The sequence below is a fragment of the Neopelma chrysocephalum genome, unplaced genomic scaffold (assembly GCF_003984885.1).
Source record: "Neopelma chrysocephalum unplaced genomic scaffold, ASM398488v2 Primary Assembly neopelma1_26b, whole genome shotgun sequence".
NCBI classification, from domain to species: domain Eukaryota; kingdom Metazoa; phylum Chordata; class Aves; order Passeriformes; family Pipridae; genus Neopelma; species Neopelma chrysocephalum.
The window spans coordinates 956,152-1,244,509 of NW_020897696.1; the positions used below are offsets into that span (position 1 = coordinate 956,152).

Sequence of the window (288,358 nt, forward strand, 5' to 3'; positions counted from 1 at the left end):
GCAATGCTTGTGTGAAAATAAAAATACAAGAAAGACTGGAGTTTGCTTAGAAAGTTGACCCCTGTGCATGTACAGATGTTTATAGAAATGTCTGTGGAGAAAAATGATTACTCAGCAGAAAGTTGTTAGTTCAAAGAATAATTTTTTACCATATAGTAATACCCAGCCAACTTTCTGACTTTCCTAAAGAGTCAACATTGAAACCAGTAATCCATAATCTATTGCCAATTCAGGGCAAAGGACGGCACTTGTGAGCACTTTGCTTTTCAGCCAGGTGAAAGATGTCCTTGTGCTTATGATGAAGCAGACTCAGGGTGAAGTAAAATTAAATTAACAGCCTTAATGCACATTTGGAAGCCACTGGAAAGCACATAGCTGTAAAGTGTCCAGCTGAATGTGTACTGAGAACGACTTAATCGTTAGCAGAGACCCAGAAGGAAAAACAGCAGGCCAAGTTCTCAGGAAAAGCCATAAGATTTTAGAAAGATAGGGAAGTAAAATTTCTAGGAAAATTAAGAAAATGTTCTTCTTATGATTACATGAAAGAAACATGGACCATTGCTGAGGTGTCTGGAGATTTTACAGTTGTAGGCTGTTGCTGCATGACTGATACACTGTAAAACCATTGGGCTGGTGAAATAAGGGGTGTTCCTCCAAACTCACCTGAATAATGCCAGTTTAGTCCATTCACAGGGAAGATGGGATAACTGGAGACGCCTCCCAACTGAGATGTTTTCTCAGAAAAATCTGCTATAAGGTACTGATAAAACCTGTGGGGTCATTTTGAGACAATATATATGGAAAGAGCATCTGCCATCACAAAACCACCCACACAATGTTACCCAGAGTGAACCCACAGCCATGTGGGAAGGGTGGTTTGCATTTCCAGGGGAATGATCAGGGCTGCTGGTGTGGTTTGTAACTTGCAGGCACCCTGTCTCCCGTCTCCCAGAGGGTATACTGGCAGCTGCATCAAGCATGGCAGACTCTGTGCAGCCCAGCAATGATCATTCTTTTCAGCAGCATGAGTTCTTTGATCCTTCTTGCCTTGTCTCATAATTTAGTCGATTGCCTGATGGATGTGCTGGGCAGTCCTTGTGTGTGGAAAGACAGTTTCCTTTGAGGTCAGCTGAGAGATACAGTCATGAGGGAAAAACCCACAGGGTACTCTCAAGACACGTCTCCAGCATATAATATCATGGTTCTTGTTCTGTGCTTGTTTATGCTACTCAAGGGAAATCTTCCCACAGGCAAATACATACCTTAAAGGCCTGCACATTTCTGATAAGAATACAACATGTACTATTTGTCCAATTTTTCTGTCCACTTTAGGTTGCTGTCTAGTTTGAATATCACTGTTTCACACTTCTCTTAGATGTAAGAAAAGATTAAAATACAAAGCAGAAGAAAAACAGACCTCTTGCAACAATAGGACTGAAAGAAAGATGAGAAAGAAGTTCTGGTCCATCAAAACATTCAATGCATCAATGCATGTAGCTACCTTTGCACAAGAGCATTGGCTTTTTTTTCATGATGGACACTTCACCAAGTCCTCAGTTGAATTGTGTTTGTGAAAAGAGGTGAAGAAAGCAGAGGAAAATGTAAATCCAATATATATGACCAAAATACAGTGCTGCTTTCTTCTTGCCAGACTAGAAGTTGGATTTGTTTCTAGTGACTGGCACATAACATACATTTTTCCTTTAGCTAGGAAAAAAGTTAGTTTTAGGTTTTGGTTTTTTTTTAATTTTAATTCCTTGGAGGGAAAAACACAACAACAACAGTGTGGGCTTGAATTACAGTTGATGAACTCAAATCATTTCTGCAGCCCCCAAAATAGCTGGAAAGGTCAATGAAACCGCAAACTCCATGGGGCTCATCCATGAATGCAGCTTTTTGAGCCAGAGGCAAACTGCCCCATTGCTTACCAAAGTGATATTTATCTAATTTATTACTAGGAAATGCTTTCAGGGAGTAAAAAGCCAAACAACCAACAAAAACACCCCAAATCCAGACCAAGAGCAGCAAGAGCCACTGAAGGCCTGTACTAGCACCAGCAAACCAGTGTCTGTTTGTCCCCAGTGCAGTGATACCAGAAAGAAGGAAGCCTTTCTAGGTCAAATCTGCTCTCATTTGCACTGGCATAAATGATGCCTCTAAAGCTGAGGGAATTGTTGGCTGGCTGACTGGATCAGTGGACTTCAGGCAGAATTCAGGTCTCCTTGACCTGATGGGAGCAGAGGAGCTTGTCTCAGGCACACTGCTAAGACATACCAACTGATTGTTTAACCATATTGAACAAAATAGGCTTCCCTATCATTTTTCACCTACCTCAGATTTGATCAGAGATATAAAATAAAGAAAGACATGAACACCCATTCTGGCAAAGTTTTTGAAATGTCATTCGCACGATGTTTACCACAGGAAAAACAATCCTGCCACTATCTTTGTACTTTATCTGCAGCTTTCAGTCTCTTTGCATACTTACACTTAGCATCACAGCTTCCAAGCATTCTCCTCTAATTAATCAAAAACTCTGTCCTTCTGTTTCCTAGGTCACGAAGGAAGAATAGTACATTAAATAAAGGCATTGGCTGAGGATGGAAGCTGGATTTCTCCCCAAGGAACCTAATAATAGTGCCTTGATGCAGGCCAAGTCAAAACTGATACAGTTTTATATACACAGAGGTAAACAGTTGAGTGTGAAGAAAGTAAACATCAGATAGCATTCAAACAGTGGTTTATCCAGCTCATTCTGTGTTTGTAAATACAGAAGTGTGTTGCGGTGGCTAAATTTATCCTAATGTAAGGAAACATGAACAAAGAGGCTGGTATTTGGTAACTTCTATAGGCAACATTAGGACATCCTGCGTGAATTATTTAGGGGCAGTTTATGATAACATGGTGCAGATTAGAGTTGCCATTTCTGAAAAAATTAGGTCAGAATTATGTAGATAAGATGGAAAGAATTTCAGTAGCATTGTAGTATTTTCCTGACTTGCAGCCTGACTCACACGTCAAAGCTTTGTTTTATTGTATATCTTGTTTTGATCCATAGTCAAAACAGCCTTTATCCAGCGAAAATGAAAATAAACCAGCTGAGAAAGAAAGAATTACACTCAGCATTGAATAAAAATAAGTACCCCAAGCTTAATTTTGGAGAATAGTTGTCTTTTCCTGTGAAACTTTTTGTAACTTCAGAAATTACCATGCTGAACCCAGGAAAAATCAGAGGAGGGTGATACATTTTAGTAACAGTTAAGGAACGGAGCTTTTCCTTGCTCTTGATCTGAGTTGGAATTTCAGTCATATGTCAGGTGTATTTTTGACCACACTGGAAAGTGGTGGCCCTCTTCTCTCCATGCTTCCCTTTATCCTTCTCAAATTTCCTCATGGATTATAGGAACCTCTCACTTAAAAATGAGATAGATCCCAGCCATGAAAGGTTCACTTTTTCAGAGAAGTGAGATTAGTTCTAGTTAGAAGAACAAGAGCTCTGACTTTGCAGCCTTGCCTTTGCAGTCAGCACAATGTTTCCATTGGCTTCAGGTAGAATATTTTTTCACTCAGGTCGTTTATTAAAAGTAAGAATGTACTTTTACACTGTTCTGTGTTCAGTACCATAAAACCCAGCACATACCATGCTTCTCTTTTTTCACTGGGGACTCTAGCCTAAGTTACTGAATCTCTCTCTGCCATGAAGCTCACTTTGAGAAGGAGCAAACCTCTGGGGCAGACCCTGGTACTCGTATATGAACCAGCCATAAGATAAAATGCTTCTTGTTCCCTTTTGCTTATTCAGCGAGACAAACAGACTGCTAAATTCTGGCTTTCGGTCCAGCTCATTAATGCAATCAGGGTAAGCTGCAGTTTATGCTTCTATGCCAGAAGGCAAACAGTGAAGGTGGGGGCAGAAGCAAAGATGTGCCCCCTTTCACCCTTGCTGCACACCAGCAGGCCACTGAAGCCAGCTGGACTGCACAAAATTGCTTCTGCCACTCTTCCCAAAACCTGCAAACCCCTGCCATCAGGGCATCTTGCCCTCCTGTGTTCTTTGCATTGCCACTCAGGCTCAGTGCTGTGTGGGACTCTACTTTGCACGATGCTGGGAACTGTGCCTAACCCAAAAGGCCAGTGGGTGCCCATCACTACACAAAGCTGCAGCATGAGCCAGCAGTGGATGCAGTTTCCTGGGAAGGAGAGGAGAATGGAAGCCAGCTTTTGAGTCCAAGCATGAGCAGAGTAAACCCTAGGAGGAACAGGTTTATTTTTAGGATGGTCTCTCAAGAATCCTTTAAGCAGCTAGCCAGGAATGTGGGCTACTAAAGCCCACCCACGACATCATTTAGCCCAACCACCTACAAAATCCAAATACCCAGCCCTAATAACAGCACAGACACTGCTGTAGCGCTTCTCCACTCCCAGAACTGATCCTTTCCTCATGCTCTTTTCTGGAAGACAAAACAGGAGCAACTGGGATGGGATGCTGTCCCTTCCCTAACAGGGACATCCCGCACCACCTGCTTGCCTGTCACTTTGGCTGAGTGAGAGGTAGCACCTTAACTACTTGCTTGTTTATTTTCCCTGCCAAAGGCAACCGCTGGTAGGAGAAGAAATGGAAAATCAGGGAGCATTAGTGAGGTCTCTTCACACCTGACAGAGGTCACTGATCCAGGTACATCCCAAGCAGTTAAGTGTGGGTGATGCAGAGATCAAAGAGCAGCTCCAGGGGCTGCATCCTGCCCTGCAGAAGCACAGCAGTTCCCAATTCCTTCCCACTGCCTTGGCTAGGTGCTCCTGTCAGACCAGGGCTGCCAGCAATGCCATGTCCCCACTGAATTACTGCTCCAATACATAGAAGAACAGTGTGAAGAAAACATGATATGAGGTTTATTCAGCCTTACTGTGAAAATGCTGCAAAGAAATTAATATTGACAAGAAATCCAGAAATTCAGAAATTTTCAGTGGTGACTGCCAGTGCTTGTGTCACAATCCTTGTATTGTATTTCTTTGTAAAGATTTGTTTTTAAAAAGTCCCAGACTCAGTTTTTTTCATGGATTAAGTCTTGTACTTTTCTTTCCCTATAGGATCAGAGATGATTAAATCCATTTATTTGCTTTAAGCATCTTTCTAGGTATAACTACTTTACAACAATGTTTGGAGATATGTAAAAATTTAACTATTTCTCTGGGTTTGGGCCCCATTGAAGCTCCATTGAGGTCTCCATCTTTAAACTTGTATGGGCTGGGCTGACACTCTTAGGATAGCATGGTAATGAGTAATATAACGCTGCCTAGTCCAAGAGAGCCCACAGAGCATCCAGAGTGTGTATTTTCTCGTCTGGTTCATCTATACCCAGATCCCTATTGCCCATATTTTTATGGTAGAGTAAACCCAACATTAGAATTCGTACTACTGAGTGAAAAAGTAATCAGCCATGTGAGCAAGATAAATTACATTGGCCAATTCAAAGTTTGCCATGAAGTTTTGATGAGCAAGCTTGAAGTTAGAACAAGTATTATCTCCTGTCTCACATCTGGCACAAACTTTATGTGCCACGGTCTGGCTAACCTGACAGAAGGGCAATCACGTGCACTTCACCTAGGTCAGCATTGTACGTGGGGCAATCTATCTTCATGATCATGGAGCCACAGCCTAAGGAAAAACAAGCCAATACAGTAATTAAAAATATTTATTTCCAAAGATATTTACCTTGATAGGCATAAAGCATTTCCCAATTTCATACAGAAATACATAAAACATGCATAGACCAATATGGCCTACTTCAATGTGTATTCAACATGGTAAACATAATGAAGAACTTGTGTGAATATAAATACAAGACACAAAAAATAAGCACATAAGATTCAACCTGTCAGCAAATTCAACAATGTGAACAAATTCACTGCTATAAACATTCACCCAATATTAGCCTTTTGACTTAATTCAAAACAACCCTTTGTTTAAATTTATTTCCAGCAAAAAAGGCCCTGAATAAATCTCACAATAGCCTCTTGTACATCCCCACTTCAATGCATTTTTGGTAGCATGTGAGACACAACAACCTCTATTATTAGAACTTCAGTTAGCCAAATATCCTTGTTATGGGAAACTTAGTAGTATCCTCTAACTTTTATTTTATGTTGAAGAGTCCTTTGGTATCCAAAACCAAAGGACTTTGACTATGCAAACAACCAAAGTGTCTAACCCACATTCAGATAACTCTGGTTGTACAAGTAAACTAGACTTCTGAAAAAGGCAAAGGGTTGCAGCTGATTAGTAAAGGCAATAACAAGGTGTAAAAATACTCTAGCAGGAGTGCAACAAACAGTATGCGAGGTAGACATGTATATAAGCGGTAAGTCCTGATTAAAGTAGCACTGTGGCTTTCATTTTTGCATCTTAATGAAAAGGTAGAGTTCTTCGCTTTGAAGTTTGTACACTTAGATCTTGCCTTCTGTCCTTGCTGAGCACATCTGTGAGGTCTTCCTTGCAAGATGCTTTTGATGTAGACCCTGAAAGCTGCTCAACCGATGGGTAAGTTTCCCGAAGCAATATTCAAATATTTCCTCGGACAGATGTCTTTTCATGTGTGTGACTGTGGATTTCCCTTCAACCCATCCATCTGAATTCCAAAAATTATAAAATCCTTTGTTTTTATACCTCCAAATACAGGGCCTCCTTATCATTTTGCTCCTCTGGGCAAACACTTGGACAGAGAGGCCCTTCACCATCTTGGAATGTTGGAATCAAGAGAGAGTTTTGGTGATGCTTTGTCAGCAAACGTTTTGGAGAAAGATTCAGGTGATCTTCCCACTAGGATGCTTTCAGGCTTTCCCAGATGCTTTGCCTCTTGTTCGCCCTGTTATGTTTGAGCTTCCGCCCTTTCTGGAGCTCAGCCTTCAGCTTTGCAATACTGAAGGAAGCTTTGATACTGTTACCAATGGCTTCCAGCCTGCAAAACCAAGAAATATACATTTATTGTTATGACAATGAAGATGCTTCTCCAGTGTGCAAACATTCAGTTTTTGATTAAATAAACCTGTCTAGATTTCTGCCATGGGATCCTCATAAACTGTTAATTGGTATGCCTCTGTCAGAATCAGGCTAACCTAAGCCACTTGAAATATTGTATTCATAATTTCAATGCAAACATTAATATAAATTAAAATATTCACTCAAATAAAGATGCTCTAGACTTCCTTAAATAGCACATATCCAGTCAAGAGGTCTCCAGTGTTACTCTTATTGGCTATTTTGTTTCTTTTAGGTAAACCTGATCCTACTTTCAATGAACGGGTGCATTTTTCACGTAATTAAGCAAGCAAACCCCATTTTCAAAAAATTATTTAAGACTTCCAGGGCCTAAGTTTCACTCAAAATCATCGGGTTGCTTGTTCCCATAAATCCTGTTCTGCTTGTGAAAGCAGAACTAAAGAGTCTTCTCTAGTGTGGGCAAACTTCTGTATGCCATACTTTTACATGGACGTGGCTGACCAGTGAATGCAAAGCGGAGGATGCTAGGCAGAGCTCAGCACCTTTTTCCTCACAAGCTAAAAACCCAGTGCATGAAGAAAAGCTGCCAAGATATACCCACTAATTCTTCTGTAACTCTCAAGCTGAAATCACCAGCTAAGCCCATGATGACCCGAAGGCGGGCGAACTATGCTCTCTATTGCTGCCTCAGGGAACTACAATGGGATGAGAAGAAACTCACCGCTTCATTTTCTTGCTGTCAACAAGCTGTCGGTTCATGCATTCGGGTGCAATGCACTTGCCGGCTTTGATGCGGTGATGTGAGGTTTTCTTCACAGTGGACTGAGCCCTGTTAAAAGTGAAAAGGTGCTGCTATTAAAAAAACCAACCAAGTCTGCAGTCCACAAGGTGAGATATCTCACCAACCACTTCTCAAGGCATGTAATAAGTGATCTTTCTGGGCCAAACCATAGTATGTATCATAGCAGTGTGAGCACTATGAGGTAGGAGGCAAGGCTTTGGGGAGATTATTCGCTCAGCAAGTGCCAAAATGAGTAAGTGTACCACAATCCATCCCTTTTACATACACTGCCTTTTAAAGAGTAGCAACAAGAAACACACCAGAGATCTTTTCCTGTCTGGCAGAAGTTCAGACATTTCTTGTCCTTCTGGTTTGCACATTGGCATCTGCTGCTGGGTTCAGTGAGTGTCTCTGGCACCATGTCCTTCAGTGATCTTCTGGATCGAGAGGGGCCTCCGAGACCATATGGAACAGTCTTCCTACAATCAAAAGGACAACATGAAAGTCATTCAAATAATTCTGTGCCTTCGAAGTACTCTGGCGTATTTTGGGCAGTCTTATCAATGGGATTGATTGCAGGAGTAAAGGTTGTGGGATTGGGAATGCCTCGTTAGTCACAATTTCAATGCAAATGCTTCTGATGATCCTGCAACGTATTCATTAGCATGCCTACTGACAAGGATAATGACCTTTTAATTGTGTTTTCACAAGGCTGCTGTGCCTCCCTGTGCAATAGAAAGCAATAAAACCTCATCTCTTTGAACTTTGGCAACTGCCAACACTGAAAGAAGCAATAAAAGTGAGGAACAAATCCTCTGCACTCATAAGAAACTCAGCAGCACAACAAATCACCACAGTCAGTGTTTGCAGCCCTAGGTTAGTTTCTGGCTCACTACTTTATGGTGAGGACAGAGTAGAAATGGGTACTATGCATGATCCTGTTAATACGTGGGATGTGTTAATTTGCAGCAGAGAGCAGCAAAAGGCAGCTAGGAGCCCCCCAGTGTCAAAGTATATCTTCCAGCCTCCTAACTGGTTGGAAAGAAAGGCGGTCAAATTCAGGCTGGCAAAATCATGCCTTTGGCATTTTGTCTGCTTCTGATTCATACTGAAAAGTATCCTGCAGCCTTTGCTGAGCAGCATCCGAAGGAAATACTCCTACCCAGATTTTAGGAAAGCAGGTGCATTAGGGCTATTAGGAGCTATCTGCTCAATCTAAGCGGTCAAATCCTGTTTGCTGTCTCCCAGTGAATAGTCTCGTTGCTAAACTTGGCAGAAAAGTGGGAGCGGTGAGGGGGGAAAGCAATAGGAGAAAGTGTGCAAAGAAATATTCCTTCCTCCCCTTCCCATTTTCTGCAGGGGGTTTTTGGTTCTTAATTTTTCCCTTCACTCTCCCCTCCCTTCTCTCTTTCCTAACCAAAAGGGAACTCAGAGCTGGGGAACTGCCGAAGCGCCTTCGCTCCACTCACTCGGGAGTGTTGATCCAGATGATGTCGAGGTGGCAGAAGTAGACGCACTCCTCGTCCAGAAGCGAGGAGCAGGAGCAGCGCCGGGCGCGGCGGTGCGCGGCGGCGGCGGCGGCGGGGGGCGGCGCGGCGTCCACCTCGGCTCCGGGGGCTGCGGGAGGGAGCGGCAGAGCTCAGCACCCACGGCAAGGCTAGGCAACCGCGCATCCCCGCCCGCAGCATCCCTCGGGCATCCCTCCCCGGAGCCGGGCACGGAGCCTGGCTGCGGCCCCGCAACCCCTCCCGCGAGCGGCAGCGGACCGGCACCTACCTGCCGGCAGCAGCCCCGGGCAGAGCACGAAGAGCAGCGAGACGATCATCTGGGAATAATCCATAGCAGGCGGTGGAGGGCGGACGGAAAAACTGGGGTGTGGAAAAGGGGGAAAAATTAATAAAAGTCGAGAAAAAAGCGCGGAAAGTGTCTCCCAGCGTGGAGACTGAGCGCCGTGGCGGGTGCCCTGCGTGGCGCGGCTCGGTGCGCCCCGGCGCGTCTGGCTGGCGCGGCGGTCCCCGGCGCCCTTTTATAGCGAACCCCCATGGAGCGGGTAAACAGCCCCGGCGCTATTTTATCCCGAGACAATGTTATTCTGCAATTAGTCACCGCGCGGCAACGTGCGGGCCGAGATAAGGCCGGGGCTGGAAAGGAAATCGCCTGCAAACTTCAAGAGCGGCGGCGGCGGGCGGGGGGAGGCAGGGGCGCCCCGGGGGCGGGAGGGGCGCGCCGGGGACCGCCAGGGGGCGCCCCGCCCGCGCATCGCACCTGAGGGCGGCTCTGGGATCTGGGATCCCGGGCGCGGGGATTCGGGGCTGCAGTACTTCAGGGATTTGGGGCTTCAAGGGTCCAGGGATTCGGGAGTTCAGGGCTTCAGTGATTCAGTGACACAGGGCTTTAGGGCTTCAGTGATTCAGGGCTTCAGGGCTCAGCACTCTCGGCTTGGCCCGATGCTCACTCTGCTACCTTGGGGGAGAACTCGGTCGTGGGACACGGGGGTCACTTTGGCGGGGATGAAGGATGTCTGACTGCATGGGACCCTGCCCTGCTGAGTGGGCTCTGGGGTCTCAAGTGGTTTGGGATTGGCAGCAGCGGTGGGACATTGGGGTATAATCCCTCTTTTCTGGTGTGGTAAGGCAAGGTGCCGCGCCACAGAGCGTATTTTAGGTGCGAGCAGGTGTGTAAAGCCAGGGAAGGAGTGAACCCCGATGCCTATCCTTTGCGGTTGTATCTCACCGCTAACTCTGGCAAGGTCTCTTTTCTGGCGTGTTTGTTTTTTGCTGCCTTGTGTCAAGGTGCAGTAGCTGCCAGTGGACACTTGAGGAATGGCAGTGCCATCACAGATATGTACGTGCATGGAATCCACTGAGCTCCTAACGGAGTAAACCAGCCCCTGAATATAAACTTAAGTGAACTCAAATGCCTGTGATCCGCTGTGGAGCCGTCGTGCCGCAAAACGTGCCAATTTCACCTATGATAAATAGATAAGGCTCTCTTGGTATTTGTGGAATTTCCGTGCACTGTGCTGTAATAATAGAAATGACCTTGAATATCACAAAGACCGAGACTGTTAAGCACAAGTTGCATTGTGATCTGTCAGGTGAATGGCAATTTTTTTAAAGTATGAAATTATACTGTGCCACTGTATCATAGCGGACAGACTGTCTGCAGCCGTGCTGAGTCAGAATAAAGATCCATTTAGCTGGTATCCTTTTCTCCCACAATGGCTGTTAGCTGGTGGTATGAGAAGGAGTACAAGAAAGGAATGCAAGTAGAGACTAATCCTTTCCTCGGTGTAACTTCCCTGCTTCTAACAGGATAAAGTGTAGGGGCTTTCCGAGCAATAATGAACACTTAGACCATTATGCTGAATAAACACTAGTGGCCCCGTCCTGAGATGGTCATATCTCATTATCAAAGGTTCTCTAAAAACTGCCCTGTAAAACCTCTGCGAGTGGAGAAAGCTAGGTTATACAATATTTTTTTTCCACACCTCTCCAGCGTGGGAGTCTGTTTTTCAGAGCAGGGATTGTATCATCTTGTGTATTATGTCTCCTTGTGAATGTAGGGCAGGACTTACCGGAATGCCAATGTATCCGTACCTGTGTGTGTGAATTGCTGCAGTCATGATAAGAATCTGCCAGCAGAGGTCACACAGCTACATACAAAAAGTAATCACAGCCCTCTGAAGTAATAAACCCTATCAGTGTCCAAAAGTTGGGAAAGAAACTAAATGAATTTTTTGGGGGGGGGTAAAAAAACCCCAAAACCAACAACCAACAAAAAACCCCCAGAACTAAAACAAGCAAACAAACAAAAAGAAAAGAAAAACACAAAGCATTTTTGAGGGTTGAAAGATAGTTATCATTCTGTATTGAGTACAAGTATACATAGCCTTTCCAGGCCTGTCACTTGAAGGCTGTCTTTCATGCCAGCAATTACTTACATTCTTTTTTTCCTAAGATTCCTTTTTCCAAGATGTGCACTTGAAGCCAAAATGACTCACATCAGTGTAAGACATTTTCAGCTTTGTCAAAATGCCTTGTTAGAAAGTATTTTGTCAGCTGACAAAAACGACATGCATGTTTCCTATGACGAACAGAACACAAACATATCACAGGCACCTCTGAAGGTGCTATTCTTTTCTACATTTTTTTTAAGCAAAAACATCTAAAGTAATTTTTCATAAGAATTCACAAATATTATTGTTGTCAGAGATCCATTTCCTCTGATTCAGCAATTTCTGATAGCTCCACTTTCAGATCTTGAGACTAACCAGAATCAAGCTATTCCTGTGCTTGTTTCTGTAATGCAAAAACAAATTTATGTTCAGTTACCAGTGGCTCAGATGGGTCATTTCAGGCTGCCAGGATTTCAAGGCAAGGAGGTGGGTTTTTCCGGGAAGAGGTAACCCTGACTCTTTCTCGGACACTGGGAGGTACCGGGGGCAGATTTGTGCCATGCAGAAATACCCTTTGAGAGTTTTGACAAAGAAGGAAGATTTGCTCACTTTAAAGCTGTTTAAAGGAGGAGTCTGTAACAGTAGGGGTCCCAGTAGGGGTCTTATAAAATATGCATAACAAGACTAAATTTAGTCCAGCATTCAGCGTTTGCAGGATGGAAATATAAAGTCAGGTACCCAACCAATCATCCCAGTGCATGCCATGCCCGCTCGCTCCAAGGGCTGGGAAGTTTGCACATATTTGCACAGCTATCCCTGTGGGTAAGGGTGGAAGCAGGAGCTGAAGCTGACTGCTCCCACAGCAGGCTTTGTCCCTTTCTAGCTGGAGCACCTTGGCCAGCCACAGCTGAGACATTGTGTTATGGGGTGAAAACTTAGCTGGCCAGGCAGGCTGTGGTTGTAATGTTCCAGTTGGAAAAGGCCATGGCACTGAGTTTTCTAAAGGACATTTTGTTTAGTGTCAGAAATGTGAAATGCCTGCTTATCAGCAAAACAATAAAAGGAGATTGTAAAACTGTGCCTTTCTGTCTAGGGAGCAAGTGGAGCAACGTGCTGTTTTCTGTAGATTTGAAACACAATTCTCAATTAAGTAGAAGTTGCATAACTTGTCCCTTTACTTCACTTGCTGCCCTTCTTGCACCTAACTTTCCTCTTAGGGGCTGTCCAGTCCCCCTGTGCCCCTTAATACACAAGAAACAAATTTTTTACGTAACATGCAAGTTAAAGAGCTAACTAGGACATCCAGTGGGACCTCGACAGCCTTGAGAGGTGAGCCCATGTGAACCTCATGAAGTTCAACAGGGCCAAGTGCAAGATCCTGCACCTGGGTCAGGGCAATCTCAATCCCAAATACAAGCTGAAGGATGAAAGGATTGAGAGCAGACCTGAGGAGAAGGACTTGCAGGTGTTGGTCGACAAGAAGCTTGACATGAGCTCGCAATGCGCACTTCCAGCCCCGAAAGCCAATTGTATCCTGGACTGCATCAAAAACAGTGTGGCTGAGGGAGGTGATTCTGCCCCTCTACTCTGCTCTGGCGAGACTTCACCTGGAGTGCTGCATCCAGTTCTGGGAACCCCCATAAGAAGGACATGGACCTGTTGGAGCAAGTACAGAGGAGGCCACAAAGATGCTCAGAGGGCTGGAGCACCTCTCCTATGAAGACTGAGAAGAAGACCTCTCCTATGAAGGCTGAGAGAGTTGAGGTTGTTCAGCCTAGAAAAGCAAAAGCTCCAAGGAGACCTTATAGCAGCCTTCAAGTACCTAAAGGAGGCCTGCAAGAGAGATGGAGAAGGACTTTTTACAAGGGCATGTAGTGATAGTACAAGGGGGAATGTTTTTAATCTAAAAGAGGGTGGGTGTAGAACAGGAAGAAATTATTTACTGTGAGGCACTGGAACAGGTTGTCCAGAGAAGCTGTGGATGTCCCATCCACAAGGCCAGGTTGGATGGAGCTTTGAGTAACCTTCTAGTTGAAGGTGTCCCTGCCCATGGCAGGGGTGTTGGAACAGAATGATCTTAAAGGTCTCTTCCAACACAAAGCATTCTAGGATTCCATGATAATTTAGGCTTCTTGGAAATCACCTTATTCTTATCTGTCACTACTCAGCCTATAATGGATTTAATTCTCCTTAAAAATGTGAGAGTCCTTGGGCAGAAGCCTAATTTCTTGTATAGCAACTTTCTTCATTTCTCCCCATCTCCAGCTAGTGATGTTTGGTAAAGGACACAGGCACCTGTCTCACAATACACTTGTGGACCTCTTAAAGTGCTGAGGAGAGGAGTAAGGTCAGCCACTAATCCCAGAACCTCAGCCCCACCTCTTTGTTAAATGGTGCCCAACTAGGCAAACTACCATCAGACCTTTGTGACGCAGTTATCATCACCTTGTATAAGAAGAAAGGAGATAAATCAGACTGTTCAAATTACCAAGGCATTACTCTGCTCTCCATTGCTGGTAAAATCCTTGCAAGAATACTTTTGAACAGACTAATACCCACTATAGCAGAAGAACTTCTACCTGAAAGCCAATGTGGTTTCAGAGCCAACAGGAGTACCGCAGACATTGGTATTTGTTCTCAGACAACTGCAAGAGAAGTGTAGGGAACAGAACAAAGGTCTCTATGTAACCTTTGTTGATCTTACCAAGGCTTTTGATACTGTGAGCAGAGAAGGTCTATGGCAGATTTTGGAACGTTTAGAATGTCCCCCCAAGTTCCTTAAAATGATCATCTCACTTCATGAAGATCAGCATGGCCAAGTCAGACATGGCAATGCACTTTCTGAGCCCTTTCAAATAACCAGTGGTGTGAAACAAGGCTGAGTTCTTGCACCAACCCTATTCACAATCTTTTTCAGCATGATGCTCCAAAGGACCACGGCAGATCTCAATGAAGAAAATGGTATCTACATCCAATATCATACCGATGGAAGCGTATTCAACCTAAAGTGACTGAAGGCCCATACTAAGACCTTAAATAATCTTGTCCATGAGCTGCTTTATGCTGATGCCTCCACCCTCATCGCCCACACAGAAGTAGCTCTGCAGCGTTTAACATTCTGCTTTGCAGAGGCTGCTGAGCTTTTTGGGCTGGAAGTCAGCTTGAAGAAGACAGAAGTTTTCTATCAACCTGCACCTCAGGAAGTCTTCCATCATCCCCATATCACCATTGGCAAATCAGAGCTCAAATCAGTCCAGCAGTTTAACTACCTAGGTAGCATCATCTCCTCGGATGGTAAGATTGATGGAGAGATAGACAACAGGTTACCAAAGGCATATAGAGCTTTCAGAAAACTCCATAAAAGAGTTTGGCAAAATGAACACCTGAAGAAAAGTACAAAGATCAGTGTTTACAGAGTCATCGTACTGTCTACTCTTTCATATGGGTCCAAATCATGGGTCATTTACCGCCACCATCTGCGACTCCTAGAACGCTTCCATCAACGCTGCCTCCGTACAATCCTAAACATCCACTGGTCAGATTATGTGACTAATACGTCTGTTCTAGAACAAGCAGCAATCACAAGTATTGAGGCCATGTTACTGAGAACACAGCTGCGTTGGGCAGGACACGTCTCAAGGATGAAGGACCACCGCCTCCCTAAGATCTTGCTTTATGGTGAACTTGCCACTGGCTACCTCAAGAGAGGAGCCCTGAAGAGGAGACACAAGGCCTCCCTGAGACAATATCCCAGCCTTGGCCATATTGATCTTCATTATTGGTCTATTCTGGCCTCCAATCAGGAGGTCTAGAGACACACCATCTATAACGCTGCTGCTTCTTTTGAGAACGCACGCAGGATCACTCTTGAGGAGAAAAGACAACATAGAAAGAACCGTGTCTTGTTGATACCACCTAAGGAGTCTTTCTGCTGTGCCTTTTGCAACCAGACTTGTCTATCTCGCATTGGCCTTTTTAGCCACCAGCGCGCTTGTAGCAAGTGTGGGTAGAGTCCTTCCCAAATCTTCATTTGCAAAGCCTAGCCATGAGATCCTCTCCCCATCCCAATACCATCAGCGATCATTTTCTTTTCAAAATTCACTCCAGATACAAAATCCTATTTAAAATAGGGAGGAAAGTGGCAACTATATGATGTTTGGAGCAGAGGAGTTATCACCAGACGAGAAAAGAAAGCTCTTCCAGATCATGCATGTCCTGGCACCAGGTAGCAGTGACCAGGTACCATTTAAATACAGAAATCAAACTGAGCTTAGAGCTGAAACAGAGGAGAAAACCAATAGTATTGAAAAAAGTTCATAGTTTCTCCCAGGACTAAAATTGTTATTGCCAGAAACACAAGAAAGATCATTTGCAGAGATTCGGGTCTCAGAGGTGCTCTTGTGAACCCTTCCTCCTGCTTATACTTTCCACAACAAAGAACTGGGAAGCAGAATCAGCTTTTAAATAAGGGGAAACATCAGGTGGGAAAAGGAAAAGGCTTAAGTAGTCTGGGAATAAAGAATTCATGTAACTTTTAGGTGAGAGTTAAACAGGAACTTCCCCCCTACTTCTACTGTCCATTTCTGCCTTGATGACATGAGAGAAAGAGTGTCTACTTCCCACTGAAGTGAGCCACAGGGGTGCTGGAGGTGCTTGGCTGTTCCCTGTCCAGCAAGCTGTAGCAGCTCCTCCTGTTTCCTTCTTTTACTCTGTGTTTGCTCTTGTGGAGGAGCAGCAAGCAGAATATCAGGAGCAGGGCAAAAGTTTACACTCTGTGGGTGGAACATGGGGCAGGTGACCTGAGCTTTCTCTCCCAGGCCTTGTGTAGGTGACAGAGGTGACCAATAATGCCGAGGGAGTGCCTGGTGTGGTACCAGGATGGCTCAGGCGGGTGGTCATTTCTGCTGTGGTAGCTCAGGATCCTGCACAGAGAGGCCCTGAAGGAATTCAATCCCCAGCCCTTCGGTATTAAAAACAATTTATGCTGTGGTGCTTTAAGAGGATTTAATTTTTTAATTGACCCAATTCTCATTTCACTGACAACATTAATAGAGGTTATATGACAAAGGCCTTACTTCTCGCCCAGAAAACCTTGAATTCTGGAGAAGGAGCTCTCTGTCTTATCCTTGTGCTCTTGCAGACACATCCACCTTCAGCCAGGTCAGTCAGAAAATGCTGGGCTAGACAGTTTGATCTCATGGGACTGTGATATATTCTCATAGCTATACTTGGACTTTTAAGTTTGTTTTAGGGGAAAAAAAAGTATTTCTGTTTAGTCTTCAGCTTCATTCCTCAAATCAAGTTCTAAATACAAACAGCATGAACTAAGTCTTCTTGAAGTGTGAAAAGATTACGTGTCAATAACCAGCCTCTTAAGAATGGGTCATGCAAGTAAGAGTTCAGCTATATAAAGACTATCATCAACAAATACAAGAGACTGGTGAAAAGCCAGCAACAGAAGGCTTTAGCAAAGAAAAGCAAAACACAAAACAAAAGGCGTCACTTGTAGAAAGCCAGATCTGGTTCCATATACAAGCTCTTCAATGAATACAGCAGCATATGACTGAACATTTATTTGCAAATAACAGTTAGTGGAAAATGTGCTTTATCAGGTTTGTTTACTTACTTCTTGGCAAGTGTGGCTTGCACGGAAGTCAAGCCCAATGCCTCCAATCAGAAAATCTTCTGAAGCAAATTGCTAAGAGTAGTGCACAGTGCTCTGACTGATTTCTTGCTCCTATCAAAAGTGCATTTCAGTTTCATGTTCTTTAATAAATGTCACTTTCCCATTGTCTTGGCAAAGAATCAGTGATGCCATCCCAATGTCCAGAGCTGTGAATTGAAGGGAGGAGGACAGTCCTCATCCTGTCTGACAGCAGATACTCTACTACAGTTTCTAAATTGGAGCAATATCTCTGTTCACCTTGTGTCTGAATTGCCCTCTTGAGTATCGAAAGGAGTCTAAGGTGCTGACAGTCCTAAATTTAGGCACCATTCTCTTCTTAACATCTGGAGTTAGCTGGTGATGAATCCAAGTTGGTGACTTGCCCATGGGCCCACGAGAAATTGCTGTGTGAGTGCAGAAAGGAGCTGAGTTCCTCAAACCCACATCCTGTATCCTTCCCCCTATATTATCAGCCCTCCCAGTACACAGAGGTTTGCTTACCAAAACTGACTTTTTTTGCTGTTTTGATTTGTCCATCTATTGGAATTTATGTTGCTTTTATCAGAAAAAGTACTTGGGAGATCTTTATGCAGCTTGCTCAGAGACACTTCTTTGAGTTAATGAATTTAATTGACTTTTCGTGCCTAGTTTTTCCACCTGTCATGTGGCCTGCTCCACCTTTGTATGAGTTTCCAAAGACTCAAATCAGTAGATTTCTGAGAGCTAGCTGGCTCTACCCTTTCCTGAGTGCATAGAAGCTTTGATGAAATGAAGGTAATTAGAAAAACGCATTGTTCCAAAAATGGTGTTGAACTTTCTTTATAGCACAGCCCTTTGGCTACCAATATGTAGCCCCACTGTGACTGTTTTGCCACCTCCTTTTTGGGCCTGGGGTTAGATGAGTAGGCTTGCTGCTTCCAGTCTTTTCTTTGTGAGAGAAATGGGTATGTGCTAGGAAACACCGTGGGTTTAGATGTGGCCTGAGCCATAGGGGTATGGGTTTGTTATTCTTTGGTTACTTGTTCCAGGTACTTGCTTTGCTCCCAGATCCCCTAGCACTATGCTTCTGTGCATGAGTGCCTGGAAAATGGACAGGAAAGTAACCTCATCCCAAACCAATGCTTCTAGCATCAAAGGTATACTCGTTGTGCATTTAGGCATATGCTTGTGGAGTTTTTTTTTGTCCAGAGCATACTTTGACTGTAAAAGAAGTGATTATTATCTCTCTCTAACTGCAGTTCCTAGTCTTTATCTGCCCTTGTTTCTCCCAGGAGAAGGCAGCATTGTAAGAAGACACTGCATAAACGTGATCCAGCTGTTTTTGGCACATAGTCTCAGTTTGAACAAGTTACACCAAAAGCTGACAGAGGAGACAAGATGTAGATTAATTGCAATTATCAAAAAAGAAGTTGAATTCAGAAATTCTCCCTCTTATTTATAAAGGAACAATAAGAGGGATACCCTTTTCTTTTTCAAGGGACATATGCATTAAAATATCTACTCTGCGTCTGAGGTAAAATACGGACCGTACAGATCCAGGGGTTGTTATGGCAATTGCTCACCAGTGACACTGACAAGAAGGAGATTTTGTGACACGTCAAGGAAGAAAACAGGAACAGCAGCCTAAAGACAGCTGATGCCCCAGCACTGAGCTAAGATTACCTTACACCCCCCCTCCCCACCCACAGCTGCAAGAACTAGCCTGTTCTGAAACGTGCATGCCACCTGCAGCACTGGCACTGCCCCAGCACACCACAAACTGCCTGGGAAATGTGAGGGGGTGAGACACCACTGGAAGGGAAAGACCTGTATACGACTCCAGGTTCCCATGAGCAGCTAAAAATCGAGATGCCCAACACGGCTGTACGTCAATATTTGCCATATGACATATATGACAAATAGCATACAGGAATAAGACCAGCATTTCTGGCTGCTTTCACTAAGCATCCTTGAGGCATGTCTCTATGACGAATTTTGCACCATCATTTCCATTTTGACTGCTTGTCAGAGCCTGAATTAGTGCCCCTGGGAACTCCTCTGCAGTCTTGGTGCCTGCAGCCAGACCTTTCTGTTCCTGCTTTTTCGAGCAGATTTACTTGCTACACCAAAAAAGGGCAATGCAATTTCCTCAGTTTCCTTTAAGTGTTCAGCATTATAGTTGTATTCAGCTGAAGTGCTGGAAGCCTCAGTGGGAAAGGTATCCCAGAGCAAATGACAGGTTGTGCTTTGGCATGGATGATGAAGACTTTTCCACTATTGCTACCAGTATTCTATATGCAGAAAACCATTCATCATCCTTTGACTACATTAATGTTCAGATTAGTTAACTGAGTTGTAGTTATCCTGTTACCACTGGCATAACTATATGTGAGCCTTAAGAATTGCTTCATAATGACAATTTTTTCCCAACATTTATAGTTTCTTCACAGTTTTTAACAGTGTCTTCTTCTTATCTAAACACGAACATATTCCACCTTTCCTAACAGGATTATGCTGTAAAACTGTAGCTTTGGTTTCAATTTCAACAGATGCAAACAGGAACGACCAGACTTTTGCACTGGATCTAGGATGAGTCTTTTGAAAATAGGAACTGCATAAAGCACATAGGTTAGGTCAAACCATCAACTGACAGAATAGTTCAGCTTTCTTCAAATTCTTGCAGACATATTTCCTTTTTCAAGTGGAAAGACTCTTTCTGAAAAGCTAAGCTGGCTTCGCACCATCTGAAATCGAGCAGAAGTGGTTTCATTTTAGTTTAGGAAGGCAGAATAGTAAGGAGGGTCCAAACCTGACCACATCCAGTTGGCAGCCAGTCACTAATGGTGTCCCTCAGGCCTCAGATTTGGGCCCAGTCCTGTTTAATATCTGGATATTACTCATCTGGATGAGGGGATTGAGTGTACCATTAGCAAATTTGCAGATGACACCAAGCTGGGGAGTAGTGTCAATCTCCTGGAGGGTGGGAGGTCTCTGCAGAGGGACCTGGATAGTCTGGATAGATGGGCTGAATTCAATGGTATGAGGTGTAACAAGACCAAGTGCCGGGTCCTGCACTTTGGCCACAACAACCCCATACAGCGCTACAGGCTGGGCACAGAGGGGCTGGAGAGCAGCCAGGCAGAAAAGGGACCTGGGAGTTTGGATTGACAGGAAGCTGAACATGAGCCAGCAGTGTGCCCAGGTGGCCAAGAAGGCAAATGGCATCCTGGCCTGGATCAGGAACAGTGTGGCCAGCAGGACCAGGGAAGTGAGTCTTCCTTCCCCTGTACTCAGCACTGGTGAGGCCACACCTCGAGTGCTGTGTCCAGTTTTGGGCCCCTCACTTCAAGAAAGACATTGAGGTGCTGGAGCAGGTCCAGAGAAGGGCAACGGAGCTGGTGAAGGGTCTGGAGCAGAAGTCCTATGAGAAGCAGCTGAGGAAGTTGGGGTTGTTTAGCCTAGAGAAGACGAGGCTTCAAAGAGATCTCATCACTCTCTACAACTCCCTGAAAAGAGGTTGTAGCCAGGTGGGGGTTGGCCTCTTCTCCCAGGCAACCAGCAGTAGGACAAAAGGGCACAATCTTAAGCTGCATCAAGGGAAGTTTAGGTTGGACATTAGGAAGAAGTTCTTTGCCAAAAGAGTGATTGGGCACTAGAATGGGTTACCCGGGGAGGTGGTGGAGTAACCATCCTTGGAGATAGTTAAGAAGAGACTGGATGTGACACTTCCTGACATAGTCTAGTTGACAGGTGGTGTTAGGTCAAAGGTTGGATTCCATGATCTCAAAGGTCTTTTTGAACCTAGTTGATTCTGTGATTCTGACTGAAACAAGCTCAGTATTGGGTTTTCAGCATATTTCAGCAATGAGTTATACATATAGTTTTGTTCCTAGATTTTAAAATGGCTTTTAAATCACACTTTTCTCTAGGACAAAGAAACACAGTTAAGAGAAATTCTGGGTCAAACACAAGGAAGAGCAAAGGCCTCTTTTCTCAAGAATTTTGATCCTGCTGCCAAGTTTTTTAACTTTTCTTCAGCCACTGGTTATCAGAACTGTATCTTTTCCCAGAAGAAGTGGAGCTGGTAGTAAATTTGAAAATGTTTTGTTTTGCATAATGGAAAACAGAAATAAAATGCTTTGCTTCCTTTGCTGATTCAAAGAGTTGCACTCATGGAATGGGACCATGACACAACTCAAAACTTTCTCCGTTTCTTTACAGCTTGCTTGCTTCTCTGGCAAAGTGAAAGTCAAAAGCAACAAGGCAAAGTGACCCTCTCAAAACCCACTTTCATCACATGAAAATGATTTAGGATCAGGCAAACCAGAAGTCCCCACTTCCTTTTTCCAGAGAAATTACACCATGTCAATTACCAGATGTGTGTTTCATTTTCATCCACTTACCCTTGTTATAAGAATAGGAAGAAGCAGGGCACCTAAGGCCATCAGCCTTTTGCTGCCATTACCGTTTGCAGTTTTTCCACTCTGTCATTTAATATAAATATCCGTTGTGACACTTGAATGAAATAGCATCCTGTTTTCCTTGCAGTTTGCTTGGGACTGTGTAGGATATTCCTTACAATGAGAAGGTGGGATTTCCAATGCTGGTGGAAAAGAGAGACTTCTACTGGAAACAATCATCTTTGAGTCTCTGGAAATAATACCTCACCGTGTCCTTTTAACATATAAGGGAGACTTGTAAGAAAGATAGAGAGAGGTTTTTTAAGAAGGCCTGTAGTGATGGGACAAAGGGCAACAGTTGAAAACTGGAAGGGAAGATTTAGGTTGGACATAAGGAAGAAATGTTTTATGATGAAAGTGGTGAGGTATTGGAACAGGTTGCCTGGAGAAATGGTGGATGCCCCATCCCTGGAAGTGTTCAAGGCCAGGTTGGCTGGGGCTTTGAACAGCCTGGTCTAGTGGAAGACATCCCTGCCCCTGGCAGCTGGAGCGGAACTGGATGATCTTAAAGGTGCCTTCCAACCCAAACCACCTGTGTTTCTTTATCTTTCTGTCTTCGGCTAAGACCTTGCTTGCTGCACCCATACCACCATTGGCATGTGTGCTGTACAGAACATAAATGGGTAGAACTGCAGTTAGAGTAAATGGGCTGGCTTCTTGGACCTTGCAAATGGCACTGTGCTGTGGGAAGTTCTGGGAAATCACCAAGTGGGGTCCGCATTGTCCATCTCCAAAGCTGCTGCTGGGAGGGCAGAGAATGTGGTCCTGTGGCTGGCCACAGTGTGAGGCCTCCTCAAAAGAGACCAGTTTGCAGGGCCCATGGAACTGGAGCTCTGTCTCCCCATCCTCCTCCTGAAGAACAGTTACAGTAGGTAAACTGCTGCTTTGAGATAGGGAACCTGCCGTACATTTCCTTGTAACAAAGTACATTGTAGCAAAAGAAGGCGCTGATTAGTGTATGCAATATAAACTGCTGTGTCAAAGCCTTTTTAATTTATTTTATTTTGCATTTCTTTGGTCTTATCAGCAAGGGCATGGTTTTCTCAGAGGTTATTTGACAGCCCAGAGTCTTAAAGCAGACACATTGACCCACTGCATGAGAAATACAGCTGAGCAATGAAGGAATTACAAAGTGCTGCATCCTCTGTGCAATGTAGCATTGAGGTTTAACTTAATCCCAGAGCATCACAAACCATAAAAGAAGTATGAAAGATGAGAATCTCAGGAGATCAAGCCCTAAAACAGGCACTTATACACATTGTTGGGGGGCCATTCAAGAGACAGTTCCAACAGAGATCCATGTAGCTGCTGAAATAGCAAGGTCTGCGCTGCTGTGCTCCTTTGAACAGGTAACCTGTGCTCGGTGGTTTTAAGTGCGTGACCAGCTCCACTGGCTTTGAGAATATCTTTGGGCACAGGTTCAAGTGTTTGTAGAATGAGGGTCGGATGTGTGTCTTTTTGTGGAGTGCCAGTACATGGCAGAGTCCATGTGACAGAAGGATTTAAAACTCCTCTGGAAGTATTGCATTCTTGTGGATACGAAGAAAGGAAAGTTCATGGGCTGACAGGTGCACACTGTCATTCTGCTGTGGTCACTTACCTCTTGTGGAGTATGTCTCTGTCATATAAAATCCAAAGCTCAGGAGTTCCATTGAGCAGAGGAAATTTCTCCTTTTTTTTTAAGGAGGCTTGATCTTAGGCTAAGAGGCTTCAGGAAATTTTTATTCTCCCCATTCAGCTCTGTCAGAGGTATGCTTCTCTCACCACAAGGATTTAGTGATGTTTTTCACGAGTCTGGGGATGTCAGAAATATTAGACAGGACACCATTCTGGATCTTAAAAGTGGCCACGGATATTTCTTTGAAAGCTTCTCCCTGATCAGGGAGACCAACTGTAGGAAAATAGCAACTTGGAGGCACAAATATATCCAGGGCTAGTCTTCAGTTGTGATAGTTACTGCTATGGCGAGCTACTTCATTACAATAACTAATTTCACTGATGCAATAAACTTCATGCCACATGCCCTGTGGCATAAAACAAACAATTCAATTCTGCCTTCATAGACCTAGCAATTATTTTTTAAGTTCCTACTTGAGTGAAGCCAGCAACAGGTTTATAGTGGAAAAAGAAGTCGCAATAAGAAGAAGGACAACCTGGAAGGAAGAAAATAAGAAGGGGGTGGAAAATTAAGGCATATGGATCTGTTTTCTGAAGGCACTAGTTCTGGAGAGCTGATCTGAATGCAAGGAGAGGAGCCCAGGTTGTTTAGAGCATGGAATCGATAATTCAACTCAGCATCAAGGTCCCAAAGGAAGTGACTTCAGAAAAGAGGAATAGCTTTTTCCCTCAGTAGTGCTATAATCCTGGTCCGTTCTGCCTGGAGAGGTCACTCAGCTATTCAAGACTACAAAGCTGTGATGTTGTGAGTGACCACAACAACCAATTACTGAAATCTGCTTTTGTTTAATAGCTAAAAATTGAGGCTGGGACTTTCACCAAAAAAGTGCCCAAATCAAGTAACTGGTAAACTGAGCACATCTTGCCTGGATTATGGAGCTATCCCGATTAAAGTGTCCCATGGGACTCTTTTCTGTGGGCTGAATTTCCCCTCCCAAACCATCTGACTCAGAGCTTGCTCTCTCAGAGGGCTTTCAGGTTTGCATTTATGGTTCAAACTAATCAACTTGTTTTGATAAAATAAGGAAAACGGGAACTCTGAGACTTTTATTTTTAGTGACAGGCATCGTACTACATTGTGATTGTGGTGGAAAAAAGCCGTAGCCTGGCCGCGCTTTACCTCCGGGCTTACTACAGCCCGCGTGCCTCTAGGTGGTGCCTGGATCTACGGTTTGGTGCCAGGAGCCGGGGAGCAGCAGCTTCGGGCTGGGCGATGCCAGCAGTCACATCACACAGTGCCCTTCCCGGCGTGGCAGAGGCAGCAAAGCAGGCCCCTTTCTCACAAGCATTAGGCAAAGGAGGCACAGCTGGAACTAGAAGGATCATCCTCCCGCAGCAACAGACATGTCTGCGGTTCATCCCCACATGCAGACTTACCCAGAGCTGACTGAGACACCTTCACTTAAAGCCACATCCCAAAGAAAACCATCAGTTGTTTTGCTTTGAAGGAGCTGAAAAGCCCTGTCGTCTAGAGAATTGCTGTCTATAAGGAGATGTAACCAAGTTTATGCTTTTCAGAGTGAGGTGTTAGAAGAGAAAAATGAAGTGGGTAGGCTTGTGGGTCATCAGCAGGAACAGGTGCCTATTTCTTTTATGCTCTGCAGCCTTTTTTGCTAACCTGAACTGTGTGAAAAGTCTAGGGTGTGTGTGGCAGGAACAACTCTTGGAAACACCTGTGGAGCAAAGGATGCAATAGATGGTATAAAGCTGTCTCCTATCCTTGACTGTGAGGAAGGGATTGGAATTCAAAAGATACACTGAGTTTGTTAGGTGTGGAATAAGCGGTTCTTATTCTTTACATCTGGAAGGTGACAGACATCCACCAGGGATGTTCACAGCCTTAGGATGAACACAGCACAACTCTTCATCATGTTTCCTCCTTTTCCACTATGCAACTAGGAAGCAGAACACACTCTCTGCTTTGAAGCAAACTATTTGGCACACATAGCCATGCCAAGTCCAATTCAGCCCTGACACTGCTGAGAGACCCCAACTCCCACCTACTCATGGTGTGTTCATTTATGTCCCCCTCATGCTAGAGTAACACAGCTCCCTGACTCCTACTTGGAAAGATGGGAGCTGTCTTGGAAGGCTAGCTATTTTCTTTCCTGGTATACCCAGCTTTTGAGATGAGTGACAGTGCCTGTATTTAGTATAGGGAGGAAGAATTCCCCCTTGGGCTTCCTGCTTGCCTCTACAGGTTTCCATGTACCTGCATTTCAGCAGGGAGCAAATCTGGGACAAAGGATGAGGTGGTGTCACAGCTGGATGGACATCTGAGAAGGGTCATCACACAAGTTCATCTAGATGCAGGGCATGCCTAGCAGGAGGAGGGTGAACATCTTTGACATGCTCTCCTGAGGAGGCTGAAGGATTAGCCCCTGGATTTGTTTTTCAGACGATCCCATGCTAACAGCTTTGGGTGGATTTGGGCTGACTTCTCCACGCTGAGTCCTTTGACCTTTTAATCCTTCTGAAATAACCTATTCCTTTCCCCCCTGACAACTCCCAATCCCAGCAGATTACCTTTTGTTGTTTTTCTCCTTAGACATGCTTTAGGAGCTTGTTACAGCTTTTCTAGTGGGCTGGGTAATTAGCTGGCAGCTCTGGCTCCTTCCTCCCACTGAGCTGTACCTGGAAAAGTTTTTCAGGGCTAAATTCAAACTTTGGCTTTTATGATAAATTATAAGGAATATCTCTGACTTCTTTTCCCTTATTTTAACTTCTTCATTCCTCACTGCATCTGGCATGCCCAAAGGGTTACGCAGTTCTAAAAGGGGAAGAAAATAAGCCTGTAGAAAAAGAGAAAATTACAGCTCATAGCTGAGGCCAGATATAGCTGTGGTGTGGATGGGAAAGGGAGGAAGAGAAGAAAGCTGGAGGGATGGCAGCAGAGGTGGTCACATAACTGAGATGAAATAACTTCAGGTCCCGGAGTGTGGGGGAGATGCAGGCTCTCCTAAAACCACTGCACACGCAGTCACTAAAAGCTGCATGAGGATGTCATTTTAGGCCCTGATTCAGCTTGCATAATTTTGAGGCTTTGAAGGAAGCAACCCAACTAATGGCGCATCCATAGGGAGGTTCAGTCATCTTCAGCCAGAGGATGGATGCATACTGTGTTTTTTCCCAAAGACAGATAACATGCTCTGTCTCCAGTCACGTCCTACTGTCTCCTTGGCTTCCTCTGCCATCGGTGGCTGAAATAAGAGGATCATAAGTGGCTCTTGCAAAGCATTTAACGTGGGTGCAGGAGAAGAATAATTAGTCTATAGTTATTTTTCTGGGCTTAGGTCTTTAAGCAGACAGATGGGATATGCTTACTTCTTCAGTTCATCTTCAAACTTGGGTGTAGAAGAAGTGCAGGGACTACTCAGAAAATTGTGTGGTGCCTTGCTTAAATTCATGCAAGGATTACAGTTATCTGAGGTCCTTGAGACCTTTAGATGTTGCCTTTAAAGTTATGTGTATAACTGAAGTTTTTCTCTCAAGAAAGATGACTCAAGCATATTGGAATTGGAAAAGTCCTTTTCCCTCATCATCCACAACTGCTGTATAAAAAACCCAAATGACTTCATGGTTAGCTGACTACTAGTGGCAAAATACGCAGAGGTGTTTCCTTGTCTCTGGATAAGAAAAGGGTGGCACTGTGGCAGCATTCTGGGAGCTCAGCCTTCTCCCATTGTCTTCTAGGGAAAGTTTGTTGGAGAAGGAATGCACAGACAGGAAGCTGGGAAGCTGAGGACAACAGCTGCACAGCTCAGTGTGTGATAGCGCAAGAGCTGAATGCAGAGGAGGAGGACAGCAATGCCTGATCCAACCCAAAACGGGGACATCCACCCAAGCGATCAGAGAGGAACACAGTTATCTTAGCAGCTCATCCCACACCCTGCACAAGGTCACCTGTGCAGGACTTGAAAAGGCATGGATATTGCCCTGCACAGCCCAGTAAGTTTGATCACTTTACTTATACAAATAAAACTCTGCCAGGGTCACAGTTTCTGAACAGTTTACACTCTCACACAGTTGCTTTCTATGTAAGCAAAGGAACTAACTAGGTCTCACGCTCCTTTGCATGCCTATGAAGGATGATGGCACGGATCTATGGGCATTATACTGCAGACCTGCTGTAAGACCAAGGTTTTGGGCTTAATCACATGTGATACATAGGGAAATGAATTCCATCTGAATGTACAATGTAAAGGAAACAGCCTGTCCACATCCATCATGCCATCCAGTGACATGTTTAATTGAAAAACAAAACTAAGTACAACATAGAAAAATCTTCACAAAAAGGTCCTAAGACAGGAAGCTTTTTACTTTTTTCAGGCAGTAGGGAAAATAGTCTGATTAATTCTTAAGGGATGTCTGTATGCAAAAAACCTTCTACTATCTCTGCACCAAATACTGTTAAATTAAGCATGGTAAACATAATCCTGAGCACTGTTTCTGTAAACAAACAAACAAACAAACAAAGGAAATTTTGGCAGGTCTTTGAAGTCAAAACCCAAGAAGGGCTGAGCTGCCATGGAGGTCTTCAGTGGGTTCCTGAAGAGTTTGTGTCAACCAGCAGTTGGAAAACCAAAAAGGTACATAAGATTTTGGGTCAATTCCTTCTCCAAAGAGTTGTCTCACCTTGCTCACCCTTTTCCAGGGCCTAGGTGCTACACTGCACCCCCTTCAAATCCCTTGTGCCTCCTGAATTCTTTGTTATGGGAAGGATATCATGCTGACACAATCCCTTTCCATGTGCAGGGACAGCTGTGCTGGGTCAGACCAAAAGCCTCCAACATCAATCCAAAGCAGATTCCTAGGAAGGAGCAGGAGAACAGAGAACGTAGTAGCTTGAGACACCCTATAAGTCACAGAAGGCTTCCTGAGCCAGAGATGGTGCTTTCAAATATAGCGGCCCTCCATAGATTCCTATTCCACTGAGTTACATAGATTTCTGAAAACAGATGAGCTTTATTGTTCACAGCATCTCACAGCCAATTGCTATGGCTCACTTGTATTTGGTGTGAAGAAAATATACCCTTTAGTTCATTTCAAATCTGCTGCCTGGTCATTGCTTTATAATCCTTAGTTCCTGTCTTGGAGGACCCTTATGTCCCTCCTTCCTGACACGCAAGCAGGAGACCTGTAGACACACAGGTAGAGTCCTGTCATCACCCCACAGTCATGCCTGCTGTACTGGAACTGGTTTCCCTTTCTCCTGTGCTAGTGTAAGTCAGAAGTAGCACAGTGAATTCTGCAGGGGCTGTACAGGAAGCACAGAAGAGAATATGCCTGTGTAGTTTCTTAATGGAAATTCTGGTGTAACCCTGCAATTTGGCCCTCAATCTAACACAAGAGATTTTCTTATGTTACATCTAAAGCTACTTTGTGCCATTAGTAACAGAACAATAAACCAGTGCTCCTTTCTTTCCTGTCCAGAGGGAAAAGGAAACAGGGACTTGAATGCTAAATTCAGTTTTCAACTTCATCAAGATATTGTTTCTGGTTTGGATGTTTTCAGAGTTTTGGTTTTAGAAGTGATCAAATTTATAACCCAAATGTCCATGCTCACTCAGAAATTCAATGAATTCAGGGGAAACAACTGGTCTCTGAACAGCTGTTACTTTAGTTTTGAGTGTTTCAGAGAATCTTATTAAAATAATAAATTTCAACAGGAACTGCTACTGCAGCACTTTAATTTTTTTATTTTTTCTTCAAGAGGAAAGTTATGTAAGGCCTGATGGATGTAGTGAGCACATCTGGACAGCTTAGAGACTGGAGATTTTTGCAGAAAGAAGAGAAAAATGGCAAAGAAACTCAGAGTTTTCTCAGCTCGGGGTAGGTGGTGGGATCCTGGAGAGAGAACTACAAACTCTGCCATCCCCAGGAGGGCTTTACTTGGTTCTTTGCTATCCAAAAGGGCACTCCATTTGGCAGCCATCACAGACAGCAAATAGCTGCTGATTGCCACAGTGGGAAGTGCAAGGCCAAGTAAATTCATTCCCGATTCCAGCACTAAATACTTACTCCATAGCTACGGCTTTTTTTTTTTGCTCTTGGGGAATCTGTAGAAAGAGGGTTTGTTCCCCCTCTTGCCTAACTAAGAAATATTGCACAACAGACGGGTGCTGGATGTCTTGGAGCAACTTCAACTCAGTCGTGCTGATAGGAAAGCCACGGGATGCGCATGCAGGTGGAGGGGAGCCTGCTGCAGCTATTGCACCTCACAGGTACCACTATGCAACTGCATTCTTCAAGTGCCTCCAGATGCAAGCCAGGGCAACAGCTATTTGCATTTTAGTTTAGACTCCCCTAGCACATAACTACAACACCCCCATTAGGTTCACAAGCCTCTGGGACCTGACTGATGGTGCACTCATGAGCTCTCCTGGCCTGCTGGTAAAAGCAGATCTACTCATTCAGGTGAAGGTTCCTGAAAGGGTTGTAGAGTCAAAAAAAAGAAATTGCTTTAGTTTAAGCTGCTGCACACATCTTCATGATATAACTGTTTTTCAACAGAGCCACCTCTTAAAAACATAATTAGAGGTCAAATATTAATGGACAATCCATGTCTTCAAATGTAATTAAAAGCACTGATACAAAACTGCCTCTGTCCAGAAAGTTCCTGTGCTTGGCTAAACTTTCAGGGGCTGGTCATTACTCTTAGCAATAGAGCTGCTTAAATCATGTTGATTCATAATCCTTAGCAAGAGAAAAATCAATGCTGGAGTGCTTTGCTTGTGTAACAACATATATTAGTGAACCTGGAGTGCCTCTTCAATGAGATAATACCAAGCCATTAAAGTATGTAGAGAGAACCTCCTGAATTCATTATGAATCGATTTTTATCCTTTTAATATTCTTGCTTACAAGGGAGTTCCTGTGTAACACACTGGCCTATTTCTCTGGCAGTTCACCTCCTTCAGACTTGTTCCTTGGTGTTCTCCCAGTACAGGCTGGAGGAGGGAATTATAGCAGAAATAGCCTGTTGATGAGCTCTGCATAAACCGAGTCATATAAACTCAACACTAAGATAGCCACAGTTACAGAGAAGAAGCAGAAGGAAATAGCTAGTAGCCCTTGCAATGGTGAAAATAAGAACTTCTTATCAGTCTACCCCTTCCTTCTCCACGGCTTCAGGTGGCCTGGCCTGCATGAACAGTAGTTGGCTTCTCCCCAGCCTGTGGACATGCTTATTACAGGTCCCCTGTGGTTTTCCAGACAGTTTTCTGGGGATAAAGTGATTTGATAGGATTTGGTGAAACAAATAATTTCCCTTGCTACCTTGCAAGACGTAAGAAGTTAAGGAGTGAGTGCTGATGAATCATGGTCTCTCTTCAAAGGGTTAACCACATAATTTGGGCCATAGCAGAATGTGTTAGGTCTCCTCAGTCTGTACTATCTTTAGAAAAGGCTTTTAGCAGGGCACAATTATTTTCTTTTGTCTTATCTCAGCAGATAAATCTGTACCTGTAGGCTGAGCCCATGCTCTACAGCTATGTCCACTCCAGGTAATTTCTCTAGTGTAGCTGCATCGTTCACCAGCAATATATCCTCGCAAACTCTGTCTTTCACAATTCCATCAGGAAAAATAAACAACATGGGCCTGATTTCCTGGTCTGCTTTTCATAGGCCACTGTAACTGTACTCTGCCTCAGCCCAATTTCCTACTAACCAGGCTTAGGAAGCATTCTGCTCAATTTTTTTTGACAAATTGAGTGTGTGCTGAAAATTAGTATCTGATGTACACATGGCTTGCATGTGTACTGTCTGACTACGTGTTAGTTTGCTTATTTATAGAAGATTAAATACAAAAATAGATTAAAGCATTTGTGTGCAACAAAATATGTTTTGTATGGGGGTGATAAGCATATAAGCATATGTTACTTTAATAGCAGTAAATATCTAGAGATATGTAAAAACCAAGGGTTCCAGTGGAAAATGTTTCAACAATAGATGATGAATCCTGATAAAGCAGGTTTATGCTTAAAATCATAATTAAAATTATTTTAAGAAAAGCTGCGAATATACTGGCAAAGCCACTATCCTTCCCTGAGACTTCCAGATGTTTTAGTGCCACTTGAACTGCAATATTGTCTCTTATTTTGATAAATACTTTGTTGTATTTTCTCCTATTCTCTCACTCCTCTCTTTACATCCAGCCATATCCTTGCTTTCCTTGACCTGGGCTATCAGCTTGAAGCTTTGCATTTGCATTTGCACAGAAACACCCCTCACTCTGAGTGGAATTGCTGAGAGTCCTACCAAAGGCTCTGCTTCTTCTCAGGTGGAAACTGCTGCAGAGACAGGCATCCATCAATGTGCTGTCATAAGCAATGGTGTTAGATAAAGTTTCCAGCTGGAGAGGGAGGAATGCTTCTTTTCCCATCAGAAAATGCCTACCCACTCCAGGGGCTAAATTGTGTCTAAGGTCCATTTCTGTTGATGTTTTCTACCATATCAGTGCTCTCTCAGGATGCAGGCGGAGGAAGCCTTTTGAGGTTTGTGACTGTCCTACACTCACAGGCAATTTTTGGAAAAGAATCCAGTTGGAAATTATACATGTGCTCCTCAAAGCATGAAGTTTGATCCAGCATCAGTTCTTTGCACAGGGACTCTCCTTTTCTCACTCAATTTAATGCAGCAGAAGTGATGACAACTTCTGCAAGCAATCTTCCTGGCACATGGGATTTTTTTCTAAATAGGATATAGAGATGCATCCTTTTGGGCCTCTGTTTTTTGGAAACTGCTCATGTACTCCATCCTTAATGAGCAGACTAGGGAGGTTGTCCTCACCTATATCTCAACATAACGAAAATGTTTAAAACAGCCTTTTTGTTCCCAGCAATCCATAAAGAAACATATTTGCAAATTCATGCCCAGATTATTTTTATCATTACAATTGTTCTCCCCATGGAATTCGTTAACATGTTGTTGGCTATTTTCATCCTCCACATGAAAATGTAGCTATCGGGTACCACAGAGCCCAGTTATTATGAGGTTTTTTTGATGAAAGACTTAAATTGCTTCTGAGAAATATGAATTACATGGCCTAATGTCCCCCCAGAGATTTTAATTTAATACATAAAAGGAGCCTATCACTCCCTATTGAGGTTATTATACGGAAATATTTTTTCTAGCGAACAGAGTAATAGGGACCACTGGAGCTTGTCTCCTCCTCCCCCCTCAAGAAAAGAGATGGGTCAATTTTAGTTGCCTCTGAAGGTTCATAAATTTTGTGAGCGATCATGCCTAAGATGAATTTTGTTGTTGTTTCTATACGGACCAAGGAACTTGTGAGAGCCCCTACTCATGCACAGGCATTGTTTGAGGTAGTGGCCTGTCCTCTCACCATTACAACATGGCACTGCAGTACCCAAACCATGGTGCCAACCCCCCCTCCTTTCACCATGAAACCCCTTTGGAATGCAAAATAACCCTCAGAGAATGTAGTGGGTCAGTGAGAAGGAGAGAGTATCCCAAGAGGTTGGCCATGTCCTAGGTGCCTGAAATGGTTCGTGGCCAAGGTAGCCTCTGGACAACATTAAGGAGCCAATCCTGCCCATCTGCTTTTCCATTGGGACTGCTCTGTAGAAATCTGAACTTTAGGGCTAGGCAGTCTAAGGCAGATTCAGCAAAGTCCCCATATACTCATTTAATTCCAAGATAAACAAACATGTGCTGAGGTCACCCCAAGTTATGGCAGCGTGGGAGTCAGAGGGATGTTGGCAGGTCAGGCTGTGAGGTCGGGGAAGATGATCCCACTGCAGTCCCCGGTACAGTCCCATTACAGTCCCATTAACCTCATCAACTCATGGGTGGTTAAAATTTAAACCCTTGCATAAGTGGTTTGCTGAACTGGTGCCAGAGAGATCAGTGTCTTTCAGGACTGAGCCCATTAATTCTCACTCTCTGAGAAGTAGCAGGGGGAAGAGATGAGCCAGAAAACTAAATAGCTTTGGACTGTTTGATCCAACAAGAAGGGCAAATTCCAAAGTCGAGGAAACCTCACATGCTTTGTAAGGAAAAAAAAGACAAAGGGAGTTCTGGGTTTCCATGCCACAACCATGCTCAGGGTTGTGGTAACCATAACTTTGCAAGGATGCAGAATATTTTTGCACAGCAAAAAAAGCCAAGACGTTATTAATCATGCCTATTTGTAGACACAAATTACGTGTATCACTAGTGTGAAATTCAGCCTCTTACTTCTAACTTGAGAAAAACTTCCCTAACACGGATTTTTTTCCTAATCTTCTATTGCAGAACAAAGCACTCAGGAGAACAGGCAGCCAGGAGACACACTCAATCCCTGAATGCCACTAAACTTCTTTAACACATACGGATGATAACAAGTATACTAAAAACAAGAATAAAAATATGACTCAAACAAAAGCAATATACTTCCAAAACAAGGCTCTCAACCACTCAGGTTTCTCCCAGTGGGGAGAGGCTGCGAGAACAAACAGGCGACACTTTTTAGTCGCGTCACTTAAATGCACACCTGGAAAGCACTCAGATCTGCTGGTGATGGGGATGACACCATAAGACCCTATGCAGAACATAAACACTGTGCTTCAGTAAAGGCTTTCACAATGGTGTAGATGGAACCATTATATTTCCCCAGGGTTTTAGGCACTGAATTCTTTCAGGAGCCATTTAATTATTTCATTTTATTCAATCTGTATTGGAAAGCATAGTAAAAGGACTGTTCATTTTGACATGGTTCCTCAGGGAAACCTCAAGACAAAATAGCAGTAACTTCTTCCCCATATAACTCACCAGGAAAAATAGCAGTGGAAATAAAGGGGTAATAATAGAAAATGGAGGATTATCTTTTAAAAGCGATTGCTTAATACCAATACACAGTGAATGTATTTAAAGTCATAAACATAGGTTTACTTAGGGAAGATATGAGGACATGTCAGGAGCAAAGAGACTCTTACGGTTAAAATGAAATTAAGACTCGCAAGTGTAAAAGGAGAGTGGAGGGAGGGGGAAAGAGAATCCCATTAGTGAGGGTACCATGGTCCTGATGAAGACTTGATAGCTGTATCCCAGCTGTGTGTTTCTTGCTAGCTGGGCTGCCAAAGCACCTGCTAAACTGGTAGTCTTACTGGCTTTCTTTTTCCTTGTAGGAAGACAGTTGAGGCAGAGATCTGTACAGATAAATACACATATGTCTCTGGTGTGAACTTGCTTACAGGACAATTTATAAAGTCCTGCTTCCCTGAACATGTGAGGACTTTATTTCCTCTACTCTAAAACTTGCAAGGTTTCTGACCTCCAAGCCCTTGACCCAGTCAGTCCTACCTTTCTTCCCATCCTCTGGCTACGCTCTGATGACACCTGCTTTCTTCCAGGCACAAGGACACAGGTATTTCATGGTTCTGCCTGCCACCAGTGCTCCCCTTCTCACAAGACTGTCCCCATGCCCCAGCTTGGTGTTGCTGCCTGGGGGACCTCAGCCAGGGCTCCTGCCAAGCCTGGGAGATGCTACTTTCTGCTGGTGAACAGGAAACCCCATCCAGCAGTTATCAGTATCTTTTCTGACAGTAGATCTTTCCTTACACCTCCAGCACCAAGGTGTAATCTGTGTTTTTAAACTGATTAAGAGACCACAGTTCCCATGACTGCAAAAAAAATTCAATGGTATTTTCTTGTCTGTACTTGTTCTGAGCCTTTTGGGCCCTGGAACTTCAAAGACTCACTCATGTTGCTGAATTTTAGTCTTACAAGCAATGAGTTACCCCTTTGACTTGATATACACCTGATTTTATGGTTTGCGATTGATGTAGTGACCATTCCCCCAGTGTCTCTAAGGCACTGCTTACAATGTGTCGGTACATAAATCATGGCACGTTTCAGGCTTGGAATTTTCTCCCCTAGAAAATGTGTTGAAATACTCAGTCAGGTCCAGCTCTCAGCTGAGGATACTGGTGATATTGAGTGCCTTGAGAGCAGTCATGGCTCAGTGTCCAGCACATATCCCTGCAGGTGATATGTCCTTCCCCCACACTAGGCAACCAGGCAGGCACTGGGATCTTAAAAGGAAACTCCATCCCTATAAATTCTTATGCTCATAAATTTTACAGCCATGGGGAGCTCTAGGACTGTCTATGCTATCTTTTGTTTAATATGAGCCAAAGAGACTCATTCAACAAATTCTGTGTCAAGCTGAGAAGTTCTGGTTGAGCCATGCAGAAAGTTATCCAAATATTGACGTAAGGTTGAAAGGAATGGGGAACATCCCATATTAAACTGTTCTCATTTTGGATATATCCTCATTTGTCTTCTGTCTTTGTAACAACTCACTTAAGCTTCCAGCTTCAGGTCTTTGCTGCTTCTTTATATGCCAGCTTGAACAGCCCTTTCCTTCTTCCCACCCTAAAAAAAAAAATTATTAAATCACAGAGTTGGAACTACTTAGAGTAAATGCTGATCCCAGAGTTATACTGCACTGGACTATAGGAGCTGTGTTTGGGCATTCAGGCATTGGATCTTCCTTATTTGATATCAATTCTCTTCATAGGATTGTTTTTTCTAATATTTTTCAAGGCAGAACTCTTGGGGAAGGAGAAAGAGAAAGTAATTATGAGAGAGCCATATACTATACAAAAAGGCAGAGAATAAAAGCCTGGAGCATGATTGCTTTTACAACAAGCAGATGCAGGATCCCATACATAGGCAATAGCAATACGAAGCTCCCTTCCTTGTGATGCAGCAGGTGTGGTTAACAAAGACTTTTAGGAAGACTCAGAAACTTGGTGGGTATCAAACAGACCTGGGGATGTTTTTTATAGTTGTTATGGCCATCTCCCTCAGTCTCATGCTGGGTCAAGTACACACAAATTTCTGCTGGACAGAAGAGAGACAAGCAGGAGGAAAGAGAAACCAGGAAGAGCTTGCCTTCCCCACCTCGATACAAACACTGCATGAGAGAGGACCATTTCAGAAGTACAGGAAAAGGGATACTGATAGTAAATGGGAACAAGAAGGTAGGAGATAGTGCTCTCTTAGCAGGAGAGAGTCCTTGACAAAGTAAATTCAAATCAGGCAACTGTCACCTCCCAAAGCAGCTGTAATCCTGGACCTACCTGTCATCACTTTGCTCAAGTGGTGTCCAGGCACAGACAACTCTCTGTGAATCCAAACTGAATCAGATTGATAGTTCCACTTCTAGTGCTCAAATCACTAGCACAAGAATTAGAGATCTGACTTGATAATTTTCACGAATAGCTATTAAATGGAAAGTGAGTGTAAATCAAGCAGCTAAAATCAGGCTGAGCACAAGAAGAATTCTCACTATACATTGTGGCAAAAAATCTGTTCACTTATGTGATCCTCTATCCTCCTCCTTCCTCTGAGAGAGCACTGTGCTACTGAAAGGTTCCTCCATCCAGAGCAGGCTGCATTCTTGCTCCCCTCTCTCCCTTTCATACTCTGCCTCGCTGCTTAATAGCTCATCTCACAACCCACATAGCTCCTGGCCTCTAAGTCCAGTTTGTATCTGATTTCCAGTCTATAAGCGTTTTCACACTGATGGGCATCTCCTCCAGGTTTCTTGCCTTTCCGAGGCATTCAAGCTATCAACATTAGGGCAATTCCTCATCATGCTGTTCACACCTCCCATATGAGTAACTGCAAGCTCTTCTCAGGGACCAGGTGACAACTGTGTCCTCCTTCCCTTATTCTTTATCCTCCCTGTACCCTTGCCTCTTTCCTGACATAACTGGCTCCATGTGGTGCTTCTCAAACTGGAAAGCTGGTTTCTTCAGTGTCTGAGATTATCCCTAAAATGACTGGAGACGAGGAGGTTGTACAGGCTCCTTTTGGCTTCCATAACCCAAAAAGACAGCCTTCTCCTTTTCCTCCTGCTGATTTTTCAAATAGAGCTATCTGTTTTCCATATTGTTATCCTGCCTGACTTAATGAGCCACTCTCTTCAAACATTTCACATTAGCATGTTTATGTATTTGCTTGCCTGGCTGGGTTCTTTAGTAGTGTGCCTTTGGTTCAGGTGCTCCCAGCAGACGGCTGCTCTGCCGGGCTGCAGGAAGCCCTCCATTCGCCACAGCTGTGTCCCCAAATGATGCTCTGTGACTGACTGCTTTTGGGGCAATTGCTCAACAGTAATAAGAAGGACTTAGACAAACTGGATGTTTTTCCATAGAATCCATTAGCACTGTGCCTTGGAGAGACTGGATTCAGTCTCAGTGGGGTTTTTTCCATGGTATTAGCTGATGATCCCAGCAGGAGGATTATTTAAGAGTAGAGTCTAGATTAGTATCTCCCGCTAACCTAGAATGTGGCTAGTAAGGCTGATGCAGGGGATAGTGGGATATAGGTTTGGGGGATAACCCTAAGAGTAATACCATTTTCATTTTAAACAAGGTTGGCAAGCCAACCTCACCCTTGACAGAAAAGGGATGTCTGACTTGGCTTATTGACTCTTCGATGAAGCCTGTTTCTGATGTCAGGCTCATTTCTCTGACTGCTGCTACAAGATCTACAGCTGCAGGGTTTTTCTTCTCTCTTTTGCCCCTGCGCTGGGGCTGAGATAGCAGCCACGAGAAAGCAGGCAGTGAAAGCAAGCCTTTCTACCATACCTACATTCTTGAAAGTTTCCAGTGAAATTGGATTAGTGTTTAAATGTTGTGTGACGGAGCTTTATGTTCCAGGTTTTGTAAATGTTCTCAAGGAAAAAAAAAATCATTCCTCAAACTCTGTATCATTTGGGGACAATTATAGTATTGCCAGATTAATTACAGTGTTTCTACATTGCTCTCCTCTGATTCTACTATTAGAACACAGCAGAAATCAGAGACTGTTTTGACCTTTATTCAGAGCCTCCTGTTAAAGTGACTTTCACAACAGAACTCAATTTGTCACATTTTATTTGTACTTTAATTTTATTATTAACAGATTAATGAAGCTGGAAATGGGTTTCCCGATGCTCCCTTTGGAAACTTGAACTGTGTCCCTTCCTTACATCAATCTGCTGTCAGCAGATGAAGTGCCTTTGCAAAATGCTATTAACTGTTACCAGAAGCAATTAGTCAAAATAGCAAGTCAGCTTCAAAAGGAAAGGCTCCAGATTCTCTCAGTGCGCTAGGAAAAGCGCATTAGTAGGATTTAGTCTTTCCAGCAGACACAAGCTTTAGGTGCTGCAGTAGGTGGCTGGGTTAATGACATGTAGAAATGCAAATGTATCAGATTTTAATTTGCTTGAAGGAGCAATGCTGGGTTAAAAAAAAAAAAATCACTTTCTGGTGTCATTAAAAGCAATCCCCATTGTTCCAGAAATACCCACGCTCTGTTGTAACATATTCTTTCTGTGCCAGCCTTAAGAATCCATGAGTGAAATCCTGGCCCTCCTGAAGGCAGCAGGAGACTGCTCATGACAAGGACAACGCAGAGGCCAGGCTTTGTCTTCTTTGTCTTAATTTTATGACCCAAACAAATATTTTAGAAGTGTTTCGTATCACCCTCCAAAGCATCAAAGTCCACCCCCCTTCTCAGACAGCTCTCTCTCTTATGCCTGTGCCAGAAACTCACAAGATAATTGCTAGCGAGACACACACAAACCTAGCCCAGCTCTACTTCTCCCCTGGGCATTGATGGTTTGGCACCATCATTATTCAGATAGCTTTATTGTCTGGTCAGTACTCCACATGGGGTGCAACCCTGCCCGTGGCACAGGGGGTTGGAACTAGATGATCTTTAAGGTCCCTTCCAGCCCAAGTCACAAAATGGCATTATCGTGCACATACAGAACAAAACTTGTGCTCAATAAATGCTCCCTAGTAGGACGAAGTGGAAGTCTGAACCGTTTTGAGGCACCAGCTGGCACCTGGGTAACAAGTCAGCAGTGCCCAGCTCCCTCATGACTGACCTGGATGAACAGACAGGGAGGAATTTGGGGGAGGTAAAGCATCTGGTATAATGTTCTACATGTCCAGTGAAGTTTCAAGCATATACTGTGGTATTCCCACCTGGCATCTACAGATTGCTTTCTAGATTGGACAGACCAACAATTGCCCCCCTTTCTCTTTCAAAAGTTGGAAAATGATGTTATCATTATTTCCAGTGCATTGCTAAGCACATGTGTATTCTATACATGGGTCCAATTAAAGGGGGAAGGTCATGAAAACAACAGAAATTCCACTTATTATGAAAACAAAAAGGATTATCCATTTGTCCTCGGGAGTGGGCAATGAGGTTTCTGTTTCTATGCAGAAGGTTAATCTTTTTCATGTTATTTGGCCCTCATTCCTTCAAACCCACTCCCAACTCCTTCGCATGGTTGCAGTGGCTCTGATGGCTGCCCCAGACAGGGAAGCTGCAGCAAGGGGTAAACTTTGGGTTCAGTTCACATGCCTCTCAAACCGTGCCATATGCTGCTACTCTCACACTGGGGTTTTTCTTGGAGGCAAAGAACAACTCAGCACCAGACCTTGAGGACATTTTTCCTCAAAGAAAACAGAAACAGCTGAACCCCACCCAGGGAATTGGACAAAATATCGTCTGGATAAAAAACGCCCCCCTTTATTTTGCCAAAACCCCATTGATTAAGAATATGCAGATCTAATGATTTCGATGAGTGTTTGCACAGTGTATTCCTGGTGAGTGTTCTTCTCTCCACAGCCTTTAAGTGAGTGTTCACAGTGCATAAGGTTAAAAGCGTTTCTTTTCCCTTCCAAGTGTAGAAGGCTAATAGAAGACTTAGAATTCTAGGACTAAAAGCGTGACACAGTGCACTCTAAGATGTAAGAGCAGCACATTTTATCTTCCTTTGATATGACCTTAATGACAGCAAAAGGACTGTCCTTTAGTCCTTCATTCAGCACTTTTCACTGACTGGAGGAACAGCTTCTTGAAAAAACACAATATATTGTTCAAACACTCCCATAAAAATGGTCTCTCTTACTATCCAAACACATTGTATGTTGTCTTAGATCAAACATGGCTCTTATTCTTAAACATAAGGATTAAAAGGTATCCATTAAAAGGAGAGTTTAAAATTCTATTTTAAAAGAAGTTCAGAATCTTAAAAGACTAATTATTTGTGCAATCTTCAAGATCAAACGTTGCTGAAATAAAGACTTTAACTCCTTTATCAGATAAAACTTGTGTTCAAAGATTGCAAGAGGAGAAGAGACTATTAAAATAATCTAGTTTGACCTCATGACCTTAGGTTTTGGCATTTCACTGCTACAGGATCTTTTCAGTTGTTCATATAGCTAAATGAAAAATTGAATAAAACCATAGAGGACACAACAGACTACATAAATTTGAAAAAACAGACAACAGGTTTTCATGTTCCTTTAATTTGTGTGTTTGTAGGCAAGGCTCAATACTTAAATAGAAAGTACCAAGTCCTCTGCTGATGCAGTTAGTGCAGCTCTTGCTGAAGCTTACGGATGTCAGTTTCCATCAGATGAGGATCTAGCCTGAGGAGTTTCCAACTGCAAGGGAGAACTAGACAAGTACAAAAGTGCAAATACCTAGAAAGGGCAATTTGTAGAAGTCTCTGGGTAAACTACATTTCCAAAGTCTCTCTCTTTTTTTCTTCCTTTTGTCTTTATGCTTTTGTATCAAGTGCATAGAATTGTGTTCATCGTGCCAGTTTTCAGCAGGACAGGAGGGAACAATTGGGATGCATTTCTTTGTGTGGGTCTTTTATAATTTGTTTGAGCTGTCTGATGTCTTCATCTCTAATACATTCTGGATCTTTGATCTGAGTTGGAGGATGTCTCAAGAAGGAATGATGATTCACAGGAAAACAGGATATCCACAGGGGAGCCAGCTATCCAGTCCAGCAGAATTAATCAGCATTAGCTGTGTGAGCTCTTGCTCTGAAACACTGTAAATAAGAAAGAGTAATGGATGATTATAGGTATGGGAATAAAGAAAGAGAGAAACAAAATTTAAACCTCTCAGTGTCAAAAATGGTTTCTGAACCACCCACTTGATATTTTGGTGGAGCAAAACTGTCTGGTGTCCAGATGAAAACATGACTTCTGTTTTGCAAAGAGGCACTGTTTCAACATTTGCCTCTGTTCTGGCACCTAAACTGTTTTTGCAAACCAGGGACACACCTAACACTGGGTAACAGGTCTGAAATACAAGAGCTGCCTTCCTTTGCCCAAATAACCTAACAGCCTGGCTACAACACAGTGCTCTCCCCGCTTGCTCTGTCTTGCAGCTTCGTTTTTCTTTCTTCTCTCATGGTCTCGTTTCTGCCAGCAAGTACCTGCAGCTGGTCTGGTTAGAGCACAGGAGCTTGGAACAGCCTCCCGGGAAAGAGGCGCAACCAACGAAGGCGCCCACCTCCCTTGCTATGTAGTCCCTGGCTGATGAAGAGAGAGCTGGTGCAGCACTAGTGCCCTTCAGCCTCCCATGAGAGGATGGTGACTCTACTTTTCCTCACACCTCACAGACGGAGTGGCAGAGGGTGCCACCACTGCAGTATCGGTGGCTGAGCATGTAAGAAGAGGACATCATCAACTCCTTCTCCTCATGCTCATGTGTTCAGAATGAAGACCTTGTGATTGTACAAAGGGTATGACCTCTCTGGACACAGTGTTCCTGAAGCAAACTGCCTTGTTGCTTAATCCTGTGGAGAAGAGCTGGGTGCCAGACAGGCAGCAGCTTAGGCTGGCGAATTTTTGAGCATTAGCAGGAACAGGAACTATAGTAATTTTCTATTCAAATAGGGAATTTTGGCTTCATGTCAAAATTCCTCCTGATTTGTCAAAAATTTCTGTCAAAAGGTGCCTTTTAATACTTCATTTTGACTTGATATACCTTGATCATAAACGAATGGAAAGGGTTAAGTCTCAAGATGATGGCTTTCCACTTAGCTGCTTTGGATCTGGGTAGTGTGAGAAATAAAGAATCGGTTTTATTACAAGCAAATGAATTTAGCAAATCACTAACATAAGAGTTTTTCTTTACTAACCTATAGGGCGTATCGCGGAGCTGTAAGACGCTGGATTCAGCCTGGAACCGGTGCCAGGGAAACATGCGAACGGGAATAGGGAACTGTAAATGAATATTGGTAAGGAAACCCCTTATACCACATGGCTGGTCCTGGAAGCTGCCATGCTGCTGGACACTCCATCTCCCAGCACGACACAGCCAACCAGAAAGAGGGGAACGCCTCTTCTATGACGTAGATGGGGTTGAACCTTAAGAATGTTTAAAAAGCGGGACTTTTGAATTGAAGGGTGTGTTCCTGGGAATCCTGCGTGCCTAGGACACCCAACACGTGTTGTAATTTTTCCTTTTTGTTTTATTCCTTTTGTTCTGCAAACTTTTGCCGTCTTTCTAAATTCAATAAATGAGATTTTTCTCACAGTAGGTCCTGTTCATAGAAATCATGTTTGAGTTAACCTTTTAAAGGATATCTATGCCAATGCCCCTGCAATGATGCCTAACTCTTTTTTCAAAATCTGCACCTGCACGAGGCCTGGCACTGAGTAAAATCCTTACATGTTCTCTGTGGCCCTCTGATCCTGGGAGGTGAGTGGATGTTCACAGTGATGCTCCCTCCATGCTGGTTTCCTCCCTGCACATTCTCGTCCAAGGATGACTCCTGCCTTACACAGGCACCCTGGGGAAACCCCCTCATGAGGGTTGGGCTGCTGTTGCTGCGATGAGTACGTACGAGTCCTGTGCAAGCAAGGGCTGTGAACTCGCTTGCATGTCTGCATCTGGAGCAGGATCTGATGAGGTGGGGACCAACTCTCAGCAGTCAGTGATTTTTTTAGAGAGCTGTTGTATAAGAGATGTAGCTGTCACCTATGTCAAATGCTTTGCTTCTCAGGAGGAATCCAATGGCAAGGTATTTAGATACCAACACCAAAGCAGCTTAGACCTGAATGACCTGCAAATGGAACTTCTGAAGCCCAAAGGGATGTTGTAACTGCCTTAACTTAACAAAAAGAGGAAATGCTAGGGGCATTCTGCTTTACAAACAGCCTTCGGTTGGCCTGTTTCCAGCACAAATGCCTCATGCGTGGTAATGGATTTCAAACACACTAAAGAGTACAGCCACAAAACCAAACAAGCCTTAACATTTGACCTTATTGGGAAAAACAAGCCTACCATTACCAAAGAAAACTAAGCATGCCTAGCTAATTGACTCATCTTAGAACTCTAAGTTTTGTTTCCATGACTGAACTGTAGGAATGTAAAGCCTTGCCATCTTTCAGCTAGCGTGGTTTCCTTACATCTCATGGAATATCTGAAAATCACCAGCCATCTCATAACATTTTGAGTAGCCAGGCCAGTATAGAGAGGAGAAGTGGACGGACAAACATGATGGCAATAGCACCTTTGCCATAAAGATTTTTTTTTTTTGATTCAGCATTTCTGGAACAAAATACGAACATCCATTCAATTAATTGCATGCTGTTACATCCTTGCTGCTGTTTGGTCATCCACACACAGTCATTTCATATAAAATTACCTAATAATCAATTTGAAGTACTTTAAAGTAGTTTATTCTCATCCTAAATCAGTAACAGAATTAGCAATCCAGAGTCTAGACCTAAGACAGTGGCCTCATCTTCAAAGATATAAGCCATAAATGGTTTCTATGAGGTGTAAATCTTTGGTATTTTATGTATCATTAAAAAAAAGGCCATCTGTGTGGGCTGAGCCTCCTTACAAGGAAAGGAAATTTCCCTAAGACATGGGAAGACAATTCTACCCATGTTATTTTAAGTAATTCATAATTTAACATCCACAACTAGACACTGACCACAAGTCACCTAAGATGCTGACACCTATTATTTGTATTATTAACCATGAAAGCAAGGAAAGGATTCCCTGCTATGAGATGGTCATACTGGTCTCAGAGGATCTTTCAAAAGCAACAGAAGCAGTGGCCCATCAGCTAAATCGTTTGAAGACTATCTTGAGGGAGCAATCTTACTTGTGGATTGTTTGGTTTCCACGGCTTTTGGCAAGTCACTTATGCTAAAACTGAGGGGTTTTTTCTGTTTTGATGAAACTGTTCCCATGTTAAAAACATGTCTGAAGGGCAGTTTACACGTTTAAACTACAGTGTTTATAAAGCCTTAGTGGGGATTATTTTGCAAAAAAATAAAGACTTCTGGAATAAAATGTATAGTGACAAATTAATTTTATGTTCTGTTTAACATATATGTCAGTAAACTCAAGGCAAGATAAATCTGTTTAAGAAACCACACAAAACATTTAGTGAAGTGTAAAGCATGGTATGTCTTTGTTTTATGGTATATCTTTGAGGTGGGCCACATTGTGTTCACCCTAAGTAGGTTGTCTGAGATGAAACGCATGTGATGGGCACTTGAATTTGTTTGTATGCAAAACACTGCTGTCAGACTTTCTGGCAGGGGACTGGTGATATGGACCAACTGTGGGCTGCTCTAGCCTCAGGGCATAATTTACAGCAACCTGAAGCTCAGCAAATTACTTGAGAAAGAAAAGGAGGAAAGGTGTGAACAGCAGCAGTAATCAATGCAGGGCAGGGCAGGGCGTCCCTGAACCTAGTAGAGTTTGCTTTATTCCAGCCACGGTCCAGGAGTATGGAGTTGTGTCTGGGGATGTAATGCTACAGGTCAAAAGATCTGATGCCACTTACATGAAAAGCGTCTGTCTCTGGTTTAGTTTTTGTCCTAAGAAGTGACAAGTAGGTCATGCTGTAGCTTATTAAAGCCCAAATGGGAAGCATAGACACTTTTAATAGAGTTCATGTTCCAAACCTGTTGTTATTATTATATGGACATGCTGCCTTCAAAAACGGGTTCCCATATCACCAGCAAGCATCATGTATTGCAATGAGAAATCAAGTGAGGTCCGAGTCAAAAGAGAAGAGCTACAGGCCACTGGTTGGTTCTTTTTCTAGTTAGAGCTTTTGGCAAATCACAGGGAAGCATCTGCATGGGTCTCACAGAAGCTGACTGTGCCATGTTTGTACTGTAGCTGTATTTGTACCCAGACTTTAGCTAGCACCTGCTTGCACTCTCCTGATAGGAACAGGTTGTGTAAAGATGCCAGACCGTGCCTGGGTACACTGAGGAGCAACACTTGTTTTGGCCTTCTAATGTTTAAACAGCTGTGCTGGATTTGCCAGAGGATGTGTGATAGAGCCGTTAAAAATTGATGGCTGAGTAAACAGCCCCAGTGATATTTACTCCAATTCAGCTGTGATAATTCACACCATCTGAAGAGCAGCCTAATCCTGCACTGGCAGATCTCTGAGATGTTTGCTACTGCTTTGAACAGAAGAATCCTTGTGGCAAGGGGAATGCTCTATCACTAATGACTCCGGACAAGAGAATAAAGATAGAACAAAATTTAAAATAAAAGAAATTAATTCAGAATGAAAACATAATGGCTAATGCAGCAGTCACAGGCTTGTGACGATGCAGGACACCCATGTATATAGTATATAGTATATAATATATAGTATATATACATAATACATGTATGCTGACATATAGTATAGATGTTGGTTACATGCATGATTAAAATGAACTGCTAGACACTAACAGAGGAGAGGAATGGAGTTTAATCTCCCAGGTCTGGTCACACTCTTACTTTGTTGTTTTTTTTTCCTTTTGCACAAGTTGTAGAGGCATTTTAAGGAATATCCATTTGGAAACATGCTAGAAGGTAGTGAAATAGTATAACATTTGGGACCACAAACATCTGTCTTCTAGAAAAGTGATTTCCTTCAACTTCCATTTGAACAACATTACATACATCTGCAACTACCTCCTAATCTTTGATTGTTAGTGGAGTTATTGCTTCAAATATGGCTTGTCTGCTTTGCCTGGGTAAGTGTGATGATTCAGTATCTGTCCCCAGACCTCTCAATCTGCACCTTTACATCCCCAGATGCAACTCACAACTTCTGGGCCGTAGCTGAATGAGTACCCGTTCTCTTGCTCCTTTTTCTCTATTGTCCTGCTATTAACTTACCAAATGACACGTCTTAACATTCCTCTTTATGACATATCTGTTGTCATGTCATTTTTACTCTTCAAGATACTGCTTTCATCTCTTGACCTTGATGTCTTCAAAACACCTAGAATAGAAAATACAGATGCAGATCACCTGGTTCACCAGGTTAAATTTTCTGTTAAATTAGTGACTTCCTGCAATTAATCCTGAGCAGAAAATGAGCACACCACAAATTGCTAGCCACGTAAATATTTAAGATGTGTATACAGTAAATCTCTCGAGTTTAATAAAATCAGACTTCAGGGCACGTGGAACAGCAATTTCTTACCTACTGCTGCCTTAAAAAACCTCAGAGAAATGGTAATAACTTGTGATGGCATTCAAAATTTTGGAGATAGTTTTACTCTGGTGTAAATCTGATTCAGTCATCTTTTTTTAGTCATGCTGTAGACAAATATGCTCAAATTAATTAGCACAGTTCTAGTTTACTGCTAAGTGTAAGTGTCCATTTCAAAGATGCTAAAACCAATGCAAAATTTCCTGAGTTCATTAACTACAAACCATCGCTTGATTCTGCTAGAAGAAGCTTCAGGCTCTCAAAGCACGTGAAAGACAGCAGCGTTTTGTTTTCAACTTTAGCTGGTTCAGGTAATTTCACATAGGTATAAATGATAATGATTTAAGACACGTTGACATCACTACTACATGTTTATAAAAAGAACATACAAATGCACAGTGACATTTTACACAGTGGTTGCACATAAGACACTCAAAAATTTGAAGTCCAACACTGCGGGGTGCCGAGTACTCTTAACTCTCATTAAGTTCAATGTGAGTTCAGAGTACTTTGTGGTTCAGGTGCTTGAGCCCTCAGCGAGGCTCTGAACGGTGAGGAATTTTACCTACATTCATGTCAGAAACGAGAGTAATTTCTCCTTTCTAGAATGTGTGTTTCTAATTGCTAGATTAGTACAATTGGCTGATAATCACAAGTAGTAAAAATGATTTCCTGGCACTGAAGCACTCTTTCTGAAAGTTAATAAAGCTCACTCAACATCGCCTACAGTTTTACAACACACTGTAATGGAATAATGTAACGAGTACAATGTAAGTACAGTACAAAAGCCAGTGTAAAGTTAAAAATGGATCTAGGATAGTGCTGTTCTTGAATACGAGCAGTACGAGGTATGAATTACTTCTTTGAGCTGGGTATAGGAGTTAATCTATGCACAATGAAGCCCAGCTCACTTTCAGGTTCACTCCCAATATTTTTTCCAGATTTGCCTCCTACCCTCTTCTTCCAGCTGTTTTATATGCACTCATCCTTGTTATTTTCATAAAGGTGATCATGCTTTTAATTTACATCTTCCAGTTTTCTACTGGAATTTGTTGTTAAAGCTCTTATATAAACTTCTGTAAGAATGTGATATAAGGACACAGCAGGAAACCAACTCCATTTAAAAATTACAGCACAAATCCAATGTCAATTTGAAACTTCTAGGAATGTTTAGCCTTGTAACTTGTGACAGTGTGCCCTGCAGTAGTTGAACGCCTCAAAAATGTAGTGGTATACATGGTATACTTTACATTGTTTTCACTATGTGCAAAAATAATGAAGAATTTTGTTAAATTTCATTATTCAGGGACCCATCCATGTTTTTTTGTACGCCCATGACAGATTTGTTGATGTAATGGCACATTAATTGTATGTGTAAGACCTCTAGTCCCTTTTTTTTGCCCTGCATGAATAAGACAAAGCCAAATTTAGGGAGAAAATGGCTTTGTCTACCTGTAAATGAAGATCACCTGAAAAGCAGTCTTGTAACATGTTGATGGTAATCAGTAATGCCAAATCCTCATTATAGCAGTGGCATTTTCACCAACTGTATGATGGATTTTGCAATTAACACACAAAGAATTATTCCTTTCTTGGGTAACAACATTTTAATTATCAATAAAAAGTGGGTTTATAGTTCAAGATTACATATAAAAAAATATTTCATCTTGACCCTTTTGCTGTTTTCCTTCAGGAAGTCTTCAAATTTTAATTAGGCAAAAACACAGGGTGGATGGATGCTCACTCTACAAAAAGCTGAAGGACTCCCTCCCCATTCTGCCATCACCGGATGTTTTGAAACAGCAGATTGCTCTCCAAGCAAGCCTGATGAGCATACTCTCTCTCTCTCTCTCTCTCTCTCTCTCTGCCACAGCAGGTGAAACCACAGGGGCATACACCACCACCAGATCCTTTCAAGCTGAACGCAGCTCGAAGGGTACTGAAAGGAACAAGTCAGGCGCCTCTCCAACTACCGGGCTGCATCAAGAAGGCACAACATAAGCAATGGTAAAGTCAGTAAACAAAATTTTACTGTAATATTTTGTAACACAGATACTGTATTTCTCTTTGAAGTGTAAAGCTACCGTCTTACACAAGAAAGATGGACAGACCCTTTTCCAAGACTAATATGGATACAATAAATATGGAGTTTTACATACTAGATCTGTACACAGAAACTTTGTCCCACAGCCATAAAAATTTACATTTAACAGTGCAACATATAATTTAATTTTTTATTTATCTGACATAGGATGTTTACTTACTAAACACAAGCAACTACCTGGGTTTAATATACATATTTTATATATATATATTTTATATATATATATTCAACAATTTGTACAGGTTTCTAAACATAAAACTCCAAAAAGGCACAATTGTCTATACAACATGTACAAAAATGGCTGGAGCTGACAAGGAACAACAATTATTGGTCAAGAGTTCATGATTGCACGAAGATTAGTAATGGGTTTGTGTCAGAAAAATGTGCTTTAAGGAAAGGAAGGTTTGCAAAGAAACCTGTAAGTGTTATTAAAAAAACCCAAAAAACCCCTAAAAATAAAAACACAATGCAAATCAAAAACTAGGTTGCTATTACAAGTCTATCCTCATCGTCACTGCTGCCATCACTAAACTGCACCATGTTTTGCTGCCGGGGCGGGGCAGCTGGCCTGTGTACCTGTCTGTCCGGGGTGACAGTTCGGTGGACCGGGGACTTGGTTAATGTGTTGGGATTCACGTTGGAGCGGGGCTCTGCTGGGGTAGCCCTCTTCACCTGGTGGGAAGGGAGGTCACGCTTTGGCTTGGTAGGGTTTGCGAGGTCAGTCTTTTCAGGATCCGCTTTCCCTGGACCAATGGGTTGCTCGAGGTTGGTCAGTGGGGTGGGCTCAGGATGGCTCTTCCCACCGTACTGCTGGCTGCCAGCCACCACCTGAGGAGAAGCATCCCGGCTGGGCTGGCCGACCTCGGCCGCAGGGAAGCCAACAGGAGCTGGCTCCAGCTGGACCTCGCAGGCTTTGCTGCCTGTAGTAGGTGCCTCAGAGGCTCCATGTCCCTCAGCGCTGGCAGGGCTGACGGAGGGAATGAGGGTCGGCAGGGCGATGTTCAGTATCTGCAGGCCGGGAATGTGTGTCTGTGGGCTGGGGGTGCCCTGTGGGGTCGTGCCAGCCGTCAGCACCTGGAGGCCCACAGCGTTGAGGGTAATTCCTGAAGGGCGCATCTGTGGGGCGATGTTGGTGTTTGCCAGGCCCACTATGTTCACTGTCTCCATGCCCAGAGGTGGCAGAGGCTGCAGGTTGGGCGTGCTGAGACCCTGAATGCCCGGAACGCTCACCTGGCCAATGGGAATGCAAGGCACCACGCTGTTCACCTCGGCGACACCCACGGGATTTGTGGTGGTGCCAGTGGCCGCGCCACCTGCCTCACCAAGGGCGCTGGTAGTTCTGTGAATCACACTAACGGCTGGGATAGTGAGCTGCACCGGCCCGGCCTGGATGGGAACGAAGGTGGAGTAGGTGGCCAGGCCGGCGGGGACCACCTGGATGCCTCCGACGGGTACCATGCCGTAGGGTGCCTTGGCTTGCCGCTGTGAGTGCAGAGGGAGGTGGCTGAAGAGGTGAGTCTGGGGAGTCCTCAGCTCAGCAGCCTGCTGCAGGCACCTGGCAAGCTTCTCCTCAGGGATTTCGGTGTAGAGTGACGGCGCTGTTGTCTGCATGCTGTGGTCTGCCAGTGAGGAGGGGGAACTGATGGAGGGCATGCTCTGGGAGAGAACAACACAGGTGTGTTAATGCAGCAGCCACCACTACCCCCCAGTGCAATGAAAACACAAGGTAGCAGGAATGCTTCCCATACCCCCTTTTAACTAAAAACAACAAATTGGTTCATAGTATATGCTGCTCAACTTGAACAATGAACTGATTTCCTTCCTTTCTTTTTCTGACTTCTTCCTCACCCACTAATTGAATTTTCCTCTCCTAATTAGCCCGCTTAATTTCTCTCAAACACTAGTACTCGAAAACATTGCTGAATATCTTTTCTATGAGTTTTTTTAAGAAGAGAGAAGGCTTTGGAGAACTGTTTTATGTGGAAATCACCTGATGCAAGAAGGTTAAATAAGCATAAGCTGGCATTTTTGATGCACTGGGTTTCTCTCCTGAAGGCATTACAGCCTCTGGCAGGCAGAGGCAGCATCATGGCACATTTGTCTGTAGGTGCTTCTAATGTGGCAAGACAGGAGATATGAAATTACAAGAGATGGATGACAACTACAGCTCCTGCACAGGTGGAGGTGATAGGTGGACGCTGGAGTGAGATGTGGGACTCACATCCCGTTGCTGCCTCTGCTCACCGTGATTTATTTGGTGCACACACCTGGTCTGATAATCCCTTTTCTCCTCATATAGCCTTTTACTGACCAAGGCTGGCAATTCCTTTCCTAAAACCTCCTAAAACGAGTGGTCTTAAAGTGCAATGTCACAGTTATCTTTTAGGTTTAGGCATATTCATAACACACAAAGAGTGGTGCAACCTTACTTAGTTTATACAGTCTTACACAGTAATTCTGTAGTTTTGACCTAACTTTCAAGAGATCTCTAGAGCAGGCACAAAACGGACAAAAAAACAGAAATGCTTCTGAAAACTGCTGGTAGGAAATGTTGGTTAAGGGAGAATATGATTAACTGACTATGCAGTGACAACCAGTCTAAACGGAAAGACAGATGTCGGAATGTAGCCAGCATCTTCCTCAGAACTGACATCTCTCAATAAATCTTGATAAACTGGTATGGATACTTTCAAAGGAACATACAATAGCCTTCCAGAGCTGTGTTGGCTCCTTGTCTTGATCACAAGAAGTGGGATCCACACCCATTCACAACAGGAACAGACTGCAGATGAACCATCAGAGACACAAGGCTGCCACTTCTTTTGGTCTGGGAAAGGAGCAGGTAGTCTGGAAAGGAACTGCTGCCTTGTATTACTTACATGCCTTCTGGGTTTTTTTGTAAATTTTAATATATTAATGTAGACAATTATTAGACCTATTTAAATGAAGACCTTTTTTAATTGTATGAATATTTACTTGAGGTTTCTGTGGTTCTACTTAATGAGAGAGTAAACTCAGTCAAATGTCTTTCTGGTATCCATTGGCAACAACTGGAACTCAAAATCCAAATTAAAGACCCTACCCCTTTTCTGGAAGGTATATACAATGATCAGAGACCACTTTGTTTTATTCTCTGTCACACCAGAAACTTGCTCCAATTTACATTTGCCACATGAACTCACAGTTCTTACAAGCAGAAATGAACCTCTGTCAAACAATGCAATGCAGCAATAATTTTTACTGTTTCTCCTTGCCAATAGTTAGCTATCTTAAACTTCGTAAAAGGTAAATCCAGTAGTACAGATTTCCAAAGAAAAAAACAAGTCAGTAAGTACTTAAAGCAGAATTAAATTTTTACTTACTGTTTATGTTTTTGAAAATTTCCTGATACTGGTTTTCCTATAACTGCATGCAAAGTTAGGTTTATGGTGGGACTCAATGATATTAAGGGTCTTTCCCAACCTAGATGATATGATTCTATATAATGTTTCATTTAGCATGGAGAAGGCAGTACTTTAATTACCCCTTAAATTAAACTACATTTTGCATCACATTTTTCTGAGCAGTATTCTGAAAAGCTCAAATGCCTTCATGTTTGCAGTAAGAATTCAAATTTCAAGAGATAACCTTAGGGTCAGTCGGGTATGTGACTTGTACCATCCCCACCAGAGTGCACTGAATAGTAAAAAGGCTTAACACCTGCCAGTTCCCTTCTGTGATTTCCTAGGCAGAGTTTTAAAGACAACAGTAGCCAAAATTACTGAATGGTCCCGCAGCCTTGCACACAGACTGACCTCATCTTTCTGCACTGTTTGAAAAGCTGTGTCTAGCACATCCATAGGCAAAACTTATCCTTTTCTGATTAAAATATTCAGTTTGGAGAAAAACTGAGAGCACTGGGAACTCAGGTCTCAGTTCTGTGTTCATCTCTCCTTTTGCGATTGTGCAAAGGCAATCTCCTAGTTTCCTTGAACATCTGGTGCTCTTTCTAATTCTACTATTAAGCATATTTGGATGAGATATAAGCAATTGCACAATTTTTTTATAGTGATAAGGCAAAAACCTTTGAGACTAGATTAATTTCCCTTGGGAATCACCAATTATTATATCATCATATTTCATAGTGAAAAGACTTCGGAATTCTATCACTTTTCTCCGAAAACTTCATAAGCACCAGCATATTTTTATTCCCTATGTTGTGGACATATGTGGAATAACAAACATATTGTTTATGCCCTATTTGTTATTTCCTTCTTATTTGTAATACAATCTACCAGCTCCAAACATCAGCTGAAATGACCATATTACAATTAATCCTTTCGGGAAGAATACAATCAAATCAAAGAATTTGAAAAGCAGTGCTCCTACAATATCCTTGTTTCTAGAGTCCTACACATTTGTGCTTTGATTACTTTCAACTCTTCTGAAAGACTCACCATCCAACAACTTTAAGAATAAAGGGAAAGGCAAACATTTTGATCTTTCAAAAATCTCTAAGAAGATCTTTAGAAAGAGGGTTTAAAATCCTGTTCTCTCCCCGGAGTCAGGCACTCCTACCTTTGTAAGAGTTGCAGTTGATATTAAGGAGTGGCCCAAGGATGTTTCTGGATCGGGGTAGTCCACAGACATATGTCGCCCTGGGGATGTAGGAGCGATGCCCGTCAGTGCCACACTAGCACCGTGCGGATCTGCTCCTCTCTCTTGGGCTTTATCCTCATGTGCTTCCTGATGGGTGAATTCTGCTGGTGAACTGGAGGTCCTGCTAACTGACTGCACCGTGCTAAGGACGGTCATTTTCGTCAGCAGCGCTTTCGGCAGACCATCCATGGAGTCTGTGTGAACCCCAGCAAAACAGTCTGGAAGTCTGATATCTTCATCGGTGCTGGCGGCATCCTGCAGGCTGTTTCGAGAGGGGTGATGCTGGGGGCTGGCAGTCACTGAGGGGGTTGTGGATAGCACTGACTCAGCCTGGCTGTCTTCATCATCATCTTCATTGTCATTTTCATCTTCATCTCCACCATCAGACTCCTCCACATCATATCCTGACCGGTCATACCCAATTCTTTGCTTCTCACCTGCAAAAGTGGGAATTAGAAGCTAAGACAATGAAGGTCCTGGACTGATTGGGAAGGAAGAGGGAGAGAGTAACTAGAAACACCAAAAAAGCACATGGCACATGTATTTTTCAGTCACATCCCATTGCATCAAAGAAACAGGGAAGACTTTAATTTTTATTTTTATTTTCCACCATACATATTTAACTATATAGCCACATAATCTTTCATCTTCTGCTTCTGTATTGTTTTCAAGCTTCTGGATTTGGCTGTTTTCTTTTAAGCCATTTATAACCATTTGATCAAAGTCATCCTTCACTCATTCGCTTGGGGAGAAGTGAGCAGATTCCTGGTTCATTAGGTTCCCAGTGATGACATATGAAGCTGGTCTGTCAACCTTAGCAGTGGGATATTCTCTAGCTGGTTCTGACTCATAAGTGGGTGGTGGGTGTCCTTGTACCTAATATGAATCACTACTGCAAAGGTTTTTGAAGGATGCAAACAGAAAGACTGGAGGCTGTTAGTCAGGAATCTGTCTCGTTAACAGGCAAAAGAGAGCAAAATTAGACTTTACCAGATTTCTTCGCTTTGTTAATGTTTTGAAAGGTTTATGAACAAATTACCCAAGATGTCCTAGGAGGCAAGAAAGTCCTAATCTGATCAAAATTTACCTATGCATGAATCTTTGCTCACATGAAGAAGCCCTCCTGACTTCAAGTCTTAAAGCCAAATTGCTGTCTAGTGGTAAATTTCTCTACTAAATACAGTTCTACTGCAGCTTTTCACCTTCTTTTGTATCATGATTTTCTTTCATGGAAAGAAAAAATTGTCTTTAGTAAAGCGACAGAAAATCCCATCTGTTGTACTGATTCCAAGCCAGACTGTGTGGGATCATATTTTACAAAAGACAAAATGCCTCGAATGAACTAATATTTTGTATTTGATTAAAGGTTTGTCTGTTGAGCTGCCCAAAAAAAAATATCAGCATAAAAATCATTTGGCTCTGTAAAACCCATGATGGCTGGTTAGTTAAAATCTCAGAGATCCTGTTCTAGGGAAATCTACAGAGCAACTTAACATCAAAATGAACAATTCTGAAAAAAATCAGACCCTTAAAAGAAGTTGAACATACTACCTATACTTTAGGCTGCTGTTACCAAAACCAAAATAAGTACCTTGAACTCCAGGTAAAATAAATGGGTTTAATTGAGCTACCTTTAAATAAGTTACACAGCATTACAAGCCTTTATGGTTTCAAATGAGCAATGCAATTAGGAATGAAACTAATAGCTTCTTTGAAAAAATCCCTCTATAATGACTTTGCCTACACAGTAATTCGTACATTAATTAATATGGAAACTGTAGATTTTCTACACTTACTATGGCAGATATGAACATGTCAGACATTATTAAAAATACCCCAAATCCTCCAGGTCATTGGAATGATCCTAACAGAAATATTCTTTAGAATTTTAAATAGTCTTCATTTATAATTCTCATTCACAGACAAAGCTGTTTGAAATAAAAAATACATTTTAGTAGAAACATTGATTCAGTGAGGTCCATTCCAAAAATATGGCAAGTAGGAGTGTTAAAAATACTATTAACAATAACACATGGACCTATTAAACTTTTTTTTTTTCTCTCTATACTTCTGTCATTTCTATTCTTCACACAAACAGTGTTTCTTCACCATTAATTCGCAAAATGTTAGAACCTCTACATATGTTTGATTTCTGAAAGGAAACAACTACCTCTGTCTTCAACGCTGATGATGGGCTGGGTGGGGTCCCAGTGCCCTGAGCTGGAGGACCATAGCTGTGAGAATGAAAAACTCCCAGTTGACTCCGAAATTGTGAGGGATCTGCTGCTCCAGCTGGATCCCTGTAAGTCTATGGGGTATGATGGGATTTATCTGAGAATACTTAAAGAGCTGGCTGACATCATTGTGAGGCCTCTCTTGATTTTTTAATGGTCTTGGGAATCTGGAGAAGTCCCAGTTGACCAGAAGCTGGCTAATGTTTTCCCAGTTTTCAAGAAGGATGACTGGAAACTACTGGTCTGTTAGTCTCACTTCAGTGCCTGGTAAGGTTATGGAGAAGACTATTCTGGCTTCATGAGGGGAAAGTCCTGCTCGTCAAACCTGATTTCCTTTTATGACAAGGTAACCCACCTAGTTGATCAAGGGAAGCCAGTTGATGGAATCTGTTTGGATTTCAGTAAAGCTTTCGATACTCCCAGGATCCTTCTGGACAAAATGTCCAGCACAGCTGGATAAACACATCATGTGGTGGGTGAGAAGTGGCTCACGAATTGAGCACAGAGGGTAACAGTGAATGGGGTGATATCAGACTGGCAACCTGTCACTAGTGGGGTTCCATAGGGCTTCACCTTAGGCCCCGTACTCTTCAACATCTTCATAAACGACTTAGACACAGGACTGGAAAAGACACTAAGGAAGGCAGGGAGGGCCTACAGAGACCTTGACAAATTAGAGGACTGGACAATCACCAACCACATGAAGTTCAACAAGGACAAATGCCAGATTCTGCACCTGGCATGGGGCAACCCTGGATGTACGGACAGACTGGGGAATGAGAGGCTGGAAAGCAGTGCCATGGAAAGGGACATGGGAGTCCTGGTCAATGGCAAGTGTAATATGAGTCAGCAGTGCCCTGGCAGCCAGGAGGGCCGACTGTGTCCTGGGGACATCAGGCACAGCATCAGGCATCAGGCACAGCCTGTCGAGGGAGGGGATTGTCCCGCTCTGCTCTGCTCTGGTGCGGCCTCACCTTGAATATTGTGTGCAGTTTTGGGCACCACAATATAAGAAAGACATTAAGCCATTAGAGAGTCTCCAAAGGAAGGCAATGAAGATGGTGAAGGGCCTTTTGAGGGGAAATCGTATGAGGAGTGGCTAAGGGCACTCGGTGTGTTCAGCCTGAAGAAGAGGAGACTGAGGAGAGACCTCATTGCAGTCTACAACTTTCTCATGAGGGGAAGAGGAGGGGCAGGCACTGATCTCTTCTCTGTGATGACCAGTGACAGGACTCGAGGGAACGGCATGAAACTGTGTCAGGGTAGGTTTAGGTTGGATACCAGAAAAAGGTTTCTTTACCAGAAGGTGGTTGGGCACTGAACAGTCTCCCCAGGGAAACAGTCACAGCACCAACCCTGCCAGACTTCAAGAAGTATTTGGACAATGTTCTCAGGCACATGGTGTGATTCCTCGGGCTGTCCTGGGGGGGTGAGGAGTTGGACTCAATGATCCTTATGGGTCCCTTCCAACTTAGAATATTCTGTGATTTGTGATTCCCTCAATGCCTCTGTAACAGACCCCAAAGGCTTTTCTGTGCATTACATCTAAAGGGTGATCCACACGATTCCTACAACTCCTTAAATAATGCAGGGAGCATTGCAAAGTCTTATAATTCACTCTGGACTCTCTCTTAACTTCAGTCTTTTTACCAACATCACATAACTATTCTCTGGGAAATCCTACTGATTCTATTTTTTTTTCTCCCTCTCTCCACATGAATCACATTTTCTATGAAAGCTCATGTCAATCACAAATGACTGTTTCTACTGGCAAGCGGAACTACCTGAAGTGATTAGACTGACTTGTCACATTTGTAAAGCAAGGAAAACATATGTGCAAACAACGCCCCGATTTACAAGAAGAAACAATCTTTTTTCAAATCAACACTTAAAAATGCTATGGGATTTACTATCAATTGCTGCTTATGTAGGAATTTTTTGCATATATCTCAGCTTTCTAGAATAAAACCATGGAAAGGGAAAGGGGAACTGTGTGTGCAACACAGATTCCTTACATGCAGGACTCCATGGGATATCATTTCCCTCTATTGTTTCCCTGTTTACCTCCACCCTTTGTGCATTTGCCAGCTTCTATTTGAGTGTGGTTACCTAGAGCCAGAGCCTGCAGTGTAGGCGAGGTGACAGCAATGAATGTGGTTCCCTTACTCCCACACCGCTTTGCAACATCAGACGAGAAAAAAAATTCCTCACTTGCTTGTTCTGGTAATGCACAAAGGAACACACTGCTCCGGCTTTTATACCTGCAAATATGGTTGCTGAAACAAGAGTTACCCAAGCTTTTGCAATTAGTGATCCCGTTAAGCATCAATGTGAAGTCGTGAGAGGACCTGATGATGCAGTTTCAGTAGGGTGGAAGACCCAGGCAGGTAATGGGTCTTCTCTGAAGGAGGCATCGGGCTGAGGCTGTGACCACTCCTTGTGCTGAAAGACTCTTTTCCAAGCAGTGTCTTATTAAGCAAGTAGTACTGGCCCCAAACCATTCTGGTAATTGTACACTGCCTATTAAAGTTCCCTTGCAGTTTTAATTGCGGAAAAATTAATTCTTTGCTTCCTATCTTGAACGATGCACAATTATTACCATATGCTTATGTAGCCTATATATATATGTATATATATACACACATATATGTATATATATAAAACTAGAACTGACTCAATTTCCAAAAGGAACAAAATTACTTCTGTGTTTAACTTTGTATGAAGTTGTAAAACGGTGTGCGATATTTTAGAATGAAGGATGTGTCATAAATTTAAAGGCCACTAACATACGGAGAAATGGCTTTTGGCATGAAAGTTCACAGTTTCTTTTTTTAAAAAAGAAAACAGGAAAAAAGTTTCACACTATTAAGTAAAAGCTTATGAAAGCTACTTCTCTTTCGAATGTGTAACTCAACTCTCACCATTTTAACAGAAAGACTGTTCAAGACAGCCTCAATTTTTTATAAATAGTATTTTTAGACGAGTAGGGAATGCCTCTCATTCTCTGTCAACTGCTGCAACCTTGTCTTTTAAACCCTTAGAAAGACTATTTCTTCTTCCTGGACTTCACAGGAGAAAGTGCACTTTGTCTACAGACCTGAACTCTGCAAATTAGGAACAGATGGAAATAAAGGCATAACAGAAACATGGACAAAACTTTTGACTGGGAATTTTGCCTGCACGCGAGCTACAATTATTTTTAAGAAAACTGAGTTTTTAATCCTATGTATTGAAGTATAGAAATCATTGTCAAAAAATCATCTTAGTCCTTCATTTATTTTGCTTTCAGTCCTCAGTTAGTGAGCTCTGTACTGTGCTTGTGGTGATGATGAGCTTGTTGGCTAAGGCTCTGTTATTACCGGCATTTTACCCCAAAGTGGAACAGAAAAAGCTGTAAGTTCTTTAGCACAATAGCATTAGTTGGAATTATCAGCATCCTAGTATGTCCATTAGTGAAGTGCCTGGAGCTGATAAGTCCACATACTGCTTTTTCCAGTTGGGATGCTATGAATTAGGTAACTGAAATAGGTCTCCCTATGTACTTTTAACTATCACGTTACTGCAAAGCACTAAAACAAAGGTTCTTCAGAATCTCAGCTTCTAATTTTAATTGCAATATTATTGCCACACAACCTGACTTATTGAGGACCTGCTACAGACTTAGCAATTTCTCTACCAAATCCAATGATAAAGTTCAACGGCTTATAACTTAGTCATATTTGGTTATAACTTAATCATATTTAAGTAGATTTTCACATAAAGAGTAAAATATTCATTGTCATTCTTTCACTCACAGGAAGACAAGACAGACCTGAAAATACAAGTCCAGACTGTTCAGTTTTACACATTCCTAAGAAAATGTACAGTTACATAGACAATGACAGGATTGCTATTAGCTCTACTTATGCAGATTAAAGACATAGCTTACTAAGTATCTTAATAATAATGGCCAGTCTTCGCGAACGAAGATTTTGGGAAAGGTCTTTTACCTTTCCAGCCTGCGCAATGGATTTTTTAGGTGAGACACAGCCTGCGCTGAACTGAGCCCACCCTTTAATCCTAAGGTTCATCTGCCGGGGCCAAGCAAGCTTGGACAATGGCAGTGAGGTCCTCAGGACGTAGGTTTGTTTAGAGTGACCTTCTCATAGATGGATGGCCTCACAGGGCTAACGGGCTCCATCTGCCCGGGGGGACTGGGATTCGAACCTGGGTCGCAGCGGTGAGAGTCCTGCATGCTAACCACCCCCAACTAAGTATCTACTCACTATCTATTAACATCTAAATTTAAATTTACTACATTTATTGGTTTATAGCATCTGATTAATACAAAGCCTCAAAGTAATAGAAATCACCTCAAATTCTGGAATTATCTTCAGTTAGAGATTAATAGGTATGTAAAAGTACTTAAAAAAAATAATCTGATTTGTATTATATATCCTCCATCAAACTCAAGAAAAAATGTAGACTACAGTAAGAAAGGCAGAAGTATTTTTCAGTATGACATTATATGACCATAAATTGAAAGTAAGGTCTGTATGTCATCAATTCACTCTCTACTCTTCTAAATAATTATAGCTTAGACTTGCCTTTGATCCGTTGTGTTAGTTCTGTAATAGACTGATTCACAACCATTCAAACAAATTCTTATAAGGGTAAAAAATGTACAGCAAACAATGCTAGCATCTATACCTGACCTTGTTGTTTTTCTGTCATTCTGAATCTGTTCATAGGCTTTAATTAACTGATTTCAGTCTTGCTTCAGCTCCTGTCCACTGCTCACCACCTTCAAACAGGACTCATAGTGACATCTACTGGGTTAAATTCAGACTGGTAATTGCCAGGGCTCCTCAGAAATGAGAAAAAAAAATCTGTGGGCGTTTGACTTTCATTCCTAAGAGCATAAGAAGTAATGAAGTAAAGCAAACCAAAAGAACAGCAGCCACTGCTTAAACAGATTATTTACACCAAAACCTTCCTAAGTGACCTGTATATTGTAAACCAAGCCTAGTACTAGGTAGTCTATTGTCAGGCTGTAGGTGTAGGGGTTCAGAACACCTAGTTGAAGACTAGACACTGATATTAACAACAACAAAAAAAATTTATTGTAATCTATACAGAACCAGCCTTCCATTCTCTTTGTAAAAGGAGGATATTATTGCAAGGATTTTCATTTATTTTCACTACTTAAATGTAGGTGCAGTGAAAACACAGAGTCACAATTAAGCTAATGAAGAGCCATTGAAACTTACTTAATATCTACTGTAAGTAACATATAGCTAATTAACTTAGAACTATTGTATCTTCAGAAGGGCCTTTTTAATACTGCAGAAAATGAAAGTTTTTTTTTAATGTGTGCATATATATATACGTATATAAAAACACGTATCTGAAACTTACAATTAGGTCTTTTTACTGGTAAAATAATAGACATTTTGGTATAAAATTTCTGTGTAGAGACCACTTTAATAAGTTCTGCCCATCTACTGATTTCATTATTAAATAACTATCTTGTGCAAATTTACTCAGGCATACCATAGCACTCATATTTTAGCCTACATATGAAATATTACAAGTTTAAATTTTGTAAGTATTTTAATTTGAACACAAATTATTGCTGTTTTTAAGACTGCATGGCAAAATGTTGGGTAAGCACGGCCAAAGAGGACATCCCCAGTTGCGGTCTGTCACACTAAACAGTTCACCTCCTCTGACAGTTTAATTCAGATATTAACATTCCTCACATTGTAACCCCGTATTTTGGTGACAAGAACATTCCACAGAGCAGAAGATGAAAGATAAATGGATGAGGGAATGGTTTTGCATACAAAAACCCAGGCCAGAAAGTATTTACTAATATCCAAATGATGACAAGTCCAAATACAAAGAATGCTATGTTAAAAGCCCTGATCATATACAGTCTCAGACAGCTAGAGAGCATTTTTCTTTTTTTCCTAAACTCTACAGCACAACAAAATTTCAGCTTCTCAGATTACTGAAAAAACCAGGCTCTCTGTGTGTGTGTATGTATGTGCATGTGTTCAGAACTGTGCACAATTTTGCACTCCTTCTTCAATCTGCGTGCACTTCATCTCTACTGCTGTTGGTCAAAGCTGGCTTCTCCTATGAATCTAAAGAATTATGTATTTAAATAATTGTGATTGCCTACCCTTTAAAAAAGCCTACATAAAACTAGAAGCAGCAAATTCCTTCACAAAAAAAGGATTGGTGTTTTTGTTAAATTTCTGTGTAAATTCTCAAAGTCAAAAACATACAGCTTAGTTATTTTAAGCAAAGGTGCTTAAATAATCAGTATTCCAAATGTTAGGATAATGAATTAGGTGGAGACAGACAGACAGACAGACAGTCTACAGGTCAGGAAACAAGCCAATCTCACACAGTTTACAGGAAGAAATTTTTTTTCTGAGGTCATAATTATTTCCTATCAGATTTTCTGCACCTTACTCTACTGCATCTCACATTGCCTTCCAAGTGAGGAAAGGGATGGGATTAGGCAGAACATTTCATAAGAGACAGAACTTCTTTATCAACCACACAACAAAAATGTATGGTTTTAAAGAGGTTTTTTAAAACACCAAAGGGTATATGGCCCAAACCTGCCAGCAACGCATGTTAGAGGGAGAGAGTGAAAGGGTCAAAGAGATAACACCACAAGTGCAGCTCAATACCCACGGCCCATCACGTTTTCCTTTGTGGGTGACATGCTCCTGCACTGCTGTGGGGAAAGGGCAGCCAAAGAGCCGTTAACTGCGATGGCCTAGACACTTCAAAAAAATATTCAATCACATTCAAATATAGCCCAAATTAGCACATAAAAGATTTCAGATAGGGCAACAGAACCACCTACACTTAAAAAAGTATGTATGTAAATATATCACACTTTTTTTCCCTCACGATTCTGCCTTAAAAATAGGCTGACAACCAAGATTCTGAATTATCATGAAAAATACCTTCATGCGTGGCTAGGTGAGCTGATAGATTAAATCACATTTTTGAAGTGTACAGTTACTCACGGAATTTACATAGATAATTGTAAATGCCCTCTGCAATGCAGCAACTGGAGAGGCTGGACTGGTTTGGCTGCAGCAAATGAATGTTTATCATAGGTTTAATTACCCTGCCTCTTGGATAGGGTTCTACTGCTGAGCTTTGTGCTGCACAGCTGGTTTTACTATGGGTACTTAAGCCAGATTCTTTGGAGAAGGTAGGGATTTTATCACCAAGTTGTTTTTTGTTTGGGGTTCCAGTTAAAGAAAGAAATGTTACCTTCTCTACTCTAGAGGGGGGAAAAAAAGGCATTGCAGTCATAAAATTAAATTCCATGAAGAATTTCAAGGGTTATGAAACAAATTCTGTTGAATGTCTGGCTTTTTTCTTTTTTTTTCAAAATGGAATGTTTAATTTATTAAGTAATTACTGTGCTGAAGCAAAGAACATATTTCAGGAAATGTATAATATATTTATACTATTGTTAAACATGCCTGTACATGATATGTAGAAAGAGAGAGCCTCTCTCTTTCTCAATTAAATAGTCATGAAGTCAAAGGAAAACATTCTTTCAACAAATGCTTGAAATGGCTTCCTTCTACCCAGAGTTACTGAAAATTCAGTCAAGATTTGAAACATTTCCCATTACATTATAACGACAAATGCAATTTTTAATGTATGCAATTGGGAATATCAATTTATCAATCAATTAAATGTTTTTAGTTTCTAGTAAATGGAAATATCTGTTCAGCTGTAGTTTTTAAAACTAACAAAAATGTCAGAAGCTACAGAACATCACTTAAAGAAGTGACACATTTTCTGTCATTTGAAGACTGAAAATGTTAATAAAAACTTCCTCTGTAAGAAAAGGACACTTATCTTTTGTGTTATTTATCTGGTACCTCAAATTGCGAAGGGAGACGTTTTTTGCTTACGAAAAAGGAGTGTATCGAAGAATGCCAAAAAAGGGAAAATGCAGGTTTCTCTCTACCTAGCACACTACTGAATCATACCAGCTGAGTCATATTGCCATCATTATTCAGAATTAGATTCAAGCTGATTCGCTTATTCTGCTAGTAGTTGTCATACGGGAGTAAGTGCATTCATCTTTCTTTCCCTTTACTATTTAAATAAAGACCCCCACTGCTTTCGTTTCTCAAAACCTCATCCGCAATCTAATAAACTATTCCACTGGAGGAAGAAAAATACACCAAGGCAAGGCAACACAACTCATCTTGCCACTGAGAAATGTGAGGAAGGAAAAAATGCCACCACTGCACTGAGACATGTCGAGACCCAAAACAGTCCTAATGCACAATCCTGTTTTCCGTCTCACTGTGTCTGGTGCAGGCACACCTTTCTTATCACTCCAAGCAAATCCCTCATGAACCTGGTTTGGCTCTCTTTGACTGTCCTTGATCTCATCTCCTCTCCAGTGGAAATCTCTTGGGATGCAGGAAGTGCAGAATTCCAATTATTAGCAAATACATTCATTCTGATAATATTCTCATCAGTAATGAAGAAGTAGAACAGGTCAAGATGAATAATGTTTTTAATTTCTAAGTGATCTCTATCTGCAGATTTATCCCTATTATTTGTGAAGGAGGACAGAACTCTACATTGGAAGATGACTAGCCTTCTTGCAAAGCACTCAGCAACATATTTGTGATTTGTGTTGCATGTTAGTGATATCATTTTAATGAAATATACATCTCAAAACTTGGACCATTTCATGTACAACTATTTTCAAAGACGCACTACATTTGACTACATTTTTTCTAGGGAAACAGCTGTTTTTCTGGTATTTTCAGTCTTGTCAAATTTATCTGTGAAAGTGATAAAGTTAAACTGCATAACACTTTGTGAAAAATTCAGCAGCAATTTATCCTTAGCATATGCTTGTCATTTCTTTTGCTGAAAGTTCTTCCAGTGTTTCTTGCTCCCTTGGACTAGCTCTTAAAATTTTTATCTCTGTATCTTTTCCATGTACAAGAATTGAAAAGCTTTGGAAAAGAAAGAGTAAGAAATTGGGATGACAAAAAAACCACAATAATTCAGTAAAGAAAGAAGACTTATTACTTACCAAATTCTTCTTCCCCATCCTGGTCATCTATTAAGCCTACTGAGACTCCCAAATCCATGCATTTCTTGCTATGTGCCTTTGACTTCATATGTTTCGTTAAATTTCCTTAAGAAAAAAAAATAAAACAATAACTACTCTGTTACTATAAATGTCTACAAATATAAACTCAGCGTGTTTATCTCTTCTTCAGGTACATTTATAACAATCTGTATAATTTAATTTCACAATTGCTAGAACCTTGTCCCTCAGTGCAAGCTGTCAAGGGCTGAGGCAGATTCACCATCCTGAATGCTACTAGCTCTCTGGCTACATTTCCAGAAGTTTTTTATTGAGATACAATAGAATAGGATGGAAATCCTAGATGATGATGTATTTTGCACTGGTGTAAGAGATCCCTCCTCTGTTTATGGCAAAGTATAAAAAAGGCTGATTCAGTCTTCAAAGTCATGTTGACAAAACTGTTACATGAAACTAAAGTTCATATCTTGCAGTTCTTTTAGTATTTGATGAATCCTATTTTTAGTGTAAACATTTTCACTGCTGACTTAAGCAAACACATTAATTTTATTCAAAATCAGAACATGAACATATTTGATCTGAATCTCAAAAGTGAATGCGTAGCTGAGAGGCCCAACAGGCTGCTCCCTCTTGTCCTTTGAAAAGAAAATATGGCAAATACCATCAAGAAAATGTTAAGTGTGGCTCAGATCTGTAAATGACGATATTTATAAAATGCATGTTACTAGAAGTAACTGCTTACTTTATACTTAAACTTCCTATTGTCTCTCAAAAAAGTTTCTTTGAGGTGTTTAAATGGGAGAAATTACAGTATAATGGTGACTTTTCTACGGTTATGGAGTACTTTATTCCTGCTTTGAAATGAAGGTAATAACTCACCCCAAATGTTGAAATAATTATTATGAACATATTGATTCACAAATAGCAAATTTTCCAGTTTTACATACTGCATGAAGTTGCTGACTACACTGTCTTGTTATGAAGGGTGGTTTACCAAACATTGAGCACCCAACTGTGTGACTGACTCTGCCAGCAGTAATGGCAACAGCTGGGCATACCAGCTGCAGAAGAGGACATGAATACAAGTATCTGCTACAACTGAAACCAGGGAGAACTTCACATGGGCAGATCTTAATTACTTGAACTTGGCCAGCACCCCTACTCTGCAAAAACCATAATGAGAATTTATTTGGTTTGCACTCCAGCATTTCATCGTATAGGCAATATGATGACCCAGTCTGTCAGGATGCAGTGATAATTTTTGACACATCTAAAGCCTATTCATCCCACTTTGTGCAGCATTGGGTTATTTCTTGGAAGTTTTCCACTCAACCAGTGAATAGCATTGAACCCACTAAAAATACAAATGTTTTTGAGGTTACAGCTGGGGGGATTATTGCTAAGTGATGTTCAAGGCCAAGAAAAATTTTACTGCTTAGAATTCTTTTGCAGAAAGTATTTTGGCTGTAAATTTCTCTTGCCTAGATCTACCACTGTTTATTATACTGCCTGCTTAAACTAGGATGCATTTAAGTCTCTGTGGTAAACAGGCTTTAGAAAGTAGGGGTCCAACTTTGGGTCTTAAAAGGTCAAGCGGAAAGTGAACCTTGTTCTTCAAGGGTAAAAAAAATAATTTCAATATAGCAATTTAATAAAGGCTAATTTCTTTCCTAGAGCAATTGGTTGAGTGCCAATACGAGTACAATATATGTCCACCTCATACCTCCAAAAGATCAGTGCTTCAGACATAAAATTCTGTGTCCCATCCCTATCTAGGATGAGCAGCTAACCATCTCACTTGTCTTCACCTAATTTTCATCATACTCCCAGGATTTCCCTCTCCCACTCCAATTTCTCACCCACTGTGGCATGCCACACAGTTAATTCATATGTAGATGTGATTATCTGAATAAACATACAGAAGATAAAGGAAAAGCAGGAAATCAGAAATTACAAATATTTTGAAGCATTAGACAACAAAACTCCACAGAGAGGCAACCTCTTTAGCTCATGAACAGCCATTATGAGAAGAAAAGAATTCTATTTTAAAGCAGAAAGAAAAAAGGGGAAAAATGTACACAGTAAAGTGCACTTGCCTTTAGTTTTGAAGGAAAAGTTGCAGTAATTGCAGTGGTAAGGACGGACATCTGTATGTGTGCGAATATGCTTCTTCAGCATGCTGGGCTTCTTGCAACGTATTCCACATTCTTCACAGATATACTTCCCTCTCCCTCTCCCTCGAACATACACATAGTCTTCATTTGACTTGTACCTAGTAACAGCACCATAAGAGTAAGGCAATCAGTTGTAATGGGAAAATGATTCTAGTTAGAAACACCAATCTACTAGTATTTCTAAAATAACACATTAGATGAAAATGAATGACTGAGAAAACCAATCATGCTCTTTTTCTGCTCAGCTTCTGCATTTATTTGTTAAATTCATGTCAATATTTTTCTCTAGGTAATCAGATTTGTTTAGGAATAACAGCTTATCTTTTTTAATAAAGGTACCATTGATAGTTAGCATTTAAAGATTTCAAATTTCCTCTTTGCAACACAGGAACATACTTTTTAAAGGTGTCAGTTCTTGGAAGCAGGTTTGGGCACCATGCGGAAGCTTTAAAAGAGCATCTTTGAGGCTCTGCGTTGAATGCAGAAAAGGAACAACATTAGTTATGACAATGGGAAAGTCTTTAAAATTCCCTATCAATGTCTACTGGACTCAGACTATGGGGACTGTCTCTAGATGAAAAAAAGTCATTCAGATTCAATTACACCCTTCATATTTCCACTCAAGGATGCCAAAGGTTGCGTTTAGCTTTTGTGACCTGGTCCCTGAAACGTTTGGGTCTGTGCAGAGACATAGCAACGCTGGTAATAGCTTAACTGCTTGCCTGGACTAGATTCCAACTGGGAACCAATAAATGGAAAGCCCTAGAGCCGACCACCAATTATAAGAATAAAATATGCACCACTTGTGCTCCAAAATTTTAGAGGTGCCACTGGCATTTTTCTATTTAAAAAATCTGTTTTCTAAGATGTTGTACATAGCGCAAAACTGTGGCTAAAGTAACTGTTACTTGTATCAGGCAACAGATTTAAAGTATTATGGTGTAGGGACTAGGGCTCTCAGTAAATATTTCCATGGCACTTTTCAAATCAGGAGTTCTCCAGGCTATGTATGCCACAGCAAACTGCCAGACAGACTGGGCCACAGGCTGCTGCTTAGCCCCTGGACTATATCCTCTCTAGTTACAGTTATACGGCCCTACTGCAGAATAGCTGTTATTTATCATGTAAGAGAAATACAGGAAAAGAATTTACATCTCTGGTTGTATCTAGCTGCCTTTACTGCTGATTAATGCTTGTTCCTTGGAAAAAAATTGAATTGCACTGCCTACTGTTCTTTATTTTATTACCCCTTCTCGTAACTCTCATGGCTCCATGCTTCTGATGACTTTCCATTTTTCTTGGAAACATAACCAACATTCATAGACCACAATATGGAACTGTTGCTTAAAATAAATCAATCAGGAAGCAATATCTCTGCAAAGTCTAGAATCAAGGAAAAATATCTTTTGGATGATACGAAGTATAAAAAGTACAATACTTGCCCTCCATCAAATATTTTAACTCTTCTTGGTGCAGTTTTGATAAAGGAGTTTTCTTTATCATGCTCAGTGCTTGATTCAGAGTTTTCCTTATTGCTGAATTCAGTTGCAGTCAATTTTTTTCTATTTAATGCTCGCTGAAAGAAAATGAGATATGCTTATCATTAAAATTAGTGTCTTTCATATGCTATTCAAACATTCAAGTTATGATGAATAAAAGCATCATAAAAGCCACAATTCTAATAACTGTTTTTTGAAACTGTTAAGATACATGAAACAAAATACATCTTTTGCCAAACTTCTTCTCTAATATGCACTGTCTATTTGTGGACAGCTAAATCTGTATGGAGATTATGGCTCTGTAGGAAATCAGGGATGCTTTGAATCTGCAGTAGGAGATGCCTCTTTTTTCTTTTGGGAAGGTGAAGGTGATGCTTTTTAGCTACAGATAGCATTCTACAGAGAAAGATGTGTACATTCAAATCCAAGTCCTTCCTGAACAGCTACAGCATTGCTCCCCTGCCATTTGATGTGGCAGTGGGACCAATTTGTCTGTCAGTCAAGGAGCCACCTTCCTATGGCAGAGCAAAGAGGAGAAGAGTGGGAAGGAGAGGTGTACCAAGGGAAGATACTAACAGGTAAAATTTCTGAGTGCTAATATTTTCTAAAAAATATACCTCTTTTGGTGTCGAAAATGACTTCACAATTTGGTGAAGTTACCCTTCCAAAGCAAGGCTCCACACTTCATTACTACTGACAGACCAAATTACAAGAAAAAGCATACCAGTTGCCCAGCTGAACAAAATTACATTTCTCCATTTTCCCAAATTACTAATAAAGGGAACTTTTTTTTTTAAACGAGGATGAGTTCCCCCAACATTTCCCAATTAAAATCTACTTCTTCCAAGTCTAGGGTATTTATAAAATGGGCAACAATGAAGGAATGATCCAATTAGCCAGCAATTATTACTGCTATATTTATAAACTGTTCTACCCACGTAGCTGGCGCATTTACCACACTTGCTCATATTGATAAGTGAATAAAATTATGAGAGAAAAAAAAAAGTCTGGCCTTATGTTTTTCACTCATTATAAAATTTAATGCTGTAAGCTTGTGAATTCTTGGCAAGAGGAATGACTTCACTGGCTGACTTAAAATGACTGATCAATTATGCTGTTCATCACATATATTGAAGGGTGACATCATTCTGGCACCCGGTCCTTGCCCGTTGTCCTTCACACAGCCTCAGACACTGCCTTTACTTCTACTTCCCACCTGATAAGGAATTAACACAGATTAGAGGAAAAGCATCTTCCTATTCAATTCAAAGCCCTAGAAATATGCACACACACAAGCACTACTCCAATCCATACACCTTCATACAGACCTCTGGATTGATTTGGGCTGCATTTTCAAATATCCGAGCAGTTCTACCAAAGCACACATGACAACTCTGCCTGTGTGTAGGAAGAAAGAAATTTCACCCCGCATGTTTTAACAGCACCCATACAAGGTGGATGAGAAATATCAGAAGTGAAGCTTTTTCCTGGCAACTCAGCCATGCTGTAGTTCCTATACACTACCTGGTACATGAATTGCTTTTGTTTCCACTGCAAACAAAGAATGACAAGGTGACATTTGTAGTTAAACAGGAAAAGCCATGGAAAATACAGAATATATACAATAAACCCAATACCACATAAATATTCACAGCAGCTGGAATAATGCAATCTCTGAGTTCCTGATCTTTCAATCCTAAATACTAAGTATTTTTTTCCAGATTTAATTTTTAGGAATGAAAAGACAAAGGAAAAAGAAAGATTCCAGCAGTATTTGGCCCACGCTGTTTTCCAAACTATGATGAAACAGTGTTATAATAAATTGTATACTCACAAAAGCTCACCTGGAGCGCAAAAACTAACACAAGGCCAAATACCTCTGATTCTCCCACCATCCCTTCTTTTTTTTAAACACATGTGTTTATGTACAGGCATAAGATAGCCTAACACAGGTATTCAAACTACTATTTACATCCCCTGATGTGCTTTAGTTTACTGGTTGGATGCTATTTTAGAAATTGCTTCAGTGTCTTAAACATGCAAAATACTGCTATCAAAGATGCTCTAGCAGAAACACTGAGTTTCTGTCACAGAAATCAACAGAAATACTCACTGACAATGAAAAAAACCAGTCTGTTTAGCTTTTTATGAAAAATTCCAACTGGATGATGATAACAATTTGGGCCCTCTGTACCTTTTAAAAGAGCAGCCATCTCTAAGGAGCACAGGTTTCTTGTGTGGAAATCCTTTAATGTACCTCACTTAAAATCCACCAAACTCCCACACATACTGGTGGAAAGGGCAGAAAAACAGCAGCACTGTAACATATTCCTCTCTACCATTGCTTATGCCTTCCCTTTCCTTCATAGTCTCGACTCTCTTCTCCCATAGAGACAAGGACCATGATTCATTTCTACTTCACTCATTTTGCTCCGATTTAACTCCGTTGTCCTCAGTTACTGGTATAAAACTGAAAAAAAATTGCTCTTAGGGCTGCCCAGAGACCGGAGTTCAATAGATACTTCTGGTACTTTACAACATCCTTTGGAAAAAAAAACATGTTTGCAGCCTGAATCATCAACATTATACATTTCAGATTAGAATATTCATTAAACATTTTTCCCATTGGCACACAGCCACTTGGGGAAAATGTTTTTAATGCCTTTAAACTTTTATTAGTTTACACATAAAAATCTTCTGCATTTAACTACTTTCCAGTAGTGAGCTGGACTGTTGTGGCACATCATCCAAGAAGGGAAAGCTTTCCACAGTTAAGAGAAACTTTCCATTCTTCAGCCTATTCTTCCTCAAAAATCATCACCCTGGAATATTGCACACATTACCGATTCACTTCAGGAAGCAGAGCCAAGATCAATACGGGGGCTTGAAGAAGTCCTGATACAACACTAATGACTTCAGGTGAGGAAAACTGGTGAAAAATAATAATAAATGGAACAATAAAATAAAAAGAGTAGGGTTATAATATAAGCCTCTGTGCAGGTGAAACCGCCTGTTACATTTTCACGTGCTGCACTCATTCCAGGAGCTTCTTTTATAATAACATTTTGTGGTTTGTTTTCTGAATCACTGGAACGTGGCAACTTCACCTATTGCCTCTGAGCAGTGAACTGTGAAGAGCAAATAAAGTCCCAGGTTCTTTATTGTTTGCATTTTGTTCACGTGTATCTTCGTTTCCCATGGTACCTATTTTTGAAAGAATTGCTTTTTTTGTGACACTGATTAGTAGTGGTTATGCAGTAGCATGAAATCTCTGTAAACATGACTTAGTTCTGGGGGCAAACCCAGGAACAGTTCAGCAAGTTGCTTTATCTCGATGAGAAGATCAGCAGTTAAAGCCCTATGAGTAGAATATGCCTAATCAGTCTGTAAGAGAGGAGATGCTGCATTTTTATTATTTATAAATTGGATTATAACAGCATTTAAAGCTCTCCATCAGGTCAGGGTTAAAACGTGTAAACCACTTGAAAAAACACAATTCACAGAGACCTGCAATCTAAACTGTGGTTCCTGAAGGAACTCAGAACCCCACCAACCTTTTAAGCAGAAAATCAATCACATTTTTTTTAGAATTATTTTATCATTTGTTTTTTGGCTTTGTGCTTTCTTTTTTTTTAATGGAATGTTAATTTCCAAAAGGACCTCCAACATTTTCCATCCTCAGTCTCAAATAAAAAAAACAAAACAGTAGAGTTACTGGGCCTGAACTGAATGAGGAATTTCAGTTTTTGCTTTTTTCAAGCATGGCTTCTGTGAGGAAGTTTCCAAGACAGCATGAGCTATTCCATTACCAGGTCTGACTGGAGACTGGTAACATAGAAGTGTATTCTAGGAACAGCAGCAGCATCATTTTGGAAAGCAGCTGAAATCCTGCTGCCTGAGTCATTAGAAAGGAAAGCAGGCAAGCTCTGGAGGTGTTAGGTCAGAGTACCTATCAGGTCTTTGAAATTTTTAATTTCTGCCTTCCTATACCTCGCTCACACCATCTGAAGTGCCAATTAAACTTTTATTGGTGCTTTCTCACTGCACTTTCTTCCTTCACAATGGCTCTGAGCAAACCCAGTAAATCAGCCACAAGCAGAGCATAAGAACTCTTCATTTTCACCATGCTCATGCGCTTCATTCAAAACGTCAGCAAGCAAGACTGAAGAAAGATTAGTAACTATGGTTCTTTGTGGCAGAAGCACTGTAAATGTACCTGACAGCTGCCTATTACAGCATTTAAGCACTCCTGGCGCGTTTAAAAGGGTGCTGTCAAAATACTTTTTAAAAAAATTATTATCCATTATTTATAATCTAAACAGAGTTTGTTTGTAGACAAAATCTTTTCTTCAAGAAGCATACTGCAGCTTCGCTATCAGTGAGTTTCTTCTGATAGACTGTTCTTTAAAAATAAAACAAACATGAGTCAATGACACAACTGATGTGAGACTTGCCTTAGAAAGACTTGTTCAACTAAATACAATGAAAAAGGTTAAATGTTTGATTCCTTTTTTCCTTTTTTTTTTTTTTTTAACTTGGCACTATTAAGTACAACATCTCATAAAATATATGAAGAGTAGACCCAAAAAAATGGTAGTAAGAGTTTAAACCAAGGCAGCATGCTAACATGGAACCAACAATTCAATTCAATTAAAGCACTATAAGAAAGCCGGCAGCCTGTATGTATTTTCTGCATGAGACATCATGGAGAAAGTTTTGAACTCCAATATAAATATTAGCAAAGTCTCCCACTGATTTCAGAAGGACTAGGTTTAACTCTATGGCTCTTTGGCCTTAAGGGTTTCAGTGTATCTTCTCGACTCGCCCTGTAATTCTGAAACTATTTCTTCCTCTCATACAATTGTTTCCTCTCATCCTATTGCTTTTTTCCCCACTGACAATTCTGTATCTTAGCAAAACATTTAGCAAACACAGACGCATTCCAGGGTGACCTCTGACAGCAAGAGTCTCTGTCACTCAACACCCACAGAGATACGGGTCTTTTCCTGAGGTCGTGGCATGTCTCCTCTAGAGTGACCACTGGCAGTACGGACTCCGAGTCCCATCCCAATGACCAGGGATTTTGCTGACAGCAGCCTGCAGGAGTAGGACAAGTTACGATTGCTTTTATGTCCCCACCAAAACATTTCCATGCCCTGAAGGATCCTGGAGAAAGGGAGGTCTGTGACTGATGCTGCGTTTTTGCCAGCTCCAAAGAAGAGTTTGGCACCAAAGACATGGTGCACACAGCAAAGAGGAAAGAAAAGTGTGAAACCAAGCACACTTCAGAAGGCTTTACAATTTCACTAGATGAGATAATAAAATATGGTACTGGGTCCATTAAAGAGACACAGACAGCTGCTGCCATACTATCAGGCAAGGAGCCACCTTTACGAATTCACAGAAGTGGTTCAATCACTAGGAAACACCAAAACCAGTCCAAAGCAGCACAGTTTGGTCCTGTCTATAATAAAACCGTCCAGCAAGTAAAATCCTGATCACAACTGTGCAGCCTCGAGACAGCTAAGGAAATAAAAAGTGAGTACTTTGCTCTGGCATTTCGGACTCTGGAACGATAGAGTGTTTTATGTGGGTCACAACCTTTGCCTGGATTATATTCCTCAGTGCAAGATTTAACATCACATTTTGAGCCATATTTATCCAGGAAGTTGTTGGTGGGTTTATGGCAGTGTAAATTTTGGGTTAAACTTTGCTATTTCTGTCATTATTTCACGCCACCGATTAACCTAGATGGGAGAAAGTGAAATGGTATACTCCTCCTCACACAGTTAGATGATTAGCAATTGTGAAAACTGTTTTCACGACGTTTCCACAGACATGTGTTCACCCTGAGCACTGTTTTGTACCAGAAAATACCAACTGACTTTTAAGGCAAAATATGCAATTATGATCTTAAATTAACCTGTTTTAAGTTACAAGTTTTTAAAAATGTTTCTATCAGAGTTATTTTTGTTCTACCTTTGCATGACAAAAAAATAGTCAAACATATTCCTGCTACAATAAACACTCCATATACGGATTTAAACCCAGGAACTAATTTCCATGAAAAGCGATAAATCCTTATGAACAGGTTTCTTAATTGAATTACTTAAGATCTTTTTAGCAGTTTGATCCAGCATAACTAAAATAAATAAGCACATATACTGTACATGTCAGGCATATTGCATTCTCTAAAATATGAGGAAGCACAATTTTCAAAGCAAATCCTCTGTAAATGATCAGTATACATCAAGCATTGTTTAAGTACCTTGGTTAAGCTGTTCTTCCACTTGCTTGAATAGACCAGTACATCAGATCTGGGATGAGTAGTTCTTGCTAGAGTGTACAGTGGTTTTTCAACTTTTTGTTTGGAATTGAGGAGGGAGAGAGCTACCTTTGTCGACAAACCAAGTGGATTGGGATTGTTGGGATTAATGGTCCATGTAGAATAGGCAGAGATTTTCTGATCATTTTGCAGCAGATGCAATGGTTTTCTCTTCATGAGATAACACCACGTAAAATTTGTTGTGGTCTTGAGGCTTGGAAATGATAACCTCTGCATTTCTCCTGCATTCATGGCAGCCAGTGTTGTTACAGGCTTTGCTTGGCCTGGGCTGTTGATGTGCTTGCTCTCATTATTGTTACTTGGGGACCTTCTTTCTTGACTGCTACTTACAACCTTGAGAAGAGAACTCTGGTTATTCACTGGAGACAATTCAGATGGTTTTCTAACTGCAAACACTGGCGATGTTGAAGATTTAAGGTCTTCAGATTCTGGTGACTTCTTTAGGGTTTCTGAAACCCCAGTGTCAGATGAATGATGGTCAGGCAACGGCAGGTCTGAAGTACTGGCCTTGCTGCTTTTTTCATCCTGTGTAACACTATCAGGATCCAAGAGGTGATTTTCAAGAGGCTCCGTGGTGCAAACTTGTCTTACCAAAACTGGTTTCTTTTGCTTACTAGTAGGGTCACTAGATCTAACATTCACTGAATGCAATGGTCTAGCATCTGTCATACAAGCAGCTCCACTCTCATCCTTAACACGTTTCTGTTGCTTTTCCATGGCAATATCTAAACTGTTGGCTGGGGAAAGCATTCGTTTACTTGAAGCTGTAGCTTCTGGTTGAGGGAAGAGTCCACTAACTGGCACTTTCTGAATGATACTTGAAGAGCTTGACAAAGGTGAGTTTCTGGTTCCATTTTCTGGTTGTGAATTTTCAAATTCAAATGAATTTGGCAAAGTCCTCTGATAATCTTTGTGAGATTTTGGCAACTGAGTTTTGCCTTCAAGCGTTGGCACTGTCACAACATTTGTATTGCAGATGGACTGATTTACCTGATCCTGGGTCACTAAAATGTGAGGAAGGGGTGTAACAGTTGCGAAGCCGTAGGATGGCATACTGCTGTGAATACGGACAGGAACCACAAAAGGAGGAATCTGACTGCTGCAGTTATTAGGGACAATTTGCTTTAAAGGAGGCACAGTGTATGGATTAGACATGTCAGACAGTTTAGTCTGCATTTCAAAGGAGGATGAATTCTGATCCACCCCAACTTGATTTGGACCAGTCTGAGTTGATAAAGTACTTTTTAGCAATTTAGAAGAGTATGGCTGACCTATATGTAATGTTTTAACTTGAAGTTGATACTTTGGAGCAAAACAATCCTTCTTTTCATCAGGATGACAAGAAAGCGAGTCTGTGCTTGCTTGCTCCCCTTGGGCTGATGTTTTAGTAGATGGCTGAGAAGGCTGATGAGTCAAGGATGGCTGCCCTTGATTATTCAACACATGATCTAGAGGTTGCTGAACCGAAGACAGGCTAACAGAATTACAACTTTGAATTGCTGAGTGAGGCCTGGAGTTAGTCTGTGAATACTGTGTACTTGAAGGAAAGTCCACTGAAGACTTGCTAGAGGTCTGCAGCCTGTGTAATGGCATTGTGGGCACATCTGTAGCATGAGCTGTCTGCAATGAAGAGGTTGATTTCACTTGAGGCTGTTGATTTTCTGGAGCAATATTTAAAGATATTTGTCTTACGAATGGCCCCCTCCTCCTTTCTAGCAGAGGCACATGTCCAGCAGCTCCATTTGCAGATGACACTTTCGGAGCAGCTATCTCTAGAAGCGGGACAGGTTTTGACAGAGACATACTTCCACAGTCAAAAGACTTACTTCTGTAGTCCACAACCTCCATTGAGGGCTGTGTGCAGCTGATTTGCTCTGAGGCAGCACGTCTCATTTCCCGGTAATGAGGTCCAGGCACAGACAGTGCGTGTGAACCAGCAGGAATCATGAGGAATTCTGACGACTTACTAGCAGGCTCTGCTTTGGAAGGGTTCTCAGCCTTCAAAGTTTCATCTTTATCAAGTGAAGTTGAGAAACTGGAGGCATGAGACAAGCTACTCTCCCGACTTAGGCTTCTAGAAAGCGTGGAGTCAACACTTGATTCAGCAGATGAATGCTCCATTTCAGCCAAGCGAATTCTTTTCTTCTTCGGTGGAAGCTTTTCTGTTGGTAATTTTGACAGTGTTTCACTGCGCTGTGGCCAGTTAAACCTTTCTGTCTTTTCCTGGTCACTGCACTGGTTTTCTTGGTCTCTGTCTGGTTCTTCTGTGACCAGTATTTCAGGAACCTGGATGTTATGCTGTCGAACAAGTCTTGACGGCTGAAGTGGTGTGCTTCTCTCGTTAGAAACCAACTGGCTTCCCTGAACTTCCCCTCTAGGTGATTCTGACGACAAGGGTTGATGATGCTGGGGATTGTTCAGATAAGACTGTCTGTCTTCTTGGATTACAACTGTATTCAAAGAGCGGTGCTTTGCAACCTTGTTGGGCTCTTGAGAAGAAACTGGTGATAGTCTTTCAAACGACTCTGATTTCTCAAATGAGCTATTTCTGCTCAGTGAATTGGTGTGCTGTATTACTGAAATGCCAGTCCCTTGTCTTTTCAACTCCATCTTTTCTTGTGCAGCTGAACTTGCCTGTTTTTCAATGAGTGGAGCCACCTTTGGCTCAATAGTCTGATCTGTGCCTCGAGCCACAAGCTGAACTTGGGAACTCTGAAGCAGAAGTTTGCTTGGTTGTTGTGATCCTACCACTGTTGTCGCATTGTATTTTGACAGACTGGAAGAATTTGCTGGCTTGCTTTGGCCTTCTGTGTTCTTCGATGGTATGCTCGTATCGTTTTGCTGCGGGTCATCATCATCGCCAACACTTTTCATTTTCCTTCTTTTCCTTATCTGGGGTGTCTGCTCCCAGACACCAGTTGAAGTAGTGACCCTGTAGTGGAGAATTTGAGGCTGTGTACTGTTTGTAACAGCTTTATGCTCAGGCTCCCTGATTGCTGCTTTAGTTTTAGGTCCATGCAACTCTGAACAATAAAATTTCTTGTGGTTTTCAAAATTTTCCAGTTTTCTATATCTGTTTCTGCAGGTTTCACATTCAAACATTGTTCCTCGCACCTGAGGGGACTTCTTTGTTTTTTCTAAATTTGATCCCTGTGCCAAGGATTTGCTCCTTTGTAATAAGGATTCATTTGATAAATTACACCCCAGATAACTGTCTTCTACAGATCGCACCAGTCCAAGACCTTGGTTTTCACCAGTAGAAGAATCTTCTATTGCTGCCTGTCTAACAAGGGTCCGAGGGTGTCCGCCTTGGTTCAGTGGAGTAGCAGGTCCTGATACAAAAACATCATCATATAAAGAGCCAATCTTATCATCAAATGACTGGCTTCCTCGAAGGGGATGAGAGGGAGGTATTACATTTGGAGGTACTGCTGAGTAACTGGTGGTAGGCATGGAATTACTTCGTGTTATAGGTAAACAGTCGAGGGATGGTACTGAAAGAAGAAAAACTTGCTTTGATTTCTCAGTGGGTGTAAAAGGAGACTTTGGTATATCAGAGCTTGAGCTAGTTCTTCTTCCCATGGGCTTTAAATCAAACTGGAAAGAATCTTTAAATATGTAGGATTTTGGTGAATCTATGCTTCCTCTTCTCGAAAGAGATGTTCTTCTTGGTTTCACGCTATCTAACTGTTTGTCATCTACAACAGCTTCATTATCAGAAATTAACTTTGAGATACGCTCCTCAAGAGTTTTTGTTGCCAAGGGAGGTCGCATTTGGCCAGAAAGAATCAGATTTTTTTCGGCACAAACAGTTTGTACCACTGATGCCACCACACCACTTGTTCGTGGCACACAGGGCAGGTTTTTATTTGGATCTTTCTCAGAGGTCAACAATCCCCTTACAAAAGGAGCTGGAGGGCTCATTGTTTGATCAGCACTTTCAGAACGAGAGAAATAACCAGAATCAGTACTACCTAAACTTCTAGGGCTCAAAAGACATTTTCCTTGCTGATCCTGAGAACCATCAGTTGCCTGTTGTCTCTGGAGCTGAGCATGCACTGATCCTACTGCAGATCCCAGCTGTTCCTCTAATAGGCCCACTTCTACTTTCTGATGCTGCTTTATGTCATTTTCTTTGAATGAGGCTGTATGTGTTACATTTGACTGAAGAGCTGTCACTTTAGAATCTCCTTTTCTCTGTGCTGCAGCAAGCTCGGGTGCGGGTTCTGTTACTTTTGGGCTATCAGCCCTTAATGGAGAAACATTTACAGGATGAACTACTACTTTAGGTAAAGCTGCCCTTACTTGAGGTTCTGCATCATGTAATGAAGAGTCACCTGGTATACAATCCGGGTTGCTTACTGGAATAGGACTGCCTTTCTGCAATGTTTCTGCACTTGAAATGACTTTCATTAATTGTGCAGGTTCCAGTTCTTGATCATCTTGTCTTTCATCGGCAGTGCCTTCATCTTCACTTTCACCGCTTTCTTCCACATCTGAATGAATGCTAAGTGCTTTGTCCGAGTCATGCGATAAGAAGAGGCCACCTGAATCTGGTTGTAGAACAAGTCCAAGTTTGATAGCGTGTGCATGAGATTTTTTGTGCTTGTACAGATTGCTTTTGGTTTTAAATGAAAACCCACACGTCACACAAGGATATGGTCGCTCTCCAGTATGGGATCGGATGTGCTTTTGGAGAACACTGGGCTTGGCACAGGCCCGATTGCAATACTCACAGACGTATTTCCCTAGTTTTTTAGGCTTCTGGTCTTTTAAGAGGTTACATATTTGTTCTACACCATGGTTTACAACTGATGCTATCTGGGCTGAATTATACACGGGACCTATAGGCAAGTGTGTTGAACTCGATGTGCTAATTGACAAAGGTGAAGACGAACTAGCTACTAACTGGTTTTGAGAAAAAACCTGAGTTACAGTGGAAGATGAGGTGTGAACGACAGAGGAAGTTACCGCTATGCTGTATATCTGCTGGAGCTTGGGGTTTTCTTGACTCTGCTGTTGCACCAGCGACCTAGTTAAACTTGGACACATAACAACCTGGTGATTTTGTTGACCGGTTTTAGTAATAAGGTCTTGTGAATGAGAAACTGATTGGCCTTGTGCTTGTCCAGTCTTGGCTGTTGTTGCTACATGCACATTGTTCAATGTACACGGGTAATAGTGAGGTCCAGCTGCAAACTCATGCTGTGACAAAGCAGACTGATTTTGGACGCTTATGGTATTGGACGTGAGACTAGAAGAGGTGCTTACAGTTTTATTTGGTCTCAGTTTCTCTATTTGCATCCCATAAGGGGGGCACTCTTGTGCTAAGGTGTTCAGTTCAGGCTCCATAGCTTTTAATAAGACATCGAATGCAGTACGCGTACACGGGGATGTACTGCAATCAACAAAATTAATACATTCATTACTGTCAGTCTTTGTTTTACTTGATGAGGAGTTTGAGGGAGGTTTCCTCTCTGCTGAGTTCAGTTGGTTTGCATCAGTATCCCCCGCTGCCTGCCTACATAAATCTAAGGACTGATGTGTCAGTGAAAGCTTTGTCTGCATTGATGCCTCAGATTTAGTTGTTTCAACACTTATCTCACTACTAAGTGCTCCCCCATTTTGTTTGGTACATTGATTTCCATTTTGCAAGGGCAGGTGATCCTGTGCCACGGTGTGTTCAGAGGCATCTGGAAGAGCTTTTAGTGGTGAAGGCTCTATATTTTGCTTAACCTTGGCTTCAGTGGGGCTTCTCAAAGGCGATTTTGGTATTTTTTTAAGATGGTTTTCAGACACAATCTTTTTTCTTTTCACACCCTTAATTGTATCTTGGGTTCCTCTAGTACCAGCATCGGTGATTTCTGTTAAAACACAAAGAGAATAAAAAAGAATATTCAAACTGGATAATGCAGTATTTTTTTTTATTTATACCACTTTAGCGTCTCTAAGTTTCAACAGTAAGCCCTGGGGCAACAGGACTGACGTCCGTCTCTCCAGCCTCCAATACTTTCTTTTAACAGTAAATGTATCTTAGTGAAGATCTATTTTGTTTTCATCAAAAATGAGCAATGCTTTCTAACTGATGCTCAAAGACATTACAAAAGTAATTCACTATAGGAAAGGCTTCAAAGAAAACATAAGAAAAGAAAGGCTACTGAAGGAATATTTTAGCAACTCCTTTTCAGATAAGTAAAAGAAGCCTCTCTCTTGCACTAGTTTAAAAATCCAAATCGTTATAGGAGGAAAATGAAGAACCAAGACACATATGTCATGTTTGTCACTTTTTCCATCTATATGTCCCTGTAGTCAAGGAATGAACACAACTTCCTCATGGTTATATTTGTAAGTAGATTTATCATGGAAATGGCACAACCACCCACACCATCTGTCAAATACTGTATTTCAGAGTTCCAATTACTGAACTTCGATAGCATTTCAGATGAGCAACTACTGCGGATGAATAAAATCAGTCACACTTAAATGACTTTCTATTTGTGCATCATGAAACAAAATAAACTACATTTGAATTATTTTATAACTAGCTACACTTGTTGCCGATTTTAAGCAAATATGCACACAGAGTTTCAGGGGGGTAGTGGAGAGTAAACGAACTGGAGTATTATTCAGCAGAATAATTTTGCTGCAAGTACTTATATTTGTAGATAGTCCAATTTATCTATAATAAAAATACCTATAGACTGAATTTCAGTGTTGATACTTATAAGTTTTTCTTTTTTACAGATAGGTACCTGAGTTACACACCTTTGTCTACCTCAAATGAGTGATATTTAATCTATCAGCTAATTCCTACTAGGGGACCCCTGGTGGCCTAGTGGTTAGTATGCAGGACTCTCACCTCTGCGACCCAGGTTCGAATCCCAGCCAGTCCCCCGGGCAGATGGAGCCCGTTAGCCCTGTAAGGCCATCCATCTATGAGAAGGTCACTCTAAACAAACCTACGTCCTGAGGACCTCACTGCCATTGTCCAAGCTTGCTTGGCCCCGGCAGATGAACCTTAGGATTAAAGGGTGGGCTCAGTTCAGCGCAGGCTGTGTCTCACCTAAAAAAATCCATTGCGCAGGCTGGAAAGGTAAAAAGACCTTTCCCCAAATCTTCGTTCGCGAAGACTGGCCATTATTATTAATTCCTACTTTTCTTTCACTTCTTTCCTAACATACACACAGTCACAGCCATTGCCTCAGTTAGCATCACTGGTAGTGCAGAGGAATATTAAATGGATGTAAATTCATTTTCTTAAGCTTTAACACACTCCTTCATTAGGCTGTTAGCCAAAACCCTATTCGTCTGATTGCCAATATTAAAAGCAAAGGAAGAATCTGATGTGACTAGAGGGCTGATGGCTCTGAGAATGTTCAGCTGCACACACATTTTGGGAAGCAGCACTGAGTAACCCCATGCAGTATGTTTACCTGCACACTCAGTAACAGAGGTTTATGGCACTTCTAGGTAAAGAACAGCCTTAAGACAACATATAAAGGGACAAAATTCTCACAGTAAACCTCACAAGGAGGCAAGCGGAGAAAGCTCCGATATGCCAGTACCCACCACCCCTATGGTGCCCTTGGAGCGGCAAAACTATCCCCTTGCAGAAACACCACCTGGCTTCCGTACTGCAGTGGGAGGAAAGCCAAAGCGTCGTGTGCATGTAACAAGAGATACTGCAGTTGATTAATCCAGGGTGGAATTCCTGCTCCATGTAGAGGAAATCCAGGCAATGCTTAAAGCTTGTCTAGCAGAACAGAATGCAAAGTGACCAGCAGGAGAAAAAAAGGTAAAAAGATGTTATGTTTTCTCCATGCCAGAGCACAGCCCAACTAGGATACGTGCTACTGCCAAACACTTGGAAATTCAAAATCCAATTTCCAACTCCATGCCAACTTAATTGTACGCATATATTCACTTAGGGTGAATGGATATTCAAGAGATCACCTTGCAAACTGAAAGATTAGAGACTACACATCACACAGTGTGCTGGTTTTGGCTGGGGTAGAGTTAACTATCTTCACAGTGGCTGGGAATTATGGAGTCTTGGCTGCGTGGTGCTTGGTTGCCAGCCGGGGTGAAACCGCGACACACATAATTTATAGCAAATGTGGAAGCTCTGCAGAACCCAATCTATTCCTCTCCCAGTCCTACTATGGAAAGCATAACTATGAAGAGTAAGAGCCTGTTTTGTCACATTCAGCAGTCCTATGCAAAAGATGCTTGAATCACTGGCTCCAAATCCTAGTTATGGGGACTGTGTGCTCCTCTTGTGAATCCAAAATGAAGTTTCTGCAATGAAGTAATTCTTTACTTACATGAACTTTAGATTTACTGCTTTATCACCAAAACCTATTCCTATTAGATTGGATTTAATATATTCAAAGCCAAGCAGTCTTCCATCACAGTGTTTTTCACTTTCCATTGCTTCACAATTAAACAGTGGCTTACAGTAATAAGTTATCACTGATATTTTTAATGGTGAATTCTTTAAAATTCATAGTCTACTGCAGCAGTTTTTTCTTCAATAACAATAAAAAACAGTTTTACGTGAATCAAAGAGAAAATAACAAGGTAATTATATAAAAGGGTGCTTTTAGCCATGGTTTGGTGATCGCTCTGAAACATGGTCATGTTAATTGAGTGTAAGTAATTTGGTTCCCTTTATGCACACACTGTAGCTTTTATCCTGTCACAATCACGCCCCCACACCGATCATACTGCCAGTGTTTGTACCAGAGCACTACGGGAAGAGCTGGGCAGATTACACATAACTAGGAAGGTAAGAGTGCCAGGAATTGCAAACATTCAAGCAAATGTATGCAAAAAAGTCTAAGGTGTTTCATACTGCAGCAACTGAACAATCAAATGACGTGCTGCTTCCTGATGCCTCAGAATATTCAATAACTACTGTTTCTGGGTTCCAACCATGTAGTGCAAAAGAAAAAGCATACTCAACCTGCACTGGTGAAATGGAAACCAACACAGTTAAAAGATGTAATGTGGCTTACCAAAGCCTTAAAGAAAGTAAAAATGTATTTCTAATCTACCAATCAAGCAATTGAAAAGATTAATTCATTATGACTACAAGATCAGAATTTTCCATAACCTCTTTTCTGCTTTACTTTCTAAAAATGCTGTTCAACATATGCCAGAGCATAAGAATGGTTTGGGAAATGGAAAAGGAAAGAAAAAAGAATAAACAAAGGCAATTTATGGACTGCATTATGTAGAGAAATAGTAATTTCTTTTCAGTCTTCATAACCACTAATTTCAGTTTACAGAAATCTTGATAACTAGTTTCTTGTTTGTATATTTCTGACTCTACATCTTCTGTGATCCCAGAGATGGAGTAACAGATTTGCTTCAGTGCACCTGTCTATAAAATCTTGTACTTTCTTGACAACGGCTTAACAAAGCTTAACAATAGTTTAAGTCCTGTGCCCTACTCCTGGACAATTTAGAAATCCTTATTATTATCAATGGAAATATTCACCTCATGTTTGCTAACAACCAAATTTCTACCATATTCTGGGGAAAAAAGGAACTCCTCACAACTTTGTTTCACTTATTTTTAGCTTGTCATTCTTCTTGTATAAGTCTTTGCCTTGTATTTCCAGTTTATGTTGAAGATATTCCATCATACGTTTCTTAATCTACAGCTACATGTTTGCACAAAGGTCAACTGCATCAGTATTTCCAGAGGCATCAACAAAACTGGTGGAAAGCGCCAGTCCCAAAATGCTACACACTCCTCTGCCTTTCAGAGCTACCAACTTTCAGGAGCGTGATGACTTGTCAGGGCCATGTACCCACATCAACAAACTGACACTGAACAAAGAGAATGTAAAAACATTCTCATATGGAAAAAACCAGAAAAAAGAAGTTGATCTGCTTTTCTTTCTCTCCCTGATGCTCTGTGTGCTCTGCTCACCTCCCTCTGCAATCACCAAGCCCTTCTCATCGGTGGTAATTCCCCTTTTTCCCTGGTGGTAAAGTGGTGCTGTTGAGAAGTGCTGTTATCTCAATCAGATGTCTAAAAAGAGTCTTTCTCATAAATTGTATTACATGAAATAGGATTAAGTTAGCTAGCCCAGGAGAAGAGGGGACAATGCCTGTTCTCAGCACCTTGCCTTTCATATCCCAGGGACACCAGAGCATCTCTTTTGTGCTTTGCCTGCTTTGGCTTTGTTCTGTTTGCTCTCTTTTGCTTTGGTATGAATTCTGCACTCAAAACATGACAAGAAAAAACTGATATTTCCAAACATGATTTTTTTCACCTACAATTTCTCTGATGCACGTCACTCTATGCACAGGAGATAGAGCAAAAGAACACAGGTGTGATGGTGTAGATAGCAATTTGGCAAAGTAACTCACGCAGCAAATAAAGAGAGGTTATAAGCGATCTGATTTTTTTCTTCCAAAGCATTTACTAGCGAACTAGACAGTGTCTTGACAAAATGATCTCAATGGTTTTGTTTAAGTAACTTCCAGAACTGCCTGTCTAAAAGCCTACATGTTATTATAACACCCACTCTCTTTCTTTCCCTTCTAATAGAGCTACATGCTTGCACTTAAAAAAAAGGAAGAGAGTAAGAGGGAACGAAGCAGGGCACCAAGCTCCCTTCTCCCTCAGTGCCTCCCTGTGAGCACAGAGCAAGCAACCACTATCTGTCCCTGCAGCCCAATGAACAGCATAATTTTCATCTCATGCACTCATTTTATGCTGCAGAATTTAAAAGAATCATTGTAGGCTTCCATACAAGAGACCAGATTTTCAAATCCAAGTGTCTGATCTTTAGCTCCTAATGCGTACTTCAGCTGCCAGGGCACTGCAAGTAAGTCTCTTCTGAAAGTGTTCAGCTACTAACTGATGCCTTAAATGTACGGCTAACAGGTTCCTCTGTTACCTGACAATGCTAGCAATCCAAAGATGGAAAGGTTTCCAAAAGAGAAAGACCATTACTAAGGATCTTATTCTGATTAAAGCTAAGCTTCCCAGTGTCTTTAAATACTCCAAATATTCTTATTCTTGACATCTTATACTTATTTAATTCTGATTTCACTGAAACTATCAAAAGCAGTCATGAATCACCCCACTGGGTCTGTTTGAATAAAGAACATCATTACGAGATAAAGAAATAAGTCTTGTCGGCAAATATCAGGCCACCAGAACTTACATTAAATGCAGCAAGGAATAACTAAACTTTCATTTTTTATTAAATGTCCTCTTTAGCTTCATACTGCCTTCTTGTGTTAAGTACAGCCATAAATATTTTTCCTGAAAATATAGTTTTTCTGAAGTGTAAAACAAATTCCAAACAACAAAATCTTAATTACATAACCACATATACAACTATGAAAATGTTCACAGACAACAAGTCAACAGAAAGATTTGAACAAGATTAACACAAGCACCATGCTTAAAATTAAGTACAAATAGAATAGATTTTAAAGTCAATCACCAACAATTTTTGAAGTCTTATTTCAGGCGTGGAATTTCAGACTTATTGAGATGGCCAGAAGGTGGTCACTCCCTGTTTCAGAAATCAGGAGGCAAGTCAAAGAACCTGGGGCACTCCAAGTTAGCAGTGGTATTTAAGAACCTATGTCAGCAGGGTTAATGTATGCTTAAGTACTTTTATTACTGAGAACACCAGTCCTAACATATATAGACCAGACTCTTAAAAAAAACTTGATCATCAAATGTAAAGCACATTTGGACATGAATTAATTGCAAAGAAAAGTAGGGAGGAGTTCAAAGGCTAAAGCCTTTGACAGGGATTGGATCAAGTGTTCATCTGTGCCAATGTTTGTCCCTTTGTTCATATCAGCAAATAGACAATTCCATAAGGCAGGGATAAGGTGAATATGGCTTCCTTATTTCACACTGCCTGTAAACACATGATTATTTTCTTGGTGTTTTTAATAGACAGCACTAAGCTCTGGGTTGATACGTGACCCATCAAAGGTATTATATTGGCTGTCAGGCAGAGAGGGGTTCCCCAAGCCTCTTTAAAGGGTCATTTCACACCAGATTTTTGTACTGGAACAACTGTTTTATTAGCATAATTTCTCATTATTAACCAAACTAGCAAACATCCTATTAACACAAGCTCCAAGAAAGGTGCACCTCTGTTAATATGTGGTACCAGCACCCATCTGAGTAGCGCCATTAACCTCAATAACAGCACACATTTTTGTAAAGTCAAATCAGATTTTATTGCTCCCTACTATCACATCCTGGCAAGCCCATAAAATCAGTGCATGTCAAGATTATATATTAAAAGTAAATGTAGAGAAAATGTATACTGATATATACACCAAGAAATCATACACTGTACCTCTACGACTAAATAAATTTTCCAAATTTAAAAATCAGTATTTCATACCATCACAAGACAATTCAGGTGAGAAGGGACCTCAGCAAATCTCTAGTCAACCTCCTGCTCAAATCAGGGCCAGCTATGGGATCAGACTAGGGTCTTTAGGGCTTTGTCCTATAAGATCTTGGAAACCTCCAAGGAGACAGTCTACACAGCCTCTGTGAGCAGCATCTTCAGCTGCTTGATTGTCCTTATTGGGAACAAGCCAGTCCACACCACTCTTGTTTGAACTTGTTACTATTGCCTTTCATCCTCTCAACATGCTCCACTACGAAGAATATGACTCCATCTTCATGACAACCCTCTCCAAAACCACCTCTTCTCAATCCTGAATGAGCCCTGGTCCCTCAGCTTCTCCTCAGAGGACAAGTGTTCCAGGCCCTGAATGGTTGCGGTCCCTCAACACTAAACTCACTCCAGGTTTCTGATGTTCAGCCTGCACTGGGAGGGGGGGCAAAACTGGAGTATCTAAAGGTGGTCTAAGGTTGATGAGCAGGGGAAGATAATTCCTTCCCTTGATCTTCTGGTTATGCTTTCATTCACACAGCTCACGATGCTGTGGCCTCCCCTGCTGCCACGCATGCTGCTGGCTGATGTCCAGCTTGCTGCCCACCACACTCCCTGGGGCCCTTCCATGAAGCTGCTTCCTGGACTGCCAGTCCCCAGCCTGGGGCTCCTCCTGCCTGGGTGCAGGGCTTTGCATTTGTACCTGTTGAACTCCTACCCTGGTTGTCCACCTATCCAGACCTTACCACCTTAATCTGGATACAATAATATTGTGGGAGACAGTGTCAGAAACATCCTAAAGTCAAGGTAAAAAATGACATCCAGTGTCCCCTTGTCTCCAAAATTTGTTACTTTATCATAGCAGTCTATTGACTATTTTATGATAATCATCACAGCTTTCATTGATTTCTATTGTTATGAGACTGGAATATATAAAGCCGAATGTCTAAAAGTACTTTTGCTCGTGTTTATACCCAATACACTGCTGGCATGCTTCCATAGGTCTTCATCTTATTAAGTCATCAGGATCAGAATACACACACATTCTCTGGCTGCACCAGGAACAGCATCCTCAGGAATCCTGCTTTTCTATTTTTCTTGTTGCTTAATTCCTTTTCCCATTTGCAACTTCCACCAAACAAATCACATCACTAAATTGTGCTCACATTTCATCTCAGTAATGGCAAAAGTAACAGGCACCTCAACAAAACCAATGTAAAGTAAAAACATTCTGTTCATATGTAATTTTTGGGTTTTCAACTAAACACGTTGCAAGAAAAACTCATATTGCTGGCTAACAAAAAGTTAGCAATAGTTAAGAACTGGCAAATATGTAACAATGTTTAGTACAAATGGTAAAGTTTAAACTATACAATCTATTGTTTCCACTAATTCTATATTAAGAGAAGTGAACTGACACTTTGAAGGTAACATTGAGAAAAGGAAGAAATACTTCTTGCTTTAGAGTAATGTTTTCTTGAAATAATAGGCCTGCCTGTATTTCAAACCAGTGTGAGGGAGACAGGAGTTGGTGGCAGAATGAGCAAGGGGTTCCTCAGTCCCCAGGTCTCAGCATCTCTCCCACCAGTGTTTGAATTGCAAAGTTACAATACAGTTGAAAAGGGAGGATAATGTTCTGGACTGACTGAAGGTAGGGTGAAGAGATACAGATATGATTCACTCATTAATTCAAAACATAAAAGGTTTGTCCCCAAGAAACAAGAACACATATAACCTTGTAAGCGCAGCCACAAAGGCATCCTCTGGGCTAATCCTCACACACTAGGTGAAATACTGTGGCACCATAGCGAGGGCAGGGCAGATTAGTTTTATAAATTGCACAATAACATTTTAGCATACAGAAAGGGAGACACCTTTGCCCAGAGGCACACAGCTTCAATTTATCAGGAAGCTGCCGGTGATACAATTTCATCCCAGGTGTGAGAGCCTGCCAACTCCTGTTTGGCCTTGGGACAGGTAAAGAGTAAATGATAAGCTGCAGACTGGGGTTGTCTTCCTGGCAGCATCTTTTCAAGTCATGGACACTCACATCAAGACAACATTGACTTCTGATGGGGTGTAAGGACATAATTGCCCTATGCTAAGAAGACCAAGAAATATCTTCTTTAGAAGAGTTTGATCTCATTTTGTACATTTAGCATTTTGACTTGAGTGAAGAAAGAAACAATCAGCAGATTTTTACCCATAAAATCAGCATGCTTGATGAGGAAGACCATGAAGATCAAACAGCAATAAACATCTGACAAGTGAGGTTAGCATGAGAGCCTCAGCTGAAAAATGCCAACATCCATATGTGAACAGGAATCAAATGCAACATTTCAGCACATTTGAAAATCTCTGACCAAAGTGAAACAGGATTATTTTTTTCCCCCAAAAGAATTAATTTCCTGCCCAGCATGAAACACATTAAATGAAACATGACATTTGATACTGATCAAGATTTCCCACCATCATGTGTGTAAAGAAACCAGCAGAGGCTGAACCACTGTAAAGTTTCACAGGACTTGACATTGAAAGACAGAGGAAAGGCAATGCAAGAACAGCAGACACTGACCACACAGCCTATGGTTAATGCCTAACTATGCACACAAAATGGCAATATATGAACATTCAGCAAGGGCGTATACTACAGTATTTTAAACATGCTGAAAAAATTAAAAATATTTACTATATTAAGTAGCCCTATGGCATTTACAGAATAACTGTGCATTACAGCCCTTTAACATCTCCATATTCCTAATCTATACAGAACCCTTCTTACTAATCTAAGAAAAGTAATCACATCTTAAATGCTGTTAAGATAAAGGACATTGGCTAGGAGCAGGTGGAGAAATGACATTATGATAGCTAACATCGGCAGCAATCCCAGTCTGAGAAGTTCTTCCTTGCTGGGCACTCCAAAGACAAGCAAAAAGACAGGATGTCTCCCTAAAGGCAAATTAATGAGCTCCCAGTCAAAGCCTAAGCAGAAACCAGTTCCACCTAGTTATCCATGTAAGAATAAAGCTGTTTAATTTCATTAAAATGCCTCAGGGACATCTGGAAATTTTCTCTGAATGTCAGGGAATGTTGTCAACAGTTTCATGACTAAAATACCTATTTGTAATTTAAGGATGTCCCATTGTTACCGGAAAGTTAGGATTTGGCTAACAAATCATTAGAACAACTTCTACCTCTAACACACTGAAGAAGAAAGGCCATGAAAACAGAATGACAGACAGGCTCATGAAACAGCAGCCAGTTTAAGAGTTATCAGCACAGAGCAACTGCTACATGGTCAGATGAGATACTGAATATAAAATACCCAAACAGGAGTCTGAGGGGAAAAAACAGAAATGAAAGGAACAAGATGTTAACTAAATCACCCTTGCACATAATGATGTTCAAACAGAACAAGGTCCTTAGTCACATTCTCTGCATTTCTTTAACATAATCTTCCATTTGAAAAGTAAGGATCAAATGGAGCAATTTCCATACTGCCTGTTGCAACTGAGGAGGAAAGAAAAGGAGGAAAGAGATCACACCTAACAACCATACTATTTAAAAATAGAGAAAGGAACAGGAGGTTTGGCAAAGACAGTAGGAAAACTCTTACACTGCAGGTCTTTCTTTTGGGACTAAATGGTGCTGTGAACATGACAAAAGCAGGAGAAGTTGATTTGATGGAAATCTAGACACAAAGAATATCCTAACCATGGAAGTTGGGTCTGGCATTCTAGAGGTGGGAAGGATGATCTTCCCCAGGGTAGGACACATTAACACAAGCACCGTTTTAGGAGATTCCTAAGAAAGACTCCATCCAGGTCAACTTATAAGCTACCAGAGGGCTGTACACAATATCCAACTCACCATCCATTTATATATTATATTTTCCCTTCAGAAGGAGACCAAAGACCAGCAACTCCCTGAGCTAAAGGAGTATCAGGAAAGTATGAAAAAAACATTCATTACTCATATGCAAGGCAGACTACAAGGAAGCTAACAAGTAAAAAATCTTGCATTTCCACAACTGGCTTGCTCCCAGCTCGCATCAGCTAAAATTAGCACCCTATTGCATTTACTACACATGCGTAGGTACGTCTCTCTAATTAGCGAGTTTGTTAGCTCAGCATCCTCCCACCACAAAAATGAGCTTGTTCTGGCCTCAGATTCTATAAAGTTGCAAGAAAGCCTTCTATTCATTAAAGTAGGACCAGGTTCAAAATGTTACTGCGTCTGAAAACATAGCCACTGATTTAACAACATACTGTACCGCGGATTTGGAATTGACACTTTCCATTTACTATCAAGAAAATGCTTTTTCAACAATTGTTTTATAATGTTAATTTGCAAAATGTCCCTTAGAAAATTATACTTGCAGGTTGGAATCTCTTTTCCTGAACTGTCACTCAGGAAATTTGCTATACTTGTCAGGAAAAGTCAAAATACTATTACTTTAACATCCCATTAATGTTTTAACCAAGTTCTCATAATAGCTGCAAAGAATGAAATGTTCAATTTAAAACTGTAAATCTGTTTGTCTGCCTGTCAAAACACCACCAGCTCTTGCTACGTCTAGCACCAGCAGTGGATTTACCGAGCAGATTTCAGCTGCTAGTAGTCTAAACTAAATGTACTAACTAAAAAAATTAAAATAGAAATAACAGATACAGACATTGACTCACAACCCAGGAGGTTTACAGGAGCTAGAAAGCTTTCCCGGGTTAAGCCCTTATTCTAACGTTGTCTCTCAAAGCAAAGAACATGTAAACATCCCCATTTTTATCAGTTTGCCCTCACCGGTAAAGTGAAGACATCAAAGTGTACCTAACTATTGAAGACAGGTGCAATAAAAATATAAGATTAAATGATATCAGAGACTATTTCTGCATCTAGGGAAGTTGGGAGAGTTTTCTCACTGTCCATCATGGGCACAAAACCCTGCACTGAATGTGCCTGAAGACAGAAATGACCTTTCAAGTCGTCACTGTTGTTATTAGCAGCATGCAATGTTCCTTCAGTGAGAAAACACCAGAGATTTTAAGAATAGATGTGACTTTATGAAAATGTGAGATCTTGTACAATACATAGTTCCTGCATTAAGCCAATCATGGCTGTCTGAGCTGATGTAAATATTTTAGGAAGATAGTTCAGTCTTGAATTAAAGCCTTATAGTTTCACACACACAGAACAATTTTAATAAACTCCCTTTCAGACAGATATATTGACATATTTAAATGCAGATACAAACACTTGTTTTCAATACTCAGGGATGCAAGGAGGGCCATCAATAAAACATATATGCTGGACTTCTAGAGGGCAGATTTTGGCCTATTCAGAAGACTAGTTCAGAGTGTACCCTCGGAAACAACCCAGGAGGGTTGGACATGCTTCCAGAAGGAAGTCTTGAAAGCACAGGAGCAGACTGTCCCAGTCTGCCGAAAGGTAAGCTGGCAGGGAAGATGACCGCTCTGGCTGAACAGGGAGATTTTGAAGGAAATAAGGGTAATGAAGAGAGCCTACTGACTATGGAAAAAAGGGCTGCCTACTCAGGAAGAGTTTAGGAATATAGTTAGGTCATGTAGAAAGAAAATTAGAGAGATGAAGGCACAGCTTGAACCTAATCTTGCCACTTCTGTGAAGGATAACAAAAAGTCCTTCTACAGATCCATCAATAGCAAAAGGAGGGGCAAGGAAAACTCCATTGGAGTTTATTGGACATGGGCAGGAACATAGTTATCAAAGATAAGGAAAAGGCTGAGGTACTTAACACCTTCTTTACCTCAGTTTTCAACAGGAAGACAGGTTGTCCTGAGGACAGCTGGCTTCTGGAGCTGTAGAAAGAGATAAGAATCTGAATAGGCTCCCTGTAATCCAGGAGGAAACAGTTGGCAACCTGCTGAGCCATTTGGATCCCCACAAGTCTATGGGACCAGATGGGATCCACCCAAGGGTGATGAGGAAGCTGGCGGAAGAGCTCACCAAGCCACTCTCCATCACCTACCAACAGCCCTGGCTCACTGGGGAGGTCCCAGAAGATTGGAAGTTGGCAAATGTCACGCCCATCCACAAAAAGGGTCGGAAGGAGGACCCGGGAAACTACAGGCCTGTCAGCCTGACCTCAGTGCCTGGCAAGGTTATGGAGCAGATCATCCTAAGTGCAATCACACAGCACATACAGGATGGAATAGGGATTAGACCCAGCCAGCATGGGTTTAGGAAGGGCAGGTCCTGTCTGACCAACCTGATCTCCTTTTATGATCAGGTGACCCACCCAGTGGATGAGGGGAAGGCTGTGGATGTGGTCTGTCTGGACTTCAGCAAAGCCTTTGGCACCATCTCCCATAGCATTCTCCTGAAAACGCTGGCAGCCCATGGCTTGGACAGGGACACTCTCTGCTGGGTTAAGAACTGGCTGGAGGGTCGGGCCCAGAGAGTGGTGGTGAATGGGGCTGCATCCAGTTGGCGGCCGGTCACTAGTGGTATCCCCTAGGGATCAGTGTTGGGCCCAGTTCTGGTTAATATCTTTATTGATGATTTAGATGAGGGGATTGAGTCCACCATCAGCAAATTTGCAGATGACACTAAGTTGGGGGGGAGGGTCGATCAGCTGGAAGACACAAGGGCTCTGCAGAGGGACCTGGACAGGCTGGAGAGTTGGGCTAATTCCAACGGGATGAGGTTCATCAAGGCTAAGTGCCGAGTCCTGCACTTTGGCCACAACAACCCCCTGCAAAGCTACAGGCTGGGCACAGAGTGGTTGGAGAGCAGCCAGGCAGAAAAGGGACCTGGGAGTTTGGATTGACAGGAAGCTGAATGTGAGCCAGCAGTGTGCCCAGGTGGCCAAGAAGGCCAATGGCATCCTGGCCTGGATCAGGAACAGTGTGGCCAGAAGGACCAGGGAAGTGATTCTTCCCCTATACTCAGCACTGGTGAGGTCACACCTCGAGTGTTGTGTCCAGTTCTGGGCCCCTCAGTTCAGGAAGGACATTGAGGTGCTGGAGCAGGTCCAGAGAAGAGCAACAAGACTGGTGAAGGGACTCGAGCATAAGTCCTATGAGAAGAGGCTGAGGGAGCTGGGGTTGTTCAGCCTGGAGAAGAGGAGGCTCAGGGGAGACCTCATCACTCTCTACAACTCCCTGAAAGGAGGTTGTAGCCAGGTGGGGTTTGGTCTCTTCTCCCAGGCAACTATCAGTAAGAGAAGAGGGCCTGGTCTTAAGCTCTGCCAGGGGAGGTTTAGGTTGGATATTAGGAAGAAATTCTTTACAGAGAGGGTAATGAGGCATTGGAATGGGCTGCCCAGGGAAGTGGTGGATTCTCAGTCCCTGGAGGTTTTTAAGATGAGACTGGATGCGGCACTTAGTGCCATGTCTAGTAACCACAGCGGTAGTGGATTAAGAGTTGGACTTGATGATCTCAGAAGTCCCTTCCAACACAGTTGATTCTATGATTCTATGAAATCAGATATCAGGAAAATGCACAACTAAATTGCATGAAATATCATTGCTAAGTGGCAGTTTTGAACGTTTGGAAAGTAAAAGCTCTGATGTATGTCAACAAAAAAATAAAACGGCAAGCTAATCCTCTTGCCAGTGTTAAGTAACGTACAGGACACCACTGTAACTTGCAATTTCTGACGATGATATATTTCCATTTACAAGACTGTATTTCTAGCCCATATAGTTGCTGAAGATAAGGATGGAAAGATGAAAAGAATCAAATGAAAGATCTTGGTTATGTATCTTGCCCAGAAACTAAGGCAGTTTCCTACAAATACAAAATGGAAAGAAAATGTTTTGGACTAATGATAGTACACGGGTACCACAGCAGCAAAAAATCCAGAGAGCTCACGTGCAAACCTACCAAAACAATCTGTGGAGGATGAGGTCACACTAAGCTGGTTAATCAAAATTCATAAATTGTTTGGCATCATATTTCCATATTTTTGTTTGATCTCTCCCCTTCTCATTCAATTTCCCTCAAATGATAGAATATGGTATTGACTGCAGATGACTGATAGTGTTCAAGGACAGGTTGGATGGGGCTCTGAGCAACCTGGTCTAGTGGAAGGTGTCACTGACCATGGTAGGAGGGTTGGAAGGGCTTGGATGATCTTTAAGATCCCTCCCAGCCCAAGCCATTCTATGATTCTATGATGATCTAGGGAGCAGGGCATGTCACCAGCATGGAGTGCTCCCACCTGCTTTTTGGCAGGGAGAGGTGCAGTAGCAGGAAGCAGGACTGGGAGTGCCTGTGGGGAGCAGAGACAAAGGAAGCGACCTGGCTGCTCCTTTGGGGCCAAATGGTGGGCCAGTGAGAGTCATCTGTAAGATGGGACATGACAACATGAAAACAGCATCAATCTTTAAGGTAACACATATGCAACACTTTGTTTATCCAACCAGAATGCTGGTATATTTATAATAATTTATTTCAAACTCCCTCTATAATTTTGTCAACAATATGCATCCATTTAACAAGATGGATGACAAAGCAGGGAGGGTTTGGAAGGACTCTGAAAACACAAAATATGTCTACCATGAATCTGCAGCAGAACCTACATTTCTGAACTAAAGTCTCATGCTTTCATTTATAGAGACAAGCTTCCTCACTCAAATCTCATTGTTGTTCAATTTACTAAAAAAATAATATTCCAGTTAAAAAAACAGCAGATGGGCAAACAAGGTAAAGAGCATTTAATTTCGGTTGCCTCTCCTCCATGCCAACACACTGCTTTGAAGGGACTGCGAGTGTGGGAGGGGAACATATGTGCATGTGGATTGTGCATCTCAAAGAATATTTGCTGCTGGAACGCAATCTCTCCCTTCTTTTCTCTTTCTATGCACAATAGCTCAAATATCTGTTCACTCTATGCATGGTTCCACACACCTATATGGGGACCTAAGAAAGCAAATGGAGAGTCTTACCATTCTGTGTGCAAACTATGACTATAGAGCCACTCCACCAAATACTTTGTCAACCTTTAGGCTTCAGAGACAGATCAGCACTCACTGAGAGCGCTGATGGAGGCTTTAGGGAGCTCCATAACAGAGGCTGGAAATTGAGGTATATTTCAACAGCACTCCAGAAGTTGTTTCGACCTTGCTGGAGTCCAAACCAGGGCTTTGAATGGTTCTGTCTAGGTGGTTTTTCAGTAAACACTGACAGAACCTGCTGCCATTTGAACAATCACTGATCAAGTCAGGCAAAACACTTGGACCTGCCAGAAATGTTTCTGTATGTCTGGATGAAAGTGAAAAGGCAGTACTAATATCAAAGCATGAGACTCTAAAAAGAGAATTGATCTATGTGAAATTCTGATACTGTCTTAGGGACATATCCATGGTACCTGTGGAAGGGAACTCAATAATCAAGACAGATCTGTCACAACCGCTTGGACTTCTGGAATAAGTGAGAGCTACTTAGAAATCCATCCTCACACACTAAGAAGTGAACAGCTATACTGAGGATCTGAAAGTGATGACACAGGAGAATAAACAGCTTCATCCTCAAATTCCACGTGCTGCATCTCCAGCTGCAGGCAAGAAACTGGAAAACCTCTTTAAGGAATGTGAAAGTGATGGAGTGAGAAAGTATAGTAACTTGGCAAATGACAGACTCAACTAGGCGCTAAATAGATTTTAATACAGACCCTTCAACTCAAGTGGCTACTCCAAATAGAGGACTCACTATCAGAATGGTAAACTGCAAGTGACTAACACAGTGCACTGATCTGAAGCTTAACTAACTTAATATTCCTTTCTGCTATTTACATCACCTTTTCTGCAGGTGAGACCAGGAGTGCTGCAACAAAAAGAGCCACCAGAACACGGATCCTCCTGGTCTATGCTATGGAGCACAGACCTTGAAGGAAAGGTGGTGTTCAAGACATAAATCTTCTCACGGTTTTTCTGAGTAAAGTCAGCTGCAATTATTGAGGTAGTAGGTACAAAGCCTCAAATCCCTAATAAGAGAGGTTGAAAACAGGCTTCTCCTTGAAGTTGAAATAGAGAGAGAGATGATGCCATGTCTGGGAAGAGATCAGGAGAAGAGACTGGCAGATGCCTGCATGCCCTTAGAGGGACTGGAAGTCCAACTTCAGAATGTATTTGTTACACTGTATATGGCTCACAGAGACAATCAGTAAGTAACCTGTTTAAAATTTTACCTATTGAAAAAATAGATCCAATCAGTCTACCCACCTCCCCATCTCCTGCATGTGCTCCTGTATTTTGGCTGGGATAGTTTATTTTCTTCACAGGGGCTAGTATGGGGCTGTGCTCTGTATTTGTGCTGAAAACAGGGTTGATAACACAGGGATGTTTTCATTACTGTTGAGCAGGGCTTACACAGCATCAAGGCCTTTTCTGCTCCTCACATCACCCCAGCAGCAAGAGGGTTGGGGATTCACAAGGAGTTGGGAGGTGATACAGCCAGGATAGCTGACCCCAGTTGACTCAAGGGATATTCCAGATGATATGATATCATGCTCAGCAATAAAACTGGGAGAAGAAGAAAGAAAGAGGGGGACATTTGGAGTGATGGCATTTGTCACTGTTACACATGATGGACTCCTGCTTTCCTGGAGATGGACAAACACCCGCCTGCTGATAGGAAGTGGTCAATGAATTCCTTGTTTGTTTTGCTTGTGTGCGTGGCTTTTGCTTTACCTATTAAGCAGTCTTTATCTCAATCCATGAGTTTTCTCACTTTTATAGTCTTCCGATTCCCTTCCTTACCCCACAAGAGGGGAGTAAGCGAGCAGTTGCATGGTGCTTAGTTGCTGGTTGGGGTTACACCATGATGTGGCAGAAAGTCAAAAACTTGATCAAGCAAGTGCAGCAGCTTATTCAGGGGGATGAATTCACACCTGACAAACAAAACAAAACAAAAAAACCAGGACAGCCTGCAAGTCTAAACTCCAACAATGGTGAGAAAGACATGCATGCCTCCAGTTCATCCCAGACCACCATATACTCTGTGGACACAGCAATAGCCATGAATGAGAAGGAGAAGGAGGAAATCCATCTTCCATGTGATCTAGAAACTTATCACTGACCCTTTTGGCAAGAAGCAAGGCAAGAAGCAGTTAACTGAAATGATGTAGTTGAGTCCTACCAGCCTGAAAGACCCCAGGATTGGTGGGCAATACGGAGTATACATCAGGGCATGTGGCAGTCCTTTTGGGGTTCTGTCACACATTTTCTAGCAAATCTTGGTGCTGTTAGAGTTTGTCACCAATTTTAGTTCCCTGAACAGCTCCAGAAGCAGAGAGAGAGATTTAGGTGACAGTTTTAGCATTGCTGACACCAGGTATGGGGATAACCAAGTTAGTTCTACTAGTCCTAGAGAATGCAATGACAGGAGTGGTGGAGTTGATGTACCCAGGACCCACACTGCTGTGACAGGCAGAGAACTGCTGCAGTGGATAAAGAAGGAAACAAATGCTTACAGCACTTCAGTGGCTGGACTGTTTCTGGGGATGACCAATCAGAAGCCTCTGTGGCAATTAATCACAAGGATCTGAGAGTACTCAACTTTACCATTCTGGAAGGGAGAGACACAGAGACTTCCTTGGGATGGCTTTCTTAGGAGGATGGCCAGTGGAAGATCAAAGATAAAGCAGGTGGAGTCATCTGACTGCTTTCCACCTCACAATACCCACTGGGTCCCACACCAGTGAAAACTTTCATTGCCTTCTCAAGCAGAAATTTTCTGTAGTTCAAGCTCACCATCCCTTCCAAGTTTTAAAGGACACCATGTGGAGCAAGACCTTCTCTATCACACTAATGAAACCCTGTGCATGTGTCATAAGACGAAATTCAGCCTCAAAGTAGGGTATTTACACCCAGGGTGTAAAATAGTCTTAGGAGATAGCCCAAAGATAAAGCAAAGCACAGTTTCTACTGAAAACTCAGAATAGCAATTGGGCAGCAGAGAGAAAATGAAATGAATGACCTGAGAATTAACCACCTTGCACACACTGAGCAAGAAGCTGACACAGTCCCTAAAGTAATATGTTTCTGGTTTCAAGTGGCCATTTGAATCAAGGCCATTAGAATATCCATAATCTGAATGTAGTTGCAGACTATCACTCAAAAAAAAATAAAAAAACCAGGACTTTCAGTTGCAGCTTCATAATAAATAACAAAAATCTGCAAACTTAAAAACTACGCCTGCTCATTTACTGTGTCCTCTGCAATTGAGTCCTATTCCAATTTGCACTTAATTTGATTACTATAGCTAACAGCAAAATATCTTTTTGTAGTCTATTAAATTTAACTTAAAACTCACACATGTATAAAGTTATGACTGATCAGTGCACAATGCTACTCAGCAGAAACTCAGCATGATTAAACATGTGAAAAATTTCTCCCTGCAAATATGTTGTGCCACTGACAACTCTGAGAGAGCAGTAGTTAACTTATGATAAAGTCCAAAAAATTACATTTCTTAGTCATTTCATATAGGGAATAAATAAATCCAAAGTGATCTAGATGAACTGAAAACCACAATAAATGAACAAAAAGGAAAAATATACAATCATACTTCACATGAATCTGTATACACTGGACTGTGATTTAAAATAATTTATGCGGATAAGTGCACATTTTTATTTACTTGTTTAGCTTAAAACATAGATTTTCTTTTTTCAGTGGCCTTCAGACTCTAAAGCTTCAAGTAAAAAAATTTGTTTACTTCATGTTACTAAGAAATTGATCTGTAACGACAATTAAGAAACCAAAAAAACCCCAAAAATAGCAGAGGACATTTTTAATTTGAAAAGAGTAACCTTATTATCTCAGTTATTTCTATATCGGTTTTCACCGTAAACATTTATTTTTCTATTGCCAGCCATAAGAACTTAGGTTAGAAGTCAAAAATTAGGCCAAATCTCTGATTCTGAGATGCTGAGTACTACCACCACATAAATCTTTGTAACCTCATCCCTTTCAGAGTATATTGTTAAATTTACACTAGAGAACTTATCTTCCTTTATGCAAAGATGGTACTGGGCCACACATCAGAGCAAATGCCTGAAAGCAGAGGTTAGCTCATCTTTAGCTTGAACATGTCCATCAAAAAAATTATCCAGAGCAATATTACTTTTGCAAGGCCAACAGCAACAACAACAGACAGCTATAATTTACGTGTCAAGTTTTTTACATTTGGATGACAATACCACTTATCCATGATCCACTAAACAGAAATATGTAAGAACTATTTAGCAGAACGTCTAGTTTGTAAAAAGTCTCCGTAAACATTTGAAGAACTGCTACTACTACCTAGCCACTCATGTTTTTTCTCTTCCACCTTTTACAAATACACAGAGTAACATCACAGTCCCGGTGCCCAGACGAGACAGTTTGTATTAAACCTTCCCTTGAAAAATGAAACCAGTTATGAGCTTGGTGAAAAGAAAGCTGAGCTAGGTATGTACAAGATTTATAAAATCATGAAGGCAGTAGATAAGGTGAGTGTAGAACTGCTACTTAACAAATTGCACAGCGCTTGAACCGGGGGACATCTGTTGAAAACCAAAGAAAAATCTGAAATTGAGGAGAAAAGATAAAATCGTGCACTTTTATGTGATTGTTAATGAACTACTGCAGTTTGCTGCCAGAAAATGCTGGATGCAAACAGCATTTAATCAAATGAACTCTGGGATAACAGCTCCATAAATGTCTATATACTAAAGGGATGAGGCAGATAACCCTAAATCCTGCATCTCTGGACATCATAAGGGGAACAGACTAAAGAAGTGGCCAGGCTTATGCGCTGTCCTTAAACAGTATGTCCCATTGCCATTTGGAGGCCAAATGCTGGGTTGGAGAGACCCTGCTGAGACCCTTTTGGGTATTTCTTCTACTCTCCAATCTTCAAAAAGTTTTGAAGTTCATTGTTGCAAAAGATAATAAACCTTCAAGGATAAAGCACCAACAATTTACAACACTGTTCACAGATGTGCCACAGGTCAGAAGGGCAGCTCGCTACCAGGAAAGGTGACTACCTACCCAGAACAAGCCAAAGCACTGACACAAGGTACTGCTAGAGGAAAACATCTCATGCCAAATCTGGCAGCCCAAGAGAAGTGGGGCTGCTGCTGCTCTATGCCCCCAGGTCCAATCAGTAGCAAGGCTGAAAATGTCTTTCCAACAGGGACACATACACAGAGTAAACATATACATATGGCTATATACATATGTACACTATGTACATATATATGGCTGGACATACAGATCACAGACAGACGCTCTGAGCACTCCTACCTCATGCTGCTCCCTGATCTGGCTAAGCAGGACTAAGGTCCATTAATTGGAATATATCTTTGTGTCCAAGGTGGATCTCACCAGCAGCTGGGCTCAGAAACTCATTCTGCCCAGTAGCCAGCCCTGGATCCCAGTCTCCCCAGTTGCTGTATCTGGACATATCAGCCCTCAAGGATGCAGCCCCATTTGCTTGTACAGACCACTGCAGACACAGCCAAACCTGTTCAGGACTCCCTGATCCCTACAGACCCTCTCCTGTGCTCTTGTCCCTATAGGCCAGCATCCACTCTCAACCCAGAGATGGCCCTCAGAGACCTCCAAACCCACTCCGGCCCCCAGCCCACTTTACCTACTCACCGACTCACTCTCATTATCTTTGCCAGCAATCACACCCATACTCACCCCAGTTGCTGCACCACAGACAACCCCCTCTACACCCATACACCCAGGGAGTAAAAGAGCCCCTTACTGGAGAACAGTTGAAGGTGGAGTTATTGAGGAGACAGGACAGATTGTGCAGGTCAGGAGCAGATTGTGGCCAGACAAGTGTCCTGGCCAGCCCCTGCTGGCATGCACACCAACCTTTTATTCAGTTATCTATTCCCCACATTTGTTCCTTCCCATATCACTCAAATCCCTCACTCTCTCCACCTTTGGTTCATCCCCTAGACATTCCATAGTATGTTCCGTGCAATCCCTAAAGCTTTTCCCCTGCATTCCCCAGTGTGTCCCACACCCCCAGCTAGTAACACTCTTAGCCCAAAAACTAAACTGGGGTGCTGCTCCCTTATTGCACATGGTGATAGGTTTCACTCCTGGATGCTGGGCTGAGGCTCTGCAGGGACAGGCCTGGGAGGAGACTAACAAGATGTCCCTTTCTCTGAGTCCTTAATCTGGGTTTCTGCCTGCCCCTGTGCTCCTCTGGGTTGTGGAGATGGACCTCTCTCGGCTTGTCTGTGATGGGCCCGGTACTAGCTTGGCAAAGTTCTGTTTGGGCTCCCCACTCTGTGTCTGGGCATCTCTGTGGGTGTGCAGATGAGCTTTATCACACAACCAAACAGGTACCACTGCAGTCAGCCAGCCTTGAAATGCAACGACTTTCCACCAGCTTTCAGTGTTCTAACACACAGATTAAATCTTCCACAGGTCATCTGTTTTTTAAAATGAGCTGTGATGATCAGTTCCCTTTCAGCATCTCTTAAAAATCATCACATATTGCTCGCCATGAACCAAATATGGTTATTAATGATCAGGTAAATCATAAAATGAAGCAGGAGTTAGCACAGGCTGTAGTCAGTAAGTGCACGTCCCTAATGCTACAGCTTCAGCAATCTCATCAACGTCAAGGCAGCTATGTGAGTGGTTAAAACAAAGCCTTTGTGTCTCAGCAGAATTGGGGCCTTACACATAGAGCTCCTGATCTGCAGACAGATATGCCTTGGGCCTCATCCAGTACCCAGCCCAGTGCAATCTTTTCACTGACACAGGCATGCTTTGGATCAGCTTCTAGGATCACAATACATTCATTTTTTTCAATTTCATTTTTTTGGGTTTGTTTATTACCTCTCTGTTGCTCTTCTGTTCCATTAAGTTGCTTTTGTGCTTCTTCAATTTTATCTGCAAGAAAGAGAAGTCATCATTAAAATACATATATAAAACGCGCAAGATTTTAGTAAGTCATTTACTGCTATCCATCTTGAAATATCTGCTTATATTTAGGAGTGATACCATTCATGTGTAAATATGTGGTACATTATGAGTAATACAGCCATATAAAATTTTATCATGTTTTACCAGGAAGGCTATTGACATGTTAAATTACACGGAACTGCCAAAAGAGAAGCACTGGCATCGGATCTGCAGTCAACAGCTAATCCCACCGTGGCTTTGTACCATCTATAATAATGTATGCAGTCAGGGGACTCTCTGGAATAGGTATTATGGTGCATTACAGAGTATTTTAATACATTTCTGAAAAATGCTGTTAGAACAAGACAATGCGGCATTAAACACACTGACAGAAACAGCAAACAGGATTTGCTAAGTGAAGCAATGGAGCCAATACTGTCACACAGGGGTAGGAGGGGGTGAGCAGCAGCCCCAATCTTACTCCTCTGAAATTACAGGAAATTTCCACATACACAGTGGGAGCAACAAGAGGCCTCGAGTCTTTACTCTCTCCCTGTCTTCGCAGTTCACTTGCTGCCCCCCAGACACATTGGTGCTGGAATGAGAATTGTGCTTCTCCCGCTGTTGCACAGAAGGCGTAGAAGGTTCTGCGGGAAGGGGAGACCTCGTTCTGCACGTGCATGTGCTTCCACGTGCAGAACAAGAAACAAGGGGCAACTGGAATAAATAAAAATTTGACACCCTTTTTTTTTTGGTAGCAAACAGTCCCCTGAGTGGCTTCAGGATTAGAAGTTGTGTTGATAAGAAGCAGCAGCGCTGGGAGAGGCTGAGCTCTACATCAAACTATGGCCTGACCAGTCTAGATCTGAGCTTGAAAGATGGCTTTCAGATATAACCAATCATTTTCCAAAATACTGGGAAAACCTTTTTTTCTTCAATTATCTTTATTCTTTTCCCTTGGTGGGGGCAGTTTTTATTAACAGAATGTATCTGGATTCATCCTAAACTTCTCAAACTCTACTGGTACAACTCAAGAAACACCAGACTTTATGGCTGCCATGCACAGAAGGAGGACGATAGCTCTGCAAAGTCCTCAACCTCTTTCTTCACGAACATTGAGGCTTTACTCAGTCTGACTTTTACTCACCCTTCCTATACAACACAAGGTTTCTAGAAAATGGTCCTTTCTTCAACACACTGCTAAATCAGTGGGTTTAAATGACTTCTCTATTATTTATTAGCTAAACTACTCAAGCATGTTGGAACCATTTGTTCACAGCTGAAGTCTGAATTTGTTTCCTAATTATTTTCTCAGTAGAACCAAATAATTATAACTGAATCAAACTCTTCTTGCAGGTGTTAAGACTGAGTTTTGTTGAGCAGTTCTGCATTTCTGTTTTTCAGAACAAGTACCAGGTTTCCTTCCTCACTAAAGCTCAGTAATTTCTCTGCTGTACATTGTCCCAGAGAATGAACCAAAACATCTCACAAGGAGGTTAACACGGCAGACTCCCAGAGGTTCTAATGAGAAAGACTACCACTGCAATTTTAAAAGCCAAACTTCTTCCTGCTTCCTCTAAGGCTAGTGAGACATACATACATATTTAAAGGGAAGTTTTATCACAGTTTCTTTTGTACTGACTTACTGGCTGCTGAAGACAAAAACAAACAACTCCAAAAGAGAACAACCCTTCACCAGCTCTTTCCCAAGCCAGTTATGCAGGCTTACTTTAAACACTGAAGACATGATATTTAACACCTTCCTGTGTTTTAGTTACTGCTGAAATATTAGATGCATCAATACATTTTTGTATAGAAAGGGCCAAATAAGTCATAAATAACCATTTCTAACAAAATAAGAGGAAAAGTAAACAATGCATCTTTTATACACATGTGCCACTAAAGCCATCAGAGAAAAATGTATCTAACAATGCTATCCTGTTTTCCCACAGATTATTCCTTTACAGAAGGGTGATGGAAGAAGCAACTCACAAAGTCGCACAACAGTTGATGAAATACATGAATACACAGAAGAAAATAAACATCAACAAACTAACCTGTAAATGAAGCACTAATATTTACCAAAAAGCAACAAGAAATCAAAACCATAGTTTGGCTGTCATACTCACTTCCCCTCTGTTTAGAGATACATCTAACATGCAATATATAGTGTTTCTGCCTTCAGAGGACGTAAAAGATTAGTCATCAAAACTTAAGTACACAGGCAACTGGAGTTTCATTATTAAAATAATTATCTGCATATTTCACATAAATGCTACAAGAAATATATGCATTTAAATTCACAGTCATCCTATTTTATAGACAAAAAATTTTGGAACCATGCTACATCAGACTGCCAGAAAGATTAAACGCTTTGATCTCCTTAGCTGAATTCTCTTTCTCTCAGTGGAAAAAAATCAGTTCCTATCAGTAATTCCCAGCCACTTCTTTGTCAGACTGTAATCCCAAACAAAGAACCACAGATAGCAGAAATAATAGCTAGGTAAACATGTGCTTGGTACACAGCCAGAAAGTCTCCTACACTTCCTGCATCTCCTGATACATTTTCACCAATGAATTATATTTGTTGCATTTATGTCTCCATACCTATGGAGATATCCCTGTGCAGAACAGTTTTGAGCACTGTGAACACTGAAAAAACTCAAATAATGCTGGAAGCCGAGAGCAATGACTTGGACTGTAAATGAGGCATGGGTATTAACATCACTCTAAGGCTAAATGTTTTACTGAAGGCCTACATCCTCATAATGGCCGATATCACACAGATACCTCCTCTGGTTATTACACCAAGGCATGTTTAAACGATTGTACAAAATCCACAGCAGCTGCTTCCCAGCCTGCTGCATTTCACAACTATGAATCCTATATAGGCAACTGCCTTACAAACACCACTGTGTTTCAGCCTGGAGGGAAGAACTGGGTTATCCCTAGGGGCCATGGAGCAGGTGGTGAGAGCAGGCTTGGAGCCAAGTACCCCACCAACACCAAAAGGCAGCCTCCCCAGGTCTTCTGCCAGCTTGCAGGTATGCCAGCAATAACTTGGTAACTACATCAAATTTATATTATCCAGTCATCTCCTTCTCTTGTGTCTCATTAAATCAGCTGTATGTCAAACATCTTAACAAAGATTATTTCAGACAACATACCATATTCTTTCATAATTACATTATAGGTGCTCTAATGGTATATACCTTTGAAAACTCTTTATAAGCAAAAAATACATCACACAAAGATCATCTGCAAAGCCCCAGAGGAACTGAAAACTGACAAGTCCTCTATTATTTGGAACTAACATTATCCAATCCAATACTTGCTTGGTTTTGTATTATTTCAGAATTAAACCTGTGATACCGTCTAACCTGAAAATTTTACAAAAGTAGCATTTCTTTATCAACGGAAGATTATTTACTTCTATTAGGATAAGAGAAAGCAATTTAACTAATGGAAATTTCTAATAGGTAGGTATGGCGCCCTCTTTATTTACTATAAATGCCAGAATAGTACATATCTTGACCACTTTACTGTAAGAGCTGTCCTAACGTCCCCCACCTTCAGCAGACAGCCTTCTGGAGTAGCACACATCTAGAAGAAAATGACAGTGACAGACACACTCTTATTTAAGATGGGACACTTCTCATCAAGTACTTAGTAGAGGGGAAAAGTGAAGCCACAATGAAAGAGAAAATCATCATATGCATCACTGTATAGAAAGGAGATTCCACATGACAGCAGTGTAACAAGCCAGCTCTTGTGGTTATCCCAGGCAGGTGCATGCCACAAAAATGCAATGTAACATCATGTTTTATTTATATCTATGTAATATATACACACACATACCTGCATGCATATAAAAGAAAATGAACAACACGTATGCAACGGTTTTTCTTACTCCAGCATTAAACCTTTCCATGTTGTTCTCCAACACAGCTCTCCCAGCAGGTATCTGCTGTGTGGAAACATCATCAAATTCCTTGAGGTTTTAAATATATAATGCAACTGTGCTCTTTAGGAATGCAAGGAAAGAGACTGGCACACAATAAAATATGCGTCTTGTTTTACACACCTCCCACTGTGATAGATCGTTAAATGGATACCAACAGTCTGAGTTAGATATGATGGTGCTGTGGTGGGTTTTTAAATGAAAAAATAAACCAGACTTTTCAACAGCTTTACATTCTCTGTTTTTGATCTTCACTGAAAGATATAACTTCACAGATTTTAATTAATTCACAAATCAAATACAGTTTATAGAGGTTTTTTTTAAATATACCAATGTATACCAACTTGAACATGTCTACATGTATTAGAAATGCATAAGATTTTTTGGAAAGATTTTAAAGGCCTTATTTTTTTGGTGAGGTCAGGAAGGAAAAGAAAGGTTAGGAATTTCAGCAAGGAAAGCAGAAATACTGAAAAGTGTGAGGTTTGCAAAATATGAAACCAGTAACTTCTGATAGCAATTTAAGCTGGAGCAAAATAAATTGTCCAGTTGTGGGTTTGTTTGTGGGTTTTTCATCTCTTTTTTTTTTTTCTCACAAGAGTCCCCATGTCAGCATAATGAGATGACTTGGTCCTGTTGAACAAGTTGCCCCATACAATGACAACACACAGAGGAATGAAGAAGCGGTCACTGAGGAAGACCTACTTATAAGCCACCAGGAAAGCTTACATGGGAGTGGTGGGTGAGAAAAGTTCATTAAGCTTTTGCAAACTGCCCAAACATGAGTATTTTTCATTTCACATATTTGCATGTGCCTGTATCACTGTAAAAAGGGATTTTTTTTGACTTCTTGTTGAAGACGTACAACTACTGCCTTAAAACAATAAAGAGGGCTCTGGTTTTGGTTTTTTTGTTTGTATTTTTTTTTATCAATCACACATACTCAGTTTATGTATAAGTGGAAAATTAGCACATTTAAGCCATATTAGATACTGAGAACAGGCTACTTCATCAAAACTTAAAAAAATACAAGCTTATATCTTGCCTGAAAGGCTAGGGTTATATGTTCAAATACGTAATCAAAACAGGTGGAAGGAAAATGTCAGCATATTTTTTACCTTCAGTTAGAGACAAGAACAACTCTCAAGCCTTAGGCCTGAGTCATCGTAAAAATACCTCCTTTGCAAACAGCTTCAGATATCAACAGTTTTTCTTCGTGCAAGAAGAGAGCAAGTGATAAGAGGCCAAGACCTTGTGTGGAAATCTCCACCTTCAGACTATTGAAATCTGCCAGGCTAAAGTGTCAGTAAAGTGCTTCACTTTTCATTGGATGAGAAGCGTGCCTGAAAGCACTTAATACTAAATAAATTAAACAAACAAATAATAAAAAAAAACAAACCTGAGCATCAGACAGATGGTGCAGAGTGGCCCAGCTTATAAAACATAAAATCATAGAATGGCTTGGGTTGGAAGGGACCCTAGAGACTATATCGTTCTATTCACCCCAGCCATGGTCAGGGACACCTTCCACTAGACCAGGTTGCTCAAAGCCCCATCCAACCTGGCCTAGAACACCTCCAGGACTCAGATTTGACATGGAGGGACCTGAGCCCACTGCCACTTCCCATCTGAGCCATTACACACCTCCCACAGAGGTAAGACCCGTGCTCCGAGCACCAGTGCCCATGCAGTGCAGGCAGAGGCAGGGCAGGAAGGAAGGGCAGCCCTGTGAAGCTGATGAATGACGTAGGAAGCTGATGCCAGCTTGGAGCATTTCCCAGATGGCAGGTTTCCGTGGCAGTGTTTAATCCCAAAGCACCCTGCCTGCAGCTGGGGGGTACCCACCTGGGACTAGAGGTGATGCAGAAGTACCCACGCCCCACAGCAAGGGGGCTGTGATGCTTGTCTTCTCCCTTTTGCTAGGAGGAGGAAAGGCTCTTTGCAAACTGCTAAAAGAACACTGTAGTCCCAGTGTATTTTGGTTAACTGAGATGAATCCCAAAACTTCCTTTAACCAGCTAATTAAGAAAAACAATAAAGGAAAAAAAACCCAAACCAAAACCCAAGAGTCTTGTCTGTACAAGGCGCCCATTAGGTTAATAGAGGGGAGGTGCAGCCGGTGGGGCAGTAGGTGGGATGCTGCCTCTTGCCTGTTTCTCGGTAGGAGCAGAGGCTCGGCAGGTCCCTGCATGCAGGCGGCCCCGCACAGCGGGACAGCCTCCAAATTTGAAACCCAGGCAGCACAGCCGGGGTCCCAACTGCACTCTGGGGACGGCAGCACTGTCCCTCGCTGCTGAAGGCGAGGACCCTGCAGCCAGGAGGTGCAAGGGGAGGCAGATCCGAGCATCTGAGGATGCCTTTGATGGCCCCAAGTTCCCACTGCTGTCTATGAACACCTACAAAGCTGGCACACAGCAGGAAGAAGGCATTTTACAAAATGCATTGGATGAGGCACTCTTCTCACTCAGATTTAAATCTACTTTTAATTAGAAACCACTTTTCTGTCCCCATACATTTCCCTTTTCCAATTTAATGAGGAACTCTCAAGATTAAAAGAGATCAGATGAGGAAACACAGTCCCTTCATCTTCTCTGTAATTTTATAGTGCAGAAATTTGACATTTTTTGGCATATGGTTTATTTTGTAGTTTCTCCTTTCCTGTTTGGGGCTTAGAGAATCACAGCACCACAGCTTAATGGGTTGCCAAATGCTGAGTCTGATCACTGGCAGCATGGATGTCTGCAGCCTACCAAAAATGAAGGTGAAACAGATTAAATCTTACGTTTCCTAGAAGCTACTGGGTTTGAAGACTGTTTGTACAGCTGAAAGAGAGAGGGGGAAAAAACACCTCTAAAAAATTATATAAATTCTAAACTCTTAGCAACTAGTAGGGTGATGCAGGAGCAGTTGTCATATTAAAAATTATCAACTACCTTTTTAAACATCTAAAATGAGATTTTAAACATCTTAAAATGTTCAGCTAGTCATTATAACTTTGCCTAATGACCTGTTTGATGAGTTTTTCAGAAAAAAATGATGCATTTTCATTTTAATGTCAACTTTGAATGCTCATCATACTCCCTGCCATATATAATTATTTGCATTTAAAAATGAAGAACCCATGACAGATACTTTACATAACCCCGTTAAAAACAGAAGATAAAATTCCTCCTCTTATTACTATCCACTTTAAGAAAAAAAAGAGGGTTGCAAAAATACAATCTAAAATCTCCAGTTTAAATTTGTTTCAGCAATGATCTGCTATACAGTATATACAATGAAAACAGTCAATGGAGAGGCTGTATATAAATTAAATATATAATGGCTCTCTCCTTGCCATCACATATACCATTTAAGCATCATAAGGGCTCCTAATGAGGTTGACAAGGTGTAAGTCCATAAGTTACATAAGCACCTTACATCTGAACCCAAACTCTATCCCTGTGTCATTAATTTATGGCTGGGGAGCTTTCAAGCTTTTTCTTGTTTGTTTGTTTACATGATTTGAATTTTTACTATGAGGCTTTTAAACTCATTAAACACAGAGCACAGGAGAGGGTGGGGGGGAAGAAGTTTTCTGGATGGCTGTTGCCTTACAGAAGGATATAACAAACAAGCAAGGCACCTGTGGGGACAGGCATAGTAGCTGCCAAGCATAAAATTTCAGAAGTGTAGGTGAAGTATCTTCAGAATACCTCCTGCCTGGCACCTTCTCACGCTGCATAGTGCAAGGGTAGCATTTTGCACAGCTAGCTCCTTTTTCACCTGCCCCACAAAACCAGGTGATCAGGCATCCTGCGTGTGCTTCTGAGAGGACCAGCTGAGTCGCCAGAGATAATTCATTTACACATTGTCTCCCTCCGGTACCAAATTACAAACACAGGTACTGATTGCATTCCATTTGCATGCAATTATCCAACTAGCCAGTCGCACAATAATTACCCCATCGCTATGCTGATCCTGAAGCATTGTTTTGCCCCACTGACAGATTCCAGCTGCCTACTTAGGACAGGGTGATGATTATTATCACTAAAATCTGTGTAATAATTATTTAACAGCCTCTAGGGTATTCTCTGTTCGAGGCTTAATTTTGTCTTTCTGTTTTGATTTTTTTTTCCCTATACCTAACCCTAGAAGTTAAAATATTAAAGCTCTAGTTCACCACCTTCTCCAAGCTGCTACTATGAGCACCTTCATACCTTCTGCACTGAGACAGGTTCCCTCCTCCAGTAGGTTTACTGGCCTATGATCTGTTGTCCCCAAATGGGAAAAAGGTGTGGTTTTCATTGATTTTTTTTTTTTTTTACTCTGACACAGAGATTAAATAAATGCCAGTGAAATACTTGCAACCATTAAAAAAAACCAAACCAAACAACCAACAAACCAATAACGTTTCCACTCACTGGAAACATATGTCAAAATAGTACGTGGAGCCCAAAAGATTTCTTTTAATTCTCTGTTTTCTCAAATACAGAACCTAAACCAAACAGTGGAGCCAGCCACTTCCCAGTCAAACTGGGAAAAATGTTTCCATCCATCTTTCTGGTACTCTAAAAGCATTCATTCTCAATTGCAAGGCTGCTGAGGGGAGGGTTTTCCCAAGATAAAAAGGCACAAAACTCGTTCAACTGGTAGAACAACACTGAGAGTTGGTGTTTCATCACCTGAGACAACAGCATAAAGGGTTTCTGCAAGTTCTTTGAGGGGTCCAACTTCTATGTAATTTCTTCTTCTATTTATGGATTTCCTCAAACAGTACCAAGTTTACAAGGCAGACATAAGGTAAGTAGATACATTCAGCACTAGGAACCTACAGCATCAACAACCCTGTTTAAGCACAGATTAATTTTCTTAAGCTTAGCATATACCTCAAAAATGCTCTCTTTGCTGAGATCCCAAAATCTTGATAGAAATGGTTTAAATTATTAGATCTTTAATAGGACTTTGAATACTGAAGTTCTTATAATTACCTGGTATTAAGACGGACAATAAATAGAACTGCTGGCTAAGGAAAAAGAAAATTATTGATGACTAACAAAAAATGAAACAAATCAAAAGCCTACAAGTCAAGCCAAAAGTCCAGCCCAACATCTTGGCTCCAGCAGCAGTCAACAGCAGAAGTCAAGGGAAAAGCAAGTCCTGGATTCTGAAGCCATGCCACTCTGAAGTGAGCCCCAGGAGCTGTACTTAAACCTCATGAGTCCCATAGATTATTCCCACATTAGTTTCTCCAAGTGTGTTTTGAATTCATGGCAGCTTTTCACATCTCTCTTCTTCAAACTGCAGGGCCTCATCTACTTAAATCATTCTTTACACAAAAGCTGTTCAATAGACTTATAACCTCTGTGGCTTTTGCAGTGCCATTTTATCCTCTTTGGAGATGGAAGTGAAGAAGGGAAAGGCAATTAAAAGGAAGACATCAGAATCGATCCCACTGTTTGTGATGAAGGCACACCACAGATGCTACTGTAACAGATATGTTTTTCTGTACTACTGCCATCAACATTCCTAATGTTTAATTTGTTTTTTGACAGCTAGCGAGTACACAGTTGACTTCTCCCCACAAATATATGACCCCCAGATCTCATGCCTGAGTGTTAACAACTCAAGTTAAATGAAAAATCTGAATATTTTTCCTGTGGACATCACTTTGCATTTATCTGTACTGAATTTCACTTGTCATTTTGCAGTACGGTTGCACAGCAACCTAATATAATTTTGAAATCCTTTGCATTTTCATTTGCATCTTCATCTTCACCTCCCTGGATAACTCCATCAAGTCGGCAACACTGCCATTCACTACGCCTGCTCTTTTCCCAGATCACTCAAGCAAACGGGAATCGACAGAGGCACATTTCTATTAACTGTAAAACAGCAGGCAGTGTTTGTCTGCTAAGGAACAGATATCGACTGCAAAATGTGTAAATATCAGCTTCTCAATAAATTTACACACAAGAGATTTTTCTCCTGGGGTATGTTGGGAGAGTTGACTTGATACTCTGTCTTTCTTCTTTTAAACCTTGTCCTTACTTCCAACCTGTCTTTAAAATCCAGCCTGTCCAAACAACATCATCCCTACAGCACGCAGATCAAAGTACAAAGTGCCTCTGGGTCATCACCTCCAGCCACCCTGCCCACTCCGTCCTCACCAGCTCCTGCCAGCGCTGGAGCATCTTCATGTAGCATCCTTATAATTGGACTGACTCTAACACACAGCTTAGGGCTTCTTCCAGCCTGAAGGGCAGCTGCCAATTCACGCTACTCGGTAAATCCCCTTTGAACAGGGCTGCAAAATCACACCTTTAAATTCAAAATTCCTCTTTACTATAACCAAACATTAAATGCAAAGTCAAAAATTTTCATCAATTTAACTAAGGTATCTCATTTTTTGCTCACTTGTTTTTCCAAGAACTTAATAGGTTTTAAGTGTTACATGCTGTGTGAATGAAGTCCAACTGTCATAATGGCATCAGTGGGTCTTAGCGCTAAAGAAACAAAAACCTAAAAGTCCACCACTAACTTGTTATGCTAAACCTTGCTCTATGGACTTTGCAAGCTTACTTTTCCATAGCAATTTTCTATTTTTGCCCTGACTTTTTTCAATGCTGAATGAAATGTTACTAGCTGCAGCTTTAAAGTGAGAAATATCAACAGAAACTGGATTAACAAAATGAAAAATGCCTTTGAAAAACTAGTCAATACAAGCTGATGTAGAACTAGGTATACCTGAAACACAAAACTTAAGCAAGTCACAAAGATATGATATTTTTCTTGTTAATGGCATGCTGCAGCCATGAACAGGGGCTTAACCACTCTAAGAGGCTTACAAACAAAACAGCCCTAGGCAGTTCATGTTCCTTTCTCAGGGCAAACACAAACTGCGGATGGAAAATCTACGTATTAAGTGAATACCTCGCTTCAGTGACTTATTTTACTGTTTTCCTTTACCTGCTCCCATTCTCCTTCAAGACCTGAGTCAAAAACTAGGTCTAGAGTTTTTGCACCACTGGCACTTGGGTGTTCTGCAGCCCATGTGCCATTCCTGTCAAAGACAGTGGAAGCGGGAATAAACCATCTCTCCAGAAACTGATAATGCCCTAGTTATAGGCAGACCCTAAGCAGAGCAAGGAAGTTGTGGGACAATTAGCCTACATCATCCAAATTTTCCCAGACGTTCCAGAAGGTATGACTTCAGGAAGGAGGGGGCCAATCAGCAGGCATGCTGGAAGGAAATCAGGCGCGTCAGGGAGATGTTTGGTACCAAAAGGATTTAGTTCACATTATTATGAAGGGATAATTTCTGGTCACAACCACACACCAGCCTGCTAAGGCTGTGCTTGGCTTTAAGCACCCACCTAGCTACCCTGCAAACTGCATGAGCCATTTTCAAGCTCCCTTCTGCTTCTCTTCTCCAAGAAGATTTCTGCTTGGAGCAGGATTGTGCTGGTCCCAAGACACTTGTTAAAACCTGTCTCCACCACTGTCGGCTCTTGTCTCTCTCCTCCTCCATGCCTGCTCCAGCTGGTCCTGGAAGCCAAGAAGGGAGGCTGGCCCTAGGACCACTGCTGCTGCAGGCTCCCTGCTCCTGGTCCCACCTGAAGGCATGCTGCTCACCCTTGCTCACCTGTAAGGACAGCAATGTCCTCATTCCTGACCACTGCAAAAAGTCAAAATTGCTCAGATCATACAAACCCACTAAAAGGAAGCAGAGACAAAGAACTGAATTTATAGAGAAAACTGTGAAAGTGAAAACTGTGAAATCTTTAATTACGACTCCAAAGTAAACTCCTGATCAAAATTTGGTTCTTTCTCTTTCTTTGGGGGAGTAATGACGATTCTTAAAATATTTGCCCTGGATATTAATCAGCATCAAACCTAAAGGAAAAAACCCTGAAATGCTCTCTCCCCTCCTCTCCAAGAAATACAATAAATTCCTCCCCAACAAATAAAAGAAAATAGGCTGTCATTCCCTTTTTTTATTACCTCCAAGATAACAAATCAGCCCTTAAAAAAAAGTATTCCAGAAAGTTGACACTGCAAATTTAGCTCATTGATTTTTATACAGAAAAAAGCTAGTTAGTACGAGAAGCTGAGAAGGTTTTGTTTAGTAAATAAAGAATAGGAAGCAAATATAGTAGTATGCAGATAGTTGAGTGTATTATTAATATGCTATGAAGCATTTTGAAAAATGAAGCAAAAATTGTATAGATCATCTCACATTCACTTCATCCCACAAGAAGTACAGTTCCTATTGCTGTGGAACAGCAAACTCATGAATTCCTGAAAAAAACTCCAGCAAGTAAAAACTAAGCCAGTCCAATATCTAGTCCCCTTCCCCTCTTTTTCTAGGCTCAGTGGTGAAATCTTTTTGTACTTGCAAGTTTAGGGAGATAATTAATGAGATGTTTCTTATACACCTACAAAATGATGGCACTCTGCAATCTGAACATCACCTGGGTGTTTTTTCCTTTTTTATTTAGAATTCGTGCTCAATTTTGTGCTATCTGATGGAAGATAAGGGGGTGGTGAGGAACATGGAGGAGAAAGCCACAGCAAGCTGCTGCACACACCATCCCATCCTGCGTTTGGAAGTGAACAATTCAGCCTGGAGGGAGTTCATTCCAACAGCAATGTGCTGAAGTGAGCATCCAGGGATTGCGAATCCTCAAACAAATAATGTTTTTTTGGCCTTTAACAAAAAGATTTCACACACATCAACTTTGTGCCACAACAGAGTAGAAAGACTTATATCCAACTTTACTCACTAATTTACAGTAAGATTTTTTTTAGTTTGTTTTGTTGGAACAATGACTTCTGGAAAATACAGTGGGTAGGAGAAGAAATAATTAGAATGTGCTACTTGACTAAAATAAAGAAAACGCAAACCCAGTATAATGTTCTGAAACCGCTTTTTGGGTTTGTTTTCAACAGGTTTGTTCGGACATTTTCTTGGTAGCACTTAAATTAATGACTTAAGAAACAGCCAAAAATTTCCCAAACTATTCAGATTTTAAAGGGCATTTCCACCCCCCCGCCCCCGTCTATACTCTGTTTATTTCAGTTTTAAATGTCTTACCTATTTACTGAAGTATTTTTCTCTCTTTTTCTTTTTTTAACAGGTCAGCTAAAATAAATTTCTGCTTGAACTTTCCAAATGTCCTGCCCCAGCAAGGGTAACTGAGGCAAAAATTGTGCGTGGTTAATAAGAAGAAAAATAACATGGAATCTTCACATGCACAAAGAAAGGAAGGAGGAGAGAGAACAAGGCCAACTAAATGACCTCTCTTGCTCTTTGATTTCTCTTCTTTGAGGAGGTTCATGGTGACTAGCAAACCACTGAGCCTCTCTGACCTAGGCACCTGGAGTTGTGTTGAAGGAAAAGGTTTGGCCAGCTCCTCACTAATGCTTGTAAGAGCCCCACTAAACACCAGGAACATTTCAATCAAACCAACAAATCAGTGATTGCCTGCCAAGGAATAAATGCGGCTTCCCTAAGGTTTACTCTTCTCCACTTTTATCTTTATTCACTTCGCTCATTTTTACAGACCATCACACAAAACTGTTGGAATGACTGGATTTTCCAGCACAGAAAAGCCAGGAGCAAGGTTGGGCTTGGTGCTCCTCAACTTCTGTCCAATTTCCTCTCTCACTAACCCCTTCTACACCAAGAATCACATCAGCAAGACCATCCTCATCCCATCTCCTGCCACCAGATTCACCTGGTGCTGATATTTAAGGCTGTGAGTGTTGGGCATCCACCAAATGCACATATCTGTTATTCCCCATGTGAACTGCAGTAGGTCAAAGTCTTCTGAAGGCTCCAAACTGGGGGAGATCTCAGGGTGTGCACAGAGCTCAGAGACCATTTTTCTCTCTTTCTTTGTGGTTCTTAAAAGTAGAGGCAAATAGTTTGCTTTGTGTGGAAAAGGATGAAGGAAAAGGAAAGGAGACAGGAGAACAAAGGCAGAATAAAAGAGAGTACAGGGAAAAAAAAAGAAGAAAATTATGAAGTACAATACAAGGCCAATAAACAGTGTCTACACTGTAGAAATGATGCACTTAAATGATTTGCTTCTTTTGATTCCTCTTCCCTCGGAAAATGATAGATCAGTTCATACTTTGAGAAATCTACTTAGGAGAAATCACAGCAAGTAGGAAAATACTAAACACATGATTTCCTATTTCTTTTCCCTTTTAACAAAACATTGGACAATATTTTATCAGTGACTAAATTTAATTAAAATAAATACTCTTATAGCAGATGACCTGATGCTTTCATATCTTTGGCAGTCTTTCTGTATAGCTTCTCATCTTCTGTAGCTACTCATAACATTGAATTTATGATGTTTTGGTTTATGGCACTGAGAAGCTGACCTGCAGGTCTTGATGACTCTCTGAGAAGAACCACATAGCACACAAGGTTTATTCCTGGGCACTTTGCTGATTTACTTTTTTAATTCCTTGTGGGACATGACAGCATTTGCAGATAAAATACTGGGCTGCTTCAGGAAAAGTATAGACAATAATAATACAACTAGTTCAGAAATAGAAAAAGTTCAAAGAGCAATACAAATACTTAGGAGCCTGTAGATGATTCCCAATGAGGAGAGTCTAAAAGTTTACAGCAGTTTAATTTACAAAGAGGTGAAGAATATTTGACATAATAAGGGTATATTAAACAATAAATGTAATAGGGAAGGTCAAACTGAGCATAACTGGGAAAAAAAAGACCAAACTGGAACTTCATAAAACATAGTTCAAACATCACGTTGTAGGGTTTAGGAGCTGAACGTCTCACCAATTTTGTGTTACCAATTTATCTCAGCTCTCATTTCCTCCCTGCTTTCAGGCAGATATTTAAAATACATGTGTTTAAGATTTAGCTTTCCTACTGCAAAAGAATTCATTGATCTATTCTGTTTGAGAAACACTTTTAAACACAATGAGACAGGAGCTCTTGAGTTTTTGTCATGAAGCACTGAAGCTGCATACTGGGGAATCTCAGCACACACTTCGTTAAGAACACATCCTGGTAAGGGCAAACAGATAACGTTCTGGAGGGAGATCAGATGTGATTTTCAGAATACCACCCAGTTGCTAATTGCACTGCTTTAAAGGTTAAAAAAACCCACAAAACACCTTAGTCCACAAATGGTTCTTGCAAAATTGCCCACTGAACCACTTGTTATTCTCCCTCGAAAACACTTTGCAGGGGCCACTTCAAGACAGGATCCTGATGAATCACTCTGAGTTTGTTTTAAAGAAATAAGGAAAGAGTTAAAAATAATTCTGGTTGCTTTAGAAACTGACATCCTTTGTTTTGCTTGAGATGAAATACCATTACATGCATGCAATACCCTTTAAACTTGCCTCTGTTCCAACAATAACTAAAGGAGATCACCACAGAATTACAGTAAGTTTGCCGCTGTGAAGCTGGAGTTTATTCGCAATATTACCAAAAATGCTCAGTCAAGCCTAGTTCAGAGTGACCTAACTGTAACCTTCAAAATATGATGGTGACTCGCTACTCACCGACTCCATCAAAACTACAGCAATCAAACAGCAAAAGGGGCTTTGCTATTTTCAACAGCAGCTTGCAGCTAACCGTATTTTCAGCAAATGTGATACTCAACCCAAACAACTAAGATGACATTTCTAACACAAGAAAATTAAAATACTGCTAAAATTTAATGATGAAGCTAACACCATGTGGTTTTATCATGCATTTTAGCTTTCCTGTTGCATTTCACCCAAATCACAACCTTTTAGACTGCTTAACTCACATTCTCTTGTTTGCTGATACAGGCACTTCAGCTCTAGTCAGAAGCATGCCTGACCACTGACCCTTCAGTATTTCTTTTAAACAACACCAACTTTGAAACTTGTAAGCTGTTTGAAGTTGGCACCACTTTATTTAAAACCATCTCAATTTAATTCAAGCACAGAAAGGAATTTTTGTTTTGCAATTTTTTAGCTTCCACAAACCCGTTCCCAAGTCTGTCCATGCTAAGTGATCTTCCGCACTCTCCCCTCCACCTGCCCTAACTCCCAACAGCTATGCTAATGGCCCACAAGAAAACAAACCTCCTGTTTTGACATCTGTCCCTGCCGAAATGAACCTCAAAGGACCACTTTGAACCAAGCCAGCAAAAAGTTCTCAAGTAATATATTGAAACATACTGATGTTACAGTAATAGGCACCTATATACAGTATATGATGCTACATGTGACAATATATGTGACCTGACTTTTAATTCTTGTGATCTGAGTCTATCTTAACATTTTGGAGATTGTTTTGACTCAAACTAAAATTAAAAACATTGATTGGAAAAACGAAGCTCAATAGTTTGCAAACTAAGCTGCCATCTCTCCCTCTACATATGCGTATGAATGTACACATTCTTAAGGATGCATAATTAACTGTAAGGAAACAGTTCTCAGAAACCAGAAAGCTAAAGTATTTATATCAAAAGCTGAATCTTTCTCACTCTATCCGCACAAATAAACCCACTAAAGTTGCCAGCTTTGTCAAAGTGAGCAAGATTAGGTTCTAAACATAAATCAATTTAAGCAGTCAGAAACCTACAAGAAGTACTAAAGTGGTTTTCAAATTCCTTGCAGATTTTTACAAATTAAAAGTCATTGACTTAATCTGTGGAAACAAATCTAGTTTTTCCTAATGCAAGATACCATTGCTATCCCATTTCTATTAGGGACATTTAAAAGCTGAATAAAATTATGGTATTTCTAGATAGTATTGCAAGGGTGGGGAGTGGGTGGTGGTGAAAGGGGGTACTGATCTTACAATGCAATATTGTTTAAAATCCCACGTATCCATCCCCACTGGTCAGTCAGATCTGCGTTGTTCTGATTTGGTTTAATTTTGCTGGGGTTTTTGGGGTTGGTTTTTTTAGTTGTTTTTTTTTTTTCTTCCAAATTTTGCTATTTATTTATAGCTTTAAAAGTCAGTAAAGTGACTTGATTTGAGAGAAGCACTACAATCAGACAGATCTAAGATAAAAATAAAACTCATTAGCTATAAGGTTGCTCTCAAAAGTCAACTATCACACTGGCATCACAAGAAATTAATTCATCAGTATATTTTTGACAAGCACAGTTTTTTTCTCTGAAAGGTCATTTTTCTAAATTAAGCAAAGTATTAAATATCTTTGCTGTTCTGTCACACATCTCAAACTTAACTCATGAAATGTTTTCACAGTAAAATCCAATTACATTTGAAATAAACACATGAAATAAAGTTTCACATGCATTTAGATTTGACATTTGTACCGTAAGCAATGTAAGCAAACACTAAGGCCTGCTCGTACATTTTATAAACTATATTAATGGAAAATGTGCTTATTTAGTAAGTACAGTATAGCCTAGTTTTGCTCAGAAAGTGTCCTTCTTTTAGAACTCCCCTAAATGCACACTGTTAAGCATGAGAGGTAGATCTGGACACCACTGCCCACTGTTTAGGATTTGGAATCATAGAATAGTTTGGGTTGGAAAGGACCTTCAAAGGTCATCTAGTCCAATCCCCTGCAAAGAGCAGGGACATCTTCAACTAGATCAGCTTGCTCAGAGCCCTGTCCAACCTGACCTTGGCTGTTCCCTGGGATGGGGCATCTACCACCTCTCTGGGCAACCTTTTCCAGTGTCTCACCACCCTCACAGTAAAGAATTTCTTCTTTATATTTAATCTACACCCACCCTCTTTCAGTTTAAAGGCATTATCCTCTGTCCTGTCATTACATGCCCTTGTAAAAAGTCCCTCACAATCTGCATGGGTCTTCTTTACTGAACTAGGAAACCTAGACCGATATCCTACACACCGTGCTCTGCTGCATGCTGCCTCAACGTCCCTCCACATTTGTTTCTGACTCCTATCCTGCCTCCAGAAGGTGCTTTGCTGGGCTGTTTCAACCAGCGGTGGCGAAGCCTTGTGAAGAATTATGGAAAATACCCACCCCTCCCACGTTAGAAAAAGAAACTTACCTGCAACACCAACAAGAAAAAGCAGCTCCACAGGATAAAAACCAGGGATCCTCTCATGCCAAGCAGCCATCCCAAAGATAACTTCTCTTTGCGAATAAATACAGTGCAAAGGATAAAGGTTCTTCCCTGCTTTTGCACCTACTGGAGTTCCTCTGAGATGAGGAAGATTTTCTGCAGCGCCTGCCTTCCTGGCAGGCGAGGGTTACAGGAGTGTCTTCACTTATGTAAGTGCGTTTCTTGAGTACACAATTACCCAACACACCCAAGGCACTCCAAGGCTTTTTTTTTTTAAAGAAAAATCAGTTCCTTTCCAGCTGGAACATTTTTGTTTATTCAGACTTAAGTCTGGAAGTGAAGCCACAGAAGCACTCTGAATGTGGTGCACCAAGACCTTCAGTTTCCAAATAAAGGAGACATTAATTTCTTGTTAGTGTAACTCTCTCCCTATATACTGGAACGTAGGCTGATATCCAGACTTGCAAGAGACCTCGACATTCACAAGAACCTCCTCCATTGTCACCTGTGCACCTTTTTCCTCCTACAGAAGGTCATAAAGTATCTGCTGAACATTCCTTCCAAAGCCACAGAAGACAGCTACCTACGCCAGCAAGTCCCACCACCATTTTGCAGCAGCATGCAATATGTGACCGTGTTCTTCCTAAATTAAACACTTCAACTCATTTTGCAAGAGAAAAGCGCAGGATATGAACAATCAAGAGAGTATTTGCCCATGAAAAGGCAAAGAGACTTTGTGTGAGGAGATAACTGGGATTGCTTACCTCCAGTAACATCTAGGAAATCTAACCCTGCATTTGAAAGGCCACCAGTGAAACCAAATGCAGGTCTGTCAGGCAGCACATGCACAGACCACAGGAGCCTTATTATAAGGATTTGTACCTGCCAGTTTCCTTAAAATACTTTCTCTCCCTTCTGAACAAGTCTTCAGCTAAAGGACATTCAAAACTGTAGAAAGCTTCCCTTTGGGCACACATTCTGTGTAGGTACCAGTCACATCCATCATCAGTAAGTCTGTGCCAGGCAGAGTGCAACAGAGATCTCTGATCATGTGTAAGCAGGAATAAGTCTTTTTAACTGGCAACCTTGGTAGCTAAAGGCATGAAGGAATCCAAATCACTTTGATGCTGATGCAGGATTTTAGTCACATAGGTAGGTTTTTAATCATACAGGTCTGAAGGAGACAAGGAGAAATCACTGGTATTCATACCACTGTCTGCCAGAGAAGGATTAGGACTCCATATAATGAGCAGTGTGCTAGACACATATAAAAGGGAGGAAAAAAAACAGTAAGTCTCCTTCTCCCAAGAAGTTTAACTTATATATACACTCTTAAAAAATACTGATTCTATTTCACAAGCATTACAGGTTCCCAAAATCCATACCTCTGCTCAAGGTCCTAAACATCCTGACAAAGTCACTGTGTCTGTTCAGGTATCATTCATTCTTTCACCCAAAACACCATTTTCAATCATTTAATACAAAGCAAAATAGAGGAACTTCACAACTATACCGGGTTTGGAGGTACTGTAAAATTTCCTTGATTTGTCGCTACATTACACCTGAATACAGCTAAGAGGTCTGGAACAATGCAGTGTCATGCCAGGAGAAAGGAAGATGCAAAACATAACTGACCTGCAGCCTGCTCTTCACGTCCTTCTCCAGCCACCTGGGGCTTTGGAAGGGTGGGTGGGTAAGCCAAGTTCTCTAGGTGGCCCTTGGGGCTGGTGGTGATACCCTGGCAGCTGCACATCACCACTAGGACTGCTGCAGAGATTGAGGCAGAGAGGGGCATTACCACCACTGGCCACCACCTCAGCTGCAGATACCTCCAAGATACCGACATCAAGTTGAAAGGATGTTGACAAATATTTGCCCTTGTCATTATTTCAAGTGGAAGAAAAAGGTCAAGCTGTCTGAGGGAAATTAAACATTTTAATAGGAACAAGGATAAATAAGAAGTTGCCAGGATATAAAAATGCAACTTCTGTAAAACTGTTTGCGTTTTGATCTATGCAACCAACAAAGATACAGTGAAAATAACCATGCTACACTCTGCTTGAATGCTGTTGACATAAGATCTATGGGAGAGAAAATAAAAAGTAAATAGCCAATCAGCCCGTTGTTACACTGCTGATTGCTGAAGATATGCAGTGGGAAATTATACACCCCATCTCACACAATTCAACCAGACTTAGCCAGAGCAACCCAAACTTTTACTTGTAATATTTCAATTCTAGCTCAGATTTGAGATGGCTGGCCATATAATGTACAAATTTTTGCTCTATACTACATCTAATTTATATTTAAGAAGTAAAACTTGAAAACAAACAGTGCAACAGTAAAGCTTCCTCAAGGCATAATGCCAAGGAAAACCTGAAGGCTTCAGTAAACTGCACTAGCAAACACATTTTGGAAATATCTTGTACAGGCCAGTAAAAATCTCTGCACTGTATTATCAAAGGGGCGTTAAGTATTATACTGCAAATCCTGTGTAACAAGAAGCAGATCAAGCATATCAATCCATATGCTCTCCTGTAAAATTCCCCCTATAAAAACCAGGTTTTAAGAAAACAGGTTGACATTAAATGTCAACTGGAGATTAAAACGCATTATATGGCACATTATCCTCACATTTATCTCCAAAACAAGTAATACGTATCCATGAAAGCAGGGCAAAACAACCTGAAACACATCACGGTTTGGGAATGTACTGTTAAGGTACACGGAGACTTCCTAACACCAGTCAATAATGAGATTCTCATTAGGACATTCCAGTGTTTTGAAATTCTAAATGCAATGGCCATTTCTCCCATTCTAATACTACCTAAGGACACAGCTATCATTATTTGGCTGTAGTAGTTTGACTAATTTTCTATAGCTTGGAGTGGTCTACATTGGGCTGACACATCTTCCCCAGAAAAATTGTAGGCTCCCTTGTGGATGACAAGATGTTGTCAGAGGGAACATGCAGAAAAAAACTTTTCTGCCAGAAATTCAGCAAATTTTACATTACAAAATATTTTCTAGAATGGCCAGTTTCATATTTTCTTAAAAAATAAAAAAACCCCAACAAACAACCAAAAAACATTTATCCAAATCTTTCTTTCAAGTTTATTACTAATTTAAATTAGAAGCCATGCAGAACTTGAAAAGCCAAATTCAATACAAAGTCTTTAAAATTTATAACAATGAAACTCAGATTTAATGCACATTTTAATTTCAGAAAAATTACAGGAACGTGACAAGTTTTGAGTTTTCTGACATTTTAGTTTTTGTTGTTTTTTCCCATTAAATACAAGTTATAAACAAAGTCACACTTCTAAAAATAATGTCAACAATGACCTATGAATCTAATTTCAATGAGCTTTAATTGCAGATGTTTGAGTAGAGTGCAAATCTGAAGGTCATCTGACATACCCACAAGGAATGGTTTGGCACACATTTTTAAGTGTGGATTTAATATCTATTGCTTGTTCCAATCTATGAACAAAATTTACTACCTCATTATGGGGATTCATTCTGAAAATACTCCTGTTTTAAGTAATTTCAATAGGGATATGTTTTGCTTTTTGCACTAACAACACTGTAGCCTTTGTAAAGCTACAAACAATTATGGATCTCAAAATGCTTGTCTTTTTCTTTTCCATGTGTCCCCTACAATGGTAAGCAGGCACAGGTGAATATCTCACAGGGAATAAATTAGGTGCAGCTGATATGCCTCCTCCAACCCCATGTTCCAAATTCAGGTGAGTATTTGACTGCTCCACCAAAAGACTTCCAACAGAGGACATCAGATAAAGAGACCAAGCTCTGAACTTAAGCACCTTAAGAGCAGTGAAAAGCATTCAGACCATGCTCAGGCTGACTATAAAGCTCCAAAGGACTTTAAGAGAACCAGAATTTCATCTTTCAATTTTCTTAGGAAACCAAAACTTCCTGGCACAACCCCACAACATCCACCTATCCGTGGGAACTCCCTTGTTATGACTTCCATTCCCCTGTGGCAAGCACCTCTGCAAACCAGCCAAATCTCACACAAAGGTTCACTTCTCTGTCGCACCTGTGGAATCCCAGGGCGTAGATGAAAGTGAGGACTGACTGCCTTGGAAAGCATCCAGGCACAGAGCAATAAAAAAAGCAGGCAGCAAGATGCCTACCAGCAGCATAAAATTCCCTCTTCTGTGGCAAGCGGGAAAAGGCAAGGGGATTCTTGCTTTTGACCACATGGCTCAGTGATGGGGAGGCAGAGAATGTGGGATGATGACAAAGAGGTGAGGGTGAAACACCATAGGGAAATACTTACCAGGGGGAAGTCTGGTCTCAGGGTTAAGGAACTTGTCATGGGATATGTGAGTTTGGTACTGGTGCCCACTACAACCTTTCTTTGTGCCTTGTAGCTCCAGACCTCAAAACATTTCCATGCTCCAAGGATGGAACGTGACAAGAAGATGATGCCAGAGGGAAAAATATCTTTTATTGGAAAGATAATTATATTTCTAAGGAACACAGTGGCTGCATACATGGAGTCTTACAGTGATACATAGATATCTTATTGTCAACTGCTTACACACAACATACTCTAGAATTAGCCCCTTAGATGCCCCCCGAGCATATCTTCTCATTTATTGGTGCCTGTTCCAATGACACGCAAAAATTTAAAGGCAGCTTGATTTGCTGCTATTTCATAGAATCATAGGATGGTCTGGGTTGGAAGAGACCCTAAAGATCATTTAGTTCCAACTCTCCTGCCATGGGCTGGGACAACTTCCACTAGACCAGGGTGTTCTAAGTTCCATCCAACCTGGTCTTGAACACTTCCAGGGATGGGGCATCTACAGCTTCTCTGGGCAACCTGTGTCAGTGTCTCATTACATATGGCTATTGCAGCCAAGGGTGGCCATAAACCCCTCTTGCCCTTACACATTCTGACAGGTAGTACTAAATAGTGAGACTGAAGACTTCAAAAACAGCCAATGAGTCAAAGTACCCAATCACAGTTCTCTTAAACCAGCCCAATTTTCAGCAAGGCGCTTTCTGAAAATCAGACCCTATGGGATTCTCTCAGAGTGGGCCCAGACAAAGCTACGGCTAAAACCCTTCTCCAAAACCACAACTGACTTCTGTATGCATCTCTGAAATACAATGTAAACCAATTATTGTATGGCCAATGCAAAATTAGTTAGAAAGTAGCCTCTTCTTCCAACTTGTAGCAATTAATTTTAAAACCAAGAATCTTCATAATATAGTTGAAAATTTTCTAATTACATTGGTGATGAGTTTTAACTAATTAATTTTCCCACAGAAACTGAAGGTAGAACTCCTGCCAATTAAAACAGCATTCATCTAACTCAACTTCCAGCTGCTCCCAACAATCACACTCATTACTCCTAGGTGAGGTAATACCTGTTTCAAACTTTTAAAAAATGATCTTTAAAGATAAAACTGTTTATTAAGTAATAAACCCACGATGATAAAGACATATAATAAAGCACGGATGTTCAGCCAGAATAAAATCTTCCTGTGCTCAGCATGAACTGGTTTATGACCATATACTTTATAGCATACAAAACCCAAACAGAAAAGACTGAAAAAGTATGGTACACCTGTACAGTGTTTCAAATGGACACTTAGACCACATCAAGAGAAACCCATGTGAAACCATCTCCACCTCCCACCTGACATTTCACCTCTGGCTGGGCCAGCAGAATGATCTTTGATAAGATCCAAAAGTCTTATCCCTGCTCCTTCATCTCCCTGTACTACCCACTTTCTAAATGAAAGGCAACTTGGGATGGTTTAGCATCACTTTTGGTAAAATACCCTACAAGAACTTGCACTGTTAGACTTTTCATCACAAAAAGACTTCCAAACATATTAATGGAAAGTTTTGTGCCTGGGTGTTCTTCTGGAGTCTCCCTCTAAATAAACTCCATGGTTGAGTTATAGGCACCTTCCCAATGTCTTTTCACAATACAAACAGGACTGGATGAAGCAACATTAATAGCTGATACTCCAGTACGTACCGTGTCCTGTCATCTATCAACTCCAGGGCCATCCGCACTGATGGGGTTTATAATCAAATCATAGTACATAACAGACAAAGGAGCAAAAATTCTTCTTAATTTAAAATGTCATTAATTCCATTATAATTGTATTGACTGTAGTAAAGGTCTGCCACTTTTAAATGGTGTCCAAACACCTAATTCCCTGTGACAAGCATACATATACAGAAATAAAGATACAGAAATAAACTGACACTGTCAGGGAAGTGAAAATATCTGAAAGGCATTTCTACACAACATCGATTAAGATGACTCATAAATCCAGGGAACTTCAGGAAGGCTCCAGAAGTGAAGCAGATGACATGGCATGTCTCACTTCCTTCAAGGAGGAAACATTTACTGAAACCCTACACTGTCAAAAGTAGCTGTGAAAACGGCAATTAATGCTTTCAGCTGCATATGCCCAGCCAAAATAATTTTAAGGTCAAGCTTCATCCATCTTCATTTGTTTATAATTTTGGCAAGGTAACTGTGATTAATTTATCAAGTTTCAGGCTGAACTACTTTGGGGTCAGGGGAGATGGGAGGAAAAGAAAGGCTAATGCCAAGTCACGTGTCTCCCTTAGAAGCCTAAATAAATAACTGCTGGTGATGCAGAACAATACTGCATTTTAAAATAAACAAGAGACAAATCCCTGTAGCTGAAACAACCAAAACATAAGTTACTTCATCTCTTGGAAAGGAGCTGTCAATTTGAACAATCACATGCAAAACCAGCTGAATTACACAGAAAAAAACCCCTCACTGTACTCTTTACTTCCAGAAATACAGCAGAAGCAATATTTCCAGTTCCTGAAAAGAACAGCTGTAAGTTAGTCCAGGGGCAACCAAGGATGTCTAAAAATAAGCAAAGTTCTCACATCCAAAGACTTCCAGTTCTCTGAGCAAACAACAATTGCTCATACCCAAAGACAACACTGACAGTTATGCAGGCTGCTTCAACAGGTACCAGGCCTGCTTTGCTAAATAAACACTCCAACAACAAAAGTATCTAGCCAATTCCCTGTGGGAAGTTTCAAAACCAGAAGCCACCAGAAATGGCTGCAGGCATATCTGCCGCCCTCCAGCCACCCCTGCTTCCCAGCCAAGGGACTCAGGCACTCAGAAACTGGTTCTCAGCTCCTTCCTGCACCACCTGGAGTGAGCTGAACTGCTGCATAACCTTGCTGCAATAAACCCCAGCTCCTGGCTCCCCGTGCTGCCCCTGCGCTCCCACGGTTCAGTAGGACTGTACTGTTCACCTTCATGTGATGCCAGCTCTGATTTCTGCATTTTTAGAATATCAGCGTGCATGCACATAAGGTAGCAGGTAAGCTTTGCTAACTAAAGCAACAATCCCCTTCTCAAATGTTTTTATACTTGGCTTCTGGGAAACTGGTTTGGTTATGAATTTGTTGGGTTCTAAGTACAACTGGGAAATAAAGATCTCGTCACAGCTGTAAAGCCCACTGGTAAAGCTACACTACAGCTTTGCCTATGTATACAACAGTGTCCTCAATTCAATGCTTTAAAGTTCTTATACTCCATTTCTGTCTTTTCCATACAAATAATATTTGCAAAACATTATTATAGCCTTGAAGCTAATAACTATTTTAGAGCAATTCCAGTACAACCAAAAGCTGTTATTGGCTGTTTATGTAACAGTGAATTAACCCCCACCAATACCTTTCAGGAATTCATAACCATAGTGCACAAAATGTACTTTGCAAGAGCTTGTTAATATGGTAAGTGTAAAAGCCGTCTCGATTCAGAAGACTGGCTTTCAAAGCAAACATGCTTAACCTGCAGTTTCAGTCATGGAAGAAATTACTCAATTAATTGCAGGCAACAAAAACAACAGGGTTATAACTAATGTACAGTAAATGCTCTGTGGGTGTAATGCAAGCTCATTTCCCAGTAGTGTACTCTCTTACATCCTAATACATTTCTTATCCCACTGCTGTAAAACTGTTTAAGAATGTTAAAGCCACTCAAGATTTTTTTTTCCCCACACACATCTGTTTTCTGGCAATGGATATTATTATTAACCCAGGCAGAGTTTGTCCTCTTAAGAAACATGTTTACAACACAGTAATTTGCAGCCCAGGATTTTTCATACTCTCTTCTAGACCAGACATCATCTTTTCCAAATTTAAAATCGAACATCAGAATTTATAAAGTTTTTGCCTGCACTAATGACATCCTTGCAGTGACAAGAGAACACAGTGACAGGGTTCAGTAAATTCTCATCTGCTTCCAGGAATTCCAGTAGGCAAAGTGTAGCAAGAAGATCAAAAGCACAAGAAGACCCCACCAGTGTTGACTGCTCCCATTCTGACACTACGGAAGACGCAGTGTAAAACACTAATAATATTTAAAGATAACGGAAAGAAAACTTACCCAAGCAGACAGTGATGCCTTCTTCTGTCATTCCTTCCATTCATGTAAAAGACATCTGTCAATGATGTGATCTAGGCTCGATATCAGCATAGGGCTGATATTCGGACTCGCTGCTTAGAGGCTCTCAGGATGTGTTTATTGTGCACAGCTTACAAATAAAACGTTGACAACTAACTGTGATAATAAAATATGCAGATGAAGAGAAAAAGAATCCCCTTCTATCACCTGCCAGGCAGTTCTCGGCAGGCACTAGGAATGTTCATAAACACGGATGCCTCCCATTTCCATTGAGGCCAATTCCTCAAACCCACTTCCCTCAAGCCTTGCGATATTTTCCTCATCCTAGCCCCCATGCGAACGCATCTAATCCTCTTACCCCGAGAGCCACCCCCGACTCCCTCCCCAGCTTTATTTTATTTAAAACGATGCCTGCAACAGTGCGGGGCCGCCCGCCGGGTCACCCTCCCCCGGGACACCTGGGCGACCCTGACACATCACGTTAGGCGCAGCGGAGTGCCGGGTTAAGACGTAATCTCTCTCTCTCCCTCGGCTTACGGATCCCAGGAATCCTCCCCCGCTATCTCGCCATGGCAACGGCAGCCACCGGGAAGACGGCGGGGCCGCCGCTTACGCAAGAGGAGCGCGCCCGGCCCTGCCGGCAGGCTGGGCCCCCGCGGGAGAGCCCGGAGCAGCCTGCGGGCCCCGGGTCTCCCCGGTGCTCTTCAGTTTTGGGGTTTTGTTTGCCTTGGGGTGTGTAGTTTGGTTGGTTTGAGGTTTTTTTTCCTTTTATCGTTTTTCCTTCCCCTCTCCCTTTTTCCTTCCTTTTATTTTTCGCTTTGCCTATTTTCCTCTCCTTTCCCCCCCCACCTATTTTACATTTTTCTTTTTTCCTTTGATATTTTTCTTTTCCCCTTTTTACTCCTTCCCCCCTTTTTCATTTTTGTCTTTTTTAAAAAAAAAACTTTTTTCTTTTTTCATTTTTTCCATTTTTGTTGCTTTCCTTTCCCCCCTTTTTTTCATTTTGTTTTCCTTTATTCTTGTTTCCCCTTCTTTCTTTTTTCATTTGTACTCCTATTTTCTCCTTTTTTCTTCCCCCTTTATCTCCCCAGTTTTCTGCTATTTTATTTCGTTTTCCTTCCCCCTCTTTTTTCTTGTTTCTCCCATTTTTCTTCTTCCCCCCCCTTTTTTTCCTTCCTTTTTTTTCCTCTTCCCCCCATTTTTATGGGATTGGTTTGTTGTTTTTTTCTTCCTTTTTTTTTTTTTTTTTGCATTTCCGACAGCTAACCAAGAACCAGCTGGTGCAGATTTAACCCGCTCCAATCCCATCTCCCACCATGGAAAACTGACCACAGCAAAGCCGTTGGAGAACACGCAATTCTCATTCCTACTTCCCCAGGAACGGGCGCAGCAGAAAAAGGTTGCGTCTTTAAGTTCTTCAAATTAATAACCCTGGGAAGGGCAGAGAGCCGGCAGATGAAAGGCAAGGTACCGACTTTGATCGGGCAATCGGAGCCATGGGGGCAGGCTCCCCAGCCCATGTGGAGCACCCCTGAAGGTCAGCCTGGGCTGATCAGGTTGCAGCAAGAGAGCCATAGAAAAAACGGAGGTGGAAGAATCTATACACCCCAATATCTGCCAAGAGATGAAAGAAAAGTTTGCCTCTGATGCTGGGATTTATGATAAAGGTAAATGAAGCCATAATGTAACACTTGCCAAGATGCTTAGGTCTTCCTTCAGGAAAACACTTAAGCATGTGCTTAAACCCATTACTATTCAGGGCAGCCCATAAGCATTTGCTGAAGGTTAAGCACAATGTTCTTACAGGGAGCCCTTAAGTACTGTGCTGATTAAGGTGGGGTTTTTTTTCTTCTAAATCGGAGCCACTGTGAACCACAAAATGAATTGCCCTCATTATATTTTAATATCATCTCTATCTTCTTTCAAATTAAACCAGAGAATGCAAACAGAAAGTAAGTCTTATTTTACATTAAGAGGATAAAAACCAACATTACATTCTGTCGTGTTTTGTTCAATTTTTTTTTCTTTAAGATAACAGGCTGCACAACACCATGCATCCCTGTGAATGAGCACCTTTCATGAGGAAGAAAGAGAGCACGTGGAAAAGTGATTGCTTTGCTGCTCCTAAACTCTAGAATTCCTTGATGTGCTGTTACAAGCCAGAAAGGATCACACAGCAATGCATACATACATATATATTTTATCCACTAATCTCTTTCGAAGCAAACCATAAAAAAGGCTATAAACGGTGAACACATTTCAGCTATTAAAGGTCGTGGATAAGACAGCTATTTATCAGTTCAAGTAAGGTCACTGTAACATCCACAGGCAGAGAGCTTTGCCTATTGCACAAATGACACTGCCTGCCCTTAATGCCCCGAGAAACTTTTGACAAGCTAAGCATATGTAACAAGCCACAAACCTTACATACAGCCGCTACAGTTCATTAATGTTCAACAGGGAGGTATCATAGCTGAAAGAGGCTCAGTTTCTGTTCACAGCACACCGCCTCTCCTCCAAGCTCTCCGCTGGTGATTTCTGACAAAGAAATTGTATCGCCTGTTGAAGGGGGGGGGAGCTCGCTAACTAGTGAATCGGATGTTGTGGCTCTTCCTGAAAATCTTTCTCCTTGCTGTCATTTAGGAATATTCTGCCCCACATACTAAACTATTGGTTCCTTAAGTTTCTTTACACACATAGAAAAAAGAATGTTGGAAAATGTTTTTGCCAGTTTTAGACTTCCACTGGAGCTAAAAGCAGGGTCTTGGTTGAATTCTATAACATACAGTTTTGAAAGAAAACACCATTACATAACTCTTCTTTTTCCCTTTCTGGGAGACAACCTTGGTAGCAGAGCTTGTGAGAAGCAGGCAAATCTCCTATTGCATGTCTAGAGACAGACGGCAAAGTACCAGAGCAGAAGGTTACATTAAGGTCGAGGTGTTTCCCATTTTTATTAGCTATATCCAAATGCCATGGGGCAGGCAGGACAACCTTTACTGCATTCATCTCCAAGAAACTTTACCTCTTCTCACTTGCAGTAATTTCCCCTGCTAAATCCTGAGCTAAAGGCAGTGCCTTCTTGCTGGAAACCTTGTTGTTATAAACAGGTAAGGACAAAGAAATAAAAAGTTATCTCAGATGTCTGTCCTTATATGACCAATCTACCTTTCAGGAACTAAAGGCCTCACCATGCTTGTATACCTTGGCATGGGAGTTGGACAAAAAAGAGATGAAGTTTGAAACCTTGATGCCACAACTGTTCTAACGTGCCTCACTCAGCTCTTCAAACAGGAAAGCAAACGCAAGAAGCAGTAGATTTTAGAGTAATTTAATCATTTAGGTTAGAAAATACTCTAGGATCATTGAGTCCAACCACTAACACAGTGCTACCACTGAACCATGTCCCCAGCTGCCACAACATACATGTCTTTTTAATACCTCCAGAGATGGAGACTCAACCACTTCCCTAGGCTGCCTGTTCAAATGCTCAAGAACTCTTTCACTCTTTCATTAAAAAACAAACAAAAATCATCATAGAAACAATTAAGAGAAGGCCAGAATCATGATGCAAAAAAACCCCAAAAGTGCATTCAGCTGCCCATGGATAGTAAAATTACCCATAAAAAGTGCCTCCTTGGGAGAATGCTATAGGACTTCTGTTTAATCACATGAACAAAACCGGAGAAAAATTAGGTGTTCAAAGTCTTTCCCACTGTTCTCACAGCTTAAATACCTATGAGGACTAAATCAACAAAAGTACCATGAAGAAATTAGTAAGTAAACAGCTACAATCTTCACTGCTGCACAGAGAAGCTCTTGAAACCAAAGAAAAAGAAAGATCAATATGAACGATCCTAACTCCAAATTTGTAAAACAAACCTAGAAGAAAACATCTCCTTACGTGAGATCATAGCAGGGCCCAAATGGCTTCAGGACAAAGCGTATGTGAACCACTCTCTTCTGTGAAGGCTCAAAATTGGATGCTCAAGTGAACCACCTGTGAGTTTTCCCACAGAAGCAAGACCTTGAAGAGAGCATTTCTGCTGCCACCAGATTCCTTGCAATGACCTGGCAGCATGTGATTAACACGTGAGCTTATCTCTCCTCCCCCCCAAAATAAGCACAAAATGAAGATTTCTAACTGTTTTCAGTCATTATCGACTGGAGATCACTGCACCTGCATCTCCCTACTTTTACTTCCTTCTTGGAGGATTATTTTAACAGTCTATTAAGAAGCTAACTAGTAATGAAGCAAAAATAGATAACAAACTGAAGATCTTCATTTTCTAAAGCTGAAATCCCAATCTCTTCCACTAGAGTGAAAGTCCAAGTGACGAAATAAACCTTGAACTTTGTTGCTTTACTCTTCATTTTTGGAAACGAAAGAGCACCTTGTCCCAGACACCACAATTTAGCAACTTCATCTGTATACACGTCCTCATGCCAGATGTCAAAAAGAGGGAGCAGAAAGCTTTAGCTAGCCGGTATCCAAACAAGAGCGTTCATTCCCCCGATCAACGTCACTGACTGGAATCGCATTTGTAAGGGACGCACACTAGTGCAGTTACTGTCACACCACCGTGACCCAATTCCAGGCAGGCAGCTGTGCTCCCAACCCAGTGGTCTCCAAAAGTGAGTCTCATGAGCAACAACCAGTCATCTAGATACAAAATGAGGGGGAGAATAAAAAGGAGGAGCTATTTAACACCAACACATTCAGCAGAACTCAGCCTGCACTATCCTTTAGGTCTCCCAGTGGCCTCCAGAAGCAAGTCAGCAGGAGAGATGACAGAACAGCTTTGAACTGGAACTCCCTGGCAGAGGAAAGGGGGGTCATAAGGGCCATAGCCTTCTCAACTCCCAATTCTCCAAAGGAATAATGGGTACATTGTACATGTGTATTGGTTTTCCCTCTTAATCTCAGCCATTTCAACTGTTCCTGAATGCTAAACTTCGTTTTATTGAAAAAAAAAAAAAATAATAATAAAATCTGAGTATTCCCAATATACAGCTGTTACAAGACATCATGGCAGATACAGTAAAAGAGAATTATTTAAGTACTTTTTCCATTTTTATCCAAGGTAATTCCAAATAATGAACAGGGTGAGGGGAGTTCACATGCTATCTAGTGTTTATCCTAAGTCAGATTGCAAGATATGTTAGAAAAACATAGCACTTTGGAACCACTTTAAAATATGATTGAATAAAAAGTCCTACCTGGGTTTGAAACAATCTTAACTAGTCTTTCCAGTGGTTTTGTCCTGTTACACTATGATTTAAACTAGGTATAATGCAATTTTGAATCATATTCAAACAAGGTACCTCAACCGATTTAAACTATATTTAGACCGCAGTATTTTTACTACTAAAGAAACCTAACTGAGGAACAACATGCTTGGAACATCTGTCGCAGTGATTGAAAGAAGTCTGCAAAAGGAATAGCAAACAGTTATTTTCTTTTCCGAGATGCTGTCAATCTGTTGAAGAAAAGTATCAGTGAAGTAGATTGTTTCTAAGAGGTACCTCACTCTGGCCTGTCTTTTCCAAAACAAAGATGATTAAAATATCCCTTTGTTGCATAACCTTGTCTGCTTATTATTATCTGCTATCTCTGTATCAGGGGAAAAACTCTTTGTCAAAGCTAGTAAGCATGTTACAGTGTTTTATGAAAAAAATAATTCATTTGCTTAAGTCTAAAAGCCTCCACCTAATGAAATTCAAATTTTAACATGTCTCAATTATTATTTACATTTAGATAATCAACCACATGACTCAGTGCAATCCCTAAGATACAGACCTCTAAGCAAGGCTGTCTGTCACACAGCGTGTTCTGCAGTGACAATCAGAGACGCAAGTATTTATGACACAACTTTGCAGTTACTTCTTGGAAGATGACAACAGAATGGCTGTTCACTCTCTTCTAATGCTGGTTCTCCAGGATGGATTTCTGTGTGGTGTTCCAAATCAAGGTTCTTCTCTACAACAAGTGCCTTGCCTGCCCAGACCACACAGAGGTGTCTTCCTCATGAAAGTGAAGAAGGAAGGAATCTCTGGGCTCCCTCTGAGCCCTAAGTTAAAGGAAACAGAGATGTCAAACAGCAATGGAATGACTCATAGGATTCATTACAAGTTCTTGGTGTATCACTGTCATGGCTCCAACTGTGGGCAACTTGCAAACAGCACTCTTCTCACTGTCCTCAGGGTGAGGTTTCAACTGCCTTGCCCAGTGGCAGCCACACACGACTCTTCTGAACTAGGATCTATCGGGGCCCTTAAATCAGGCACACAGTACATGATCAAGAGTGGCCTGTTACTCCATATCACCCCATCTGACTGACAGCATCAGCACACAGCTAAGGCAGGCACATCTCTCTTGAGCTCTGATGGAATAAGCCTTGAGGCTCAGCTGGAAGAGGATAGTCTGGTAGGCTGCCAACATGAGGGCATGGATGCTTTTAATAACCAACAACAGCACTGCATGGCATGAAGCAATGCAGCCTGGGATGGGCTGGAGGCGGCTGCGTTTACACGGCCTGGGTGGTTCCCTTGTGCTTGGTGATAAACTGGGTTCAGGAGAGGCAACCATCACCATTACTGATGTTCTCTGACCAGCCTGGGGAAGAGCTTCTCATCAGGTCACAGCCCTGCCATGGAGCTGCTGGATATTGCACTGGGGCTTTCAACCACAGCTGAGAACACCACTGGTTTTCTATCCAAAACAAGAAATTAATATGTGAAATGGTTTAGGAAATGTTGTCATAGAAATTATGATGGGAACCTCAAAAAAGCAGAGAGGCAGTTTCTGAGCAGTGAATATGGATGTGAAAGCTTTCCAAGAAACTTTAGTATCAAATAGCTACGACAGAACCAAGTATCAGCACTCAAGAAGAAATTACTGAAAACTACTGTAAGATGGGAGTGAAATGCCAAAGGCTTAAAGTTCTCTGCTGATTATTTGAAGAAAAAAACATCAAACAAGGACAGGGATACTTACATATTCAATGGAATAGTTTAAAATCCTATTTCCTTTTCATATGTAAATATTCATGTTAGCATATATTGTGTAAAAAAGATGCATAAGACATATATATAAAATACAGACTTGAAAGCAGAATTTATTTCTCTGCATACTGTTTTCTTGTAGATACAGGACTCTCTACTTCAAAAGGGACTGCTACACAAAGGAATCATTGTTAATGTCCAACTTAAATTCCAGCATCAAAAGTATTTTGTGTACCAATCAAAAAAAAAAATCACAATTCAGCCACAATCAGGAGTGCAATTTGGGTTCTTTTACAAAAAATTCAGGAAAAGCTGGTGGCTGTGTAACTCACCAGGGTGACCCCAAAATTTGTTTTATCATGCTCGGATTTACCCATGGCTCAAACCCTACTGTACCTTTACAAAAACCAAGAGATACAGATCCCACCTTCCCGAAAGCAAAAATTTGATTTCCCCTTGCATCCACTCTCCAGGGGCATATTGGCTCTTTGCTCTTGCTCTTTTTACCCTTCCTTAAATTTCAACCAAGGGACTTTAGCAAAAGCTATCTATTTTTAACTGTTGGTGGAGAGGCCTGGGTCTACATTTCCAGAGCAATAAAAAGGTAGGACAGAATTTTGTCTGTATGTAGCAGACAGGCAGGGCTCCTTTTCGACTATTTATTTTAATGCTTTATATTAATGCTATTTATTTAAATGCCATGGTTTTATTGTAGTATTAATTATGCAGTAGGGCGCCCATAGCTTTGTATAAGCATCTTTTTGAGTTATTTAGAACAAAATAACATGGAAACAGCAGTTTCTCGGCATTTCTGTAAACTGTGCAACTAAAATTTTATCACAGATCACAGAACATCCTAAACAACAAATAAGGGAGTCACCAACGTGTGAGCCTTGAAAGATGAAACACAGGTCAATTCTGCAGGTAGTTGTCCCTTTGTAGCAGTGCATATGCTCAAGGACAGAAGCATAGTAGTGTTACTAAGTGCACTCTTTTGTGGATTCAGCTGGTTAGCTTAAAAATAAATAAATAAATAAACCCAAACAAAACCAAAAAAGCAACCCCAAACCCTTAACACAGACTGTAGCATAGGTGGAAAAATATGTTACATTAAACAATATATTTCAATTCAGTTTTTGCTGTTCTGGTTCAAAATAACCTAAGGTGAAAGACCTAAGGAGAAACAAAGCTCCCAGATTCCAATATGATTGCAATCCAGTCCTTGGCCAAGTCAGTATACAGTTGGATCAGAAATTATAAAAGAATATAGCCAATATTTGAGACATGGTTTTGCAGCCACCATGGAGCACCCCTCCCTCCTGCTCCCAAATTCATCCCAGCCCATGGTTCATGCACAGCTCTGTGAGACCATCCCCTTTCATGCTGTGGATGGAAGCAGCATGGGGTAGCAGGTTTTAGAGAGCTCCCTTCAGGCTAATGAGAAAATGTTGAAATGAACCAGGGTGCAGTCATAGCTGTGTGACTCTGCGAAAGAACGCATTTAGAAACAGATTCATAAACAAGGGGATTGCGCCTGTCAGTAGGGGCTTAAGACCCATAATCAGGATCAGACAACATAACGCAAAGCAAGGCATTCGCCACAGCAGTTACTACACTTCTGTCCTTTTTCCAGCAACTTCTGCTGACTCAGGAGTACAGTACAAACTGCTGACATCCCTCCCGAGAGTGCTCAAGCATACTCCTTTGCACGCACACAAAATCAACAATGTGAATGTGGAAAGGGGTTTGAAGCAACAAGTATATGTCAAAGAACTTAAGAAAAAAAAGGTTCCATGCTTTAACCACCTCTCTTTTTTAATAAATACTCATATTAAGTGCTACACTGAATAAAAGCAGCTGAACAAACAATCTTAGGATTACTGGAAAAAATACAATACTGAAATTTTGCAGGATTTTAGCCCACTACAAAGACCCATGTTTTTTTGTCCAATCTAGAAGACAAATTGTTTCAATGAGTGAGGATTTCCCCTCTTTTCAGAAATCAAAAACTTGCTGTGCATGTGTAGCACATTCTAAATAACCAAAAGCATCATGGAACTTGCTCTGCATAGGTGCCCATTCCCGACATCAGACAAGCAACTCTACCACATTTGATATGTGGGATAAAAAGCCCATACAAAAGTCTAAAGTACCATTTCTTGAAATGTACAAAATTGCTATTGTTACAAGAACATGCATACACAAAAACCCAACTGAATTTATCTAACACTTTATACAAAGATCACTTGAACTGAAATTTTTTCCACATGGAATATGAAAAGGTAACACAGAAAAGCAACTTGGGCTGCAAAGTGACAGACTTCAGCACGCACCAGGGCAAGCAGGCAAATGTTGGCATTAATACTATTAAGAATACTGTCTTGCATATACAAGCAAAACATTTCTTTGGCAATCTCCTAGCCTCAAACACTTTATAACTTTGATACCCAAACTGAACTTCAGCACATTTTATGCCAAAATCCTTTTGGCATCTGTTTTAGTGACTGTGGAAAAAATATTCCACGTTTTGTCCTTTTTTTCCAGCGAAATATTTTTACAGTTTCCTTAATCAAGTAGTTTTCCTCTAAGCCATTGTCATCCCTTTTTCTATTTCATTATCCCATGCTAGCCTTACAAGCAGGTTTCTATCTTTCATCAACTGCCCAACTTGCACTCTCTCAGTTAAGCAGAAGTTCTGTGGAAGAGAGCTAGAGGTTACAGCACACAATAAGTTAGATAAGCATCAACAATATCACACTCTTGCAAAAAAAAGCAAACGTGTGGGAACGGACAGCCAGCAAGGGAGGTCTGTGAGGAAAGCCTTCTGCTATACTCAGCATTACTGGGATGTCAGCAGGAACATTTTGGTCAAGTTTCACTACTGCATGAGATATGTGGACAAGTCGGAAGATATTCAGAGAAGAACAGAAAGATGATGAATTAAGTATATAATATAAACAAAAGGAAACTGAAGGGAGACAAGGTAACAGTCTTCAATTGTTCAGAAGGAAGATGCAATGAGAAAATGAATGTATTTCCAAATTGCAAGAAGAAAGACTTTACCAAGACAGTGAGAAAACCTTTCTGACAAAGAAAAGCACATCAATAGAATATATCTTTATATATATATACAATATATATGTATACATCATATATGATATATATTGTATCTTTTTATTAGAATGAGAACATATATCTGTATGTACTATAAAGAGATGCTACCTGCTCCCAGAAATGACAAAGACTTGGCCAACCCTGTCTTAGGGGAAGCAGGTTAGATCATTCCCTGGGGACACAGTTCAGCCCTGTGATTCTGCATGCAGACAAACAATCTTGCCCTTTTCCCAGCACCAAGTGCCCAATGAGGCCTATGAGAGGAGCACTCCCTTTATTTTAAAATACAGAAAGAGGAGAGACTTCAGTCTTGCTGTCCCTGGTAGTCCTGGGTGAGGGCCGGTATAGGCTGCCCATCAACAGCAAGGCAGAATGATAAAAGATGACGTAGCCACGTGGAGTATTGCAAGTCACCTAAACTTCAATAAAAAGCCAAAGTCCATGTAATCAGCTTCAGAGAAAATAAAAGCAGGGGTTTGCAGTTAGCTGCTAAGAGGCCTACAAATAAGAGAGGGCAAAAATCTACTGGAACGCTACCTTTCACTCCTTCATACTTTACCAGTACATGATGCATATTATTTGAGGACATCAGCTTACCTGCACCTTGCTTCTATATAAAGTACATAGCTTTTTCCTCTCCTATGTGTGTATTTTGTCTACACAGATTACTAGTACTTTGAGGTAAAAACTATTTTACTTATTTATACCATCCCTCAAAAACTAGGCATATCACTCATTTGATTTTAAGCACTGATCAGCCATCAGCTGTCCAAACAAGTTGCATCTGCCACCTCACTGTGATTTAGCTACAGTTACAAATTTGGGTTCAGACAAAGAAGTCATTTTTTCCTTGTTCTCCCAAAAGTTTCTTTTAGGTTTCCAGGGTAGGGGTTTTTTGTCTGTTATTTCCCTCTTTCTTCTTTCCAAACTTTTCAGTTCTCCACTAGCTACTCTTCTCCACTGATGCTCTTAATTTCCCTTTGCCATGCCACAGGGTGGAAGGCAGTGGAAGAAAAGCAACGGGACAAGCACATTGAGCTCCAGTAAAATGGGAACACTCCTGGTGCTCCCCTCCTTAAATACTTAAAAGCAAAGGTCTCCAACCATCACTGTTCCATCAGAAATAACAGTACAGACTAATACTGAAACACCAAGGGCAACATCAGATTCTGCTCTCATATCAAGGCTGACTAAATCAAGACACATTTCACATACAGAGGGTGGAAAAAAGGATATCCTGAAGGACTGACTGAAGATAGAGAGGTACATATTTTGGCATATTCTTGCAGGTAACACAGAAGCACGCATGGAAATGTGACAGTTATAGTCACCCTATAGGAAAAGTGAAAAATTACTGTGATTTTAATACAAATCAATTTCAGTCCTTGGGCTGGGAAAAAAGGGTAAATGAAAACACTTAACAAAACTCTTTAAGAACAATGTCTTAAAAATGAGGGGACAGAAACTACATTGCTTTTACAGGACAAAGCAGAAGTCAGAGAACAACACAGGTGACTTCAAAATGTTTTGTGTTCTCCTGTCTCTGGACTGCTGTTGGGGTTGAAGGGGCCCTGGCCTGATCTGGACAGCTGCAGCCTGTCTGGTTTATGTCAACCATTGGTACAAACTGTTGTGTCCTACAGGCTGGAGCCCCAACACACTCATCCTGACTTCCACTGCATAGCTTGAAGGAGGAGTCCAGGGCTGAAGCATGTTCTCCAAGCTAGGAGAAATGTCAGTCATACAACCATAGAATGGTCAGGGCTGTAAGGGGCCTTAAAGAACACTTAGTTCCAACTCCCCTGCCATAGGCGGGGATGCCTTTCACTAGACCAGGTTGCTCAAAGCCCCATCCAGCCTGGCCTTGAACACTTCCAGGGATGGGGCATCCACAGCTTCTCTGGGCAACCTCTTCTAGTGCCTCACCACTCTTACAGTAAAGAATTTCTTCCTAATATCTAACCTAAACCCACCCTCTGTCAGCTTAAAGCCACGAGCACTTGCCAATGATCCCATTAAAAGTGTTCTAGATTGCTTTTATGGTGAAAAATTGACAGGACTGCAGTCTTGGTGAAGATTTCAGCCACCAGCAACACAGCAAGTGGCAGTGTATTAAGAACTAAAGCTCTCTGAGAAACCAATTCAGGCAGAACAAAACACCTTAGTAACTACATTACTAACACACGCTTTCCTTAGCAAAGTCTTGTCCACAGCACATGATTAACTAAGTTTCAGCAACTTGTTTTGGAGTCCTGTCTCATGCAAAGAAACTGTCGAGTTTACTACAGCAGCTTTTAACAAACAGTTTATCAGAACCATTACCAGGACCAAGGGTGCTTATCTGAAAAGTGTATTTCTTTTTGTTGTCTCATGCAGATGCATTAGGATTGTTGGAATGCTGGGCTTTGTTTCTTTCAGTATATGTATCACACACACACACACACATGCACTCTAAACTCCAAGGAAAATAAACAGAAAGTTTACTTTATATTTTTATTTATCCTCCTTTTTTTTCTGAAGTAGCCAAAATCTCATGCAAGTGCATGGCAGATCTGGCCTCTGGCTGCATTCACAGGGTACCAACAGCTGGCCTGACTGAGGTTTGTGTGGGCCACAGGAGATGTCATGCTGCACTCATTTGGAAAGTACCTAGAAGCCACACCTCAACTCATTTTGAAATCAAAGAATGGTTGGGGTTGGAAGGGACTAGTCCAACCTTCCTGCTAAAGCAGGTTCAACTAGAGCAAATGAGGAAGGTCACTTCTTCCTGGTTTGTATAAAGTTCATCAGAAAACCACTGTAAGTTCCCACAGCAGTTAACTAACAAATATTCGCAGTGGAATAATAATAATAATAATAATAAAAAAACTTAGATAGGCATGCATGTACAAAGCTGTTTTCTTAAACACAAAACAGAACTTCCTGGGCTAAACCCTGGCAGAAGGGTGGACATGCAACAGCCGCTTTACCAAAACCAGCTAACTAATATGTCCTGTTTCCTAAATACCAAGTGCACTAGTATCAGGAAACTATTTGGAAACTAATGACCAAAATTAAGAAAAACAAAACAAAACAAAGGTGTGGTTCAGATCAGAAAAAGTGCTGCCCATCTAAGAACTTTCACTGATCTCACCAGAACTAAGTGTATTTACATAAGTATCTGAAAGTAATTTGAAAAAAATGGGCTTTAAATTCTGGTTTTGAAGACCAGTGTGCAGGAAGCAGAAAGTTACAGAAATCTCAGTTTTACTTCTTAGGTTCCTAACCTTCTCAGCAGTGTAGTCATGTGGAAGAAGCCAATGTGAGTCACCAGATGAAAGAAGGCAAGTAAATACATTTCAAGTTCCTTTTTAAGTAAAAAAAAAAAATCTAATAGTACAAGTAAGCTTCAGGAAGCTCTGGCTCAAGACTGAGCACCCGAGGTTGAGAACACTACTAAGCTTTAGAGTTTTGTAATAAAACCTCTAATCTCCTGATGTGTTCAAGCTACCTGTTACTACCTGAACTAGGTCCCAAATTCAGTGCTACTCAAGTTGAGTAGCAAGGGCTGCATGCACCCGTGGCAATTGGCCCTTGAAAACTGCAGAAAAATTTGCTCTATCCCATCACACTCCTTCCCACCTGTGGTCTGTTCCCCACCTGTACCCAAGATGGATCATCCATCAGCTGGGGGTGATGCACTGCTTGCGAGGCATCGGTTTTCCCCCAAACACTGCAGTCCTTCACCAGCTTCTCCAGCATCATTTACATCCCATTGCTTGCAGATAAGACACGTTGTAGAAGGCTTGAAGATCCTGCATGGCCTCTTTTAGGAACAACAGAGACACTGCTTACTACAGAATGATTTCACAGTGCTGCTTTAGGGGGACACTGCTAGCTTTACTTCCTTAGGATGTAAAGGATGATTCCTTCCTTAGGAATATGAAGGATGAAACTGTTACTCAAGTAACATCAGTAACTGCCTGTTTCTGCCACATAGCATGTCCTGCCTTACCAGGAAAAACACAAATATGTACTAAAGAACCAAGTTCTGCCCCCAGAGTTACAGTAACTTGAATCCAGCAGGAAGCAGCATGCCCAGGAAAAACTCAGAAGGCGATTTTTTCCTTCAACTTTTCTCATACATGAAATATATGCATGTACAGCAATATTCCTGGTTTAGTCGCTCTGGTATTTGTTTTCCATTAAGCAGTATGAAACTTGCTTTAGCAAATATGTTTTGTGGGTTGTCATCCATAGCTTGTTAACCACTATATTCATTTAGGGACTACACATATGCTTTTTCAAATATAGACATAAGGGGAAGTGAAAATCATGCCAGAGAGCATTGGTTAGTTCCCAGGAAAGACAGCATCTAGAATTTGGCAGCCTTTAGATATGAGAAGAGTATAAACACAGTCAGATTCAAAATTTTAAGTCATTTGTGTGGGCCATTTCTTTTATCTTGGTGATCCCAACTTCTACAGTTATTTGTAGCTTAAATTGCTGTTACTTTTTAATACAAAATACATAGCGTGGTTTCCTCTAGTTATTTGTACTAGAAAATGATGTTTGCATAACACCTTCCCACAATTCTGAGTCCTTTCAGAAACTTATTTTGCTAAATTATTTGATGAAAATACTGTTGTAATCCACTATATTGCTACCAAACCTCTTACAAAAGGACAGAAGGACTTGTAAACAGAAAATAATAAATGAATTATCACTGGCTTACCAATAAAGTAGAGAGGGAAAGTGGTCACACCAAATCACTAGAACACACTGAGATCTGGTCACTACCACCCAATAGGAAATGGGGCAGTGATCCCCAAGGGCATGCTGAAGTTATTTAAATTACCTTCACACCTCAAAGCAGGCAAAGGTATTGGATCCTCCCAAAAGCCACAGTTAGCAAAGCCTTCTGGACTTCATGAAGCCTTGCTCCATGCTTGGACAGGTATCAGCTTTCCAACAGGGCACCTGGCTTGTGTGCAAGCCCAGTTGTCCCCAGGGAAGCCCCCTGCTCCCCAGCACTGACATCCTTGGGCAGCAGCTGCCACCACTGAAGCAAGGAAACTGTACCTCTGTCATGGTTTGAGAGCCCCAAAATCCAATCCTCGAGTCCTAGCCCCCCTCCCACATCTCAACCCAGTGTGAGATGGGTTTTCCAGACACCACACGGGAAACTGTTTCCCCCCTCCACAACCTCACATTCATGTACAGCAAATTATAAGCTCTACACAACTATTATGCTAGTGATGAGGCTTCTTAATTGGGAAAAACACATCCCCTCCAAGCTAGCTGACTGGTTTACTGTTTTTCTCATAGCCAAGATGAAAGAATCTTATCTTAAGCTTACACTGTTTTTCTTTTAAACAAAAAGATACTGTTGGTTCTGTTAAAAAACCCAAAACAAAAGAAACAAAACAAACAAACAAAACCAAAAAAACCCAACAACCAAAGAACATCCCTCAAAAATCCCCCAAGTACCCACTATCAGCAGAAGTATCTGTCTAAATGTGGATAACAAGAGGAAGCTCTTATCGAACATCCCCTGCAAGCATTCCTTCCAGAGGACTGTTTTCCCCCAATACTAAATTCCAGCCTGTCCTAGGAGCTGTCTGGTTTGCTTCCTCACCAGCATTCACTCCCAAAGCACAGTGTTAGCCACAAGCAGACCCATGCTGAAGAACATCATGGGGTTGGGGAAACAAGCATCACACCGAGGCCAGCAGCATAGCTTTCCCTCAACCACAACTGTTCCTGTGCTGCTGCTCCTCTCACAACTGCTGCACCTCTTCCTCTGAGAAAGGGATGGCCATCGCTTGTTGGTCATGCATGCACTGTCTTCTCTCTGTTGTTCTGGGAATGGCCCTGTGCCCACTTTGGCTTGTTTTTCAGTCCAGTTTGTAAGAGACGATGTCTAAAGATATGTCTGGATGCTGGAACATAACACTGTTGAGGGCACAGGTTTAGTAGCCATCACCAAAGATAAATTTATTTTCTGCTGATGCATTAACTTCTTAACACACAAGTTCTGGAACAGCTCTAAGCAGTGAACTCTAAATTTTAACAGGGCTTCTGCATGCATGGTTGAGCCTAAAGTATTTTATATATTGCAATCGCAACAGATATCTGTGGAAAGAACATATTTTTATCACTACTTTAGGAGGAAAAGATATTTATATTGACATTATAGGAGACCTTTCGGGGTTAAAAAAAACCCAAAAAACAAAACCTTCAAATATGTTCAATGTTTCAAAATCAAAATTAAGAATTTATTCTGCAAACTGTGATTGCACTGTGAAAGGGGAATACAGCCATTTGGTGTGCTTCCTTGAGGTTTAAGAGAGTAATTAAATACTGCACAGTTAATAATATTTTATTTGCCCCAGCTTCTGGAAAATAATTAGACACCTAGGGTTATATATTCAAAATTCTGATCCCGTTTACTTGAAAACTATTTAAAGAAAATATAATAACCGATATATACATTGCTGAATCCCTCTGCCAATACTTGCTGATTATCCCAGCAGTTTTCCCTGCTATTGCTATATGAAAGAAACAGCCAACTAATTCATTAACCAGGAGGTGCTGATTACATACATATTGTTATCAAAAGCACAAACTACATTCTTTCCCGTTCTCTCAGTTACAGTAATTTTAGGTGCTTGCAAAACAAGCAGACAGAAAACATTCAGCCTGAAACCTGATACTTAAATAATACTTGGGCAATGCCTCCTTAGGAACCCAAATAAGACACACAGAAGTTTTGTACACTCAAAGCCTAGCTATGCACAGCTAGTAGCTATTCTTGATTAAGTATTCTGTTTTAAAAATGGGTAAATTTGAACACAAAGCACTTGGTTTAGTTCCAGAACTGGAACATTCCCTAATTTTACATTTATACCTCTTTTAAATTCAATTTAGTTTCAAATGCAAAAAAAAAAAAAGGCCCATTTTCTCTTTTTGCATGGCCTAGCTACAGAAGACTTGGTTATATATAAAAGGAATGGATGCTGCCTTCTAATAAAATGATCCAACTGTGTATTTTCAATTTTACAGTCAATTGAAATAAGGTCCCAAACCCATGAAAAATGACCTAAACTTTTTATCAGCACTTCCCACCCATATATATTTATGAATTCACAGTTACAATAGACTCTCAAATTATTTTCAATAATTCACCACTGTGATGGCCAGAACCCCAAAAAACGACCAACTCTAGTACAGGTTAGTAGCTGAAGACAATTTAGAAATATCACCCCCCAAGGCCAAGTCTGTTATTGATTTAATATGTCAGATTTGATCCCTAAGTAAAACTAACAGTGCATGTTAATGTCATACATAATCACAATAAAGTGTTATTACTCTAGAAGACAAAATGCTACATGATTTAATAAAACACTTCTAGTGCATGATGTAACTAAATTCAGAGCTAAAACACAGGAATTTTAAGGATACTCCTCAGCAGAAAGAGCTGTTCCCAGATAAGATTAAAGGATATGATACAACCAGCATCTTGGTTGCCATATAACTGAAGAGAAGAAAACAGGAAAAGAGGAGCTTAAAAAAAAATCAACAGAAACATGATCTGAAATTATATTTCTTTAATCTTAGGAAAGACTTCCCCTTAGAAAGGGATTGTTATAAATGCAAAAAGCACCCATGCAGAGCTGGATCCTCAGATTTTTGTAGCTGTAAAACACCTTGGACAAAATCATAGAGAAAAAGGCTGAATAGAATATATAGCAACGGTCTCTGTGTCTGGAATTTAGTTTATGCTTTACATTTTCTGTTTGTGCTAACTTGGTAATCAAGGACTTAACCCACCACCTGGCTGAAACAAAACTAGTTTTTCTTGAAGTTTCTCCAGCATTTCTAGTCACTTTGCAAGGTCACACTGAGACTGGTGATATCAAACCCAAGGGAAAAGCAAGAAGTTTTGCCAAGCAGGCAATGTCCAGTGCCTCCTGGCACAGGGCAGACAAAACAAAGGCAAAGGCAATCCATGACTCCGGGAAATGCTTGCTTTCATTTATTTAGTCCTCCAACACAAACCACTGAGAACCATCACTTTAATTGAAGAGAGTTTTATGCAGCATTTTATTTCATCAGATAACATGTAGGATGGCAAGACAGTATTTTCAGTGTCGCCAACTTCTCATGTATTTCAGCTGCTCTTTTTCCTTCTTTCCATGATAATCCAAAACATTCTACTTAATATTATTTTGCATACTCTTGGGTGGAATGTTAACTACGAAAGGCAGGTGGATTTACCTTCAGGAAGTCCAACATTTAATGGCAGTAACAGAGCTCAATGAGAAAAATGTTATCTGTTTTATAGTTCCTATGACCCTTCATCACCCTTGCACCATGAGGTTGGGAACTCATGCAATTTTCAGAAAAAGCTTTCTCTTACCACTCCAGTCACAAAACTCACATTGGCAAGCTGGCATTAGGTTCATAAAGGGTAAAACTGAATATTTTTGTGCAAGTAGGACATCTACTGCAGTTGCCCAATACTGCTTCTAGCACTTGTCATAGGATGGTCACAAAGGGAATGGGTTGCAACACTTCAATTCAACGAGCTTTTGAAGGCCTGTTCCAGCAACTGCCTGCAATAAGGTATCTTTTTCCCTTCTCAATATCTAGCACAACAGCTGGATATCCATGCCCAATATTATTCTGTGCAATGTCCTGAGTTATACCACAAATGGCTTACGTAACACAGCTAAAACAAACTGCTCTGCAGCAATGAATGGGGACTCTGTTGTTAGAGCCCTTGCCAACTGCACGCATCATTCTTGGTTCCGCTAATGCTGAGTGGGGACAAAGGCTATATTCTGTCCTCTATGGCAGCACAGCACAGTGAGGATGCTGTAAATTAAAGAAAGCACAGCACGCCAACAACAGACTCATTACTACTTTCTTACTCTCAGTTCCATGATATACAAATATGGCATAGAGTTCCTTCCATTGTGCTGAAAATAATGGGAAATAGGGATAAACATGGGAGAGCCTTTCCACAGCTCAAGAACATAGATCCCACTTCCTCCATTTGGATCTAATTTTGTTGGGTGTTTTTTGCATCAACCGTCTATCCTCATTCTTACCTTTACTTCTACACATTTTTCAGAGCTGCTCTTCAAGTATATCAGTAATTTAAAAAACAATCTTCTCCAGAACAGCAAAATCTATACTCCTATGAGAATCTGCTCCACAGTCTCTTGTAATGTCTTATCCCTCTCCAATATCTTTACTTCAGGCAAATAGGAAAAAATCAAGTTTGAGGAAAGATCTAAGAAAGTTTCTTTTATAACCAGATGCAGACATTTCCCACAGAGGTAAGTAAATTATACAGTTCTAATTCCTCCATAACTCCTTGTTCCACCCCAGTTCCCTTTCTGCCTCTCCTTTTCTCTCACACACACATATATATATATGTGACCTGGGCTGTCTGACTGCTAGGTGCGACCTCAATATCATGATATTGAAGATAACCTAAATGGAGACTTCAGAAAGCACACATCTAATAATAAAGCTGTTTGCAGAAAACTGTGGGAATTCCAGAGAATATTACAAGCCTAGAAGGACAGACATGCATACAGAAATAACATAAACCAGACTCAATTCTCATGTCCCAAGAGCAAACACTTCTTTATCAATAGTATGCTTGCCTTAGGAACAAAGAATTGCCCATCAGCATGCTTATTATCTCTAGAAAAAAAATACATGCACAAACGTCTGATTATTTTCAGTAAGTTTTATCAGGATTAAACAGAATACTATTGACTACTAAAGTGATCAAAGGCTAAAGGGTACCTGATCATCCCCAACAGTGCCACAGTGCCTCTGGCTCAACAGCCCCACTCATACTCAGCCTAAATGAGCCACTGGATAAAAAAGCAACCCAAAAAAACCCTGGAAGTGTCTCTTATGAGTTGCAATCTGACATTTCATGGAGACGATTACATTACAATTCCCATAACTTTTAGAAATTAGATTCGAAATTGAAGAAACAGTGAATGTAATTCTACTGCCAGGAATAAAATTAAGAAAAAAAAACATAAATTCTCAGATTAACAGGACCCTGAAACAAGTCCCTCTCTGTAATATATTCTCATGCAAGCAGAAATACAAATTAAAACAGTCACTAACAGGAAACACGTTTTCCTTTTTCCGTGTTTCCAAAGGAAGCAGAGAATTTGGTGCAAACACCACCCTCTTCTCAGAAGTGGATTTCTACAGAAATTAAGATAAATAAAAGGTCACCGTGTGAAAGAAGAAACCATCCCAGATGCAAACCATCCCAGTCTATGACAATAATCTAAATAGTCCACCAAAAAATAAATGAAAATGAGCTATGAAAGAGTTCAAGCATTATTAACAGCTACTCATGGGCACATGTTGGGCTACAACAGCTGCTGGTATAAGTAGTTCCTGATGCTAGTTTTAAACTGGATTGCTAGAGTGCAAATTACAGTCCTGAGTGGACTCGGAGACACAGTGACTGACCTGAGTGCCATGGGGCAGTGCTGACAGGTCTTTTGGGGATCATTTGGTCACTTTCAGGTGAGCACACTCTGACATGAAACTCCACACTAACTGAACCAGGATGTTTCCCAAGGAAAGCACAGTACAGCAGCAGCAGGAAGAAGAAAAATCAAGGTTTTTGATGTTGCATAAACATGCCTATACATCTACTGGACACGAGCACTGAGAAATATCTGAATCCACAAGCTTACTGACTTTCACGCAGAACTTAACATTTCAAATTAGCAGCCACTCAAAAATTTGCTACATTTAAACATTCCAAAACCAAAGCCCTTCAGGTTCCCTTACACAAATTTTTCTACTATTTCAGAAGGACTGTTGTCTGCCCTGTAAAGTTCATCTACTTTCTTTGGCTTTTCCCTTCAGAATTTCCCTTTTATTTACTGAGAAATGTTTTGAGGTGAGTTTTTGTTTTGGTTTTTTTGGGTTTTTTTAAATATTTATTTATTGAAACACTCCATTGGAAAAGGGCAGATTTCTTTAAATCAAATCACACATTTCAATAGCATGTAATCCAAATGCTTACCTTGATAAGAAGCTATTGTTTACATGCCTTAACTCACTCTATTTGCATTCTATAAAGTATTTTAAAGTCATTAGCTGAAAGTTATCCTCTCTGGCACACAAAAGAAGCCTTCATCCTGTAGCCACAGTCATTCTGTGTCATTAATCAGCTGCATGATTCAAGCATCTGGATTTCTGGTAAGAGCTTATGACCAGTAATAAAAACTATATATAAACTAGCTCAGTTTGGACTCCTGCATCCATTTGGGAAACTGTCAGCAGAAGCTCTCCCCTTGGTTGTAGCTGTATTACTCAACATGCAGTGTGCAGGAATTGTTTGCAGAAACATTTGGTATTTTTAGGCCTGGCCTCTCAACGGGAATTCCACACTGAAAAAAAAGGTATCACTTATACACTCAAACCCCTCATTGAGTCCTCTGTTAAAAAATTTACATACAGGGGGTAGAGGGTGAATTGCTCAGCTATAAGATGGAATTTAAAAATGTGTTTAAGCACCTGCTGAAAATAACTAGGAATTATGCTCTTGACATGAGTACATGCTTCTCTTTTTCTGCAAAGAAAAAGACTCAGCTCAATACAGGACAGGAGTACATGTAAAATGAATCAATATTGAATGAAAGCACACAAATCTGCTTTTTGCACAAACGTTCTCTTAATCTAACTTTTAAGTAAGATACTCTGTATATAATTTTTCTTTATTAAAAAAAAGCAAATAAAATAATGTTTAAGGAAAAATATTTCCATGGGCATTAATCATGAATAGAAAGGGATAATCAGGAAGAAGCAAAGATGACTCAGCTGGAATATTGGAATATTTATTCCTGTCTTCCTCTCATCTGCAAGTTCCAACATTAGTGTCAAAAAAATACAGGTATGGACAAAGTTTTCCTTTGAAAATATATTTATCCACTTTAATGTAAACTACTTTTTTTGTGACTGTATGGAGGATTTTGTACACACTGAGTCTGGGAGTACTGCTGTACTTCCTCACCACCATAGGAGTGCAGTTATTAGGAAGGGAAGAAGCAACCACCGTGACTTGGAAGAGCATTCCTGTAGCAATTCCTTAGCTCCGGTTTCTGAAGAAACAAAATGGGTGGAGTGATTGGATTTGTTTCTGGAAAAAGCACATCTTTTTTTCCAATGAGCTTTTTACTTAGAAGTCTGCATTGTTATTATAATGAATATTAGTGTAGCTTGCAAGAGCACCAAAAGAAGCCAAGCAACATGTGGATCCAGCAGAGCTTTACCAAGGGAGCAAAGAAACAACATTTCAGGAGAGAGACAGCCCCTTCTCCACATGTTGGCAGACTTCTGGATGGTTTGCACACATCTGGCCATTGATACAACACAAAAAGCAGCAGCATGGCTTCACACACCCACGCTGCAGCATCATTAGCCCTCTACAACTTTTAAACACTAAGTAAGCATATCTGCAGTTCCCACATTGAGATTTACATATGAAGAAGGAACAAACCAGGCATTTTAAAATTCATTTACCAAACACATTTTTCTCATATGGGCACACATAAAGGATAAACCCATGTCAGCATTACACCAGGTTCCTCAGCATTACTGGGCATGCAGATGGCAACAGTGATGGAGAGTAACTTTTCCAGCCCTTGGGCAGCCAGATTCCCTCTATCTTCCCATGTGGCTCTCATCCCCATAATTCATGTTTTATGGTTCCTAGACTAGTGCAGTTCTACAGGCATGAAGTCAGCTGCTTCACGGAATTGCATACAGAACAGAATTCCACAGCCTGTACATAACTGGGGCCAGGCTCTGCTGAACCTGCTAAAGATCAAAAAATTAAGAGTATGTGTTGTAGACCACTGCATAGGCTTGCCCTACACAGGGATGTGAATGTTCAGCAATATATCTGCCATATTCACTGCAACAGCCCAGTGAACTGAAGAAACACATTGTTGCAGGGACACAGAGAAGGACTTGGCCACTACTGAAATTAATTCTCAGTGGCAAGATATCCAGATGTTAATTACTTCTCAGGATGAATGAAAGACTAACTGTATCTTCAGGCGTTTCATTTCAGTAATTCATTCACCACAGAGAGCTTCCCTCAGATGAAACTCATAAGAGGGAAGGGCAGACCAGGCAGCTGGTGATGCTGTTCAGAGTCATGTCCTGCTGGCACAGTAAGTCATGGACCCCTGGACAAACACATCTACACCTCATTAATCTACACTCCACAGCGCTAGCACCAATACATAATGGGGGGGTGGGTCTTGTAAAAAGAGTCACAGAACTCAAAAATTTTAGGGAAGGGTCCTGTTAGAAAACACTGGGTCAGGGTTGATCACTGCTACCTTGAGCAACCAGGAAAGACCTTGCTTCATCTCCCAGCATGACCCTAACTGACCATTGCAAGGCCTGATCAAGCAAGGGCTTTGGGCACAATAGCTCCTCAGGCTTTAGTAGGCAGTGAGTGCCTACACACCTTGGTTAAGATGTCTCCTAATCCTTCTGTGCCTCTGCTTCTTAATTTTGTGATAGTTGTAACAGCAATATCTTATTTTCAAAGGTTTGTTGAAAGAAGCGTAGCAAAAAATACGGAAGTCCAACGACAGCTGGTGAAAAATGTGCAAAGCAGGAGGGGAGGAAAAAAAAAAGGCTAAAGAAAATAAGCCAGTAATATCAGTTATAGACTTGCTTGCTATGAGAGAAGGGTGGTCGTTCTATTTGTTGCTTGCCTATGTTTACTTTCTATCCCTTCACAGTCCTCAAAACTCTGCCAGCTCAACAAACCCAGAAACCCTTCTATGTAAACTCAAGTCTTTGCTCTACAAGCCCAGATAGAAGACTAATACAAAACCTTGCAGCAGACATCAAACCTAACAGAACAGAAATATAGCAGGTGGAGAAGAGAAAAGGTTTGTGTTATCAGAAGGCATGATTGTTCATCAGAAGGACACTGAGTTTGCATTGGAAGAGAGTCAAGTTATCATGGGCAGGAATTCCCTGTCCAACTCATGAGCACAGTACATTGTCTCTCCTTTCAGGCAGTCATGTTAAGGAGAAGAGGAGACATGGCTTTTCAAAAGCGTCCCACCTTCCTGATGTTATCCCTGTGTGAATATTCCTCTTCGAAGTTAAATCACTCTACTTAAAAATTCTTTGAGAAATGCTTAATCCTTGTGCAAGATATCAAGTTTTAAAGAGACATAATTTAAAAGGCAAACAACATAAAAACAGAGTCACGAGAAAGCAAAGGAGGGAGGAAAGGAGGGAAAGGATTCCATTTTGCCTCTCTACAAAAATTGTTTTGATACAGTATCCCTGTTGCATGAATTTTCCATATGCCTGTGTCAGATTCACTATTTCAAGCCACAGAGCTGTCAGATGCTCAGTTTTTTATGGTGTGCTTACGTGGCAGGCCAACCTTTCTGTTGAATCAGTCAGTTTTTCACAAAGCCAGGATCTGCAACCCTGAAAGATGTGCATGCTCTTTTGGCCAAAAAGTCTCAACTTTGCAGCAGAAGTGAGTCGTCAAAGCAAACCACTCTATCTGGTACCTAACAACTGTTACCAGAATCAGTACTTTTGCATGAAAAAAATAAAACATTATGAGCAACTTAAGGAACAGTGACTATACTCCACACATACATGAAGCAAGTATCACAATGGAAATGTAGATTTAAATGATCAGATGCTATCATAGACGGGTAATTCTTAAAACAATCAAGAAAAATCTCACAAACTAGCACCTGCTTAACTTTCTTTGCCTTTTAATAAAATGAGGAGACATTTAGTTCATGAACAAAAGCCTTAATACTTCAGTTAAAACCTAATTTTGTGACTAAAGCCTGTTGTAGACTAAGTAGAATTTGCAAAAAACAAAACAAAATAAAACCAACCCCCACACTTTTTCCTTTAGCCCTATCTGATTAAGAAACTCCATAACCCCACAACTAAAGTGAAAATATCAGTCACATCAGTATCACTTTACAATGCTGAGGGAGGTGGGTGCACATTCTTTACCTCACATCCCCGGCATTTAGCATTTGAAAGATTATCTCCATTCTCCATGTCTCATTTTTTGCTAAAATATAATTGCATATTTAAATGCAGCCTAAATGCTAATCAGGATGTAAACATTTAAATAACAGAATGCAGATCCGTTAATCAAAACTGATTACCAGCTTGCTTTGCATTTACTGGGGGTTCTTCTGTAAAATACCGCTTTAGTTACTGTTGCCAAAATTTTGTTTCTAAAGCCTCTTGGAGAAAAAGCTGATTACTTACTCTTATTGGCTCAAGAGACACATTTTAGGACAATGTTTCCTAGAAATGTGAAACTGCAATTTACTTGCAGGTAACCAGTACATAGCTGTGCATCTATATGAACTCTTTCTGTTATCTTAACACCAGGCTTTGTCTCCTCTGTCCCTTTCCCTCACATCAGTAGATTTTCAAGCATTTTAAATTTCTGAATGCCCTTGCAGAAATACGTGGTTAACCAAGAAACTTTCAGCTCTGAAAAACACTGACCACTACATCCTTTTCAGGCCATTATTTTCCACCAGAAAGAAATTAATGTTCAGAATCCTCCCAAGCATTTAATAATGTTTCCAAGCGTTAAACAATTTTTATAAATTAACACATACAACTACAGAAGGACAACATTGGTGAGCTGGGACTGCCACTGGCCATGGTGTGCAAATTGTGATTTACCAGTCAAACTGAAAATTAGAAATTTACAAGCACCATTTATAAGATTTAATCACTTGACCGCAGGCAACATAGTAAGGTCCACAAGAAAATACCTTTTAATGGCTTCAATCTCTCACCCTTGATGTTCAAAGAGACACAAAAAAGGAGGTGGTGAGGCACACCAGCCTGCTTATCACACATAAGTTTCCTTTGACTACAGAGATCTACTGTGAAAACCTGGTCAGCATTTTACTAAGGCATGGAGGTTAAACATTCAGAAGAAAAACTGCTAGAATGTGAATCTCCTATGAATGGGAAAATCAAGAACGTCTATGCCCCCCCCAAAAAGAAGGAAAAAAAAGGTGCAAAAATTATTGTAAAAGTTGGGGAAAACATTTCAATATTAACTTCTTTTGTACTTCCAAACAGTTTTAAATGTGTTTATACAGACCTATGAGAAATGCAACTACTTGCACACTTCCTCCTTCATCCTGGAAACCCCGTTTGTAGAAATATTGACTAAAATAATGGAGTCAGTTTTTGGATACATTGAAAATCCATTACTTGTTCTTGCTTCTCAAGCATGTTACACACATATCACATTCTTAAAACCTCTGAATCTTGATTTTTTAATACACTACGGTTCTCTTGTTCTGCTTTCTCAAAGCACTGTACAGATGTTATTCCTGAAGAACATACTTTAATTGTATTTTTTAAGGTCTCATCATGTAAACTTCGGGTCTCTTTAGTAGAAATGTTTTCATACTTACAACTTCACTCAGGGAGCAAACTGAAGCATGTGAGATGTTTGCAGTATCAAAGGTTTGTGAGGCTTAAGAATAGGAGGAAAAATCAGGGAGAAATAAGATGACAGTATGAATTTGTTTTCTAGATGCTCACTAGACTGTTGGTGATACGTGCACTAACAGGCAGAATGGTAGAGAAAAAAGCACAGAAGAAGAAGGAAAAAAAAACTGTGAAGAAAAATACAGTCTTAAAGAAAAGTGTGCAATTCATTTATTTTTGAAAAGGCATGATAGAAGTCAGCCATAAGATACTGGAAAAACATTAATAATTAAAACCTGGTTTGTGCTGAGACCATATCCCACCTGGGTACCTATGAAAACTTCCCACGAGCTCTGGGGTGTACCCCCCTCTGCCCATGATGGCCACTCTAGGATCTGGGATCCTCTGGCAAAGGCCTCAACTGGGAGATTGCAGCCTGCTCCAGCAGGGAATTTCAGTTTGCCCTGTGCTGATGACATATCAAGACAACTGAAAGCTTCAGGAAACCTGTTAAGAATGCAGGGTTTCTGAGCAAGCCTAACAACTAGCCTAATTAATTAGCCTAAGAGAGAGAAGATTGACCCTTTCAACAGGGAAGCAGACCCACATTTTAGCAGCCAAACAACAGAAACTGGCTTTCTTTCTACCACTGCAGCAATGGATTTCATGTATGTGAGCAGGCATGGCAGCCAGTTTCTGCAGCAATCCTGGGACCAAACCCTGCTGAAGGGGTACTGAAAACATACTACATTTCACAAGTCTCACAAAAGTAAAACCATCTTATACCAGAACAGCAATTCCTCTTGGTATCTCCAAAAGTTATATCACCATTTCAGAATTTTAAGAAAAGAAAGGACAAACACGTAAAGAAAACTATTCTGAAGCATGCTACTGGACACATATATCTGGATATAGCACACATAGAGAGTGTTCTAAAATAAATGTAACATTTTATTGTCACAGAAATATACTTCGTGTAAAAGAGAAGAAAAAAACACCAGAGGAAAACAAAATTAAATGTTCCATAAACTTATCACAAAATAGCGTACTATCCCACCTCTAACAAATGCATGCAATACTTGAGACAAATTCAGCAAGTGCCCTGTGTAAACTAAATAAAGATTTGTTTGAAAATTACTAAATCATCCCTGTAACGTAGTATTTTCACAGTTCCCAGTCTGCCTCTCAGCCACAAAAGCACTGCCTCTAACACTGAAGCAAGCAATTCTCCTTTACGATTCAAGGCATTAGACTATGCAATATACATACTTAGCTCTGCCTCTCGACAAGAGAGAATTAAAGGAACATTTCGGCAGATTAGGTATTTTGCTAATAAAAATTACAGAATACAGTATTTTAAACACTATTAATACATGCACCATAGTGTTTCCCTCATAGACTTGTGACAGAAATAGTTCTTTCTGTAAGAAATCCTGCAGCTGGGAAGAAAAGTAAAATCCATACATCTACTGAGTATGAGACATGCACTTCTCTTCAAAAAGCGCAGTGGCTAGAGATTCATTACAGGTAATGGAACAGCAAAACCACCACATATACTGCACATATTTTTTTCTGTTTCCTGGCTCTGTATTGTGTCTGCATTGCAACCTTTAGGATAAGAACAAGCGTGTGCAATCTCCCATCTGACTTAACAGAGTTCAGTACTTAAAAACAATGCCATTCAGTATTAACTTATCCTACTTCCCAGCCCTAAAAATCATGCCAAAAGTCAGAGGAAATCATGAGGTGTGCTTTGGATATTCCATGACTACCACTGCTGGCAGGGAGTAAGCCACATATTTCATAGGTAACTAGGAACACACACACAGTTGTTTTGTAGCGACGCTACACCATGGGCTCCTGCTGAACTGCTGCTTTTCCTCCTGCAGCTCATTCCAAACCTTTCCCAATTTCAGCTTAGGAGGTTTACCCCAGGATTTAGGAAGGGGACTTGCTGGGAACTTATCTTTTAAACACACAGGAATTCAAGGGGAAGAAAGTTCACAGGGTATTTAACATATGAACAAGCATTCTCTACTCAAGTGTTTCTGTTGGTAATCAAAGATGTTAAATCCAGTTTACTGCATTAGCCAGATACAATTGTATGAGTATCAGCAAAGTCCTACGACAAAGATTAAATTTTCAAGTACACAGACTATTTCAACTTTGACTTAACAAAAATCCTCCTTCTACTTTTCACAACCTGTGGATCCTTACAAAGATATTTCTTCCTCAACCTGTCACCAAAGGTCATACAGGAACTGCTAAGTCAGCATATTCTCTGAGCAGCCTCATTCTGAGAGAAGTTTTAAAGGCATTTAAAAAGCTCTTGTATAAAAACAAATAGTACTGCCTCACTCACTAAACTAGAGCTTCCCCATTTCCCCCCTAAATGCATTACCGAAGGCTCCAAACATCTGCTGTGGGGTTTTATTTTCCCCTTCCTTCTTCTTAATGTAAATATTCTAAGTTATGATACATTTAAACAAGTGGAGGGAAAGACTGCACTTTGCCCAACTCATGTAATTTGGAAATTTAAAGTCCAGTTTATTCATCTGTTTTAACATAGCAAGGAAAATCTTACTTTTCCAACTGAGTAAGAGCCTGAGTTTCTCTCTCCATAAGCTAATAAGCAATTTCTGAACTGAAATGCTTACCACAGAAGTCCAACACACCAGAGAATGAACCAGCCTAGGACATTTCTACTGGTGTAACCAGCTCTTTGAAAATGTGTGACTCTAGGAAGTCTCCTTTATGTTTTACAGCATAAATATTTACAGCCATTTGCAATTTGAAATTAAACTGTCTGATTGTAAGAAGAAACTCAGATAACATACCATGAAAAGGAACAATTTCTGGATTAAAAATCAAGAGAGTCTTTTTCAAAGTTTACTGAATACATTATGGTGGGCTACCAGTGGCTGTTTTGAAGGTAACAACTGACTGTGGTTAGAAAAAGATAGTTCCATCTCTTCAGCGACTTTGCAAAGGGTTAGGTCAAACAGATGTTACCACCTAACATACAGACAACTGTAACGGAGTGTTGTTACTGAGCTCCCTGCCCAAGGTCCTGCATGTCTGTCCACCTTGCCAAGGGCTGGGAATTCTTCCCACAGCCCAAGAATCCTCACCTGGAGCAGCAGGTAAGTATTTATCACACAAACCCTTTCAAGTATCATAACACAGGCAAAAGCAAGTTCAAAGGAAACAGTACTATGATTGCAAATTCCTTTGGTACCTTTTTTATTAAAGAGAATTAATTGAAACAAGGTATTTTTAAATGGTAACAATGTTCTTGGAAAGTTTATTGGGCTGGATATAAGACTGTGCAGTAACACTACCACAACTGCAAAGCCCAGTGGACTAATGCCTTCAGAGTTTGAAAATACCAACAGGAGTGACAACAGAGAAGCTTGCACAGTTTTGAAGCCATGAAAAAGCCTATTGAGAAAAACATGAGACCATAAGCCTTTGCCTTTTTCAAAGCAGACATTTAAGATGGAGCTCACCAAAAATTTGTGAAAAGGCTCTCTTAACCAAGCTTCTCTGCCCTATCCAGGATTTTGCTATTTACATGTTAATTGCTAATGGTTACATATTAGTAGTGGCTGTTGGGTTTTTCGCTTTTTGCTTTGGCTTATTACATGCAACCCAAAATCTATTCTGAGATGCAAGGATTTAAAAAAAAAACCCAACAAAAAACCCAAACCAAACCAACAAACAAACAAACAAAACAAACCACAAAAAACCCCAAAACAAAAACAAACAAACAAAAGACACCAAAACCAAAACAACCAATTAAACAGAAAGCCATATTCTTCTAAATGCTCATAAGAAAGCTTGATTCTTACAAAATGTAATTGTTCCTGGCCTCGAAAGACTGGTCTTAGTTTCATCTCAAAGCCAACTGCCTGCTGTAATAGAAATGTTTGAAAGAACAACTGCTGAAATCTTAACTTTTGTTTCTCTTGTCACAACTACCATTTTTTTTCATGACCTTCCTAACACACTGGAGTTCTTGCTTCAGCAAATGTCAAATTCTGTAGCATTTCTTACTCCATGCTCAATTAGCAGTAAAGAAGATACAGGACATAAAGGTGAGGCAGAATTACAGACCTGCACTGTTTCCACTTCATTGTATTCTGAAAGAAATCTAACTGGCTTATACATAGCTTTCAAGCCCCAGTTCACAGCTGCTTTTTTGTTTCTGTAGGAATTCAATTTTTTGACATTACCCTTCACCATTTCTTTCCAGCTTGAGCCTGATCTAACTGCAATTATGATGATTTTATATTCCATAAAAAATACAATTTGTTGTTTCCTGCAATCAAAAGAACAGAACTAATCTCCTTCCTCCATTCTTTTACTTTCATCAACATTCCTGCATGTATTTCTGTGCAATCCTGTTAGCTGGAATACCATTCTTATATCTGCTTCCTTCATGTTACTTTAACTCCCTCTGAAAGCCCCCATTTTCACCACTGTCAGTATCCAGCAGATTCTCTTTGTATTATTTTTCTTTTCCTATTTGCAGAAATCTATAAATACATATTCAAAGCTGTCAGTGCCAACTACAATCAAGTTTAGTTTTCTGGACATCTTTTTTAATTGCTTAAATCTCAACCAAATTTTGTTCATTCTGCAGGGGCTTTCTCAGCAACAGCGTGAAACTCGGACACATGATGATGAACATTCACTGATCGGAGCAATTCCTTTCTCCACGGCCCCATGCCAGGTCCATGCAGGGTACACCAGCACACTGCATGGCTCACATAGCAGAAGCTGCACTGCAGTTTGAGGTCCCAACACATCAATCACTCATATGAGAAAGTTTGTGGTTCAATACGGTGGAATTTCTTGGGTTTTTTAGTTTGGTATTTTAAAAGCTAGGAAGTAAGCTTTAAGATTGTGAGGTGAAGCAGCAAGAAGTCAGAGGATGCCAAAAGTAAGGGTGTTTACACAAACTAAGCCAGTGCGCAAAATGGGCTGTGCTCACTGCTTGGCTCCATTTACTACCAGTTTCTTCATCATCTTTTCTGTTATTTAGCCACCAAGTGCCTGATTCACAACACTAACAACTTGGTCTTCTGAGTCATTAAAAGCTGATGTGGTACTGGTATCTCCAGTTTACAGCAGAAAACAGACACATAGAGAGATTAAGAGACACAGAGAGAGACTAAAAAGTGTACCAAAAGTGTTGGCTAATTTTGGATTACATCACCTAGACCTTGATTTTTTTTCTTTTAATGTACTTAGCACTTTTGGAGTATTTTGCACCAAACTGTTGCCATAGTGGACCAACTGCAGTTGCAAAAGCTCAGAACTTGTGCCCGAGTATCTCAATTCAGGCAAAGTGCAGCACTCACCATTAGTGGGTGGCTGCAAATGTTTGGTATAACAGAACTGCTCAGTCTCACACAAGAAACTCAGTGCTAGCGGCAGAAATTAAATATGGCTGCTTCAAAGTAACAGCGTCCAGTGTTATCCTCCCTACTGTTCTTTCCCCTCTTGCAATCCACTCCCAACAGGCTTTTGTCCATCACCTATGGCTACTGACATAAGACCCCAACCATCCTGTGCAGTGAATAGAACTAGACCATGATGAAAACACATGATCAAATTTTGGAACATGGCACAATGAGACAGAAACAACACAGGTGATGGGAAAAGGTAGCAAATTGCAGCTTTAAATCCAGCCTTTCTTACACTGCAGAGTACTTTAGACAGTTTTTCACATGTAAACATAGACATTATTCACATTACAATAAAATTTAAAGGCTGCAGCCAAGATAATATGCAATGTGCAAGATGTTGGACCATACACGCCATAAGATACAGTCTAAAGATCTTACACTATAAACAAGTAAAACAAAAAAAGGCAAAAAAAGAAACATTATCCTTCTCATCTCAAATGAGAAATACAAGACACACAGAAAAAGAGTATTTCTGTGGTCTACAAGAGATCTGGTTTATTCATTTCATTACAGGTGGATCTGCTGGTACTTCAGCTGGTGATACACCAACAGAGCCATGCATTCTCTTTACCTTTATGAGGGAGGTTTGGGGTTCAAATTTTTAGAAGAAATTATATATAGAAGAAATTATACAACACAATCTGATATAAAGAAACAAGAACGGCTGCCAAATCAAGGGATATTTCTGTAGCAAACTCACCAAGTCAAATCTCTGACTTTTTATTCCATTTGTGTCTTGCACTTGCTCTAGAAACTTAAGCAAGACACATATGCAACATCTTTACAGATGTCCACAGGTAAGCCACAGAGCACACACTGCCAGTACTTCTGATGTACCAATACTGCACCAGCAGCCCCTCAGGAACACTCTAAATTAGAGCACTATTTTTGTCTCAGAAACAGTACCAAGACCCAAAAGTCAAATGTTGTGCTTGTACATTTCTTCTGAATCAACAAGTACAAGTTACGGAAACAAGCCTTGAGAAAGCTCAACATTTTTATTAAGCCATTTGATGCAAATCATGAATTAAAGCACAGCACACTAATCAATTCCCAACTTTTATAGACTACATGACCAAACACTAATAAAAAATATCAACCTGTCAGCTTTCAGCATAGACAGACCTATTTCAGCACTAAAAGCACATTACAATTTTAGAACAACTGAAAGAGCCTTTGCCAACTCATACTTGAGATGCAGTAGATGCCTAGCTCTTCAGACATCGTAAGGCCCAGAACATACCCAGCTTTCCAGCAAACTTAGGCATGCTTTCCAGATTACTGCAGACCTATCAACCTGTTCAGCAAAGTTACTCATATTACAGTTGCATTTTCTTATCAAATGCAAAGCATTAAAAGATTGGGAGATGGCTCTTGAACATTATGGGCCTGTCTGTTCATTTGTTTCAAACAGAAATATTTGATTTAGATGGAAAAACAGCAGTAACTCGTCTTCCTAAAAATAACAGAAAGCTTATCTAGAAAGAGACGAAATTCAAAATATTTCTGTTACAGTTTTGTATTGGTGAATCACAGCACTGTGCTAAGCAATGTACACATAAATAAAGTTTTCATTTTAAACTCTGCAACTGGGTATTTCTAAGTAAACAAAACCATGAATTGTTTTTCCTTCTATATCCTCACAACTAGCTGACAACAAACCAAGCCCACTCAGCCCTGCTAAAAGCATGATTCTCTAATGTAACTGTACTTCTGGGAATACATTACAGATTCTAAGAAATGTTTTGTTACACACGTGTATCAATTGGCCATGTAAATACAGGGTGCAACTGCATGCAAAGTAGTCTTTTTGTTAGTTTTAGTGAGCTAAAACAGATAGAGTAAAATAAGAAAATGCGACCTCTGGGTGTCTAAGTAAGACAGGTATTTTTCTCTTCTGCACATATTTTCCTCTTTGTTTTCCGGAGGAGGAATGATGATGCTTTTGATTAACAACATGATATGCACCCTTAATATTTAAGAGACTAAGACAACATCAGGAGCACCTGCTTATGAACTCAGTTCCAGTCACACCGCTGAAGGCAACCCATGCGAGGATTTTCCTAGGCATACCTTCGACTTACACCTTTAAAAATACTAAGCATTTTCCAGAAGTTGCATGCATCCAATCCATGTCCTTTTGAGACCTGTAAAACTGTAATTTCTCAAATTCTAGCCACTAATCCCTACTCCTGGAGATGACTGCAACCATTAAGCAAGTCAGTCAGGAGACTAAGTCTGACACTGTGCACAGCTTCTCTCACCAAAGCAGCCCACTGGTGATAGTAACATTAAGGACTGATTTGCAGTGAGAAGGAGGGAAGTCTGATGTGACAAAACAACATAATGAAACAAGTGCAGCACAGCACACGCCTTATTGGTACCTTCAGATTAAACATGCTCATTCAGATGCAGATGGGCACCAAAACCATGTCACTAACACATTCATGAAAACAAATGGTCAACTAATTAATTTTCTTTTATTTGCAAAATAATGCTTCCCATACACTGTCTTCTTGATAGAGATATTTTTTCCCACTGTAAAATCAGGCTAGCATAGTGCTATATTGACTCATCTCTAAACAGACAGTGAAAGGCCACAAATAATAAATTTTATCTTCACTGATCCTAATACTTTAGGGCCACTGCTATTCTGCCAAAGGCTGTCAGCTCTCTCAGAAGCACACAAAACGAGCAAAATCAAGCCATACCACAAAAAGAAGAGCCTTAAGGTTTCTTGCCAAAACCTTAAATTTAGCCTCCTATATTAAACAATGTTACTTTATTTTCGCCAGACAATAAGGTTGCTTATGGTAAACACGGGCAACATTAAAACCTTCAAAACTTTGCTACACTGTAGCAAACCTCAAATTAAGTAATGGGAGTGTGTGGGGGGATCTTTATGGTGGGTTTTTTCCTGTGTGTTTTCTTAGCAGGAAGGGAGAGAGGCATTCCATTGGGTTTTTTTTTTAAGTGAAAATACTTTAGGTTCTTGGACTTGGTTGTTTATTTTCCAGGCTGATTTGGACTGTGAGTGTAACCCAAGTAACTCATCTGATGCACAACAGGACAGAGAGTGTCAAGGGTTGTTCAACAGCGATCTCTCAAAAAAAGTTAAATATTGATGGGCTCTGGGCAAGTCTAGTTAAAGCTGTTGGCAATTTGATTGCTATGGGGCAACGAGAAGAGTTAGGACCAGACAGGGAGAAGCCAGGTAAGGCCATAGAGCGTTCTTTGTACATAGTACAAAAGGTGACAATCAGGTTTAGAGAACTTAAAAATAGCTTGTATCTAAAACTACAGGTTACTTAATCTTGCACCTTTGTCTTTCAAAAGTTATAGAACATATTTTTTCTCGTTGCCAAGTTTTTTGAACTTCACCTTTGACCGCACACATTTATGCTTGTTGCAGATTTACTTACCATCAATTCTAATTACCATGGATTAAATCACAGTGTTAAAACAGAGATTTTTTTAAAGTTTTAAAGGTTAATTAAGAGTATCAACTTAGGATATGTCTAACTTTGCAAACATCAAAATAAGCTGTCAGAAAACAGACCTGTGAAATCTTTCAGCCTCCCCAAGTTCCAGCAAAAACTAAGAGTTTAACCAAATATTTTCTGCAATACTCTCAGGGACTAATAAAATGACTAAAGAAAGTAAAATCCAGTTTTCCTCATTATCTAGATTAAAAATGGAAACTGTATAACTAATGAGAAGTAAACTGATTTTTCAAATCACCTCACCTCTAATAACCCATGATAGTAGCAATACATGCTCACAGGGTGTTGAAGTTTGCACCAACCTGTGTCATTTAGCTGTTCCAAGATAATTTCAAACCATGGGCTTGCTTTATACCTCTATTTCCCTTCTCAGCATTTAACCCACTTTAATTCATTCAAGAACTCCATTGGTTGTGGAAAAAATAGGAACTGATGAAAACTGCTATTACAGGGGTTGATAAAAGCTAAATGACTGGAGAAATTACGCAAGGGAAAAAAGGCAACTAATTTCTTACACAATTAAGAGTTTAATTAGATTATTTATTTTAAATGCATTTATTTAAGTGAAAAGAAAGCTTTACAATAGATTTAACTCCTATTAAGTTTCAAGCAATACAAGAGTAGATATCAGTCAGAGTACTAAAATTAGATGACTCTCATATTTGATCAGAAAACATAAGCTCAGTTATGTCAGCAACTTGATAACCACAATATTAAAAACTGAGCTCGAATTTATTGCTTCACATTCAGTAAGAGGGGGAAACATGGAATTCCTCATTTGTCATTGAGGTTTATGCATCATACCAAAATGCTACTCAGCACTTCCTGAATAAAGACATTGCAAAAATGTCTTCTCCAGCAGAGATTGTTAGTGGTAGCAATGACAACAGTCTGCAAACATAAGGTCTCGGATACAGCTGTAGGCATGAGCCCTTGAGAGACTCTCAGCTGTAAACTAACTGCAACACACACGGATGTTTGCTGGGTTTTGGCATAAAAAAGTTAAAACCGGAATCAAATGCTGTTCCTGCCCCTAAAGCTTTATATTGATGTTTGTGGTTTTGTAATGGCTTTTATTCTCTGAAGGGATGCTTCCATACTGCAATAGTAAAATTAATTTAGAAAAGCTGATGACAGCTACATGTGAGGGTGCAGGTGGAAGTGTGTTCTCCTGAAAGCTGTGTAAAAGGGTGGGGATGGAAGAGTGTTCTCCCCCAAAATATGTCTGCTTGTTAATTGACCTGTATTTTTTCTCCTCATTTATTCCTCTAGTGCCACTTCTACCAACATAGTAACAAATAACCATAGGATCAGATTCCTCACATTCATCTGCCAGTCCTGGGCTTGGTAAAAGTGCACTGGGATTTTGTTCAAGGAAAACACCAGGACATCTAAGCTTGCCAGTTTGTAGAGCAGGTTGCTTGCCTGCTTGCCCCTTTCCATAGCCAACAAGGTACCATTTAGCTGTGCAAAGGTAAGAGAGGAAGGACACCAAACTCAAATCTAGCAATGCCCCAGGCAGCATGGGTGACAGGTAATATATAAATAGTGAGGAGTCATGCATGGGAGAAGATTTTGATCCCCTCAAAAGCAAGTCAAACTGACTACTATTAAGAAAAACAACTACCAGCTGTCAGATGTCATGTTGCTTCTATGTTACACCCATTTCCCACCTCCCCTATATTTCAACTGTAAATTCTCTGATAAGGAAACTGCTTCTTCCTTTGCATTTTCAAAGTTCTTGCTTGTTATTGCTGTAATCTGGAGAATATCAAGAATGCTGTCAAGCACACGGACTGCAGGAATAAGAATATATTCCAGTTATTTCTCTCAAAATTAGAACAGTCTCACAGACTTGCTTGCAAACTGTTTTTGGATCAAAACCAACTTCTTAAATACATATTTCTTTAACCTCGTAATTGAAACTGCAACCAAGTTTCCCAAAAGCTTTTCTTTCTCCACTGAGAGCTACATACCTCTCAGATTTCTGGGATGTATCTGCTTTGTCCGAGGCATTTTCCTCTAATCTCATGCACGACTTTCTCCTCTCAGAAACGAAAAGTACAGCAAGCAGAGAGATGGCAGCTCCATAAACTTGTCAAAGGGCTCAGTTAATCCGTATGCTAAAAAAACAGAGAAAGAAAGTTATGAGATTTAGGCATCAGTAAGGAAAATAAAGATACCTATCTGATCCTTTTCATCCTCAAAACAGCTGTGGAAATTAGCAACAAGTATTTCTGTACCTATCATTTGCTAAGGAAACTTTCCTGTCTGACCATCCAGGAGCCACCCTGTCAGTCAAACTCCCATCACCAGACAATTACACTGCTGGGACCGAAGCCCCTTCGCAGCAGGCAACTCCACTGTGCAGATGTGAGCCCACTTGACTCCCTACACACTCCACTCTCACACAGTCAGACAAGATTTCCTTATGGGCTCAACCCCAGGTTTCCCATAGCACAGTCTCAGACCTCTGGTTCCTTTAATTTTTTCCTGGTGCAACAACAGAATAACAGCCTGAGCTGGTGCCTCCAAGGAAGGATCCCAAAGGACCCCCTGGGCTTTTATATCCTCACAGTCTTACAAACATCATAGTCTGGAGCCTTCCAGCTGAGTCCTTGCCTCCTGCTGTGTCTCTGGTCACCTGGCCAGGGCTACAGATCCCCTCGCCCTTTGTTGTGCAAAGGGTCAGGACCAGTTCTCAGCCTCTTGCCCGGGGCTCCCGCCAGCCAGAGTTCAACCTGCAGCTTGCGCTGCAGCTGCACACCCAGCTACCTGCACTGAATGTATTCCTCAACAGGTTTCATGGAGTGAAGTGTTCCAGTATCTTAAGAAAACCATGTGAAGATGAAACTCCTTTTAGGATTACTCAGGAAGCATGAGAAAACTAAGACTCTTTTCCACATTTGTCAGCTGTTTTCTAGCCAGAAAACATTTTCCAACAACCCTTGTCCCATGCAAATAAATCCAGAAAATGAAACAAAATTTTACATTAGGCTTTCAGATACAGATCTTCATCTTGGAGTGGGGGGAGTGCAGAGGGGAGGGCAAGCACACAAAGCATCACCTTATTTGTAATATTAGCTACCTACAGAATCCTTACATGGAGCATGCAAGTCTCGAATAACTCCCCACGGAATATTTCAGCTGAAATATCAGTGTACAGGAGAGGATCACAGTCACTTTTAACCCACCTGCACTTTCTTATGAATTGGTTACTGTTTAAGGAGCATTTTGTTCAGTTTCTTAAATCATACAGGATGTGAAATCTCCCACAGATCTATGGCAAACTACTTACACAAAAAAACTTAAAAAATGACTGGTGTAATTACACTCTTCTATCTAAACAAAAAAAAAAATTAACCACTTTCCACTTCTTTTTAGAGTAATACTACTTCATGTTAACAGATTATTTTTTTAGCAAACACTAGGAGTAAATTTTTTAAAAACTAAATGAACTTCAGAATGGCCCCTAATATGGGTAAATTGATTAAGGGCAGCTACTCAAAGGAGGAAGTATGTAGAATTTTTACCATCTGTTATAAGTATTAATTTAGGGGTGCTTTTTTTGTTTTGTTTTGGTTGCTTGGTTTTTTTAAGACAACCATGTTTTCGTAAAAATTGAATTTAAACCCAATTAAAATACACTACTTGCAACCACCCCCTTAGTCTACATACTGTTGAGAAATATAATCATTAATTTTTAATGTTTCTTTTGTCTGTTGCTGCATAAAAAGACCCAAACAGAAGAAAAAAAAATTACTGCAACTGACACAAAGGAAAGCTGGAAAATGTTATTCTGACTAAATGGTTCTTCACTAGGGTATTATCGCAAGTTGAAGGGAAAACATGGAAAAATACGAAACAGAGCACACTGCCTGTCAAGTTGTTCATGATTACCACTTTATCTGCAGTCATAACAGAAATATTTAGAAATAAAATAAAACCTTATGCTAACAGGTCCATTTTCCAGGTCTCAGACACAAACTAGAAATGGAGAGAAGTGGCTGGATGACTTGAAGCGACCAGCACCCCCTTGAACCCCAGTCACCCTTTCCTCTAGGTGAACTGGGAAAGTCCCAGGGGCTGGGCTGAGGTTTTTAAAGATTCTAATAAAAACCGTCACTTTTTTACACAAGTTATTTGGACAGAGAGTTTGAAATCCCCCGGGGACTCCGTAAATCAGGAACCCTTCCCGACGCTTCCCTGCAGCACAAATGACATCTTCCTGACGCTTTAAGGTCCCCGTTCGCCAGCGGGACCCTCTCCTTCGGAGAAGAGATGGCCGTATGAGAGCCACGGCGGAAACACCGGGCAGGACTCACGCCAAAAGTCATTCCCTCTTTCGGTTGAACAAAACAAAACAAAAAAAACCAAACAAACAAACAAAAAAAAAAACACAAAAAAAAAACCAAAAAAAGGAGAGAGAGAAACGGGCCTCTGCGATCGCAGTGGTCACATCCCATCCCATCCCCCCACACACAAAATGGGGGAGCAGGGCGAGAGGCAGCGCGCCGCGGGGCCCGGGGAGCCGCCGGTATGTGCGAGCGGGACTGCGAAGGGAAGGGGAAGGGAGGGAGGCAAAAAATCCATGAATGAATAAAGAGGGAGGAGCCTGGGAAAACCCCTCTGCAACGCCGCACCGAACAAAGCGCTGCACACATGCTGCGGGGGGGGTGGGAAAGGGGGGCAGAGGGATAGGGGGGGCGGCTGCGGCCCGGCACCCGGCGGGGACGGCGGCGGGGCCGGGAGGAGCCGGGCCGGGGCTCCGCGCCTCCCAGCGCCCCCGAAACCCCGGCTGATGAGCCGGGGGGGGCAGCGCACGGACAAACCCGCCCGGGGCACCCCCGGGGCAGCGCGGGCGAGCCCAGGCGGAGCGCAGTCCCCGCGCGTCCCGGAGGGGCCGCGGCGGAGCGGGGTGGGTTTGAGGGAGGGGGGGGGCGATCGGGGCCTGCCGTCCTCCCTGTACCCGCCTGCCCGCCCGTCCCCCCCCGCGCCGCCGGCGGAGGACACATTGTGTTGTGGCTGCCGCAGCTCCACGCCGAGGGGAGCGGCGGGGGGCGGCCGTCCCGCCCCGCGCCCCAGTCCCTGCAGCGCCCCCCGAGCCCCCTCCCGCCCCCCGCGGGGCCCGCTGCAAACCTGGCGGAGGGGCCGGCGCGGCGGCGGCGGCTGATGGCGGCAGCGGCGGGGAGCGCGGCGACCCCTGCGCGGCGGCGGCGGCGGCGGCGGCGGCGGGAGGGAGGGAGGGAGGAGGAAAGGAGAGAGGGAGGGGGAGCGGGGGGGCCGGGAGCCTCCTTCACTTGACAACCTCAAACACAAACATGACCCAGCGCCGCCGCCGCCGCCGCCGCCGCGCCCGCACACACGCACACACAGAGCCGGACACCGGCACCCACCCCTCCTCCATGCACCGTCCCCCCTGGCCGGCCAAGGCACCGCCTCCCGGCACGGCCCCCCTCCGCAGCCCCCGGGCCCCCGGCCGCGCCCGCCCCCCGCGGCAGCAGACCCCTCCTCCGGGCGCCCCATCCCCCATGTCCCACCCGGGAGCCCCCGCCGCAGCCCTGCCCCTCGGCCGTGGGGCGGTGGAAGGGGGGGACACACAATGCGGGGGAACGCGGGGGGGGAAAGTGGGAGCCTCCCCTGGCAGGCGGGAGAGGCGGGGCGGGCCCGGCGGGGGAGGGAGGGAGGAGGGAGGACGGGCTCGGCGCATCCGCCGGGGTCCCCTCGGGGAGAGCCGCGCTCCCCGCCGGGCCCGCCCCGCCCCTCCCCCCGGCGCCCCGGTCACCGCCGGGGGGAGCGCGGGGGGGGCGGGGGGTGTTTTACCTTCCCTCACTTTCTATTGCAGGAAGCGGGGCCGGAGCAGTGACGTCACCGGGTCTCCCGGTCCCGCCCCCCTCCCCGGGTCGGGGGAGGGGTCACCGAGGGGGTTTCCTCGCGGCCCGGTGGGGGAGGCACGGCCGGCACGTCGGGGGGGCAGCTGCCCCGCCGCCTCCTCCTCCTTCTTTTCCTCTTCCTCCTCCTCACCGGCGGGACCCCCGGTCCGCCGCCGCCCCAAAGCCCTGCTGCTGCCCCGAGGGAGGGCGGCCCCTTTGCCGCCGCGGCCCCCAGGGGTCTCTTCAAGGGGGGGTCCCGTCCCCGGCACGGCACGAGGCAGCCGCCGCTCGGGGCGCTGCGCCGGGTGCGCGTCGCGCTCCCCCCTGGCCTGGCCCGGCCCCTGGGGCAGCGGCACCGCCGGGCGCACACACACACACACACACACACACACGGACACGCAGCGAGCCGCGGCTGACGCGGAGATCCCGGAGGTTGCTCCCCGCCCGCCCGCCTGGACGGGCTTCCCCGCGCCCCCGCCCGCCCGCCCGGCCCGCCGCGCCCCGGCGCCGCCGCCGGGCACACTCACCGCCGCGCCGCGCATCCCGCCGCGGCTACAACTTTCCATCCCGGCCGGCAGCCGGAGGCGGCAGCAAGCCCCTCCGCCGCTGGAAGTGGGCGGGGGAGGAAATACGAGAAGGAGGCGCGTCGTGCTCTCCGCTGCGGCGCCCCTTTTTTGGCCCGGGACGCGGGTTTTGCCCGGTGGGGCTGTGCTACCGCGGTTGGTTTCCTCCATCAGCTGTGGGAGTGTGTGTGCGTACAGCCCACATGTGAGTGCGCTCTGTGCGGAGTCACCCTGTCTGGCCAAGGGCTGCCCCCCCTTCCCCCTCTGCCGCGGGGCAGGGAGTGCCCAGCCTTCCCCCAGAAGGCGAGAGGGCCCGGGCCAGGCTTCTGTTACTGAAAAGGGGGCTTTGGCTTATTAAATTTCTTGCCCTAACTCCCCGACAAAGCGGTGTTGGCAGCTTTTCATTGCTGCTCGGATTTTCCATCGGGTTTTGCGTTTGGAGCCTGCACGTGATGTCTTTAGCAAATAAACCCAATTAAATATTTCTTGCATCACCTCCCTGTTCTCCCTCCTCCCGTGCCTGCTCTCCCCTGGCAGCTTGTAAGCACCTTGGCCTTCCTACAATCCTTCCCTTTGAAGTTCTGCGTCCAGACCAGACCCTGCCTTAAGTGAACAGAACCACCGTTCCCAGAGTTTTAAATGTTTTCGTAGGGTCTTCTTTCAACCCACATTCAATCATTTTTGTAAGATGGATGAGTACTTTTGTCCCTATTTCACAGGGGAGAAACCAAGGCAGGAAGACACAGAGTAGCTTGCTGCAGAGCTGTGGACTGACACAACACCACTTCTGCCTGAACTTTTGGCCACAGGCACTGTCTCTGGGCTATTTTCCCTTTTGAGTTCACTTAAATTACACCTTGAGAGCATTTACAGCTCTGAAGCACATTCTCTGCTGTGGGGAGCCTGTCCTATGTCCTGCCCAGAAGCAACACAGGAGGCATTAGTAAGTGACTAGTCTGCAACCTGGTGGTTAGCGCAAAAGATGGTATTTATTGTTGGATTGGAGATTTATGGAAAAATCAGACCCTCAAAGAGTATCTTTGGGAGAAACGTTGTGTTCTGCTACTCCACTTAGACAAGAAAATGATGATTTCTTATTGTCAGAGACTATACTTGTCTTCCCCCTCTGGCTTTTAGACTTGGGGCTCTGATTTGCCAAAGATCGGAATTGCTATTAGCCTAAACACAGCAGTGTGAATAGGATCCTGCAGGTGCCTTAAACTTAAATTAGTGTACCAGGTCTGACCAGTCACAAACCTGAGATCAAGTGACCCCTGAAGCTAGGTCTGAACCTCCACTTGTTCTCTTCAGCTGTCACTGAAAGTCTGTCCTGCTGGCCTTTGTGACACGTAGCATCTGGCTCCTTCTTCTGCTACTCATTGTCTGAAAGCTTCAGGTTGCGGTCACCAGAATCATCAGGGAGGAAGCATCAGATGGCCCTTCCTCACGAGATGCCTTTGAATAAAAAGGCCCATCATCACAGCTGCTGCTGGTGCCAGATGAAGTTCTAGGACATCCATCCCTTCTCAAAGACCTGTAATAAGTTCAAAATAAATGCTCCAGCATGCAAGTTGAAACAAGACAGTAGCAAATCCCCTGGAGCCAGCAGGGAAAAGGTTCTTCTACTAAAAGTAGTCCAACTGCATCCCACCCATTAGTGTGAAAATCCAGCCCTCTCACCACATGTATTGCACAGGAATATAGTAGAAGCCCTTCCTCTGCAAATAAGCACAATTGTCTTTACAAGAATGACTCAATGAGGTGTCAAAGAGGAGACAGGTCCCCAGGGATGCATATCAGATGGTGGTAGCTGATCCACCCTTGAACACAAAACCAGTCATCTCAAAGTCGATTTGGGTCAGAGGACAAAACTAAGAACTGAAAGTCTGCCCCCTTGGGGTTATTCCCATGGCCATCTGAAAAAGCGGCCAAAGAGGCAGTTGTGAGCTGGGGACACTCCTCACCCTGCTCACCTCGAGTGAACAGAACTAAGGGCCAAAGAGCTGCCTCCAGCTGAGCTCAATGTGGTTCCAGAAAGCTTCTCCCTGGGCAGGTAAAAAGCACAGTCCCAAGGGCTTTGAAAATGCAGCATACCAGGCTGTTTATCCTGGGCAGACCATTTCATCTTTTTCTGTCTGTTTTTCCATCAGTAAAAAGGAAGTGTATACCCACTCAGTAAAGTACTTTGGGAAAAGTACTGTGGATGATTGCTAGTAGGAGGCACATAGTAATCTTCTCAAACCTCCAAATGATGGAAATTCTTTAAGAGTTTTCAGCAAGATCTAAAATGCCACATCAATATGCACATAATTAAACAAAAACACCTCCATGGCAGAATTTAGATACTTTTAAAATTTCACCTAAAAGGAGCCCTACAGGATACAGATCCCCTTTAAATGACTGGATGTGTGTCTTAACGGAGAAGATTATTGAGGTTTTCTTCTTTCGAAAACTCCATTGCATTTTCAGGACACCTATTTTAAACCTCTTCTAGTTTTATGCTAGAAACCTCCTCTCTCAGAAACTGTTCTTCTGTAGTGGCTCACAGGTATTGTATGTATAAATATATACACATACACACAGTAGGCTCTTAAGAAACCATGATACGTTAAGTAGTTTTAAATAATTCATTGTTAAGCACCCCATGATAAATCTCTAGATGAACAGTGCGTGATTTTGCTGGAATTCTTGGTACATATTGAATGTGAAGCACTGTGGTAAATTTAACTGTGCTGAGCATCAAATGTGAAAACTTTACATTGTACATTACATCCTGACATGCAACTGAGAATCTTTATTATTAAGGCTTCAGGGAATTTTTGAGGGAACTTCTGAAGTTCTGAAAAGAAAATGAACAAGACTGAGCACTGTTTCTCTATAGAAGTTGAGATTTTCTCAGAGAAGGGAAATTCCGTAAGTAGTCTGTATTGAATTAACATAAAGGTTTCACTAAAAGAACTGCTGTCTATTAGCTTGTGCTCTGAGGCTCCTCATTTGGTGCTACTCAGATGAAAGTCAAAGGATCTTGGCATACTGGTACAAGCTGGTGCTCAGAGTGTTTCCAGGGCTTTTCACTCTTGCAGCGGGGCTGGAGAGATAGGGCAGCAACCGCTGCTGAGAAGTGAGGCCATTTTTCTCCTTTCCTCTAGCGGTGGCTGTCACCCCAAATACTCACAACTCTGTCTTTGTCAGCAACAGCCAGACACTTTCCTGGGAGTAGGCAAAGGTGACAGCAGGGACCTGGCTGTGCACTGCTCCCCACAGCTTGCTGCTCCGAGCAAGGTGCTGGTCTTGGCTGCGACATTTTGCATGGCAGTGTCCTGCATCTCCAGCCTTCACAGGATGTCTTGAAGGGGGGTTGCTTTTGTGTTGTCCCATAAGTTGAGTCAGTTCTTTCTGATTTGGAGAAGCTGACATTAAATAATGCAAATTGTTCCATCAAATAATTTTGGCACAACTTTCCTTTTTACTTACATATATACACTGCAGCTCTGTGTGGTGGTACCTGGTATGGATTCCTGTGGCCAAGAAAAAGTACAAATCGCCAGCTTCACGTTAATCAAGTGATATAGGGCACAATTTACTGACAGAGCTTCGCCTTTTTTCCAGGTTCCAATTATTAACCAGGCATTTCAATGAACTTCACCATCGCTGATACCATATCTAGTTATTTACATCATGTTCATCTTAATGACATCAGAGCATCTCAGACAAGAATACCTGTGTTTAAGATGCTATGCTAAAACCTCTTTGGCTGACTATTCGTCCTTCTCCCTCCTTGGAAGAGCCCCAACTGCTGAGGTGCTTCCCCAGGGTAATCACAAGACAGCTCCTCCAGGAAGGGGAAGAAATTCTCACCCTACTTTAATCATCACCACAGCTCGACATCAGCCTTCTTTCCTCCCAGCATATGAGGCCTCATGTGTCTAGTCACAGGACAAGAAATCAGACAAGAGGCCAGCCACAGAGCAAAGCACCTTCTGAGGGGAATACCTTCTAGCATTTGAGGTCTCCTTCAGTACTACAAATTCTGGTGAGACTAGTGCTATGCCCACACTTTGTGCAGCATCCTTCCTACACTCATCCTCAGCACTTTGGAGGCTGGCTTCACTCCCTGTCTGGCCAAACCCTCCATGACAGCACGTCAAAGTCTAAGGAAAAAAACAAAAAATAATTAAAATGAGACTGGTTAAACCACTTTTTAAACTGCCTTTTTCTCCAAAAGGCAGCCCCGGTGGTGGGCATATGGTGTGCCCCTGCTGCTGCTGACCTGTACTTCTCAGGATAAGTAGCAGGCTGGACCACCAACAAGCAATGAATTCCTCACACGTGTAGCAGGGCTTTCTGGGATGTGACATTAAGCCCTTCTGGGAGGGAGATAATTGCCACAGAGAATTATGAGATTGGGGGTGGAGGATTTGGAAGTAGGCAAAGGTTCATCTGCAGTGCATGATATGATACCATTGGGGTTATATTAAAGGGCTGAGACAGTACAGACTCCCTTCCTCCTCCCTGAGATGGAGCTCACCCAAGGCCCTGAGCAGAGTCTTGTGTCCAAACACGAGGCAAGTTTGAGCTTGGGCCGTTGCTCTGAAGTTAGCATAGAGGTAGCCGTGAAAAGCAAGTCCCAAAGCCTTTGGCTTTTCACTGAAAATTGCTTCTGTCTTTTCAGAAAGAACTGTTTCTCTGTAGGTCAGCAGGCTCTATATTTTCACAGCCCTTTTACTCCCTTCCACCCAGGTATTTTTACTTCTGAGTTAGACAGGTTTCTGAACTTTTTCATGAAGTTGCTCATATTTTCCACTGCATCTCCTCTTTACCTCACCCCACCAGTTCACTCTGATCTTTCTTTCTCAGTAGCTCTAGGTTCTGAACGGTTCATTTAAATATGGTGTGGTTTGCCAGCATTTTTTTTTGCTAAGCCTTTTATTTTATCTCTTACAGAAACATAAGACACGTAAGGCACTTAACACAAGTGCACCTTGCCAAGATGCTTTCAGTACTGTGCTTTTTCTTTAGGTTCAACCATAAACATTTTAACATATCTGAATGTTAACCCCCCCATGCCTTCTTTACAAGTAATTTTGCCATTCAATTGCTCTCTAGTATTATGTTTGCCACAGGGATGTATGGGAGAACCCTTTTAAATATCACATTTTGAGCACATTAAGTTAGCTTAGCAGTTCAAAGGTTGCAGGGTTAAAAGGAAGTAACCAAAACATCATTACTTTCTATGGAAATGTTTTTCCTTGCCACCATCCCATTACAGATGTGAATAGAAGAAATCCACAAAGAGGAAAATAATCCCCATTCCACTGAAAAATCCCAAACAAGTTAAAATATATTTGATTACCAGGATGTTTACTTTGAAGGCACATTGCAGATCATTAGGCACAGATCAACAGCAAAGCTTCGATTTCCTCTATCTTTGTTTCTCTGACTAGGAAGTGGCATTCAAATAGTATACAGAATATTTGCAGTGGTGCATCACAAACTAGACAGCTTCCCTTCTGTTAGCTGTGCTCTTGCTATCATTTAAAGATGTTCAGGCCTCCTTAAATCCAAATGGATACAACAATAATTAAATGTATGGGTTTGATTTGAATTACCTTGGTACCTTTCTGTTAATAATCTTGCTGTGTAATTTAACTGTTTATGGGGTCTCCTGAAAAATCATTTTCTCTAGATGTGGTCAGTGATTTTATAAATCTTTTTAAACTGAAGCTAACAAGGTCATGTTCCAATGCTGAGGAGTGTAGAATATTTTCAAAACACACTTTAGGAAAGATATGCAAGTTCAAAACACAGCACTTACAGTTTTGCAGCTGTCCCAAAATCTCACAATGCCAACACTGTTAAAACCATGGATCTCCTTTTCCAAAAATCCTATCACAGCACCACAACTGCATCCTATATGCATTTTCACACCTCAATAAACAATTACCCTTGTAGCGCACAAGACAGAGAAAAGCCAGGCAAAGGAGATCTGCAGTGAAATAAATAAAATACGTGGTTCAAGGCTGGCTTCTCACTGCAGTAAGGAGAAAAATACTTTGGATTTGTTTTTTCACAGATCAGCCAATGGCTGCTGCAACATCCAGCCCTGTTTCCCCCCCCTTGGCTGAGCTGTTGCTCCAGTCTGGGTTGGCAGTCTCCACACAGACTTCTTCAGGTCTAGCTTCACATTGCACCTCTTCCAGAAAGTTATGCCACAGCTTCATGACGTTCCAGTTGAAGCCCCTTTTCACCGAAAAGGAATAAGACACTTCACAACTGACTATATCTTCTGTTTAAACACTTGAAAGTAAACGTCAAAACATGTTCTAAGGTGCAGCAGCAGGCCTCAAAGCTGTTTGTTGGCTTAAGAAGTGGTACAACAGAAATAGCACACTATTTCCTTCAGAAGTGAATCATTCCCCAGCCCTGTCTTTATAGCAAGCGTTAAGGCTTTTTTTGAGTCACAAAAATATAGCTTCTATCTTATTTTGACCAAACTGTGTAACAGCCATTCTGATGAATTAAATGTGTGTACATTTGTGGAAAGGAGAATCTGATGCTGACGCACAGTTAAGCTTGCAGATAAGCTCATGGCAACACAAGGAAAAGCAAAAGTCAAGACATTGGATCTTCCACTGTATTAAATTGGTAGGGTTCCTTCAAGATCTATAGATTATATTATTGCCACAAAAATCCTATAGGAGGAGTGACTGGTCAGCCCATAAAACCGAAACACCATGTGTACTCACTTCTTAGAAATACTGAGTTTGTCACTACTTGACCAGAAGAAATCCAGCATGAAGGCCAGGCCAGCTGAGATAAAGAAAACCAGCCATGTGAAGCAGATGCTGGGCACAGATAGGAGATGAGCTTGCAAAGAACAGCTCAGCTCCCTAAAGGCTTCAGGCACCTGAGTGCAGAGAGGGGGAAGAGTACATAGCACAGCTGCAAATCCCTCTAAAGAGAGGTATTTCCTTTGTGGAGTAATTTTTCCTGTGCCTATCTTCAGAAAAGAATTTGTGTGTCTGTTAAGTCTCACTAATGCACTCTCAGAAAGCTGGAGCATGTTCTCAAGGGCTTCTTGTATCAAGTTTTACAGGCATCATTTGAGCAAGTGAGTTATCCCCTTGGCTTAGTGGGACCATGCATGCCTAGAATCCCTGATGATCTTGCTGTTGGCTCCACAGTAAACTTCAAACAGAAAAGGAAAGTGAATGTTACTGAATCAAAACAGTTCATATAGAATTGAAACATAACTGAACTTCTCCTCTCATCTAAGGCTCCATTTTGGGTATCTGATCCTGTGAACAGCTTGCACAATGAGGCATCGAGATCAACAGGGCTACCAAACCACAGGTTGTTTTGTTTTTTCTTTTGAGTCAGAGTCATTGTCAGCAAATACTCAGAGTCAATTCTGCAATGCTCCACCATGCATGTTCTTATCATCAAGACTGTAGTGCCATTCTGGTGTAACATTTTAGAGATCCTTGTCTGGTAAAAAAACACAACTGTGCATTACTTTTTGTTGTCTCTTAAATAGAAATACACAAAGCTGTAAAAACACTTCTAATTATGTTTAAAAACTAATCATATTAAAACCAAAGCTGATGCCAAGAACATTTTATTCACACAAACCAAGAGATGCAGAAACACTTCACTGTTTTGGACTGTGAGATGAAGTAAGCATGACAATTCAGTCTGGTTTATGGAGGCCAAACTCATGGTACCCATCCTTTTTATCTCCCCTTTTTCTATCGCAAGCTACCTATAAACTTTTTTTTAAATACCCTTTCCACTTACACATTCCTTTTACTTACTCCTTCATTTCCTACTCCTGTTCCCAGGACCTGTCTTCCTATTGTGTATTTTGTCTAGTTGCTCTCCATACTACTTCTCTCCCAACTTCAAAGCACCTTTTCCCTACCCAGGTTGCATTAGAGACACTATGTGTTCCACCTTATTTTTCCTGATCTGATGCAATTTTGGAGAAGTTTCAGTTTAGGAGAGGAAGGACTTCTCTTGTTTCTCTATCATCCTCCCCCTTGGCTGACCATTTGGTGTATGCCTCTTAAGCAGCTCCTAGTGGGAGCACAGAGACGACATGGAAGTGCAAATGGCCGCTCCTTGTTTTCAAGTTTGGGACCTGCTGCCCAGTTCTATTACTACTGAGACCAAAAACATTCCTTGATGTTGTGGAGTTGGTTGGATGCAGGGACAAAAAGTGATCAAAAGATGATTCTGGAAGTCTAGTGCAGAAATATCATAAACTGCAGAGTCCAAGTCCTCTTGACCTATAAAACACAACTGCATTGGTCTGACTGATAAGAAAAATTGAGTACTACCTAAACACCGAGCTCTGGAAACACTCACTGAGCCTCATCAGTGCACATTTCTTACCTAGGCTAGGAAGGCTTTGCAGGCTCAATGCAGTGAAGTGAAACATTGAATAGAGGATTATCTATATTTGTGGGCAAAGTCCTCTAGCCAAATCTGAACCACAGATCTTCACATCTGAAAATAAAAGCCTTATCTAGATTTTCCTCCCGTGTTAGAGATAATATAGCTATGCTGCCAGAGACTTCTATTCCTTATCTCTACCTTCTGCTGCTACTTTCCTGCTTCCAGGGGAAGAATAGCCAGTGAGAAACAGCTCCTTCTTCGTTAGCCAAAAAGGTGACTCCAGTTAGAGGGCTTCTGTAGAGTAGGTAGGAGTCAGCATCTTCTGTCATTTTGGGAGCACTGATCACAGTAGCTCACCTCTATGCACTCATATACATACTTGAAGAAAACATGGGAGAACAGCAAAAGCAGATCTTTTCTCCGAGAGATGGCAAGCCAGGAACTGTGGTGGTCCCATAGCCTGCCCCACAGCCCCAACTGAGCCAAGCAGGACAGGCTCTGGGATGGTGACCAGGTCCAACCAGGAGTCCAGATCATAAGGCAAAAGCATGGTGACAGATCAAGTCAATGATCCAAGATCAAAACCATCAAGCCGGTTCATAGGTCAGGTCCAGCAATGTCCAAGTTGGGCCATGTTGACAAGACAGTGCCAAGTTCAGGCTGGGAAACCAGTCCACACATTGAGCTCCAGAGGAAAGGTCTCCATAGCTAGTCCTAGCCAGGCTGAACTGGAAACCAAAACACCTCCAAATAGCTCAGACAGAGGCTGATGGTCTCCAACTGAGCTTAAAGGGTTTCTGGGCTCTTTCAAGGAGTTTGGGTGGAGGTCCCAGCTGGCATTGGCCAGGTTCATTAAGAACTGTTAGTGTTCTCAAGATCCTGACAGAGAGAATGAGCAAAAAAACTGCAAAATAGACTTGTACATATATAACACATGTATGGCACTACATCAATTCTCTGTTTCTTAAGCCCCCCTTTTAATTTCATCTGGCTTACGATTTTAGAACCTCTAAGGCTTGGAATGGACCTTAAATCTAAAAATGTATCTGATGTCACACAACAAGCAAAAGATTAGGAAATTAAAGAAAGACACAGCTGCAATAAAGGGATCGCAAGTACCTTTAAACAAAAGCTCCAAGCTGCAAATAATATAACCTGTATTCAAATTTACATTATTCAAAATTACATTAAAGCTACTTTAAAATTTATTCAAGAACTTTTTAGCTTGCTTGTATACAAATCATTATAAATGTGGAAAGAATTGTCTGCACTTCCTACACCTTTTTTTTAATAATTATTATTTTTTAAATTTTTTTTTATTTGTTACTGCTTTCTACTGCCACTGGTACCTGTTGTATTCACTTTTAGACTGTTTCCCCCAAATTGATTCTTCCTTTGGTCTTTCCATTCCACAAGAGTAACCTTTCTCAGCTTCTCTCTATTATTTGTGGTCTTTGGTGGCACCTGTAGTCCTTTTTAAGTTAGAAATCAACTGCAAAATTAGTTCACGTGCTGTTTGCCTCCTCTCTGCTCTAACTAGTGAGTATCTGACACATCAGTCAGGTTGTTCCAAGCAGTGTACAGACAGACTCCCATGCACACAAACACACAGAATTAGGCTTGCAAGTGCTGGGTTTCCTGGAACGAGGTTATATTCTAATTATCCTCCAGCAAGGCATTTTACAACTGCTGAGAAAAAGTATACGAAACACAAAACAATGATTCTTATGAATAACTTACTTTACATTATGTCCCAGCTTAATTTGGTTTTCTCTGTATTTACGGTCTGATTTTATATGATAATTATTCCTGGAAAAATAATCTGAAACAGTTTTTGAAACATTTAATTTTGCAAACATTCCCATACAAATGCAAATCCTTTAATAGTGTTCAGATATTATGTTTATTCTTCGCTCTTCAGTGCAAATTTGTGTAATTAGATTTTAATTTAGTTTATGTTAGAATCTTTTAATATTTAAAATCCTGTCCCTGTGCTAACATTACCTCCAATGGACCAGGTTGAAGTCATATGGATTTCAAGGCTGTAAATAAATGTCTTCTACTTGCTTTACTTTTTCAGCTGTGATTGTGTGTGTAGAGTCCCACATGGAGTTCAGAGTTTCTGCTTTGCCAGCAGAAGGGGTTGTGTGGACGCTCCTTGAGCTGCTCCACTGCATGTGGGCTAGTTCAGACTACCCTTCTTCAGCAGTTTGAGATTAACTGAGCTCATTCTGTAAAGAAGCAAGTGGTGTACATAAACATATTTCCACCTGCTGGTAGATTGGTGGGAATGGAGACCTCTGGCACTTGGACAGTAACTAACACCTCAGGGTGGCATTATCTTCAACCAGTAGAGACAGTCGCATAGTAAACGTGTTTATGACCTGGCTTAACTGAGACCTGGAAAGCAAGAATGTTGCAAAAGCTGCATTAAGCTTTTAGAAGAGATGAGGGTAACCAAAAAGAGTGGTGTATGGTACTGCACGTGAGCATGCAGGACACCGTGAGCAATTGCACGAGGCATTTCCCACTGAGTTATTCTGGAAAATGCAGATGTGGAGCCAGCATACAGCAAACCCTCCCAGATTGCGCAGATGACTCAACAGAACTTCAAAACTATGTCTATGGAAGAGTTATTCAAGGATGATTCATGACCACTGGCAGAAGAGGGTTATACAGGGTGAGGACAAGGACAGTTTCAGCTTCTGAAACAGCTTTAGAGAAAAAGCATCTGATTCACACTCAACTCTGGCCAGCACGAGTGGCCATCGTGCTCTGATCTGTAGAGGCTGGCAGCTGCATAGCATGTCTTAATGGAGGAGATCTGAAATATTTTAGAAACTACAGAACAGCCCATAACTTTTACACCAACATTTTCACATAGAGCAGATTTGGGCAGGGACTGCAGCTAACTGCATCCAGGAGCTCTCTCAGATGCTGAAGAGATGCAGCGAGTGCTTTTCTTCATACTGCCTGAGCATGGTCATATCAGGAGAGAAGCCTCACATCTTAGAAGACAAAGCTGAGGACGTGGAAAAAGAAAATCAAACATGATGGAAAGAGCACCATACATGAACACTTGTGTCCAGGCAGCTTCTTGCACCTTTTTCCACCTTTGTAATTATGGGGGGGCTGCCAAGATCCAGCCTTCAATAAAAGGCATCTGTTTCTGAAGTGAAAAACAGCACTCAGTTGCTAACAGCACACAGTAACTCTACACACCAGTGCAGAGCAGGAAATGAAAAACGCCTTTTCTGACTATGTTATAATGGCAATTTTAGGTTGATGGAACATTAGCAGCAGATGCCAAGCTGGAAACTGGCCACACTGTTGGTTTTTAAACAGCAACTTTGGTCTTTGAAAGCTTTTCATGGGCTGACAGTGCTTCAGAAGAGTCTACTTTTGTCTGAGATTACAAAAATCAATCACACCACTTGTGCATAGCATGAATGGTTACCATGTGGACAGCCCCTTCAACCAACTGACATTTATTCCAGGTTATCTCATCCAGTGTGCCACAGGAAGTGTTCTCCACCTTCATGGTGCAGTTTATCAGAAGACCATTTCCATTTTTAAACTCAGTTTTTCTCTTTCAAAGAAGAATAGATTATTTTTCTCCATCAAAATCTGTTCCCTCAGGGAAGGTTTATGTGCTGGTGAAGTGTCTTATAAGCCATTTCAAGGCCTGCATACAACACTCATGTCACTGTCGTGGTGCATCTCCTGTCTTTTAAACTTCCATAAAATGGATCTTGAGCTGTAGCTACCCTTCAGTTTTTCTTTCAGTGCAGAAAAGCCATACCAGGTGGTGGAAATTATGCCAATGTTAAGTCTCCTTTCCGTTGGTAAATCCTTCACAATCAAAACAGATGCATTTTATACCTGAATATCACTCAAGGTACACCACAGCAGAAGGGCAGGTTTCCAGGCTCAGCCCACGTATCTTCACTGCAGCCTTTCAGAATAATAGAGACAAACAAAAATGTCCTCAAAGCCATCTTGCTTCACTCTGGGGGAGTTGCTTAACTTGCTAATATGAAGTTAGCAGATCACTTTATGTATTCTTGTATCTTCTCTGAGGATGGCATAAGGATTAAGAACAGGACATCGTCACCACTAGTTGATGCTTGGTTGCTGCACTCAGCCTATTTGCTTCTCCTTTCAAACTGCTCTTGGGACCACCAGCAGTTGGTATGAATCAAAGAAGCTTTCAGACTCCAGTTTCAGTTAGGAAACTACTTTTGTTCACTGCTGGCCTAAGATTCAGAGTATGGGCATGGTTTAAAAAAACACATTTCCCTTTTCCACTCCCTCCTCCCCCCAACATGCCCCATTATCCCTTATATCTGCTACAGAGACTTGGGACACATTATTTAGCAACTCCATGGTGAATCAGACATGGTACACAATGATTCGATTAAAGGAAACATTCTTCTTCAGCTGAGGCACCGTTATGTCATGGATCTGCACAAAAAACTTTCCAAACTATCATTCATCCAACAGTCCAGAGCAGCTGTTAATATTTAAGGAGCACCAGAAGTTACTAAGTGTCTCTAAAATACCTATGGGATTTAAATGTTCCCTGTGAGGTCCACTTGTCATTGTAATTTTGGCTGTTCCATTGGACTGATTCATCTTCCCCTTGACTATTTCCTTCAGCAAAGAAAAGGTAGCAAAAATATATTTCCTGTGGAAAGTCATACATATGCATGGTACACATATATTTCATGTAACATGTATTTCCATGTGTGCTGACATACAAAAATGTGCTCAGAATACACTTCAGGCTGTAAGGTTCACCATTTAGTAGTTGAGAAACACTACCAGAAATGTTACCCATGCAGCATTAGTTTAGTCCTGTGTAGTGAGCACTGGACCAACATCATGTCGTACTCGTTTGCTCTGGGTGAAGGCCACTCCATGCACTGCATGTTGCTGAGGGTGGGACCCCAGCAGAACGGGGTCAGATGTGTTTTGATCACAGCTCATCACAAGAAATACTCTATGCCCTGGCCCTACCACCAGCTACTCATCACCCCTTCTCTACCCGGGATATGATCACACTTTCTTATCTGCCAGCACAGTTCCATCTGTAGTCATTTGCTAACTCAAATTCTGTCAAATGATTCAGATTTTTTGGGGGGGTCAGGGTGGGGGTGTATATGCTTTTAAATAGCAGTCAAAGCAGTGCCCACGCTAAGGCAGATAATTTTTGCAAAACTGAGGAACAGCGAAATGTGCTCTTCTACCAGCAGATCAGAGAGGTCATCAACCCATGAGACAGGATCTGCTGCAGCCAGAACATTATGTATGATTGCACCATTAATAAGCTCCTGTTCAATATTTCTTTTCACCATATTGCTCAAGGCATGGCACCAAAGCCTTGGTAATGGTGCCATTCAAACCCTGTGGTGGAGACAGAATTACTAATATCTATAACACCCGCCACTCTGGTATCACAAATACCCATTTGTTCATTAATTTTAAATGCCCAGTTTGATTTTTTTTTCAGAAGCTTTAGCATCATACAGCACTTTACTTGACAAGGAAACAACTTACACTGACTTTTGCCGCAAACATAAGCATCAGCACCTCAAATCTGGAATACAGTATATATGAAACATACTTGCTTAAATAAGCTGTCAAACTGTCAAACCTTGATTAACATCATATAGGAATTAGAGCAGAACCAAGGATAGATTTTATTTTCTGGGGCAAGATACAGCTCTGACAATCTTAACTCTCCATCATCAGTTCTTTGCCTCATGCAATACACATTTACCAATTCCTATATTGAACAAAGCAGGGGACCCTGTAAACCCTGGATCTGTCCCAGAGCAGATCCATCCTGCGCCTTCAGCAAACAAATGTCCTGAGGAAAAAAGTAGGTATGATGATGCAGCTAAAGCTATATTTTGCAACCTTAATTCTAGCATTGCCCAAAGAGTAAGGACTTGATATTTTAAAATATTAATAAAGAAAAATAAGCAAAATTACATGACCTATATTTCCAAAGTTTATAAAATCACACTGAAAGCCAGAAATGTGTTTCTGTTGTCTCTCAGTACCCCAACACACAGAATGCATAATGTTCTTGAAGACATTACCCACTTGAGCTAAAGGACAACCTTCACTACTCTTTGACCATTGCCCAATATATCTGACAAGCTCTCTCCCACTATGCATGTTCGTGTATGTGTGTGTGTATATATCACACACACACACACACACACACACTTTGCAAGTGGGTTTCATTGTATTTGCTGCACTGGATGCACCAGAAAAATACGTGCTGCAGGAGGCACAGAGTCGCAGAATCCTAGAATGGTTCGGTTTGGACAGGACCTTACAGACTATCTAGTTTCCACCCTCCTGCCATGAGCAGGGACACCTTTCACTAAACCAGGTTGCTCAGAGCTCCATCCAGCCTGGCCTTGAACACTTCCAGGAATGAGACATCCACAGCTTCTCTGGGCAACCTTTTTCCAGCACCTGACCACCCTCACAGTAAAGAATTTTTTCCTAGTATCTAATCTAAACCTACCCTCTTTCAGTTCAAATCCATTCCCCCCTGTCCTGTCACTACAGGCTCTCGTAGAAAGTTCCTTCTCCATCTTTCTTATAGGCTCCCTTCAGGTACTGGAAAGCCACAATTAGGTCACCCCAAAGCCTTCTCTTTCCCAGGCTGAATAAATCTAATTCTTTCAACCTTTCTTTGTAGAAGAGGTGTTCCGTCCCTCTGATCATCTTGGTGGCTCTCCTCTGGACTTACACTGGCAGGCCAATGTCCTTCCTGTGTTGAAGACCCTAGAGCTGGATGCAGTACTCTAGGTGGGATCTCACCAGAGCACAGGGGAAGAATCACCTCCTTTGACCTGCTGGCCACACTGCTTTTGATGCAGCTAAGAATACAATTGGCTTTCTGGGCTGTGAGCTCACATTCCAATGGGCCTACTTTCTTGAGCCTGTCTAGATCCCTCTGGATGGAATCCCATTCTTCAGGTGTGTCAAGAGCAACACTCATCTTGGTGTCATCTGCAAATTTGATGAAGGTGCACTCGATCTCTTTGCCTATGTCATTAATGAAGATATTAAACAACAACATGGACCCCTGGGGGACACCATTTGTCACTGATGTTGATTGGGATACATGCTCCTTCTGTTTTTCCTTCCCAAGCTTGATTGACTCTGTCTCACCCCACTGCAATGTTCTTACTTTGATTCTTCTCCATTGGTCCACTTTTCAGCGCTATCCATTTCTCCTTGTCAGCTGAATCCCTTCCTTCCTCACTTCCTTCCTCCCTAGTTTGGGCTGTGAATTGACCCTTGGGGCTCTTTGCCAGCTACACTTTCCTCTTGCTGAGTCTCTTCCTCCCCCTTTGGCTTCATGAGCATCCCCTTACTGCACAGCCTCCCTACCTTGGATGAATTCTCATCCTTCTCCCTCCTTGTCCAGATAGTTGCAGCTCTACCCCAAAGCTTTGTCCTGAAAAATCTCTCAGCCCACCAGGGTCTCTCTGTAGACCCTTCATCTAGCTCCAATCTTCTGCCTAGTCTTATCCTACCTGCTTTCCCCTGTCCCACTGTGCGACTGATTTTCCAAACAGTCTCACATAGTTGAACAAGTTCTGATTCCACTCTCCCAGTTCCCACACTTGTCCTCCTTCTCCATTAGGTTCCATTTCCTTATCAAGATTGTCATCTTCCCTTTAGCTTCATCTGTCTCAGTCCTCCCTTAAAAGCTGGTTCCCAGACTCCTCTTTGAAAACTTCTCTCTCCAAACCACTTGACTGGTAGCAAGTGAATGGATTACCAATCATGGAAAGAAGCATCTCTGAAGAGTTTTGTAATTGGTTCTGTAAAAAAAAAGCCTGTAGCAGGAACCACAGTTAGCAGTCTGGTTTTGTCCTAGGCCTGAGTGGGAGCTGCTGCTGGCTCTGTCCATACAGACATCTTAACCTGATTTCAGACACCTTAAGTATTTTAGCATGTCAGCTGCAAAAATAAAACCTCTTGATTGCTTACAACATGAAATACAGAGCTTGAGCTCCAGTCCGCAGGGAATGATAGGCTGGATCTTGGGGTCAGAGACCTGGCACTTACACCACTATAAAAATAGCCAGGACTATCTTTATCCTTCTAATACATTACTATAAAACCTGTGTTGAGTATCAGTATCAGTTATCTGCCTGTACTTATATTAGACACAGAAGAATCTGCTCCAAAGGATGTACGATCTAATTAGACCGAAAAAACCTGTCCCAACAAACTAACCAGAAAAAACAAACAAACAAACCCAAATGGAAATGCTATTGCATTAGCATAAGTTACTAGTTTTGGACATTTACAGTGAATGCTAATAGCTTGCTCTGCAAGGACATTTACACAATGCTCTGAAAATCCCCTGAGGTTCCCTCATGAGCAAATGCCAAGAACCTGGAAGAAAGCAATAATGAGGTCCTATAAAAGAGCTCTCACACACTTGTTTAATTTGGGTTGGAAAACATGCCACATGGATCCTCTGCATTCACATTCCCCTTCAGCACTGCTGCTGAGCTAGGAGAACAATTCAGGCAACTTAGAACTTCCCAACCTGCAAGGTATGTCTGTGTTGAAGGTGAGGCTCAGCAGAGTGCAAAGGGTCTAGTGAATAAGTTCTGCTGCAGTCTATGGTCTTGTTCTTGGTGTTGGCAGCAAGGAAAAGCATCAGGAGTGTGTAAAGCTGGGACACAGGAGAGCAGCAAAGGCTCTGGCTGGAAAACTGAAATGGGAAATTTCAACTGATATGGGCAAAGGTGGAAGTTATCTGATGGGGAAAAGGGCCGGGAGGAAAAGAGCTAAAAGACTGGCTCCAAAAATGTTGGTAACCACTGGCCTAGAGATACTGGCAGCTTGCAGCAATTAATGTATTCCATTACCTCATGGGTTTATGCTTCAGATGCAGATTAATAGCATTCATTCAAAGAAAGAATGACATCATCTGCATAAAATCCTTTCCAGTGTCATACAGAATTCTTTGGCTTTCTGATTATTGCTGGTCTACTGGGTTAGTGATGGTGTTTCAAGTATTGTTTTACAATTTAAAAAACATAAGTCCTTCAATCTTCAATTCAAGCCTGTTTTGTATGAATCCTCTTAATGAAGAAAGGGACTTTGCATCTAAATACTTCTTTCTGTCACCTCCACCTTCTCATTCCTGCTGGAAACTTTCTGCAGAGGTCCTGTGTGTCTTCACAATCTGAAAGGAGATTGCAGTGAGGTGGGAGAAAGTCTCTTATCCCAAGTACCAAGCAACAGGACAATAGGAAAGGGCTCAAGTTGCATCAGGGGAGGTTTAGAATGGACCTCAGGAGGATGCCCAGGGAAGTGGTTGAGTCACTATCCCTGGAGGTATTTAAAAGAAGTGTAGATGTGACACCTAGAGACATAGTTTAATGCTGGGCTCAGTAGTGCTGGGTAAACAGTTGGACTCAATGGTCTTAAAGGTCTTTTTCGACTTAAATGATTCTATGATTCAGCCTTCATCCTATCAAGGGTCATCTAGGGGCAGTTTGCATACTTGTGGGACCTTTTTTTGAGGAAAAACAGTCATTAGACTCCTACACACCACTCTACATAGGCAGCACAATCTAGCCCTGCATTTTTTTTATGTCATTGCCTTATTAAAAATAAATAGTGTCCAAAGATAATAGGGCAAAGGAAATAAGACAGAGAATAATCCTTTGGGTAGAAAGTCTCTCATATGCTCATGTACAACCTAATATCAAAGTACTGCTTGAATTTCAGAGAGGTGTGGTCTTTTCCCGGAATTTCCACAAATCTTCCATTAAACAACAGTTGAGTTCACATGCATGTGACAGAAGGAGAATATGTCCAAGAGTACATATAAAATTGAATGAGTGAAACAAATTCTAAATACTTTATTGCTTTATTTGTCTATTCATTTTTCAATCCATTTCTACTCTGAAACATGCAATTAAGAACATGTTGTACTATGTGAAACAATCGACAGGGTTTACATATAGCTATCAATTATCACAGAAGGTGCTGGGAAACATTCTGTAAAGCTGGGTCTACACTATGCAAAAAGGAAATCACAGCTGCAGCTAAGCAAGCAACATAATAATAATTACCCTGAAATCATCTGCTTGAATTTGCAAATGAATTCACCATGAGCAGGCTTAAGTTCAAATAGCATTCCTTTCCTGGCAGCTTTCTGTCAGTTCAATAGCCCAGACTCTTGTAGAAAGGATACTTATAGGACCTTAGATGGGAAGATTTTCTGCGAGTCTGATTATTGTTCCCTGCTGTGGCTTGCTGACATACTGCATCTGAATTTGAATAAATGATTAAGGTCTGTCTTTAAAAAGAAGGAAGTAGGCAACTCTTTCTATTATTTTCCCTGAAAAGATAATGTCTGTTGAGAAACACCTCACTTCTGGCTTGAGCTTTTCTTAACTAATCTAGTCCTTTAGTGTCAATGATCTTTCCACTGTTTACCCAGTATTTATACACCACTCCCATAATCTCTTGCAGCATTGGTTTTGACAAGGCAAACAAGCTAAACTCTTCAAGTATTCTCCCATAGAATGTTTCTAGATGGTCAAAACAAAAAAAAAACCCACAACCGAAACCAAACCCCACCAAAACAAGCCCTAAACAAAAACAAACCTCACCAATCAACAAAAAAATCACAAAAGCAGAAAAGCAGACCTGTATCTAGACCTACGTATGGAGGTTTCCATATCAAATATCTGTCACCATGAAAAAACACAAATTCTTAGTACTGTTCTGTGTTGTTGCAAGAAAACAGACTGGCCCAGTGCTACAGAGGGAGGGAAAAGACTTTGTTGTTTAAGTCCCTGGCTAAACATCAACACAACTCAGTGCATGTTAGGTCTGTTTTTCAGAAACGTTAAACACCATAACCCTCCTTGACTTCAGTGGAGCTGAAGATGCTAAAACAAGGTCCTTAAAAGCACGATTTGGCTCTTGAGGTAGGGGTAGAATGAGTCTATGTTCACATGTTAGTCTAATGCAGCACCTCATGTCTTCAGGCACATTTATAATTGAGAATGGTGGCAACAGTTCATATCCTTAGAAACACTTTTCCCTCTTCCAGTCACTTTGACTTGACATGCTCATTCTCAGAGTGAATCACAAGTACAGCGCTTAATAGTTCTCTGTTGTCAGAAACCATCTAAAGGAAGTATTTTCTGCCCATTGGAGAAAGTTGACTCATCTGCACTGAATCCTCCGAAGAGACTGATTACAGAAAATGTCCAGTTGTTGATGCTACATGACCTCGTGTTTTCACAGACCTTTCCCAGCACTAGTGCTTGGGCAATAGATGGATGGATGGATGAAGTCTGCATGTGTATATGTGAAAGAGATGTAAAGGCCAGTCTTTGGTAAGGGGCTAGATGGGTCAGTGATATTTTCAATGGATTTAGACAGTGCAATTGATATGATAAAGAAAATAGTGCCAAATGGCATAATTTTGACTGTCTGATGTTAATGTTGGAAGAAAAAAGGGGTTAGGGCTCAGAAGAAGGAGGGAAAAACTGTTGTGGTCCATGTTGTAGGGTCAGGTCCAGAGATAAGAGGGTCTGCACTTCTGAGACCAAGACCACAGGAAGCACTCAAAAATGTTCAGTATGATGAGAAAACTGAGGCATGATACGGCACACAGATATGTTATTGTTTTGCCTAGATCTGTATTTCTCTTGCGCTGCCTAAAATAAATAGTGTTGAGGGGGCTGGAAAGGGGAGGACCGGGATGTGGTTGGAAACCTCATACAAAGGCTGCAGCTATCATGTGTCCCCAAGGAGGTGACCTCCCAGAATACCCACAGAACTGGTGCTCTGGAAAAGAGTTTGATTAAGCTATCAGGGAGTCTCTGAGAGCTGAGACCAGTCTCAGGATCTGCATCAGTGACAGCAAACGGTTACATGGAGGTCAAGGTCAGCCCTGACAAAAGATTTGAACTGGCATCAAAGACAAATAAGCTACAAAGTTTTTGTAGATAAAATTGGCACTCAGCTCCAAAACTCCTACGGATATCAGCTGGATATCAGGGCCCCAGTTTCCAGAAGGGGATGCTCAGAGAGGCTGTGCACTTTGGGAATGCATCTAGAAATCGAAAGACATGAAGCAAACAGATGCAGCAGACTGGACCAACTCACACAAGGAGGAGAAAGAGAAGAGCTGGGGCTATGACACCAATCTCTTCAGAGATCACCACGCAGAGTGCTGGTGAACAATGAACTGAATCACCAGCTTGAAGCCTTGTGGCTCCCCAGGAAAATGGGAGACCCTGTGGTTTTCAGGTTCACTGGTCCCAGTCCTGCCAGTCACATGGAAAGCCATGGGACGAGGGACTGAGGGTTTCCAGCACTCTCCCTTCTTCAGCAGCTTGCCAGAAATGCAGTGACCCTAAGGGTTTTCCCTTTCATGGAAAAATGTTGAAATTTAGGTTTCATTCCAAATTGAAATGAAACCAGATTTTGCAATATCAAAATCCTCTGCGAAATGACTTTTCATAGCGCAGCTTTACTGATTGATGCAGACTGCATGTAACTGCTAAGCGGGTGTTTCAATCAGAATTTCCTGGTCTGTCACTTCCAAGAAGACAATTAACTGCAAAACTGATGGCTGTAGTTTTGCAGGAATGCAGTGAGAAAACGAAATCGGACAGAGCATCAGCAAAATGTCATACGATGACTGGGTGCTGCTGCTGATCTGACAGTTTCTCCGGGGAGGTCCGTTCACAGGCTGCACCTTCCCTTTCTGGTGCATCTGACATGACTCTCTTTCCCATGAACACAGGCACAGACATTTGGCTCTCTCGGCCCTGAGGTATGTGCAGTGCAGGTAGCAATGCTACAGTGACTGAGGTTAGCATGTGGTGCTGCTGAGCTCGGGGCAGCCGATTGCTTCGTACTCCATTTGCAGGAAGTTTGCAGCACGTACCCTTGCACTGTCAGCAGGCAGGCAGGCAAGGTGACTGCAGGCAGTGAGCAGGCTTGCTTCTAGTCCACTTGTTTGTTTTAATCACCGTATTTTCATCGGTAAAAGTGTCTGATTTAAGGTGGACAGGAGATATAGGCTGAGATTGGAGGAATTCTGTGGATGAAGGAACGTTGCATCAAATGTTCTTGCCCCCAAATTACTTCTGTTTGTCACCATTAAACATATGCACATGGCTTCAGTTTTTACAGCAGTTGCCCGACTTACCTACTGTATATGGATGATAAGATACTCGACTGTGAGGACGATTCAATTAATTCTGCTCTGCAGTTAGTTTGGTAAATTCATTTGATAGTCTGGTCTGAGTGACATAGTGTTATTAATATCTGCAGGAGGCACAGGAGAATGCTACAGAGTAATATTTCTGAAACAAAGGCTCTAAGACATGACTGAGACAATAGAACTTCTCCCTTGTTGTACAAGATGATTACTTTAAACTCACTTCCCTTTAAATATCAAAAGCTGTAGGCATAAGGAGAGGTTAAAAATACTTATTTTTATTTCTTATTTCACTGGAAGAAGATTAGAAGAGATTAAGCATAGACTTTAAATGACGCTTTTCAAAAAATATAGCTTACAAAGCAAAGAAAGAGGCTTCTGTGGCTTTTTTCATATCTTCAGCTCTGGAAAAAATCCTGAGTTTAACTGCATGTGTATGCTGTCCTTTCTGTTGTAGGTGGTGCCAGCTGGCTATCATTTTCCTTATTTTTTTCATTTTATTAATTCATTTACCTCCAGGAGTTACAACAAAGAGGACAATGTTCCCCCAAAAGAAGAGCAGAAATACGTCCCCCCTGAAGGAACACCCCATCTGAGGGAACTGAGGTACAACCTGTTCCTCTGAGCTACCCAAACACAGGGAGCACAGATTTCTCATGGGCTTTATTAAAACCATTAAAATTATTTAAATAGTAAAATATTATATTAATAAAAAAAAAACCACTAAAACTTAGATTCTTCTTGAGACACCAAACGACAAAATGTTCCAGATTGTTTAAAATCTGTCAAGCTGTAGGCATTTATTATTATGACAGCCCCCTTCTTCTTTCCTCTCCAAATGCTCATTTTCTGGATGCAGTATTACAATGAGAGCCCAGTCTTGCAGCCCATCCTTAAACCAAGCGCTTGCATTAGGCATGGACCTCTCCTACTGTGGCACCCAATTTGCATCAGTATGGCCAAGGCAAGTGAAATATGCTTCCAGAGAGGTTTTCTGCACTCAGAAAAGAAGAAATCTGCATTGAACAAGTTAAGCAAGAAAATACATTCACTACTTAAAAAATCAGTATTCTCTGGGAACTTCACCTTGTCTTTAAGGTATCTAATTACATGTGAACTTTCATTCACAGTTACATGTACGAGTTGAAGGGAGGAAAGCTAATGGGAACTGCTTGTCTTCCTTTATCCCCCCAGAAATGTCAGGTTTTAAGGGTCAAATTTGTCACAAGCATACTCCTTTATTTGAGAAACATTACATATTTAATCCACAGGTACTGTTTGGAGCAATACATATCTCTTCAGTGCAATCTGGGATCTCAGTTAACCCCTAAATAACCTACAAAAAGTTCAGGAGAGGGTTTCTCTTTGACTGAGGTTGTAAGGCATACAAACCCCAAGCGCCTGGCTGTAGCACACTCCTCTTTTACTCTACCAGCATACACAGCCATTAAAAAATAAAAAGAAAAATAAAAAGCACAGCAATTAACACAGTGAGCTCATTTTAAAAACATCTGAAATGTTTCTAGGCCTATTTCCATTGACTTGCTCTTTCATACCAGACATCTTTTGTTCCCTTCCTCTTTAGGCTGCAAGCTGTCTATGACTACTTACATGTGAGTAGGAGTTTACACTGGAACAAAAAGATTTCTCCAGAGACTTTTAGGTGTCTGCAAAGGGATGTGGAGGGTGTGAAGATCTTTGGTTTGTCCAAAGATGAATTCTTCCAGGACAGACCAATTAGTTGCTTCAATTAAGGAGCAGGAAGTGCATATACTTTTCTTAATTTTTCTTTTTTTATTACTTTATTTTAATTTAACTTTACACTAAGTGCTAAGCAAAATAAACACCTCCTGTGGAGTTTTAACGAGTGAGTAAACTCCAGAACTTTAAAAATAGGTAAATGAACTTACAATTCTCTCAGGTGTGCTGGTGAAAACACTGGAGTAGCCCACGTGAAATTATTGAAGTAATTCTACACAAAGGAGTAAATGTGAATCAGGTTCCACAGGGTTAGGAAGGATCAAAGAGAAATGTTCAGGTAGGAGTAAGGAGGATGGTGTACAGGCCTCATCACAGTTGCATAAGAATAAAACACGGACAAAAGGAACTGGTCACCTTCACACACAGGGCTGTTACAATACTGGAGGGTGGGCCCTCTTTATGTTATTTCTTGGATGAAATACTCAGCATTGCCTTATGGAGTGTGCATGCCTGCAAAGTTCAAATATTTTATGTGAGACTTATCTGGCCTGGAGGGAATTCCTGGTGCCCCTATATTTAACTTGTATCACAGCAGGCCAGCAGAATTCCCTGTGGATTTAACTGTCTCAGTAAAGACTGCCCAAAATTAGCTGACAGCCTTTTTTCTTTTTCTAAGAGTCTAGAGCAATCCGAAGGAATTTTACTAGATTAAATAACATTTATCCTGTTCTAAAGTGGGATGCCTCTAGAGAGGAGCCTGGCCTGTGGCTGGGAAGGGAGTATGAAGGGCAGCTGGACTCTCATCACAACTGACCTCCCCCTCTAGAGCAACCAGCCTGACCAGGCAAGGGCAGCTGCCATACTGGCAGCGGTCTGGGAAACACTCCCAGCTGCATCCCTTTCTGCAAAGTGGGGAAACTGCTTGTGCCTACGTCTTATTTCTGTTGCAGGACCCCTGGACACCCTAATCCATCCAAGGCCAGGCTGAATGGGGCTCTGAGAAACCTGGTCTAGTGGAAGGTGTCCCTGGCCATGGGAGAGGGGTTGGAACCAAATGATCTTTATGGTCCCCTTCAACCCAAACTGTTCTGTGATTCTATGAAGAGGTTTCACAAAAGGTGCATGCCAAGAGGCAGGTGTGCCTTGCTGGGGCAGGGCGAGGGGCAGGGATGAGCAGCAATGGGAAGGTGACCACCAGTACTTGCAGGGGAGCACCAGCACTGGGAGCACAACTGAAGCATCCCCACTGCCACTTTTGGGCTGGGGCAGGGGGGCAGTCTGTGGCTCTTCCTTGTTATCTCTTCCTTCAGAAGCCAGCAATGTGCTCACCGATCCCTTCAGCAGTTGTAGAGCTGTTGGACGTGACAGTACAGGAGAGGATGTTTTGCATTCCCAGCTTGTGCTGCGCTGCACTCCAGCTACACTGATATCACCAAATTACAAAACTGTTTAAGTGGGCAGGGACTTCTGGAAATCACCCAGTCCAACCTCCCTGCTCAAAGTAGGGACAACTAAGGGCAGTTTTTGAGAGCCTTTAGTCGGGTTTTGAAGGATGGAGACTTCAAAACCTCCCTGGGCACCCTTGACCAGATTCAGCTCCAGATGGGCTTTGCCTTTTCTTACCATATCCTTGCACTCTCATTCTCACAGTGTCTCTATATTCCTCTTGGGTCACCTGCACTTCCTTTCACCTCTTGTGTACTTCCTTTTTACATTTTAATTTTGTCAGTAGCTCCTTGTTAATCTCCCGCCATCTTTGCTTGATTTCTTGCTCATTGAGATTGACCATGCTGGCTCTGGGATCCTTGCAAATCCATTAGCTCTCCTGGACCCCTCTTCTCTCCAAGGGTATTTCCTGTAGGATTCTTCCAAGTATATCCAAGTCCAGACTTCACTCTACCGAAGTCCAGGGTTGTAATCTTGCTCTGAACCTTGTTCCCACCCCTCAGGATCCTCAATTCCAGCATATCAAATGCTGAAGAGCAGACAAGCATCTTGTTCCCGGCATGGATTCTGGCACAAGATGCATATGAAAAGTCAATTCCTCATGTGATTGAATGAGGAAAAAGACTGAGTCTAAAAATAATAATAATAAAAATGATAGATCTTCTTTTGGAAATGTTGGCCGAAACATTTGTTTTTGTCTCTTTTATGTTCCCAAATGGCTTTTATGAGAATATTTCTTAGTGCTTTTACATAACACTTTATATTGTGTTAAATCACTGATGAGATTTCTTTGAAGAGAATCCTTGCGGGGCTTTTGCAATGCTAGGAAGAGAAGAAAAAAGGGAAAACATATTCTTTCCTTTCTTTCCAATTGGCAAAAAGTCAACCCAAATCAACAGGGAAATGGTTTAATTTCAAACTCCTAGAGAGATATTAGAAACACTGGCAAGGAGGAGAAAAAACATTTTAAAAGGTACAACTGATACTTCGCTTTTATTCTGAATGTTTTGCATTGTTTTCCTTGTCTACTGAAATGGTGACAACACTTTTTTTCAAGATGCAGTTTTAAAATATCCAGCTCCATCAGATCCATAGTCTTTGTTTGCAAAGAAGAAAAGGCCTGTATTCCTGAGAGGTGACACAGCATGATGAATTCAGATTGCTGCCACTGCCCTGCTTTTTGATAGACATAGCTGAACCAGGGAATTTTTTATTTCTTTTGATGAGTGCTAAGAATAAGTCTTAATAATATTCAGGTAATTCTGTTCATTGCTTAGGGTTTTTAAACTATATATATCTAATTGCAAGTTAGTTAAACTGGACTTCAAATAAAATTCATGCAAAATAATCTAATATTTGATGAAGAGTCTACATCATAAATAATGCCACAAAAGCCTGTAAAAGTACACAAAGCAGTGAGTGTGGCTAAAAGGCTTACAGAAGTTTCTGGAAAATGTGGCAAATTTTGTAATCTGTACACACATAAACAGTGATTGAAGGAAAAAATAGTAGAACTTGCAAGTTAAGTATGACCAGATGGATTTTCCTTTCTGCCTTGTAGCCTTCGGGAAAAACAATGTAGAAACATTAAGGATACTATTGCCCTTTCCATGGGCATGGGCATGGTGGACATCACCTTAAATTGCCATTTGTGCGTGGTATTGATTTTGGTACCTCCTGTAATACCATCTCTGCCTACTCTGGCCCCTGACTGAATGTTGTCCATTTTTATTTCCTGCTTTCCAAGACTCCTGTGCAAACTATTTTCATTCTGGGGCCAGGTTGAAAATATTTTAAGAAACATTTAGTACCCAACATCTTTTCTGAAATAAATGGCTTTTTTTCTCAAGAAAGCTCAACAGCTTCTCTATGGGGTAATTACTGCGTGACAAACTTTCTTCCCATCATTGCCTTAGCTTGGCAGCTTCACTTATATATCTCACAGAGTACCGATCCCTACCAAGCACTACTGACTGGATTACTAGTTAAAATTGTTAAAATTTTTTGAGTTCTGCAATAAAAAACAAATATAATCTAAATCAGGTTGCCTTTTTTTTGTTCTGTTTTGTTTTGTTTTTTTAATATCTAAAAGTAACTCCAAACTTGAGAGAAAGAGTTGTTGTTATTCACAGTATAAGTCACTGGAGTTGTACATTTCAGCACAGATAAACGAAATCTCTGCTGCATTAAACAGAGATAGCAAAACAAAAAGAAGTCTGCTTAAAAATCCAGGGAGATCTTTATGCATAAAAGTAAAGCTGCTGAAGTTTTAACAGGATTAAAAATTGCAAAAATATGCAATTATAACCAAGTATTGCATAAAACACAATTTTAAGTTATTCCACCTTTTTAAAACACTGATGCCTATTAAAACACAGACACATTCTTGTGGCTTTCAAATGCATCCCAGTAGAGTGTAAACTGAAAAGTCATTGCATTTCATCACACAATAGTCAGAAGCAAAAAAAATGATGTTGTGTTCTAAGTATTCATTAAATGTAGAAATATGCACTGAGGATGTAAATGTTGTATAGACTCTCTGGGAAGTTTATAATTTATATTCAAAACTAAGATCCATTTTAAATACCCAGCTTCAAATCTCTCTGGACAGTGTCTCTCCATAGATTTCTAAAAGTGTACATTTATGGAGTAAACAGAATATTTAATGGCTGCTAGCAGTATATCAGATTTGTTTTTCTTATGGCAGCTGTGGTCATCAAATATTCATGCTGATGTTTCTTATGCAATGCTGACAGCTTTCTAACTTGTGAAATAAATAATGGGTGAGTGGGAATTGATGAGATAAGTAGACTACTTTATCTGAGAAGGGTGACCAAGCTTTTCTGTGGCAGCAAGAGGATTAAGAGTTCCCTTCTCAGAGCAAAAGGGAAAATCTGAAGGTGTATTTCTCCAGATTACAAACCAGACATATCTCTTAATCTTGCCATATGTTTTCTTATTCTTCTCACCCTAACTGCCCCTTTCAGCCCCTGGGATTTATTTGTTGGTGTCAGGGTCAAGTAGTGGAAAGATGACTCACAAGTTTCTGCTACAAGATAGGCTAGGCTGAGATACTGGGTCATTTCAGTCAAGCTGGGGGAGGTTGATAATATATGCATAAACCAGTTCCATATTTCGTACTTAGGCAATTTGACTTACTCCAGTGAGGGCAAATAAAGGATTTTACCTCTTTAAGGAACACAGGGGGTGGTACATGAGAAGTTTTGTTGGGTTTTTTTTGATGTTTTAACAGATTATCTACCTCACACCTGGTACATCTTTGGTACCTTGTCTCAATACTACTGCTAAACAGTATAATTCAGTTTGATAATTTGACATAATGACATTGGAAAAAAGCTGCAGGTTATGCTGTACCATATCATATCAGATCAGATCACAGGACATTTCCATCACAGATGTTCTTCACTCTCTTAATATGTCTTTATTTTATATGAAAGCCATTATTGTGCAGTAGTTACACATCCTTCATATTATCTGATCTCAGCATCTGACCTTCAGCCCTCCTATTCCTGGAATATCTCTATTACAAGTCAAGGTAAGAAAAAGTATCTCCACAACAGTCTGGAGAAATACTGCATGTCCAGCACATTGTAAGATCAATGCTAGTGACTTAGTTGCCAGTTACAGTTTTCTAGAATTAAACCACTCATATTACCTTTGATTCTTTCAGTATGAGCTTCCTTATCTCTGAGACAAGACTTAAAATAATTTTGGATCTCATGAATTTACCTTTTAGTTGTTTCAAGTGGCAAATTACTAAATCATCATAAAAATATTTCACAAAGTCCATTTACAGTGTGATATGAGTTTAAGCAAAACTATATATACAACTCCAAAGTCCAGTTTTCAACCACAAGATAAAATGCTTCAGAACATAAGCTGATTCCAATGCTCTTTCCAAGAAAAACAAGAAGCAAACTCATACCAAAATCAAGTGAAATTATATCCACACTCCCAGCAACAACTTGCCTCAAGCATGGGTAGTGATGCAAGGGACCCTGGGTAAGTCTAACTTTTTATCACAGACCTTGAAAGATAAGAACATTAGTGAAAGGATAAAAGCCCTAAACCTCGGTGCTAATCTCAGATTTATCATAAAATGTGAGTAATTCAGAGCCTAATCTTGCAAATTTGAGTTGGGCAGTGCTGTAGAACAGATTGAGCAATAAAAGAAAAAATCTCTACTTTTTGTCTCACGAAATATTCTTTGCATCATAAACTATGGTTCAGTGAGAATGTGCAGTATTAAAAGTTTCCATCAAAATTCCTTTGCTGAAAGTCATATTGCCATGATACAAGTCGCATCACAGGACACATAAGAATTTTTGTGGTGGGCAACTAAGGGAGGCCGGTCTGAGAAGGGAATTTCTTTCTAATGCTCCAGCAATCTGATGTTCCCTCAACTCTTTTCTTGCCCAAACTAAGCTGTTTTCTTCTTCTCTCCTTGAAATTTATGTGATGTAACTTTTTATACAAGGGATAGTTCAAATTCAATGTTATGTTCCAGGTGAAGGCATATTCATTCACTCACATTGTTCTAACATCACTTTAATATTTAAAATTGTTCACTAATTACAGAAGCCTATTACAAACATGTAAGACATAGGGAAAATGAAAACTGCAGTCATCTACTACTCTGTGCTCTCTTCCAAGTACAGATTTATTTAAAAAAAAAGATATTTCATCTATCTTTTAAAGCACTCTAGGTTCTCTTGAGCTTCCTTTCACCAAATGCCAAACCCAGAGAAAGTCACCAGCACAGTTTCACCACCTATGAATGCCACTTCAACTCTGCTCCGATTTTCTGCAGCCTTTCTGCAAATACTCTTTTGCTGTAGTTCCATGTTCCTTTTTTGCTTTCTCTGCCCCAGACCAGTTGAGGCTGGCCAGTGTGGATCAGTAAAGGTTTAAACACGGAGAGACAAAGAAAAACACTTCGAAAAGCCTAGCTTCTAGACCCTAATATTGATAACTGTTTTGCAAAGGTCTTCTTGAAAGACAAATCCATCCATTTTGTCCACTTATTCACCACTGTTTTGCTCATCTACCTTTTACTCCCAGTTATGATTTGCCTGATGAACACCTCTTACAATACCATCTCATTACTTAGTATCTGATTACCATGTGTCCCAATTGCTCTGTGATCTGTTGTGGTTTCACTTACCAAGTTCACAGAAAAGACTTTGTGGCTTGCAGTCATCTTACTCCCTAGAAGACGCTTTCAAACTTTAGGGATACTTGACACCTTTTAGTGTATAATTAGTATAATGCCCGTTTGGAAGACAAATTAATGCTTTTACAATTAACTCAACTCCTTTCTCATTTTTGTGTTTCACCAGGCTTCAGAGTCCTAGAGATTTTCTGCTCTTCAGTTTATCCGATTCTTTCAACAGCTTTTGTTCTCCATATTTTTGAATAGTACCTCTAGCCAACATCAATAAAAACAAAAAAAAAATCAGTCTTGATGATGCTTCTGAATGGTTCGGTGACATCCATGTTTCTTTTAACATTCTGTAATCTTACTGTTTTCCAAGTTCTATCCTTCTGACACACTTCAAGGATTTCTTGCTACTGTTTTTCAGTTTTGTGCTTCTTCCCTCTGCCCCCAAATATTTTGCCTCTTCATTTTAGCTCTTCTGATTTCCTCCTTATATATTTCCCACTGTAATTCAATTTCTTTTTATTGAGTTCATACAGTAGAATTTTCACTTTCTGATGGTTTGATTGAAATAACCTCATGACCCTTGAAAACCAGATGTTCAATGATAGTCCTGCTTTCTAAGGTTCTATTCTGGGTGCAATTTTTTCTGTGTTTCCCCCTCTGCTGTAGGATCTAAGAATTTTTTTAATTTCTTTGCTTTTCAACTAATTTTTTTAAATCGTCCTTTTAAATAATTGTGTTACTGGACTAAGCCAGGACAAATTTCCTTGCCCAAAGATGAGAAACACAATTAGTTTGATGGCCAGCAGTTTCTGTAAAGAGCCATATAAAGCCCTAGCAATCAATCTTAAGGTGGGTACTGAAAATTTGCTGGCTCAGACCCTTAGCAAAAGCAGCAGGCCACCTTCAAGATCTGCAGGAAACAAGTACAGCCAAACTAAAAAAGCTTGACTACTCAGTGATATGCTGTAATGCTTCCCAATAAACAATCCCATTTGGCTAAAAGGAAAATGAATACAAATAAACCAGCTGAAGCATAACAGTATAAATTATTTCTAAGATGATAAGGAAAATCTAAAAGTGTTTTACTGTGTGAGAGAGATAGAACATGTGGAAGGAAGGACTGTGTTACATGCAGTGACTTTACTCTCCTGATGATGAATTACATCTACCCCATCCTTTTCTTTTCTTCCTCTCAGTCTAAATGCATTAGGACAATGATACTTCAATACAAGGAAATAAACCTCTAATTAATAGTCTATGAAAGAATTAACTTATGTGTAGCACACTCAATCTCAATATGATTTCTCAGTGTGATCATTCCCTATTCATCTGCCTTCTACCTCTATATTCCTATCTTCACTATTCTTAATTTCTCACTTTTGTGACTTAACTAATTTTTAAATATGACATGAAATAAATACTATTTCAATACATCTGAGTGACAATTACACTACTTACTAGGTCAAGCGCATATAAGCTATGGTGGACACCGAATGCCTTCTCAGTGTGAACACACCACACTTCTATTTCAGATGCATTGATGATATTTAACCTTTTTTCCTTCCCTCCTCTCCCATGGTTTACTGTGTAATTATTTTTCCTCCTTTCTGCTGTTTTTTATCTTGACCGAGTATAATTTCTAGAAAATTTCTCTAGACGATAATCATTGGAAAGCCAGTTCCATACATGTCAGTTTCTAACCAAGGAATACAAGATGGATAACAACTGTTATATCACACATATAACCTGTGTTTTCAAATGAATTTTAATAGCTTAAGAAAAGAAAATGCATATCTTAGATTTTCACTTATAACAGCTCTCTTTGGTAGAAATAGATCAAAATTGAGAGAATAACTTATTGCAATCTATGGAGGTAAAATATGTAGCCACTTAAATTAAAAGAAATATTTCTTATTTCTATGAATTGGTTCTGCAAAGTGTTGAGCATAAGGCCTCTGTAATCTCAAAGCAAGTTATGTGGGGAATCAAACATGAACCTAGAGCTGCTCCCATGGAGGTTGGAGACAGAAATAGCCAGGGAGAGGGACTGGGGATCCAACCTGGGTCCTCCAGTTCCTTCCCAGGATTGAGCAGAGGGAGAGACATCACTGGACACACATCGCAGTGACCAGTTTCCTTCCTGCTCTTCAAATGGGGAACAAATCCTATTCTTGATAACAGCAGGGAAGGTGGCCACTTCTCCCGCAATTCCCATCAAACTGTCTCCCTGAACCAAGTGACAACCTGCCATTTCAGGGAGACGAGCGAGACATCTGCCTGTAGTAATATCATCCTGAGTTGTGAATTAATCAAATCTCAGAAGTTGAGCTTAGGTGTTACAGGCTTCTCTGGGGAGCTCAAATTTACCTGAAAGAATTCAGAGAGTTTTAAACAAAATTATAGCTACAATTTAGCTAAGGAAATGCGTATAGTTATGTTTCCTATCACTGGAGTGCTGTAAAATTGAAGGGAATTTTCAATGTAATTCATTCAGAATTATTCCTGTTGAGTAATTATCTTCAATAAAGGTCTGTCAATACAGTTTCAAGCTATTGTCATTTTATATCAAATATAAATTAGACAGTATAATGAATTCAGGTACACCTAAACTAAATGACAGATGAAATTCTTGTGTGATAATCAAATGAAATAATCGCTCTAAGAAGACAAAACCAAAAGAATTGAATACAATAACAGTAAAACTTCTCCCTCTTTCTGCATTAAGATCGCATAGATGGTTTTGCAAAATCGTCTGGGTTGTACATCCCAGGTAAATTCAATCTAATAAAGCTTTCAGGATTGCCTCCTGGAAAGCAAGAGCCATTATTTTAGCTGGTGTAAAATAGCATAGCTTTAAAATAGATAAAACCATATCTATTTAAACTAGGTGGTTTGTCATAGAAACACTGATTTAAGCCTCTGCTTGCCAAAGTATTTAGATAAAGTCTGTGTAGCCAGAAACACTGATGTGATATACTGCCCAAGGGGTTGATTTAAAAATATTACTTTTTTCTGAGACACAGAGAGAATTGTTGAAATACGATTTGGTCAGGGCATCACCATCTGATGCATGGCCTGATACATCTGAGCAAGAAAGAGCGTCAGTTCAGCAGCTATCATGTCTAGACCTGGAAAACAGTACTATGCTGAATCAGAGATTAGGTCACAGCTCTCATCAAGTATAAGGGCAACTGAGTATCTTTTTCCGAGAAGAACATTTTTCTGACCTAATCAATAGTTTATAGCGAATTTACACAAAGCAGCAAAAACTGGCTGTCCTCCATACTGTCCTCTGAGGCCAGTGGTGGCACTGTCATCGGATTGTTATTTTAACACTTTTTAAAGTGCTAAAAGTAGAGAACATTTTTTAAGGACAAAGAGCCTGTGCTTTTAAGTCCATGCATTGTTATTCTGCTGTCTTTATTCTTTTTATATCTCTTTGTCTGAATGTTTCTCCAAGCCAGGCTGCCACAAGCATTGTTTAAATTTGCCTTAATCTGTAGTAGTCAGATTGCCCCCCATAACTACAACAATTCAACATCTTTTGTTTCTCAATAGAAAATTAAGCTAAAAAGCATTACTTTTATATATCTACAGCTGATAAACAGAGAAAACCCAAAGATAGTTGGAGAAAAGGGGACACTTTTAAAGGCTCTTTCTTTACAAGCACAGCAGCAAATCGAAACATGCGTGATCCAAAGCATAAAAGCCAGCAGTCTCAAGCAGTGCAGTATCAGAGATCTGAAATAGGCATTCAGCTCCCATAAAACAGAATAAAAATTACCAAGAGAGTCCTCTCCTGACTCTAAGTAACAGGGAGTGGTGACAATGGGGTACTGAAAGACAAATGGCCGTTGAAATGGCTTTTATTATTTTCAAGTTACTAATAACTGTTCTAAAATCCTCCACAAGGTGTGGTCTTCTCCACTGTCAGTACACCTTACATGCATAAAATAAGACAATGCATATGACAGGAAGAGAGCCTGTTTAGTAAATAAAGCTCTTCTATCCAAATGGATCTAGTAACAAAGCATTTTTAACAGAAGTTTGCATAATCAAATCAATCCTAAGTGGGAGATTGGTGCTAGAGGATGCTGAGAGCTCTCTACTTCCAAGTATGTCCCTGGGGATGTCCAGGGCCCTGTTGGGTTAGGTCTCTGCTCAGTCTGCGTTTGGGGATCATTGAGGTGGATGCCAACAAAACCCTTAAGAAACAGGCAAGCATTTTGTGTGAGTCTGCATGGGCACATGCTGTTAGGTTAGGTCCTTAATGCTTCGCATCTGACATTAAGACTAAATTATGCTGCAATTTGCAATTATTTCTCTTCCTGGCTGCTTTAAATCCTTGCTTTCTGGTTGTTGTAAATCCCTTCTGTACTTTGCAATGCTCCTTGGCTTTAGTTGCTCTATTATTAGTGATAAACTTACTTGTCTGGTAAATCAGCTCAGACGGGAGGACTGAAGTGTTATTCTTACACTTACCCTCTGCCTGACCAGGGACCAGCAGAAGTCATATATGTCTAGGTACCCAGAAAAGCTGGTTACCCACAGTTCAAAGTAAGATATGCACCTGTAGTGCACGATTTACTTGCACTTGTGTCATGATAAACTGTGTCCCCACAGAGAAAAAAGCAATTGTATTTTGAGGGACACTGAAGCAAATACTGATTAAACCATATTTTCTTGCCCGCATTTGATATTTTACAGTAGGCTAGATAGGATTGCTATTTTGCTGCTTCTTTTACTTGTATTACTCATTACATTTTTGCCTGTAACCAGACAGAGCAATTTCGAGAGATTCTCTCCTCTGAAACACTTATGTGACCATATCTGTATATAAAAACACAGATTTATTTATGCTTTTGCAGACTGCAATATAAGGCAGCACTTTTATAATCATGGGAGAGTGAAACAATGAAATTTCATTAACTTTTACCTAGGTACAAAGGAGGTTACACCCTACCTTGCCTTTAATCTGTTTTTATGGTACAGAAATCTGCAGTTGTATTGGCATTCAATAGTTCAAAGGTAAGGAGAAAAAAGCTTCAAATTATTTTCCCCGATGTATATTTTGGAGCCAGTTGAACAGCATGAAAAAAAAGCTGAAAAAAATATGTACCTAAACCAAGATTCATGTACAATCTGGTTAAGATGCTCTTACCTTTTGTAAAAGCAGAAGTCAACTAGTGAAAGAAATTACTTCAGTAAACAGAACCGGGAACAGTAAGAAATTTGGTTGAAATCATTACCATGACCTGGGAGCAGTATGTATATTCCTAAAAAGCATATGTGGTAGGAGCTGGGCTCACAAGTGAGCATCAGGCACTCCTGATGCCCAGCCATAGGGATGGGCTCTCAGATAAGCTTGGCCACACTGGCACTGTGGTCCCTCATGACATTTGTTCATCAGCAGACACCATCTTCTCTCCCACTCCTTCCCATCCCTCAAACACAACATAGAGGTAAGGAGCATTGTCACTCCCTGTTTCACGGGGTCTGAGAGCATTTGGCTACTGTCTAGGCCACCTATACTGTCCTTGGGGACCTGAGTAAGCATCAAGAAACCACAGCCACCAGCCTAGAGGTGACCATGTGACCACTGGGGTCTTTCTGCCTTCCCCTCTGAAACTTGGATACTGGGACATTACTGAAATATTGACTGCAAGCCCATTTTTCTCCAGTAAAATTGAATATACTTGCAAAGCTATTTCTAGGCCAGCAAATAACAACCCCATGCAGCTGAGTGACTGCTTTGGCAGCTTGATAGGCAGAATACATTCCCTTTCTGTTTATAGTTCACCTCTGTTTTTCCCTCAACAGGGAAGGTATGCAAGCAGCTCAGTTTTGGGTTGGTTTTTGATTGTTGAGAGGTTACTTAAGGGTTACACAGCCCTCCTTGGGCAGAGCTGGTGTCAGTGGCAGGCAGCCCTCAAGACAGAAATCATAGTCTAGCACTGCAGTGCTTGGCTGTCTGTGGGGTGCTACCCTGACCCAAGAATAACTTATCTGGAAAGTAGAGAGAAGAAGGCAAATTTTATTACCATTTGCAACAGCTTCTCTGGAAAGAAACCACTTTGGAGGTGACAACTAAGTTGTCTTCTGAAGTTTGAGCAAAACTATCACATTCAGAAGACGAGCACATGAGGCTTTTACAACACCATCTGGCAATCCCCAAGCAATGATTTCACCAATTTTGCATCACGAGGGCAAATATATTTTGCTTTCAGCCTCAGGGTCAGACACGTGGGTTGAACTGGAGAGGCTGGAGGACTGTGATCAATAACTTGAAAAGACTCCCCATGTCCTTCAGGACCCTTCCGAACATTTAAGGATCCAAGGACTGCAGGAGCCACTGGGTACATACCTGAAATCTCCCAGCGCTGGGGTCTGCCCCCAAAATTACTCTCACTATCTCATCTCCTGCAGCTTGTGCTTGAAGCTGGCAGAGAAGCCAAGAGCTTTAAATGACAGCTGTTTTTCTCCACTGAACCTCCCCCTGTGGGGCATCCTGCTGGCTCAGGAGTGGCCAGCTCAGGTGCACCTTGCTGGGAGCCTCCCATGTGATGGCAGAGAACCCCAGGACTGAACTACAGTAAGGGCACAATTAAGCATGCTGATTTTTCGCTAGAGAGTAGCTTCCTTTGGTGAACTTCACTTTCCCGGCCCTACAACTTCATTTCATTTCTCTTGTCTCTAGCAAGCTCTATTCGGTCATACTTTACAAGCCCTTGACTTGCATTTGTCTGAAGAGTGAGCACAGCCACTGGATCGTGGTCTCTGCAGGAGGAAATAAAATATGCTACAGCTGGGCAAAGACTGTTTGCTGAGAAGATGTGCTGAGCAGGTAAGAGCTCACACACGTGCACAAACCTGCCAACACGCTTTAAAATAAGACAAGCACAACACCACGCAGTTTCACACCTGCCAGTAGCTTCTGCTGGTTTCACTGGGGTAACCACAGAGCTTTCCTTTCCTCCCCCACCCCCGTGTGTCTGTGGAAAAACAGCTGCCACCTTACAAGGCATCCCCAGAGCTCAGCATCCTGCAAGGCCATAGTGTAAGCTGGTGACATGCACAAAGCACATGACAAAGCACAACTCTGGGGAGGGGCAGGATGTCTCAACAACCATGGCAGTGTGTGTTTACACAGATGTTCCCATGCAGGGCATGTTCCTCCACTGTTTGCTGCTGGAGGAGTGCAACAGGCTGCATTCGGCTGCTCCGACTTCTCACGCTGATACAAGTGTTAAGTTCATTACCATATTTGCAGTACTTTTTCAGGATAAGTGAGATGTGAGTGTTTGAGCTGTGTCAACAGCACATGCTGTTAGACCTCCTGTGAGATTAAGGCCCCAAAACTCTTGCAAATGAAAAAAATTTTTTTTGCCTTTTTAATTAGGAAGCCAACCAACCATTTAATAGAGAGCAAAATAATCACAGAGGGGTGAAGGCAAGGTATGTAAACTAGATTTCTGCTTGGTTGGACATGCTTCCTCGGGTTGCAGTTGGTAACACTCATATGCATTAATAAAATGTGCCTACCTGAAACATATGAGGAAAGCTGGGGCAAAATCTCATTGTTGGCTTCTACAAAGATGTTTCTAATACTCTTATTTGTTTCCAGTTGTTCCTCAAAGGCAAACTTTGATCCCACTAAGAATCTGGGATTTCTACATTAGAAAGAAATTTGAAGGAATTAAGAATATGTTTTCTAATGGATATTTTCCCATTGCTGAGGTTTGAGATCTTCCTTAAAAGACATTAAATCTTATGGAATCATTAGACTGTTTCTTGTTAGATGAGGTCTGTGCCAGCAAGGCTTCTCAGTGCCACATATTTAGAAAAAATAAGTAAGCTTTTACGAAATGTCCAGTTCTGAAAGATACTCTTACATCTGCATATCTTTCTGAGTTATATTCCATGTTATATTTTAGTCCATACGTAGCACTCTAGAGCCCTCCTTACTTTAAAAAAGAGGCTTTTCAAATTCATGTATCCATATCTAAAAATCTGCACTCTTCCTGTGCACTGAATTTTTGTTCCTTTTTTCCCCCAAGCTAACCCAGCAGGAGGTATTCTTGCTGAATATTTTACGTAATGCTGAGGTCTAAGCTGCATCAGCTCCTCTGCATTGGGTTTTGTGGGTTTTTTTTCAATTTTGCTTGTCAAGAGAGCTCATTGTTAGAAGAGATATCTTGGGTATTAGCTGTATGTGGAGGGAGAGAGCTGGCACGTCTCTGGTGCTTTACCTCTTCAACATGAGCTGTGTGCTGGTGTTACCTGCTGCCAGATCCCAGCCTCCCCTGACATGCTAGGCTGTGCTGGAGAAATCCTGGATTTCACTTTGTTATCCTCTGCTGCCTCTCATACAGCAGCCACACTCACTGTTGCAGGGAGGTCTCCCACCTATGGGCAATGGCATCTGTGACTGCACCCTGCCAGCTGTGGAAACACAAGGCAGCCTCACTACATCCTATGCTGAGTTCAGACCTTCCCATGCTCGAGCATGACCTGCCACACGTAGCAGATCAGACACTGTCTGCTTTAACTTTAGCCATTCCTACAGCCTCTGGCAGAGGCTTTCTTCCCTTTCTCTTCCCTCTTCCCCAGCCCTTAGGAAGGGGGAGGCTCTATACGCTGTCAGAGATGACATGTAGGAGGGTGAGATTCAGAGATAGTTGACAGGGAATTAGCACTCAGGCTAATCTGGTGAAAGGCATATTTTAAAGCAACCAAGAAAAAAGGAAGAAGATAAAGTACATTGCTTCATACTGTGAGGGGCATTTGGACAGAGGTCTGTAACAGGCCCAATGAACCAGGATTGTTCCAGTTCATGAAATGGGAAAGCAAAACTTCTCCTTCCAGAATCATCATGAACTCCAGGAAGAGAAGACTATAAATTATAAATCCTGGACATATGTTGGAAATAAAAACGTAACTCTACCGCAGAGAGTGCACTATTCAAACAGAGGGTCAGTAGCCCCACCGCTGCTATTTATAACACCACAAGCACTCTTGGAGCTACAGAAAGTCCAAACACCACTGGGACAAGTATTTTCCCACCCGTGAGAACAGAGAACCTGTTTGTGCAATGGCAGTGACTCAGCAGTGGCTGGGGCTGTTCCATTGCCTGTTTGAAGAGTGACGGTGGGAGAGAGACCTTGTGTGCACCAACCTGCAGTTCCACAAAGTACAACATCTTGTATATAGACTTACAGAGCAGTTTTATTCTAAGCACTAGAAAGTAATCTATTTTTTTTCAGGGGATTTTCAATTTAAAAAAATGATTGTGGGAGAATTTCTGAATAGAAACATGTCCAGAAAACTATTTCTGCTGTTTGATGATCAGTCATCTGCTGTCTGTATTTGTGACAGGAGCTTTAAGAGGTTTGTCCCTTTCTTTAAGAAAAATTCTGTCTCCTTGCACCCTGAGGTTGCGTGCCCTTGAATATTCCCAAACAAAATACTATCTTGTGGCTTTGCCAAGAATTTTGTTTGGCCACTTTGAATTTCATGTGCTCCAGTCAAGGGGTTTATATGCAAACTCTCACGTAAGTTTCAACCTTTAGGAGTAACAGTAACACTCTTGGCGTTTAATAAGCAAGAGTTTAATAAGCAAGCATACTTCTTTGATGTGAAGGAGTGCACAACCATGTATGAAGTTGAGCCCTTCTGAGAAAGTCTTCTAATTCTCTTCCTCTAAACTCTAGAATGTGTGGTTCATCTGAACATGTCTAGAAGATATCTAATGCTTGAGGATGAGAGGATTTATATGGCTGAGCTTTGTGCCTTCTGGAAAGTTTCAGCTGTTGCAAATAACAGAGTGAATGGTGGTGTGCAACTATGACTTTTTTTTCCTGCTGGGACCGAAAGTCAGGATTTTGTTTGGTATACGGAGATTTTGTTTTAAACAGGGATTGCATCTAAGAGGAAATAAAATTCCTGCTCCAATCTTAATGTCAAATTAAAACATGTAATCTCTACTTCTTGAGAGCACCTTGACAAAGTAGAGCCACTACCACATTTCGGAGTAAGTGTGTAGGTACACCTACCTGCCAGGGACAGTGACTTAGAAAACTAATCAACTGCAGAAACCACAGCCTCCAGCTCTTGCCCCTTGGGGTCAAATTGAGTAAAGAGAAAAAGGCAAATGTCACATTTCCCTGCCAGCAAAGTCCCCCACCAACCAAAAGGCTATTCAGCTCAGAGAGAGGCAAGCAGTTTTTTATGCAATTTCTATAATATCTCCTCCCAACCCCATTTAGACACCCATCAGGCCTCTACAGGTGACTAACGGACTTTATGGGTGTCTCACAACATTGCCCATGGTGACAGGCCTTACAGAAACCCATAATAAGAGGTAATACTTCTCCTGAGGAACACCAGAGCCTAAACAGAGAGAGGAAAAGAGAAGCCCATCTCAGTGTGCCCAGGATGACTCAGTCCAGCAGTTAAAGAGAGGACAGATCAGACATAGAATCATAGAATCATTTAGTTTGGAAAACACCTTTGAGACCATCAAGTCCAATAGTAAACCTAACACTGACAAGTCCATTGTTAAACTATCTCTCATTTCAGTGATCCTCATGTGTTTTTATATTTTTTCCTGCATCCATTTGTCTCTGACTATCTACAAACAACACTGGGGGGGACAGGATAGGGGCAAGGTAAAGTGAAGCTGTGTTTTCTGTGGCTTTTTTGGCATGGCCTCTTCTTCTGTGCATTATATGGGCATTTACCTGCTTTTCTGGTCTTGACCCAAGCCTGGTCTGAAGCTTATCATCCTCAACACAAAGGAAAGTAGCTCTCATTCTGGCAGAAAGGGACATTCCAGTAGACAGGCTCACTTCAACTTCCCTCTCCAAATCAGGCAGATTGGGGATTTCAACATGGGCCTTCCCTAGTGATGCCTGAACCACAGGGCTGATGGCTATTCTGCCTTAAGGTTCAGTGTTTCCAGTTTGAGCTGTTCCACTCTGTGCCAAATAATTAAGCATGAACAAACCTGATTCAGTCATTCTCATGAAGCTTAAGGAAGAACAGGACAAGCAAAGAGTTTTCATGAAGACAATCATGAACCACATCACGTCATGTCATAAGGAGAAGCTGCAAATTTCCTCTACATAGAAAGAAGGAACTGAAGTGGAAAGCACAAACTCTGGACAACCTGTCTTGTCCAACCGCAGAGTGAAACAGAAACAAACACAATTTAAGGAGGAAGTGATGTGGCCAGCATAATGTCGCGTCAGCACTTCTGGTCTGGAAACCTCCTAACCCAGGTCTGCCTGCCTGTGGAAGGAAGAAAATTGAATGAGGCGATGGAGAAAGACAGAAAATTTCTGCTTGCTCTGCTTGACCTCAGCTCAGAAAGGTTTCTGAAAAATTCCTGGTGTACTCTGAATGTGCACATCTATTGGCATCCATGGTCTTGCTCGGGGAAAACTCTCTCAGACGTTTAAGATCTGAGCAAATTTCTCAGGGACGCAGAGAAATCAAATGATATGGGGATGGCCCTGGCAAGGAGAAAATGTAGTAGTTTGAAAACTACTCCCTCACACAACTCAGTTTAACATAATCTGTCTCCTTGAAGATCTGTGTCTTATGGTTGATTTCAAGCTCCTGGGGAAGCTTTTCCTGTGATTGGGAAATTTATAAAGTCTCTCTTTTATGTGGGTATACCAGCAGTTAACACCATCTGTGATCATGTTGCAGACATTGTCTGAACTGAGGCACAAATTTTGCCTTTTTTTTATTTTTATTTTATGGGGGCTCTAATTTTCACGTGACTGATGGAATTTATTAATGCCTCAGACTTTTCCACCTCCTTAAAAATGACCAAGGGTTTCAAACACTGAGAGGTTCAAGCCAGGCAGCCAACATCATTGCATAAGACTTGCTTCCTTAGGAAAACCACTCTAGAAAATAATGAAATTCCAAGTAGCTGCTTTTCTGTTCTCTCAATTCTGTAATTCTAACAAACTAGTCTGCCAATAGGACTGGAAAATTTTTCATTCACAGAAGTCATACAGTCTGTATTTGTAAGAACCTAGGGTTTCAAGGCCTTTGCCTCAATTTATGGGTGCCCTCTGTTCTACAGAGATATGGAAATCAATCCTTGGTTTAGCAAAACCTTCCCTTGTTTGTCTCTTTCTTCTGATGAGAATTGTTTATGTAAAGTCTGTTGACTATTTTCACACACCAGTTGAAAAACAGATACAAATCCGTACAAAACTGAGCAGGCTTCTCTTCAAAATATTCTCTTCTCAAGAAAAAAAATATTAAAAAGCAAGAAAAATGTTGGTTGGTGGTGTTAAACAACCTATATAGCTGAGGTGAGAAAAACAGATCGCTTACAGACTGGCACTGTTTTGAAAAAAGTGGAAGATGACAAGGCAAGGGAAAGGACCATGTTCCATACCTACCATATAACACTCAGAGAAGGCGGACCTGCTTCCTCTGAAGAATCTCAGACAAATGCCACAGAAGCACTTGGGGGAGTGGAACTGTGTTGATTTTTCAGGGGACCGTCACTGCAGTGTTAGACAGCCTAGATGGTATTTCCCACACCACTTACAGCCTCATCACCACTCAGAGGTGTTCCTCTGAGCGAGGCATGATGCACATGTGTTGCTGGCATAACGAGAGACATGGCTGCAGGTCCAGCACAGCCCAGGCTGGCAGATAATGCCAGCCTCCCTCCCTGGTGGCTGGGAGCACAGACATTTGGGAGGAGGAGGAAAAGGAGGAGGAGGAGGAAGATGGTGTCAGTGACATCTCACACCAGGTGTGGCAGCAACCGCAGTAGCTGAGAAGGTTCCTATGCCAGGAAACTGGATTGCAGATAATTGTGAGAGGTTTCTCCCTGATATTGTGGGTCTATAAAACTGTGTGTAGGTGGGTTATCTGCCTGGGAACATGCCCTGTCCCTTGACTGAACCTGGGCCAGTAGCCCATCATATCCACTCATACCCATCTTTACATTAAGAAGCAACTTGTGGTTTGAAAAGTGTCTCTATCATCCTATATATAAATAACAGACACAGCACAAGCTGCATCATGTCTAACTGGAAGACAATAATAGCTTCTATAGATTTATTGTTGAATGTGTACACACTAATATGAAAATACTTTTTTAGAAGTCTGAATGCAGTACATGTTTTCTCAGTCTGTGTTCTTAAATTGATAAAATACATCTGCTCTGAAGAGCTATTACAGCTTATCGCAGAAATTTGGATCTAATTTATTGCCAGCGAAAAGCTTTCTTAAAGCCTCTCTTTCTTTTTCAGATGCTGTACCATAAAACATGATAATTCACATTAAGAATGCATTTAAACACTGCTGAAAAGACAACTTGTCTTGAATAAAAGGCAGCGTTCAGGGTGATGGTTAGGATAAAACATAGCCAAGATTGGAAATGCAGGCTTTAGTGATTTGGAATACTTCTAGTCTTGCCTAATGACCCTTATATAGCCAAAGTGGTCTAGAGCCTGCTGAAAACCATCACTCCTTAACTCAGCTCCCTTCTGAGTCCTCAAAATCACCCACCAATTTTTTGAGAAAACCAGACCCATTGCTTTCACCCGGAATACTCTCTTTATACTCTTTAGTGGCTTTGGGAATGCACCCACCAGGGACAGGCAAAACTTGTTGCTCCTCAGAGGTTTTAAAATCAAATCAAATCAAATCAAATCAGAGAGGGCGCAATACCAAGTATGTGCTAGCTGACTGTGGCCATAAACTGAGGATAGGTGCACTGATGGATAATCTGAGCCCTCCTCTGCCCCAGGGTTGAGCAGATACCACTGTGCTTCCAGGGAAAGTTAGGAGGAAGAGCTTACAGAAAGAGCCTGAAGGGTCAGTAGGATCTACATGAAGCAGTCCTGCTGGCCCCTAGACCAGTCTTACCTGGCCCTGTGAGAGGTCCCTACCCACCAGGGGATGCTGCCATAGCTCACTGGTGTTCCACGAAGTTCATCCAAGTTCCTCTTCATTCTTCACAGATTTTTGTACCCTTACCACACATTCGCCATGCATCCCTTGGCTCTTTCAGTTTCCTTCCCTCTGTGGATAGTGGGGTGAGCACGGAGCAGTTGCTGTGGAAAGGTGATGTAAAAACACCCCTGGCATTCCTGAGCAGCACGTGATTCCCTAAGCAAATTGTGTTACAGCAGCTGTTCTCCTTTTGCTCCTCCATCAAGGATGTCCTCCAGCTCCAGTATCTTTCTGCAATGGCTTTGCTGAATTTGGACAGGGAGGGCTGCAGTTGCCTGCTACAGCTGGTGCTTGTTCATCTGTCCAGGTCCTCTCCTCAGGTCCTTTCTCAGTGCTTGTGCCATGAGTGTTAAAGCGTACCCTAGTGCTATGGGGTAGAAACTCTCTCCTTCCCGAAGAGAGAGGCTGAGAGTGAATGGTTAATGGCCAGTCTCTATCCTATGATGTCAGGACAGATGCAACTTTCTTGATGATCTCAGGGATTTCCAGGCAGCTGGCAGCTTTTTTGCATCCCTGTCTTAGACAGAGGTACCTGCTTGCATATGGAAATGAACCACTCAGCCCAGGAAACACGCAATGCTGAGGTGTTGTCCTTGCACCATGTACACTTTGATGATCGGACCCCTTTTCCTGTCCAATGCTCCCCTATTGAAGGTGCTGGGGCAGGACGACCCAATGTGCATGAGACCATTGGGACTCACCTGATGGATGGCTGAGATGCTGAGCAGAGTCATCCTCTTACTCCAAACCTACTTTCAGAGCATTCAACAACCTCCCTCCCTATCAACCATCTGCAGAGCAAAGCAACCACCCTGCAATGGCCTCTCTAAGACCTGGTAAGACTGGAGTATTGGGCTTGGCCACACTTGTTTATTTCCGCTTCTGTGTTAGCCTCATTACCCCGACAGCTGCTGTTCAAACAGACACAGCTTTGCTTTTTTATCTCACTGACAGCATCAAATAGCTCCAATGCCTCTGCTCAGTGCCACTGGCAGATGCAGTTTTGTGCAAGACTATCCTGCTAACATCAGTGCTTCTCTGAGCACCACCAGCAAAGCACAGCTGCACACAGGCAAGGAGGCTGCAGGAGACAAATAGATGTTTCAGGTTAGAGGTGCAACTCCATGAATCAGCAAAAAGAAGGGGAAAAAACTCCAAAACACCACATAGGTTACTTTGTTCCCTCAAAAGGATCAAATTTGCTGCAGATTCAGAAGTTTTAAAGCGACTAATGCCCTTGCATTATTGCTTGAACAACTTGGCCTGATCTTCCTCCCTCTGAGCACAACTCAGACTTTCCTGGAGACGTCTCTGCAGCCATAGGTGAATCCTAGTTTTTTGTCAACACTTAACCATTACTGGGGATCTCTTTTCATGCATTCAGCTATCATGCAAGAATACCATCAAAGTCTCCAGTGCTAAGCACATAGCAAAAACTGTGGACATCCACGTTACATGCTTTGGAAATGCCACTGTGGAGCAGTGCCATTAGAAAAGGGCCTGCTCAGCCCAACACCTGCAAATCCAGAGTGTTGTGCAGTAATGCAGCATTGTTCACTTTCTTTTTGCAATTAAAAAAAAAAAACAGATTTCATTGCTTCTTTGTGTGTTACAGTTGTTTAAATGAAAGACTTTGCTTCAAATTTTCCTGCAGTCATTTTCTGTCTTATTTCTGTTATGCTTCCAAATAACAGGCATTCACTTGGGAAACACAAGAAAAAGGAAAATGTTGAAAAGCTACTGATCTGCCAGGTGGAAAACTCTACATTTCATTTCCAGGGCTTTTTTTTTTTTTTTTCCAGCTTGGGAAACAACACATTATCCCTTCGGTAAAATTCTGGAATCATAAAATTGTTTTATAACAAGAACAATCACATAGACAATTCGTTCTTTGAATTTCGCTTTCAAAGATCCTGCACATCTATTGTATGCCGTGCTTATGTGTACAAGTCAGTTGTGAATATAGTTTTTTGGGACTTGTTCACAGTGCTGATTACAACCAGAAAAGAAAAAACTGCTAGCAAAGCTGACATTCATTTTTATGGAAAAGCATCTCCCTAAAATGACTGCTCATGTGCCATGGAAGATGCCAAATTAGAGTACTTCCTTTTCCATTAGTCATTCCACAACACTGTTTCCTGTTGCCACATCTCATACTTCCCCAGCAAGAAAGCAAAGACACCACCGGACTCTCCACTATCCTTAACTGAAAGATTAAAAACATTTCCTTTTTTTTTTGTCTTTTAGGAAAAGGAGGATATGGGCCATTCATAGGGTTAGAAAAGAGTTTGAGGTGCTGCATTTCTAGACTTCTACAAAACATTTCTTTACAGAACTGTGAGAACCAAGAATTCTTTGCTTTTAGTGGGGTTTCAACTTTTCACCCATGCTTCAGATATTTTCTCCAACTAGATCTCAGCTTATTGTGCCACTTCTCTCCAAAAAAAGTTCCTGCCCTACACTGTCTTTGGCAAAGACTACTCTAATGTCTCCTGGGCCTTCAACAAACACAGAAGTAGCAGCAGGTACCCAGTGATTACCTATCTAAGCCATTGTTCTTGTCAGACCTAAGGGGGCTGACATGGCGTCTTTCTCTAACTTAATGAACCGCGTATGCACTGCAAAAGTCAGAGAAACCCCAAAGAGACAGCATCCAATGTTGTAAAAAAGCTTTTAAAAAAAAAAGTCAAAATCTTGCTTTTCCTGTATTTGCTCCAGAGTGGGTGAAGTTGTAGACAAAGAACAGCTTTTTAAGGAACAAAGTGGATTCTGGCATGTTTTCCCCTTTTGTGTTCCAAGCTTTGGGTTGGAAAAGACTTCATTGAGGGTGGAATTGTTTGTTAGTTTGGTTGTCTGCTAGACATACATTTAATCTTTTTCCCTGATATTCCTGTTATGACAAGTCTCAGCCAGAGTTAGGGAGACATTTATCAATAGAGAAAGCACACACACAATTACTACAGCATGGTCTAAAACAAAGGGAATTCACTTTTCCTTACTCTAAGGCATTAAAAAGGCTCTGCTGTTCTTTGCTTATTATTCTCTCTCTCTTTCCAATATTAAGTTTTTGAAAACTGGCATCCACCATTTCCCAATAAAGACGTGGACTCCTCACAAGCTTCAAGTGAAAACTCTGGAGGTGGACCACATCAGCCTGGTTGAGGTGAGAAGGGACCTGTGGAGATCATCCGGTCAAGCTCCCCTGACCAAGCAGGGTCACCCAGAGGTAGTTGCCCAGAACCATGTCCAGAAGACTTCTGAGTATCTCTAAAAATGGATACCTGCGCACTTAGAAGCCTTTGTTTTCCTCATGTAAATGCAAGTGTTTATTTTCCCCAAACCATCCTTCCTCAAAAAGAAGAATCCCAAAGATGATGGATAGGTCCCCATGTAAGGGAAGATCAAGCAAGCCTGACGATACTGCATGGTCACGGTGGGTATTAATTTCTCCCATGACACCAATCAATCCTGTCACTTCTTATGAGAGAAACAAATAATTCCACTTTCTCTTTCCTCGGCCCTTTATCTTTTTGCCTCTCCACACACCCACACTTTGCCTGTGGCACTGGGCCTTCAAAGGGGATTACCAAGATGGAGGGATCCCTTTTCTAGGATGCCCAATAACAGCACAGACAACTCTCTAAATATCCCATCATGAGGATGATGGATCTGGAAATTTTACATGGGTCAGATGGGTGGTTTTGTGGACAAAGGAGTGACTAAGCAAGTTTCACTTCAGCCAGCGTGCTGCTCTTCCCCTGGGGAAATACAATCCCATGTGTTAATGAAGAACTGGTTAAGTATGGGATTACCTGACCAGATCTCTGACCAGTTTTCAACACATGGGAGTTCCTTCGGCTACTGTTACATGCATTTCTGAAGTTTGATAACATACAATAGCACATTTCTGCATATTCTTGTTAATCAAGTAACTATCCTGTGACTGGATTTTTTTGGGGTGGTGGTGGTGTTTTTGGTGTGGGATTTTTTGTAGTTGGGTTTTTTGGTTTGTTTGAGGTTTTGTTTGCTTGGGGTTTTGTGGTGTGGGGGTTTTTTTTTGTTTGTTTGTTTTTTAATTGAAGCTTACTAACTTTTGGACTTTAGTGGCTTGTGGTGGTAACAAGCTTTGCAAAAAATTGTCCCATATTTAGGAAACCTTTTCCAGCATACGCACAACAAAGTACTCTTTGGAAGCTAGTACAGATTCCCCAGAACTTTCCAATTTTCCTTTTAGGTGTAATAACATCCCTGTTCTGGGATCAGTGGAAATAATTAAGAGCCATCTCTCTGGGCTTTAGCAGGCTGAGAATGAAGCCTCCAATTTTGTCTCTAAGACTTTTGGTAAAAGCATACCATAATGAGCTGACCTGAGGTGTGAGTGAGTCTTCCTCAAGAAAGTGGCTGGGGCAGCAGGGGATTGAAATCATGAGTTTCTCATGAAGAACTGGGGGCTCCTGATCTTATTGCTAGCAGTGAGATTTACAGTGCTGCATCACTCTGCTGATTGCACCTTTTAAAAAATCTTGTCTTGTATAACAGGTTTGCTTGTCCCGATTGCTACCATACATAATCCGTCATTAGAAGGATGGTGTGACTTTAAGAGCCCAAATAAATGAGCTAATAATAAATGTACTTGCTCATGTTAATAATTGAAAATCCTATTAATGAAAAAAACCCAGCATCATCCATTTGGTTTGTGTCAGCTTATACTTTTTATTTTCTTTGTATCTCAGATTGGATAATCAAGTTTATTTAATTTTTATGCATAGTTAAGTTTCACTGGTGGAATCAATTGCAAAGGCTGAAGCAGGGAGGGGACAGAGCCCTGTATGAAAACCAGCTGCTGACATTGGAATTTAAAAAGAAAAAAAGAGAGAGAGAAACCTCTTTTTCATTTCTTTGCCTATCATTGCCCAATTTGTGGCAAATCACAGACACATTGCTACGGATGCAGATGATGACAGTGTAAGAAGACTCATTGTTCTGGAGGTCATAGGAAGTCAGTGGCTACTGGAGGACCCAGGATTTCCCTACAAAGATATTTCTAGTGTTTTTAGGATTTATCCATAACAAAAAGCTAGGGTGAAATTTAATTTGACAAAACTACTTCAAAATTAATGCTTTGGCAAAGATATTGAGTATGCTTTCATTCCTACCATATACATTTGATTGCTATGTCAGGTTGTTTTCAGACTTTTTCCACAAACACAAATTGCTCCAAAGCATGAAATTCTCAATTAACTGTGCAGTCAATGCTGTAAGCAATCCAAGTCCAAATCACAGCATTACTCTTGTCCTTAGCCCTATAAAATGCATTAGAAAGTCTGAATTAAGGTTTTTCAAACTTTCTCATACCTTAGAGATGGGCTTGGGCTATGATACATTGGTATCATACATAAAATATCCCTGCTTCATGACACCAACCAGCCGAGGAGCACGAGTGAACAAGACAACAACCATGCATGCGTGTGCAGTAAGCCGGAGGGGAATTGCAGTAAGTCACAGACACAGAATTTGCCTGCCTCTACTGGGAACAAATACAACCTACAGCCAAATCTCAGGGGTGCTAAAATGCTTCACTGCAAGGAAAGGCCATCCCAGGAGAGAAGTCAGGCAGACACTGGTAAAGCACCCCACTTACAACCCAGTGAGAATACCTCAGCCATACTTTAAATAACACACTTTTTAACCCAACTCACCCAGCTCTGAGTGTAGCACCATAATGTTTGCATCTTTGTCCTGAGGTCAGCAAAGAAGCTGTGGATGCCCCATCCACACGTACATCCATTACTTGCCACCAAGTAGTCAAGGCCAAGTTTTGAGCAACCTGGTCTACTGGAAGGTGTGACTGTGACAGGGGGTTGAAACCAGGTTATCTTTACGGTCTCTGTCCAACACAAACCATTCTGTGATTCTGTGACTTAGTGCTTTCATATTCAGTCTTGGTCTATCATTGATTTGGTTTCACATGCTGATGAAGTCCTGCATTTTACTGGCTCTCACCTACCAACTCAGTTTTGTTTCTTTAATCAGGCCATTGCTTCTCTCTGATTCAGCAAACCGGTTTCTAATTCCTAGTTCCACTTGATTAACCATCAGCTTTATATACTTAAGTCTGTTTGTTTTACTCCTGTAATTTCAAGATACCAGTGACATTTTCACTAGCTCTGCCTGCCTCTCTGGGCTGCAGTTGGCAGCAACAAGAGAAGGAGATACAAGACACAAGCAGACCAAATAGGCTGTAGCTACACACCTCCTGGGAAGCAGTTCCGCAGTGTAGCAGCAGATACCAGCTTCTGATACCTTAACTTTGAAGGGAGATGGCTCCCCCTTAAATGTTACCGAGCAAAAACTCAATGGCTATTGCTGAAAAATTAAGACCTGAACATCTTGGAATCAAATTCAGAAATGAATAAATTATTCATAGGAAATTATGTCATGTATTCCTTCATACCCATCACTTTCTGTTTGCAGATTGTCCACCAACATGTCCCAACTTTTAGACATGTGTTGTCTGACATAATTCATCAAATAACTTAATCTACATGATAAAAATTATGCACATAATTTGTTAGCAGACTCCACAAACATTTAATATTCAAAATCCAAGCTGTAGTGATTAGTCATGATTGAACACACGAATCAGCCAGTGTCTTACTGCATTCAAATGAATAACTTGTGTTTTTTTGGAAAAACACCCACACTTATGCTTATGATGAATTCAGAATGTGCTTTTTTGGGACTATTCTGATATTTGTTTGTGATTTTATGCTCCCTCCCCTTTTTTTTGGTTTTAATTCTGTAGTTCTCCCACCAGCCAACCCATTTGCAGACAGTAAACAGAAAATGGGGATGTATTCCTGGAGATTTTGGTAGAAATCTGGAAATGACTTTTACAAAAGCTTTCTGCAACACTTGCTCTGACCTCTGATTTTTCAGGCAACTAATGAGTTCATGCTGATGAACAGTAGACATTCTGCTGTCACCAGGTCAAAAGTGCTTTAGAATTATTTTTCTTCCCCCAGTCTGTCTTTCTTTCCTAGGATCAGATCAGTAGACGTGAAAGACCATAATCTATGTGTCTTCATTTCACTATTTTCAGAGGAACATCTTGAAAGTTTCCTTTCTCCTTCTTAAGATGAAAAGTTCTTTTGAACTCCTTTGGTACTTCAGTGCCAGTAATGAGATCAAAATGAAAGGTTTCTTACTTCTCCCTCTCAGTGAACACCTGAGAGGTGTTCTGGGAGAACATCAGAGGTTATCTGATATTCTGAATATCTGCCACATTTCTTCTGGTGGCAGATGTTCTCTTCGTCCTTAGACACTGCTGTCCACTTAGAAGCCCACAGACAAGGAAGAATGCTCTAGAACAAAAAAAATCAATTACTGGAATGCAAACATCAGTATAATTATCCTACTACCAGCCTTATTTTAATCAGCTTTATTGTGTTGTTCCAGCAAAATACACAATTCACCTCCATGTGGGAGATGACTGAAGCAGTAAGTATCCAGTAAAGGAAAACTGCCATGGGAAGAGCACAAGTTCCCCTGGAAAACAGCCATCCAGAAAAATCAGAGAAGCACAAAATCATGCCAAGACATCAAGTTTTGATGACGTTTTGTTTTGGAAATAACATCAAAAAGTAATTGTTGTCAATACCAAAAAGGAATCTGATAGCAGTATTTACAGTTTCGGTGTACTAAAATAAAGTTGTTTAACCTAATTTCAAACCCACCTTTGCTTCAGATTTCAGTCAATCAGGTACCATGACTCAATAGATCCAATCCCTACCTATACCCTCAAGAAAAAGAGTGGGATGGAAATGCTTCAGTTATTCTGAAGCATGCTGGGAGGAGGATTTGGGATAAGTTTTATTATTGCAATTATTTTGGACAAGAATACTGCAATTTGGGGATCTTACTTTGAATTAACATGAAATCACACCCAGAAAAAAAAATTCAGAAGTGATGGTGAAAGAGCATCTCAATCTGGCACTCAGCTCCTGCTGCAACAACAAAGGGAAAGTTGTTCAGATGCTGCACGTATTCAACATCTTTCCTTTGCCTCGCATGGAAGATCTAAGGCTCTTTTGGATTTCGCAGCTTCTACCCAAGGGGGAAGGAGATGCTCAGCCTCCTACTGCGAGTAACAGAGCAACCATGGGGCAGGGACCTCTGCGACAGAAACCTCAAAAGATCAGAAAGGGTAGCAAGAAAGTTGGTGGGTGTGTGGGAAAAGGAAGGGCAAAGAGGGCAGCTGCTTCTGGGTATAGGGTAAAGATGTTTCACCAAGATTTCTGCAGGAGGGAGTTCCCCAGCAGCTATTTATTGACATTCTGACTTAAGAAGACAGGACTTGGGGAAATACAGCACATGGGTAAATTGCACTGAGAAATACGTAACTCTCCATCTCTCATTTCTCCTTCAGATGAGGAAACTAACTGGAACCTGCTTCTGTTCTTCCAAGCAGCTGCATCGCAGACATGCAAAGGCTTTATATGCATCTTTTGTGCATCTTTTCTCATGCCCAGGAGGAGGACAGGGAAAGGGGAATGATTCCATTTACAGAGATTTGCCTAGATTTGTTTCCTGGGAAGAGCAAGGTGAGGTCAGACAAGGTGCAAATTGGCAGAATTATGCCTGTTTATGCTACCGAAATTTTTTTGCAGATCTGAAGGGGAATCCCAGTTTCAAAGTGAGCTTTATCCTACAAACAGGAGCTATCTTATGATGAGGAGCTCATCTCATGGGTGCTTGTAGGTAAGTAAGAGTCACAACACTCCCCAGGAAAGAGATGCCTCCAAAACTCAGGGAGGTGAAAGGAGAAGAAGGGGTTCCACTCCATTCTGAGGGTTCCTAACAAACACTACAAGATCGAGCATGGATGGGACCCTGTGCTGCCACCATCATGCTCAGTTAAAGGGTGGTACCCAGCAGTGTTACTACAGCATCCTCTTAGGATGTTAAATCCCAAACCAGCCACTTTTCACCTCTCTTGGAGAGATGGGGCTGTACTGTGGCCAGGGATGGGGTTGCTCTTTCCCACGCCAAAGGCAGAGCCTTTCTCCCAGAACAGAGTAATTTCATATACCGAGCAACCAGATGGCAAAGCTCAAATGTCATGTTAGCCTGTTTCAGAAAAAAACTCACAACCCAGGACAAAACTGGCAGACCAGAGGGAGCATACCATGTGAGCACACACACCCACTCACCAAAACACAGCTGGCTGGGGTTATTTTTAGAGCCGATTTGACAGGGTCCCTTTAAATTTCACTGGCTTTTTTCAGTTTGTATCACAGAGCTAACGTTGTTTAAACAGAACACATTATTTTTGGCCTATGAATCACAGGACTCGCTCAGCAGCCTTTTCATGCAAACCACCAAGAGGCCTCTGTTTTCGCTGCACCAGATTATTGCAAAAAAACCCCTTAATCACCAGGTACAGTGATTGGCTTCAAAGATTTGCAAATGAGGAGTAAGCTATCAAATAGCTTCCTAGGGGCTGTGTGCCACACAAATCCCATTGCCATTAATGAGGGCTTATGCCACTAAATAATATCTTTCTATGTATGCACACACACACATATATATATATACACACACACAGTGTACAGCCGTATGGGAGACACGTGGGATTTCCCCAACATAGAATTCTTGCTAAACCTAACTGGCAGACAAGTGGGGAGATCTCCCTGGGACCCTTCACTGATCCCTTTGGGAGCCAGCACCCTGGGAGCAGCAGTGGTAATTGCTTAGCTGCGGTTTTAAGGGAGATGCTGGCAGAGGAGCTGTGGGAGTGTTATGAAGGAGGGTGAAGCACCAGGGGACTTTTAAGTATTGCAGGAGGAAAAAAAAGAAAATCAAGGGAAAGCAGTTTGTTTTTCAACTCTATTTCCAAAGACCTTTGCAAATATGCGTGCCTTGTGCCTAACCACTGTCAGTGATGACAGGGATCTTCCTGGCTCCTCTGTGGCGGGAGGAGAAACATCCCCATCCCTGAGCTCGGCGCCTACGTAGGATCGTGGTTCCCCAGTCACACTGGGCTGTGGGCAGCCCTCCTTCTGCCATGGAGCATCACCAGCACACTGAGTCACAAGCTGCTGGGGCTAGGTGCCTCGGCCAGCAGACTACAGCCTGCACAATGCTTGGGGAAAGCAAAACAAAAACAAGCCGGATGCTCCCCTCCCCTCCGACCCAAAGATGGGTTTGAGATTATTTGCAGCTGTTGCACAAAACCATCAACTTTCAGATGCATCAGCCCCTTCACAGTGCCCAAGGGACAGGAGGGCAAGTGGAAAGCAAAGCCCCGAGAAGAACATAGCTCTGGGAAACCCACTCCTCCTGCTGAGCCATCCCAGTTTTACTGGCTTTCCTCAGCTTGTGCACATTAAAACTCACTATTTTAGAGTGGCAGGATTATCCAAATCATGACATATGTGTGAAAATGAAAGGAATGCAAGCGTTTGGGTGGGTTGTGGGGTTTTTTGTTGTTGTTGTTATTTTTTTTTGTTTAGTTGGTTTTGGTTTTTTGGTTTTTTTACTTGGATTTGGAGATTCTCTTCTATTGTAAACAAAAAATGGAGAAGGAAAAGAAAAAACATGTAGCTTGCATGTCCCAGATTGAAATAAAATAATGAGTTTGCTCTTTTGCACTGGGAATTTCCAGGCTCTTTATTCCTCCACGAGGACTGGCCCCCTCAACACTGCTGGTCTCCCTGGCACAGCTGGGGCCTGTGTCAGGGCTCGGGCAAAGGGCAGGGGACCAGTAGGCTGTCTCCAAAATAAACTCAGCTGTGACCACATTTACTCCTCGCTACCCTTTCTGTGACAAGTCAGGAGCCTTGCCAACCCTGTCTAGCCCAATTTTTCTTAACCAAGGCAAGCTCTACCACAGTTTGTCCAAAAGGGGTAAAGGGAAGGTGGTGGGGAGGGATGTAGCAGAGCCCAAAAAAACATAGAGGCTGGGAGGGACAAGAAGCAGAATTAAAACAGCAACAATCATTCCCAAAATAAAACTGGTACCTCCTGAGAAATGCTGGCTTGGAGAGACTCCAGAAAGATGCAGACCCTCAGAACTTCCTATTTCTTTATTAAAAAAAAGAAAAAAAAGGGAAAAAGATAAAAAAAGAAAACAGAAGGAGAAGCCCTGCCTAGCTCTCTTCATTTTAAAGACCATTTTCCCAGTGTGGCAGCAGCAATTACCTTCACTTGCTGAACAGCCCTGCAGAGGAGGCACTTAATACTGTACCCCAGCAACATGTCCAAGCACAGGTCCTCTCCTCATCCATTTCAATTTACACAATCATTCAAGCATCCAAAATTCAACCATTCCATAAGAGCCCAACACAAAGGGCAGCACCTCAACAATACCTGTTGTGGGAAGCTCAAGACAGGGTGGCCTGAGATTGGAGGTGAGGCACTGGCCCTACCACACACAGGTCACATCACATCACCTTTCCTCACTCTCCCCACCACAAATGGTGAGCTAAATAAACGCATTCAAGTCTCAGAGGAAATTCTGTAACAAGTACTTGTCAAGGGCTCAAAGTGACAGTAAGAAGAGGTGCATGAAAACAAGTTCAGATGGTTGGTTCTTTCCCCAGAGCAAACATTCTATTTTGTTCACCCTCTGATGACGCTTTCTTGCTTTGTACAGTAATCTTGGAATCTTGGCCCTCTTCAGCATCTTCCTTGCAAGACTTGTGGATAACTTATCCACTTACCAAAATATATATTACATAAAATTACCACTGTAGCTTTATAGGGATTGTATTCTCTCCAAAATAAACATGTTGGGCCACTGAGCTTCAAGTGACTTTCAAACAAGGTTTACCAAAACAGAAACAAAAGGGGAAAACCACATTTACTTTCTGTATCCCAGTCCTTCAAATAAAACAGATCTGTCCCCAATGAAAGATTCTACCAGAAGCAAGGAAAGATAGGATTACATGGAGAGAACAAAGCCTCCTTCATTGGGGAGGGTAGTGGTGGGGTCTATTTAGAGGGAGGAAAAGACTGATTACTATCTGCTATTTCATATCAACAGCTGAGAAACAAGAAAGGAAATGAGTTAGTTTTGCCATTGAGGACACATAGAGCTTAGCAGGTTCCAGGGAGTAGTAACAAGAGAACTTCCCACAAAGTCCTTGGGGAAAAAACAAAGCAAGTGAGGGCAAAGGAATGAACAATTTAATGCAGAGCAAGCATCCACACATGCAGCTGCTAGGATCATCTAATTTTGGGGGCAGGTCAGGTCACGGGTTTGGGGATAAGGCGGATAAATGTATGCTTTATCATTTTCATTAAAATCTAAGAGCTCCCAGTTACAGCTACAGATCCTGATCAACACATTGGAAATATACTGGATTTACTCAAGCTTTCAATTCACCCTGCTTTGGGTAGAGGCTTAATCACAGTATAAGCAACCTACAGGTTAAATGTGGGTTCTGACTGAAGAGTGGTTATCACCATGGTCTCATACAGAAGTCCAATACAGACTCTTCCTTCCGTCATAGCACTCTTCCAACAGAGATGAAGCAATCCATGTAAGGCCATTCAGCATGTTTTCACCAACATTTTATATATATATATATGCTTATGCACAGACATTATATGTTAAAATAAATAAATACAGGGAATCCAGAAGAGATAATCCCCCTCAGTGCTTCACGAAGCCTTAGCAGTATATCCTCCTTTAAGGAATCAATGTCCAAATGTAACAAGGCCACTCTGAACTGACGTAGATACCTACGTGCACAGGTGATCTACTACATTTGAAAAGCAAAACAGATTGAAAAAGTTATGCTCCAGCTTCCCGGAGACTGTTTACTGTTTCCTCTTTCTATTCCTTCAGTATACTTTCCCCCTTGCCCTCCTGCTTTCTTCCTGTAGTTCCCATGATATTTTTCATTCCTTGACTTCACCTTTTTTTACCAGCCAAACTTCTCTGAATGACCTAAATGCAAAGCTAACCATTGAGGCTCATTGAAAGAAAAGGTACACTCAATGAAACCAGTTACACAGAACAGATGGTTTATCTCTCCACTGCAGAAATACCCTTCAAGTAACTTTTTAAGGGTCCATACATGTCCCACAGAATTATGTGGCTAGCTTCAGATTTGCAACAGCAATCCTCAAACTCATCATTTAAAGATGCCCAGACCACTGCACTAGTGAGTCAGTTCAGAGCTCACTTAAATCTATGTCCTCCTAATTGTTTCCATATGAATTTCTGGCATTTTTTTCATAATTTCTACAATATATCTAGAACAAAAAGCCAAAGAGTAAACAAGATATCCCATTTGCTGTTAACTGTATGTATTTAAAGTCACAACACTGATGTACAAGGCTCCTGTTGTAGACTGAAAAGAGGACTTCTGTTCTTGTATCTTGTCTTCTCCCCACTGTACAAGGCTTGCTGGCAAAATCCCTTATCTTCTCTCTCCTGTAAGCTGGAGCCAGTATTGGAGTGGCTTCTACAAGTCTAACATAGCCATGAATTTTGTGGAGTCACTTGGAAGCCACAAAAACTAGAAAACTAGTTTTATTGAAGAAACAGTTTTGGGGCACTTAGCTCTTTTTTTTTTTTTAATTATCTGATTATTCCCCATAGATGATGTTTTCAATAATCTATAGCAAAGTCCTCACATGCCCTGACTTTTGTATTGTTGGGAAACAAGCTCCTATTCCATGAAGGTGCAGGTCATCTTTAGTGCAGATCAGATCTGCTCAATATTCTACACTTTAATTTCACCCTGCTGAAGATCTCCTCTACAACAGGCTTTCACCAGAACAATGCGAAGCTGCACTAGTCAATCCCTCTGCCAGTTTCAGGTCCTAAACCTTCAAGCTATCCTGGATAGGAGCCCTTCTGGCCCTTTGAAGGACTTTTCATAATGGACTTTTGCTATGCTCATAGAAACTGTCTCCTGCATGATCCAGCCTTTGCTACTTCCACTCTGTTTTGCCTGTGTGCACACATACCATCATAATGCATTTCATGGCTTCCCTGGAATGTGACAGGAGGGAAGTTCAATGGCAAGCCTCATCTAGATAGACAAGAGAGCAGGGCTGTGGAGTGCACCACAATTTCTACCTCCCACACAGTACAGATGCAGCCCAGATGCAGGTGGCTCAGTCTTTATTACTGCACTGATGGAGAAGCTTTAAGGAATGCAGCTTCGGACAGCCTGAAAATTATTATCCCAGTGCGCTGTCTTTAGAATAGCTATTCTGCCTTGAAGAAGACTTTCTGAAAATGTAAACGGCCTAACTCTTATGCTTTAAAAAGTGAAATACAACTTTGCTAAAAAATAGCAGTTGCCAGGGCATATAGATTACTCTTTGAGGGGAATATGCATCTGCTGAACTACAAGAACTTGTGGAAAGCCAAAATGCTGTGGTCGAGGTTGTTACTAAATATCTGCAAAGAACCACAGAGGCCTAACCTCATTCAGCACAGACCTTCGTTGTGCTGTGCAGACAGCAATATTCACGTGATACTTGGCCTTCCTGAACTGCATGTTTTACAGTTCATGTTTGTCGGTTTTGTTTTTGTTTTTGTTTTTTTTTTTAAGAAAAAATAAAAGCAAAAAAGGCACTTCAAAGCATCCTCGGCATGTGCTGCAGTCATGTGCAACATCCTAGCTACAGCTAGGGGGATTGAACTAGACATTTTCAGCAGACAGTAGTTTGATCCAGTCACTGGCACTCTCAGCAAAGCCTTTTATTCTAGCATTAGTTTGCTTCAGCTCTCACACCAAGCTATCTAGCAGATTACAAAACTTACAGCCTTTTATATGTTGAGTATATTTTTCCATTTTCCAGTCACATACAGAGCAAAACTTTCCCTTTTGAGTGTCTTAAAATAATATTAGCTTTTGAGTTTGGGAATTTGCATCCCAATGGAGAGGAGTGCAAGACAGAGAAAAGGGTAAGAGAGGAAAATATGTGAAAATGGAAAAGCAGTCTCTGAACCCGCTATTCTGGTGTGAACTGTAAGTCCCTTCCTTTAACCAATTACATTTGTTATTTGGTTATTCCTCAGTTTTCATTCACACTACAGCCTGTGTGGATTCTCCACTGTTTTTTTCCTGGTTTAGTCATGAAGCAGTACTGTCCAGTTTCCTAACACCAAGCCCACTTAGCTGACAACATTACCTTTTGTTGCAGCCAGGGTAGACTGAAGCAGGCTGTTCTATTCCACAATGACTACAATGCATAATTAGAAGAGCATTGGCATCTGGATTCATGCTTATTGTACGACTGCACCAGCAGACATGAGGAAAGAAACACAGATTATGCTTACTTACATTGATGTAAATGAGAGCTTCTCCCACCGAAGTCAGTTAAAACTAAAACCAAGGGCACAGGCAAGCTCTGGGCTCTTAGTAGCAGTGCAGCATCACCTACTTTTTCCCCTGTGCTTTCTGCTTTCTGCATACATGCTGGGCTGAACTCCAGGGATTAATTTACCACCCACTGTGCAGTTTTGCAGAGGAGGAAGGGATCAAAGACTAGTTCAACAACATGAAGTTGTCACTAGTGACGCAGAGGCCGTTATTTCCTCTTGGCAGCCCCAAGTGCAGAGAGAGGTGGCACTGGCACTTCATTAGGTGACACCAGCACTGCTTCCATGCCAGCATGGCACCACTGGAAGGCAGCAGTACCCAGCCTCAGATACATTTGGCTGCAAAAAAGGCTCCAGGCTTGGCACCCCAGGAAAACACCACCTCAGCTTGCATGGCTGGTGCCGATGGTTCCCAGGGAAAGCCTTATCCAGATCTGGATGAGGTGAAGCTTTTTCACTCTTGTCCTTTTTTCCCCCCATGTATTTTCCTGCTTTGATCGCCAACACTGAAAGGAGTCATCACAAGTAGACTCCCACTGTCAGACAACTGCAGCAGCACCACTCAGCATCAATGCATGTTAGCGTGGGGCAACATTTGGGAAGAAACAGAACTCTCTGAACTCCTAACTGTTCTTTGTCCTTTTACCAGCTTCCGTCTAATGTATTGAGCCAGCATCCCTGCACTACTTGTCTAGAAACTCAGGTTTCCTTCTTCAAAGCAAGGGCAATGATACCCTCCCTCTTTAAAAGGTCTTGAAACATGAAAGTAGAAAGCAGTATGGCACATCGCCACTGAGTGTTACGATTAAACACCAGCCGAAAACTTCTGAAGAAAACAAGGCAGCTCCGTCCTGCACTCCACAGATGAACTCAAACTCACTGCCAAACACAGGCAGTTCTTTTGCTGTGTGAATTGTAAACAGTAGGATTAGCTGATAACCAGCATCTTGAATTTGGCTAGGGCCCATTTTTTTTCCACCCCCACTTTTAGGAGGCAAGAATGCATGAAAACTCCAAGCCTTTGTGATGGGAAGCTAGCAGCAAACACTGCCTCCCCCTACCAGTTGATCCCAGAAACATAAAGGTGTACAAACCGCCTATATTTTCATTAAGCAGCTAAAGCCTATGACTGAGAAAGTTCAGATCCTGCAAACACGTTTAGTGTTAATGAAGCACAACATGCTTTCAGAGGGCAGGGACAAGGAGGCAGCAAAAGAGTGTCATAGCAAATGGCCTTATTCCAACCTCGAATTCCTCACAAATACATCTGATTATCTGACCAGTAACCAAATGAAGTGTTGCAAAAGCTGAAGGCACTTTTCCTCAGCACTGAAAATAGCTGTAAGTAAAGGAAATGTGCCAATGAGCATCACGTAATGGAATTGACAGTGGCAGAAGGAAAGTTTAGGTGGATAAAAAAGTGTTGAGGATTTTGTGGGGAATTCTTTTTTCTTTTTTTTTCCTTCCTCTCCCCCTCACTCAAGTTCATTTCTACATAGGGTAAGCTTTTGTTATAGGAGACAGCCATTCTTGTAAACAGCTATGGCAAAATGCCCTATCAGAAGCCACCACTAAATCAATTTAGTCCAGGAAATTGTGACATGCTACATCAAATAAAGAGGTCCTGGCTGCAGATGCAAAATTAAGTCACAGATGCTACAGGAAGCACAGAGCTCCCGGTAGCATCTCACTCCCTTGCAGAGGGCAAGCTGAAGCTGTGCCCCAAGGACAGCCTGCAAACAGAGAGGGATGGTCTCAGAACCAGAAAGGAAGTGCTTTTACTGCCACCTCCATCACCTGCAGCACTGTTAGACCACCGGCATACTGCAGATAGGTGCCGTGTCAGAACAGGGTAATGCCTGGCACAGCTCTTTGGGCCACACACACTTCACCACAGCACTTTGAGGAGGTAGGAAAAGCTAACCAGGGAGGAAGGGTTGTGCAAATTAGGAACTACAGTGAGCATATATACAAGTGACAGCTAAGAGAAAGCCAGGGCCATTGGACTGACCTCCTCACAGAAGTGATAGTGTTGGGAAACACCTTCATGTAGGGATTGGTCCTGATGATCAGGACAAAAAGAAATGGGAAAGGAGGGAGCAGGCCACTTCAGCTTGGGGAATGAGGGCAGAGCTTGCCCCTTCCCCATTCCGTCTTCTCCAAAGAGACAAGAAAATTCAGAGAAAAATTCCCAGGGTAAAGGGTCATAGGGGGCAATCTGCCAGCTCTTCACAGTCACAGAAGTGTGGTGAAGAACAGCAGCCAAGACAGAGATACCATTGGTTTCACACACAGCTTCTGTTGAGGGATTTGTTTTTTTGTTTGAGAAGGAGGAGATGAAGAGCAGCATTCACTTGGTAAACTAGACACTTGCCTGCTGACATTGCCCCATGAGAGTCCAATTTTCACAGCAATGCCTCAGTGGAGAGCTGAGCAGGGGATTTAGGCTGTGGCTGAGCCTGAACAGCCCTTTGAGTAAACCCTGTTCCAGCAAGGACCAACTAGCAACTGACTGCTCAGTACACAAGTAGGGTTCAGATCCATAAGCTGTGTCAGACACTGCTGATATCTTTTGTGAAGACCACAGCAATGGTATGTCTGCTCTTAGGTAGGAAACCCACTCTCTGCCCCCATTGCTAGACCAGCAATCTAACCAACCCACTGCTTTAAACTTCATTATTTTGTTAACAGGTTGTCAGTGTTACTAAAACATTGCAACCTCTGCTTTACCCGGCCTTTGACAAACTGAAAAATTTACTTTGTTCTTCAGTGTCTGGTAGGGAGCAGGAACTGGGCAGGGGTTTGATGCACAAAGCATATTAGTGTACCCACAGAGAGGAGGTCCTTGTACTTGCTACTCTGGCCATCTTGCAAGGTCCCCAGCATCTAGCAGAGTTTATGAAGCTCTTGGGATTCTGACATGTTTTATAAGCCATTGAGTCACCTATCAAGATGATACCAGTGGTGGGAAGCAAACCAGCACCTCTTCAATATCTCTTGCAGAATTACGTCCTTCCTTCCAACAAGCTTTACATGTCACCAGGATTTCAGGAGAATAATCATTAATTTATGTTTCAGCAGAGGCTTTCAATGTGACTGGGACACCATTTCACTGTTTTGGGTTGTACTTCTCCATGCACATGGTGGGCTTAAGGAGTTATATCCTCTGCCCAGCATTTGCTGCAATCTCAGTACCAAAGATTGTGACAACAGATTTAGGTACTATACTAATACAGACTATAGATAGGACTTTATCTTATTATCTAATACCTAATCTAATATTACCCAAGGTGGATTTGCACATAAACTATTATCTAAGGTAGAATTTGCACATAAACTACACCTTTTCAGCAAGCACCGATTAGTGGGGTCAGTGCTGGATCTCTTTTGCCTTGTATTTGGAATAGTTATTTATGATTTTAAATAGACTATGTTAAGAATAAGTTATGCTAGATCTGCTATCTTCTGAACAGCAAGTGGAAAAAAAAAGTTGTCAGTGATGTCTCCTTAGAGTCACGAAAATGTGGCTTCTGCGGTTTTCCTACTCTGCCTCTTCCAGTTCTTATCCCATGAGTTCAGCAAGGTGCTTTCTATGTCATAATTCTTTATGAAACTCTTCTGTCACAGTTATTGTGTGTTGCCCTAGAAGTTCCTGAGTTTCAGAGGTAGATGAGGAAACCCCACACAAAATCAAAACATTTTGATATTCAGTATGTTATCAAACATGCATCTCTTTACAAGACTAGTTGGCATATTCTTGGCTCCCTCTAGAAAGGGCAAAGCAAAAAAAATTAATGTAAATGCATATTTAACTTGTCCAACATGATATCTAGCAGGAAGGAGTCTAATGAGAATCAGTCATACTTTGTGTATCTAGGATTTAAAACATACCTTGGCATTTCTTCCCTAATACACTGTAGTGTAATTGCTTTTTTCACTCTGAACTTCAGGTTGTTTGTGGACAATCTCTCTAAAAAGTTAACTATTAATTTTGTCTCTCTGACAGAAAAGGCAAAAGAGAAAATTAGGAAGCAAGTTATAGATCTCCTCAAAAAGTATGTAAGTTCTTGGAAGCTGTTGAAAATAAGTGAAAACCATGCCTTTTATTTCTAAGCAATATTCAGCTCGCCAAGAGAAAACACACTTTTAGGGTTTGGTGATAAGGTAAACAATTACTAATTTCCCCTATGAGTAGGAGATAATGAGATAGGCAAGCATTTTTCTGATCAAATGTTTCTTAATTTCAGCATATCTACTTTTAGAATCCAAGTTGTTAGCTGAAAAGGTTTTGTTTTGATTAATGTCATAATTTTCATTCATTTTAAAGAGTCAGAAATGTCAAATCATTGTTACACAGGAAGTTTTGGGTTTGGATCAAAGTGACATTTCATTTAGCAGTCTGAATAAACATACGGTTTAAAAGCCAATGAAACTCAATGAGAAGGAAAAACTGAAATTGAGCAAGTACTTTAAACTACTGATTCTTCCTATATCCAAGTCATCCCTTTGAGACTGAAAAATCCCTCTGAATTTTGGCATTTTAGAACAACCATTTAAATTCAATTCAGAACAAAAATACCAAGACGCTGTAAGCCACTTCCTGCCTTCTCCTTAAAAATATGTAATAAAAAAAATTATCTCACACAAGATAAGGAGGAGAGGCCCATGCAAGAGGATGCATAAGCTTACAATTGCATAACTTTCCTGCTTGCCACACACATCAGGTAGATGTTACAGCATTGCCACTTCTCAGATTTGTAGTGAAATCTCTCAGGATATTTTTATCGATCTTCATTACCTAGTGCCGTCCCTGCTGCATTGCTGGGCTTTTATTAGCAGTTAAAGCATTTTTACATTTGTCACTCACACAACTGCAAAGAAAAGTTGCAAAAATCTAATAGAAGCTACTAAAGCCCAAGACAAATAAAACCAGAGAGAATTAAGTCTTGTGAATTACACTAACCACATGATTTGGGGGAGTTTGTCTCAGGATTTGAGGATGCCTGGAGCAGACTATGCCAAGCTTGTAATTTTGCCAATTATGTTTCATTTTATACATCAGGACTGTCATAGAACACATTGTTATTATAGATATCCCTAGGGACAGAGAACTCAGGCAACCTCACACTACGTGCTAAAAAGCTTTCGCAGATAATGCTTATCAGAAAATGCATCTTCCACACAGGCCCCTGCTCTACCTGCAACTAATCCAGATTGCAGCAGAGGCAGAGTCTCTGGACACACTCATGCAGTGTACAGAGAATGCTGTACAAGAGCAGCCCTGGACCCCTCTTTCAAGGAATGCTGCCTTTAATGCAAGCCAGCTTACAATAGCAGTAAATTAAAAATAACTAAATTAGGACATCCACATGTGAGATATCAGAACTGCGTCAAGGACATAAGCAACAGAAAACTAGAAGAAAAACATACTTGGCTACTCTTAGTTTTTTCACCCTCTAAAATTTTTCTGAGGGAGGCAAGATCCTATTCTGTATCAGTCCCTTATTCTTAGATGGTGCCTAGGAAAGACAGCTAAGCACAAAAACCCAGTTTTCTTTTTAGGTCTCCAAACCTTTCCCAAGCTTTTGCTTGGCTTTGAATCCCTTCCTTCCACCTGGCCTTAACTGCTGTCACCTGCCAATAATTTCCAGCCTTGCTCTTGCTTACTTTGCCATCACTGGATACTACCCTGGCAGAGAGGAAATCTTGCCAGGGCAAAAATATTGGACAATATTTGAAAAGCATCTAACTGGTGCCTTTCTCTAAATTAATTGTCAGCTTTGAGGAGACAAGAATATTTATTTCTACAAGCTGCTTCAGTAGTGACAGACTGAGGTGATTTATTAAACACTACATGTTAATGATGGATTTTACTGGGGACTTCTTGATAGCCTGGAAATACTACGCCCATCAGTGAAGACATGCAATCACCTAAGATATTACCATTTTACACTGCTTGCTGTCACATCTGTGTCTGAACCATACTAATAATATGAGTGAGTCAAACCCATAGAATAGGGCATGAGCAGAGGAGCTTTAGTGGAAGCAAGGTGATTTAAAGCCCCAGTTACTTGTTATTATCCTTCAGCTGAATCATAGTTAATGGATTAACGGGGTGCTCCCACTTTGCTTCATCACAAAGTCAGCTGTCACTGCTCAAATTAGATGCAACCCTGAAGCAGATTAGGAGCATTGGCAGAGTGTGGATGTGGCTCATCTCCAGGGGAGAAGCAGATGTGAGCTGGGCTGTGGTACCAAGAAGGTGGAAAATAGTGTTTAGCCAAACCGTACCACTAGACCTGCAGCAGCACATCTGCCTGTGCCCCAGTGTGCTCCTTCTTCCTTTTCTCCACTCAAAAGATTTGGGCTGAATTTTCTATTCCATTGAACCTTCATACCCATGGAGATATGGCATAAGATACGACCTGTACAGTGTATTTGCTTGCTACATCACACTGGCTGTGAAATAAGAAAGACTCCATGAAGTGTGGAGAGTTAGATTTCAGATCCTATTTGCAATGTTTCTGCATCCAAACTTCATCCTGTATCTCAGCTGAAGGGTATGTATCTTCCTTCCTGCATATAGGAAAAGAAAGCAGATGGTCTCAGTCTGAGGGACAGATGTCCACATCAGAAAACTGTCACCGCACTTGACACCTTCCCAGCCATACTGGCCAAGATGCTCCAGAAAAGAAAAAACATACCTTGCCATTTTACATACATTTACATTCATTTGCATGCATCCAAGCACCTACTGAGCAGAATGCTCAGCCTTCCATTTTTAAAGTTGTACTACAGCAATACGTCAGAAAGACTGGTGAAGATAACTTGTTAAAGGTGCTGATTGCCTGGTGCTTTTGGTATGCAAACTACTAATAAAAAGGGCCCTTCGATGCCATAGTCCCGTTCTCTTCCTGCCTTTTGTCAAGGCATGAGTCTTGACAAGGCGGAGCAGCTCATAACAGCACTGCCCCTCCCCAGAAATCTTTCTGCTAGATTTTCTAGGACATGAGCAAAGCATTTGACACTGTCCCACATGATATCTTTGTCTCTATCCCAGAGAGATATGGATTTGACAGATGTACCACTCAGTGGATAAGGAATTGGCTGGACGGTTGCACTAAAAGAGTTGTGGTCAACAGCTCAAAGTCCAAGTGGAATGCAGTGACTAGTAGTGTTCCTCAGGGGTCTGTACTGGGACTAGTGCTGTTTAACATCTTTGTTGGTGACATGGACAGTGGCATTGAGTGCACCCTCAGAAAGTTTGCTGATCAGACTGAGCTGTGTGGTGCAGTCAACACGCTGGAGGGAAGGGATGCCATCCAGAAAGACCTGGACAGGCTTGAGAGATAGGCCTGGGCAAATCTCATGAAGTTCAACAAGGCAAATATAAGGTCCTGCACCTGGGTCAGGGCAATCTCAAGCAATCCCCAAGGCCGTGGGAGAATAGATGAAGAGCAGCCCTTAGGAGAAGGACCTTGGGGGTCCTGATGAGAAGCTCAGCATGACCCAGCAATCTGCATTTACAGCCCAGAAAGCAAGCCGTATCCGGGGCTGCATCAAAAGTGGAGTGGTCAGCAGGCTGAGGGAGGTAATTCTGCCCCTCTATTCTGCCCTTGTGAGACACCACCTAGAGTGCTGCATCCAGCTCTAGGGCCACCAACATAAGAAGGACATGGACCTGTTGTAGCAAGTCCAGAGAAGGTCCATGAAGATAATCAGAGGACTGCAGCACCTCTCTTATAAGACTGGCTGAGAGACTTGAGGTTGTTCAGCCTGGAGAAGAGAGCACTCTGGAGAGACCTTAGAGCAGCCTTCCAGTACCTAAAGAGGGCCTGCAAGAAAGCTGGAGAGGGCCTTTTTACAAAGGCATATAGTGACAGGATAGGGGGTAATGGGTTTAAGCTGACAGAGGGTGGGTTTAGATTAGATGTTAGGAAGAAATTCTTCACTATGAAGGTGATGAGGCACTGGAACAGGTTGACCAGAGAAGCTGTGGGTCAACCATCCCTGGAAGTGTTCAAGGCCGGGTTGGATGGGGCTTTGAGCAGCCTGGTCTGGTGGAAAGTGTCCCTGCCCATGACAGGGGGGTTGCAACCAGATGATCTGTAAGGTCCTGTCCAACCCAAACCATTCTAGGATTCTATGAAAAGACTGGTGACACTGTCCAAGTAAAAAAAACATAATCCCATCTTTTTTCCCCTTTTTTTTTTTTTCTGGCAAGGAGTTTTCTCCTCTAGTCTCAAATAACCACAAAAGGCTCTACATCTATTTTTCCTAAGTGAGGCAGCAATATTTCATCGGGATTGTGATGGCCGGAATGCCTGGGGAATCTGGATGCAGGCAATCTGAATTAGGGGAGAAGTCAATGAAACACAGGAGAATATTGAAGTGTCTTAGTGCAAGGTCTGTTTCCCAACATTCATGCACATTGCTGTCTGAGTTTATAGGAAATTATCCCATGTGGAGCATTACGTCCAGTACAAGGGGAATAAAAAAAAAACCAGAGAAAAAACAAACCAAACCAAAAAACAGCAGATTGCTCAATGCTGCCTGTAGGCCAGTTAGAAGGGGAAAAACCGAGATCCTTTAATGCTTGGCTGAAGCCCAGCCCTTCCCCTTGGGGCAACCTCTTCAGGGATGGGAAGAGCATCCCATCTTCCCATGCTGCATGGGGAAGGTCCAGCTGCGGACTGGGACATGATACCCACCCCCTGTCAAGGCCCACATGAAACACTCAGGTGGCAATTACTGCTGACAACACAGCAATTACAGGAACTCTAGGAAATGCTGTGTGTGTTTTCCAGTGCTAATTAGGGCTGCTTGGTGAGGTAGGTGGGGTGGGAAAAATGAACATTTCCAGGGTATTTTTTTTGTTTACTTCATTTTAGGGTCATTGTGTGTTGGTTCTTCTCTTCTTCAGCCCAGCCCCAATAGTGACATAATGTTGTGCCAGGGAAGAGGGGATGTCTGAAGGTAAATGGCAGCAAGTAAAGAAACAGGGGGGTAAGACATGCTGCTCAGCACTTCATGTTTGTCATCCAAGGCCTTTGCCCTGTGTTTCCATCCCTGTCAAAGCTTCAAAGCAGCTCTGGGTTTGTCCAGCCTGCCAGGCATGGCTGTGATGAATCCCAGCAGTGGGGAGCATCATAAAGGTGGCAGAGCCTTTTCCCACAACAAAATGTTAACACTCACAGTGATTTTCAACCCCAAGGATCTTTGCCTAGGAGTCATATCAGCTTCCTTGCCACCTCCACAGCCTATCAACAAATCAACTAGGTTTTCCTTTTACAGACCGTTACGTTTCCCACTTCTTCATTTGGCACAAGGAAAAAATAGTCACAGAGGCTTCCCAAGCTGAGCTGGAGTCATGGCTGCACCACAGCTACGAGAGAAAATGCCACTTGTTTTCACTTGCTACCCAACATATGACTGCCTGTTACACAAAATCAGCAGCAAAACTCCCCCCACTTTTGAAAAAAAATAAACTAACCCAAAACTTACATAACTCTGCAACTAATCTTTGTTAATCTTGAGCAAGGCATTTAAATCCGGGGAATAAGCCTATTCTTCTCATCCCCTACCCCCCCGCAGCCTATCTGTACAGTGAAAAGGGAAGCAAACAGAAGCAAAGTTCACGGCCTTATGATTTTTCCTTTTGACAAGAGCAAAGTGGCATCGTGTCTCGAGTCTGCTCTGAAGTAAAACCTCCTGCCCTGCCATATCCCATGCACAGCAACTGAGGACCTTAAGAGAAAAGCTGCTTTTGGACCAATTATCAGTTGCTCTTAGCTAAAGCATGGAAATCTCTACTCTCGCCACATACCATTGCCTTGCTTTTGTCTGGTATTTTTTTGTAGCCTATTCCATCGTATACATCAGAACAGAAGAGCGGCCATCTGAAGTGTTCCTTTACGGTGGGCAGTGGAAATATTTGACAGTCCTCAATCTGGTAAGCAAATCATGTTGTACAGTGATACCAATATGTCTATTTGTTTGTCTGCCATCTGCGCCTCAAGACATATGCAGCTGGTATATTTGCTGCTGTTAAACTGCTTCCTTTAACAGTTTATACACCAAAGGAAACTAAGGAGGGATCTGTGCTTGTCCTGTGAAATGTATTCACAGGTTTCCTGCAGAAAGAATATTGGCTGGTGAGCTGCTTGGCTTTCAGTAGGTACTTTGAAGCTAGCTGCCTCCCTGTAAAAGAGACAAGCTGTCATTGAGAAGACGGACAGAGAAGTAGAGGTATGTCCAGCCAGCACACATGCAAGTTTGGTGCCTGTTTTCTAACCTTTAATTCAATGCATTACAATGCTGCTTGGAGTTTTACTTCAAATTTTTAATAGACTTTTATGTCCTGTAAATTACAGAAAAGGTAAAACAAAACAGCACAGTGCTAATTTAGCCATTCAGAGTATATGCTTACTTTGACAATCAGTTAAGAACATCAGGGAAAGAAATTCCACCCTGTAGAGAGAGGTGCTTGTGACATTATTACATGAGTTTTAGCAGTGCTATCAACTGGTTGCTACATTTCCTAAAAGTACACAGAAAAGCATAGATTGTGATGTGTTCTGGTTCCCTTAATATGCTGACATTTCACAGGATAGAAATCAAAGTGAAAGCATGTGAGATACGCCAGGGGAGAAGGCTGGTTCAGAGCCCAAAGGGTTCATCATCAGCCCAAAGGGTGGTGCAGTGGAAAGACCAGGCTTGTGGAGAGTTTTCCTATAAAGGAAAAATTTCAGGGACACTTGCTAATTTGAAGGATGACCGCAGGGACCTCCGTAGCCTTTCATCCATTCTGTGTGACTGTCAGAGCTAAACATCAGTGGGAGGTCTGGTCCAGGGTATGTTTCTGCTTTTACTCTTCAGAATGTAACACCTCATGGTGGAGTTCAATGGAAGCCTAAAGGGTCCCCAGCTTCAAGAGGGGCTTTTGGAGACCCTGGGGGGCAGGTGAGAAATGGAGTCAACCATTCTGTGACTCTGTGAAATATTTGCAATGAAAGAGATGCTGAATGGCACGTGAACAACAACCTGGGGTTCTGGAAGCCACAGCGGTCTTCTCAGTGGCCAAGCCAGCTGTGGAAGGATGAGGACACATATATATCGCCACAGTCAGGGTGGCATTTGTATTGTTAATTGCTATGTTGTCTGGTATCTATTTGTTGGGGATAGCTGGCCCCACTAAAGTATTAGCCATATTTTCAGGCAAAACAGCATCTCCACTCCCACTCTCTGGCACCATTATAATGAGATCTACCATCCAGTATATGACACAGCTCTAAAGCATGAGATCAAGAGGACAAAGCAAGTAACCCACCTCCCAGTATTTTGGGATGCAGAAATAGTCACTGAAATTATCATCCCTCTTCCATTAATGACCAGCAGTGGATGATCAGGGAAAGGCTGCACAAGACATGAGTACATATATGCATAAAATGAACTTTCCATGGCTCTATCATCCCACTAGCATACTGACTAACCCAGACAGAATATAAATCCAGCCCAAGGTAGCTAATATACATTCAAAGCCTTCCCTTCATCTATCTAAAGGAAAAACATACCTTTTCATACTTTTGGTACTTTCCCTATCCTGTGTGCCACGAGGCATGTGTGCCTTGGGTGAAAGAGCAGTTCATTTTGTTGGTGTAAACCTGCTTCCTGACAACTGAACTGGATGCTTCATTACTTCCATATTGTAATTTAATCATCCATCCCTGTTCACATTTTCTTTGCCACTCATTAGAGACCTCTACCAGATTTTCCTCTCGTTAGTCTTTTCTGTAAACTGGAAGTCCAAGGTTTTTTCATCTCTCTTCACAAAGGATTACTTTTTTCATTAAAGCATCCTTGCCACCCTTTGCAGCAGTTTTTCTAGTTTCAGGAGGGAGTAACTAGGGCAGGCTGCTGTCGTTGAGTTATGAGTTATGAGATGGATTTATATAGTAGCTAAAGGTGTTTCCTTGTTTGTTGTTTATCTGTTCTTGACAGTTCTTAAATCTCTATTTGTCTTTTTTGATCACTGGTAGGCAAGAAGACAGCTAATTGAGACAGCTATCCACAGTGAGTCCAACATTTCTTTCCTGGATGGTGATAGCTAATTTTGAACCCACAGTTGAAAAATATATAACTGTAGCTGCTTTTCCTTTCTGAAAAGCGTTACTTTGCATTCATCAACACTGACTTTTGCCTAGTATTTGATCTCTCAGGCACTCAGTATCCTGAGATTCTTTGGCAATTTTACAGTCAGGTTTCACTTTGACCAAAAAAAAAAAAAAAAAAGATTCACAAAGGTTTACCACCTCAGTATTTGCTCCCTTTGCCAGCTCATTTCCAGAGCTGCCAAACAGTTTGCTTCTTATTAAATCTCCATGAGTGAGGGCCCTTGCCCCAGTTCCCCAGTCTCACATCTTTTAACCACTCATTGGTCTGATCCCAATGCTAAAATGGAGTTGTCAGCCAATAGAGAGATGGTTTGGGTTGAAGATGTTGCCTATCTCTCATGCAGAAAACGTGGTAATGGGATAGGGTGTGCAAAATTACTCCTTCATGGCCAGTAATCCTTCTTCTACAGAGATGTGGTATTTTTCAAGAAAGGATTACCAAAAAAGGGAAGAGGATTGGGGAGAGAAATGCCCTCAGCCCATCTTCTCCCATTGAACTGGATAGCATTTGTTGGTAAAATGGTGGTAAAAGATTCTCGAGCAGCTATATAAGACAGGAACAGGATGAGAAGACAATATGTCCCAGAATGCCACAGTGCTCTCTGTGGGGCTCCGCAGGACCTAAAAGAGTTGTCCCATGATTTGGCACTAAGGCCCTCCCTCTTGCTGCTGAGGGACATCAAGAGCTGGCTGTCAACCACACACATCCATCAGATGCACATTCAATGCATTAAATTTCTGCCAGTTTGGAAGCAGTCCCAGGAAACACCTTGGACTGTTGGGAGGTATAGTCATGGGGAAGAAGAGAAGGCAAAAGCTTCACATTGGGCTGTTCTGGTTCAGCAGATCTGCTGTGCTGGACAGGGCTGGGTGGTGCCTTGGAGGCTTCCCCAGAGCCAGGGACACAGAGACTTTGTCCAGCTCTTCTGCTTGTGTCCTGCAAGACTGTGATTGCCTGGCTTCTGGCACTGGCTGTCTGAATCACTTGGAAATTTTCCCTCCAAAATTTCTCTTATCTCCTTAGAATTGCATTTAAAAACTTCCCTCTGTGGCCAGCTCACTCTGATCTGAAACGGAAATACTGGGAAAAGTGGCATTTTCTGGGGACGGAAATGCCACTTGTCTCCTAGCTCTGCTGGAGGGATGCTGGAAAATATGACCCTCTTCTAGCACCTCATTCAATTCCTTCCTAATCATGTGGCTCTCCCAAGAGAGCTACAGCTCTGACATTATTTCAGATTCATCTTCTTAATGATCATAGCAATCAAGATTCAGAAAGGAAATGTTTTTGTAGGGGGGGGAGATAAGTGGGTTTTGTGTCAAAGGAGTTCATTGACTGATTATTGAACAAGCAGAAATGACAGATAAAAACAGTTTTGTATTCATTTGTCTGTGACACAAAACAGTATAAGCTGAATCATTCATTGCCTGAAATATCCAAGCTCATAAAAAACTGCTCACTGCTGTAAATCTATTAGTAAATCGCTGCATAATGAGCACACTGCACCTTTAAAAACTATTAATTGCATTCCTGCCCCAGTTTATTCCTTACGCTTTTGTCTTTCATAATGGAAATACTTTTCAATTCTCCTAAAATCTGTTTTGCATTTATTTAAAAATAGCCCCAGTATTTAGCATAGATATTTTCCAGGACACTATCATATGAATGGATGTGCGTCCACACTAAATGTTGACTGTTAACTCTAATACCTCGCTCAGAATATTGGATTTATCCGTCCCTTAAGGGCAGAGCTTGAAGCCCAATTTATTTGTACTAGCTGAAGATTTTCAATATACACATATGGCAAGATCTTATACACAAAAGTAAATCATGTCAGGTTAGTTAAACAGAAACAACCTTTTGATCACTGCAGCAGATAAAAATTGAGGTTTGTCTTTGTCACGATGAGTCTCGGTTTGGAAAATTGGTCTGACCAAATTAAATGTTTGTACAGCACCTAGCACCATGGAACTCTGTAGGGTATAAAGGGGAAAGCAGCCTCTCTCCAGCAGGGAAAATCATATCCATATTCTCCTCTTTGGGTTAATCGTTAGCTTTCTGAATGCTTCCAGTCTTCCTTCTGTTTGTGTGGGAATACTTTAGGGAATCCTCTCTATTTACAGCCAGTGGATTTATATTCCATGAGCAACTGAAATGGATTTGTGAGTGCCAGTACTGCTGCTTGAGAAATTCACAGGACGGGACATCTGGAATAATTTGATGCTTTCATGCCTTTTTTTTTTTCATGTCAACATTTTCCCTTTAGTGGAGGGCTGCAATATTTGGACGCACCTTTCTTACACGAATAACCTGTGTGGGTTTGGAGCTCTGACTTGAATCTACCGGGGGTGCACAGTGCCAGACTGAGCATTACTAGGAATGATTCTAGATAAGTTCAGTTTTCTGGCTTAAAAATTACTTGTATAATCTTCTATTGCTTCTGGAAATACAGAGTGATCACTGAAATGCCTGAAACCCCTTTGAAACTACAGTGATGAACAAGGGCAGAGCTACAGCAGCACACATTCAAGCTTCTGAGGCTGAGTTCAAACTTCTTCAGGAGTTGTTCTTCACGTTCAGCCAGAGAAATGGGTTAGGTTACATGTTCAGATAAGCATTTTCCATACAGAAGATAACATTGTCCTCCCCTGTGTATGAAAAAATGTTTACCAGGCTGAGAACGTGGCTGTTTTGGGACTGTTTCTTTTCAGAAATGTTTGTTTTACTTAATTTTGAAGCGGGGAAAGACACAGCCTATCCCTGTCCCATGATTAATGTAAGGCTGACCATGAACAAGATAATAATAGCCTCATCCTCTGGGAACCAGGCCTCTCCCTAATTGCTTTATTGGCAATTAGTCACCATGTGTCACCAGACTGTCACCACCCTCATGGTAATTTTTCATGCTTTTTACAGAAAGTTACTGCTGACTCTACAGGGCGTAACAAGAGCTTCTGTTAGCTCTTTTCTTAGCTCTTCAAGGACTTGGTATCGGTGCCCTGGTGAGGCCAAGGACTGGGCCTTGAACGTGTGTTTGTGTCTGAGTATGCTGCATCCCAGCACGGACTTTTCTGAACCAGACCCATGACTTAGAGGGCTGAATCCCTACTGACTGAGATAGTGCCTGCAGTTACAGAGGCTAATGGGAATAACGGGGAGAGAAAAACAACACATTTAAAAGAGCTGTTTTGGGTGCTTCAGAATTGAACAGAACCATATGTGGGTTCTGATGAAGATGCTTGGGCTTTTTTTTAAATATAAAATTGTGGTTGTTCAACCAATGCCTTGATAGGGAACATGGGGCTTTGCAGCTGAACCAGGTGATGCGTGATCTCTGATACCTTGTCCTTGGTGACCCTGGGCCAGTTACCCAGCCTGTATCAGCTCCTCTCTACCTCTATTGCTGCAGGTCTGCACAGGGAGGGGGGACACTCCACCGGTGGCACCTGGCTATAGTCTACTGTGGTGACTCTCTGGACTGCAGAAAGGATAGGGAAGGAAGCATGTATCTTTCCCTTTCCTGAGAAGACACAAAATGGATGGGGATTGCTGTAGACAACTGCAATTATGGTCATTTAGCTGCCCGGGAAGACTCAGCCTCTCCAGACTAAACCTTGCAGAAGTACTTGTTTGATAACATCCATGGTGAAATCATAGTCCCCTCATAGTCCCCTCCTCCCCTGAGATACTTTGATAAAAAAGGATTTTCTGATGGAAAAGCATTGCACTAATCCTTTCCCCTCCCAAGTACCACCCTTCTCAGCTTCTTCAGAAACTGATGAAGTAACCAGCCACAACTTCAGACACTTTGCGTTAAATAAATATCTGATTCGCAGTAGAGATCATGGCAAAAGAGATCTCATCCTGAAAGCTGTAACCCTCTTTCCATTTAAGTATCACTAGCTGGTCTAGTGTTTGCAGTAGTCTGCATTTCCCATATTGCATCACTCTGGGAGAATCTAGCCTTAAAAAGAAGGGGCCACCCTGTGAATTAACCAAGCTGAACTGACTCGGTGGGGAATGTAAGGCAGTGGGAGAAGTATTTTTTCGCAAGGCTCTGCCTTTGTGCATCTGACAAACTGGGTTCATCTTGATCTGCTGTATAGTGTTAGGAGAGAAAATGAAGCAATCAGAAAAGCAATATTGGCTTAAACCACAATGTTCTGACAATTTCACACATAATTTGCGGAGTTCTGTTTTGTGTGCACTTGCCTAATTCCTTACCAAATCCTCCTAGCACCCTCCCCAAACAATCCCTCCCTCATTGCTTGTAAATGATGTAAAGAAAGAAATAAAAAAAACCCTGAACCCAAAACACAACCTCTCATCCCTAAAATTCATTAGTTATAAATAGTTCTATGTAAACTTAACTAGAACTTCAGTGGTCTGGATCTCTGCTTCTAAGCACTTGAAATCCTTTACTGAATTTGAGTTCAGCAAAAGAGGTTCTGTTTTGGATAACTTCTGCACCTAATTCTCCCATTAGAGCATTTTGAACTACTTGACACTGATATCAACTGCACTGTGAGTCCCTGGAAAGAACCTGTGTTGGCTAAATGGTGGGAAAATCTATCTAGCAATTGCTTTACAGAAAACATTTCCTGGTGTATTTTATTCTCTCCTGCTCAGATACATCCAATGTCAACAATTAACATAGGAAGTGTGAGGGAGCTGGCTTTCAACATGTCCTTCCACTTCACCCATCTGAATCACATCACACATCTCTGTTTAGTCTAACTGAGATACTGTTAAAGTTATCTCCTGAACAACTTTATTTAATCAGTTTCAGCTAGTAAAAAAGATTTAGCCAACAGCTATTTCCCTCACGCAGGCTTGCAACTCACGAACGAAACAGCTCCCTGAAGAGCAAGGACAGATTTCATTGAGGTACATGCTAATGAAAGCTGGATGAGTTTTCCTCATTAGGTGTAATTACTTTAGATTTTGCAGGCCGTCTTCTATGGGGTGTCCTTCCTGGCTGATGTGTTGAGACTAATTAAGAAACTGCGATGTGCTAAGTGCGTAATTTCCAGCAGAGACCTTCTTTTCAGTGTCCTGGCTTTCCCAGTGTCCACAGTAAGTAACCTCTGTCTCTGTACGAGAAAATAACATTTGCATAAATGATTAAGGGTATATAGCATCCCATGTATGTGTATAAAAGAGATAAGAACTAAGGGCTCTCTTTTACCCTTGAATTTGCAATAGATTTGGACCATTTAGAAGAAGAAACAATGCTGAGCCTGTCATGGTTGAAAGCAAAGCCTCTTGCACAAACGTTAGGGTTACTGTCCTGGAGTGGACACAGACTGACCCCAAAGGGTGAATGAGGTGTAACCTCTCTGTTAATCTCATGGTTCAAATAGCTGTGGATTTATTAACTCAGGGCTTTTCTCTAAAGGGCAGAACAGGTCAGGAGGACATGAGAGGGTACCTAAGACGCAGCAAAACCTCACATCTCCTTCTCTAAAGCCAGTGTGGCTTTAAATAAGCACTGGAGAGAAACAGATTCATGGAAAAATAATTATAGTCACAGCTTATGTCAGATTCATCATGTGTCACCTACTCCCTCACAGACAATGCTGTTTATCAAAACACCGTGGGTTGGACAGGAACTGATGGGTTATTTATACATGTAGGTGCACTTTTTGAAAGTGATGCCTGCAGCCACCTCTGAATCTCAAAGGGCTGAGAAGCACTGCTTAAACATGGTCCACAAGCAGCTCAGCTAGCTGGTTCAGTAAAAATGTCCTGACAGGGATGGAGTCAGAGAGACTGGATAATTTGTCTTCCCTGCACAGCAGTATTCACAATGCTGCTGTCATATCCCCCCAGGCATCCCTATCGTGCCAGCTGGATAGAGGCTCGGTCTCCTTCTTCCAGCATCTCACACCCTGATTTCCAACCCTAACCACAAAGTGTGCTCCAATACAAAGCCAGGCCAAACAAAAGGCGAATCAGCTTCCAGGTATCAGTGACTGATACCAGGGATCATTTCCTCCAGTTAAGTTCTCCCACTGTAAATCCTGCTCTGTTGGGAAAAAAAGGGGGGCCAAAGTACAGCTTTCACCTGCAGTTTCTGAATTAGGTTTATGAATTGTGAAGATAAGGGTAAGACTATGTGAACTGTCTTACTAAGATCTGTTTTTACTTTGTCACTGAGCAAAACACAGGCTTGACAGACAGTCCCTTGAGGAGAACTCCTGGACCATCAAAAGATCCCATCTGCAAAGGGAAAGGGAAAAAAAAAAGAAGCAGCTAATCTTGGATTCCACAGAAAATGTCAGTGTTGGCACTTTATAAAGGAGGTTTTTTTCTCCCAGTATCAACACAGAACACTGCATCTCACAGTAAATGTGAGATAACATGAGTTTATCTGGCAGTGTCATCATTTTTCATGTAGAAAATGTTTTGCCTCCTCAGAAATGAAAGCACTAACCAAATCCTACCCTAATTATGTTTGTTTTTCTTTTCTAAATTTCTTTTATTTTGCATTTTGGTTCCAGTTTGTGTGTATATCCTTTTGGACACTGTATTCCTACAATCGAGAGCTGGTTTACCCCAAAAGCCTTGATAGAGTGATCCCGTTCTGGTTAAATCACGCTATGGTGAGTAAGAAACACCTCGGCCTCTTGCAGAGAAGAGGGAGACTTTGCAACGTGTGTCCCATCAATGCATTGTGTCACTTTCCAGAAGAGTTCCACAGCTTCTTCTTTCTCACCTCCTCCTTCCTGCTTGTCTGAATCTGATGTTGAGCTGTACACAGCAAGCAGATGCATGTGCTTGAAGCTGCCTCGAGAAGCCTTTTATCACACAAGGAATGTCAGTGAATTGGTGCTTGTCAAACCTCTGAAGTCAATGAAATGATGTGTAGTCATAAGGAAAAAAATTTCACTTATTGTAGCTCAAGAAAGAAATTGTCTCTGCTAACAGAAGTCTCTAAGATACAAAACGGCTGGGAGTATAACAAAGCAGCTCTTAATTTTTTAAAAAAGGTGAAATAACCAAAGAAAATGTGACAGGTCTATAGCTAATAAGCTAATGTGTGCACAGCTTTGAATAGCTGGATGGCAATGATTGTTTACAGATTTTCTGTAAATACTTTCCAGATTTCTCCTTCATTTGCTCTGGCCGTTTTTATGATGTGTTGAATAATCACATATTTCTCATCAGTCAAGTGTAAGGAGGCTGACAGTAACATAGAAACTGTGGGTGGATTGCAAGGTCAGGGAGGCCTCATGGGGCTAATGGGAAGGGGGAGAGAAGGGAGAGGTTCAGTGCTAGGCTGAATCAGAGGAGCCAAAAACTATGAAATAATCACATAGAAGACTCATTTCTCTCCAGACTTAATTTCTTAAGAATAACGCTTTGCAACCCACTGCAGCAGTTCATGATGGGTGTTGGAGGTAAATGTGGGCGGTTTTGCAGTGGCTGGTTGAGGACAGTTGCTGGAGGTTTGAGCACCCACTTGATTTGGACAGGCATATTCAGAGATGTGTGACTGGAATCCAAACACACATAGGCATGTCTGCATTGCTGATACCTGAGTGATAAACCACAGCCATCACGCACTTTTAACCTCATCACCAGCTCTCTGTCCACCAATTCATCTCAACCAGGGCCTTTTTGTGGCTGTCCAAACCTCTGCGAAAAGGTGCAAGAGGGCACCACTCTCTCTCAAAACCATAATCCACAAAAATGACAAATTCTTCATGTCCTCAGCATCATGCTGGTTTCAGGGCCAGGATGCAGTATGGGCAACTGGTTTAAAATCTTCGCAGTGGTGGAGGTGCTGGGGAAAGGGAGGGTACATAGTGGAGCTGAGAGGATATAGGCTTTGCTGCTTGTTTTAATCCCAGCACACAGCTGAGAATTTGCCCTTTCCATTTCCACATTTGTTTATGACATGGGAAGGTTGAGAGGCGCTAGGACATACCTTTTTATTTCATGTGCAAGAACTCTTTGCAGGAATCCCTCAAACATATTAGTTATAACTTCTGTCTTACCCTACCTACATCTACATTTCATAACAGAGTCATTCTGACAACAACAAAAAGCTTTTCCATATCAAAAATGTCAAAAACAGGTGATAAAAAAAGGAAAAACAATTCTTCCTGAAAATTATTTTGATGAGATAGAAACTTCGCATAAAGCAAACCTCTATCACAACCTAGTATTTTATTTCTAAAGCTCTTAATACACTGCAGACATCTTGTGCTTGACAGTTCCTGGGTGGGAAATTTTCCTTCCAGTCAATATCAAGTGTAAAACATGTGCCGCCAGCATAGACTGATCCCTGCTATTGACAATCCTTGTGTTTTGGCACACCTTCCAACAGGTGCCTTCAGGCTTGAGTGAGGCATTTCTTTCTTCCAACACTATCACTGGAAACACTAGGGAGCTGCAGGGAGATACGAACACTTCAAGGGACAATCTCCAAATTCTGATTGCCAAGCAGACACTTTTTCTTCGGGTTCATTTCCTTGCACTTTGCTGTATATTATGGCTCTGAGATTCCAGACATTTCATGGCAGATTGAGGCAGCATGTAGCTGACTTTGGGGGAAAAAGACACTGGTCTATCAGTAGTAAATGTCAGTGCCATATAATTTGCAGTGGGAGTACTTTTTTTTTAAATCTTGGTCTATTTTAATGTTGTAAATAGAGAAAGCATATGTTGTTATGTAACTGTAGAATAACCACACAAAATCACTTCAGGGATACTGAGCTGCTTGTGGTGATGCTGCAGCACCTTCCTTGCAAAAATGAACTGGCCATTTTTTTCCCTCACATGGACTGCTCTTACAGCGGGAAAGTGTTGTTGCCCACCAGGTAGCCCAGAGTTGTGGAGAGAGCACTACAGTTTAGGCATGTTTTTGCAGTCTGAGCAGAAGTATCCTCTGTTTTGCGGAAAGGATGGCTAATGCAGAAAGGAATTTTGCTAATATTTGAAGGGGCTAAATATTCCAGACTATCTGGGTTTCTCTCTTTGCTTTTTTCCTGAGTTTAATCCAAAGGCTGAGCCTCAGTTTCCACTTCTGTTTACCTGTGATAATTATGTTTTACCATCTTTATACAAAACTTAGAGCTTCATGGATGAAAAAAACCCCACCCTACTTATGTCTCAAGCACAATTATTTTATTTGAACAAGATTTCTGAAGTGGAAGATGGCTGAGACAGAAGATATGCTGGCCAATTTGTCAAGTGAATTTGTTTATTTCTTTCTCCGTCATCTCTTTCCAAGCAACATCTGGATACCCTCCAGAAGGCAACTAACTGCTGGAGACAGCTTGTATTAAACCATATGCATGTATTTTTCAACTTCACGGCAGTATTGGGGAATGCTACATTTTAAAGGGTCTGACAGAATTGAACACTAAACAAAGAGGGGCAATGGTGGTTCGGAAGAGATAACTCAAAAACAGTTTAATCTATAACAAAAGATACACGTCAGCCTTGACCAGATGTGTTCACAAAAAATGGTAGCGGTAGAATTGTCTTTTTGTAAAAAAAAATTTATATTTTCGGTCTGTAGGGCATAGTTCTTGTAAAAAACAAAATTTTCTCTATTTTCAAGCTGCAGCTAAGTTTAGTTCAGTCATCTCTTTTTCTAATTTACTTTTTAGCCGTGTTACACTCTCACCTTTACAAAAACCAGCATTTTAGTGTCCCGGGCACTTTACTGGCACATTGTTGAGAATAATGCATGTTCAGAGGACTTTGTAAGCTAAAAAGCTGAGAATAGAAAAGGAGGGATGGTAAATGGAGACACAGAAGAAATACATCTTACCTGGCAGACTTTCACTTTCATGTGGAGATGACAACAGACTCCACATGGTCTGAGCCTCTGAAGCTCCTTTGCACCTTGCCCTGATGTAGCTAAGCAGTATCTGAACGTATAAAAGAAAATGCAATGGAGTGAGAGAACAAGCTGTGTGCATACAAGTAATTTTCCTTCACTGAAGCAAGCCACTGATGCTCTGACAGTAAGAATACCAGCAAAATTCACGATGTTCCCTCTCATCTTGGAGCTTCTTGGTATATACAAACTGCTTGTGTTCTATCTACATAGCTAAGCCTTACCTTCCCCAGTGTGTACACAACTACATCAACAGAAATGGTATTTTGGATCAGTGTGATTTACTTCCATCTGGAAAATAATAAGTTCTATGAATATGAATTACTCTTACTGTCCTGTGAGGGTATCTGTAGGAAGGATTATATCTTACTACAGCTATTTTAGGAAGCTGCTGCATTACTAACCAAAAAAGGGGGTGCAAAATCAGTTCGTAGAGCAAAACCCACTTGTTCAGGCCACTCTAACTGGACCACTACTCCAGGTGTGTACACACGAACAACCTCAGGTTCATCTTTGACAATCTTAAATGATTCTCTTTGCAAGTGGTATTTAATGCTTAATAATTCTTGCATATTTATACAAGAGAGAAACATTTCCATTTGTTTGCATTTCACAATATCTCAATCTGTCTTGCAACAATGGACACTCATAGGCTTCCAACTACATTCAGCTTTTGGCAAAGAAGAATGTATGTGTGAGGGATATGGCACACAAAATTAATCACCCCACACATTTAAGAGCAAAGATGCTTAGCTTTTCCCAGCACTACATAGATTTTTTTGAAGTTTCCATTTTTTGTTGACATAAGCCCATTTCCTCAGGGAGAAAGTATGTGTTTCACAGACAAATGTTATGGCAGGAATCCTCCCAGACTGCTGCTACCCCAGTGTGCACAGGTGCAGCCTCCGTAACCCACCCCGCAAAGGAACAGCTGGAGACAAATATTCCACAGCAAAGGATGTGTCACTTCAGTCTCATGTCAGCCTCCAGCTGCAATGCAACATCAGTTTCTTAGACTACATGTCTAATGTCAGGGTGAAACACAATCAAAATTCTGGCATTGACATTGAGACAAAACATTTGCTAGTAAGCAATAGGATATTCAGCCAGGGCCTTATTACCAAAAATGCATGCATGCAAGAAAGAAACTTTATCTCTGAAACTCTTTTACCTTTGATCATACAATTGGTCTGATGTTTCATCCATTTTTCACAACAACGCTCCAAAACTACCTACATGTCTAAGAAAAAAAAAATTTTGCTTTTCAGATGAGCATGAATGGACCTGGAAAGGGCAGAAAGAGAGAGTAGCTGAAGGTTCAGACAGGAGTGCTGCTGGAATTAAATTGAGCAATAGCTTCCTGACTAATTTGCCACCACATCTGCTCAGTAACAGGACTCCTTGTACATCCCACTCTATCCATAAAATAAATCTGTGTTTCCCTGAAAATGCACCGATGGCTGAGAATATAAAAGATGTAAAATATGTAGTAACTCTAAGAGAGAATTATTTCTTTAACTAAACATGGCAATGTACTAGTTAAAGAAATAAAATGAACAATAATGCTTAAGCCATTTCCACCTCAAAAATTAAAGCAAGGTTAAGAGAGTAAGAAAAATGTGTAAGGATATATTGGAAAAGAAAATTTTGAAGGAGGCATTTGAATGAAGGCAAAATAATAGCAAAATAAATCTAAAGAGGGGATTTGTTCAAAAATTAGGCCAAAAAAGGAGAGAGCATACAGAGATTCAGAAAATTATGAGTATAAAACTAAACAGAGGTCATCGTGACAGGAAGCCATTTAGTTTTATTATGCTCAGATAACACAGGCTGTGTTTATGAAAGAATCCGACTGAAGGAAATTTCCATAGACAAGGGGATGTTTCCCAACAAAGAGCTGAATATCTGAGCAAACACCTCAAGGGTCAACCAATGAACACTGGCTTACAAGCCTCATAAGGCAGCACCAAAGTGGGGTTTTGCTTTTTCTTTGCAGTAACATACTGATGGAGGAGATAGAAGCATGAGTATTGGCCACGAGTGGTTGTCGGCACACAATCTCTGTGGGGAATTTGTCTGAAAGGAGAAACACAGGCAGTTTTTTGAAAGCACTTGATGGTCTCCAACTGTGCCCAGTGGAGTTTAGTTTGGCCAGCGGTAACTGTTTGTGAAAAAAATCCCTCCCTAAAGTCTCACATGTTAATGGAAAGCAGACATGGAGGGTATGTAAATGCAGACAAATTAGAAACAAACAGCTATGGTCAACCAAGGCATCATTTCCTTCACTCTGGAGTCAAACAAGGTCAAACCGAGTCAACTGCAACACACGCGTTGAGCATACGAGTGATCTCAGTAGCTCTGGGGAGATTATTCATGGGCTTAAAACTCAGCCTAGGCTGAAGCCTGCAGCTGAACACAAACTCTACCCAACCCTGTCTTCTCAACCCCAGGAAACTTGCTTGTGCTTGTATTCTCAATGGCAAAACGAGGATACAGCATTAAATAAACACACAAATTACTCAAAACATGGCAAGTAAAAGTTCCATATGGACTTACCAAACAGTGGAAAAAATATTCAGAGAGGACTATTTACCTCAGATTAAACTGATGAACCTGAAACGTATCCTGGGAAACATACAACACAGGGTAGGAAACAAAAAGTAAAGAAGGAGAAGAATGTTCTTCTCTGCAGGATATGAGTTAACGTGCCAATGTTTCAGATAAAGTTCAACATATGTTTAAGAAACTTTCTTCTCCCTGTATTCATATGCCAGAGTTTATGAGCTACAAAAATAAATTTGCAATTTTTTAACTAGTTCAGATTCACCTGAGTTTGTAAGGAAAGAAGCAAAGAAACCAAACACAAGTTAAAAATCATAAGTGCCAAAAAGAGACACAAAGGATTTTAAAATAGAATGTTTGGAAGCAGAATTCAGATTAAAAGTGTGATTAGCTAACCAAAGGCCTCTGATAATTTTGAAAGTCCCATAACTTTTATCTTTTCATTATAGAAATATATAAAAAAACCCAGCTTTTAAAATACTTCTGCTCTTGCAAAATTTGTAAGCTGAAAGCTTCCTTCAACAAACAGAGGTTGTTAGACAAGTAAATACATTAATATTTCAAAGAACAAAAATAAGTATTAACAGGATTCCTGCCAAGAGTCAAAAAAAGCTCTCTGATTCACTTTGGTTCATTGATAGCCTGATCAGTACACAGAGCTATTGTTTTAGCTTGTTTTCCTTACTTTGGAGAGAAAAAGGGTTTTTTCTCCCTCTGTGATAATTACTTTTTATACACTGTTTATATGTGAAACTGAGAAACTGTTAATTGAAATAAAAAATGACTCACTGTTTCCAGCAATTTTTGCCAATATTTTGATCTATGTCAATCTGAGCTTAATTATTAAGTTTTCTTTAAAGGAGGAGGCAAAACTGTATATTTTAATTTGGCCCCATACAAATACTGCACTCCTCAGATATACATCAGTTTAAGGATATGAAACTCAGCTAAATAGGGTTGAAAATATATTTAATGACTACGCACTAGAGACCTATGGTTAAAAATAACTTGAATGAGAAAATACTTTTTTAAAATTTTTTTATTGAGAAGGATGTGAGAAGCCTTTAAAGCCTTTCAGCAGATATGATTAACCATGATATATGGTCTATCACTAACGATGTTGCCAAAGTCAACATCTCTTTGCTGTGAGAGGAAAATTGTGTGGAAATCCAACTGTGTGTCATAGGCAAAGGGCAGGCTTTGCACCCTGTAGCCATCCTCGTGTTCCTCTGGTGTCTGCTGCATAAATACGCATCTGCTGTCATAATCATGCTCAGATATTCGACAGAAATTCCTCTGTGATTTTACTGTTAATGGACAAATTTGGCTTGGCAGAAATACGTGAAACCATCAGTGGACTCTGAGACAGCAGAAATGCAAGAGAAGATTTTCCCACATGGTTACTGGCCTGGGGTGTATGTGTACATGAGAAGGAATTGTGGACAAAAAGAAAAAACCTTTATATTCACAAAGGAAACATGATAAATGAATTCAGGAATCACTTGTACTGATACAAGACCTATGCAATCAACTAAGTGGTTGTAGAGCTGAAGAATATCTTTGTGAAAGAAAACAGAAGGAAACCTCAATGCCAGTGACTGAGAGAAACTGGAACAGCAAATGAATCTTTTCTATCTCTTTTCTCTGAAAAAAATGATAATGAAGGTGAAAGGGTTATTTTGATAGTAGGACAGCCAGGTATGAATAGCAGCTCCCAGGGGTGTTGGGAGGGCTGAAATAGGACATGCAGCTTCCAGGGAGTTGTCACTTGGCAGCAGCAGACAAAAATGGATGTCTGTCTCTTAAACAAATAGGTAAAGACTGTTTTCATGCATGCTATATATAGCTCAATGTGCATTTAAAGAATTTAATGTGTATTTGTGACAACTTATACTATAAATATACAGCAAGAAAACTTTAACACCATACTATCATATCAGATACTTAGCAAAGTCTCTGACAGATACACACATTAAAAGTGTTACAACCATTTCCTTGGGACAAGAGGAAACTTCATACCATACATCCAGCAGGTTGTGCCTTTAGGGAAAAATACAAAAGAAATCCTTAGTTTCACATTTTTTCTGTTTAAAAGTCTATCTTTCTCTGTTGCCCTCCTCCCATACCTCCTCCTATCTACCCATGAAAATATTTTCTTAATTAATAGGAATTTAACCAACTAGTCAGCTACAGTTGCTTTAGTTTTCTCCTTTGCATCCCATTGACTGTTTTTGCTGTGTTGTTCCTCCACATTGTTTAAGCCATCTCTCCTAGATATTGCAACTTGAAGTTGTTTTTTTGCACAGGGAATATTACCAAACTTTCAGAGGGGAAATTTCACCAAAACAAATTATTTTCTGAAATGGGAACAAATCAGTCAACAAGTTGAGGCATTAGCATCCCAAGAGCCTCTACATTGTCCATTCAACATCTGAGAGTAGAAGGCCTTCTGCTGTGCTCCCAACATCCCCACCTCCTCTTGGAGGCAGCTCCTCACCACAAAACAGTCAGTGCCACCAATTTGTCTGCACAGTGCTGAAAATTCTCCATGCTCAGACAGTTATCATAAAAGTCCTTGAAACTGAATCTACTTAATACAATACAAACTCTTTGACCAAAAAAAAAAAAGAGAGAGAGAAGAAAAACACGCTTCTCTAGCAAGCTAACTCCTTTCTAACTCTTAAATAAGCTTTTTTGAAGTTCCTTCATCATCTTCAATCACAGCTAACTGAAGTCCTCTGTATGTTTACCACCCCATTTTTCAGTTTACAAAGAGAAGCACAACGCACTGCAATTGCACTGGAGTAAGTAATAAATGACAATATATAAAATACAATAATGACTTGAAGAGAACAAAAAGGTAATTCAACAATTTCTTAATGAGTTCAAGGAGCAGACTTTTTACATCCTCAAGTACACATTACAATAGAGTTCAATAACTTTTGTACTCTAATGGGAATTAACAAAAAAATTATTGCATTACAAAATGCAAAAGGAGAGCTCACCTATTATAAAGTAACGCAGATCACGCTACAGGCAAACCTAATTACAGTACCTTTTACATCATACTAACAAGAAAATTATTGCGCTTATTACTGTAGGGGTACTTCTTCACTATGAAAAAAACCAAGTATGCACATTTGTATACACTTATACTCAGTATTGTTAAATAATCCTTTGCTTATAGGCAGGTGCTTGAGCTTTGTGATCACCAATAACTGAAGGTGAGGCACTGCAATCGGTCGGTGACAGACTCTCTTTTTTCCTCAGCACACAGCTGTATTGCCATTTGCTCTCCTGGAAATCCTTGCCTTGCCACACCGTTACCCAGCAAAGAGGAAGGGATTGATTCTATTGGGATTTGTTGCTTTTCTGTATATCAGTTGGTAAGAATTATATATTTTAAAATATTTTCTTCAAGTGATCTAGTTTGTAAAACAAGGCCAATTGCTGTACTTAGATCTAAGTTCTCGCCCAGGTACATGGAAGACAACAGTCTGTTGTGTGGAGAAATCATTTAAACTTCAGCTGAGACCCATGGAAACTATTTCCAGATGTAGGTAGACGAGGTTTCTTCAAACACAATACAGGTACTGAGACCTTACATAGTATCTTTTGCTCTTCTAAGGCCTCTTATAGAAAAGCAACTAAATTGCCATAAACTCCAAGGTACTCTGAGTTATTTCTGCTGGGCTGGGGTTTTTATTTCTACCAGTACCATCAAATTTACCTCCACTTACTCTCTGGCTCACTGCAAAAACACCAAATCTCAAAAGGTCTGGGGGTCATGGAAGCAGGAGAGGAGTAAAATTCAGTTCAGTATTTGGTAGGGAAACACACGGCTGAGTTTAGAAACTTGAGACAGAAAATGATACTCAGAGCCAGGTGCAAACCAACAGGTAGCAAGGAGGTGTCTGCCCCACTAGCACCTCCCACTCTACCTGTGGACACCGCCTACATTTCCAACAATGTACCACCGTTGATCCCCAACACGTTGGAGAACGATCTTGAGAGAATAAACTATATCTAATCAGCACACCTATTCCAGCCCATAGCCATCTGTGTGCCTCCTGTGTGTGTGTCATGCACCCCTGGAGCTGAGTTTGCATCTGTTGCATCCTGGCTGCAGCACCGGGGTCTGGAGGCACTACCACTCCATATAACTATGGACAGCTGCCAACACTCCAAAATACTCTGAGGATGCCTTATGTTGAGACTCTGCTCAGGAAGGGGTCTGTATAGTTTCAGGGTATGCTGTGATATCACTTTCCAGAGCTGAGGAAACATCCAGGCCTTAGGGTGGAGGATACAGAAGAGGATAACAAAAAGAGGATACAGGTCTGCAGGGAAGTGACCTGTCTTCATGCAAAGATTTCTGAGAAGTCACTGGGACTGTGAGGGAACCCATCATTCCCATTCCTACCCACCAGTTCGCACTATCAGCTAGAGACTACCTTCAGCCCACCAAATGAAAATTTGGAATAGAAAATGAACTGCACAGATGAAAGTCACACGTGTGACTTGAAACCCATCAGTCTGTGGAAGAGAGACTGTGGAAGCAGGGGACTTCACTGTTACATTACATAAGGAACTTAAGAGCCATTTATCCTAATCCAGCCCAGAGCCTAATAGGATTACAACCACGGCTTCCTAAATTCCTTTTCTATGTTCTCATTTACCCAGTTGCTTAACACCAGCTTTGTTTTGCTTGTCTTCCGACATTTGGGTTTTACTGTCTTTGAGACCAGACTGCTCTTCCAGCAACTAGTACAGCCATGTGTGCCATACCTTCCCCTAAATTTCCTATCAGCTGAGCAATTTCACCCTTCAGGAGACACAACTCATATCAGGATCTGAATCCACACCAAAGGATGAGGATCAACACAATTGAGCCCTCCCAGTATCTTCTGTGAGTTGGTGCTGCAAGGTGCTGCCAGGGTCCTGAGTGGAAGGTGGTCCCTTAGAATGCTTGGCCCCTTTGTCCCAGGGCCCTGATGACTGGATAAAAATATTAGGATTTCAATACTGCTCCCACATCAGCAAGGAACCTCCCATCTGCTTTCTTAAGGCCTCCTCTTCTTGATTCCCTGCAACCACAGACAACAGCTTTCAACTAACATAAAGAATTTCAGGCCTGTGCACTGAAGTCTTAACATAGGTACATATTTTACTGTTGGTGCTGCAACCTGGTGATTTAATAGTCCCATTGAGACACTGTATGTATCAAAAGCAACAGAGTCCTTCCTAAAAGCCTCCTCTTGAACTGCCACTGCCATTGCTGCAGTGTCAATGGGCTGAGAGCTGGTCCCTGCAAGGTAGCAGAGAAACTAAGCAACAGTGATGGCTTGCACCAGGCACCTGCCTCTGAGCAGGTTTTCACTGTAGCTTTGAATACCCTGCATAGACATTTATTTGGATTTGAGAAGACAAGGTGGAGTGCTTCATATGAGACACACAAGCTGGCCAAATTGCATCAAGATAATCTAGCTCCTCATTATATAAAATAAAGGCAGTTTTCATTCACTGTTTTACTGTTTGAGACACAGTACGGAAAGAGTAGTCCTGTGCAATAAGGAACACATGCTGACATTTGCACAGGCTCCAGTTAGCACCTGGTCTTCAGTATTTCTGCTCAGCCTCTCAGTGGCCTTTTCTGCAGGCTTTTATTTTTTTAATGACTTCTGTGTTACACAGCCCTGTTTGTTTGATGAAAGAATTTAAATCATGAAAATAAGTCTCTATATTTAAACATTTCTGTGCTCAGTCCAGACAGCTCCACTACCAATCCCCTCTATTTCTCCACTCTACCCCTTTGATGAGGATTAGTAAATCTCAATTTACAGGCAAGGTAAAAATCCACCTTTTTTATGCCCCACTCTTTCCTTCTCTAACTAGAGAAAGGAAGAATCATCTTTTCAAACTTTTTTTTTGTCCTTAGAATTCTCCCGTTGCTCAGTGTCAGGACACAGCTGTAAGATAGTAGGGCAGCCTGTTTGTCACTTCTCTTTGAGGAATGATGCTTAGTGTAAGGTAGCAGGCTGGTTGCCATCAGAAAGAGTGGGATTGCATTCCCATGTTAGCACTGATGGTGGAAAGTATGGCCTTCACCTTACATGTGGGGGTTTTTTAATCAAGAATTAAACCTTTAAGCACCTTTTGGACCCAAAGGTTTGTTTTAAGGAAGTGCTGCCCATTGTTAGAATGGTACAATCTTACAACAATCCCTGGAGACCAGCCCTATTTCTTATATTCTTTACATATTCAACACAAATATAAATTATTTCAGTCACAAAAATTGTATTCTTTCCTATATTTGGCATATAAAGATCACTTTTATATTCTTAAGTTCAGGTGTTTTCTTCCAACCACTCTTCTGAGCCATAAACAATGAGGATAGTATCAGTGAACTGACAGGCACTACAACATGTTTGAGAGAAGAAAAAAGCAGAAAGAGAGGGTCTAAGTAGAAGAAAATAAACCCTATAAAGCAGGTGTATTAATCTTTTTCATTTTCCTTCTCCTTCTTTTCCAAACTATGCTTTACAAAGAGTTCTGGAAAAAAGGAGTGAAGCAGCTGCATCTGTTTCCTACCTACCCATTCCTCCTCTCTTCCTCCTCTTAGACCAAAAGAAAAGATGCTGGAGAATTGTCCTTGCCCTCTTGCCTCCTGAAAACTTCTTTCCACTCCTCAAAACAGTGGTCAACAGCAGCAGGATTGAGGCAGGGAGAAACAGCACTGTGTCTCCACAGGCCCTCGAGATCTGGATAGGGGCTGAAAAGCTGTTGTAACTAGAGAGCAAACACATGTGAGAGCTTATTTGAATAAGCTTCACTTAGCATATACAAGTGCACATCCCTGTTCAGGAACATTTTGCTGTTTTAGTGTTATTTTACTGCTGTTAATAGCCAATGTCACCAGGGTGACAGCAGAACATTTTGTGCATTTCAACCTGCACTGAAACCCATTTAATTTTGCAGCAGCTTAAGTGTGCTTCACAGCAAATAGCCCAAGTGCTGAGGAGATGTATCGACAGCTGATCTAATTTTCTCTGTATCAAGACCGTTTTGATAACTTGGCCTTTCAGGAGTTAGAAATTGTGAAGTGGTTCTTCTAACTGAATGGTCCTAACCAAAGGTAATTTCTCTCCTTCCTTGCCTAGGGTCCTGTGGATTTATTCTGTAACAGGAGAGTGGGTATATCCTCTCTTCGCTTTGTTCAGCCCACCTGGACTAGCAGCCTTTTTTGCCGGTAGCCTTGCTGTCATCGTCTCTTTCTACAATTTTGGAGAGTTCCTCAACCGTATGATATGGGGTCGGTCCAAGTTTTGTTTATTACTTCTATTCATATGAAAACAAATAAAAAATGAATTGCTGTGATTGCCTAGGCAGGCAGAGAGAGGAAGGGGGCACTAGTACACTGAGGGGGGGAGATGGCATTTGGGTGTCTGATAGTGATTGCCAAGTCCTGCCCACTTACTAACAAAGGGAGAACAAATTGGAGCAAGGATCCCAACCCTACCAGAAAAAAGGCCAGGCCAGCTTTCTCAAATGTGGCTAAAGAAGCACCTCTTACAAGCATAATCACTGGTTTTGAATTCCTACTCAAAGAAGGGTCCAGAGAAGCCTTGTCTCCCAGGCTAAAACTCTTACACCTGCATCACGTGGTGTTTGTCAGACTAGGGAATAGCACTGTTTACTGACAATTTATAGAAACGCATTACTGTATCCAAGCAAAAGCATCGTGGCAGCAGCGCCATGAATAAAACAGCACTTCAGAAAGTTTTACAAACTCTTGAGAATTTCTCCCTTCTGCTTTGGTAGTGGTATAACTGGTAGTGATTTAATGAAAATCAAAGACAGCTTTCTTGGACAAATGGGCAGTTGGGAAAAAATAGTTTAGGAGGACACATTCAACAGTTGGAGGAAAGAAAGAACTGAGGAAGCACCTTCGGGTGTTTGGCATTGGATATTATCATTATTGTTGTTGTTACTGTTGTTTTTGTCATCATTATCCCTTCTGGTTTCCTCTTTCCTTTTTAATTCAATATTAAGTTTTTGAGGATGAAAGTGTTTCTGTCAGAAAAATGTGCGTATTTTATTTAGGACAAATGTGTGAACATTTGCAATTTCTTAAACTGGCTTTCTGATGAAAGAAAAAACACTGCAAAAACACCTCTGAAAATAAATAAGACAACCTCCCTCTGTTCTCAGGGAACATTTGATGCCTGATCCATTTTGCAAAGTCTCACATGCCTGTCAAGCCAAAGTAGAGTGTCTGTAGCTAGTCTCTCACCATCCATACTCAGCTACCTAAAAGCAGCAGATTGACTTTCAAATGTGCTGAATAACCAACTTCACCGCTTGATACCTTTGCAAATAAGATGCTTGGTCTGCATGTCAATGTTTGGAAATTCTGGCTGCATTCTATTCTGCATAAACATGATATGAGATGAGGACTGCTGGTAAATGAAAACTGATTTGCAGCCTTTCTGCACTAGCTCTGGTTTAAGATGTATCACATAAATAGTAACTATTACCAATCAAAGACCACATCATCACTACAAGATGGTGTGAGTCTTTATATGAGATATCTGATACATCTAGGTATCAGATTTTTTTTCATGTCAGAGTATAGTAATTTCAGGCCTAGAGTATGCCTGATGCATACATTGGAGATAATCAGAATTAAAATAATTTGATTTCCAATGTGTTAATCGATTGGACAAAAGGTCATACTAAGCAGAGATCAAATTAACTGCAAAAACACATTGCAAACAGCTGACTAAATAAACTGGGACAAGCACTCAACTCTTCTGTGCACACAGAAAGGCTGAAAAGCACCCCCAGTCATGGTAGCATGAATGCAACCCCAGAGTATGTATATAAACACAGCACATACGATATTCTCCATTGATACAGGGTGTGCTCTTGTGATGCCTGGAGGCCTCTTGTGTGTGGTGGGTCTGCCTCTCCATGCATACTTGATATTTTTCAAAGGAGCCATAAAATCCTGGCCTTAACAATTACATGGTGTTTTCACCCATGTGCAAGATATTTCCCTTGAGTTACAGTTCCCCATGTTGGTGCAAAGTCTTTTTCCCTATTCATTTCCCAGCTGCGTCCACTCAAGAGAAGGGTAGGACTTCCTTAAGCTGGTGTTGATAACAAGGTCCCAATAAGCACTGAAGCACAGCCACAGGGAAACTATTCCAAATTACAGTGTGCCAAATTCTTAATATGTTCCTGATTGAGACAAATCTTTGGCTCAACACTGCCAGAATAAAAAGAGCTGCAAACTGAATGAAGACACAATTCCAACATATCTTTGTTCCCCCAGAAAAAATGGCTCCATGTACCTTTTTTCATACTACCCTTTCCCGTCTCACCTTCCCATCACAATAAGGCAGATGATGCAGTTAAAATGACCCTGCAGAAAACAAAACAAAACAAAAATCAACCCCCCCCCCAAAGCAAAACTATCTGTGGTGGTAGAGGACAGACCTCTTCATCTTTCTGTACTCTCTACTCTGCCCACCTCCCGTCTCCCTGAAAAGAAAAAGTACACAGAAGGGCACTTTTGATCTCTCTTTTGCTTCCTGCTCAGTCCCCCAAAGGCACAGTTTGGGTTACAGAGCAATGTAATTATCCACTAGGTTCCTCTAGGCGCATCTGAAAACACTTTCTTCAACAACACCTGGAGCCACTGAGTAATTAGACCTGATGCTGGTGGGATCTGACAAGGCAGAGCACCCTGCCCTGGCTGCTGGCACCAGGATCCTCCTCAAAGGAAAAAACTCCAGGGCTGTTGCTGCTTTTTCTTTCTTTCTTTCCCACTCAAAGGAAGAAAAGTTGCTGAGTTTGTGCCCAGATGTGTTTACTCGAAGGTGCAAGAAATAATTAACAAATAGCTCCATCACAGTGGTAAGCCTGATTTCCTTCTGGACATAGATCCTGTGGCAGACTGTAGGCTGCAAATGAAGATTGTCCCACAGCATAGCATGCTTCTTATGGACTCTTCCCCATTCCTTTATAACTCCGAGCCACTATTACTTTTCCTAAAACCAGCTACATAAATATTTACTCTTTTTCACACTTAGTTAGTTCCAACTTATTCCAAAGACTACAGATGGCAGCTTTCAGCTTCAAGCAAGTAATTGTCCTGTGCTTGACCAAAAGGATACAGTATCACTTCTGAGAGCTAGAAAATCCAGGCTGTAGAATAATATAACCTTGTTTTTCCTTTTCAGAACAACCAGAAGATGACATACCCTAAATTAATTTTATTATTTATAGACAAACTGCTTCATACAGTATTGGATGTTTTAAAAATGTATTCTCTCTCATGTGCCTCTCCCTCCCCTTGCACAGTTGGATTGGTGGTAACTAAGGCAACCCAGCTGCACAGCCTGAGAGGCACAGAAAATAGTACCAGTAATGACTTCTTTTTGTTTTAAATCCCAGAGTTTCTAGAGTACAAGACAATGTTGAGCAATACAGAAACTCCAAAGAGGATAATTTGAAACAATGAGCTGATTCTTTTACTGCCATAAATTTACCTCAGCCAACAATTTGGCTGCAGGGTCTGAGTACCAAAGATCAACCACGTGACAGCTTCTCCCATTCCTGATGGGTGGAAAACATCACATAGGCAACTGATCTCATGTTCCTTTGACCAGTCAAACTAGAATCTTCAAATATAAAGCAAAGCAGTGTTCCCTCAGGTTTTGCTCTTGTTGAGACAACCAGATCCTCAGACAGAGCAGTATTTCAACTGAGATTTCTTCTCTAGAACCAGCATTTGAGGATGGAGCAGATTCATTTGTCTTCCAATATATCTGAAAAAAAAACCCAAAACAACATTCATCAGCTGCTTCATTTCAATACTTTGAAATGTAGGTGGAGAGAAGCTATAGCTAGCAACAACTACCTGCTCCACCAGTGATTGAAACATCTCCTGAGGGATACCAGGCAAACCCCTTGCAAGGTTTTACAGCCACAAGGCCTCTACCAAGTCCAGAGGGACGCTCATCCCCAGGTGGTAGAACTGTCCTTTGGGAGAGAAACAAGGCAGAAAGGGAGGAAGGGAGGCTGACTGTCAGAGCAGGCAGCAGCTCCAACAGACCCAGCTGTATGTTTGCTGTATTCCAAAAGGGAAAGCTTTGGCCAGCAGCTGGCTGAGGAACATCAGCAAGGGCAAAGCCAAAATTAAAGATATTATAAAGCAAGGGATAAGGCAGCACAAAAAGAATAAGCCATTACTCTCAGGAAAGAGAGAAAACTTATGGTGGAGTAACTTTCTCATGCTCAGTGCACAGATGGATGTGCTCCTCCAGATCTTCTATGAGCTCTTGAATATCTTGGGAAGACGTTGCTGCATCATATTTATGTATTTATTTAAGGCTGAACTAAAGTTAGGTAGCAATCTTCTCATTAACCTGTTTTTCCTCTCCTTTTCTGGAGCATTTCTGCATTAAATGCACTTTCCAGAAACATGTAACATGATTATTTTCTCTGAGTTTTATTTTTGTATTTATGTGCTTTTGAAACCAAGTTCTCTTGACACCCTTTTGCTAGATATTGGGAAATCCAGCCTATGTGTCATCGCACAAATCTCTGCAATGCAAGGCAATACTGTAAAAAGATAGAATTCTTGACGCTTTCATTCTTCTGAGCAGACCTTGAGACTGCAGAAACCCAAATGGCAAATAAAGGGATGCAAAGGGCTACTGTGTGGGGTACGAAGCTGTGTTACGAATGTACTGGTACAGGCTTATGAACAGCAGTTTTTGTATGCATGTTAAAATGCTGATGTTTTGCAGGTAGTTATCACTCCAGACACTAGTTACACCCTTAGTTATTGCAGTATCCAGAGATTCTTAAACTCAGACCCCTTTCCAGAAGAAATCTTAATTTGTTGTATCATGCCTTTAAAAAAAAAAGAATGAGTCCAAGTCTATCTCTTCCTTTCAGTGAACAAAAAATGTTTATATCTGTAATTTCACTATATTGCTGGTGATGAATGGAACTCAAATTTAAGAGGATTTAAATCCCAGAGTTTGCAAATATGAGTATTTACTTTGGTCTCATCCATTTGTCGTAGTTGTGCCACAAACCTGTGATGGCATATTTATATCTTTCATCTTTGTCATTCCCCCAAGCTGCAGCTTACCCCTAGAGACAACTGGCTGTTTAAAGGAAATCTGCACTACCTCTTACAGCTTTGGATAAGCTTTGGTGATAAGCTTATCTGATGATCCACTGGAGGCAGACCAGATCAGCAGCTGTGGCAACCCAGGGCTTACAATTTCATCAGTGGAGGCCAGACATTAACAGGTGCTGGTTAACATGCTGGCCCTGGCCTAAGAGGCTATTTTTTTCTTTGTGGTCTTCAAAATATCTGTTTGGTCTGTACAAAATACAGGATCATTTGGGAAGGAATAAATGCCAAAATTCTGTTCCATATCAGGTCAATCGCCAAACGCTATGCAGGCTGGAGAGAAATAAAATACAGCAATTAGTGTTTCAGAGCCTCAGAGGTGTATGGACATGGAAGGAACATATAAAAGAGAGTCACATGTGAGTGAATGATCATCATCAGGGAAGAAGAGAGGCTGAGACAGTGCGTTAGATAATGTACCCAAATATATTTGATTATTGCCACATGTGGTGCCCCACAGTAGCACAACTGGTCCCTAAGTGGTGTTTCAGAAAGCTGTGGGATTTCAATAGGTCCTGTGCTGTCCTGACCAGCCACGTGAGGATTCTCCAGATATCCAAGTGCAGGGATTAATCTATCTGCTGCTTTTCCAGACAAGCTTTATTTTTAAAGTTTTTCACATACTCTTACCCCAAGCTAGGTTTGTTTGGTGGTAGATACTTTCTCCCACTGGCAAAGCACAATTATTCTCAATGGATGCGGCCCATGGTACATTTCAAATCATTCCTCAGTAGTTGAGTAATAGGTTACTTGCTGGGGACATCCCAGGCTTATTTGACTTCTGCAGCACTTTAGCATTAGCAGCTGTTCCAAGACATGCACTCGTAGTTTACTCCCACTCCCAGATGGGTAGAGTTCCCCAGGGATGTTGGGAGGCTGGGCCAGGTTCACATCCTCCTCCTAATGGGCCTTCCCCCACCCTGTATATCCTGCCCCCCCAATAATATCTTCTCCTCTGTGTCCAAACAGGAGATTCAATAGTAATACTGGACCACAAATTGAGAAGCAAGTGAATCCTTCTCTTGAAGCCAAATGATCTCTCCATGAATGCTGAAGCCATGAAGTAGAGGAAAATAAATGCAGCTGTGATAAATCCTTTCTCCAATGCATTGCAGCTTCTGGTGAAGCCATTATGACATCAGACATATGGAAAACTGGTGGAAAATATGAAATGTTTGCCTCTTACATGATAACTCTGAAACTGCTATGAATAAGAAAATTGTGTTCATCTGTTTACACAGATTTCTCATCTCTTGCACAATGTACGTGAGGATGTGTCCATGGTTAAAGCTCGTCACTGGTAAATGCTCTCCCTCATGAGCTTGGCACCACTCTGTGAAAGACCTGTGAAAGCAAGCCAACTCTTGTTTGGATTGCCCTTCATCAAGTCTGGAAAAAATTAAGAGGAGAGATAATTTTAACAGTGCTGTGACTTCCAAGCTAGCTAGATAACAAATTGGGCTAACAAGGACTGTAATTAGAAATGTCTGCTCAGAAAGTTCACCATGAAGCCAAGTTCTTCTAATAAGAAACTTTCTGTAACATTAATATGCTTAATATCTCCCCTCCATTTTAACAGGAAATCTGAGGGCAACACTTTCTTCATTTTTCTTGGTTTCAGTTAATCTCACAGCAAAAGTAACCTAATTATACTGACTGTATGATTGCTTTGACAGAAAGCATGTTAATTTAAAGCACTGTTTAACATAAAGCTGCCTGCCATATAATTACACTCCATTCACATGTTTACTAATCTTCCTCAATATAGTTGATTTCTGTTATTAGCCTCAACATTTTGTTAACATCTGAAACACTGGAGATCTGCTTTGCAAACTCCAATAAACAGGCAAGCCTGAAAGTACATAAGTGTTCCATAATGGTCAATGTGAAAAAGAAAAATCTTTGTTATTATTCTTGCATTTAAAGAGGATTTGAAACTAGTTGCAGTACTTAAATGTCTAACTCCATGCTCATTGCCAAAACCCTTGCTTAGAGCTACTGTGCAAGCAGTTCACTGGGGTGTTATTTTCACCTTTCAAACACTGCTAGAGCTTAGTAAAAATGAAACACATTGTAAGCTGCCTGTGAGCAATAAAAGATAATGTGTATACATAAGATTGTTCTTCTCATATGCTAAGCACCTGATAAAATTCTAATCTGGGAAGTTAACATACTAGGCCTAGACTATAAACTCAGTTAACTCAATGAAAGACATGCATGCATTCAGTATTTCCCAGCTTATCTAGATAACTCGCTTTAGCTAACTTTGCAAGGGGAATGTAAACAGTTACGTCCCCACACACAAACACATCCCTCCCTCCTTTTCTGTTGAAGCTAAAGGAGAACATGGAAAGAATTCAGCTGGAAGATGCTGGTGAGAGGAAAGAGAGAGAGAAGAAAAAACATGAAGGGAATTAGGGAAGAAGAGAAAGTGCAGGTTTGTTGTGCATTTTTATCTCTTTCTCTCTTTTTTTTTTTTAATTGTTTTATTTTGTACTTATAGTCCAGTACAAACAGTTTAAATGTCAGAAACTCAAAGTCTGGTCCCCAGAACAGAGGGATAGGTCTTTCCACTTCCAACCAGAGGAGCTGAATGGCAGATGTCACCCTAAGCTCTTGCTCACACCAGGGTACCTTTGGGATCTGATGTGGTGACTGTGCTGATGGACTACAGGGCATTTAAGGAGGATTTGAAACTAGAGCTTTGAGGAGAATCATGGGGGAGGTTGTTTCTTTCTTTGAAAAGGGCTCAGAAGAGGCACTGTTCTCTGCTACATCCTGGATGGAGAGAAGGTGGATTCCAGTCATGCACTTTGGGAAAGCAATCAGGAATGCCTGTCCTCAGAACACAACTGCTGGGATCTTGGGCTTGTTTTGCTCCTTTCTCTGATGCCCTTGAAGCCCTGAAAGGAGGAAAGCATGTGTCATTGCTCACAAATCAACGTTTTCCCTGTGATTTCCAAAAGGCTTTACTGAGGATCTGCCCTTTACGACATTTACACCAGATTTCTCTTTCCAGTCCATTACCCTCTATCATTTTATTCTGAGTAAGTATGCAAAGTCAGTCAGAACTGTTTATTTATAGCCGTAGATTTTCATGGCTGTATAAATTAGATGTTATTACTGAATGAGATGCCCGCCCACTCACCCAGCGCAGCTGTACAGCAATCCTTTCATGGTGCTCCACGGTGCAGTCTCAATGGGGAGGGAAACGATGTCCTCCCAGTCAGACGGAGGGAATGCTGCTTAAACCCTTGGGTGAAAAAACAGCAATTATTTTTTCAACGGTGCAATCTGCAGTATGACAACCACAATTAACTAATACTATTTAGACCTGCCACTTGCATCTGGCAGAGAGAGAAAATGAAGGATTAAATTTACCAGAGGAAAAAAACCACCTAAACTAGAAACTACCCCTGGACTTTTGTTTTATAAGATTAAGTGGTTTTACTTTGGAGAGAGTGAGTGGGATGGGAATAGTAAGGGGAGGTAAAAGCAAAATTGGTTGTTAGTTGAGACAGAGCGCCATCAGAAAATAGGGACTCATCCCATACGCACACACGCAGATGTTTCCAGCAGAAACAGCTGGACAGCAATATCCACCACCATTAGGAGCTTTCATCTTAACTCACACCTTTGTAACAGTTTACTCCCACAAAAAGCATAGGCAAGTGCTACTTTATTCCCTCCCCTGTTTCCCACACAAATTTCTTGGTTTGGGTGCCTGCCAGAGCTCCAGGGTCACAATCTGACCTCAATAACATAATTTAGGATTGTTCCAAGCCTTCAGTGGAACTACTGAGGATTTACTTCGATGGATATGTAGCCAGGATCTGGCATGCAGAAAATACGCATTTACATTCTACCAAAGTGTCTAAAATAGTTGCCCAGGGACACTGAAATTCAATTTGAGACCTTGTATTCACTTGGCAGAGCACATAATTAAATATTTTGTGCCACAAAATTAACCAGAGTCTCAGGGGTCTGGGTAAGAGAAGGCTTAGAATCAACCATGAGAGCCAAACTAAGACCCACTTCCCAGGCAAGTTATTCAGTAAATATTGGAAAAAATAATTGCATTCATGTACGGGTTCATAATATTTTTTGTTAGTATTTAATCTTACTGATTATCTGTAATAACCTTTTACCTCAGAGGAAGAGGTTATTGGCTGGGTGGATTCATATGAATAACACCAATGTCAAGATGTACTCTTGAACTAAAGCTCCTTCTTACAGCAAAGACCTGTTTGTCCTTGAATTAACCATTTGGAAAAAAAAATCAGGTAAAACCCAAATACAATTCCAATAGGCCAGAGCTTGTAACAAGTGGTCCAAAGCTCCAAAGCAGATTTTTTTGCCTTTTTTTAACTCTCCAGAGGCCCCACCCTGCAAGGAGTTTAATGTTTCTGAAAAGCAAACCAAATACCTAAGGTGTTTGATGTCAATACACTTCAGTTTAACTTCCAAACACTGGTGTCGCTTTTAAAAGCAAGAGCTTGAGTTAAACCTCTAGGATATGGCCCAATAATAGTTCCGAGTTATAAAATTTAATACTTGGTGTTTCAACTGTCACCTTCCATCAACTGTTCTCAAACCATTTAAGCAAACCTTCAAGTTCTTTTAGGCTTGAGAGGGTAATTTCCCTCACTACCTGGAGAACAGCACATAGAAAAGAGAATAATGCTTTATTCTACACCCAAGACAAACAGAATTACCTCCTCCAAGTATGTAGAACAATATGATTTCACTGTTGGTATGGACTACGTTCCTTAAGGAGAGGAGGTGGAAACCAATGTATACCAACACCAATCTGCTTTTCGTTTTGAGACGTTAATTCAAGTTTGTGATGTGAAACCACCCAGTGATGATGCCATCACCAGCTGGCAGGTGAAAGACAGACGCATCATTTAGTCTGCTAAAAGATCATGTGTTACAATACACCATCACTTCTGCCTGTGTTTGGAAACTCCAAGTTTTCCTTCTACTGCTGTTCTTCCACATCAGGATCAAAAGCTCTGGTAGCAGCATCCCCTGGATCTGGCACAGAATGTAGGCACACAATATGTGCACACAGGCAAAGGCCCATCTGTGAGGAGTGCAGGCCCCCAGGTGACAAACTCTGTGCTGCAGAGGTGGCTGGCCCCAGGCTTGGAGGTGACAGGGGGCATTGAGCAGGCAACACAACATTTTGCCTTGCTGGCGGAACGCTCTTCCAGAGGTTTACAAGGGCCTCTTCTTGTCCAGGCCCATGAAGCACCCTTCCCTGCCTTGGCCAGCAGAAGGAACTCTCCATAACATGGGAGCAGTCTCAGTGCTGAGTCAGAGCTCACACAGGCTGTGATTATGTGACAGCCACGTGCACCCATGGCACGTCCACAGCAGGGCTCACTCACTGTGTCCAGGCATCAGTGCCCAAGTGGGAAATAAGACACGTGTATATAAGAAGATCTCCATGATTAAGCATTTCTTTTCATCAGGCTTTTCTAGATATGGACAGAGAGAAGGACAATTGTGGAAGTGTGCCTCAAAAAGGGAAGAAACACACTTTGAATCATATGCTCATTAAGGTTGGAAAAGACCTCTAAGATGATTGAATTCAAACATCAACCCAGCACTGCCAAGTCCACCACTAAACCATGTCTCCAAGTCCTACATCTACATGTCTTTTGAATGCTTCCAGGGACAGTGATTGCACCACTTCCATGGGCAGCCTGTTCCAGTGCCCAATAATTCTTCAACCCTTTCAGTGAAGAGATGCTTCCTAATATCCAATCTAAACCTCCCCTGGCACCATCTCTTCTCTGTGGTGACTAGTGACAGGACCAGGGGGGAATAGCATGGGGAGGTCTAGGTTGGATATTAGAAAAAGATCCTTCATCCAGAGGGTGGCTAGGCACTGGAACAGGCTCCCCAGGGAAGTGGTCAGAGTACCAAGACTGACAGAGTTCAAGAAGTGTTTGAACAATACTCTCAAGCACATGGTGTGACTCTTCGGAATGGTCGTGTGCGGGGCTAAGAGCTGGACTTGATGATCCTTGTGGGTCCCTTCCAACTCAAAATAGTCTGTGATTGTGTGATATTCTGTGAACTCGAGGCTGTTTCCTCTTGTCCTGTCACTTATCACCTGGGAGAAGAGATCGATTCCCACGTGGCTACAACCTCCTTTCAGGTAGTTGTAGAGAGCTATAAGGCCTCCCCTGAGCATCCTTTTCTCCAGGCTAAACAACCCCAGGACCTTCAGCTCCTCCCTATCAGACTTGTTCCCTAGACCCTTCACCAGCTCCTTAGTCCTTCTCTGGACACGCTCCAGCACCTCAATGTCATTATTGCAGTGAGGGACCCAAAACTGAACACCGGACTCGAGGTGCCGAGTACAGTGCCGAGTACCCCCTGTTTTCAGCACTGAAGTGGGAATACCGCTGCCGCCGGGCTCCCCCCCCCCCCCCCCCCAGCCCCCCAGAGAACCGAACCAGAACTCCGCACCTCCGCTCCACCCAGGGCTCAGACGCCGTGACTGCTCCGTTCGCTGCCATTCCCCGGCGAGAGGAATCGCGGGCGGCGGGAGCGCGGCCCCACAGCGCCGCCTGCTGGGTGCGCGGAGCATCGCGGGGCACGGGCGGGGAGCGGGAGCTGCCGGCGGAACTCTCGGGGGAGCCCTGCCACCCCCAAGCTCCAGGAAGGGCCGACTCCCATCCCGGAAACCTGCCACCTCTCTCCCACAGCAGGTCGTCGCAGCGCTGTGTGCGGTTGTGGGCGATTTCAACGTTACCGATGACGTTCCGGGACGCAGCGACTGGGGGTCGCTTCAACATTATAAACAGTGTTAATTAATATTTCGTTACCAGACCCGACTCATGAATTCCCACAGATGCACTAGCGTTTGCTCCTCAAGCACTGTGGAAGTCTTTTGGCACTGACCGTATTTCACTTGCACATCTGTGAGTCCAAAGCAGCCCCAGCCCAAAAGCAACCCCTGTCCCACACCCCCGATGCTGTCCCCACTGTGGCATCCCACAGCCAACCGACACCATCTTATTAAGTCAAAATCACAGGGAGAGGGAAAATAAATAGAAAGTTGGCAATTTTGATCAACACATGTAACAATTATGTGCAAGAGGAAAAAACCAAATGTTAATACAGGACATTACTTTTATCTATAGTTTTAGGTTTGTGGTTGTTTTGCCCTTTTTCTTTTTTTTTTTTCCTTTTTTTGCCTTCTATTTTTCCCCTTTTTTTTCTTTTTTTAAAAACAGATGTTGCCAAGTATTGTTGAATCACACATACCTTAAAATGGCTCACAACCATTCGAGGAACAACCCCCAGGCTCTAAATCCTTACATCACTAATGCAGCCTCCTTGTTGCTAGCTTGCCAAACAATAGCCATTGTTCCTGTAGGATCTAGCCAAAAATAATATGATGTGTAAATGTCTTCCCACTGTTGTCTTTGCAAAACTACTTATAAGTTCCAGAGATGCCTTTATGGATGGTGTACAGCACAAATAAACCCAAAAACAGCAGAACAATTTGAAAAGCTTGTAGGAACATTGGAAGTGGGTGGAGTAGAAATAAGAAAGTGGTAGGGGATAGAAGAGAGAAAAACATTATGAGGAAGAATTTATATTAAGAGATAGTGAAGTATTTAGTCAAGCAGTTGTCTTCATGTTGTTGTATAAGTGAAAAGAAAACAAATACTTGAGTACTCCTAAAACTTGCATATTATTTGTGAGCACAGTGGTTGTGCAATTGCACCTTAAATGATGCTTATATGCAGCTCTGGTTTTAGAAAGAGTCAGTTTGAATGAGGATTTCTGAAGGAACATAAAATGACTATGCCTCCCACTGTGAGAAAACCCTCATCTGAAGAAGAAATATCTAGAAATCATAGGGATCATAGACTCACTAGGTATACATATAGCCTGTAGCTTATGGGCAGTCTGTATTGAATTCAAAACTGCAGAAAAGCATAAAGGGGGAAAAAAATGGAGTTATTTCAAACTGCCACCTTAATTACTGAATTCATTTCCGATGTGTAGTTCATAAAATACCAATGAAGGATCACCTTAGCTTTCCTGCCATCAGTAGTCCAGGCCACAGCAGAGGCACTTTGGTCAACCAATGGAACTTCAACCTGTTTTTGTCTGTGTTGTACATTTCCTGAAAAAAGATCATTCATCTTCCATCAGCAATACATTTATTGATAAAGAAAGCCCTGAAAGACAGGACAAATTCACATACATGTTGTGCGTAGTGTGAAAATTGCCTTTCCGGTTTTCCATCACATTTCTACTTCTAATCATCGTTCTACTTAGTCATTGTAAGCCTCACTTCTAGACTCTGACACAAATTCAGAGCTGAACTTTGACCTAAGTCCTGAATCAGAGCATAGAAAAAACTAAGCAAGCAAAGAAAAGTCACTTCAAATATTTCAGATGAAAGCTAATTAAAAAAATAAAAAGGAATTTCTGGCAAATCCTGAAGCTGATATTTCCACATAATGCAACCCAATAACAATGTATTTGCTAATCACATCATATTTATTGCTAACAAAGTGTTGCAAGTCCTTGCTACAATGAGCCTCTGTTTAGCCCTTACTGGCTATTTGATAAATGATCTCCAGTGTTAGAAGGTCACAGAAGAATGTTAGAGAAACACTGGGGGGAGAAAAGAGAGGAAAAAAAAAACCCAAACCTGAAGTGTCCTGCAAGACCAGACTGTGGGAGAGACTCAGATATGCTCTCTTTAAATATGACCATCCCTTATAAGGAAGAAAATCATTACCAACGTAAAGCGCAGCCTGTAGGCAAAGCCTCTGCCATTAGGATGTATCCTCCGGTATATGTCCCTAGTGACGTGTCTATATACTCATCATAAAAGTATGTTCCACTGAATGTACAGCTGCAGCGACTTCCTCCTCAGGGGAAACGGCATCTATACGTCTAGAGAAACAAGCACGTGGGTCCAGGTCTGACCCTCTGACCTCCACATGTTGCAAGCTTCTTCCAGAGCCAACGGAAAGGAAACAACTCAGAGGAAACAATGCAGGACATCATTCCAAGAGTGCACTGCTGTGGTCAGCTGGAAAAAAAACAACAAGCAAAACAGTCGTGACAGAAATTAGGTTGATCTGGTCAGAAAAAATGCCTTTCCTTTTAGTGGTGGTGGTGCCTTTTAGGAGTTTCTGGTTTGTTTTGCTGAATTACTCAGGTTTGGAGTTTCCTGATTATCAGAGCGCTCACAGAGCACTCCTACGCTCTCTGTCTGTGCATGTCAGTGCCATGTCCCATTCCCCAATGAGAAAGGCATTTTTGACAAATTGATAAGATGGAATTTTCCCATACAGTCACTGTCAGGCAATCAGAGCACTGCATGGTATGTTAGAAATGAAAAAAATGTGCTCTAACTTGGACTACCCTCCAGTTCCTCTCCCTTCCTCGTCTCAGGGTCAAAGCCAGATAGAGAAACATCTCCCAGAGTACAGCACTTTCATTACTGTAGCAAATGCCAGATACAGTCATATGGCCTGGTTTTGGTCCTTTTGCCCACCTACCTTAACTGATGGGGAGTTTCAATGAAGCAGGAGAAACAGTAGATGAAGGAATGAAAACACAGCTATTGTATCCAACATTGGCAACAAGCACACAAAACCCACACGCTGTATCTTACTTGTGTGTTGCCTCATATGCTTCAAAGAGCAATCAGTAAAGCAGGATTTCCCTCATACAGACTGAAAATACCTGAAACCTGGGCTTGTAATGCAAACCACACTTACACTGGGGTTTGTATGGGAGGGCTTTCCTATGGGAAAGGAGCAAGGGGCACAGGGGAATTCCCTGCTTGCTAACATATCATCCCATGAAACACCTAAAATGCCCAAATTGTCAAAGAGGAGATTTAGGTTTGGGCAAGCAGTATGGTCACAGAATGATTTCATAATTAACAGAGGGATTCCTTTGTTTGACTCCAGCTGTGATGAGCTTTCAGTTCTCCTCGGTGTCAGGAGCAGCCAGGACTTTCCAAGGGCAGGCAGCAGGAGGCAGCAAGCAGCAGGCCACATCTGTCAAAAAGGTGCTGCTATGAGCAGGCAGCATGGGCCAGCTTAAAGACCGCTCTTCCTGCCATTGTTATCCCTGCAGCCCTGGAATTTCATCCAAATGGATATGACTCCTTGCTAAACAGCCCATGCATACTTCTCTGATTAGGGTATTCCTGTTCAAGGAAAGAAAGGAGTGGCATGGTGAAGGTGGAAGGAGAGCAGCTTTCCCCAATCCTGCCCAAGCAACAGGAGCATCCTGCCATGCGCGGGGCTCCTGGATGGGCACGTGGCTCTACAGAAAAATAGCTTGCCCATTGTCCAATGGGGAGCAGGTCTGTGCACCTTGGTTGTGCCCCACAAGCAGTCACTGCTGAAGGGGAGAGAAAACAACACAAAGGATGTAGTTCTTCACCCACCTTGCATTTACTTGTCAAACAAATTTGTTGGCCATTTAGGACCCAAGCTTTAGGAAGTGTTATTATTGCAAATTTTCAAGTCTGAAATGCATTGTACTTTTCTACAGTGCAGCTATCAGTCTGCCCTAATGTCTCGCCATCCTTGCAAATAGCTTTTATTTCTGCACATATCGTATATTGATTTAGCACAGCATTCCCCTGTGCAAGCACTGGCCTAGGTTTCTCCCTTTACAGGAGGGGGGATTATATTTTTTTAATATTTTCTATCAATAGGATGATTTTTGTAACAGTTCACTGCCACTAAACCTTTGAAATCTCAGATGATGCTCCAGTTCTGTACCTCAAGAATACGTCTGAGTGGTCTTTGCCTTGCAATTTGATGCATATAGGCACCCCAAGGATGACTGCTGTTTTTATCTTTTTCTGAGCACCATACTCTTGAAAACTTTGTCTTGTTCTCAAACATCTCCATTTGTTTTTCCCCTCATTTTTGTACCAGCCCATACGCTGCTAAATTCCCTTTCCCTTACTAGACCTCAAAATTTCATATAACACAGAATAATCACCAATTAAGTATTACAATCTGTTTCCAGCTGTCCCACTTTGCTGTTCTACACTCTATTTCCCCAACCTTTCTACAAGTGAAACTTCACAATGTCTTCCATGACAAGGCTGCTGATGTCCAAGGACAGGCCACTCACTGTTCCTACTTCAACTCTTATCACTCAACCTATACGTCTGCCCACAAATGAAAGCGTTTCTATAAGCCAAATTGGACTGCCCTTAAATAGAAGAGCATATAAGCCAAAAACTACTTTTAAAACACCTGAAACTAAAAGGTCTGGACAGAACACTCCAGACTTATCAAAAGAGGATCTGGGTCTTCTGGCTCCTGGCACAAGAGCTTCATTTCATTCCCTTTGTTTTTACTGAGCTTTGGATCAATGCATGCAAAAAATGTTTCCACTGGGCTTTCACTTTGGACATCCACTCAGCTATGCATTCCCGTACAGTCATGTGCTCTTATTACGGTTCTAATTATAAAGGTCACAGAGCTCTATTTATTGTTTCAGTAAAGCTTTGGCCACAAAAGTTCACATGATCATACTGAGCCGAAAACTGAGGCAATCAAGTAATCAAGCTAAGCACATTTGTTGCAATTACAGCCCTTTATTCATTTTATTCACATACACTAACCTTCTTCTCTGCCTTCCCTTCTCCCAAGCCCTGTTGCCAGCACACCAGCTTGGAGCACTGGTGTTGCTTTGTTGTGAGCAGTGACCCTGCATCATGTAGACAGCTGAATTAAGTCCTATCGCTGCACCGATCTAAACTGACATTTTGACAGGAGTGACATGGGTGTGCCTTGGCAACGACATGGCAGTAAATGATGTTGCAGCAAAGATATACCATTTGAACGGACAAAGAACATGGAGTTAAACCTCAAGCCAGGCTGCTTGCAGCCAGTGGATCCAACTGCTGTAATTGATTGAGAGTTCTTCCTGTGCCAAAACAATAATGAGAGATAAAAAGGGATTTGGACATTGTTCCCCTTTCACTCTTATCCAGAATCTGAAGAAACAAACATCACACATGCACACAATCAGGTATTTTGAAACAAAAGGGCACACTAAAGATTGAAATTGTGGAACAAATTTTGTTCTTGGTATCACTGGCAGTAGTCACGTAAACTACATCAAAATTTTGGTCCCTGCAATTCAATAGAGCTTTCATCTTCTACCGATCAAAAAGTTCATGTCTGATAATTTACAATGTCTGATACATCTCTCTATGTGGCTGTTTTCTTATTTACATTTCACCCATCTTGGACTGTATGATTGAGTGAGACCATTTTACTTTTATATTCAGCCTGTCATTTTTTTTTGTTTTAGGAATTAGCATGAAGTAGTTGTGCTTGGATCACAGTGATGAATGCTTATATTCAAAATTTGCAATAGGTTAGCTGAAAATGGCTTATTAATCAAATTAATTCAATACCTGGGAATTATTATATGGATAGTATTCCCTGTTTAAGCCTTGCTTGGTTTAGTTTAATTACAACTCTTAGAGATTCAGGTTACTGATAAACCTGCTTTGCCACTGCACTCTGCTTTTCACTGCCTTTAAATGCCATGTTGAAAAACTGTGACACTAAGAGTACTTAGTGGTTAGCATGCGGCACTCTCACCGTTGCGACCCAGGTTCGATTCCCCGGTCCCCCGGGCAGATGAAGCTCGTTAGCCCTGTGAGGCCATCCATCTATGAGAAGGTCACTCTAAACAAACCTACATCCTGAGGACCTCACTGCCATTGTCCAAGCTTGCTTGGCCCCGGCAGATGAACCTTAGGATTAAAGGGTGGGCTCAGTTCAGCGCATGCTATGTCTCACCTAAAAAATCCATTGCGCAGGCTGGAAAGGTAAAAGACCTTTCCCAAAATCTTCGTTCGCGAAGACTGGCCATTATTATTTTTTAAGAGTACTTCAATGGGAGTTGTTTCTGTTTGTATTCTGCCCAGTGACCCATTAAGCCCTAAGCTTTTCTCAGAAGCAAAATGAAGTCTAAAACCTCTTTTTCTGCCTTTTGTGCTCTGTTTATGAAAAATCAGATTTTGTGTCAATGAAGCGACACAAGAGCAGTAGAGCCTAAACCAAGAAGCAACCCCAATTCACAGAAAGAAAATTAGGGGCTTGCAACATGGCTATTGTACTCCATAAAAACAGTCTGGTACACAGCCTGTTCTCAGCTTTTATGCTTGCACTGTCAAGGATGAGTAAGCCCACATTTGACCTGAGTTTAGTGGCAGCCTAAGACTGCACACATGATGAGGAACTCAGGTGACACAGGCCAGTTGCTAAAGACCTTGAGCATCTCTGAAAGGGAATCAAACCAGGCGACCCAAAGGTGCTACGCAGAGACCTGGTGTCTTCCTAGAACAACAGCTTCTTTTGAGATACCAGCTTTTGTTCTTTAACTTCCTCCACTAGTTTATTCCTCAACAGCTTCTCCATATAGAGGAGCCTTAAATAACTCTCCTTGAGCTCTCTTTAGCTTGAGAGAAAAGGTTGTCAGCTATCCTCAAATATGGCAGTGATCCCTCCATCAAAACCTGTTTAAAACACCATTTATTTGTGGGCCCCACAGGCCTATTGTTAGTCAAATACTTTGTGCCTGTAGTGGAGTGGTTACCTTCTTTCTTACAAATGCAACCACAGAAAAATCACATTCAGTTTAATTAAATGGTAAGATTTATCTTTTTCTCAAGAATTAAAGGTGTTTCAAATATTGTGGTGAAAACAGACTTTTCTAGTTCTCAGAGCAAATGAAGCCAAGTCCTTGGAGACAACTATTCTTGGAATCCCAAAAAAAGAACATTAAGGAAAAAGATGCAGGCGATTTTTCGATCAGAGGTCAGATCTGATAGAGCAAACAGACAATTTTTGTTCTTTCTCAAAAAAATAAGGGTGACAATCTGATCAGGATTCCTCAAAAAATTTGTGCAAGAACTTAGTTACTTTGGAACCAGAATGGTAATTAGCATCCCTCTTTCAAACATCTGTTTTGCTTTCCCATTTTTAAGCACAGTATTGATTAGCTTTGATTTAATGCACATTCTCTTGTGACTACCCATAACAATGAAGATATTTCCTGCCTAAATGCAAATAAGAAGCGATAACATTTTAGAGCAGTAGGTATCAAACCATATGGTGACTTGTACCTGGAATTTAACAGTTCAGAAATTAAAAAAAAAAATATTGTTCATTCTTAATAAAACCAAGTTTAAATACTCCTTTTATTAATTTATTATTTATTTGTTTATGTATTACTTATTTATTTATTACTTTTTTAGTTCTTTCCCTGACTTTCACACTAATAAAGGCTGTAGCTATAATAAAGTTTGGGAAAATAATGGAGACAAAAATTACCTTCAGAACCAAGTTACAGTAGTAAATATCAACGATATTTCATTTGACTCTGAGGAAGAGAAACACCTAGTTTGCCTTTCCTGAGCAACTTTTTGTGGGTCTTTAGGAACACAGAACAGTTTGCATTTTGTTAAAACTACTGTCACTAATGGAAAGAAACGAGAGCTACTCACCAAGATTTCTAATACGACTCATCTGTCCCCGCATCAAATTCATATCACAATGAAAACTGAGTGGCATAGATCAGTTTTGTCCTGGAGGTCTTTTTGCTAGCTATTTCATTCCCCTGCTCGGAATATGCTTGCAATAAAATCTGGGAGGCGCCAAAAATTACTTAACATTAGACTCGCACAGCACAGAGCTCCTGAGAAAGGCCAGAACAGCAGATACTCCCATTTCAGACTTCTTTTGTTTCTCAAGGAACAGTAGCAAGAACATGTCATTGCGCAACAACAATTTGTTTAATGAATCCAGACTCTGGTTCAGCCTGTCCTCATGTGAGGCATCCAGCCATTGGAAGGCTGTGGAGCACAGAGAACAGGTGACATGGAAGGCAGGATGCTATTGCTGTACCAGCTAGTTAGTGCAAGGGCACTCTACCACCAATAAACAGTGCACCTTCTGCCCCTTCTGGCAATGACCCTAGGTCCTGTTCTTCTTCTGTTCAACTGATTTGCTGTTACACACTTAGAAAGCAGAAGAAAGGAACACTAATGTAAAGCTTTGGTTGGCATTTTGGAAAGGTCTTTGCTTGGGTTTGTTCCCCCTCCCTCACCCAGGAATAGCATCTCTAATTCTGTCTCTGCCATTTCTCAATCTCTAATCGCATCTTTCATGTCAGACACAGAGTAAGAAAGGAGTATAACAGAGAGAGATTTGGAAGTTCCTACAAAACAAACCTTTTTGCTAAATCTGTCTCTGCATTCCCAATTTCTATGAGTACATGTTGAGACCAACATGAGACCGAAGAGGCATCTAAAAGCCCCACGCTACTTCACAGCCTTTGGGCCAGATTTTCAATTATCTTCTTTCTTTTTGCGCAAAAAAGTTCAATGTACCTAAAAGAGAATTTTTTCTTAGAAATTTTAAGAAGTGCTTAAAAAAACCCAGTGGTGCAAGGACAGGAGTCAGAACTCTGTGCAATGGATACAAAAATATTTTAACACTGGAGTTGGCAACATAGCCTTACTTTTTATTGACCAACTTGCCTTTTCTTTTATCATTTATGGTCTCCTATGTGTTGTACATATTCATGGTACTCTTCCAGTGGTGAGGTTTCACTGTGAGTGCAGGCAGCAGTCCTTGCCCGCAACAGAAAATGAGCTTTTATTTATGCCATGAATATCCTATGCCATCTACAAATGCCAAGTTGTTTGGTTGTGGGGGGAGGGTTAAGGGATATGCATTTTAGAAAACGTGTTTTCTTCCTCAAAATGATAAGTAACTTCACAGTGTCTCACAGGTAAGAAATATAACTAATTGTCATCTTTTTAAAAGTGACAACTGGCACATGAGTAGCAATAGTGCCTCATGCAGCATAATTGCTGGTATTTCAAAAGGTGACTTTGTAAGCATGGATGTCTATAAGGCACTCTGCTGTCTGCATGCTATTTGAAACTTGCTGTGGTTTTGTGGTTTTGGGGTTTTTTTTATTTATTTTTATTTTTGTTTGTTTTAAGCTTTCATCTTCTCTGCAAAAGCAATAGTTTGACATTAAAGTAGAGTTTGGCAGGCAATTTACCTTTAAAGCGACAAAACTGTGGTCTCATACAGTGTCTGATATCAGAAAACAGCAAATGAAACATGGAGATAAATTCTGAGAATTATTTAAAAAACCTAATTCTAAAATCCTATGGCTCTTTGCAAAAACACAGCTGTGCAAGAGAGAAGCAGACAATGACTTCTACCAAATAATTTTTTACTGAAATTTCCTCAAGCTATGTATCTAGATTATCCACTGTTGCCACAGGTTCATAGGATCATGGGCTAACCCAGGTTGGAAGCAACCTAAGGAGATATCCAGTCCAGCCTCCTGATAAAGCAGAGGCAGCTGTGAACATGTGGGTTTTAAAAAACAAAACACCCAATTATTTTTGTTTACATATTAACCACCACTTAGAATTAGAAAGCAGCCTCCTTCTCATCAAGTTATTGAAAACAATTACATAGGAATTTCTTTTTCTTCTTTAAATACAAGAGTATGTATTTTAAGTTGACGGAACATGAAGCTTTTCCATCACGCATATAACAAGGCAGGGAAAGAAAAACCTGTCTAGGTAAATAAATACATCAGCACATACAAGCAAGGATATGTGGGAACAATGGTAATGTGGACATCTGACTTGTACCAGTTAATTCTGGGGAAAACGGGTAAAAAACACTATTTCCTTCAACATAGCTATGACTTTGCTATATGGAATTACAGTGATGTAAGCCCAGACTAAGTTAGCTCATAATCAAACTTTTTGATCTAGTCAAAAGAGGTGTTGGGGAGAGGTAGTGTTAACAAGTAATCATAGTATAACTGAGACAGTATTGTGAACAAGAAGTAGCAGAACTCCTCAGGAAAACATTGTTCTCCCTCCACAAACCTCCCATAAACCAAAATTTTTACTTTCAGGTCTGACTTCATTTGATGCTGTTGTTCATGTACCAAACTTGACTTTAAGCCCAGGACAGCCTAAGAGTTCTCAGGAAACAAAGTGGCCCAACAACAGAGTAATAAAAAGCTAAGGAAGTCTGCATCATGTGCTGAGCTCTGAACCAAATTACTCAAGGAGTGAGCTAATGCACAATGTGATGAACTAGGAAGCTGCTAATGACGGACAAGCTCCAACCTGAATTGTTTCTGGGGATTCCCAGGTGCCTATCAGATGAAAAAACAATTGCAGCAAGGAAATAAAGAAACCATTAAATAAACCCAAACAACTATGCTTCTGGTCTATTGGATGTCTAACAGTCTCCACAGAGAAGAACATTTGCCTCATCTTGAGTCATTTTTCCAAAGATTTGTCAAATCAATTGTAAATACATCTCCTAAAGAAACAAAATTGCACTGACAGTGAGAAAGATGTGGTGACTGATATGGTTTGAAGCTGGCTCCCTGCCAAGTCTCCAAACCTTACCACCAGAAGTCCCCCCCCCAAACAAAAAAAAAACCTCAGGGAGAAGAGGGAGAAAAAACTAAGAAAAACCCGAAAACGAGAGAGAAACAACCAAAGTGATATATATAAATATATTTACACTTATATACAATTTCACAAGGGAAAGGGAAAGGGGAAGGGGAAAAGGAACAAAACTAAAATTATATATATATATATATACATATATATATATCTCTTAATCAGTAGCCCGAGATCTAGTAACCAAAAAAAAAAGTTAGCAAAGAAAATATCTCACTACTCTCCTGGGACAACCGAGAGTCGCTCCGGAACGATCGCCAGCAACCTCTGTCTCCCAAGGTCGGCAAGGCCTAACCAGGCCTCGTTCCCCAACACAGCAGACTCAACAGCAGGGAACCTGCACCTCCAAGCCGCTGGAAGGAAAAGAGAGTGAAGGCCTCTCCTCCTCTCTTCTTATAGTCTGGCTTACGTAAAAATCGTAGGGAATACTGGGTAAATCTGGACCCTTCCTTGGTTACAAACTGGTCACCAAGGAAGGCCTAGCCCAAACCACCACAGTGACCCAAAGGGTCTTTTCTATCTCTAATTACCATGACCTCAGCTGGACATGCCCAAGAACTTCTAGAGAGGAATGTGTGTTAACACTTCCATGAGGACATGGGTCCCTGGGGAGACAGAATGCGTAATCACTCCAGCAAAGAAACATCATCTAACTAGTCAGGAATGAAAAGTTATTGTACACTGAGCCAGTATTAGTCCAGTTGGGCAATTTCTTGCTTTTCTTTTTTTCTTTATTGTCATCATCAGTCTCCCAATGTAATCCATTTCAACTAGGTTATCTATTCCAGTTAGCAATGAATCTCCTAGATTTCAAATATTTTTAAAATTCAGATGAATAGTTTAATTCATCAGTACTTTATAGTAAATTAAAAAATCATATCATTATCAGATAAGCAAACTTTTGTTTTGGGAAGAAATTGCAGCATGTTTCACGTATTCTCTTCACTGAGTATGCCTGCCCTCCAAAAATCAATGACTGTAGTAATAATTAGGGATGATTGAACTCCTATTGTTAACACTACTTAAACCAAAAAGAAAATTTAAAGAAGCTTTATAAATATTTCTATGCTGTTTGCTGGAAAGTTTTTAGCTGAACACCCCCCTCCAGCTTTTGGAAACAATATTTCTGTTTTTGTTTAGTTTTCAAATAACAAAGACTTTCCTATAAATATAAAATTGTTCCAACGTTTTTAAGCAACATTATATGCAAGTTTTTAATCTACCTATTCAACATATAAATTAAAATGTCATAAGAGATTTAAAAAAAAAAACCAGCTAATTTCAATCACATCCATCTATTTCCGGAGAGGGAAAAGGAGTTTCTGACAGTTTTATTGTTTTTTTTTTAATAAGAAGAAAGCACAACTGGTTTGTTTCTATAGCATGTTTTGAGAACTTGTCAGAACAAATATTTCTAAGCACTGAAGTGGTGATAGTTGACTGCAATTAGATTCAGCATTCCCAGAAGAAGAGCTTAGAGCTTATTGCAGAATCAGTGCAAACCTACATGGTTAAACCAAATCAAAGGATTAACATAACAATCAGCACAGAAGCATATAACCATGTCAGACCTAGGCATGCTTTATCATTGGCTTTTAGTGTCTGAGGCAAAGACCTGGGAATTATATTGAGAGTGGAGCTATTGAGAAAGTTGAGGAGGCCTCCCAGGCCTCAGCTTGACATGGAGGAGCAACAGGGTGCCCTCTAAGTCTGAAATCAGGGAAAGATGTTGTAGTTTTAAGGTCTTTCCACCCCATAACCTGTCCGCCACAATCAAGGTAGCATTAGTACTAAAACTTGGCGAGACTGAGAGTACTGGAAGAGCACGTACATGGGGACATAAGTCTCTGGCTCTTGGTATCAGCTTTCTCAGTGCTGAAGACAAATATTCGAAGAGAAAAATTTACATTGTTTTGATTTTTTTTTCTGGTGTTAAAACAATAAAGTAAAAAGGTCCTTCTTGGTGCTCCAGTGACATGACCTTTGTTTGGTCACCAACAGCATTCAAATTGCCTTATAGGCTATGATGGGGAAAGGCTACATTTAAAAGAAATCAGGACATGAACTTCTACCTAATCTCTGAGGGAGGTGTTTTTGGTTTGGTTTTTTTTTATTATCAGTATCATCATTGCTTTGTTATTGTCTTGAGATTAGCCTTAACAACAAGAGCTATTTCTGAAACCAAAACATTGGTGAAAAATGCTTGGGTAGTGAGCCAAGGTTTTTCAGGGCACTCTTCCTTAGCTGTGTTTTTAAACATTGTAGAAAACACTTCAAAAATTAATTGGTTTTAACGTTTTTTTTTTAAAGTAACATACATTGTTAGTTCCAGTACAACACCCCTTGATAAGGCTGAACCACACGTGGAAGGAGATGCACATTTGCAGCTGAAGACAGGCAGGGCATCCCCAGCTCCAGCACTGGAGCTGCACACCTTTGGCACCCTCAGAGGAGACACAGCCATGCCAGAGGCATCATGTTTCTGTGCCTCAGGACACCCTTTGTCCTCCAGGTGTGCAAAAGGGCTGTGGTCAGAGACCTACCCAACCGTGCTCTTTCAGAGTCACTAACTACCTAGCAGGGCCTCTAACTCCAGATCTAGAGCCCAGCTAGGACTGCAATTGGTGGAATAAATTGTTCCTTTCCTCCCTACAGACTGGTTTAGCTCTTCTAAAATGCAGCTAGGCTGCACTGATATTTAAAAATATCAAACTGGGTGGACTGCACAAGATAGATTCATATCAGCAAGGAACTTAAGTGTGTACCCCACCTTTAACTCATTGAAAACAGCATGCATGCACCTGAATATGCATTTACCCATCTTGCTAAAGTAGAAACAGTAAGATTTACAAGGAACTGCTACAAAATAAATCAGGAACTTATCACTCCATTTTCTCAATTGTGAACACATTGTTAAAGTTTGGAGTGACAGTTTAATGAATGCAAGATGAAAGAGATATTTTTCTGGGTTATTATGAAAATTCTCATTGATTAGAAAAAATATTACAATTAACATTTTTTCTAAGGTCATTAAGGAAAGAAGAG

General features: G+C 41.5%; 3 protein-coding genes and 1 long non-coding RNA gene across 16 annotated transcripts; 1 reads left to right on the top strand and 3 right to left on the bottom strand.

Moving 5' to 3' along the window:
• Positions 1-5,675: 5,675 nt before the first annotated feature.
• EDN1 (endothelin 1) lies at positions 5,676-9,763 on the bottom strand. Its single transcript, XM_027676288.1, has 5 exons — positions 9,555-9,763; positions 9,248-9,395; positions 8,099-8,257; positions 7,719-7,826; positions 5,676-6,956 (listed from the first exon to the last, which is right to left on the bottom strand). The coding sequence occupies exons 1-5, from the start codon at positions 9,616-9,618 to the stop codon at positions 6,818-6,820; spliced, it is 618 nt and encodes a 205-aa protein (XP_027532089.1). The 5' UTR covers positions 9,619-9,763; the 3' UTR covers positions 5,676-6,817.
• A 31,024-nt stretch (positions 9,764-40,787) lies between these two features.
• HIVEP1 (human immunodeficiency virus type I enhancer binding protein 1) lies at positions 40,788-171,968 on the bottom strand. 12 transcript variants are annotated; one of them, XM_027676189.1, is made up of 11 exons: positions 129,561-129,981; positions 121,102-121,185; positions 103,077-103,130; positions 74,768-80,709; positions 68,443-68,576; positions 66,923-67,098; positions 64,809-64,913; positions 53,406-53,923; positions 49,485-50,504; positions 46,426-46,560; positions 40,788-41,314 (listed from the first exon to the last, which is right to left on the bottom strand). In XM_027676189.1, the coding sequence occupies exons 1-10, from the start codon at positions 129,598-129,600 to the stop codon at positions 46,501-46,503; spliced, it is 8,133 nt and encodes a 2,710-aa protein (XP_027531990.1). In that variant the 5' UTR covers positions 129,601-129,981; the 3' UTR covers positions 40,788-41,314; positions 46,426-46,500. The 12 variants fall into 12 exon arrangements, with proteins under 12 accessions (XP_027531990.1, XP_027531989.1, XP_027531993.1 ...); XM_027676188.1 differs by having other exon boundaries at positions 46,426-46,531; positions 49,425-50,504; XM_027676192.1 differs by lacking the exon at positions 40,788-41,314 and having other exon boundaries at positions 46,426-46,531.
• Positions 171,969-240,623: 68,655 nt separating this feature from the next.
• ADTRP (androgen dependent TFPI regulating protein) lies at positions 240,624-268,798 on the top strand. Its single transcript, XM_027676194.1, has 6 exons — positions 240,624-240,899; positions 248,063-248,197; positions 249,625-249,726; positions 258,810-258,925; positions 262,700-262,851; positions 268,726-268,798. Exons 1-6 carry the CDS (start codon positions 240,747-240,749, stop codon positions 268,767-268,769), a joined length of 702 nt encoding a protein of 233 aa, XP_027531995.1. The 5' UTR covers positions 240,624-240,746; the 3' UTR covers positions 268,770-268,798.
• Positions 245,664-266,284, bottom strand: LOC113964228. Of its 2 annotated transcripts, XR_003533109.1 has the most exons (4): positions 266,096-266,284; positions 262,135-262,319; positions 252,909-253,008; positions 245,664-245,769 (listed from the first exon to the last, which is right to left on the bottom strand). It is a non-coding gene; the product is annotated as an uncharacterized LOC113964228 (long non-coding RNA). The 2 variants fall into 2 exon arrangements; XR_003533110.1 differs by lacking the exons at positions 245,664-245,769; positions 252,909-253,008 and adding an exon at positions 260,612-260,626.
• Positions 268,799-288,358: the final 19,560 nt, after the last annotated feature.

What these genes read in the sequence shown, in the direction of transcription:
- HIVEP1 (XM_027676182.1), bottom strand. Translation starts at nt 129,600, where the DNA reads ATGGAAGGAATGACAGAAGAAGGCATCACTGTCTGCTTGG. An exon ending in GTTAAAATATTTGATGGAGG is followed by an intron (nt 67,099 to 68,442) that starts GCAAGTATTGTA and finishes TGCTGTTACTAG; the next exon opens with GTACAAGTCAAATGAAGACT. An exon ending in GGATGGGGAAGAAGAATTTG is followed by an intron (nt 53,924 to 64,808) that starts GTAAGTAATAAG and finishes CCACTTTTGCAG; the next exon opens with GTGAGAAGCAAAGAATTGGG.
- ADTRP (XM_027676194.1), top strand. Translation starts at nt 240,747, where the DNA reads ATGGAAATCTCTACTCTCGCCACATACCATTGCCTTGCTTTTGTCTGG. An exon ending in ATTTGACAGTCCTCAATCTG is followed by an intron (nt 240,900 to 248,062) that starts GTAAGCAAATCA and finishes TAATTACTTTAG; the next exon opens with ATTTTGCAGGCCGTCTTCTA. An exon ending in CCTCAACCGTATGATATGGG is followed by an intron (nt 262,852 to 268,725) that starts GTCGGTCCAAGT and finishes GTGTCCAAACAG; the next exon opens with GAGATTCAATAGTAATACTG.
- EDN1 (XM_027676288.1), bottom strand. Translation starts at nt 9,618, where the DNA reads ATGGATTATTCCCAGATGATCGTCTCGCTGCTCTTCGTGCTCTGCCCG. An exon ending in CCCGGGGCTGCTGCCGGCAG is followed by an intron (nt 9,396 to 9,554) that starts GTAGGTGCCGGT and finishes TCCCTCCCGCAG; the next exon opens with CCCCCGGAGCCGAGGTGGAC. An exon ending in ATCTGGATCAACACTCCCGA is followed by an intron (nt 8,258 to 9,247) that starts GTGAGTGGAGCG and finishes TTTTGATTGTAG; the next exon opens with GAAGACTGTTCCATATGGTC.